At 39.8% G+C, this 288,358-nt stretch overlaps 4 protein-coding genes across 15 annotated transcripts; 2 read left to right on the top strand and 2 right to left on the bottom strand.

Moving 5' to 3' along the window:
* Window positions 1-42,515: 42,515 nt before the first annotated feature.
* On the top strand, window positions 42,516-57,126 carry OLFML1 (olfactomedin like 1). Its single transcript, XM_060766624.2, has 3 exons — window positions 42,516-43,140; window positions 47,820-48,111; window positions 53,284-57,126. Exons 1-3 carry the CDS (start codon window positions 43,015-43,017, stop codon window positions 54,060-54,062), a joined length of 1,197 nt encoding a protein of 398 aa, XP_060622607.2. The 5' UTR covers window positions 42,516-43,014; the 3' UTR covers window positions 54,063-57,126.
* Window positions 57,127-78,014: 20,888 nt separating this feature from the next.
* PPFIBP2 (PPFIA binding protein 2) lies at window positions 78,015-228,213 on the top strand. Of its 12 annotated transcripts, none has more exons than XM_067462673.1 (30): window positions 78,015-78,192; window positions 113,107-113,205; window positions 129,318-129,532; window positions 155,803-155,895; window positions 160,494-160,607; window positions 176,411-176,542; window positions 177,673-177,855; window positions 188,832-188,924; window positions 189,403-189,511; window positions 191,116-191,148; window positions 194,140-194,201; window positions 196,920-196,995; window positions 200,058-200,164; window positions 200,252-200,316; window positions 200,746-200,811; window positions 202,228-202,288; window positions 203,747-203,788; window positions 204,811-204,964; window positions 206,440-206,472; window positions 207,354-207,492; window positions 207,669-207,797; window positions 208,702-208,852; window positions 211,340-211,451; window positions 211,980-212,068; window positions 212,999-213,121; window positions 216,263-216,388; window positions 218,292-218,480; window positions 220,070-220,249; window positions 224,309-224,374; window positions 226,130-228,213. In XM_067462673.1, exons 2-30 carry the CDS (start codon window positions 113,142-113,144, stop codon window positions 226,199-226,201), a joined length of 3,078 nt encoding a protein of 1,025 aa, XP_067318774.1. In that variant the 5' UTR covers window positions 78,015-78,192; window positions 113,107-113,141; the 3' UTR covers window positions 226,202-228,213. The 12 variants fall into 12 exon arrangements, with proteins under 12 accessions (XP_067318774.1, XP_067318777.1, XP_067318779.1 ...); XM_067462674.1 differs by lacking the exon at window positions 78,015-78,192 and adding an exon at window positions 103,206-103,300; XM_067462675.1 differs by lacking the exon at window positions 78,015-78,192 and adding an exon at window positions 104,203-104,304.
* Window positions 228,214-231,349: 3,136 nt separating this feature from the next.
* Window positions 231,350-252,099, bottom strand: CYB5R2 (cytochrome b5 reductase 2). The gene is made up of 9 exons (XM_060766717.2): window positions 251,988-252,099; window positions 249,818-249,964; window positions 249,445-249,517; window positions 238,069-238,175; window positions 236,815-236,944; window positions 235,184-235,267; window positions 233,899-233,984; window positions 232,262-232,361; window positions 231,350-231,617 (listed from the first exon to the last, which is right to left on the bottom strand). Exons 1-9 carry the CDS (start codon window positions 252,000-252,002, stop codon window positions 231,445-231,447), a joined length of 915 nt encoding a protein of 304 aa, XP_060622700.2. The 5' UTR covers window positions 252,003-252,099; the 3' UTR covers window positions 231,350-231,444.
* A 3,980-nt stretch (window positions 252,100-256,079) lies between these two features.
* On the bottom strand, window positions 256,080-287,286 carry OVCH2 (ovochymase 2). Its single transcript, XM_060754919.2, has 21 exons — window positions 287,199-287,286; window positions 285,308-285,417; window positions 283,655-283,746; window positions 282,588-282,760; window positions 281,458-281,553; window positions 280,798-280,949; window positions 279,685-279,880; window positions 278,557-278,580; window positions 277,928-278,018; window positions 275,439-275,572; window positions 274,927-275,067; window positions 273,010-273,140; window positions 272,131-272,224; window positions 271,158-271,289; window positions 269,459-269,539; window positions 267,149-267,335; window positions 264,627-264,699; window positions 264,214-264,409; window positions 262,446-262,597; window positions 259,808-259,973; window positions 256,080-256,789 (listed from the first exon to the last, which is right to left on the bottom strand). Exons 1-21 carry the CDS (start codon window positions 287,284-287,286, stop codon window positions 256,770-256,772), a joined length of 2,529 nt encoding a protein of 842 aa, XP_060610902.2. The 3' UTR covers window positions 256,080-256,769.
* Between the last annotated feature and the right edge of the window lie 1,072 nt (window positions 287,287-288,358).

Genomic DNA, 288,358 nt, shown 5'->3' with positions numbered 1-288,358 from the left:
TGATGAAGTCTTCTGCCAACAGTTGACCAAACAGGCACAGAGAAGAGATGTAGTAGTCATGGGCGATTTCAACTATCCCGATATTTGCTGGAAAACAAACTCGGCCAAGAGTCCAAAGTCCAATAAATTCCTCGCTTGCCTTGCAGACAATTTCATGGTCCAGAAGGTAGAAGAGGCAACAAGGGGATTGGCTACTCTTGATCTCATCCTAACAAATGCGGAGGACCTGATCGATGTGGTTGAAGTGGTAGGATCCTCAGGGGCAAGTGACCATGTGCTCCTGCAATTTGAGGTACAAAAGAAGGCCAAAACGAAGACAAGTCAAACCCGCATTTTGGACTTTAGGAGAGCTGATTTCCAAAAAATGAAGGAAACACTGAGCAGCATTCCGTGGACACAGATACTAAAATACAAGGGAGTTACGGATGGATGGGAGTTTCTCAAGAGTGAAATACTCAAGGCGCAGTTGCAAACTGTGCCAACAAAAAGAAAAAAATAGGACAAGTGCAAAGAAGCCAGAATGGATGTCCAAAGAACTTCTAACTGTGCTGAGACACAAAAGAGACATGCACAAGAACTGGAAAAAGGGAGAAATCACCAAAGAAGAATTCAAACAAATAGCCAACACCTGCAGGGAAAAGGTCCGCAAGGCTAAAGCACAAAACGAGCTCAGGCTTGCCAGGGACATTAAAAACAATAAAAAGGGATTCTTTTCTTATGTCAGTAGAAAAAGGAAAAACAAGGAGGCAATAGGGCCTCTTCGAGGAGAAGATGGGGCAATGCTGACAGGGGATAGGGAAAAGGCAGAACTACTAAATACCTTCTTTGCCTCGGTCTTCTCACAAAAAGAAAGTCATCTTCAACCTCAGCAAGACGGAGTGGATGAGGGATTTGAGGACATCCAACTCCAAATTGGGAAACAAGTCGTACAGGAATACCTGGCCGCCCTAAATGAGTTCAAGTCCCCAGGGCCAGATCAACTACACCCAAGAGTATTGAAGGAACTAGCGGAAGTCATTTCGGAACCATTGGCAACCATCTTTGAGAGTTCTTGGAGAACAGGAGAAGTTCCAGCAGATTGGAGGAGGGCCAATGTGGTCCCAATCTTCAAGAAGGGAAAAAAGGATGACCCAAACAACTACCGTCCGGTCAGCCTCACGTCGATACCAGGCAAGATTCTGGAAAAGATTGTTAAGGAAGTGGTCTGCAAACACTTAGAAACAAATACGGTCATTGCTAATAGTCAACATGGATTTATCAAAAACAAGTCATGCCAGACTAATCTGATCTCTTTTTTCGATAGAGTTACAAGCTGGGTAGATGCGGGGAATGCCGTGGATGTAGCGTACCTGGATTTCAGTAAGGCCTTCGACAAGGTCCCCCATGACCTTCTGGCAAGGAAACTAGTCCAATGTGGGCTAGGCAAAACTAGGGTGAAGTGGATCTGTAATTGGTTAAATGGACGAACCCAGAGGGTGCTCACCAATGCTTCCTCTTCATCCTGGAAAGAAGTGACGAGCGGAGTGCCGCAGGGTTCCGTCCTGGGCCCGGTCCTGTTCAACATCTTTATTAATGACTTAGATGAAGGGTTAGAAGGCAGGATCATCAAGTTTGCAGACGACACCAAATTTGGAGGGATAGCCAATACTCCAGAGGACAGGAGCAGGATTCAAAACGATCTTGACAGATTAGAGAGATGGGCCAAAACTAACAAAATGAAGTTCAACAGTGACAAATGCAAGATACTCCACTCTGGCAGGAAAAATGAAATGCAAAGATACAGAATGGGTGACGCCTGGCTCGAGAGCAGTACATGTGAAAAAGATCTTGGAGTCCTCATGGACAACAAGTTAAACATGAGCCAACAATGTGATGTGGCGGCAAAAAAAGCCAATGGGATTTTGGCCTGCATTAATAGGAGCATAGTGTCTAGATCTAGGGTAGTCATGCTACCCCTCTATTCTGCTTTGGTTAGACCACACCTGGAATATTGTGTCCAATTCTGGGCACCACAGTTGAAGAGAGATATTGACAAGCTGGAATGTGTCCAGAGGAGAGCGACTAAAATGATAAAAGGTCTGGAGAACAAGCCCTATGAGGAGCGGCTAAAGGAGCTGGGCATGTTTAGCCTGAAGAAGAGAAGGCTGAGAGGGGATATGATAGCCATGTATAAATATGTGAGAGGAAGCCACAGGGAGGAGGGAGCAAACTTGTTTTCTGCTTCCCTGGAGACTAGGACGCGGAACAATGGCTTCAAACTACAAGAGAGGAGATTCCATCTGAACACAAGGAAGAACTTCCTGACTGTGAGAGCTGTTCAGCAGTGGAACTCTCTGCCCCGGAGTGTGGTGGAGGCTCCTTCTTTGGAAGCTTTTAAACAGAGACTGGATGGCCATCTGTCAGGGGTGATTTGAATGCAACATTCCTGCTTCTTGGCAGGGGGTTGGACTGGATGGCCCATGAGGTCTCTTCCAACTCTTTTGATTCTATGATTCTTTGATTCTCTTTATGCTTCTTAAAAGTTTATTTTGTTAAAATCATAATTGCAATTGTTTTGTAACTGCAGTGTTTCACATCTCTATAGTACATCAACTGCCCCATCCAACTAAGTCCAATCAAAAAGATGATGCCACTATGGTTCAGCTAGCCACGAAAATGAGGGACCATTCTCCTATTTGTTCATTAGATTTTTTGTTCCAACTTTTTCACACTGCACCAAAGATTTAGGTGATTCTCCCTTATTGTCTTCACAACTAATGGGAATTGGTGGCTTCCAGGGATGTAGCTCTTATCAGAAAAAGAACTAAAGGTAGGTGATTGGAACACTGACTGCAGCATTGAACATATGGTAGCAAATCAAATGGAATAATATTTATTATATTTTTGTGAGAAGAGAGCCTACTGACACTTCTCACATGAAATGTTCCCAGCATTCTTAACATGTTATCATAAGCAGGAAACTGCATATGAAGTCCAATCATAATTGCCTAGCCTGATGAAATATCATTGTTTCTTTCAAATTTGTTAGACTCTTTTGAAAAACTTACAGTTTTATAGGTGCCTAGGATATAGATTTCCCCTTATCACAGCTACATTTCGCAATCCAAAAGAATTATAATATTAATTCTGCAGTGTCATTTCAACAACAGTATTTTTTCTATGCTATATTATTGTTAGCAATTTGAGTAGCCATCTTAATGTATTGGCCGGAAAACAACATGTGACTGTAATTAATTGGGCAAGTTGATGAACTCCTTATTATGATGGATTTAGCAATGCCTAGCTGCACAGGTTGTTAGTTATATGTTCTCCATTCTTCTTCAGCAGCTGTCATTGCAACCCAACTAGCCTTGATTTAAATTTAGCATGTCAGAGATCTCAGGGGTAAGAGCCACTATCATTTAATTAGAATAATCAAAGCAAAGTGATATTCTTTTTCTACAACATTATAGCCATGACAGAGACAAAAGAAGACAAAGAAGCAAATGAAGCCATTTGACAACATAATGCAATTTTCTTACATTTACTCTATATTAAAAACCAAAAACAGGCTTATCTATTTTTACTTCCATTACATTCAAATCTCATTGTGACTACACTATAAGGGGCCAGTCAGTCAGTCAAGAACTAAACTAGTCTCTTACCCTTGCTCATAAAAAGAGCTATACATAAAGCTGTGAAGCAACTTCCAGCTCCACAAATGCTTGGCATGCTATATTTTTCACACACACATACACACTGACCTCAGCGGGTGCTCAAAACAGAAGAAATATTTACTTGCTTGCCTACTTATTCCTTTAGAACATTTATACCTCATGATTCAGCCAAAATACCATTTCCAGAATGGCTTAAAATTGTTAATGTCATTGTCTGGCTTTTTGAGGTAGTTTATCATGATAATGATCATCATCATTGTTAGTTATCATTCACAGCACCACCAATATGCATGGCACTTTAGAAGTAAAATGACAAAAAACTCAAAAGAAAATGTGACAGAGTACAAGATTTTTATAATAAAGTAAGAAGGAAATGGAAGAATTATTAGGGTATAAATTGGTTTTGAATAAAAAAGAATTTTTCATACAGAAATTAGACAAAAATGAAAACATCACAGCTTGGGGGGAAATTATAAAATACACGATAGTAGCCGCCCAAGCAGCTGTGGCCTTGGGGTGGAAATACCATAGAAAGTGGGAAGTTAAAAAATGGAATGATTGCCTAGCAGATTATATGCTTCAGGACTACATCTATGAAAGAAGAGCCAAATACACACCATGCTGATTTAAGAAGACTTGGATTCAGAAATGGGAAAGACTGATAGAAAAAGTCAAAGGAAAAGAAAGATATAAAGAGCTGAACCATTCTCTTTTCATGATTGTTTGATTAAGTTAATATATGAATGAAGACAAGTACTGTTCCCTGAGGGTGGGGTGGGGGGAGGAGGTGAGGGGTGTAAAATTGTTAGACACAAGTGGAAGGTAAAGGAGGAATTGATAAGATCACTATGAAAACAGTATGTGATATGTACTCAATATGTATTTCAATATTTGAAAATGGTGATGGATTGTGATGTTATTCTACCTGTGTCAGTAATATAAAAAGAAATGGAAAAAAAAGATAATGTTAGTAAATGTTGTTGTTGTTATTGCTATTATCAAGCAATTTAGGGCAGTTAGTGGATAGTGAGATCTGGAATGCGCAAACTGAGCCCATGCTTGGTGAGACTTAAAGCTAAAACCCAAAGTTCCCAATCAAAGAAGTATCACCAGTTGAAGCAGAAGCCACCAAGGTAATTTATTTGATCTGGTCAGAAAGGATGACGGCCAGCAAGAAGCTGCTCAAAGAAGCTGACATGCCATAGCACAGATAAAACACACATTTTATACAGTTCAGTCTTTTGTTTTTTGCACTCACGCCCATCTGGGGCCAGCTCTGTGCTGATTGGTGGAGCCAATCAGCTTCTTTTGTCACAAGAAGCTGGTAGGATTCCCTCCACATGGAGGAGCTACAGCACCCAGCAGCCAATCAGAGAACTTTACCTGCTTCCAATGCAGATTCTGGCCCTCCAATGGCAGGCAGAGGTCGGGATGGTCAGGAAAAACAAAGCAGAATATAGTTTTATGAATGGGTTACAGTGTCTCAACCTCAAGACAAACAAAGTGGGCCCATCAGGTCCCTGAGGATTATTGTCTTGGTGACTGTTCATTGAGTGACCCATCAGGTGTGTCTGGCACCCATGATGCCTGTGTCCATTGTTTATCTTAAAAACATGCTGTCCAGAATGATGGGATTACAGAATCCATTCTTGGGAAAGGGAAATGGCATTCAGGAAAAACAGTGACAGGATCTTCCTAACACCAGGAAGGGTGTCAGGTGATTATGAGTCCTTTATGTCCATATGGCCACACAAGAGAAGGTTAGCCCAATTCAGGGTCCAGTCCAACCAGGAATCAATAGAGATGGGTTGATTTCCAAGATGATGTGTGCTTGAGTTCTTTCTTGAGGTGAAGATCAGGGAGACACAAGGAGAATTCCAGGTCAAAGAGTGCCGGTGAAAGGTCACCAAGGTTGTGAGAGTGGCTCCAAGGTTGTGAGAGTGGCTCCAAAGATATTTTATGAAAGTATAAAACACAAAATATTACAACACACACACCTAATCAGAGGATACTGGGGTCTTTGGTTATGGAAGTTGACCCAGGGTTGGGGCATAGAAAGGGGCAGTGGAAAGCAGGGAATGAGTGAAGAGAGAAGCCCTGTTTAGGATGGAGAGGCTGCATGGTAACTGGGGCAGGCTGTGAAAGTAGAAAGGAAAGCAAAATGGAGACAATGAAGGATACAGTGAAACAAGTATGAGGGCAAAAGGACCTCTGGGGTGTCTGTTTATTAAAGGGGTTAGTTTGTAATTTATAAAGGGGGTCGGGAGACTGTGTATCCTCTGGAGCCAAAGGCTGCTGCATCAAAACTCAGGGCTCCAGTTGGCGAGGTTTGAATCTCCAATCATGGTCCAAATAAAGACTTTTGTGGGGCGGGGGGCGGGGGGGGGGGGGGTTCTTGGCTCATCATGATTACTAGTCTCTCTCTAAGGCTATATAACAAAATTGTAAAGTAAATAATCCCAATAAAATAAAATAAAATGATGTAAATATAAAACATATATAAAATCTGGAAAACAAGATAAATTTTAATTGAGATTTTAAAATAACAAGGGAAAAGGCAGTCAGCAAATGTTCACCAAAACAATTCCAGAGTATGTGACAGCAAGTGAAAAAAGAGCCTAAAATTCCTAGAATATCACTCTTGAGCAGGTCAGTAAAAAGAAATAAGTGTTCAAAGACAGTGTGGAGTTAGGTTGTGTTGAGCCTTGATAGTTAAAATAAGAAGCTTATACTAAATCTAGGAAACAACTGGTAACTAATGAAGAGATATCAAAAGCGGGTTAGCATGATCAAAATAACAGGCCAAAAAGACAATCTCATAGCAAAATGTTGAATGGAAACCAGTAAAATAAGGTGACATAATGCAAAGCCAAGTTGCAAAAACCAAGGCTAGAAATTAACAAGCTATGAACTAAAGTTTGAGCAAAGGAAGCAGAAAGAAAATGTCTCTTTTTGCCAGTGTTATAAAGAAAAAATCAACATGGCTTAACAACAGTTTCAATGGGAGTCAAAAATAAAGCCAAGACTAAAAGATTCCTTCACAAGATAAATGGGAAAATATTAATCATGGTGGAGAAAATTGATCATAAATAAGGCTTTGGATGAAAAATAAATAGTTTTGTCTTTGCCCATTAGGTTTTAGGTGCTGAAATAACTGAGAGACATGCTGCAATAAGATGTTTGATGTCTGAAGTGAGTCAAGGAGCAGAGAAATACAACTGAGTTTCATTGGCATAAAGATAAACTGGCAAATTTCATCAGAACACCAAAGATTTCTAATAGAAATACAGCAGCATGAAAAAGCTGTCCCCAGGACAAGTATCCAAACTGCTATACAGCTTTCTTTTCTGACTATAAACTGTAGACACATGTTCCCTCCGTATGCATGTGCATGTGTTCGAGAAATACATCATGCTGGGCAAGAAAAAAATTAATAATTGTATTATTTGTTTCTATGGCAACAGACATCCTATCATTCTTCTAGCTAATAGGTAATTTGGTCATTCAGCCTTCATAATATTCTTGCTACCAAAACATTTTCCCCTAATCTATTGTAAGGCATTTTACTCTCATTATTCTGCTCTTCATGCTACAGACAGAGATATTATTTGCCCGACGGTCTTGGGAACAATTTGTTCAGGTTTGATTGCTCTTCTAGACTTTTGTTGAGCCCGACAGTGGCATGTCATCAAATTCTTATTTTCCCAGCCTTAATACAAGCTACAGAATGGAAATTTTCTTCACCACGCCTCTCATTCTGTCCATAAGCATCACCATCACTCCTGATAGTTCTGTTTTCACTCAGTTCTTCTGTTCCAATTATTTTCATTTAGATTTCATTTGAACAAAACCTTATCGAAAGCCTATGCAATCGTTCTAGTGGAACAATAATAGCATGGCATGTTCATGGTCAGCTGCATTGTTGCAGGGGATTACAGCTGAAATGTTGGATACAATCATCTCAGGCTTAATCTTATTTTGACTTAAAATGACTTTGTCTTTTTACTTGAATTTCCCCCTTTTTATGCTATTGTTTAAACTGGGGCAGCTATGTTGGAAAGGGGACATATTTGGGTTTCAGGAACTGGTGGAGGGCCATGCCTTTCAATGTCATGTTGTGTTGTGTTGTGTTGCATTGCATATTGACATGACATAGATAGATCAATAGTTATGTAGTGATTTCAGCTAGGACTGCAGATAAGGAGATCCATGCCTGGTGAGCTTTTGCTAAACCAGATCAGCCAAAGAGCAAGCACTCCAAGTTGAAGGTAAAACTACAAAGGTTTATTTAGTATGGCCAAAAGGAATGTAAGTACCAGCAAACCACTTCAAAGTGTACAAGCATAAATTCACATTAAAACACAAGACACTTTATGCAATTCTGACTGATATTCAGACTTCCTGCACCTCCTCCTGATTTCCTGAGAAACCCTAACTGCTAGGATCCACACAGGGATTGGCCAGAGGTTTCTCTGCCATCACTGAAAGAAGGAGGAGATCCACATGGCAGGAAAAACAGCTGATGGTTTGTCAGTTTAAAAGTACACTCAGATCCCAGTAACTGATTGTTTTATCCGATGTCACTCTGCAATGCATATACCAGTTGCTTCAGATATGACAAATGTACTATTCACTATATGATCCCAGTAACTTTGATTGTTTTATCCTATGTCTCTCTGCAATGCATGACAACCAACAATACTGCACAAGTGCAAGGCAGGTACAATATGACTCCATATACTTGGAGGATATGTTCCCATACTTCACATGGATACACAAAACCACATGTAGAAGTTAAACCTATTGAAATGAAGTACAAGTGGCCCAAAAATATCATAGAGATGTCCTGGAGGACCTAAAAATGCCTAAAGAGCACTACTTTGTTGGATGTCAATAAATGAAATCATGGATACCAGTCCCATGATACATGCAAAAGATCCCTTTCTATATTCTCTCCAAAGCCTCTTTAATAACATTTTAACAAGGTTCCCTATTGATCTCTGTGATCTGTACACTCTAAGACAACAGAAACAGGTAGGAATCACCTAAACCTAAGAGCTTCACCAGAGTAGTATAAGATTCACCCAATCTGTTTTGAAAAATTTCCTCCTTCCACTTCAACTCCCTAAATCACATCTCACAAAAGTTTATAAGCTCCCCTTGATTCCTTGGGGAGATATTTTGGGAAGTGCAGGAAGCTGCTGGGGCAGTGAGAGGTGGGGGTGGGAAGGGGAAAATCCAGTTACCATAGAAAATCAAAACACAATAGCCGAACAGAATGTGAATAGTAAGATGAATTTGCACACAATACTTATGCTTAATTCTCTGTTTTATAGAAATAGAAAATACCTTCTCTCTATTCCACTCATTATAGTTATGAAAACTTAATCAAGACTTATATTATGACAGGGGGACTCTTGATATATAACTCTCTGTTGGAGGTCACTTTAGCTCCTTTTTGAAGATTTGATACTGTCATTTCTCTTTCTCTGACACATTCAGAACAGTTTTACAAAGTGCAATACATTCCACTTGAAAGTCAGAGGGAAAAAACACCTTTTCATCCAGAAAGCAAATCCTTAATGAATTATTGCAGGGTATATTCAACATTGTTTTAGGAGAGCAGCCTTACATCTTAGTTAATTGGTAGTGCTTGTGTTGTCATGGAAATTTAATTAATCAACGTCAGGAAGAACATCTGGTCATATACTGGGAATCATAGTAATGAAGTTGTTCAGGTACTGAGACAATTGAACAAGGATGATGTGCATGCCTGAAGCAACCCTGTCCCCAAAGCAGCTTAACAGAAGACGGATTCTATAGAATAGCTTTTTCCCATCTTGAGTCCCCAAATAATAACTGGATATGTTTAACCTGCAAAAGAGAAGGTTGAGAGGAGACATGATAGCCATGTATAAATATGTGAAAAGGTGTCATAAGGAAGAGGGAGCAGACTTGTTTTCTGCTGCCCTTGAAACTAGGACTAGGAGCAATGGGTACAAATTACAGGACAGGAGATTCCACCTGTATATTAGGAAGAACTTCCTGGCCATACGAGCTGTTCAACAGTTGAACTCTCTGCCTCGGAGTGTGGTGGAAGCTCTGATCTTGGGAATTTTTAATCAGAGGCTGAATGGTCATCTGTCAGGAATGATCTGTGCTTTTCCTGCTTCTTGGCAGGAGGTTCTTGGCAGGAGGTGGGCTCTTCCAACTCTATTATTCTATGATTCTATATTCCTGGGAACTGGCCGTATTAGGGTGCTTCCACACAGCCCAATTATCTCAGGAGCATTGGTATTTTAAAAACCCGAATGTTCCTGGGCCTCTATCCACACACGCCTCAGAAATTGTGTGCTTTCTGGAGTGGGTATTCAGATGTTCTCCCAGAACTTTCTGGGAGACACCCAGACACTCTAACCCCTCCCCAAAAGACCCCAAAAGCAGTGTAAGGAAACAAATTACTTATGTGGCCTCCATTAGAGAGCTGCTGGACCTCTCCTGGAGCGTACAAATGAGGCCGGGGTAAGTTCTTTTGTTTTTTTACACTGGTTTGGGGGTCATTTGGGAAGGGGGATAGTATTCTCACAGTTTTCTGGGCTAATTTAGCCCAGAAAACCATGGGAATACTGTCTGGACTGCAGTCCAGACAGTGGAAGTAGTGGGTTTATCCCGCATCTTCCAAGAAAGCACGGAATAAATCCAGTAATAAATTAATTCACCACAAACCAGGGTTTTCCTGGTTTGTAGCAAATTAATTCAGATTTGTCCAGGACTTCATCCGGACAGCCCCCTTTTTATTATGGTAACGCCTATATTAAAGGGGCTGTCTGGATGTGCCCTTAGTTACAAAGATACTGGAAAACATGGTTCAATATCCAGGGACCTAATTTTGAAAATCATAGATACCAGTTCGAAGAGATCTCCATTGCTGAAAAAAAAATACATGAAATATATGTAACTGCAAGGTTAATGGTTATAATCTAGAAGGTGTAAATAATTCAAGGCCATTTCAATCCCACTGTTTACAGCTATTAGATTAAAGGCAGCTAAATAATGGAAGCTGTCCACTAAGATAGTCAATGTCATAATGGCAAGATACAGGAGTTCTATGATCTTAGAAGAGAAAATAATCTGCAGATTTAGATCATCCCAGGGGCTGGAAAAAAGACACCTTTATACAAAGGTAGTATGCATCTATCATTTTTGCATCCAAGAAATTTTATCCTCATAGAGCATCAGAGGGCTACCCCAAATTGTGGGCAAATCCATTTATCACACTGATAAACTCATAGTGATGTCTTAAATCTTCTTTACATCTTTTTATATAGTATCACTACATTTCAGTTTGACCTCTCTTAGACTTTGTTTATATATTGGTGTGCTTTTCTATTGCTGTAACACATAGTTATCCGATTGTAATGCTGTAAATGTTAATATTAATGTCAACTTTAAAATTATTTAAAGCCAAGGCATACATGTCTAAAACTTAATAAATATGTCTACAAAAAGATAAGAGAGCCTAATTTTGTGTTAATCATCAGTAGGTGCTTAGAAGTGGGTCAGTACAGAAGCTGCTTAATTTCTGCTGGGTCTAAGGATCAATTTGCCAACCTCTGTGGTGAATCAAAGGGGGCAGCGGGGCAATCCTAGTGCCTCATCTCACAGGCAGCTGATGCTTTCCCATCACATGTGGGGAAGCGTCAAAGCAAGGCTAAACACCCCCCCCCCCGCAGTTGCCACGTTGTTCCAAATGGAACATGAGAGGCTCCCATGTTGGCAGCACAGCATCCTAGCACACTTCTGCCCCAGTTGAGCCATGGAGCCCTGCCAGAAGTGACGCCATGTCATGTGATGGGCAGTATGGGGCTCTGTGGCTCAACTGGGGCAGAAACATCCTAGGACACTGAAATTTCCACATGTGGTGAGGTCGTATGTCTCTGCATTCCATCAAAGTGGCCCCAAGAGCAGGGGAACATATCCGATCAGTCTAAGATCTCTTATTTAAGGGATGTATACTCTCTCCCATTGATTTCAATTAGGGAAGAGGAATAAAATTTGAGCGATAAAAATGTATATCCATCTTTGGCACCATTCATAGAATCATAGAATCATAGAGTTGGAAGAGACCTTATGGGCCATCCAGTCCAACCCCCTGCCAAGAAGCAGGAATATTGCATTCAAAGGACCCCTGACAGATGGCCATCCAGCCTCTGTTTAAAAGCCTCTAAAGAGGGAGCCTCCACCACACTCTGGGGCAGAGAGTTCTACTGCTGAATGGCTCTCACAGTCAGGAAGTTCTTCCTAATGTTCGGATGGAATCTCCTTTGTTGTAGTTTGAAGCCATTGTTCCGTGTCCTAGTCTCCAGGAAGCAGTAAAATAAGCTTGCTCCCTCCTCCCTGTGGCTTCCTCTCACATATTTATACATGGCCATCATGTCTCCCCTCAGCCTTCTCTCCTTCAGGCTAAACATGCCCAGCTCTTTAAGTTGCTCTTCATAGAGCTTGTTCTTCAGACCCTTGATCGTTTTCATCGCCCTCCTCTGGACATATTCCAGTTTGTCAATATCTCTCTTGAATTGTGGTGCCCAGAATTGGACACAATATTCCAGGTGTGGTCTAACCAAAGCAGAATAGAGGGGTAGCATTACTTCCCTAAGAAAGGCGGTATGCAAATACAGTAAGTAAGTAAATAAATAAATAAAATCCCATTGGCTTTTTTTGCCGCCACATGACATTGTTGGCTCATGTTTAACTTGCTGTCCACGAGGACTCCAAGATCTTTTTCACATGTACTGCTCTTGAGCCAGGCATCCCTCATTCTGTATCTTTGCATTTCGTTTTTTTTATTATTTATTTATTTATTTTGTGTACTTCTACCCCGCCCTTCTCAATCCCCGAGGGCGGACTCAGGGCAGCTTACAAAAAGGCACAATTTGATGCCTACACAATAATACAAATAAACGTGTAAACCAGCAATTAAAACAATTAAGACAGTTAAAACAATCAATATATATCACAGTCAATAAACCAATCTCAAGCTCAGCGTTCGCTGACTCACAGTCCATATTTCGTTCTCCATTATCTGTTCCTATCGGTCGTCGTAGCCCTTTATTCATCTGCCAGATTGCCCAAAGGCCTGGTCCCAAATCCATGTTTTTAATTTCCTTCTAAAGGAAAGGAGGGATGTCGCTGATCTAATTTCCTGTCAAAGTGGAGTATCTTGCATTTGTCACTGTTGGACTTCATTTTGTTAGTTTTGGCCCATCTCTCTAATCTGTCAAGATCGTTTTGAATTCTGCTCCTGTCCTCTGGAGTATTGGTTATCCCTCCAAATTTGGTGTCGTCTGCAAACTTGATGATCATGCCTTCTAACCCTTTATCTAAGTCATTAATAAAGATGTTGAACAGGACTGGGCCCAAGACGAAACCCTTAGGCACTCCGCTCGCTACTTCTTTCCAGGATGAAGAGGAAGCATTGGTGAGCACCCTCTGGGTTCGTCTATTTAACCAATTACAGATCCACCTCACTGTAGTTTTGCCTAGCCCACATTGGACTAGTTTCCTTGCCAGAAGGTCATGGGGGAACTTGTCGAAGGCCCTACTGAAATCCAGGTATGCTACATCCACGGCATTCTCCGCATCTACCCAGCTTGTAACTCTATCGAAAAAAGAGATCAGATTAGTCTGGCATGACTTGTTTTTGATAAATCCATGTTGACTATTAGCGATGACTGCATTTGTTTCTAAGTGTTTGCAGACCACTTCCTTGACAATCTTTTCCAGAATCTTGCCTGGTATCGACGTGAGGCTGACCGGACGGTAGTTGTTTGGGTGATCCTTTTTTCCCTTCTTGAAGATTGGGACCACATTGGCCCTCCTCCAATCTGCTGGAACTTCTCCCGTTCTCCAAGAACTCTCAAAGATGATTGCCAATGGTTCCGAGATTACTTCTGCTAATTCCTTCAATACTCTTTGGGTGTAGTTGATCTGGCCCTGGGGACCTGAACTCATTTAGCGCGGCCAGGTATTCCTGGATGACTTGTTTCCCAATTTGGGGTTGGATGTCCTCTAATCACTCATCCACTCCATCTTGCTGAGGTTGAAGATGACTTTCTTTTTGTGAGAAGACCAAGGCAAAGAAGGCATTAAGCAGTTCTGCCTTTTCCCTATCCCCTGTCAGCATTACCCCATCTTCTCCTCAAAGAGGCCCTATCACCTCCTTGTTCTTCCTTTTTCTACTGACATAAGAACAGCTTCTGACAAGGGTTGGATGCTAACTCACTATAGCTAAATAACAGAACTTGGAAAAATTACACTTTGGGGGAGGGGGGGCTCCAAACCTCTGTATCTCGCACTCACTGTCACCAGAGCCTACACTATCTGGGGCATTCAGAGTATTTTGGGTCTGAGCATGTTCAGAAGCCATTCAGATCTGTGTTTTTAACTTAATTTTCTATTTACTGTTTTAAACTATTGTTATATTTGTTTATATTTGTATTATCTTGTGGCATCGAATTGTTGCCGGTGTAAGCCGCATTGAGTCGGTGGGTTGAGAAGGGTGGGTTAGAAATGTGGGAAATAATAAATAAAATAATGATATACCAGGAAAAAAACCAAGGATATCTATTAATGTTCATGCCATGCTTTCAGATTACCATTGTTGTAAACAGATGCATGCATAGTTGCAGAGCTTGGGAAATTTAGTTGTTTAGATTATAACAACCCAAAAGGGACCTTTCAAAATTTGAGGCTGAATTCCTTGGTCAGATCAAATAAGGCTCACTTTTGTTCTTTTCCCAAGCCCTCCCTTCCTTAGAGGTAAATTTATTTGAAATCAGTAGGACAGGCCGCTCAAACAGAGTGATTTTGAATCAGGGTGCCAGCCCAGGCATTTCCTTTTGAAGCTGATTATCTGCCCTACTTTCCCAGGGCTTTCGGCCTAACTGGATGTAATTGCAGCCCCCTTGGGGAAAGCAGCATCTGTTAAGGAAATGCCGCTTATCACAGAACCATTTTGTAACATTATTTTCTCACAACTCCCAACACAGAAGATGCCATGCCAAGTTGAAAAGGGTGGGGTGGTGAGGAATGAGGGATATATCACCCCCAAAAATGTGGCAAAGCAAAAACAACATTGAGAAATACAACATAATTAAGCCTGCTTTGGAGTCTATGTCATTGATGCAGTGATGATTCATATAAATGGGATTAAATATCCTTTTTTTTAAAATTATAGTAAGGGAAAATTAATCTTAAAACAAAAGAAGTAAAACAATTTTTTTTAAAAAAAAGGTCCTGGCATAGCCTTTGAAATAATTCATATTTTTGTATAAACTAAAATGTTTCATAAATGTTTCCTGTATAAACTAGAATGTTTCATCATAAAATGGAACCCACACATTTTGCTCGACTTATCCAGGTTCATTACAAGGTGCTAGACCTTAAGTCATATTTTTACTCAGGTAGTCTGATATCTGAATTGAGTAGTAAAATGCAAGAGTTAGGTCCATCCAGGGAAAATCTAAAACATGGACCTTGCCACTCTTTCTGCTGCAGTGGTCTTTTAAAATGCCTGGGTGGGAAATGCCAGTGGCAATGCCAGCACTTTCCCCACTTCATTGAATGAACTTCCACTTACCAAGGGGCCGTATAAAAATCCATAATTTTGAGTCCTAAAATTGGCCCTCGACTTATAAATGAGGTCATCTTATACATGAGTCTTTGACTTTGTGAGTCCCCAAGTGTTTTGGCCTACAACCAGGGGTGGCTCAACCCATTACGCAAAGTAAGCATTTGCAGTATAGTTGATTTTGCCCAGGGGCGCTCTTGAGGCATTCTTGGGGGAAAATAGACCTTGACATATGTGAGTTGTAGTTACTGGGATGTATAGTTCACCTACAATCAAAGAGCATTCTGAACTCCACCAATGATGGAATTGAACCAAATATGGCACACAGAACTCCCACAATGAACAGAAAATATATATCAATGATTGGTTGGGTGGGGGGGTACCAAAATACTGTTTGCTTACCGTTGAAAATTACCTAGGGTCGCCTCTGCCTACAACTCCCAGAAATCCCAGCCAGTTTCCCAGCTGTAAGGATTTCTGGAAGTTGAAGGCCAAAACATCTGTGGACCCACAGGTTGAGAACCACTGCTCTAAGGCCTATTAGTGTGGCTTGCCATAGGTCATGGAATGCATTTCCATGGCTGAACCATCATTCAAGCCCTGCTCTCCTGGAGACCTAGTTTGTCAAGTGCTGATTGATAAATTCATATGCAAATAAAGCATGGTTAAAGTACTATACGAGTGACAATTGTTCACGTTAAATCAGAAACACAATGTTGCAGTATGAAGTACTCCTACTCAGGGTTCCAGCCAGCTTATATCTTTGCAGGATATTTGTTTGATTGTTTCCTTTCTCTTTATTTTTCTCCCTGACGGTGTAAATTGCTGTTCCGTGCCCACCTAGTCTTCACTGTGCAATTTTTAGCTTCAGTCTTTAAAAACTGACATACCGTATATACTCGACCCAAATATAAGCTGACCCGAATATAAGCCGAGGCACCTAATTTTACCACAAAAAACTGGGAAATCTTATTGACTCGAGTATAAGCCAAGGGTGAGAAATGCTGCCACTACTGGTCAATTTGACAGATGGCCACCCAGTCTTTCTGTCATTCCCTCCCCCCCTCATGGAGCACGAGCTTTCCTCAGCGGTAGCAGAGGAGGGGGGAGCCCCTGCTGCAGGTTTTTCCACAGGCTTGCTCTCCTTCTTCCTTGTCTCATGGCGCGCACTTTCCCCTCCCCCCTCTCCCCATGCGTGGCTTTTCTGCTTCCTCCCGCCACTGCCTCCGCCACTGCGGCCGCGCATGGGACAAGGAAGGAGAACAAGCCTATGGAAAAGCTTGCCACAGGGGCCTCTTCCTCCTCTGCCACCACCGAGGCTGCCAAGGAAGGCTTGCCTTTTCCTCCTTGGAAAAGGGTAAGATAACAGGGTAAGATAACAGATAAAGGGAGATCAAAATATGGTTTTGCTTTCCTAAAGTATTCTGTTGTTGTTTTGCTGCTGTTACTTCTGTTTTGCTGCTGTTATTTCTGCAGACCTGTTTATACTTTCCTCTTCCACCTGATACCACCATTTTGGCCTCTGTTTCCCATTCTGATCTTTAAAAAAACTATCTGAGTTGCTGATCCCCTTTTGAGGATATGGTTCACAACCTTGGACAACAATTCAGTCTAAAACATGGATCAGATTTTCACTGTACTGATTGATATTTTAGTTTACACAAGTATGCAATTTGCACAACTGGGTTTACTAGTACGTTAAATAAGCTATTCTATTTGCTTTCCCAGAGTTACAATTTTGAGTTTGTATTCTTTCTGATGATCTGCTGTCATCAGTACCAAGAGAAGGAAGGTAAAGGGAAGGGGGGGGGGGGAGAGAGAAAGAAATAGAAAGAAAAAAGGAAAGAACATGCAAAATTTCTCACAGAGTAATTTAATCATTTCTGAATACACTGCCAATAATTTTGAGTATTGAAATATCATCACACAATAAAGCCTTCAGAAAAATCACCGAAAAGTCTAGGATATTATTATCTTTTTCTTTAAAAGTCCTTATTTACAGATTGCCGAACTGTAATTATGGCTGTCTTTTATTTTATATGAAGAAATAAATTATTTTGGTATCTATAAATAGTCCATTAGTTAATTGTCTAGAAACTATCCAGTGCAGATTTTATTACCGCGCTTGAAAGCATATCCCATGAAAGATCCTTTGAAATTTGATGATGACATAAATTCCATCAAGCGATTTTGCATACAAAAAGGCAACATCAAAATTGTATGAAACTGCTAATAAAATAAACATTCGCCATATCACCCAACCTTCTCTTCTGTGGGTTGTATTGCTTTTAATTTTCTATTCTTTTAATGAATCAGCTAACAAAAAGAAACGTATTAAAAAGGACTGTGCCAAATATTTGCACTTCATTCCAAATGTCCTCTTCCATATTGCAGGAGAGGCAAGTTTGGGAAAGGATTAATTCACTAATGAAATATTTGTTTATTTAATGCCACCATTTGCCATCATTCTCAGTTGTCCTTCACAGATGCTACCACATCACTAGCTGCAGTTGGATGTGGGTTTTTTCTCTCTTCCTGATAGTGATATTGTTGCATCACAGAAAGCAAGGGAGGCCAACATGTGATGCATAGGCTACATGCGAATCTCACTCTCAGCACATTATATACTATCATTTACAATTTTTGCTGAAGTTTCTTTGCGGCAAAAAATCCTGATGATTCCTCTAGGTAACATGATCCATTGGGAGAAAGCTGCCAGGAAGATGATTTTGCTGGAAAACAAGGGTTGTGCTCTTGACATGCCCATGTTTTCCAGGAGAACCCATTGGATTTGTGCGATGACAGCAGTGGAACTGTTGTCAAAAAACGAACACCCCACCCCAGAGATTTATAGTTCTCTAAGGGCACCAGACTAAAATGAGATTTTTCCCTCTTTTCTGTTGTACTCCCACAATTCCAGTGAAGGCAACAGATGGAACAACAGCCACCAACCTCCCTCAGTCAGTTTTCATTTTATATCTTTTAATCAACATTCCTAGACATGTGCTGATCCATAGAGATCTATAGACCAGATCTGCAGCAACTAATCTCTTGCAAAGGCAAAATCTTTCCAATATTTTAATTAAATATATACTTCTTTACAGCTTCTGCCTACATGATATCCCTTCTTTGCAACTTTTACTCACAGTATATCTTTTACTCTCTATCCTGCCCCTCTATACATGCATATCAAAAATATATTAAATAATATTATTTCTGCCAGAGATAGCCATGGAGTCATCACCTTCCTGCTGACCCCATAGAGGAATTTCCTGTATATCTAGCTTGGGCAAATTCCTTAGAGAAAGGTGACAATCAAAGACTCATTCTGTGTGTGTGTATACAGACCAGCAATTGGTTTTCACTCTAGATCTGATATTGCTGGCCACACTTGCTCAACAGATTGTATAAACTAGGCTGAGAGATAGCTAGCCATGGAAACAGGGACTCAAAGTATGTACTTTCCTTTTAATTCCTTTGACATTCAAAGCTTGATTACAGTAAATCATCAACTTTTCTTCAAGATCCCTCACCTCTGCCTTTTCCCAGAACATTTCCTCATCATCAAAGACTCAAAATATACATCCAAGTCTGGACCCTTTCTTTCAGGAGCCTCAGGCACTTGACTGTCATAACCCCATCTTTATCACACAAAGCTAGATTATTATGCTAACCTCTAATCCCTCCAAATATGGACATGAATTTCCTGAAGCTTGTCCCCTCCCAGGAGAGCCACCCCCTTAACAACTGATTGGCCATCCCTGGGCCAGTCCTCCTCCATTTCCTCCTCTCTATCAGAGAAATCCCTCCTGGGAGTGGCAACATCACCACAATTTCAGCCAATCAGGGTGCTCCTTCAGGCTGGCCCCTCTGCTGGCCAATCAGGGAGGAAAGTGAGCAGGGTGGGGAGCTTGAAAGGAAACTGAGCTGCTTAAAAAGCTGCTTGTATTCATAATTTATGCTTGTATTTTGGTGCTAGCTACACAAGCATCCTTTCTGACCAGATCATAATGAAAGCCTCTGCTGCTTGTCTTCATCCTGTTGAGTGTATTCTCTAATCTGAAACTTTGGTTGTTAGCATAATGCTTGCCAAGTAGGACCATCTTTACCCTAGTCTAAATTCAACCTCAGAACCCTCAGCAACAGATATTTTACAGTAGCCGCAGTTGAAGATACAACTCCCTGTGATTTTGGGGAAGACCATGAAACCCCAAAAAACATGAAATTGAGCAGGGGTGAGGAATGTATGCCCTTTTGATGTTTCCTGACTCCTTCTCCCACTATTTCTGACCAATGGCATTCAGGTGATGGACCGCAATTTATCCATATGACTTGCATTGCCTTTCGACAACATCTCATCCAGGAACAGGAAGAAGCAGTTAAGTTTAGGCAGATAATATCTAAGAAGCAGTAGCAAAGCTTGGAATACAACTGGAAAAAGATAACCAATCTTTTTTTGTGACCTTTAATGTAATCATGTACCTTCAAGTCATTTGCAACTCATGGTGATTCAAAAGTAAACTTATCACAAAGTTTTCTTGAAAAAAAATGTTCAGAAGGGGGTTGCCTTTGCCTTCCTCTGAGAGAGTGTTTCTTATCCAAGGTTACCAAGGTTGATGACTGACCAAGGATTTGAACCCTTCTTTCCAGAATCATAGTCCAGTATTTTAACCATTGCATCATGTTGGCACTTGGAAATCAGATGGTTTGAGCAGAAGATGACCACTAAATCAAAAAAATCATAATCCAGCATAGAAAATATATATAGTAACTTCCACTGAGGACTTTATACATTTCAATTAAAGTAACAACCTTGTTGCAGAAAGAAATGAATATATTCATGTATCTTTCCTCCACTGAAATGAAACAAAAGTCTTCAAACAAACTAGGACTCCACAGAATTTGTTTAGCTAGGGATTCAGGATGAAAGTTACAGAATGAATAAACTCCAGCAGGTTCTCTTTTTCTTGGTACTAACTCCTTCAACCATTTTTTTCATCTTTGGCTTAACATTTACATTAATAAAATTTTAATGTGTTTGAAATAACCTTTAGAAATGTCTGTGCCCTATTGGTTGACCTAGTAAGTGGATTACATATCCAGAATTTTGGATTTATTTTCTTATGATCACAGTGGCTATCATTCCCTTTTGTGGGACTTTAAAAATATTATTTGATCACAGCCAAATACAATGTGGGAATATTTGGAACACCCCAAACCTTCAACACATACACCTACCACATGGTTCATTTCCTTTGAACTTGACAGATGGTTTTTTATTTATGGGAGCATAATTAATAATACAGCTCCTTGTGCAGGAAGGGAAGATAGAATTCAAAGCACACTAATATTTTGAAAGCATTTGATAGGAACTGCTGCTTCAAAATCCCAAATGTAAAATGTTCCCCTTTAAAGAGTGTCTGAAATGGAAGCAGTACAAAGTAAAATAGTTGTGTATAATGGTAACTTATCCATTGACAAATGCCTTTCCTTGTTTGATGTGAATGAGGCAGTCTGGTCAGCATTACTAGTTTAAAGGGAAGTGCGGCATTTACTGTAATTAAATAAAGATGTTTGGCTTTTATGGACAGTGATATATTGAAATGTTAAATGTATGAAAAAGCCAATATCTTTAGCTTGCATTGTGTCCGGAGAATCACAATAGTAGAGCTGAATAACAAGCTTACTACAATAAAGCCAATGCTGAGGAAGGTACCCACAAAACAATTTCAAGAGACACAAAGCTGAGAAATGCAAAATACCTTTGTTGAGTGATGTCAGCTCTACTAAGAACACGAGTTCATGGCCCAGAATATCAAGCTCCCAAAGAACTGAATGAGACACAGACGTGTTGAAGGCAAAATCAGAGGCATTTATTCACCCTGTCCAAAATGGATGTCAGCAGAGTCTGTGCTCCAAAGACTTCAATGCAAACATACAGAAATATTTATAGGATCTTGACAGCAGTTTGAAGCAAAGGGCTTCTACTGTATTAATTGTCAATTGATCCAGATCATTACAGACTAGGAACTGCAAGCTGATTACCTGAGATGTGCTATCTGTTGTTGTTGGAGGGGAATTTAATATACTGTCATTGATATATTTGAAGGCTAGTGCCTGTTTATGCGTCTGCCCAGAAGGTTGCAAGCAGAAAGGGATGAGGCTGGTCTAGAGATGATGGGTTTAAATTAATTTTGATGTTTCCATTTTTGTCAATACAATGGGTGTCAGCAAGGTAGACAAAAGGGTGCTCAGGGTGTTGGTAAATCCAATGGAGACTCACAGGGAGGGGGTCTGATCTAGCAATAGGGGTTAGGAAATGTTTCCAGGAATAAAATCAGATAATATCAGGAAAATCCCTTGGCTTTTCCTAAACTACATTATGTGTTCTGTGTTCTCAGGGTATTGTGAAGGGATTATGTTAACTAATGTGTGGTCATCCCTTGAGGTCTAAGTTGTGCAGCATTTAATGAAGTTTAATGAAAGGTGGCTTTAATCTAGAGAGAAAGTCAATGTGGGCTCCCTACTCCTCTGTATGGAGCTGTGGACTCTGGAGTCCATGTTTTTGGGGTCCAGTTTTCAATAACACCTTGTCAATCAAATTGTCATTATTGATTCACAGCCCTTATATTCACCTGTAATTCTCTGATACATTGCTCAGAGAAGGCTGAGTAAATAGTTTGTGCACTCAAACTTTGTTGAGGCAGAAGTGGGAGATAGAGAAGATTTCAAAATGCTCTCCCCCTTTCCTTCCAAACAGAAATGTCCCAGAGCAATGAGGAAGAACTTACTGTTATGCTGCTTTGTTGAAGGTAGCCATCTGAAGACTGTGGCTTATTTAGTGGCATTTTATTGTAAAGACAAGACTGGGAAGTTGCATTATTGTAAACCAACCTATGACTGTGCAAATGTTCAATTGCAATACTTTCTCAGAAGCAGAGTGGAGATGTAGCTGTGCCATTGAGACCAATGTGTAGACAGAGCTAATAGTCCGCTAATTGCAGAATGGTTCCATTAAGCTATGGATTCAATTGAACAAGACACTGTGTGTTATATCTCAATAAACATCATCGCAGTGTACCAGAGAGCTGCCTATCTTGTCAGAGACTTAGCTGATTTATTATAAAGTTATAAATCCTAGGTTCTGGTGAAGGCCATGGCTAAAGTTTAAGCTACAAGACAAAAGGGAGAAAAACCCCAGTCACATAATGGTCCTCCCACAAAGTAAGGTAAAGCATCTGCCTCTGGCAACTACCGCACCTCACTTGTCAGGAAAGCTCCTACTCAATTGCCAAGTCAGGACTATTCCAGGTCCTGAAATTTCAGAGACAAAGTCTAATACCCAGGAATGACTCCCCACAAAGGGACTGGCTCTGGTGATGTTATGAGGCTGATGTTACAAGTGGCAGCTCCCAGTGACCTCATTATGCATGCTAAATTAAGCATCGTGTACAGTCACCTGATAGTACTCTATTCAATTTTAAAATAAAAAACTCAAAATCTAAATATTTGGTTTTTACTTATTTAATTTATATTCACTTTTCATGTAATACAGGATCACAAGGGCCTTCCAGACAGAGCCCAAAATGCAGACCCTGTCAGACTTTTACTCGAGGTGTTCAAACATTGCCTCAGAGGATTAATTTGGCATGGGGATACCCTCCCCCCAGGAAAGTCTGGTTCTTTCTTTGGATGTGGGGACCTAAACCCACCATGAAGTACATTTCTTAAATCCACTTCATTGTGGGTTTAAGCTCTGTGTGGAAACACCCTAAGAGGGCTTTCAGTATGCTATTAAAACAAATGAGTAAAATAAATAATGAGGAATGAAGAACAGTGCTTTAACCTTGAAATTCTTTCCCTCTGCCCCAGGCATGTAGCCGGGGGGGGGGGGGCTTGAGGGGCTTCAGACCCCCCCCCCCCCCCGAAATTCTCATGGTGGTCCGCGAGAAGGCCTTACTGGTGCATTATTTAAACTGTTATGTTTATTCATATCATGATCTGATCACCATTCTCAATATATCCCATATGCATGGGGGTATTGGGATAACAATACAAAAGGTTTGCTAGGGTAGACCCTCTTTCACTCAGACTCAGCCCCCCCACCCCCCACCCCCCGAATCAAAATCCTGGCTACAGGCCTGCTCTGCCCTGAGAACTGTAAAACCTAGCCCCTATCACTGTTTCAGAAAAACCAGTTTTGTTGTGGAGTTTTGTTGCCTTCTGCAGTGTTTTCCCCATTACTCTTAGTTGCTTCCTTGTCATTAGAATGAACTTTTCTCTTTATCACCAGTAGTGCCAACACGACACAAGGAGTTAGATCAAAATGCAGAAATTAAGGCTTAACAGTGGTTTCTGTTATTAAGCAAGTCTTTAAGCTTCCAAATAGTTAATATCTGGGATTCAGGGCTGTCCTCTGCTACAAAGCCTCTAAAAGCAAGTGACATTTTCTATAATAGATTAAAACATAATTTCTTTTTATTTTATTCTCCCCAGTAATTTGACAGCAGCATCCTATACAAAGAGCACATGTTTAGCTGTCTGGGTAGAGAAACCAAGGGTTTTAGAGTAGCTACATCTGCTTTCTCTATAAGAGCCAGACAGTTGGGCTAACAATTTCACAGGTGTCTGTGGGACTGTTCTGTGATCAGACTGCAGATGTGTTACCTAGGTTGCAGGTACTCCTGGTTATGTTTCTTTCATTTGCCTTCAACACTACAATGTTTGTTCATTTATTAAACAGAGAACAAAGGTTTACTTGTTTTTCTCCATGTTTCTGTTTAAAATAAACCCTGTACTTATTATTTGCCTGTCTAGTGCTTGTTTGAGTACAAACTCCAGAATCCTGAAGCTTACATGGCCTACATGTATGCCTCCTCTTCACAGCTCATTGTAAGCTATACATGCAGTTCCATCCTGAAGACTTTCCCATTGACCAGGTAAAGGTGACATGCTTACTTGTTCAGCTGCACAATGGGTAGCTGGACCCTATCTCCACACCTCAAACCCTCTCCCGAGCATGTTTTCTGACTTCCTGTGGGAAATGAAAAGGGTGTGGGAAGATTCTGTACAAGCCAAAACTGCCTCCACCAAAGGAAGGAGTCTGTTGCCACTTATGTTACCTCTTTTCCGCTGTTAGCTCAATGTGTTGCCTGGAATTATGCTGAACTGTAGAATCAGTATAAAGATGGGTCAATTGATGACATTTTGGATAAGCTGACTAATTTCTGCCAGAAATTGTCAAACAATGCTTGTGGATCTGTGGATGGCTGGAAACTCACCACCAGGCTTGTAAAGTGCCACTGCCCACTCCTGTGCCTTTCCCCAGTGTCCTTGTCTCCTCATCAGTAGGATCAGCACGACTGACACCCAAAGAAAAAATAGAATCCATGTAGCTGTAAAGGGCTTGACCTCAGCTTCCACTGGAGGAGAAAGAGCAAAGTAAGCAGGCCGTACTCTGCCTGATTTGTGGCACTTCTTCAATTTTGTCCCAATCTATCCAAAAATAGGACAGCCATGCCAAAATGGGCTTCTTGCCCTGGAATGGCAAAGCCTAGTTCAACCTCAAAAAAGAGGTGAGTCTCTTCAACACCCCCTTGCTAGTAGCTGCTTCCAATGGACAGGTTTCACAGATGGGAACTATGATAGGCTCAGGGGAATCATACAACTTTATGGATGTTAGCTATGCCCAAAAATGCACATTCCTATGCAACATTTGCAGAATCCTCATCCTGTGGAGAACATTTATGATGATCTACTGTACTCTGGGTCTGTGATCCATCAGACTATCTAATTGACACCCATGATCCAGGGTCATACTGAGCAGCTTCCATTTTATTTAGCAATAGTACCTCATTTCCCCCATAGTCCTGGGTATAATTCCCATATCAATTAGTCCAGGTGGGAGGTGCTCTTCACTTCTGAACTTTGACAGGAGTATTGCTAACCACAGTGGGTGCATGCATGCTACTCAGTACTCATAGAATCTCCCATTATATTGCCAACCAAATATCAGGAGTTTTCAGATGTTTCTCATAGAAAGGATGCTGACCATAATGACTAGATGCAGGCAATCTACCACCTCATGATATTATCTTGGAAAGCGTTCTACTTCAGCTGGAGTTCTGATAGGCTCATTACCCATCAGATGACATAGGAATCTTCCTGTGGCAGCTCCTCCCCCAACTGGAAACTTCCTGTGTTGTACTAGCTCAAATAAGCTAGCACGGGGCCTCTCTGGAACAGCAACACTTTCCCTGTATGATGGGGAAAGCATGGCTGAGAGGGAGCTGCATGTGGGGTGACAGATTTGCCCCACTTCTCCCTCTTTCCTTCCAGATGCCATGTGAAGCAGGACACTTTGCCTGGCTAATATGACAAGGTCCATGGTTCCCAGGGGCCTCATTCCAGAAGGTTGCATGGAATGGGGCCCTTTACTTATTCAGTCTCTTAGTAAACTTCACATATGCTTTCCTCCCAGGTTCCTGCCCACCTTCAAGCCTCTTCCACAATAAACGAAGCACTTGCTCTTCATATGAGACATTTAATTCAACTATATTCTGAATTCCTGAGCCAGTCTTCCCTCAGAGTCTTTCCACATAATCTATTCTGAGATTATTGTTTCCTTAATTCTTTATGCAATCCAAATTTCTCAAGGAATCACTACTACATGGTACCGGACAATGTTTTTAACAAGGAGACACTAATGATTTATGTTTTATTGATTTTGTTATGGTTTTATTATATGTTAATGTTTTTAATTGTATTTATGATATTGTGGGCATTGAATTTTGCCCTGTAAACTGCCTTGAGTAGCCTGCGGGTTGAGAGAGGCAGTATACAAATACAGTAAATAAATAAATTTTAATGGAAATCAGGGCTGGAACAACTTTTGCTGCATGCAACGAAATATGAAATAGCATCTTCTTTTGTTCCATGTGGCAGTCTGCCAGTTGAGTGTTATGTCAATACTGGCAAAGAAGCTAAATCTTTCATCAGAGTTGAAAATAGCAGGATAGCTCTGTCCAACAACATGCCAATGTTGAGTGTTGTAAAACTCTCTGCCGCTACATTCTGAGAAGGGATCTGTGGTTTTCACCTGACTGGCAAAAAGATTTGTGCAACAAAAAGGGTTTTAAAAACCCGATCTAAAAGAAGTTAGGGGAACTAATTTGGGTGAAGGGAAATCTACTGTGGTGGCAAATGCAATTGTAACTCTGCTTCCCTCACATCAGCAAAATAAGTCTGTTGAGCAATAGTGACTCTTTGGCCTTGCATTCACAATGTACTTTGCACATTTTCCTGACAGAATTCTGGCCACAGGAAAGAGAGACACTTTGGACTTTGGTTTCATAACTAAATTGACCATGAAAGGAAAATGGTTGCAAGTTTTGCTGGAATTAACCTTGAAGGAAGTCTATTTTACTTTCCATCTTAAGTTTCATTTTCCTTACCCTCTTTTTATTTCTTCTTCAAGTGGAATGTTCCTGTTACTGTGACCTGGGTTCTAAAGCAGCAGTTTATTATGAAAGGCTCCATGGAGTGTCTCATAGCAGAGGAAATCATCCCAAAATTGCTCAGCTCTCAGGAATATGGTCAGCAGAAAACACTAAGTTACCCTTCATGCAACAAATCCTGTCTGATCTTACAAGCTAATCAAGGTCAGATCTAGTTAGCACTTGAATAAACGACTATCAATGAATGCCAGGTGCTGTGTACTATATTTTAAAGGACAGATCTGGCAAAAGTATTTCTGAGTATTCCTTGCATAAGAAAACCCCATGAAAGTCAACCCTAAGTTTATAAGTTGACTGGAAGGGATGTACACACACAGAGAGAGAGATTTTCACTTGAAAAGGGGTCAGTATAAAACATATAGCACAGGTCAATTGGGAGTCACATTACACAGGCCAATCTGTTCCCCTAGTTGCCTTTGAGGATGCTTTATGATGAATTATCTCTCTCTCTCTCTCTCTCTAAAGATTTTTTTTATCATAGAACAGAATGGAACAAAGAAACAGGGGTGGCATATTATTTGTTATTGGAGGAAAGATATCATTTCACAAGCTTGTTCTCTCCCCCCCCCCCCCCCGCCATGAAGATATTGTGCATTATACTTGCCCCAAACCATTATGATGCCAAGTAACCAATAATTGAAACATACAGTTCCCAGCACAAAAAGCTAGTAATATACAACCCAAATCCACGAGAGATTATTCCCCCCCCCCTGTAAAGCAGGTTGTCTACTTCCAGTTTTCTCTGCTATAATGTTTTTTTGTATTGTTTTTGTTTTGTTTTTTTGTTTTTGTTTTGGTTTTTTTTTTGGCTTACAAATTTACAGCTTTACCTATTATTTCCATTTTTTTCTTTTCCAGAGCAAATATGTGAAAACAGTTTCCTGCCCCCTCCCCCAAATTCATCTGATTTAGGAAACCCTTGATATGCAAACTAGACAAATGGAAAATAAGCTCCAGATAGCACATGTTCTTTTTGTGAAGAAGTTTAAAGTATTTGCACAATCTTCAAAGGTGATACTTGGTGGGTGCTTTGAATGCGAGTTTCCTGATTCTTGGCAGGGGATTGTACTGGATGGCCCATGAGGTCTCTTTCAACTCTAGGATTCTATGATTTATGATCTCCTGGCACCTTCCTTCCCATCACTACCATCGCCTTCGTCCTCAAGGGCTGCTCCTTCTGCTTTTCCCTTGGAGGTTTTCTCTTATTATGCTTTGATGGCCCCTGGTGGTGATTCCACTTTTTACCTCTGAAGCAATTTCTTTTCAAAATCTACAGCAGTTGGGTGTAAAAGCACAGCCAGCAAGACATGAGAATTTCACTATTTGCTTATTTACTGATTTATTATCTATTTGCTTATTTTTAGTGTCAATGTTTTACACTTCCCTTGCTTCATAGTTCCAGGGTGTTTACAACAAAAAATTAAAAATAAAAGTATTAACAGAAAGCAAAAATATTAACCAAATAAAACTTTATATCACATAGGACTCTTCCAGATGGGGCAATTCTGTGAAGGTGTGGCAGTATTGATGAACATCCTGTTTTCTTTTTAAAGGCCCTGACATTTTTTTCTAATCTAATGTTTGAGATTATTTCCTGTTTTTTTCAAAGCACTATGCAACAGGTTTTTTAACTGATACATTTGAGCACCATGTGAATAATACCTGAAGTATGTGCTCCAATACTTCACTACATTTTATTTTCAAAATGTTTCTACCCTATTGCCAACATCCTTCCATTTCTAGGTTATTTAATTAAATGCCCTTCCTGGGCCTTAACCACCCTGGGCAGGGAAAACACAGTGAAAACGGCATGTGTTCCATTATTGCTGTTGGTGTTGTGGGGCAAAAATTGGGAGGACTGAGAGCTAGAGGAACTGCCCTGTGGGCCACACTTTTCTAAATCAGAGATATTTGACTGTGAAGAAGATACAAATGATGAAGATTTTACTATCTATGATGTGATTGGTGTACTATTGGTCACTATCTTGAAGCAACATAACATTCAGAAATAATAGAAAGACAAGGTAGACAGCAGAAGCATAATGGGACTAATGACTGGCCTTACCATTAGGTAGAGTAAAATTATTGCTTTGAACAGCAGTTGCTGTAAAATGGGAAGCACCAATGGAGCTCTGTGCCATAATTCCCTAAGCAAGTCTGTTGCCCTCATCTATGGGACACTGTTCCATCACCAACACTGAAGTAAGCGCCAACTGCCATTTTAGAATATGGAACAGAAGGCGGTAGTGCAATCTTATCCTACACCATGTGGAAAAAGCAGTCCTTGGAAAGATAGATAACACCCCTTCCAATATCAACAGTGGATCTAATAACCTGGGAAATTATGGAGAAATTGATTTTAATGATTTTTTTTCTCTCTTTCTGGTGATAGCAGTAGATAGTTGTTTTCCAGATGGGCCTGACATCTCTTCTTTCTCTTATCCTTACTGCTTGTAATTGAGGATGCATCTACATGGCAGAATTAATGTCATGGTTCAATTCTATGGAAGCATGGGAATTGTAGTTTTACAAGGTCTTTAGCCTTCTCTGCCCAAGAATGTTGGTGCATCACCAAACTACCAATCTCTGGATTCTGTAGCATTAAGTCATGGCAGTTGGCGTCAAACCACATTAATTCTACAGTGTAGATGTGTAGGGGCAAAAACGATCAAGATAATCCACAAATCCAAAATCCAAGAGCAGATTGCCCCTTCCAAGGAGGGCGAGGAAGGACACCACGAAAGTTGAATCTTTAAAACTGCAAAATGCTATTTATTGAGCAGCTGAAGCAATAGTGACAAACATGCATATGGAAATGCAATAAAGGGGTTTGTCCAACCTAAAGTTGGTTGCATTGATTATTTATGACTTTCATTAAAACAGTTTGATTGGTACATAGAAATCAATCATCTCATTGGTTCCCAAAGACAAATCATTTCATTGGTCTAAGCTAGCTATGCAGTTGTTCATTAGTTGTTTATGATTTTGATTGACATTATAGCACACGTGGGATCCTAACAATGGCACAGCTATAACATAACTATGGTTCATTGTTCTCTGACCATGACTGTATCTTATCTGTTAGTCTGTTGCAAACATGGCTTCAGAGCGACTGGGAAACTTGGGGGTTCTATCTAGCAAACAGCTAGCTGGTTTTGTCCGGATATGTTGTTACCCTTGAATAGTAACTTCTTCTTTGGAGCACTGATTTCTCAAACAATCAGCATTTTCTGTGAACAAAGGCCTACTGCAGAAATAGGCCAATATGGCAGTAAATCATGACATATGGGCATTGGGGAAATATATGAAAATTCCCTTTTTAAAACCACGTCCCATCCAGATGTACCAGAGCACCCTTTTATACAATACAATCATTACTAGTATTCCACTAACTATCATTGTTGCATCCTATGGAGTTCAGGAATCTGCGGTTTAGGGATCATTCTACTGCATCAGCAAACTATAGATCCCAGAATATTGTAAGTTTGTGATTGTTAGCTTCCTTGAGTCCCCTTGGGGAGAAAGAAAGGGTATAAATAAATAAATTAAGTAAGTAAGTAAGTAAGTAAAATGCTGCCGTGGTAAACTGGAATCACAGCGCTATCATTATGTCCTGAACTACCAGTGTCTTATCCACTTTTTCCTTCCAAAATGTGCATTGCCCTTACACAAATATTAATGCAAACAATCAGGAAACATGTTTTGCAGTTTTATTAGCAGTGGCTTTTTTTGTGTTTTCTCTGGGTTTCTAGTGTTGCTCAAACTCTTTTCTTCAGAGATCTCACAGTGGTATATATAACATAATCACTGAACTGTGTAAGAAACTAAGGAGTCAAAGTGTTATCATCTCTTTTTGAGAGTAGACTTGTTTCTAGAGAGTGATCCCTGGGTAAAGCAATGTTATTTTCAAATATCCACCTGTGGATGACCTAAGAGCATTGCCAACAGCCTGTTGTCAAGGTCACTATAGAAATGCGTTTAAATACTGATAAATTACATTTTGTTTGGAATGATATTGCCAAGGTTTCTGTATTGGTGGGACTGAGGCCTCGGTAGCATGGCATATCTCATCATCAACATTAGGTATAGAATAGCACCCATCCTGGATGACAGAATGATTAGGTAAGATTTTCATTTTTCCTTTTCTAGCTTTTGATATCTGCAAAGGTGTCTACAAAACATGTGAGTAACACCTGGTGAAATCTCAAAAAGTCAAAATTCATGAATCCACTGCCAAAGATCTGAACTTCAGTGCCCTTTAAAGCTTCTCCCCCATTCTATGACAAGACAAGGTTGAATAAATTGTGGGGGGAAATATGAAGTGCACAATTAGTGTTGTCAGACATCTCTTGTTTGAAGACATGTACTTTATTTGAGGGTTGAAAACCTTTTCCTTCTATATGGACTGAACAGATGCCAAAAACACGTATTTTAGCATGTGGACTCTTTAGAAAGGCAGAAATCTGTGTAACATGTAATTGGAGAATATGTTGATTTCACAAAAATCAATATTTTTAATTTTTAGTAAGGTGGAACACAAACTTGGTAAAAACTACTTCCCTTTTGTCAACTCAGTATGCCATGAATGTTTATTATTTCTTATTGCTATTTAGAAAATATGGTGACACTATGTACATGAAGCAAAATGGAAAAAGTTCAAATAAGTATTATTTATCTGACTTACATAAAATTGCCCAGCTTTATTGTCAAAGGATGACCTAATATACACTGCTCTGGGTGGGGTTTTTGTTGTTATTTATTTTTTTACAAAACACATGGCTGGTGTGCATAATGAACGCTACTCTACAAGAGCTTGGCTTTTCAGCACTGCCCAGTCTGCCACTCCCACATACTTTAAAACAGGGGAAGCAACTGAAAGAAGCAATCTGAAAATCAAACAAAAAGTAAAACTGAAAGTGACATGCGACCTCATCAAACAGCCAGTGGGTGATGGCAACACTCCGGTTGGTATAGGGGCATGGGGAATTTGGCACCCAATACCCTGCATTGCACAGATCCAAGTGAGGGTGATCACTTGGGGGGTAAGCAATAGCATGTGTGGTACATGTGGCTTCCCCCATAGATTGTCTGGCAACACAGGAACTCTCCCGCATTGCACCAGCTCCACCCTCCTTCACCCTCCTTCACCCATGGAGCTGGCACAGCATCATGTGATGCCAGCTGGCTCCGTGGGTGACCTGGGCTAAAATTGGCGCATGCCACCAATTTTAGCCCATTGTGATAAGGTTACTTTTGGTCATTTTGGTTGCACTAATGTTTGGGATGGGTTGATAGATTACAGGGATGGAATGCTTTCCATATTTGTCCTATTCTGCTATAAAACATCCCAGCTATTTAGCCATCTTAATTGGTGATCACTGTCTTATATATACTGTTGCTATATACTACACGGCTTGTAACTGTTTCTTAGATGTTCCTTAGAGAGGAGAAAACAAATAGACTGCACAGAAGAGCAAGAGCACTACTAGCAAATGCATGGGTAAAAAGTGACTACTGTATATATTATTGATAGAGAATCCCATTACAGCTCGTCAGAGCTGATGGTTGTGTTGCTCTATTAGATTACTCTGTGCACATAAACGTAAATCTCTTAGGAGCCATACGAATTGCCATTACGATGCGGAAAGCAATTTCTGAGATAGCAAATGTGGTTCTATTTACAAGTACTTTTGTGTGGCTGGTCTAGTTTATCCAAAATTATTAGGAAAGGGGAGATAACAGAAATTAGGTTGAATTTACATGAGATCTGTAGTATCCTTGCTTTATTCTAAGGTGAAATCGTTTGGAAAGTCAGACAGGAACCCAGTGATGTTGTTACACCAGTACTTTGGGGGGGGGGGGTATTTATACAATTGTGTATGCTTTCTCTATATTAGTTTATGTCCAGTCACACAACCACAGGTGTTTCCTCCCAGCATGCATGTGAATATTTGCATCAGCATTCACCACCACTCCCATTAGGTTGGCGATATATCAGGGTGTCTACCTTTATAGTTTTTCAATGTAATTCCCAGGAAAATGGGTGTGGGTTTGATGGCATATTGTGCAAGCTTATACAGGTCTACTCAGACATAAGTCCTAATGAATGCAATGATGCTTACTCCCAAGAAAGTGTTTTATAGTACTTTCTCTATGCAAGATTCACCCTACCACCACCAATTACCCCACTCAAAAGAGCATCTTAAAGTAAACAAAGTTGCAAAGATAAAAATTCAATGATTCACATGTCAGGACTGCAAAGAAAAAAAAAGGAAAATGGTGCTGACTCTTCCAGCTCCTTGTACTTACTTACTTACTTACTTACTTACTTAGCTGATCCCTCGTAGCCTGAGGATGATGGCCCTCCAAGTTTAGTGTCTTGGTGGTGGGGCCGTGGGTGACTATGGAGACCTATTCTTGACCTGCATGTTCTTCCACAGTGAGGACATTGGTTTCCAGGTGGAAGGCAGTCTCGGACAGGGTTGGCTTGATGTACCTTCCTTTTGGCACATTTCTCCCTTTCACCCTCCATTCATGCCTCTTCAAATTCTGCAGCACTGCTAATAATAGCTGACCTCCAGTTAGAGTACTCAAGGACCAGGGCTTCCCAGTTCTCGGTGTCTATACCACAATTTTTAAGATTGGCTTTAAGCTCATCTTTAAATCTCTTTTCCTGTCTTCCAACATTACGTTTTCTGTTCTTGAGTTAGGAGTATAGTACCTGCTTTGGAAGACGGTGATCGGGCATTCAGACAACATGGCCAGTCCAGAGGAGTTGATGGTGTAGGAGCATCGTTTCAATGCTGGTGGTCTTTGCTTCTTCCAGCATGCTGACATTTGTCTGCTTGTCTTCCCAAGAGATTTGCAGGATTTTGTGGAAGCAACATTGATGGAATCGTTCCAGGAGTTGAGTATGACGTCTGTAGACAGTCCATGTTTTGCAGGTATATAATAGGGTTGGGAGGACAATAGCTTTATAAACAAGCACCTTGGTATCTCTACGGATGTCCCAATCCTCAAACACAGTCTGCTTCTGAATGTGCACAAACTACATTATCATCAGCATACTGGAGTTCTATAACAGATGTTGTGACCTTGGTTTTGGCTTTCAGTCTGCTGAGGTTAAATAGCTTGCTATCTGTCTGATAGATGATTTCCACTCCGGTGGGAAACTTCCCATCAACAAGATGAAGTATCATAGCAATGAAGATGGAAAATAAGTCTGGGGCAATAACACACCCCTGGTTTGCCATCAAAGCTCCTTGTATGTAAGCATGAGCCAAGGTGATAATTGTCCATCTACTTTGTGCTGCCCATCCCCTTAACCTGGTTTCACCCTCCCCTACCCCCAATTCCACCCCAGTCTACATTCAAAGGTAAAACCATACTTTAAAAAATATACAGATCATCTGCAAAACAGCAGAATAACTAAAGCAGTTATTTTAATTACCTTAAAGCCCTCAGACTTACAAAAAGAAGCACTTTTACATTGGGACAAGAAGAACCTTGTGTGTTCTAACAAGACTGTGATTGAGTTAAGGAGGCATTATTTCACCTGTAAGGATTCAGCCCTAGTTTTAATGTGGGAGGGAAGCAATGCTGCTTTAGTACTGAGATTGATAGGAACTCAGTTTGACTGTATACACTCAGACATTGTGTTGAACCTATGAAATTAATAGAATAAGCAGCTATTCATATGAGCTCTCTTGGGTTTTAAACTAATTTTCAAGCAGAAAGAACTCTTCTATGAGCATCATATTTATGAAATTCCCCTGAGAAAGGCAGTGAGTAGACTGCTTCCATGCATATTGTAAGGGCAAGATGATTTGTATAATTCATTCAACCAGCTTCCTAGAGAGAAAAAACTAATGGAGTGTGTCAAGACTACTCAACACCAATCAGTAGCCTCTTAAGACTCATATCATCCTGTCATACAGAATGGCTAAAGGAATTTTTCCACCAATGCGTGAATAAAATTGATAATTTAATTAGTAAGAAAACTGGGCCAGGCCATAGGAGCCATTTGGGATTTTAATCTGCAATATGAAACTTCCATCTTCAGCATTTGATGTTAACTTTCAGACACCCAAACTGAAGTTTAAATGTTCCAGGTCTGTAATTCCACGAGAAAACATATTGCCTAAAACTTTTATTTCTTCCACTGTCAATTTAGCTATAACAAGAGCTGCATCCACACAAAGACTGTAATCCAGTGCCCATTAGGGTCATACACACCCATTTTAATGCAACTTCAAATTGATCTTGAAAGCTTCCATGTCCCTAGATTCACACACATCTGCCAAAGCGTATTTCTCTCATGTCCATGTGTTCACCATTTCGGATTATTTTTGGTCATGAAACAGCAGCAATTGAACTTTTCTTCCTGGCATACATAAACCTATCAACCAATAGCCTTGTTTTCCTGTCAGTCTTGTCAACTACCTTGCATTCTCATTGGGTGGCTCCCCCATCCAATCTTCTTTATGCCCTAGTGAGTAGTTATGAGTAAGCAAGGGAACCTTAAATGTCTCCATATAACATACACATGAGGCGTAGATCTCCAAGATGGAAATAGGGAGGGGACGTAATAATAATCTTTATTTATACCCCGCCATTGGGGACTTGGGGCAGCTTACATGAGGCCAAGCCCAGACAACATATTACAGCAAAATAAAACCAAAACATAAGCAACAAGCAACAAAATCATAATTATATTAAATCATATGAATACATTAACAATATAACATTACAATAAACACAATCACATAATGGCAACAGCAGAGGAGGAAACGGGAGAGGACTGCTAATAATTGGCCCACAGTAGTGACTTTGGTAAATCCAATGGTGGCACTAGTGTTGCGAAGGGATGGTGTACCACGGCGGGTTGATAGGCTCCACTGCCAGTTATAGGCTCCACTGAAAATAAGCAGATGGGCCCAATCTATAACAACCTGCTTCCCTGGAGGACCCGAGGCCCTTCTACACAGCCATATAATCCTGATTATCAAAGCATATAATCCAGATTATCTGCCTTGAACTGGATTATCTGAATCTATACTGCCATATAATCCAGTTCAAGGCAGATAATATGAATTTTATATGACGGTGTAGAGGGGGGCCCTGTCTACCCAAGTGGACCAAATGGGGTTCTGCTGGGGAGGAGTGATGGCCTGAAGAGAAGGAGAAATTATATGGGCATCTACAACAATCCCTGTGCTGTTCCTCCCATTCTGGGGGGCTCCCTTCAACCTCACTTTTCTGAGGCTGCCTCCCATCTCATCCATTGCTTCTAATATCAAGATCACTTTGAGATTGCATAACTGATAGTTAAAGGGGTATATAATTGATAAAATAGCATAGTGTTGATATGCCTACTGTCACTCTCTATACATTAGCTATAGAAGTGGGACAGAGCTAGAATGTTATATATACCTCCTTGTGTTCTGAGTAAACACGCTTAAATAAAAACTGAACAGGGCTTATGTCATGAGTACTCATTTTTCTTGGTTAGAGACTACTTTTTCAGTCAGTGAACCACATACATGGGACTAGCTCCCCTTACACCACGATTCCATTCACTAACTAGCTCTCAGATGCCTCCTCTCTTTTTCTCTATCTTCACTGCTAACAGCCTATGCTAACTTTCACATTTGGGCAGAAACATGTAAGAGCAGAGATCAGCACTGCGTCCTCAGAGGTCAAAGCAATTCTGGAGATGTTCCAGTTATGTTGCTTATACATTTGTACCGATTTGTGCTCTGGGAATTTTAATAAATAACTTGGTTGGAGACACTTGTGTGTACTGCTGTTGTCTATCTCCAAAAATCTATCTTGTGCTTGTGATCTGAAGGGAAAGATCAGAGGCTGATCATAAGGTCAGTACAAAAGATAATGTAATGTAAGATGTTGTTAAATAAATAGCTGTCTCCAATTCAAAAAAGCCTCTGTTCTTGAATCCTGAAAGTGGCAAGTTTTTTTTTTACAGATGTCAACAGTGAAAATGGCTCAAGATGTTGTGGTTCAGAATAGGGACTTTTTAGTGGGACTGGGAAGAGCAGTTGACATACACTTTTCAGTTTTAGACAATTTAAAACATGACTTGTTTATCCTCCAGGCTTTTGGAGTGTAACATGGCCCTAGGCCTTTACTGCTTTGAGGCTCTCTGTATTGTACTATGCTGTTATTTTTAGCTTTATGGTGGGATGTCCTCAACTATTCTTGCGAAATGATTATTCTTTTATTATGTTGTGTAACATCCTGAGCTCACTCTAGAAGAACTGTTCATACATACAACATACATGCATACATATATACACATTTTATTTTTAGCCATGCATACAAAATTAGACATCATCGGATGAGCACTCCCAACTGCAGGGAGTGGGGGTGTTTGCTGCTTTTCAATAGGGGTTGTGTTTTCTAAAATAGCTACAACAAATATTCTGATTATATTGTTGTTGTTTATTCGTTCAGTCGCTTCTGACTCTTCATGACCTCATAGACCAGTCCACGCCAGAGCTCCCTGTCAGCCATGGCCACCCCCAGCTCCTTCAAGATCAAGCCACTCACTTCAAGGATACCATCCATACATCTTGCCCTTGGTCGGCCCCTCTTCCTTTTTCCTTCAATTTTCCCCAGCGCCATTGTCTTCTCCGAGCTTTCCTGTCTTATCATTATGTGGCCGAAGTACTTCATTTTTGCCTCTGATATCCTTCCCTTCAGTATATAACCTTTTTTTTATTCTGGATTAATACAAAAGGAATAATGTGGCCTGCAATTATCACCCTATGCAATAAAGTGGGGTTTTTTTTCAGTACTGCTTTGTGCAAATTCATGACTCCTGCTCATACAGCCACCCTTTACTCACATAGGACTTTATTGCAAGATGCAGGCAAATTGGCATTGCAGCTGTTTTCTATCACACAACACCAGTGTATCCTGCTGTCTTCCCCTCATCCATTAACTCGTGTGTCTCCTGTTCCTAGCTATTAATGGGTATAACCCAGGCATGTGCAAACTTTGGCCCTATATATGTTCTGGACTTCAACTCCCACAATTCCTAACAGCATACTGGAGGGCCAAAGTTTGCCCATGCCTGGTATAACCTGTCAATAGCTCCCAATCCCACAATGTCCCTATTACATTCCTTGGTGTGCTTACTCCCTTTTGGTTTTGTGATGTCATGCTGTCAGTAAATTTACACTAGGGGACAGGTTTCTTCTCCTCTCTCTGCCCTCCCTCCAATATTCCAAACCATTAATTTGTTCGACTTTTTCTTTTTGAATGCTGGAATAGCACAATTGTATGAAAGTAAAAACAATACCGTGGGACGATGGGGATAGGAATGCAAATGTGTTATGAAAGGACAGAAAATTATTAATTAAGATCTGCTTTATGAGACAACTGTTTTCTCTGTGCCAAATGCAGGCTGTCACTCACCAATATCAGAAGTGCTATAAGACTATCCCTTCCTGTAATGCAGGAATATACAGCTAAAATACTCCTGAGAGATGGCCATCCAACCTCTGTTTAAAGACCTCCAAATAAGGGCTGTCAGCCCATTCCTCTGTTTTTTGGGGCTGATTCTGTTGATTTGACTGTCTATCCTGTGTTTTTAATTTGCATGGTTGTAATACATTGTATTGTGTTTCAAAATTCCATAAGTTGCTGTGGGAACTGAAGCATGGGCTTGAAATCCCTGAAACAAATTAATTACATTTTAGAAGAAGCAGAGAACTGGAAATGTGAGTACAACGAAATATCCCTCAGCGAGCTACTTCTATAAGTCATGGGTCTGTAAATAACCTTAGTGAATCTTTCAGACAGATGAATTCAGACACTCTGTGGACAGATGCAGACAATCACTTTATCATGTGATGGTGCTTGTAAACATACTGCAATAGACTGAATGTACGCTGACTGATTGAAAAAAGGCCGGGTTTCCAAGAAACAAGCAGGTTCCCAGAACAAAAGCAAACCAAAGGAAACTCAGTGATGTTTTAATCTGCTGGTCTGTGTGAAGGTGAGGGCACTTGGGAATTGATCAGTCTTGGGCTGAAGACAAATATTTTTCTCCAAGCACTAGAGTTTAGATTGAACAAAATAGAATCATAGACTCATAGAACTGGAAGAGACCACATAGGCCATCCAGTCCAACCCCCTACCATGCAGGAAAGGCATAATCAAAGCACCCCCAACAGATGGCCATCCAGTCTGTTTAAAAGCCTCCAAAGAAGGAAGGCAAAAAAATTCGTTGTTCTATGAATTCCCATTAATGAACTTCTATTACAGTACTACCACCCCCAGTATGTGTAGGGAATATATTCCAAAACACACACACACTGTAGATACCTGAAAACACAAGTAATAATGAACTCTATATTTTGACTATACTGGAGGCAGAGGCACGTCATAGAATCATACTGGAAGACCTACAAAGGCCAACAAACACTTTTGAGGGGAATATTTTTTGAGCATAAGTAAGTGAAACCCTGGGAGCCCCCAGTGGCACAGTCAGGGCTGTAGCCAGAAAAAAAATTCGGGGAGAGTTGACAATTTTTTTGGGGGGGGGGGTTGAAAATTTCAGGGGGGGGGAGGTTGAACCCTGCCTTCTAGCTCACGCTGAAGCAAAGAGCACAGCAGGGGGCAGAGCAGCCTTCAATATCCTGCAGCTCTGCCCCTGTCAACCACCTCCACCAAGTCTGGCCTCCTTAATGAGAGCATTCAATACCCCCCCCCCCAACTTGGTTGCTTCACTACATCGGCTATTGCTGCAAGTAATGACAGTGTGAATAAATTGTCAATATTTGCTTGAGATAGTGCTTAAAGTTCTGGAGGGACTCTTAATTTTTTGCATCTCATAGACTTAGCATGGGGATTTGGTTAACCAGTTAAAATTCATGAGTAAACCAGGTTTTTTAAAAAAAATCTGAAACATTTCGGGAGGGGTTTGAACCCCTAAAACCACCCCCTCACTACAGGCCTGGGCGCAGTGGGTTAAACCGCTGAGCTGCTAAACTTGTTGATGGAAAGGTTGCAGGTTTGAATGCGGGGAGCGGCGTGAGCTCCTACTGTTAGCCCCAGCTTCTGCCAACCTAGCAGTTCGAAAACATGCAAATGTGAGTAGATCAAAAGGTACTGGCGTCCATGCAGGCATGCTGGCCAGATAACTTTGGAGATGTCTTACAGACAACCTTGGCTCTTCAGCTTAGAAATGGAGATGAGCATCACGCCCCAGAGTAGGACATGACTGGACTTAATGTCAAGGGAAAATCTTTACCTATGTGAAACCCTGAATATTCAATCCATATATTTGGGGGGGGGGGACGGACGGGACATTTTAATTCCCATTAATTAGCTCCTAGTATTTAATTCATTACAGTGGATAAAATACAAGTCATTCATTCTATATTAATCAGATAAATGTAGCTTGCACTTTATCCATGAAGTGCCTTTTGGTCCTCTACTGCAGGGGTCCTCAAACATTTTAAACAGAGGTCCAGTTCACAGTCCCTCAAACTGTTGGAGGGCCGGATTATAATTTGAAAAAAAAATGATGAATTCCTATGCACACTGCACATATCTTATTTGTAGTGCAAAAAACATTAAAATGAAGAATAATTTTAACAAATATAAACTTATTAGTTTTTCAATAGGAAGTGTGGACCTGCTTTTGGCTGATGAGATAGGATTGTTGTTGTTGTTGTTGTTGTGGTGTGCTTTCAAGTAATTTCAGACTTAGGTTGACCCTGAGTGAGGGCAGGGTAAATGAACTTGGAGGGCCGTATCTGGCCCCCGGGCCTTAGTTTGAGGACCCCTGCTCTATTGTATTGTTCCCTTTTCCCAAATCTAATACCAATAAAACATCTTAGAGGAAATGCTAAACAAAAGACTGGAGAAAATACATCATGATCAAACTTTTCAGTAACATGGCACTGGCAAAATCTCCATTCTCATCATTCAGTGGTTCTAAACCTGTGGGTCCCCAGGTGTTTTGGCCTACAACTCCCAGAAATGCCAGCCAGTTTACCAGCTGTTAGGATTTCTGGGAGTTGAAGGCCAAAAGATCTGGGAACCCACAGGATAAGAACCACTGTAGTTAGCTGTCATGGAAGATTCTATATTACTACCCCAAAAGTATCAATTATCTGCATCCACCATTTTTTAAAAATCTAGTTCTCCAAATACTTGTAAAATACATGCCTGACTAGTAGCTATGTTATCTGGTTCTTCTGGAACTCAACATCCAACAACATAAAAGGACCATCAAGTTTGAATATCACTGCTCTAGGAATTTGTCATTAAGGATGCTTTAAGGTAAAGAAAAAGTTTCCCCTGACATTAAGTCTAGCCGGGTCCAACTCTGAAGGGTGAGCCTCATCTCCATTTCTAAGCCGAAGAGCTGGCGGTGTCCGTAGACACCTTCAAGATCATGTGGCCAGAATGACTGCATGGAGTGCCGTTACCTTCTCACAGAAGCAGTACCTATTGATCTACTCACTTTTGCATTTTTTCAAACTGCTAGGTTGGCAGAAGCTGGGCCTAACTGCAGGAGCTCACCTCACTCCCCGGATTCGAGCCACCAACCTTTTGGTCAGCAAATTCAGCAGTTCAGTGGTTTAACCCACTGCACCACTAGGATGCTTTACATATTGCATTTCCTGTAAGGGAAAATGTATGTACCTATGACATGAAGGTTATACACAAGTCTCAACTAAACAAATCCAACATCTAGAATGAAACTGGGCTGATTTGGACACATCTGAAAAATACCTGAAAACAGGATTCCTCTGAAGCAGAATGGATCCAAATCAGAGTAGTCCCATACCCCCCCCCCCCCCCACCTCCCCAGCGGCTTCATATTTTGAAAATGTCAGGTTGAAGAGAAGGGGGAGGAAGAGGAAAAGATATGATTTTGTGACTGCCAGTTCCAGCTTATAATCTTTACTGACTGCCTCCTTCAGGCAAGCTGGAACTCTGCCTTTTTAGTGAGGTATTAACTACACTTTCTATCCACTCGGCCAGTCTCCCCTGAATTTTTTAATGAGCCTGGAAACATAAATATCTAACACATGTATAATGGTTCTCATCTATCCAAGAAACTTGTCCACATCCTCAGGCTAAAAACATTGAAAAGCATCAATTATCACTGGACATGTAAAGAGCAGAATTACATCCACTGGGTCTGTAACAATTATAGCATTCAAGTCTGAGTGAATCTGAGTGGTTTTGTCTGTACAAGTATAATGCTAGGCAGGTTCTTCCCAGTGAACTGTCATGTGGTCAGAAATGATTGAAATGTAAAAATATGTAGAACAGATCACTGTATTTCCTGCATAACAGACTTCCAGATCAGCACAATTTCCACAATGTTAACTATTTCAGCTATTTCCAGTGATAATCCATGTGAGATGCCACAATTTGGACAAACTACCGTTTATATTTCCACCTGAGCTGAAATTCTTCCCAAGTTTAATAACTGCTTTCTGAACCACCTTACTGGAATCTGAACCACATAAAGTGGCTCATGAACAACATTGCAGTCTGAAATAGTTAAGCCTTCAGTTACTGCCCGTTACGGATAGCAAGGCTCTATAAGATAACATCTGCCAAAACAAGCAATGCATTAGTCACACATGAGGGTGTAAATGGATTTCCTATGCCAATGTACAGCCATATAGGGAAAATGTCACGTATAACAGTCTTAGTATATGTGGCTGAGCAACTGTTTTTGCAAACAGTAATACTGGCGTATAAAGAGAAGACTGCTCATTCAGTAAGACTATTCCTGAAATGTGCAATTGATAAAGATACTCTAAAATCAGAAGCCTTCCTATATTAGGTGGTGATGAAGTCTATTGCAAGGAAGGGAAGAAGGAATCAAGGATTTTTGCTTAGCCTTGCTAGGCTACATTCCTTGCACAACTCTTTCTGAACATCTGGACCCAATCAAACTGATCACAAGCTGGAAAGCAGACTGTTGGCTCCTAGAAACGAACTTATCTAGCTGAGAGCTTTGCACAACTTTATTGTGTTAATGAGAGACTCTCGGAACCTAAACAGCCATTTTAAATCTTTGCAATGTTGTTTTGTTTAGTGGAGCTGAAGACACGTAAGCATACCTTCCGTGCTTGAGAGAAATTACACTGAAGTCTTGGATGTCAAAACTGGGGTGTCTTCACAAGTATTTGAAAAGGTTTGGTTTAATGAAACAATGGCAGCCTTACAGCTCAAATTTTTATTAGTTTCATTTTTTACAAGCATCATGGGAGAAGCACAATATTTAATGCAGGATGCTGGATTGGTACATTACATCGACCGGCGAATTGTCTCAATAGAGGTATGTGCAATTTGAACATTTCAGTGGGAGTAAGCTGGTTGCATCAAAATCTATTTTATGTTCTTTGTGAACAGCGCATGTACTGTCTATCTGTATCAGATAAATTAATTGCTTTTCCTTAAAGTTCCATAACTGTAATTTCAAGCATGCACAGTTTAACTAGACATAAGAGAAAAGTGTCAAATTGCAAAGTTGTTTATAAACAGAGGGCAGGAGAGCTGTTTCTGTGTATTGATTTTATGTGCAAGTAAAATGTATGTTTTACATTGGCTACCATTCAAAGTTACACATATCTAAATTCATTTTATTTCAATGGGAAAGAACATTTAATTTACTTCATTTGAGTTTACCATGGCTTAGAGTATGCTAACTCTTTTAAGTTACTGCTAAAATAATAAATGATTTTTTTTACAGGAAACAGAATGATTTTAATCCTTAAGACACATCTATTAGAGATCTTATTTGAACTTTGAATTCCAGAAGTACTCCGCCTGCTTTTTAAAGATGACCTCTCCACAAAATCTTGATGTTGTGCATGTTTCTGAAATAAGAGCTAATCTTGCTAAGTCACCCTTTTGCACAGAAGTAAATGGGAACAGAGAGCGTGAGAGGAGGAGAATCACATCGTCATGTCTTGTGATTATCAGCAATAGAAGTGTAGCAGACCTGACCTATTGCACTGGTGCTATTGGTGTTTTTTCTGTCAGTGTAAAGAGGTGTCAAACCAACAATCTGAATGCAAAACAGCAATAGGAGAGCTACGATATTGTGTGATAAGTACCACCTACAGGTGCTGTTATCTTGTTATAATTGTGATCTAGAAACCTTTTGTGATAAAGTCCTTAAATGTATGACTTTTCAAAATAATGAAAGAAGTACTTTAAAGCTCCTGCATCAAGAAAATTAACTTTGTTTTCTAAAGAGGCATGCATCATATACATTATTGCACTATAGTGAACAGAAAACACTAATATTTTGATTACAATTGCTTTGAAATTATGCAAGATTAGTAAACCAGTCATTTGCTCCAATTATGTGTTGTGCTAATTAACAGTACACATGTAGTAGCATAAACTTGTGGTGCTTCAGGTACTAATAATTCAGACTTCCATCACTCTCAGCCACCATACTCAATCCACAGGAATTATATTAATTTTGTGTGTGTGTGTCAGGAGTGACTTGAGAAACTGCAAGTCGCTTCTGGAGTGAGAGAATTGGCTGTCTGCAAGGACGTTACCCAGGGGACACCCGGAGGTTTTGATGTTTTACCATCTTGTGAGAGACTTCTCTCATGTTCCCACATGAGGAGCTGGAGCTGACAGAGGGAGCTCAACCCGCTCTCCCCAGATTCGAACCTCTGACCTGTCAGTTAGCATTCCTGTAAGCACAAGGGTTTAACCCATTGTGCCACAGGGGGCTCTTATTATATTAATTGTAATCCAATGAGATCTGCAGGGCCACATGTTTCCTCTTTATAGATGTACTTTGGTCTCTTTGACATTATAGTCTACTCTCTCTATCCCTGGCTTCTGTATCCCTGGATTCAACCACCCACAGCTTGAAAATATACCAAAAATAACCACAAAATAAAATTTTGATTTTGACATTTTATATAAAGGAAATTATTTTACTTTGCTATTCTATATAGCAAATAGAGTAGAGACATCACACTGACAATGAAGATCCGCATAGTTAAAGCAATGGTATTCCCCATAGTCACCTATGGATGTGTGAGCTGGATAATAGGGAAGGCTGAGCGAAGGAAGATGGATGCTTTTGAATTGTGGTGTTGGAGGAAAGTTCTGAGAGTGCCTTGAACTGCGAGAAGCTCCAACCAGTTCAAACTTCAGGAAATAATGCCCGACTGCTCATTGGAGGGAAGGATATTAGAGACAAAGTTGAAGTACTTTGGCCACATCATGAGGAGACAGGAAAGCTTAGAGAAGACAATTATGCTGGAGAAAATTGAAGGAAAAAGGAAGAGGGGCCAACCAAGGGCAAGATGGATGGATGGCATCCTTGAAGTGACTGGCTTGACTCTGAAGGAGCTGGGGGAGGTGATGGCTGACAGGGAGCTCTGGTGTGGGCTGGTCCATGAGGTCTCAAAGAGTCGGAAGCGACTGAACGAATGAACAAGAAATTCTATATAATGGGACCTGAGCAACTATACACTTGAGTATTTATATGGAGTCTGGAACCAAATCCCAGGAGATACCAAAGGCCAACTGTATAGCACTTTGATTCAACTTTAGCAGTTTTTAGAAGTCCTGGTTGTTTTACTGGAAAGCTGTCTGAAACAGAATTTTAATTTGGTTTCATTTTCTTGTCAGCATGCCCTGGTATGTTTCTTAGTATCTGACAGCAATCAGTAGCACGAGAATACAGCTATAGACCTCCTTTTTTGGAACGCTAACAGAAAAGGTGCCAGCTTGGCTCAGCAGGCTTACAATCAACATTGGATAGATTAGGCAAAAAGAAATCAAAGAGTCCTGTGATTAATGAGGGTGAGACAAAGAATAATTGAGAGGCAAAAGGGGGAGCCAGGGTAAAGCCTGGATTATAGATTATCATAGCAACTTTCATTTGATAAGTTGGGTAAGTGCTATAATCAATCATCATGTAATCATTTCCCATGGCTTGATGCCGATTATATGCAGAGGTGCACCAAATTGAAAAGGATTACCTTCCAGACTAACTGTGGAGATCAGTAATTACAGATATATCACAGAAACTCATATGTTGTGTTTTGGAGACCTAAAACCTGGAACAACAACACTTGAAACAGAAGATGAGCAGTCGTTGTGGTGGTGTGCCTTCAAGTCAACTCTGGCTTAAGATAGACCTATCATAAGATTTTTTTTCAGTAAGATTTAATCAGAGAAGGGTTGCCATTTTCCTTTGGCCGGCCCAAGGTTTCATGGGTGAGTAGGAATTCAAACCCTGGACTCGTGGAATCCAGTGCTCACACCATATGACTTTCTAGGTAAGCATTACAGGCCCCCATTTTTTCCACCTCTGGATTTGATTTTAATTCAACCCAGAGAAGAGTTTCACACTCATTATCCCTACTTCATTCAAGTAGTTGTCAATGCTTGTGGAGAGAAGATAAGAATCTCACTCCCTGTCATCCTGCTCTCTTGCCATGGAAGCAGACCACTTGGTAGATTTTAAGAGGTACAGTTAAAGCTTCTTCTGCAGCCTCCATTGCAAACATTGCACACAAAGGACAAGGAGGGTTGTATGGATGGGAGGAGGAGCAAAGGCTCAGAAATTATCCAAAGGAGACCCCCACATATTCATCTGTTTGCTTAGTTCCTTTTTACCTGATCGGTTTTCACCTGAGGGGAGGAATAGTCTGAATGTGTTAAAGCTAATCCAGTTCACATATGAAGCAGTCCAACTAATAGCAGGTAACTCTCCCTGATATGAAGTGTACAGAGTGAGTGACTCTCTATTAGTCTATAAGTAGTGTAAGAAAGGAAGTGCATGGTTTGTTTTCTCCATGTTTCCTTTCCCATGAAGATGAAGCTACACAAATAATTCCAATTATTGCTCATTTCAACCTCCCTCCAGAAAACATCACATGTTTGTAATTTCTGCTCTCCTTTTTTAGCACAGTAAAGATAGAAGAATGACTGCTTTCTTTCTCTCTCTCACTTACTGGAGAAAATGAGGGAAGGGAGGGCAAACTGCCTATGCAGGAAACTGCAAAGCTACAGTTCCAAGTAACAGTACTTGGTTGACTCTTTTCTTTGGCTTCATCCCTTCCAGCTGTGCAACATCTGGATCAGCAGGGGCCTCACTGCTGTCTTCCGCCAGCACAGTTACTATTTATTTCTGCCTTTTGGAAAGAAATTATTAGGCTGTGGTGAAATTCTGCAGGCAGCTGTTGTCCAGCTTCCTCAAAGGTCAAAGAACAAAAGCTGAGTGCTTACTGAAAAATACAGAAACTAAACCCATTTGCCTTTCAAAGTGTACATTGGAAAATATTGTGTAAATATAACAAATGTTTCCAAAGATAGGTATATATAAGCACAGCCAGTCCTCTGTATCCATGGATTCTGTATCCACAGTTTCAACCATCCACAGACTTAAAATATCACACATACACCCATTGAAAAAGCGAATTTTCGTTTTGCCATTTTCTATAAGGGATACCAGTTTACTGTGCCATGTATATAAAAGAACTTGATAATCCAGGGATTTTGGTATTATGAAGGATCTTGGAACCAAACCCATGTAGATACCAAGGACTTGTTGTTTATTTGTTCAGTCACTTCCGACTCTTCGTGACCTCATGGACCAGCCCACGTCAGAGCTCCCTGTTGGCCGTGGCCACCCCCAGCTCCTTCAGAGTCAAGCTAGTCACTTCAAGGATACCATCCATCCATCTTGCTCTTGGTCGGTCCCTCAGCTCTTAAACTAAAGAACCTTTCACACTACATAATAGTATCACTACAATTCCACTTTAACTGTCATGGCTCCATCTTATGAAATTCCAGTGTTTGTCATTTGGAGAGGCAGTAGAACTCTTTGGCTGAGAATTCTGTATACCTGTCCCAAAACTATAGATCCCAGTATACTACAAGATGGTGTCATAGTAGCAAAAGTAGAACAACAGTTTGAAAAGGCTTTCATTCTCTGTATATAAGTTCTAGCTGTCTGTTTTCTGATTAAAGAACAGATTGAACAAATGCAATCAAGATATAGCAGATTATGTGGAAGAGTTCCAAGAGTTTTCAAAGAAAATGATGTCACGCGTAGAAGGACTTGGCATTTTAAAGACAGAGCTCAAAAATGAAGTGGATCATTTGCTAACAAGAGTGGAAAGAGCTCAGAGAGAAATTGACTACTTTGAATCTGCAAAAGAGTCACCAAGCCCCTGCGTGGAAGTCGACGAAGACCTACTGGAGCAACAATTAGTGGAACAAGAAGAGTCTCGGAACAAAATCAAGCTTATGCTTAATGCAAGTAAGAGCTATTTATCCATAATATTTTATTCTTACTGTTCAATCAATGCCTCGGTTTGCATCTCAAACCAAGACACTGCCATATAATGCAATTCTGAAACTGCATTATCAAAGGAGATAATTCACATTATCTGCTTTGAATGGGATCAAATGAGTCTACACTGCTATATAATCCAGTTCAAAGAAAACAATCTGGATTTTATATGGCAGTGTAGATGGGGACTGAGTTGTCATGATGTGAATGTTTTGTTACATACCTGTTGTATGGTATTTTTTAGCAGAAACACAGGGTAAAAACAAAATATAACATCCGTATAAAAGTAATATAACTCCCCCCTTTTTAAAAAAAAATTAAAAAAAACCTCTTGGATTTTCTCTTTTGATGTGGCTGTGATGTTGTCCTCATTTTAGCCATGCAAGTATTTGAAGGGAGGGCAATAAGCTTTAATGTGTGAATAAGCATTTATTTTATTTCTAAAATCCTTCCGTTCATGTAATGGCAAAGCTGGATCTAACCAATTTCTTACATAGCATCACCATACAATACTTTAAGTAGAAACTGACTATAAACTGTAGGGTGGTTGCCCTTATAGTAAGAATACTGCCTTGCCTCCATTATTTAGTCAGGCATTCATGAAAGATAAACTTTGAAAAGAATTCATATCTTTGTTCACTTTCTCTAAGGCCTTTGTTCACTTTCTTCTACACTGCCATATAATCCAGATACCCAAAGCAGATAATCTGCGTTATCTGCTTTGAACTAGATTATATCAGTCTACGCTACCATATCATCCAGTTCAAGGCAGATAATCGGGACTTTATATGACAGACAGTGTAGAAGGGGGGCTTAGCCTTTTGCCACTGTGAAAATTGCTGCTGAAATCTGAGGAGTGGCTGCCTGCAATACTTCCTACAGTAACTTTTTTTGTGTCAGAAGCAACTTGAGAAACTGCAAGTTGCTTTTAGCATGAGAGAATTGGCCGTCTGCAAGGACATTGCCCAGGGGACTCCCGGATATTTTACCACCCTATGGAAGGCTTCTCTCATGTCCCCACTTGAGAAGCTGGAGCTGACAGACAGGACCTCACCCCACTCCCCAGATTCAAACCGCTGACCTTTTGGTCAGCAGCCCTGCCAGCAAAAGGGTTTAACCCATTGTACCACCAGAGCTCCTACAGTAACTAGAACACTGCTTCTTATACTATGGGTCCCGACCTTTTAGATCAATGTTGGGGTAATGAAAAAAAAATCAGTCTATGACCTAGTGGCAATTTAGACGTTTCATTAATTTGTTGTGCAGTGTTTGCAGTGGAGTCTGCAGAAGAAGCTTTAAGCTTCATAAAAAGCTTTGCAAATACTGATTTGTTATCAGTATTTGTTTCATATTATTATTATTATTTAAAACTTTTATATCCCGATCTTCTCACCTCCGTAGAGGGTCTCAGACCGGCTTACAGCAAGGAATCAATGCTACTAATACAAGTTAAAACATCATACAACAATACAAGATTAAAATACATATAGATAAATGTCATACTAATGTTATTGTTATATATCTCTATACACAGGAGTCACATAAAAAAATCTCTAGCCACAAGGGGTCCCGAGTAGAAAGGTTTAAGAAGCCCTGAGTTAGAGCATCACGTTGTTCTAGCCTATTCCACCTGTTCTATGTACCTTTTAGCAATGTTCTTGCAGGCTGATAATGAGCACTATTGGTTGTTTTCAATATTTCAAGTGAAAGAGTTATTGGCCATATTAAAGTTATATGAGAAGCCAGGTATGTGTGCACATAACTCTCTGACAGTTCATTTCAAACTTTGCAGTGACTAAAAGTACCAATTGCCCTACTTTCAAATGAAGTCTAAAATTCTCATTTGATGCAGATATAATTCAGGGTAACCTACTGCACAAGGTTTTCAAGAATGCTGAGTTTTCTCCTCACTATATACATAAGCCTCAGTCACTGGCATCCAAGAAGATAATTCCCCTGAAGGAAATGGAAATATATCTACTTGGGAAGCTGAAGGAGGCCCCCAAAGAGGGCTGTGATAAAGCAACAGAAGTTGCTTTAGCCTCTTGCATAAGGTTTTTGGCTACCACTTCCTGCCTTCAGGGCTTGTTTACTCAGTTTGACTGCAAATGCTGTACCTTATTAAAAGACATTCTTTAAACTTCAGATAGTATTTCTCCTCACTTGTATTGCCTTTGGCAGACTGGTTATTTTTTTGAGTAAACTGCATTAAAGTGTTTGCCAGAAAACATGGCTCTGACAAGAAAATATTTGGGTCCTAGAGTCTAACATGAGCTAGGAAGCCTGTTACTGTTGCTCAAATGTGTGTGTATGATGGAGACAGACTGCAGTTTGTTTACAACTCTGTGATATGATGAAGAAGTTTTCAATAGCACACCATCGTTGTCATAATTGAGAATAGTTCCCATATGATCTATATTTGCAATGGCATAGGATACAATTTATTGACAATTAAAATAGATTTCCTGTATCCTCTGAACTGATATATGCAGTTTTACTTATCCATGATTTTACATATCCAGGTATTCAAGTAGCATTTCCTGGACACTCCTTTCTTGGTAATTCCATCATTCTTCCTATTGAAAATAGGCTTTGCTATTATGCTCAGTTTCACGAATTCACACAAAATCCAGGAATGTATATGTGGAGAAACAGCAGGGATGAGGGGCGACTTTGTCACATCACACAGCACTTTGTCATGGTGACACTGCCTCCATCACATGAGGGAAGCATTACCGAAGTGGCACTGCTCCATGTTGGCTTCATTGGAGCCAGCACAACATGGGCAGGCTCCCATGTTTGGACAGAAGCGTCCCTTACACTTACACTCCGATTGTGGGCAGGGCCTCCACCGAAAGTTCAGCAATGTCATGTGATGGGCAGTGTGCTGATCCATCGCTGGGCTGGCAGGGAAGTGTCCTAAAATGATAAAACAGCCCTGTGTGATGAAGTGGCAAGTGAGGTGAAATCTTCTAAACAGGAGCACAGACTGCAAAACAAATGTTACAGGGGTGTTAACCCTTTCCTATGCTATCCAAAACTTTTTTTAAAAAAAATGGAGTTACACTTTAAAAATTCACCTGTTCTGACTTACATACAAATTCAACTTAAGAACAAACTTACATAAGCTATTATGTCCATAACCTGGGGACTGCATGTATTGTGGTAACCCATAGAGTGATATGTAAATGGATTGACTAGCATACCCTCCACTAGTCCCAGTCTGGCCAGGGACAGGTCTGATACATCTTCTCTTGTTGCAGTTTTCCAGCTGCTTCTTAACTCAGCAAGAAAAGAGGGGAGAACAAAGTCAAAATTTTGTTTTTTCCAGTAGACTTAGACAGCAGCAAACAGTTGTAACCTCTCATAGTTTGTATGTTCTTCCCCATTAAATTAACTTTTGTGCTGACAGAATAATGCTGCCAGTGGATATTGGTCCGACTGAAATGCTTTCCTTCTCTGCATCTTGTGTCAATCCATCAACACCACTTAAAACTGTGGCAGTAATATTTCACTGATAATAGTGTGGCATTGTGGTGATGATTGACTCTGGAGACCAGGGTGTGAATCCCCAGTTGGCCATAAAAGTCTGCTATGTGAGTTACACACTCTCAGCCCCAGAAACCCCTGTGATGGGGTCAGCTTAGGATACCCATAAGTCAGAAATGAATTGAAGTTACACAACTCCGCCGCCACCACCAATAACAACAACAACAACAACAACAACAACAACAACTTATTATGGGGAGCAACCAGCCGTGCAATGAAGTTATATTTTTAAACATGTAATCAGTAATCAGTGAAGTTACCATACCAGTAAATCAAATAACAATTTCAAGTTGCTTTCAAAAGCTAGATCCATTTCAATAAGAATCGTCTAAATGTTATACTATTCTCTTATCAATCCCTTGTCTTTCTTCTTTTAAAAAGATTAACAGAAAGTAATAGGACAGTAACAGGCAGGTAATGTGTAGGAAAGAGAAATCCACCAGGACAGATTTGCTAACATGACTCTTTCATCAGTGCAAGTCCCAATTGGATCCTCATTGGAGAACAGAGGAAGTGAAACTTGAGTTGTTTTTGTTGGGTTTTTAAATTCCAGAATTCCTCTCTGAACTGATAACTAGGAAGTCCAGATGGTGATCCTCAAGGGAAATTACTCTCCCCTGGCATTGCAGTTTTCGTTTATTAATCTGTGATGTAATATTTGACTTTGTCATTATTCTGGCTTATGGTGATCCCTTTCACAGGGTTTTCTTGGCAAGATTAGTTCAGAGAGGATTTGCTTTTGTCTTCCTCTGTTTTGCCCACAGTAATTCATTGGGCAAAACAAGACAAATTAACACAATGCAGCATCGCTGCAAGTGCTGTCTGAAAGCTCCCTAAGACAATACCTTCTTCAGGCTGATCAAAACCCTTTCACACTGCACAATTATAGTACTATAAATTCTCTTTTGCTGTTGTGATAGCAACCTATGAAATCCTAGGACCTGCAGCATAATGAGGGATACTTATTCCCTTAGTTGGTGTCATAGGATGCATTGCATTCTTTCATCGATTGAGGAATTACTATCATTATCATTGTCATTATACTTATTTGTATCTTGTTTTTCTCCCAAAAATGGGACACCAGGTGGCTCACAATTTTTAAAATGATAGCACTTGTCAATGGGAAAACTCCTCTAAAAAAATCTTATCAAGAAAATCCAGTGAGAGTCCATCTTGTGTCCACCACGAGTTGAAATCATTTGGAAGGCAGGTAACAACAATGTTATAATTATCGACCAGAGACCTCTAGTACATCACCAAAGTGCAAATTCCATGGAAGGCGGCCATGGCAGTTAAAGTGAAATCATAATGTTAAGACTGTTCTGTCGGAAAGGCTCCAAGGTGTGATAATGAGAAATTTGGACCAGATGTTCTATGTTCCATTTGGCAAATTATTTTCTTTAACAAAACCCAGAGCAATTATGATAGGTGAGTCTGGAACCAGTTTGGAGAAATAATGTGAGCATTCTTCAGTTGTGATAGAATAAGGGGCAGGGAGATATTTACATCGTAAAACCAAGAACCTTACTAAACTTGTTTTGATGACACATCTTTTTTTGTCTTGTTGATTGTTGTTCTTTTCACTTAAAGGCTGCAGCTACATGATTGCAAGTATCAAGTCCCTAAAGATAGTGAAGAAATCTGGAGACGTGCATGGCTCATGGTTGAAAGACCCAGGCAAGAATCACCACAAAATTTATTTCTTAACTGGGACAAAGAACAAAACTGTAATGGAGTTTCCAAATATCGGGGCTTTCATTGAAAACAAGAAAAAACCATCACCTCGGAGAATTAATCTTCCATTTCCATGGCAAGGAGCAGGACATGCTATATATAATGGCTTTCTGTTTTACCATAGATATGGTTCCTTAAATGAGGTAATTAAGTTTGATAGTCAGAAGAGAAATGTGACAGGCCAGATGTTTCTGCCTGATGCAGGCGAGGCACCTGTCTATGAACTTAATCCTTCTACAAAAATAGACCTAGCTGTGGATGAACTGGGATTGTGGGCAATTCATGCAGAGCCAGGTGGCAGCAAAAATTTGGCCCTTACCAAAATCAACCATGAAACCATGGTTTCAGAGTATACTTGGGATACAAACTGCAAAAGCCAGAATGCAGAAGCAGCTTTCATGCTATGTGGTGCCTTGTATGTAGTATACAATTCACCAGGGGGAGGCACACCTCGTATAGAATGTATTTATGATACTTTAGATGTCATCAGTCCTTATGAAATTCCAACTATTCATTTCCCCAAACGCCAGACAAGTCATTCCATGGTGCATTATTACCCCAGAGAAAAGCAACTCTTTGCCTGGGATAATGCATCTCAGATCATTTACAAGCTCTTGACAAAGCAAAAGAGCTAAAAGAATAACAACAATCCTCCATTCCATCCACCTTTCCCAGTAAAAGTACAGGTAATAGAATGGGCTGCAGAATGCTATTGTTTTTTCTATTTGTATTGTATACATTTTAGAATTTATTTTTTCATCTTTCTGTACTTTTAAAAGACATTATTTTCACTTCTCTCCAGTCATCTGTGAGCACTGCATAATGTCTCTTTCTCCTTGCAAAGAGAGATCGTTCTTGGATGCAACAACCATAAACATTTCTGCTTCAGGTTTTAGATCAGGGCAAAAGAACTAAACAACAATTTAGTGGTGGTGTGGCTCTTCGGAAGCTGTTGGCCTTGAACAAGTATTTTTATTATTACAACTAGCTATGCTAGCTAGAAATAATCTCAGAATTGCATCCCCAAAAGTATCTTTTCTAAATCCAAGGAGAATGGACCTGAACAACGATTGAGGAAAGTGTTGAACACTTGTCCTCGTCCCAATGAAGAAAAATAAGTGACATAAGTGTTTTTATCATACAAACAGTGCACCTAGTTTGACTTTTCTTTCTTGCTTGTTCCTCTCCTGCCTTCCCCTTATCCAAGGTAGTATTTTCATCTCTAGTTTTGTTTTCCTCTGAATTTCCTGTTCTCTATCCCAATTCCACCCCAGACAGACATCATAAAATTGTTTTCAAGACCAACATCAGAAGACAACCATTCAGTAAAGAGAAACCTGCCACCGTCTTAATGAATCGGCTGTTTACACCAGAATCCTCAAATATGTCATCTTTTCCCATATTCCCCAAGTCTTCGGATTCCCAAATTTTCCCTGGCTGCCTTGGCTAGCTTATATTCCCACACTGACAAAACCTTAAAATATTCAGCTATGCATCATCTCAATCACTTTGGCTCTCTCCAACCATCAATTCCTTTCTGCCCTGAATACATTTTCTTTTGACCTTAAAATGATAGTTTTTGATTTTCTTCTGCAAAAGGCCAAGATCTCTGAGGGAGATCGCATTCTTCATTTGTAAAGGTCCCTGATTCAGCTCCCAATATAATCTGAAATGTTTTGGAATGCTTCCTGCTAAAAATGACTCTATGTCAGTCAATATAAGAAATGCTATATGGGGCTGCTCCTATCATTAGGCAAGTGAGGCAGTGGTAGCTGATAAGGAGCATTGATGGGATTTTGGATGGTAACGCCATGTATGCTCCCTGAGCCATTTCTGCATACTAGGCCTGGCCATTTTTAACTCCATAAGGGCCAGATCTTTGGTCAGGCTTAGCTGCCTACTCAAAACCAAGCTACCCGCAAAACTGCAAGCTAATATATTGCTTTCTCCCACTTTCTCCACTATTGTGAAGATATCAGCTAAGAGTGAGCAAAAGTATGAAATCTTGTATGGAGTTGCAGATTCCTTCTAATTAGAAAGTATTGGTCTTTGTAGTTTGGTGAGGTGCTAGAAGGTCTCTGACTGAGAGTTTTAGCCAAACTGCAAACCTCGGGATTCCACAGGATGTTGTTATAGCAGTTAAAGTGGATTCATACTGCTACAATTGTAGTGTTAAATGGCCCCTAGTGCTTTGATCTGTAAGTGCAATCTCCAATATATCAAGAATTGGAATGGTCTGGTTCTCCAAATGTTGAACTGCAATTTGCATCACCCCTTGTTTACATAGACAACTATGCAAAATACCAGGAGTTGCAACACAACAGCATCTGAATGACCATACAATTTCCATGTTTGGACATGGAAATCCACTTTATGACTTCATTTGGGTTGTGCACACTCAGGACAACAACTACAACTCAACAGAGATGCAGGTCATGTTGTGTGGCACACTCACCTCTGTCCTCCAAGAAAGGACAGCTAAGGAGAAACAGCTTGAGAAATGGTCCCTGCTGAATCCCAGCACACGCCACCAGAGATGCTACTTGGTGCTCCACAGAAAGCTGGAAGGCATCTTGAGATGGCAAATGGTCAATATGGGGATGCAGAGAAGAAACTTTACAACAGACGTAGTTTGATTAAACATTCCTGCTATGTGCATAATGGATCCTGTGGGATGGAGGTGATTACCTTTTACTAGCGGGGAACTTCCACACACGATAGAGAAGAATAAAATGTAGAAGCCTCTTTCAATGCTCTTGAAGAGCTAGATGTGTGTAAAATTCTAGTTCGTCTCATCATTTAAGATCTCCACTAATATAGAATCACAACAATTCTACAATATTATTATCTTCAGAGCTGCTGCAGCCAATTCACCAGCCAGTAACCATACATCTTCTGAAAAGCTTCTCCTTATTCAGCTAGGTTTTCCACTAAACATTAGATATGCAGTTCTACCAGCACCCTTACTGAATGGCTTACCACTTTGGTAAAATCTCCTTCAAGAATCATGGATGATTACTCTTGGCCCAGTATGATTGCCTTCCAGAAGTAGAGTGTCTGTGATGGGTCCATAAATGATTATGAAGACCTACTCTGGATCCACATGGTCTTTTACATTGAGGACATATTCCATATGGAAGGCAGTCACAACAAGGATTTACTTGACTTGCATTCCCCTTCTCTCTTTTGGCCTCTATTCATGCCTTCTCAAAATCCATAGTGCCATTGGCAACAGCTGATCCCCAGTAAAACACTTGAGTGCCAAAGCTTTCCAGTTCTGTTTATATCACATTTTCTTTAGGTTAGCTTTAAGCCCATATTTAAATCTCCTCTGTTGTCCACTGAAATTCCATTTTCCATTCTTATGCTGAGAATAAAGTAACTGATTTGATTGGGCATTTAGACAGCATGGCCAGTCCAGCAAAATTGATGGCAGAGGATCACCATTTCAATGCTGGTGGTGTTTGCTTCTTACCCCCTCTGAGTCCCCCTGCGGGGGTGAGAAGAGCGGTGTAGAAATGATGAAAATAAATAAATGAATTCTTTGGTATTCTCCTTCAAGAATACTACAAGTAAATCTAGGTTCCCCAATAGGATGCATGATATCTATGTATTCTTGTAGCTATCTGTATGCTAGTTTTCCTAATGTAGAGGATATATTTTTAAAGAAATGAAATAAAAAATGATATATTGGCACAATTTTAAGTGTATTTGAATTCAAATTTCCAGCTCAAACTGTACTTGGAAGGGGGGCGTCCAGGAACAGTGAATGGCAATGTCTTACCGAAGAATCATATCTTATTTCCTTATGTTGAGACAAGAATAGTTGTTTTGTCTATAAGTTACATCAGTTGAGCAAGAATGATTTTCAGAAGTAATCTCAGCAATAATAAAAGGTACTTGCAATCATGCTAATGCTCTGGTTACTTACATTTGAAGACAATATGTTAAAATATCGTATGTCCCTTCCTAACATGCCTGTATTCTTCTGCCGCCCAGATTTTTCTTGGCTGCCTTGGCTCAAGGATTCCCACACTCCGGCTAAACTGAAAATTATATTCAAATTGAAACCATGGTTTCTCCTCCAACTATGCACCATCTCAACTACTCATCCTTTTTGCACACTCATCACAACTGCACCTTACTTTAACACAGAATTGTATCACCTACAAGTTGAGTCTCCATTATCCACAAATCCAAAAACTGATTTCCCCAGACACAACAGCTATTCACTTCCACCTTCAAGGTGGTGGCTGTGACAGACTTGCTCATACCACTTTCAGATTCTTAGTCTCTCTCCTGTCTCACATGTCAGGAGGCTGGAGAGAATCTGGGAAGAGACAGAGACGGAGATACTGAGACTGAAAAATGGTGGAAGGCATTGATTTGCACAAGGTAACTTTGAAACCCACCCCTTTCTCCTTCTCCCTTCACACTATTCTTCTTTTCCCAGGGTATAAAAGTAACTCCCTTTCTTACCTATTCTTCACCTCTTTATTCTTCTCTATTCTGTTTCCCTCCCCACTTTTTTCCTGCTGAAGGGAGAGATTGTGGTACTCCGCTGGAATGGGATGGGGAATATCTTTCCATTCCCTTTTTTCTTTCCCTTGGGCAGGATTGGGGAATGGGGAAAATATACTGCTGTGTTGAATTAAAAAATCTTTGCTTGTCAATGGAAAGAGAACCGGGAGGGTGCCAACCTAGTTTGCTGTAAGAGGAAGTTCCAGAAGGTGAAAGCAGACAATGAGAAGGTCTGCCTGCTTCCATGTTCTCACCAAATGAGCCTGTGATGATGTTCGGACTAAGGGAAAGCCTTCTATTCTCTCTAATTTGATGGCAATAGGCTAGTTTCAGGAAGCTTTATCTTCCAACAGAACAAACAGCCTTCTAGCATCATCCTGAGGCAACTGCCTTACTTGGCTAATTAATATTAGTGTTAGTAGTTGCAGCCTGATTATGTTTCCTTGGTTGGGACACAAAATGGCTAAAAACTTTAAAAAACACATAGTTAAAACACATAAAAGGTAAAATAAATAAAAGATAATTAAACTGCATCAGGTCTTACAATAATTAAAATACAATTCTACAATAAGAAAGCGGTCAAAAACAATTCAGCATCCCCTAGCCCATTTCAGATTTAAAAGCCTGTCTGAATAAAAAGGTTTTGGCCTGCCACTGGAAAGATAACAAGAAATGGTCTAATCTTAGGGGCTGTCCTGGGGCTAATTTGCAATTTATGCAAGATATAAACTTGTTGCTAATTCTCCTGAAATGTTTCAAGAGCTACACATTTGTGAGCATACAGTGAAATCAATTTGTGATTTGTTTGGGGGATTTTTTGGTGGTCCTTAGTAAAGCAAGCATTATCGCTCCTTCAGGGCGTTGGGGCTGAGTGCAGTTATGTTTGAGCATCACATGGTCTGCCTCAGCCAATCACAGAATCGTTTTCCTCTCCATTGTCCTGGACTTCAAGTCCCAGAATTCCCTGTTTTTCCCCCACAAGTCATCTCCACCTTTCAGTAGGAGAGAAAATTTAAACAATTCCAAAAAAAATCAGTGCATAAGTGAAATGTTCTGAAACTTTGTAGAAATGATGCCCTACTCATGCTCTGTTGCTCTGTGGAAATTCAAAAGGATTCTTTTTTTTGTTTTGTTTCTAAAAATGTTATTTGTAAGAATTTTTTTTAAAAAAAAATCAGTGGATGAGTGAAAATTCTGAAACTTGGCAGGCTTATGAACATAATTGTGTCCTATAAGTGTGCCAAGTTTCATCCTAATAGCCATTTAACTGACAGAGTAACGAGCCTCTAAAATTCCCCCATTGCTGTGTTTAGAATCTGAATTTCAGAAAATTCAGATTCTAAACACACACACACACCTGCCCCCCTGAAATATTTTCGTAATGGATTTCTGCCATTTCGCACACCCTAATATCTTTACACTTGCAAACATTATATAATATCTTCATAATTGCCAATCTCAGGTGCTTCTTTCCTTCCTGGTGTCAGAATTCCAGAGAAGGATTCAAAAGGCAGAAAGCTGAGGGGAGAGTGGTGCAGGAGAAAAAGAAGAAGAGGACCTATGGATCTCCAGTATCGAAACCTATGACGGATTTCCATCTCTTCCTGAAATGGGGAATGATTCTTATCATCCTGGGTACTTTATGTTATGTAAAAAGTAGAAAAGAATGTTGTCTTTCAAAGGTGAATACAGTGTCTTACTATCTTCTGCTTTGCAAGCAGCACTCAGTGAGATTTGGCAACTATGAAATGCACCAGTTCTGCAATTGGATGGCCATGTTAGAACACAATCTTTTTTCTCCATTCAAACTTCCTATAAATATTAAACGTTATGTTACAAGAAAGTAGTTCTTTTGGATTAGGAATGTTAAAGAACTCTCTAGTAAAGGTAAAGGATTCCCCTAACATTAAGTCTAGTCGTGTCCGACTCTGGGGGGTGGTGTTCATCTCCATTTCTGAGCCAAAGAGGTGGCGTGGTCCAGACACCTCCAAAGTCATGTGGTCAACATGACTGCATGGAGTGCCATTACCTTCCCACCAAAGCGGAACCTATTAATCTACTCACATTTGCATATTTTCGAACTGTTAGGTTGGCAGAAGCTGGGCCTAACAGCGGGAGCTTATCCTACTTCTCCAGATTTGAACTGCCGACCTTTCGGTCAGCAAGTTCAGCAGCTCAGCGGTTTAACCCACTGCGTCATCAGGGGGCCTTAAAGAACTCTCTATGGAGACATTAATCCAAAAAATACACTAATCTGACATTGTTGAAGCTGATGCAATTGCAAAACCTAGAGTGGGATGTGTTGGTCATATTCTTTACATAACATCAAAAGGCAGAAAACCTCAGGAGTCTATCCTGTAAATTAAAACATATACCCCATTACCAATTTAGGAGGCTTAATGTGCATTGTATAGCTGTAGATATAAAAACCTATATGATGGATGAACTACTGGGCGCTTTCAAACGACTTCTAGTTATGTGGATTTAAATAATGCACAATTCATGATATGGACACGAGATGGCGCCAGATCCTTGCATTTACTTTTCTATTTATGCATCAATTCGAAAAATTTCCATGTGATAGTTTTAGGGCTGCCATAAGCCTGAAAGGACTGGAAGTCGCAAAACAATAAACACGTTCAAGCTACATTTTAGGAAAACATTTTTGTGCGGCTGTTTTAACGATAGGATCACTGTGTAAAATGAGCTTGCCCATGCTTAAAATAGTATTTCTATTGCAGGAAATTTCCCACTTTCCCCCCAACGTTCTTTGGAATGTTGTTTTTAAGTTATTGTGTAATCTGTTTCAAATTCCTTCCCATAACAAGAAAATCTAGTAATTTGTTGCAAGTGTTATCCTAACTGCTACTTTTTGATTGGTTTTTTTTTTGTTTACTAAAAAAATCTTGTGAGATTTACACTTGAAATTCAGCTCAAAATACTTGATGACAAAGCAATAACAAAAAAGTAAAAACATAAATCAGTTAACAAAGTAGATGCAATCCTAGGCTTTCTTTCTTTTTTTAAAAAAAGAGGTGAAATAACAGTGCAACATGTTTCTGCAAACCTGTTATTCAAAACTAGCATTATGTACATGTGAAATGAAAATCCGAAACCGGGTAAGCCTTGCACAAATAAACAAAATCATTTTCCTTCTTCTGGAAATCACTTGAAATCTTCTTCCAAAATACATATTGGATTTTTTTAAAAAAACAGACTCCAGATGTCTTATGATTTCTATTTGGGTGGCAAAAGGTAGATCTACGCTTTTTCAGCATGCCAGGGTAGATGGTAAAGCAGATAATCTCTCCCTCCGACTTTTTTTTCTTGTTTTGATCTTCAAACACACTCTCTGAGTGATTCTGAAGGAAGCTGTTGCACATAAGCACCCAGGGCTAGGCTAAGCAGCACCCCATTCTTTCTCAGGCCGAGGTTTATGTACACTGTTTACTGGAGACACACTGCTGTAACCCAGGACTGAAGGTCTGCCTTGAGCCCTACTTCACCAGCCTCCCAGTGTTGATGGTGCAATTTTAAAGCAAAACCAAACAAAAAATAAACATTTCAACTAGACAGAAATGACTGGGCTATCATAAAAGGACTTTGTAAAAGGAGCTTCTTCAGCAGACGCTTTGTTAACTGAGGTATGCCTGTAATTAGAAAAGAATATGCTTAAACATCCCAGAAATTATGATATTACAGCTTGTGTTACTCTAATAAAGTTATATTGTGCATTTGTTACCAAAAATAGTAGAAAGCTGCAAGTAATAATATTACTTAAAACATGTCATTAAAACAAGTCCTGAGGAAGTGCAATACTTTACCCAGCACTGGCACTTCTGTGGCATTAAATGTTACAGGATAGTGCAAATAGGAGTGTTTCTCTCTCAATCCTTTCACTAGATTTTAAGGTGGTTGTCTTAGGGCGGATCTACACTGTCCTATATCCCAGAATCTTATTCCAGATTACCTGGCAGTGTAGACTCATATAATCTAGTTCAAAGCAGATAAATTGGGATCAGAACCTGGGAAATAGGACAGTGTATATCCAGCCTCAGAGAACAGCTTTTTGTATTATGAAAGATCAGCATATCAATATATGTGTTGTTGAAGGCTTTCATGGCCAGAATCACTGGGTTGCTGTGAGTTTTCCAGGCTGTTTGGCCATGTTCCAGAAGTATTCTCTCCTGACATTTTGCCCATGTCTATGGCAGGCATCCTCAGAGGTTGTAGAGTGTTGAAACTAGCAAGTGGGGTTTATATATTATCTGATTGTTCTAGTCTATCAGAAGTTAGTGCTTGATGGTTTGGGTAGACCATCAGTGATTCAGATTCTTACAAGAATCTGGGGATTTTATTGCTATTTTTTGGCATTGCACGTCACTGATAGTGGCAACATATCGGCAAAAGAACCAACACATGTGTCTGCATCACATAACTGCACCGATTTGCCAACCCGCACTTCTACTTCCACCTTATTCCACCTTCCAGCTGCTCCATTATTTAAAAAAAAACAATTTTAAACCAATTTCACAATTCCAGGTATGGATAATATACAATAAATGAAAGAAAACTTCAAAGAAAAAAGTACTGCCTTAGAATAGTGAGAGGGAGGGTGGAGAAGCGAAGAATCCTGTCCACCACCCCCAATATCACTTCAGTATCTCCATGATGGCACAGAAAAGGAAAGATCCCATTACGCACGGTAAGTAATGGGAACATGGTACAGTTTGCAGCCAATGACAGGTTTCCCATCAAAAGCAGGGGATTATTACTGTGAGGAGGCAGACCTTCTACCGGATGTGCATGGCATCATGTGATAGGTCCTGCTTTAACCCAGTTTGCCTTTGTCATTTAAAAAGGCCTAAGAATCAGTACCGTATACAATGTGTTCCAAATAGTGACACTGTTTGTAATTGTTTTGCTATGCATGACAATTGTATTATATTAATAAAATAATATATTTTATCCGTTGTTTTTGGTGCTGGTATTGTTATTGATGATGATGGTGATGATAATCACCTTTATCATCATTGTGATAGGAAAGAGAATTGATACAGATATATGTAAACTTTAGGGAGAACTCTTAAATTAGTTAGATGAGATTACAATAGCTAACCCCACCCTGCTATGCAGGAAAACACCATTAAAGAAAACACAAAAAGCAGCTTGGGGATCCGGCAGTGCCTGGGTTATTTGAGAATGGCATTGTTTGTCTGTGCTCCAAGTTTAGTCTAGATCCAATGTCAGATGGGTTCCGTGGGTACGGGTGAACTACCACTCCCATAGGCAAGTCCCATTGTCCATGATCCATCCTCCTCTAAATTGCACCGGTATGTAGGGTGAGTCATGGGGGCTATGTGTGCCAAGTTTGGTCTTAATCAGTCATTAGTGTGGGTTGCAATGGTGTCAGGAAGTGAGTGAAGGTACTGCAAGTCCTATCATCCATGGTCCATTGTCCCACAAACCACACCAGGATGTAGAGTGGGTCATGGACACTCTGTATGCCAAATTCAATCTTGATCAGTCATTGGTGTGGATTGGAATGGTCTCAAAATGTGAGTGAAGATACTGCAATTCCCATCATCCATGATCCAAAGTCTTCCAAACTGCACCAGGATGTAGAGGCTCTGTGTGCCAAGTTTAAGGAAGGGCCCCATTACACAAGGTAATTGCAACCCTATAGAGTTATATGACAACATGCAGCAACTCACTGGGAGATCTTGGGCAAGTCACAGTCTCTCAGGGGAAGGCAAAGGCAAAATTCCCTCCACAGAAATTTTATCAAGAAAAGCCTGCCAGTAAGTTGCAAAAACATCATGTTTTTGGGGAGAACTGAAATTCCTATTTTTTTTTTCATTTGTGGCTCGGGGGGTGGGGGGGAGAGGGGAGATTTTTAATGTAGACAGAACTTCCTTTGTGGCTTCAGTATGTCACCACTGTTGATGCATTGAAACAAATAATTCTTTGTGGCTGTGGAAGGATTTTCAGCATGATCAATTAGCCAAGAGCCCTGGACAGCTGAAAGAGTGAAAGAGTGCAAGATCTGAGAACAGCTGAAGCTTTAATCTGCAGTGGCCAAAAGGGTCATGCTAAAATATGAATTCAACTGCTTATTTCACTGCTTTGCCTGGGCATATAGTTGTCAGCTGTGCATGATAAGCCCATAATGAAAACATTCTGTTAATGGACCAGAGATCATGTGCATGTCTGACAATGTAAATACTCAAGTATAGGTCTAGAAATTTTAGTCAACAAATTGACCCAAAAGCCCTGGGTTGACTTATCCATGGGCAATGTGAGTACTGTATCTTAAATCTAATTTTTAAAAGGGAAGTGTCCCTATCTGCTCATGCAACATGCAACTTAAGTATTTATTTTTGTGTATTTATTTATTTATTTATTTATTTACTATTCTTGTATACCGTTGTATCTCAAGCCCGAGGGCGACTCACAGCGGTTTCCAGACAGCAAACAACAAGACAATAAAAACAGCAATAATTAATATACCACAACAGTTAAATTACACATTTCCATTACTAGCTAATAGACAAACATCAATATACCATAATCACAAAACCCACCCCCGATCGCCTCATCATCCAAGCGTGATCCAGATTCGACATCATTGTTCCGTTCCTATGTTCAAATTACCAGAATTGCACTGAATTACTCAAACGCCTGCACAAACATCCAGGTCTTCAACTTTCTACGGAATGTCATGAGAGATGGTGCCAGCTTAACATCTACAGGAAGGGTGTTCCACAGCCGAGGAGCCACCACCGAGAAGGCCCTATCTCTCGTCCCCGCCAACCGTGCTTGAGAGGCTGGCGGGATCGAGAGCAGGGCCTCCCCGGAAGATCTCAAAGTTCGGGTGGGTTCATAGGCCGAGATGCGGTCAGCTAGGTATCTTGGGCCGGAACCGTTTAGGGCTTTATAGGCCAGTACCAACACCTTGAATTGGGCCCGGTAGCAAATCGGCAGCCAGTGGAGCTGGTGCAACAGGGGGGTTGTGTGCTCCCTGCGCTCCGCTCCTGTTAGAATCATGGCTGCCGCGCGTTGGACTAGTTGCAGCTTCCGGGCCGTCTTCAGGGGCAGCCCCACGTAGAGAGCGTTGGCCACCGTGGCCAAGTTAGACTTCCCAAGATACGGGCGCAGCTGGCGCACGAGCCTGAGCTGTGCAAATGCTCCCCTGGTCACCGCCGAGACCTGGGGCTCCAGGCTCAGCGACGAATCCAGGGTCACACCCAAGCTGCGAACCTGTGTCTTCAGAGGGAGTGCGACCCCATCCAACACAGGCTGTAACCCTATACCCTGTTCGGCCTTGCGACTGACCAGGAGTACCTCTGTCTTGTCTGGATTCAACTTCAATTTGTTCGCCCTCATCCAGACCGTCACAGCAGCCAGGCACCGGTTCAGGACTTCGACAGCCTCCTTAGTAGCAGGTGGAAAGGAGTGACAGAGTTGGACATCATCTGCGTACAGATGACACCGTACCCCGAAACTCCGGATGATCTCACCCAGCAGCTTCATGTAGATGTTAAACAGCATGGGAGACAGAATAGAACCCTGAGGAACCCCACAAGACAATGGTTGTGGGGATGAACAGGTGTCCCCCAATAACACTTTCTGGGAGCGACCCTCCAGAAATGACCGGAGCCACTGCAGAACAGTGCCTCCGAGACCCATTTCCGCAAGGCGCCCCAGAAGGATACCGTGGTTGACGGTATCGAAGGCCGCTGAGAGGTCCAGAAGCACCAACAGGGACACACTCCCCCTGTCGAGCTCCCGGCGCAGATCATCCACTAAGGCGACCAAGACCGTCTCGGTTCCATGTCCTGGTCTGAAACCAGACTGTGCCGAGTTTAGATAATCCATGTCTCTCAAGAATACTGTTGGGGTTCAGCCTGAGTTTGAACTTGAACCTGATTCTCTGTTTGTTCCTCCTGATGCTAATGAAAGTATATTTACTGATGCTAGTGGAAATGTACCTTTTGATGCCAATGCTCCTGAAATTAGTGAGGAAGAAACTGCTGTAGGTTTGGAAAATGCCAATGTTCCTGAAATTAGTGAGGAAGGAACTTCTGTAGATTTGGAAAATGAAAGTACCAGTGTTCCTGAGAATGTTTCAGAGGGAGACCTTGAACTTTCCCTCCCTTCTGCACCTGTTAACTGTAATGACAACAGAAGGGGCCAAATTTGGGAAGACAGAAGTAAAACACTCAGTTTGCGTCGATCCTCCCGAATTCAAGAATTAAAAACATTGGCTTCAAAACAGAAGGGCGGTTCACGGAACCGATTCTTGAGTTTTAATTGCAATACGCCAGGCTGATTGCCTCAGTTCAGGCATCGTTTCAGAATTGATGAAGACCTTGGCAGTTCTCCCGGTTCCCTGGCCATAGTTTGGAAAGATTTCTAGGATATCAAGTACGGTTAGTGGATTGCTAACAGATTCCAGTATTTTCCCAGTGAGGCTTTTGGTTTTGCTTTGTCCATTTAAATTCATGTTTGCTGATTTTGCTGTGGCTTTTGACTTGCATTTTTCCTTTATTTTGTAACCATTTTTCTCCAATAAAAAAGGATTGTTTTTCACAGCCAAGTGTGGTGGATAGTTATCTTAGGGCCTTGTTCCCTGCTCTGGATTGCAACAAATACCTGGAGTTGTGAGGCCACCACGCTTTCCAGGACTTTGCCCAAAAAGGGGAGATTGGAAACTGGCCGAAAGTTGTCAAATTTAGTGGGGTCCAGTGATGGTTTCTTCAACAGCGGTTTTATTATAGCTTGTTTTAAGCTCGCTGGAATTTTGCCTTCCCGAAGGGAGGCATTAACCACCACCTCCACCCACTCAGCCAATCCCCCTCTGGCCTCTTTTAGAAGCCAGGATGGGCAGGGGTCTAGGATGGACGTGGTCGGCCTCATTCCTCCAAGTATCTTGTCCACATCCTTGGGCTTCACCAATTGAAATGAATCCATCAAAATAGGACAAGCAGGTGCTCTTGTTACATCCACAGAGACTGCATTTAACATGTTATCCAGACCAGAACGGATCAAAGCGACTTTGTCTGCGAAGAACCGAGCAAAAGCTTCACAGCGAGAGGTTGAGTTGTCAGGGATCCCACCTTGGGTGGTGGTCATTCAAAAGGCCTCTGACAATTCGAAACAACTCAGCCGGACGGTTCTTTGCAGACGCAATAGTGGCCGCAAAGAACGCCTTCTTTGCGGCTTTTATTGCCGCGGCTTTTATTGCCGCGGCGTATGTCCTCAGAAAGGACACAAACCGTGTTCGATTTGGCTCGCACGGGTCCGAACGCCACACACTCTCTAGTTCCCTCTTCCTTCGCTTCATCACTGCCAGCTCCTCAGTGAACCAAGGCGCTGGTTTAGCTCGGCTACTTGAGAGGGGACGTTCCGGAGCGATCGTGTTAATCGCCCTAGTCATCTCCCCATTCCAGAGAGCAACCAGGGCGTCGACAGGGTCACCTACCGAGGCGGAGGGAAATTCCCCAAGAGCCGTCAGGAATCCATCCGGATCCATAAGCCTCCTGGGGTGTACCATCCTAATAGGTCCTCCACCTCTGCAGAGGTTAGGGGGTGCAGTGAGCCTAAATCTGACCAGGTAGTGGTCGGTCCATGGCAACGGAGAGATGGTCAGCTCCTCAACACCGCCACCTTCCTCCCATCCCTGGCAGAAAACTAAGTCCAATGTATGTCCTGCACTGTGAGTGGGGCCTGTTACTTGTTGGGACAGCCCCATGGTTGCCATGGCAGACATGAAGTCCTGAGCTGCTCCAGAAAGGGTCGTCTCGGCGTGGACATTTATTTTTGTGTATCCTGTTAATAATTATTAATTGCCTCAACAATCCCACTGTCAAAAGACATGAAATCTAGGAGTTGGGAAAATGTTTATTTTGCTGCAAAAATTTATGCATTTGATGAAAGTCCAAACATATGACTTCACACCCCACCTTATTTACCCATACAAGTTGTTTTTTTTATGTAAGCAATCAAAGCAATATTAACAACTTAGTTTAAAATGCATGCTATTTGTCATCAATCAACATATTCAGATTGTTCCAGGAAATGGCTTTCTTTGTTTTGACCTGTTTATCACAGGTCAAAACATAGGTCAATGTATGTAAAATTAAATCAAAAGGAACCTGAGGTTGTTGACATCAGAGAGTCTGTCACTCTAAATAAGGAATGTAATCAATGAATGCGATGAATAGTTGTAAAGCAAGAAGGAAGCTTTCTTTCTTATCTATGTATTAAAACACAGGTTAGGGTCTGAGGATAATCTAGTTGCCTATATGACCTTCTCACTTTCATAAAATACAGGTCTCTGGATCTCAAACCAGACTGGAAATAGGACATTTCTGTTATACTAAAGATGTTTTGTTTCTTATTAATATAATTTACATAATGCAAGCATTTATTTACTAATTTCTATACTGATATTTCTCTGCTGAAATGCACATGGCTATTTTGGGAAACAAATATTTATTCATTCTGACATTCTTTATATCTCTTCATTACATCAGGAATGTTTACAGTGTCTTCTGTTTGATTGCTATGTAGTACTTTTCTAACAAAATATCTGAGGCAGGTATTGCCTACTACATTTTCTCAAAGACAGTCTAGTTATTCTGACACAACAGGGGGGAAATCACAAAAGCCTTTCTCATTTCCTGGCAATTTTATATATACACACACACACACACACACACACACACACACACACACACACACATATATTTCAGCGTATAAGATGACTGGGTGTATAAGACACCCCCAACTTTTCCAGTTAAAATATAGAGTTTGGGATATATTCGCCATATAATACTACCCTTCTTCCAACACAAGACCTAATCCAAAAGAGTCCTCTCTCCCCAATCCTTTCCGCTTTAATATCTTCACCATTGTTGGTCACCCAAGACTTCGGAGGATTACCCATTTCATCTTAATCACATTGGACTCTCAACATCCAGCCAGCATGGCCAATGCTGAGTCCAAAGATGGAGTCCAGTGACATCTCCTCTAGTTGCGTGTTCCTTCAAGTCACTGGTCGACTTATGATAATCTCATGAATTTCACAGGGTTTTTGTTGGAAAAAGAAACTTTCACCTGAAATATTGCCTAACCACTCATCTTCTAATGAGTACAAGGTCTACAATCATGATAAGTTATTTTACAACCAGAGACCTTACTTGCTTCCACAAAGAGCTACTCGGCCAAGGGCTATCTCTTATGGCCTTGCCTACACTGATGAAAGAAAAATCTGTTTAGCACCGCGTTTTCTCAGTCTGCACTGACCCTATTAAAGCTACATCACACACTTCATGGTGACATCATTATAACCAGCCACATATTTCCACTTGCTGAACTCACTTCACTGTTAGAGGGTGGTCCGCATTTCCAATCGGCCACATCATTTTCAGGCACACAGCAATGGACACTCCAATTTTTTGCTGTTTTTTTCCCCATTGTGCAGGCAAATAAATGTATTTTTAGTTAAGTGAAATTGTGCTAATACTGATATGCGAACATCCACAACAAACAGGAACCTTGATTAAAAAAATAACATTCAGCATGGGAAATAGCCACTTCCTTGTGGGAATGTCACTTGCCATCAACCAATTTTGTCTACCACTAATTACTCCCTCCAAGTACACCGTAAAGCAATACCAACTGGTGTGCTGGTAATACAACTAATAGTCTGGATTTTCGGTAAAACCTCAGAATAAAAGGCAATCTTTAAAATGGATTAAAGCCTAAAGAAATTGTAAATGAATAAATGTGGATGCTGTGAGTCAGGATCAAAGCACCTACAAGGTATGGTTTTTTAAATTCATGTAAACAAGCCCTGGGTCAAATGTTTGATGACACTGAAATGCGGGAGAGCTGGTTCTCTAACCAAAAGGGCCTTTGAAGGAATTCCATATTTCTACTAATGCTTTGCCAGAGATTAAATAGCCAATATCCTGCTCACTCTGAAATGTTTAAAATCTTTAATATGCTGGGCTCGGTTGTTAAATGAGCAGGTCACCGCATGAAGCCAGTTTCAGAGATAATTAACATTTACTCTCAATAATTTAAATATGCATACTCATTTCAATATTAGCAGAGTTGAGTAAGTTTGGCTGGGAGAGGGGAAAGGTGCAAAGTCACTCAAAGTTGCACCTGGAGTAGCAATCTATTATCCTAAAAATGGTATAAAAATTCCAGATTCTATCAGCCCCACTCAGCATGGCTAGTAGTGGCTCTGATGGGGCTGTAATCCTAAATATAAGGAAAATCCTGGGCTTCACTATCCCTACCACATCATAAGCTGGAAGTAAATCCTACTGATTCCCCTAGAAACTGTGTCTTAAAATAGGTATCATCAAATTGTTCTGAAAATTCACTTCAGTTTAATGAGACTTCTTCTGGTGTGATTTTGACTAAAGCTGCAGCCACATTAGATGGATGATAGGAAAGGCAAGCAACCTTACTTCTGAGTAAATATAAATAGGATTGTGCTGTGAGTTTTCATCTTTAAAGACTTCTTCGCATTGCCAATTTACGAATATCATCTGATTCTCAAGCCAGTGCAGGACCTACTACTTCATCACACTAGAGAATGAATGTGTATGTGTGCATTAGTAAATGTATGTTTGCACTGTGGAATGTTTATACGTTTTGTGAAATGTTACTATATTTTGTAAAGTGTGTGTCTCTGTGAGATGTGTTTGTTATGTAATCAAAATAAAGAAGTCTACAATATTTTTCAACCATTCAGGTTGTGTACAAACAAATAGGGATCAACTAGGTCACTACATGAAGAGCTATGTGACCTCAGGTCATTTAATACACTACCAAAGTGTATTAAATAAAGGAAGAGGAAGCAAAAAAGAATGCAGACACAGCTTTTTGTGTCTTTGCTATGTCTCCTTATCAACCACAAACTATTACCATAATATGATATAGGGGCCTGGCATTTCATATGTAAGTAGGAAATGAAACAGGAAGTGACATCGAGACCTTACAATACAAGACATAATTTATAGCCTGAGATACAACATTCTCTATAATAAATCTATTTGATTGTTAGGGCGGCATGCTTCTGAGACCTATTTTGCAATTCACAACAGATCATTTAGTGTGTTGGCACCTTTCTTCAACATGTCATCTTTTTGCAAGCCCGCCCCTAGCTAGTCCAAAACAACAACAACAACAACTTTACTTATTACCCGCCTTTCTTCATGGCTTGAGGAGGGATAGAACACAACCACAACACATATACCAAATACATAGTACAAATATTAAAACAAATTTAAAATTCACAGTTAAATAACGACTGGGTAGGTTTGCCGGAAGAGGTAGGTTCTTACTTGTGTTTTAAATTCAAACAACTCATTTAGCTCACTTCAATTAAAATTACAATCTATTTTCATGAACGTTAAAATATTTTGTATTTTCAGTATTATATATATATACATACACACACACACACAATATATATATATTGTGTACCATTTTGAGATCTTCACATCTCTGCGGCCTATAAATATTCATAAACAGTAATAACTAATTAGCTTTTAAAACTATTTCTATTGAGGAAGCTTCTCCTCTGAGAACTTTTATCTGCTTCCACAAATTGTAACCTACTTCCTTGGGGAAAGAAGCTTGATCAGTGAAACTGGTCTGCATAAATATTCATGGCGGAAAACCAGGAGATCCTGAATAGGTAAAGTTAGTTAATCTTGGCTGGCTACAGGGAAGCCATGATTTAATGTAGCACAGAGCAAATGCTGGAGCCACCTTGGTCCTATCCTGGGGTAGAGGGGGGAAGGCGGGGTTCATTTCAATACATAAATAAGTATTGCAATGTGCCTATTTGACACAGCTGAAGATTTCTCAATGCTTGTATAGCAATGTGATTAAATTATGTGGAAAAACCAACCAATGAATTAGTTAGCCACATTCCTTGAGCTCACGATGATGTGTCTCAAAATTATAATGCCAATCAGTACATTACAAGTATACAAATAGCATCTGAAAAGTAGATGCTCATTTGCTAGTTGTGCTTTACTATTCATCCTGTTTTCAGTACTCTGCAGCTATAAATCACATCAGTGATAGAATCTATGTGGACGGAAATGATAGGAAATTAGGGCTGGTTTTCTAAATAAATTCATCACCAGGTAACTCCTACCACATAACTACATTTACTTCCAGATAAATCTATGTGATGATGTTTTGTCAAAGGCTTTTATGGCTGGAATCACTGGGTTGCTGTGAGTTTTCTGGGCTGTATGGCCATGTTCCAGAAGCATTATTTCCTGACATTTCGCCCACATCTATGGCAGGCATCCTCAGGGGTTGAGGGGTATGTTGGAAACTAGGCAAGTGAAGTTTATATATCTGTGGAATTTCCAGGGTGGGAGAAAGAACTCTTGTCTGTTTGAGGCAAGTGTGAATCTTGCAAATGGCCACCTTGATTACAAGGGAGTACAGCGTGGAAAATGCACAGCAACCCAAATCTATGTGAAATTGGCCTTAAATATGGCAGGCCCTGGTGACACAGTGGGTTAAACCACTGAGCTGCTGAACTTGTTGACCCAAAGGTCGCAAGTTTGAATCCGGGGAGCGATGTGAGCTCCCACTGTTAGCCCCAGTTTCTGCCAACCTAGCAGTTCGAAAACATGCAAATGTGAGTAGATCAATAGGTACCACTCCAACAGGAAGGTAATGGTACTCCATGCAGTCATGCCAGCCACGTGACCTTGGAGATGTCTACGGACACCGCCAGCTCTTCGGCTTAGAAATGGAGATGAGCATCACCTACCAGAGTTGGAAATGGCTGGACTTAATTAATGTCAGGGGAAAACCTTTACCTTAACCTTTGTGCATTCCTAGGCATCCTTGTGCATAAAAGTAAAATCAAGGGGGACTAAACATACAAAAGCCAGCAAAATTTACCAGTTTTGGTGTTCCTAGATAGTTTTATTTTTATCATTGCATTAAATCCTATGCAAGCTTCCACAAATAAAAACCAAAGGCAACTAACTACATTTGGTGGGCCTTACTTTCTTGAAAATATGTAGTCATGGTTTACCCTCCCCACCCCACCCCCTTGGTTCTATTTTCTATGCCTTTAAAAGGTCAGACACTCCCTGGCTTTATTTCACCACAAAGTCTTAAGCAAAAGTTTGGTTTTTTTTAAAGGAAAATACAAAAAGTAGAGATTCCTATGATTTCAGTGGTTAGGGTTTTTTTTTAAACCAAGTAAGACCTACAATAAAATTAGAGGTATTGGCAGTCTCTGCCACATTTTCGAACATCTGTGTAATACTGAAATAGGCTGTCTTTAAGTGAACAAACATACATTACTTCTTTCATACACTCCCATTAATTTGAGTGACATGCTGAAGAGTAGCAGGTTATGAAATTGCTTCCAGACCAGGCTTTTATCTTGCAGTCTGCTCAATTAGGAGAACTGCACTGTATGTATCAAGAATCCACTTGGAATGCTCCCATGTTTTTCCTCCTCTTACCACACAAAATGTACTAAAGGAAGAAAAGAATTTGTTAACTGGGCAATATACTTTGGCTAATGGTGCAAAAAACTTGAATATTGCTTTATCTACAGACTTAAATGATCTTTTACATTTAAGGTGTCAACCCAGTTATCCCAAATGGTCTGTTCTGCTGAGCTCAGTGGGACAACTTTTCACATTGCACAGTTATATCACTATGATTCCACTGTAACTGTCACAGTTCCATCCAACATAAAGCAGGAATGTGCAGTATACAGAGAGTCCCCAAGTTATGAACAAGATAGGTTCTGTATGTTAGTTCTTAAGTTGAATTTGTTTATAAGGCGGAACAGGTACGTTTTTAAAGTGTAACACCAGCTCTATCTATCTATCTATCTATCTATCTCTATCTATCTATCTATCTAAAGAACACACACACCAAGCTTTGGATAGCATACAGAAAGATTAGCACCACTGTGGTGTTTGTTTTGCTGTCTGTGCCCAGTTCAGAAGATTTCGTCTCACTTTTTGTGCCTGTGATAATTGGATTCTGAAAAATGTGGCTTGTTGTGGAAACAAGGATAGGTGATAAAGCTTCAGTGGAGACACCTTTTTGTGATGATAACCCTTTCAGGAATTTATTTCCCCCCTAAAAGGTAGATTTCTCTCATGTTGCCTCACCTCCATTCTTAACTATAAGTCGTTTGTAAGTCAGATTTTTGTAATTCAGGCACTGCTGGTAGTATATAGCTCCTCTTTAGATTTCAAGTCTTAGGATTTCGTAGGGCAAAGCCATGCAATTAAAAAGGACTTATAGTGTTCAAATTATAGTATCAAAGGGCTTATATTTCTGACTAATCTTGGTTCAGTTCAAACTAGTTTTGCACTCGTTTCCTTGGGAGTAAAGTTGGTTAAGCTGAATAGGACCTAAATGAGTTCCCTTGGGGAGATAGGGCGGGATAGAAATAATGTTTTACTTACTAAATTGCAAGTAAACACTAGCCTCCAGTATGGTAAGTCAAAAGGCATGCTCAATTAAAACGAGGATGAGTTATTTCCAAGTCAATAATGATAAAACTAGAAGTCAGCCTCTCCCCTCTTTGGAAGAACTTTATAGGTCCCACAGCATTAAGGAAGCTCAGAGCATTCTTGGGGATCCATCTCACCCAGCATATTCTTTTTTTTTTTAAGTACTGCCATCTGGCAGAGGCTACAGAGTTACAAAGACAAGGACAAACAGACTGAGAGACAGCTTTTATCCTAGAGCTGTGGCTCTGTTGAACTCCATGGTTTTGCACTGATGTAGCATTGTGGGTTATGCAGTGGTAGTTGGGGTGTGGAGGGATAGGTGTGTTGTTTTGTGGTGTGCGCTGAGGAAGGCATTTAACTTCATTGTGCAACAGTACAATGACAATAAAGCTATTCTATTCTAATTAGTGGTTTGAAGACCAGGGTTTGAATTCCTGCTTGGAATACATTGGGTGACTTTGGGCAAATCATACTCTCAACCTCTGAAGAAGGCAAAGATTATTCCCCTCTTAATATATCTTGCTAAGGGTCACTATAGGTTGGAAATGACTTTAAGGCACACCACCACCACCACCAACACCACCACCACAACAACAACAACAGATAGATCCAAATTGGAAGCAATTGTATAGGCTTTCTACTGCAGCTTTTCCTTTCAATGCTGTGGTGAACCAAAAAAGTTGTGACTATGATGAGTTCTCCCTTCCATAGGAAACACTATACCTGGGGTTTAGTTACACATGGCTTTTACTAGATCTAGCCTTGACAAATATGTATGTGCTTTCATCAAGTCACCTATCAACATATGACTCCCATGGAATTCCCATGGATGTCATAGGGTTTTCTTAGTTAAGGACTAATCAGTGTTTTCCTCTGGAGTAAGAGCCTATAGTACCTTATATTGGTTGGCATTCACTTAGCCAAGTGCTTAGCCATCATTATTATGGTGATGATGATGACGATGATTATCACCATCATCCAGAGCGGATGCTGCTTAGCTTCCTAGGATCAGATGCCTTTAGGCCTGAACTTTCCAAATAGTATGTCACCACACTTTAATGTGCCTGCTGAGGTATGTAGGTGTGTTGTGTGGATGTAACCAGAAACCTCTGAGTCTATTTGAAATAAGCAATACATCATATTATTTTATAACATGGAAATGAAAGGTTTGCATGAAATGTGTCCCTTTACATTATGTTACTACAATTTAGGTATGCGTCCATATCTCATATATTTTATATTCTTAATAATTTACACAGATTTTAATGGTTTAATCTGTTTATGGTGATATTTATGAGGCCTAAATGAGTCACATGTTTTAGCCAAGGTTGCTAATTGTTCTGTTTTAACTGTTTATTAATTTGTTTTGTAAATGGCATTGAATGGTAGCCATATTTCATTTTGGAAGCCACCATTAGTCCCTCTGGGGAGAGAAGGTGGCTTAAAAATAAAGATGATGATGTTGATGATGATGATTATTATTATTCTGACACAAAAGCACAGTATGTCACAGCAAACGAGATCTATATGCTGGATTTTGTATCAAAAAATCACCAGTCGAACACTTCCCGAGCGTCTAGAACTGTGTGATGTATTATTATTATTATTATAAACACAACGAGTCCACAGCAAACAAGATCACTCTGCTGGCTGTTGTATTGGATCACACGTCAGACACTTCCCAAGTGTCTAGGACTGTGTGATGTATTCACGAATAATGTGTGCAGATCCCAGTAAGGTAGCCTTCTGCAGTTGTAAGATGGTAATCTTGTCAGCGCCGATTAAATGCAGGCCAAGGTCTTTAGGCACTGCACCCAGTGTGCCGATCACCACTGGGACTACCTTTACTGGTTTGTGCCAGAGTCCTAGCAGTTTGATCTTTAAATCGTCTTTAAATAATAATTGTGCCGTCACACCTAGATCCTATAAAAATAAAACTAAGATGTGCTTCTCTCTTTGTCTGGGCAGACCGCGGGGGTCTTTCTTTAGAAGCTTGAGATTCCCAGCAACTGAAGCTACTACAGGTTTTGAACACCAAAACAGAATATTTATTTCTCAAAGTCCTTGCAGACTTGGCACAGCTTATCAAAGTTACAAACAAAACAGTCAATTGGTGAAACCATAGAGATTATCTTTCTTTCTTTTTTCTTCAGTTAACTCTTCCCCAAAAGGTAGAACATATCCTGGGATCCTTTCACCCTGAGTTGCTATGGTTAGAAAAACAGCTTCCTAAGGCGTACAGCAGCGGTTCCCAACCTGTGGTCCATGGACTACCAGTGGTCTGCAACAACGAAAATATTGCCCACGACCTCACAATTACTATACCATTGCCTTGAAACCATGCGGCAACAAGAGCGACTGGTCTAGCAAAACCCTTTTATAGTGTTGAGGCAACGGGGATATCGGGAGGGGAGAGGCTGACTACCCAAAAATGATTATTACTAGCACATCACCTCTAGATTATTAAATATGGTTTTCTGTGGGTGGGCAGATAGTGTCTGACTCTGAGGTGGGGGGGTGCTCATCTCCATTACTAAGCCGAAAAGCCGGAGTTGTCCGCAGACACCTCCAAGGTTAGCATGACTGCATGGAGTGCTGTGATCTTTCCCGCCGGAGCAGTAGCTATTGATCTACTCACATTTGCATGTTTTTGAACTGCTAGGTTGGTAGAAGCTGAGACTAACAGCGGGAGCTCATACTGCTCCTCAGATTCAAACCTGCGACCTTTCAGTCAGCAAGTTCAGCAGCTCAGCACTTTAACCCACTGCGCCACCACGGGCTTTTCTCTCTCTCTCTCTCTCTCTCTATATATATATATATCCACACACACACATTGTTTGGTATATATTTATATTTATCATATCAGAAGTGAACCATGGATACAGTTGTAATGTATTTAAAAAACACAAAGTTTATAAACTTGGCATGATACGAAATGTCCTTTGACCAGTGATTGGCCACCTGGGAGTGCCTCAGGTGTGGCTGTGCATGTAGCAGGGCTCAGACTGCATTGTGATGGAAAAGAAGGCTTAAAAAGACCATGTGAAACTACAGTCCCCAGGGATCCCATTACAATTTTTTTTCCTGTCAGGAGCGATTTGAGAAACTGTAAGTCGCTTCCGGTGTGAGAGAATTGGCTTTCTGCAAGGACGTTTCCCAGGGGACGCCCGGCTGTTTTGATGTTTTACCATCCTTGTGGGAGGCTTCTCTCATTCCCCCGCATGGGAAGCTGGACCTGACGGAGAGCTCATCCCGAATTCGAACCTCACTGCAATGAACCACAGCCACGGCAGCTTAAAAAAGGGGTGTCAAAGTGCATTCATTCAGTCTAGATGCCCTCTAACGAAGAGGTGAGCAGTGGAAAGGCCACTACAGTGAAAAAAAAGGGGGGCCCAAAAGGTCGCGCGCTCTTTCTCTCCTCAGTCAGGAGCTGGACCTGCCCGACGTGGCTGCTGCTGCTGCAACTACTGCTGCTGCTTCGCCTTCTCCCTCCTTCGCCGTCACGTGGGAACAATCACCCGCCCGCTGGCCTCGCCTCCCAAGCCAATGGCTGCCCTCGCCGCTTCAGCTGGCTTGCAAGGGAGCGCGCGCTCTGAAGGGGACCGTGCCTTGCTGCCTCCTGCTCGCCTCCTTCTCCTTCTCCTTCTGCTGCTGCTGCCCCGGAGAGGTGCGCGCGCCTTCTCGCGCCGGACTCCAGCAGGTGAGTGACTCGCTCTCGACCTGCCTCCTTCTCCTTCTTCTTCTTCGGCTTCCTTTCCTCAGGTTTTCCAGTCTCCAGTTCTTCTTTATTCGGGCTTCTTCCTATTTTAATTGTTCTCCTCCTTTTTGAAACTTTCAGGGAAAGAAAGAAAGAAAGAAAGAAAGGCAGCCCTTGAAGTTATTGTGGGGAAAGTAAGATACACAACAGGACTTGGATTTCCTGCGGTTTGGTGCCACTTTGGCTCTCATGGCTCATTGCTGTGGAATCCTCAGAATTGTAGTTTGGCACTCTTTGGCAGAGAAGGCTGGAGATCTTGTTGAACTACAACTCCCACAGTTCCATAGCATTGAAATGGCAGACTGCATTACAGTAGAACAGTGGGCTGTTGTAGGTTTTTCGGGCTATATGGCCATGTTCTAGAAGCATTCTCTCCTGACGTTTCACCTACTTCTATGGCAGGCATCCTCAGAGGTTATGAGGATGCCTGCCATAGCCGGCAGCCATAGCCCAAAAAACCTACAACAACCCAGTGATTCTGGCAATTTTTTTTTGTCATGTCAGGAGTGACTTGAGAAACTGCAAGTCACTTCTGGTGTGAGAGGATTAGCCATCTGCAAGGACGTTGCCCAGGGGTTGCCCAGATGTTTTGATGTGCTACCATCCTGGTGGGAGGCTTCTCTCATGTCCCCGCATGAGGAGCTGAAGCTGATAGAGGGAGCTTATCCGTATTCTCCCTGGATTCGAACCTGCGACCTGTTGGTCTTCAGTCCTGCCGGCACAGGGGTTTAACCCACTGTGCCATCGGACTTCGACAATACAGTAGAGCAGTGTTTCTCAGCCGTCCCAATGCCACGACCCCTTAATACGGTTCCTCAGGTTGTGGTGACCCCCAACCATACAATTATTTTTGTTGCTATTTCATAACTAATTTTGCTACTGTTATCAATCGTAATGTAAATATCTGATGTTCAGGATGTATTTTCATTCACTGGACTAAATTTGGCACAAATGTCCAATACGCCCACATTTGAATCTTGGTGGGCTTTGGGGATGATTGATTTTGTCATTTGGGAGTTGTGGTTGCTGGGATTTATAGTTCACTTACAATCAATGAGCATTCTGGACTCCACAAACAATGGAATTGAACCAAACTTGGCACACAGGACTCCCATGACCGACAGAAAATATTGGAAGGGTTTGGTGGGTATTGACCTTGAGTTTTGGAGTTGTAGTTCACCAACATTGGATAATAAGGCAGGATTAAGGGAAGGCCTATTGAAACGTCAGATTATGTTATGATTATACAAATTAAGCACCAAAACATCATGTTTTACAACAAATCGACACAAAAAGCAGTTCAATACACGGTAACGTAATGTAGTAATTACTGTACTTACGAATTTAGCACCAAAACATTGCAATGTATTGAAACAGATGTGGATCTGGGTGGGAGGCAGACTGCGTGGAATAATACAGAACGTTGGATGAGTGAAGGTTGGATAAGTGAGACTCTACTGTAATTCTAATATTGTAACAGGCATGGGCAAACTTGGGCCCTCCAGGTGTTTGGACTTCAACTCCCACGATTCCTAACAGCCAGTATTTATTTATTATTTATTTACTTCGCTTATATACCGCAATTCTCAGCCTAACGGCGACTCATCAGTAGGCTGTTAGGAATTGTGGGAGTTGGAGTCCAAAACACCTGGAGGGCCCATGTTTGCCCATGCCCGGTGTAGTAGCTGCACCTTCGATTATACCTAGGGATGTGATGCTACTGATTGGAACCAGTGAGTCCCATTGGAATCAGTGGGAGTAATTTCTGATGGTATGCGCTCAGTAGGATTGGGATGGAGTTCTGTGCCTTGTGTGTGCGCTTTAAAAAACCCTGAAATTTAATATATGGAGAATGACAGGCATGTCTGTTGTGGTATTGCAACCCACGCTGGATTGTGTTTGAAGCCCACATAAACAATGGGCCTGAAATGTGTTGTCAAAGGCTTTCATGGCCGGAAACACTGGATTGTTGTGAGTTTTCCCGGCCATATGGCCATGTTCCAGAAGCATTCTCTCCTGATGTCTTCCCCATATCTATGGCAGGTATGTGAGGTATATTGGAAAGGCAAAACCCCTCACCACACTATGCTTCACACAGATAAGGCATTGGGCTGTAAATTAATCCTGTAGCGTGAGTGTGACTGAGATATACTTGTTGCCATGGGAGCTCATCTCCTTAAATGAAATGTAGGTTGTATCTACACTGCAGAATTATAGTGGTTTGACACCACATTAACTGGCATGGCTCAATGCTATGGAATTTTGGAATTTGTAGTTTGTTAAGATATTTACCCTTCTCTGCCAGGGAGCTGGGGTGTCACAACAAACTACAGATCCCAGTAGATAAGGTCATTATAAGATGGAACTATGGTTATTAAAGCGGTGGCAAACTGCTACAATTCTGTAGTGTGTTTGGTTTTGTCAACTATTTACAGATTAACCAGCTGGCCTGTCTCTAGCCTAGTTTTGGCACTGACAGTATCCCTCAGGGTTTGGGCAAAATCTTTTGCATAACCAGTAACTTGATTCTTAGAGACGAACTATTAGAAATGGAGATGTTAGAGACTGAATTTAGAATCAGTGGCGATTGCAATGTACTTTTCCATTAGCTAAATATTGGTATGAGTTGTTATCCCCCAGGTGTAGATGAAAAACTATAATAACTGGTTTTCTGAAACAGGCCTGCTTGTATTTAGATGCTTTCCTTGCAAATCTCTGACATTGGGGGGTTCTAATGATGCATGGTTATGTTTCAGAATTAACCACTGTGTACATATGGAGTCCCCGGTGACGCAGTGGGTTAAACCGCTGAACTTGCTGATGAAAGGTCGGCAGTTTGAACCAGGGGAACAGGGTGAGCTCCTGCTGTTAGCCCCAGCTTCTGCCAACCTAGTAGTTTGAAAACATGCAAATGTGAGTAGATCAACAGGTACCGTTTTGGCGGGAAGGCAGTGGCGCTCCATGTAGTCGTGCCGGCCACATACCTAGGAGGTGTCTATGGACAACACCGGCTCTTCGGCTTAGAAATGGAGATGAGCACCAACCACCAGAGTTGGACACAACCAGACTTAATGTCAAGGGAAAACCTTTACTTTACATATGGCAAACCTTGTGGAACAAATCTTTCCAAGAAAACCCTGTGATAAGGTTGCCATGGATCGGAATCAACTCGAAAGCACACAACAAGAAATACGGTCTTCTACATGCTATGGATATGTTCTAACACTACACTGTGGCCCTTCTTAAACTCAACGTTTATACACTTTTATGCCCTTAAACTTGATGTTCATAGTAGTGGTACTCATGAGGGAACAGATGCTCTGCACATGCTCCATCACTCTTTTCTTCACAAGATGTCATTGCAGTTTTCACTCAACATATGGAGAGCATGGTGCAAGGTTGCCTTTATAGCACTACCCCTATACCCTGTTTAATTCTGTGGGAGATGTTATTGCATCTGCATACAAGTTGCAAGTATGGAAAGCTCTCCATATAATCAGGAAATTTATTGGTACGTTCTCAGAAATTATTATGTGCATAGGCCCTGGGAGGTCTTCATGGACGGTGGAAATAATGGTGCTCCTACCTTACAGTTCTTGTTTGAATTTCCAACTCCTAATAACGGACAAACTAATGGCCCAATCCGGTAGCTCTTTTGTTTTCCATGGGAGACACATAACACACTTTGCATGCATGTAAGCAAAAGGTCCCAGATGTAATCCTCAATATATCCAGGTACATCTCAGAGTCCCTGCCAGCCAGTAATAGTGTACTAGCAAGATTAGTGGTACGCAATTCAATGAGGAAGATTTCTGTGTTTCTAGAGCTAAATCATATGGTGTTCAGTTAGATGTTGGTATGTGCTTATCAGCCTAAGAATTCTCTATCTCTGACTCACTTCAAACTTTGGCTTATTTGGAGGCTGACTTCCAAGTAAATTGCAACAACAAAGGTGTAAACTTTGCAAGTGGCAACACCTGCAAGGTTTGCTTAATTTTAATGTGTTACTGCTTAAGGCTGCAATCCTGTGCCTTCATACCTGGGAATAATGCCCATTTTGTTGGATGTACTTCTGAGCAGACATGCCTAGAATTATGCCCTAAATCAGCAAGGTTTTTGTAGTGAAATTTATGTTTTGATATAATGTGCATTTTGTATTCAAGCACCAGCCTTTACTATGTCAGTGAGATCCCATTCCTATAAATCTTGGTCAGTTTATCCAAAATAATAGCACCACTTAGGTACGACTGCACTTTGAAGTATGATAGTTTTAGGATTCATAGGCTGAATTTCTGTACCATCACAATTGGGAGGTGCCTGGCAAACTAAATGCCTCACCCTTTGAAAACTATCTTCTAGAATTTGTCTTCCTTTTGCCTGAATTTTGCAAAATTTCAGAGTACATGTGTCAAGTCATTTCCAACATATGACTATCTTAAAGAAAACCTACCCATGAGGTTTTCTTGGTAAGGTTGATTCATAGCAGTTTTGCCCTTTCTTTCTTTCGAGACTGAGAGAATGTAACATGCCCAACACTCAAGCCACTATACAACCCTGCTTTATTATGATTGTTGGAAAAGTTCTGACTGAGTTGTCAGAGTGTGACTTACACTTCTGTGGGAGACCTGCAACACACTCAGTAGAAGCAACTAGTAGTCAAATACTTTCAGTGAAACTGAGGGCCCTTTCACACAGCCATATAACCCAGAATATCAAGGCGAAAATCCCACAATATCTGCTTTGAACTGGGTTATCTGAGTCCGCTCTGCCATATATCCCAGTTCAGAGCAGAAAATGTGGGATTTTATTCTTCTGTGGGGAAGGGGCCTCAGACTTGCATCCACTGGTACATCTGTTTACTGTTATATTATTCAAATCCTAGGTTAAGGTATGTTGCTATTGTGTGCATTCAAGTTGTTTCCGGCCTACGGTGACTCCAAGACAAACCTAGCATGGAGCTTTCTGGGGCTCAGAGTGTGTAACTCATTCAAGGTCTGTCGTTTTTTTGTGGCCAAGAGGGGAATCAAAGTCATAGTCCAACACTCCGTCTACTCCATTATGCAGACTTTTGCCAGAATCACCCGTAAATGTGCAGTTACTTCAGACCCAGTCAGAAATTGCCATCTCTGGCAGGTCTAAGGTGTAGGAAATTCGTCCTCAAGACCCAACAACATTGCTCAAATTGCGGTCCCTGATCACACTGTCTACATTGACACATTTCTCATTTCTTCCTTTGCCCTCTATTTTTGCAAACTTGCAAAATTCTACACATTAAACCCAGAATTTGCAAGTTAAATGATTACCCTGTTTAAATCCTGTCCATGTTCATGAGTAAATCCAGTGTTTAGTGGGCTTATATCCAGGTAAGATTTCTCTCTCCATCTTATGGAAAGCTCTTCAAAACGGAAATTTGTCAGTCTATATAACATCCATAACCTGGTTCTTTTAGAAAAATGTTTGTTTAAAAGTTTTAGTACCACTTTATTATGTGCTTCGCCTTTATAGATTAACTATTGTTTTACAAACTTGTTCCTGTTATCAGTTTATAGTATATTTTGAAGAATGTTTTTTAAAATAGCTAAGTTTTTATTTTATTCATCATCTTGTATTCCCATTTCATGGAAACTCGTAGGATATCAATACATAAATAGACACCAACATAATGAAATACACACTTCTGGGGAGTAAACAAGGTTTAGTTCTAAGTAAATGTGTTTATGTTTTTACAGGGATTATAGGTATGTTCCTCTGTGGTTTGAGGTTTTCTTGGGGCTATTTGGGGGGGGGGTGTCAGGAGTAACTTGAGAAACTGCAAGTTGCTTCTGGTGTGAGAGAATTGGCCGTCTGAAAGGATGTTGCCCAGGGAACGCCCAGATGTTTTATCATCCTGTGGGAGGCTTTTCACATATTCCTGCATGAGAAGCTGGAGCTGACAGACAGGAGCTCACCCCGCTTCCTGGATTCAAACCCCTGATGACCTTTCGGTCAGCAGTCCTTTCAGCACAAGGGTTTTAACCCATTGCACTATCAGGGGCTCATGAAACACAACTTTAAAAGACAATACAAAATATATTATCTGAGATTCAAACTTGAATTATACATCTGAACCTTTTCACCCTACCCACCAGTTTAAAAAGTAACGATTCTGTTTTTATTTTGAGAATACAGAACACATTAAAAAGGACAATAATGCTTGATAAAACAAAAATATGAAGAACACACTCAATCAAAGAAAATACAGTCTTGAACTTTCAGGCTTAGAGTAAGAGTGTTGATATCAGGGAAACTTTGAGATCTCTTGTTCCTAACATCACTATAAGTCAAAGTCAACTTCATGGCAATTCAACTTCAACTTCCATGGTTGTGGTTTGTAGAATCATATTACTATATTGTGTAATGTAAAAAAATGTCAGTATGTTTGGTGCTGTGTGTGACTTTCATGATAAAAATGTTTCTCTAAACAAGGGCTGGGGAAAATGTTCCTTCTTCTAATATGGTTGGACTGCAGCTTCCCTCAATTTTAGTGAGTGGGTCCTTGGTATCTGCTGGAGTTTAGTTTCTGCTATCTCAAAATCTAGGGATACAAATATCTGTGGATACTCAAGTCCCATTAAATACAGTTGTATGGTAGAATTGTGCTCCGTATATCAAATGAAAAATCAAGGTTTTTGTTATTTTAAAAATATTTTCAAACTGGATGGTTGAATTTATGGCTTTAGAATGTGTGGATACAAACAGCTAGCTGTATAGCTTATTGTGAGGGAACATGGAAAATAGGACTGGAAGGGATTTTCTTTTTCTTTCCTAATTTTAACTGTGACAGAGTAGTCTGCAGAAGGATAACTAGCAGCAGAATATCCTATTATATATTACATTCCATGAATTTGAAAAGCATGTGGATTTCAAATCTCAGAGTTCCTCACACATTGCTATGCTGATAATGGCTTGCAGTTCAGAAATTGGAGGGCTTTGACTCAAAGGACTCATTTTTGGGGTTGATGTTTCAATAACGTATCTTTGCACTAGCTGTACCAATACTCCATTGAGAAACATAGATCTTCATCATTGATAAGGCATACAAAAGAGTTATTCAGTTATTTAACAGAGGGATAATTAAAGCAATGATAAAAGTGACACTTTCCAACTCTTAATAGATACCCCATAACATGAATGGGAAGGTTATTGTGTAGAACCAGGAGTTTCATGTTAAACATCACATTTCCATTAGAAATATAGAATAATGTTGAAATCAATGGAATACCGGTATTCCGTTAAATAAGTTTTTCATTTGTTCTGAGATTGGTTATTGGTGTCAACTGAATATTTCTTCCAACTGCAATCAAGAAGTGGTTTTTTTCTATTCCAGTTGCCGTCCACCAATGCTCATTTGTAGGATATTGTGGTGTAGTTATATATGTATTCCCTCACCCTAATTTAGTGCAGATCTTTTAATTATAATTTTAATTTAGTGCAGATCTTGAGTTTTCCCAAACCTGCCACCATCCTCTTGCACATGTGTGGAATTATTTTGCAGCTCTATGATTGAAAATTAGGGACTACATTTCTATTAAACATCTGCAGGCATTGTTGGATTATAGCTCCCATCAGCCCAAAGTAACAATGGTGAGGAATCATGGGAGGTGTGATCCAACAATATGTGAAGGACCACCCTTTCCCTCTTCTTAACATAAGATATTAAATAGGACATGGTGAGTATACATGAAATGTGAACTCTCTTTTGATAACATTTAATTTCTGCATTCCCTGAATCTGAAAAAAAAAATGAGCCAATAAGTCAATGCACTTTTAAAAGAGCTGCTATTACTTTTTAAAAAACCAGACTAGCTTTTCTTCTTCTAAGCATTGGTTCCAAAGATGTATTGCTGTCACAAACATACAGGGTGAGCGAACAGTCATGAAGGGGTCCTATATATACTGTATATTAGTGGTTCTCAACCTTTTTTTGACCAAGCACCACTTTGACTAAGGACCACTTCCCAACATTAGTACTGAAAGGGTTATGAATCAGTTTTTGGTCAACTTTAGATTTGGTTTGGTTATTTGTGGTGCTGATTCAGCTCTAGTTTCTGCTACAGAACATATGCTATCCAGTAGTCGCCATCTGCTCACCCAAGGAAACCATATTTAATAATCTAGGGCAGATGTGTTAGTAATCTTTCGTGGTTAGTCAGCCTCTCCCCTCCCGACATCCCCATTGTTTCAGCACTATAAGTGGATTTCATGAGAACAGTCGCCCTCGTTGCCGCATAGTTTTGAGGCAACGGTGTAGTAATGGCGAGGTTGCAGACCACATTTTCATTCTTGTGGACCACTGGTGGTCTACGGACCACAGGTTGGGAACAACTGCTGTATATGATGATGGTAATTAGTTATTGGATGCCATTTATGAGATTTGATTTTTCACAAGTGATGTAAACTTATTTCCTATATATACTGTATATGATGCTGTAGAATTGTAAATTTAAAACAAATAATAAATGATTTATTAAAAATTGCAATCCCCTCATGACCCACGTTGTATATTTCCATTCCTGGTTATGAAAAAAATACATTTAGTGGTAACAAAACAAGCGATCCAAACAAATAAGAGACTCCAAATAGAAGCTGTGGAACTGTGGAATATCTCACTTTCAGAACAAAGCAGAAGACTTATGTCAAGCATTTTTAGAGCATCTAAAAGCAAAATAGTATGCTCATTCTGACCAGTGAATGGGAAAATCATAAATTATAAGAAAAACAAATCACTTTGTAGCATCTGAGTCCTTCTAAAGCTCAGTGTAATTGCAAAATCAGTTTTTTGCTTTCCCAAATGTACTGCTAATTGATACTGAGGGTTACAATTATATTCTTAAAGCACTCTGTGTGTGCATTACTCTAATTCAGGAAAAAATCCATATTTGTAGTTGTCTAAAAGAAGACCTTTGCACTATATGAGCCACGAAGTAAAGTTTCTAGCTCAAAATTGTAGTTTGGATGTACAAAGCCGGAAAGGCTTACATCAGTATTCCAAAGTACATGAAATGAAGCAAGTGTCTTTGCAGGGAAGATTACTTCTTATTTTTTTCTGTTCTAGCAGTGTAAAATTTAAGGTAGTGTTAAATCTAGGGTAGAGACCAGCTTGTCCCAACCTCTGTTCTTCTCTTCTGCTGGAACTGGAATTAAAATCTGCCCCTCCCCCATGCACACATTTTCTTCGCAGTCACTCTACTGAAGTCAGTGAAATTAAGCCAGTTAAAGTGAGTATAGAATTACTTTGCTCCTGAAGTGGGCCTCAATTTTCAAATGTTGATAACTCTCTGTAGTTACAGAGTAATAGGGTTGGTGAATTAATGACCCTTGAGATAACTAAGTGTACATGTGTATGCATGTGTTAGTACTTAATTGAAGCAAAATCATGAAGTGTTCTGCTTTCACCTTAACGTCTCTAGGTAAACATTACTGAAATTTGCCTTTTGAATAGGAGAAAGCAGGAATAGCCCTTGCCTTTATAGGTGGAAGAAATGTAACAGTTCTTCAGTAAGTTACTTTTGTGGGGCCTTTGTATTCCAATTCGTCTTTGTATCCCAATTTGCCTAACAGTATGAATGGAAATATAGTTAAAAGAAGTTACTAGTCTGTATCTACACTCATCAACCCTCCCGGGTAGTTTGAGGCCCAGTTTGCACAAAACTATATGTATACTTGTTCCTCCTTGGTATATTAGAAGGCAAAAAATGCTCTAAATGAAGCTATTTCGAAGGAAACTCTTAACAGGCAAAACGGCAAAGAATTGTTGCTTCAAATAACAACAACAACAACAACAATTGAGAGCCAAATTGACAAAGAAAAAACATGGCTGTGGCTCACAAATGGAACTTTGAAAAAGGAGACGGAGGGCCTGATTCTGGCAGCCCAAGAACAAGCCATTAGAACCAATGCCATCAAAGCCAGAATTGAAAAGTCGACGACAGATCCCAAATGTAGACTCTGCAAGGAAGCAGATGAAACAATAGATCACATCCTCTGCTGCTGCAAGAAGATCGCACAGACAGACTACAAGCAGAGGCATAACACCGTTGCTCAGATGATTAATTGGAACTTGTGCTACAAATACCATCTTCCTGTGACAAAGAAATGGTGGGATCACAAATTGGAAAAAGTTACAGAGAATGAACACATCAAGCTGCTCTGGGACTTCCGGATTCAGACAGACAAGAGTTTTGGAGCACAATACTCCTGACCTCACAATTGTGTTAAAAAACAAAGCATGGATGGTTGATGTTACAATCCCAGGTGACAGCAGGATTGAAGAGAAACAACTGGAAAAGATGACACGGTATGAGGATTTAAAGATCGAACTGCAAATACTCTGGCACAAACCAGTAAAGGTGGTTCCATTGGTGATCGACACACTGGGTGCAGTGCCTAAAGACCTTGGCCTGCACTTAAACACAATGGGCATGGACAAGATTACCATGTGCCAGCTGCAAAAGGCCACCTTACTGGGATCTGCATGCATTATTTGCCGATACATCACACAGTCCTAGACACTTGGGAAGTGTCTGACGTGTGATCCAATACAACAGCTAGCAGAGTGTCTGCTGTGGACTCATCTTGTGGTGTTTCAAATAATAATAATTACAACAATAATAATAATAATGTTAATAATAAAAACCTTTATTTATACCCCGCCACCATCTCCCATAGGAACTTGGGACAGCTTACAAATAGCATACAATGGTACCATACACCATGTAAAATACAATATTTCAACATTAAAACCAATAACACATTTAAAACCAGGCATATACAATCAACAAGAGCAATAGAATCAATAAAATATGGCAATGGTCGTTGATCAAAGGTCCATACAATCAATTTAGCCTTCCCTGGCTAAAGATATTAGTTTGGCTGCTATCTTAAACATTATCAAAGGCCTGTTGAAAGAGCCAAGTTTTTAGCTCTTTCCAAAAGTGATGTAGTGTGTGTGTGGGGGGGGGGGGCTTACCTAAGTTCCCTGGGGAGGGTGTTTCAGAGCCAGGGAGCCACCACCAAGAAGGCCCTCTCCCTCGTCCCCATCAACCACACTTGAGACAAAGTCAGGACTGAGAGGTGAGCCTTCCAAGCAGATCTTAGAGCTGGCACCGGTTTGTAGGAGGAAATGCAATCAGGAAGATAAGCAGGACCCGAACCATGTACACATTTTTTGTCCTAACTGTGGGGAATGTTCTTGTTTGGGGTGTTGTGTTGAATGTAACCCTGTAAGGATGCTAATGGATGTTGCCTGTCACGCCAGCTGCAAGAGGCGATAAACAAGTCAAAAGGAAAAAATAATACCAAGTCATTTCCAGTTGTGGGATTCCCTTAAGAAATTGGCTGGCTTCTATAATGCTGGACTAGACAAATCTTTGGTTCTGAGTCAGCTACGTAAACTAGGTGCAGGCATAGCTTGTCTGTACATCGGCGTCATTGAAAATTGTAATTTATTCCTGTGTGGGTAGAGATATGCATGTAAGCATGTGTACCTATATAGGCACTGTGTGCCTACCCAGTTCATCTGATTTAAAAGTCTATTCCATTGTTAAGTTGTATGAGAAGCAACTTTTCTTATCGTAAGAGGTGTGTTGTAGCTTTCTTGCTGAGAAACTTAATGACATCCGATCAGTGTTGTCATGCAAGATCTGAAATTGAGATCACATAGTTGCATACCATAATCTTGGATTTGTTGGTTTTGGCAGTAACTGGTTTTTGCCTACAAGTGGATTCTTATTTTAATGTTGAGGTGTGTATCTTTAGTTGAATATTAAAATAGGGAGTGATTCATCCATAGTCAAATTAAGTTTTTGCACATTAGGCTGTATGCACCTTGTAATAAAAATAGTGTTCTACTGTATTTTATGATTATCAACCAAAAGCGTTGTTGTAGGTTTTTCAGGCTGTATGGCCATGTTCCAGAAGCATTCTCTCCTGATGTTTTGCCTGCATCTATGGCAGCCATCCTCAGAGGTTGTGGGGCCCTCACAACCTCTGAGATGCCTGCCATAATTGCAGGTGAAATGTCAGGAGAGAATACTTCTGGAACATGGCCATACAGCCCGGAAAACTCACAACAACCCAATGATTCCAGCCATGAAAGCCTTTGACAATACATTATCAACCAAATCTTGCAAAAGTTATTTTTTGTCAGTATGGTCCCTGGATTTGCTGGCTAGGGAATTGTAGTAATTGTAACAGAATATTGTTTTTTCCAAGCTCTGGTGAAAACAGATTGAATATGAAGCTTTCCTTGTTTTTAAAATATTAACAAATCCAAATCCAAATGTAGAATAATCTTACGTGTAGGTGCTGAGTCCTTGTATGATGATATTTGCAGGATTTTATCTCTGACTTCAGCGTCTTCGGAATTTTTTAATGATTATCTGCTGGTTTAATTTGTCATTTTTGAAAAATGTGAGCATTGCTGAAAATCCTTAGATAAAAAGCTGTTCTCAATATGTAAGTATCTCTAAGAGACTAGTGGATAATGGTTTGATTTGGAATCTGCAGACCATATGTTGCAGCCAAAACTTTGTGTGTAAAAATGTGTATGCTTATGCAAAATCTAATATCCAGCCCAACTGATAGCATCTTTTTCAGAATATGCATTTAGCATACTTTCCAATGACTCATTGTTGTAAATATTATTTAATATGATGAAAAGTTATACTAATGGTACTTACGTAGTCAACTAAAGCATTTTCATGCTGTGCTTTTCCAGAATGATGCTATAGATTGAATCCGGTTTGTTAAAGAAATAAATGACTAATTTTGAAACAAAAGTCTTGAAAGTAATAACGTATACCTTCTACAATTCTATGCAGTAGCGAATGGCGTGCATATTGTGAAGTGGAATCCTTTTTCTATCCAGTGTTAATTTGTTGGGTTTTTTGTTTGTTTGAGTTTTTTGTTTTTGTTTTGCTTGTTTTGGTTTTGTTTTTGCTTGGTGGGGACATTTGTGTCACCGTCAGGCTTGCATTTCATTCACTTGTGATAGGGATATTAATTAGCATGATTAATTATTTTGGCAGTCTGTACAAGCCTAAGGATGGCTTTGCACAGCAACATACTGTAAAGGAGAATCTGTGCATGTATTACTCAAAGAAAACAGCAATTATGTACAGATGAATATCCATTTTGCTTTAAAACGTGCTCCTGGTAGTGGAGGTGATGCTGTTGTTATTAATGTACATAATTTCCCAATGTTTTCTAGAGAACTAAAAGATTACAAATAGGTTGTCAAAATCAAATATCTCAGCAGATTTGAGTTAGTAAAGGTTGGGGTACTACTCTTAAAATTTATCTTAGAAAGACTTTCAAGGTTATTTATTTATTTCGTATCAAAATCATTGCATAAATTAGTACAAAACTGATAAAAACAGAAGGTGTGCAGGTGGCTAAATATCTTTTGACCCAAAATGGGCAACAGCAATGGCATTGTCTGTAGGCTCCAACAATTCCTCCTCTGTACATGAGGCAGGGCACAATGGACAAGCATACAGATGCAGAGTTGTCTGTTCTGCTCCACAATCACACAAGGTATGGAATTCTTTTAGGTAGTGCCATTATGCCAGGTTGTCTTTTGATCTACCCACTCTGCTTCCAGGTTGCCCATTCTTGGTTTGCCCCTGGAGGAAGACCCTCACGGGGGGCCATCCAGTTGGGATTTCCTGGTTTAGCTGCCCAGAGGGATACCCTTGCTGTTACTGGGGGGACGCCAAGAGGAGTGGTGGTTCTCATGAAGCTTTCCCTTGATTTGAGTCTACTGGGAGGAAGCTGTTAGCCATGTAGTGGGTGGCTTTCACAGTATTCTCTCACATTTAGCAGCAACTGTCCGTCGCACATCGGGGGGGGCAATGCCAGCTAGCTTGTAGAGTTGATCAAAAGGTGTAGGTTTAAGACACCCTGTGATTATTCTGCATGTGTCATTCATTGCTATGTTCACCTGCTTTGAATGGGCAGACCTATGCCAAACAGGGCAGGCATACTCAGCAGTTGAGTAAGACAAGGCCAGGGCTGATGTTCTTATTAATTTTGAGTCTGCACCCCATGTGCTGCCAGTAGGATGTTACTGTGTGCAGGATGTTATTGCGTGCAGCTACTTTGTGTTTGGTGTTCAAGCAGTGTTTCCTATATGCTAGTGTTCGATCTAAGGCAGGGGGTCGCTGGGCCATTTTCCGGGGGTCGCGAAGCCGCCTCGGTTGCCCCCCCAAAATGGCTGCCGGCTCCTGTGTGAGCCAAACAGCCACGGCCATGGAGGGGGCCTTCCCTGCTTGCCTCCTGCACCCCCCGGCTTCGGGGGACGCGAGAGGCGAGCGGGAGGCCCCATCCATGGCTGCAGCCATGGAGGGGGCCTTTGCCGCTCGGCTCCTGCGCCCCCAGCTTTGGGGGACGCGAGAGGCGAGCGGGAGGCCCCATCCATGGCCTTTGCCGCTCGGCTCCTTTGCCGCTCACCTCCCGACGCGAGAGGCGAGCGGGAGGCCCCTTCCATGGCTGCAGCCATGGAGGGGGCCTTTGCCGCTCGGCTCCTGCGCCCCCTGGCTTCGGGGGACGCGAGAGGCGAGTGGGAGGCCCCCTCCATGGTTGGGGGTCACCACAACATGAGGAACTATATTTAGGGGTCATTAGGAAGGTTGAGAACCACTGATCTAAGGTGATACCGAGATATTTAGGATGGAAACAGTGTTCAAGTTCTTGACCTTCCCAGGTAACTTTCAATTTCCTGTTGGCTTCATGGTTGCGTAGATGGAAAGCACATACTTTTGTTTTGGCAGGGTTAGGCTTCAGGTGGTTATCTTTGAAATAGCTGGAGAGATCTTTCAAGGCATTAGCAAGTTGGATTTCATCTGTTTCAACGTTGAATGTTTAAAATGTTCCATGAAAAGCACAAGTAAAGTTTTAAATGATTCAGTAAGGATACTAAAATCAAGATTTAATAATATACATAAACCACGTTGCATGGAATTACACCCAACACTTGAATTATCTTTCTGTTTATTGTTTCAGTGTGATATAATATTATTTTAAATGGTGATTCAGTAATGACTTGTAGGTTTTCCATTTTTTAATGTGCAGTTGCTTTAGTTTTCTCTGTGAGTGTCATACATTATAGTAATTTTTCCTCCACACCCTGGAGATTTTCTTTTAATATCTTTGCACATGAAATATATGGAATTACTCAAAATCGGATATATATCCTTGTTCCCAACTTTCCTTATTTGCTTTATTCTGTACTATAAGGTATTTCCAGAGAATCTATTTTCTCTGGAGATACCTTTTTCTCCTACTATGAAATGGTAGGAGAGATACCTTTCCGATGAAATCTGAGAGTTACTAAGACCATGAATGTGACCTGATACATGTGATATTAAACCAGTGTTCTTGTGAATATCACGTATTGCACTGCTCTTTATTGCTTGACAGAGGTAATCATAATATAATAATTAAACTGTCTCGCAACAACCATATGCAGCACATGAAATTTTCTTTAAAGAGGAAATCCATCTTGTGAGTTTCAGCAGCTGATTTAATGTCTCTCTGTCTGTGCTAAAACCAAGAATTTAAGATAATGCAAAATATAATGTTGGGGTTGTATGTTGTTGTGGTGTACCTGAGGTGAAAATTTGGAAAGATTAGTTCAGAGGAGTATTGCCATCGCCTTCCGCTGGGATTGGTAATGTGAGGTCACCAATTGGGTTTCGTGTCTGAGTGGATTTGAACCCCAGTCTTCCGAGTTGTCGTCCAGTGCTCAGACCACAACACAATTAAATCTCCCCTTTTACCCAGTGTCCCTAGTTTTGCTAATGTCTTTGCCTTAATACTTTCACTATTTTTAAAACCTTAAAATTTTAAATTGAATGTATTAAACAGAAAAACTTCAAAAAGTTAATTCCAATTTTAAAAACACAAACATACCTGCATTAACAATGGTGTTACCTTTTTCAAGGTTCATTAGCATGAGATGAACAGTAAAGGTGTTCTGGTTTTATCTCATGTTAATGAACCTTGAAAAAAGTAACACCATTGTTAATGCATTGCCAAATGAATCCTTTTATTGATCCAAACATTATATGACAAGGCTGAATACCCTTTCCTTAAAAAGCAATGTATAAGTAGAAGCTCAAAAATGTTATTTTCTCTGAATCAAGGAAAGATGGTGAAATATTTCCTCATACCAGCAAAGGGGAACCCAGGGATTCTCTGGATTTGCTTATCTGTCAGTATTATTTACTCTTTGTTGTAGTATTATGGTGAATATAAGTGAAACCTTTCCCAAAGTGTATTCTACCACTTCTCCAAGAACTTCTTCAAGCCTTCCAATAACATCTAGATTGTAGAAGAACACACAAATAATATTAAGATCCAATATGGTGTAGTGGTTTGAGCATCATAACAAAAATCGATATATCATACTCTCTTCTGGTATATTGTTTGTTCACAGAATACATCAAACAAAGCTTTCTAATTTTTTTCTGCAATAAGCATCAATAATTTTAGAAATGGTTGTAGTCTAAATAATTACTACACTACCCATTCTACTAATTACTCAGCTATTTTATGTACATTTTCTGTGTGTAGTGTTTCTTTTTTATTGTTCTGACTTCTTTTATAATATTCTTTAACATTTTGGTATTTTCTGTCTTTATTCTTTTAATAGTTACAGCAATCCTTTTAATAGAATTAAATCCCTGGCAACTTGATGGGCAAGCAGCTTTTAAAACAGGCACTACCAAAATTCAAAGTAATCTCAAATAGAATATCCTCTGAATTGAAAGCGTTAAACTATTCAGAAGAAACATTGTGTGTTTCTGCATTAACATAATGTTGTTTATCACAATGATTAAACATGTTTGCTGTTGATTCCTAATATATGTGTTTATGTTAGTTTATGATTCCTAATATATGTGTTTATGTTAGTTTATGATTCCTAATATATGTGTTTATGTTAGTTTTGTTGGCATATTCAATGTACAAAGGAGTGTCCAAACATCTCTTGTATGCATAACACACTGGAAGGCCTATGGTGGCTGAAAACTTCAAGCATGTGAGGCATGCTGCTGATAAACTTGCTCTATATATAAACAAAAGCATTCCATGTCATGTCATCTGATAGTACAGACTATTTGCATCGCCACCCTCAACACTTCATAGTTTGTTTAGACACTTCTCTTCACACAGTCATCCTGAAAGTCTAATCCTGCATAACTGGCTGAAGCCAAGGCCTTTATCATATGCATGGATCATGCAAAACAGAGTCTCAGTTGTTGCTGAACAGCAGGTCCTAGCAGTCCTCGCGGACATAGTTAGTGGTAAGAAATGCTGGGTGTTGTTGTTCAAAAATCTCTGGAGAGGCATACAACTCCCAGAGACACTACTTGCCCATCAACTTGCAATAGTATTGTCGAAGGCTTTCATGGCCGGAATCCATGGGTTGTTGTAGGTTTTTCCGGGCTATATGGCCATGTTCTGGAGGCAATTTTTCTCCTGACGTTTCGCCTGCATCTATGGCAAGCATCCTCAGAGGTAATGAGGTCTGTTGGAACTAGGAAAAATTGGTTTATATATCTGTGGAATGACCAGGGTGAGACAAAGGACTTTTGTTTGCTGGGGCTAGCTGTGGATGTTTCAGCTGATCACCTTGATTTGCATTCAATGGCTTGGTAGCGCCTGGGGGGAATCTTTTGTTGAGGATGATTTCATGTGCCTGTTTGTTTCCCCTCTGTTGTTTTTCTGCTGTAATTTTTGAGTTTTTTAATACTGGTAGCCAGATTTTGTTCATTTTCATGGTTTCTTCCTTTCTGTTGAAATTGTCCACATGCTTGTGGATTTCAATGGCTTCTCTGTGTAGTCTGACATGGTGGTTGTGCGAGTGGTCCAGCACTTCTGTGTTCTCAAATAATATGCTGTGTCCAGGTTGGTACATCAGGTGCTCTGCTATGGCTGATTTCTCTGGTTGAAGTAGTCTGCAGTGCCTTTCATGTTCCTTGATGCGTGTCTGGGTGCTGCGTTTGGTGGTACCCATGTAGACTTGTCCACAGCTGCATGGTACACGGTAGACTCCTGCAGAGGTGAGAGGATCCCTCTTGTCCTTTGCTGAACGTAGGATTTGTTGGATTTTCTTGGTGGGTCTGTAAATGGTTTGTATGTTGTGTTTCCTCATCAGTTTCCCTATGCGGTCAGTGGTTCCCTTGATGTATGGCAAGAACACTTTTCCTCTGGGTGGGTCTTCATCTTTACGCTCGTGATTTGTTCTTGGTTTTGTAGCTCTTCTGATGTCTGAGGTGGAGTATCCATTGGCCTGTAGAGCCCAGTTTAGGTGGTTCAGTTCATCTTGGAGAAGGTGGGGTTCGCAGATTCTTTCTGCACGGTCTGCCAAGGCTTTAATTGTGCTTCTTTTTTGACTTGGGTGATGGTTGGAGTTTTTATGTAGATATCTATCCGTGTGTGTGGGTTTTCTGTAAACGGTGTGACCCAATTGTTGATCTGGTTTGCGGATGGCTAGGACATCTAGAAAAGGCAGTCTTCCTTCATTTTCTTTTTCCATGGTGAATTGGATGTTTGGGTGGATGCTGTTCAGATGGTCCAGGAACCTGTTGAGTTCTTCTTCTCCATGGCTCCAAATAGTGAAGGTGTCATCCACATATCTGAACCATATCGTGGGCTTTTTGGTTGCTGTCTCCAGGGCTTGTTTTTCAAAGTGTTCCATGTAGAAGTTAGCTATGACCGGGCTGAGAGGGCTCCCCATAGCCACTCCATCTTTCTGTTCATAGAGCTCATTGTCCCACTGAAAGTAGCTGGTGGTGAGGCAATGGTGAAACAGAAATCACCCTCAACAAAAGATTCCCCCCAGGCGCTACCAAGCCATTGAATGCAAATCAAGGTGATCAGCTGAAACATCCACAGCTAGCCCCAGCAAACAAAAGTCCTTTGTCTCACCCTGGTCATTCCACAGATATATAAACCAATTTTTCCTAGTTCCAACAGACCTCATTACCTCTGAGGATGCTTGCCATAGATGCAGGCGAAACGTCAGGAGAAAAATTGCCTCCAGAACATGGCCATATAGCCCGGAAAAACCTACAACAACCCAACTTGCAATAGCTTTATGCCCATACACCAGGCATCCTCAAACTGCAGCCCTTCAGGTGTTTGGGCCTTCAACTCCCAGAATTCCTGACAATTGGACAAGTAAGGGCTTCTGGGAGTTGGAGGCCCAAACGGCTGGAGGGCCGCCATTTGAGGATGTCTGCCATATGCTATACGGGACTGACTATGCGAATGAGTTCTGTATGTGTTTGGTAAGCACGTGCTGTTCTAGCACAGTGATTCCCAAACCTTAGTCCCCCAACTGTTTTGGACTTCAACTTCCAAAAGTCCCAGCCAGTTGTCCAATAGTCAGGAATTCTGGGAGGTAATGTCCAAAATACCTGGAGAACCAAAGTTTTGAAAATGCTGCTCTAGGGGAAATAATCTTTGGAAGAGGGTAGTGTTGTAATGAGGTGAGAAATGTCCTACAAATCCCTTCTGTCACCTAATCTTGTTCTTTATTTTCTCTCCCTGCCATTTATTGTCTTTCAGGTTTCAAGCTAACTGTTTACAATAATAATTTAAAGAAGAGTTTAAATATGTAAAGCATTGGTGACAATTTTCAGAACAAGTGGTGGAAGGGTTTCTGACAATATACCTGAAGCCACAAAGTCCATAGGAGATATACCTATGAATCAATGATGTATGTGGGCCAGTTCTTGGCTGCCCTTCAATAATTGTAGTGTATATGGACTTTATTAGTGAAATACACACCAAAATGGATGAAATTTTGCTTGCCTATCTGTGAGTAAACATGAATCTAAATCAAGTAGTTCGTCCCATTGATTCAAAGGCATTTATCACCTTTCCAGTGATTCCGAAAGAGTCAAATCTAGCAGAGACTAACTTTTATATTTAACCAACCTAAACACTTTGATACTTTACTAAAGTAGAAGTTCACAATGCAGAGGCAAGTTCTGTTGAAAAATGACAACAGCTACCAAATGAACAAGGAAAGCCCAGTAAAAAGTGTATGGTTATTCAAGTTTTCCTTTTTTACGGAGATACCAAGGAAAAATGTCTGTCTGTAAAAACCATCATTCATTGTTCCAGGCACTTCAATTTGAGTGAGTGCTTTTGTGTCTCATCCTAGTGGCAGAGCTTAATTAAGGATAAACTAAATGAAGAAAGGCTAAACAAAAAAGAGAAAGCATTAATGCTACCTCAAAGTTTATCTGAGATTAGTCTGAGAGATTGAAATCAAAACTATTTCATCAGTGTACAATAATGCGTCAAGTTTTCTATCCCCAATTGTTGGTGCAGAGGTCTGAATGATATTGTTGAAGTAGAAGTTAAACAGAAAGAGGCCAAAATACATCCTTGTCTAAGTAAAGGTAAAGGTTTTCCCTTGACACTAAGTCTAGTCGTGTCCAACTCTGGGGGGTGGTGCTCATCTCCATTTCTAAGTTGAAGAGCTGACGTTGTCCTTAGATGCCTCTAAGGTCAAGTGGCCAGCATGACTGCATGGAGCGCCATTACCTTCCCGCCAAAGCAATACCTGTTGATTCACTCATATTTGCATGTTTTTGAACTACTAGGTTGGCAGAAGTTGGGGCTAACAACAGGAGCTCGCCCTGCTCCCTGGATTCGAACTGCTGACCTTTCGGTCAGCAAATTTCACAGCTCAGCAGTTTAAGCCACTGCGCCACCAGGAGACCCTAACTCAGTTAGAAATGGTGCCTTTTTAGGGAGGGCTCCTTTAAACTTGTGTTTAATGTGCAAACTCTTTCAGTCTTGTAGTTTCTGCATTAACCTGAGAAGGCGCTTTTCAGTATTGTTACCAAGCTAATCTCAGAGTTCCTGCTGATTACCTCAATCCAAAACTGTGGAAAGATCCAGAGAAGCTGTAGAAAGACTCTTTGTAAGACCAAAAATAGATTTTTAATTATATGATACAGAATAAAGCATTGTTCAGATAGTGAATGCCCTTTACAAAAGCCTGCTTGCTCTTAATTAATGCTTATTATAGATTCTTCCCAATCTTTCAGTTTATGGCGAATCTGAAGTTTATGGAGAATCTTAGATGCTACATCTAAGACTTAGTGGTCTATAATTACATAGGTCAACTCTGTTCCCTTGTTTAACAGATGTGTGCTACTGTGCTAGATGACTAAGCTAAATGTACATTACCTATATTATTTGTGTCTGTAAACAATTTGGATAGAATCGGAACCCCCATTCCATAATCTTTAAATATTTATGAAGGCATTGCATCCTCTCCAGATGCCTTGCCAGGTGTAAGTGTTCAAATTGGTTCTTTAATATCTGGTAGGGTGCTGAAGACCATATGACTAATTCTTTTTCGTCCTCTGCGTCCTCTGTTGGATTCAGTAAATTCAAGTCCCTTTTCCAAAAATATTCTCAACATAGTGTTAGGGGGTATATCTGGCTTTATATACGGCAACTTTTCCTTTGGTCCTATAGAAATTTCTTTTCATTGGTCTGATTTAGTTCCTTCCATTTGTTGACAAAATTGCCTTGTTTGTTACCTCTCAGATACTCATTTTTGCACTCACTTTTGCACCTACACTACTCTTTCTGACTGCCCTTTATTTTTAAATGTTTCCTTATAAAATTTGGTAGTACTTTTTTATTTTTATTCACTCCTGATCAATCCACCCAGATATGTATGGGCTGTGGTTCCTAGGAGCATATTGAGTTGATACTACAGGTTTTGTTTTTGTTTTTTGGTCGTGTCAGGAGCAACTTGAGAAACTGCAAGTCGCTTCTGGTGTGAGAGAATTGGCCGTCTGCAAGGACGTTGCTCAGGGGATGCCTGGATGATTTGATGTTTTTATCATCCTTGTGGGAGGCTTCTCTCATGTCCCCGCATGAAGAGCTGGAGCTGATAGAGGGAGCTCATCCACCTCTCCCCGGATTCGAACCTACGACCTGTCGGTCTTCAGTCCTGCTGGCTCAGGGATTTAACCCACTGCGCAACCGGGGGCTCACTACAGGCTAAAGACATGCAGACATTTATTCATAGATGTGCTGAAATGTCTTGCCTCGTAAGATTTATCATTTGCCGACTCCATAATGTGAAGGTTACATTTTTTGCTGAGTAGATAGGCCATTTCAATCTTTTACAATCAACAATTGTGCTCTCCATTTTATGCTTTACATCTAGATTGGAAAACCAGTTTGATCCAACTAATTACAACTAGAAAGATAGATAACCACTGTGTGATTATTTATCAGTGTCAAAGGATAAAGGGACATGGAAATCTAAATGCGATTAACTGTATTAGGTGAGTTTTATTAATGATATGTAATTAAAATATTTCAGGGCATTGTGAGAAATCCACAATGTGAAACTTGCATATGAAGGCTGTAGTCCATAAAATGGGTTAGAATGGCCTTTTAAGAAACTTAGGGTGCCTTTATTTGAAGAAATGCTACCTCATTTAAAGGATTTTAAAGTGAATGGCATAATTAAATGGTTATCATCTTTCATTTGTAATCTGTTTTGCCTTCCTCTGTTTCTTCCATCTTATTTTCTACTACAAAATAGTTAAGGAAGGGAAAGGTATCATAGCTACACAAAGTCTTTAAACTGGCACTATAGGGAAAGTTTTTTTGTGGAAGTCCTCTCCAACTATATATATAGATGTATCTTAATCTCTACTCTTTCAAGAGTTAACAACTGGCTCCTCACTTGGTGATATCTGCTTGAGAAATAATTTCTGTTTATATTATTTGTGAAATAATATATTGCAAATTCCTGCAGTTTAATCGTACAATATTATTGAATGACCTGCTGACAAAAGCTGTCTTTAGGGTCTCTGGTACTTAATACTTTTCATAATGTAATTCTTACAATATTTTTTTCTTAAAACTTTTGACTTTTTCTATGATAATTTTTATAGTGATTTTCAAAAGTAATATGGCCTCTGGTCTGAGACAACAGGTTGATAGGGTTTTTTTTCTCGCTAACTGGCAACTTCAGTCCTGTCGAAAGGTGACATGGCCAGGTAGTTACTGAACTCTGAGGTCATCTGGTATTGTTGCAAACACACAATACTGTGATGCATAATTAAAACAGAGATGGTGCGTGGGCTTGCTAGGAAGATCACGTGCTTAAGTGTTTTTCTTGTATTAATGATGCATGCACATTCTCATATCAGATAATGTGGACAACATACCATACTTATCTAGTTATCAGTTATTGCTGATGCATGAAGATATCAATTGTCTTTGTAGTGAGTTGAGAAAGGAGAAATGGGATCAGTGCCAGGAAGATGTGTGACTGTTTTTTAAAACAAAAACACAACTCTCTGGGAAAGAGTTGTGTTTTTGTTTTTAAAATTACTTTATAAGAAAATTACTTTTAAAGAGTTATTAGATACAATTTCAAGGCTCCCTAAGTATGTAAATAATTATATTTTTGTAATTTTAATTTTTGCAAATTAAAAAAGCACTTTAAACATTTCTTAAAAGTAGTTCTAAAAAGTTCGCAAATAGATTTTAAGACAGACAGATCCCTCTCCAAGTTAGCCATACAAATCCAAACCCTTCAATTACAATCATTCACCTGTGGTCAGCTTATGGAGGGGATCTATCAGAAATCTATAGACCAGTTGAACGTTACAATCATGCTTACCTTCATTGTTGCTTCAGCATCCACAACACTGTAAAAATTAAAGCAGCATGAGGTATAGCATAGGCCAGCTTTTGTATCAAGTAATGTGTCTTCTGCTCATTTCGTGAGGCCACCCTCCTTTAATCATAAAATAGCTGTAGTTACTCTGTTAAAAACTGAGAAATTACTATAAATACTCATGCGCAGGTTAAACTGATGTGTAAGTCAAAGGCAGGTTTTAGGGCCAAAATTATGTATGATTCATGGATAAATTGGGGGTCATTTCATGGATATGGGGAAGCACCAATGCTGCCTCAGAGGTCCAGCTGCCCCAACCACTACTGCTATCTCTCTATCCAGGCATTCAGAAAGACAGTGCATGGTGCCATGGTGGAGATAATAGAGAGGGGTTAATGCTTCTTTCAGGTTTTTCTGGGATGTACTAAGCTCTCACCATTTGCTAAACTACCCCAAGACAGAGGTGGCTTTTTATAATAATTTAATTAAGTTACAGTACTCACTATTTTGTGTGTGTCAGGAGCGACTTGAGAAACTGCAAGTCACTTCTGGTGTGAGAGAATTGGCTGTCTGCAAGGATGTTGCCCAGGTGACACTCAGATGTTTTGATGGTTTACCATCCATGTGGGAGGCTTCTCTCATGTCCTCGAATGGGGAGCTGGAGCTGACAGAGGGAACTCATCCGCAGTCCCTTCGAATTCGAACCTCCGACCTCTTGGTCTTCAGTCCTGCCGCCAAAGGGTTTAACCCATTGCGCCACTGGGGGCTCCAGTACTTACATTGACCAATGTAGTCAACCCAGGTTTTTGCATTGAATTTTGACTAAAAATTTCTAGATTTATACGCAAGTATATAGGGTATGTCTCATTAAGTTACAATTATAATGTAACTTAGTTGATTTTTGAGGAAAGTGGATGAATTACAAATAACACCTTATTTGTAACTAGTTCTTTCTAAGCTGCTTGCCACTTGAACTATAGAAATAAAAGGAGCCTCTCTATGGTGGTCTTTGTACTCTTGTAAACAAAAGACACTCTGAAGAACTTGCTAGCTGCTTATCATTCTGACAATTCTTATTAGTTGAAAGCTGTAGAGTAATTATCATAAAGTGGATCATAGCATTTTATTTGTGGGTTGGGCTTTGATTTATGGTAAACATTTTATTTATGGGTTGGGCTTTAAAAAAGACTCTTCTAAGCATGTGGCTTTAGGGTGGAGATTGTGAATGAAATCTGTCATCATTTGCCTTGCATGGAGGCAGTGATTTGTAGCAATGAGACGTCTCGGAGGCGACAACTAAGCTGAACTTTCTGCCTTTGAGGACAGGTAAAGGTGAGTGTTTGGGGAAATGTTTTTTTGTTTTTCAACCCGGTTCAAGAGATTTTTCTTCTGGCACAGATAGTATTGTGTAGGTTCAAGAAATCTTCTGACAATCTTTTTTTCAAAAAGTGAGCTAAACTCACCTTAAATCCAGATTTCATTCATTCAAGATTAAGTTGTTAACTACTCCCTTTCTGAGGTTTTTTTCGGGAAAAAGAAGGGACCTCTATTTCAATGTTATTTATAGTGACAACAAATATGAGCTTGGTCGGATTTTTTATCAGCTTTCAGCTGGTGAGGTTACTAGTTATATACTTTATAAAGTCAGTGTAGAAATTATTGACATAATCTACTCTTGAGGATTTTAATCAGTTTTAAAGCACTATAAAAACAGATAAATCTTCTTTTTATAATAATACTCTGAATCTAAGAACGTTTTGCACTCAACTAAAGACAGGTCTAAGGAAATTGTATTTTTTCATAAAATTAAGTGCCACTTTCCTAGTATTTAACCTAATCAGATAACTGCCACATTTTATGCTTTTCTTCCTCAAGATTAAATGTGAACATCTTATTAATAATGATATCAGTATTATATATGTGAAAGACTATACAAGTACACATTTATACCTGTAAGAACAGTCTTTGCTGAGAGACAAACCAAGAATGTGCTAACAAAGAACATACAGGATAGAGTGTGCTAGTTTGAAGCTCTTTGAGCTATGCAAATAGGAGGGAGTGCCTGGGAAAAACTGGCTTGCCTGAAGCAGCAGCAACAGGTATGACTAGAAAAAGATGCAGAGCCAGTAATGTGACTTTATTGGTCCACAGGAGAATGCAAAATTTTTCCTGGTTGTTTTTTCTGAAAAGGACTTCATTATTTTTTGGAATTATTCTGCTTCATTACTCTCAGGAATATCTCTCTTCCTCTCTCTAGTTACATTACAATAGTTTATGAGAATTTCCAGTGTTGTTGAGGGATTTGGTGGGTATGAAAATACTGCTGCTTCGTTGAGGTAAGAGTAATGGCATATCTTGTGAAAAGGATATAAGGGTGAAACAGATAAACTGGGATTTTCTGTGTGTGTTGAATGAGTAGCCAAATGCTGTGTGGATTAGAGAGGGAAGAGTTGTGAGCACTGTGAAAAACATCCCCAGGGAAAGGTTCATAGTAGTGTGAGGGAACATTCCTCTCCCTCCAAAAAATGGTATAATGTTTCCCTGCTTGTATAAATAGTTTGTGTTGTTGACACAGACACCAAAGGAAAATTTTAGATCCGTGTTGTACAACTTGTGGTCCTTTAAATGTTGTTTGGCTACAACTCCTACTGTCCTGCATCACTTGCAGTGTTGACTGTGCAGTGCTATCATATCTGAAGGACCACAAGGTGTCCACTCCAGTTTTGAAGCAGTGATGCCATGGTAATCATTAAATGCATTTACAATATATGCCTGAGGTTGTTGACTTCATGTGTCGAAGTCAGGTTTGGGGGCTAAAAGTATGGATTTTGATTTGATAAGTCAAGGGTCATTTCACAGGGGAGAAAGCACTAGCATTGTCTTGGAGCCAGTCACCCCGGCCAGCACCTGCTGCTACCAACTTGTATATTGGTTGATATACAAGTTAAAGTACACTATGAACTACTATCAGAAAAGAACCTCCTCTTCTCTGAGGGCCCTTTCACACAGCCCTATATCCCAGAATATCAAGGCAGAAAATATCTGTTTTGAACTAGGTTATCTGAGTCCACACTCAAATAATGTGGGATTTTCTGCCTTGGTATTCTGGGATGTAGGGCTGTGTGGAAGGGCCCTGAGTAGAGTGGTGAAAGGCGAGATGTTCTGACCATTTTGCATGTCCAACAAAGTGAAAGGATTTGGTACTTGTTTTAGGTTTTCTTAGGATGGACTAAGATCTCACCTTTCAATCCTCTAGTGAAATGTGTCATTTTGCAGGTTTAATGTATAGTATTTACATTGACCTGTGGACAAGGCAGCACAGATGTCTTGAGCTAAAATTTCCAGACTCATACAAGAATATATACAGTAGGCTTTAATTAATGTGTGCTTCTTCAGCATCATTATGGTAAAATGAATGGTAAAAATGAGACCCACGAACTCATTTTACATTCATTTGATGAAGATTGCCTTGTGCGAATCTTCATCAGTTCGTGGCATCGTAGAATAGTTTAAATAATAAAACTAACTGTTGGCCGATCTGTTTGAATTGCATTAGGCCTTTCAACCATGTTCCTCATAGTCCATTAGTCAAAGTAGCAAATGGCTGTAGTTCTCCAATTTTTGCCACAAACAGATGTGCCTTCTGCTTTTCAGAACTTTGTTTTAGCAGGTTACGAAAAATATTGCAGGAAGTATTCGCAATTATGTGGACTATGTGCATCATACAGACTGGATTATCATAGCAGAATTTGCGTAGAATCTGCTCATTTGAAATGTTGCTGCCATAGGGCCTCGCCATGCTTTTGTCCTCCTTTCTATTTTCAGGGCGTGACAGTGGTAAATGAGACATTGTCATTATTTGATAAACATCCTTATAGATCTGTAGCATTGTACATGTTTATAAAATTACTGTCTAAAACATTCTGTTTAGCTCAAGACACAATTGGCTAGTACATTTCTAACTAGTTTCAGTTCATGTGAACAAATAAAAAACACATTTCCAAGTGACTATCTTTGAGTAATCTGATGTTATTGTTTATATAACACATCAGTACTGTGTGATCAGGGATTATAATGTGACGTAAGGCTAAGTGGTCTTTATTTTTTTTCTTCTGAGCTTAGAATCCAGAAACTCTGTAGGGTACAAAAATCCAAATAGTTTTTGCACACTTATTTATTCCATCATTTAATTTCTACTCTATATGTGGATTTATGCCCTCTTTTGCATCTGTTTTGTAGCTTTCAAGTTATTTCTCCAGGCAACATGAAGTTGCTGCATAGCTCATATGAAAAATAGACAAGCTATGGCAGGAAATCCCTTTGCAAAACCAATATTTCTTCAGGGGAGCCTTATTATCTACATTTAATGAAAAGGTGGGTCAATGCTCTTGCACCCAAAGAAACAGGTTTCGTTTGGATTTATGTTATCTTAAGAGTATAGAAAAGAGGCATATGTTTTGACTTCATTAGCTTGCTGAAAGTGATAGTTCCTCCTCACACACCATCCACTTGTGTTTTGAACTAAACTCAGAGTGCAGCTTGATACCTTTATGGTCCAGGATATTTGAGGGGCCATCTACGCCAGCATATTTGCCTCGGGGGAACTCACTGCTCTGTGTTCTGCCTCTACTTAAGATGTGTCAGTTCAGCAGGACAAACTGACTATAGCAGCGGTTCTCAACCTGGGGGTCGCGACCCCCAGAGGGGTCGATTGGCCTTTTCCGAGGGGTCGCGACGACACCTCCTTTGGCCACGCCCCCTCCGCCTCCTTGCAATTGCTGCCGGGCCCCCAGAGGCAACGCAGGAGGGCCCAGGCCCGGCGGGTAGGCGAATCTGGCAGCGAGGAGGAGAAAGAAGAGGAGGCCACGCCCCCCACAGCAAGGCCTGTACCTCCATTTGGATTAACCACCAGAAGAGAATGGAGAGGAGAAAAGGTCTTTCTGCTGCTTCCCTGCCCTGCGCTCTTCTCACTGCCCCTCGAGGCATCCACTTCTGGTGGAAGCCTGGAAGAGCAGCGAGAGGAGCGCTGGGCAGCAGCGGCAGGCAGACCCGTAGCCAGGATTTCGTTTGGGGGGGGCTGAATTTTTTTTCAGGGGGGGGGTTTCGGGGGGGGTTTGAGTCTGAGTGAAAGAGGATCTAGCCTAGCAAACCTTTTGTATCATTACCCCAATACCCCCATGCATATGGGATATATTGAGTATGGTGATCAGATCATGATATGAATAAACATAACAGTTTAAATAATGCACCAATAAGGCCTTTTCGCGAACCACCGTGAAAATTTGGGGGGGGGGGCTGAAGCCCCCCGAGCCCCCCCCCCCCCCCCCCCGCTACATGCCTGGCGGCAGGGAAGCCTGCCTTCCTCCCTCTCCTCTGGCCTCTTCCTCCTCTCCGTTTGGCCTCCCCAAACGGAGGAAGACCCTGCCTCCCTGCCTCGCGCTGCCCTTCCAGGTCTCCACTTCTGGCGGAAGCCTGGAAAAGCAGCGAGAGGAGAGCGGGGCAGCAGCAGCAGCAGGGAAGCCTGCCTTCCTCCCCCTCCTCTGCCCTTCTGCCCTCTTCTTCCTCCTCCTCCTCTCCATTTGGCCTCTCCAAACGGAGAAGAGGCGGAGGAAGACCCTGGAGGGGAAGAAGGAGGGCAAATGCTGCTGCTGGCCTGCACCATTCTCTTCCTGCCTGCCGTCCTCCTTCTCCCCTGGGCTCTTCTTCCTCCTCCCCTCCGTTCTCTTCCAGCGGAGTCTTCAAATGGATAAGAGGGGTTCAAGAGAAACGTTCGGGATGCTCTTTGATGGCTCCAATCTTATTTTCCCTACTTCCCCCAGTATTTTCTGTTGGTCATGACAGTTCTCTATGCCAAGTTTGGTTCAATTCCATGTTGTTGGTGTTTTCTTTTTGACAGCAGGTGAACTATAATTCCAAGCAACTACAACTCCCAAATGTCAGGGTCTGTTTTCCCCAAACCTTTCCAGTATTTTCTGTTGATTATGGGAGTTCTGTATGCCAAATTTGGTTCAATTCTATTTTTGTTGGTGTTCAAAATGTTCTTTGATGGTAGCTGAACTATAACTCCAAGCAACTGCAACGCCCAAATGTCAGGGACTATTTTTCCCAGACTCCACTAGTGTTCAAATTTGGGCATGTATGAGTATTCCTGCCAAGTTTGGTTCAGGTCCATAGTTGTTTGGGTTTGCTCTCTGGATGTAGTTGAACTACATCTCCCCAAAATCACTGTCAGTTCCTCCCAAACCCCTCCTGTATTTTCTGTTTGTCATGGGGGTTCTCTGTTCCAAGTTTGGTCCAGGTCTGTAATTTGTGGGGGTCTCAGTGGTATGTGGAAGTCAGATGTGAATCAGTTGGAGGTATTGCAAATCCCATCATCTGTTGTCCATACTCCCCCAAGCATATTGTTTTGGTGATGAATCACTATGCTTTAAGTATGTTCAATTCGTAACAATAAAAATACATCCTGCACATCAGATAGTTACATTACAATTCATAACAGTAGTAAAAGTAGCAACAAAAATAATTTTATGTTTGGGGGTCACCACAACACGAGGAACTGTATTTAGGGGTCACGGCATTAGAAAGGTTGAGAACCACTGGACTATAGGCTCAAGAACTCTTGAGAACCTGAAGTTCAGTTAAGCCCTTTCTTTCACAATCTTCAGAACTGTAGCTATGGTTTGCTAATATGTACTTTTGCTCTCATTCCCAGAGTTTCAGTTGCTATAAATTTGCAAATTGTTGATGCTTGTTTTTCCTTTTTAAAAAAACCAAGCCTGGCATTACACTTTGCAAGTTCCACATTAGATCAGAAATCCACTTATAAACAGTATATACATTGATTTTGTTATTTTAATGTTATATTCAGATGTTTTTAATTCTATATTTTGATTTAAAATGTATGTTTATGTTCTATGTTTAATATGATTTTAAGGTTTAATTTATAGTTACATGTTATTGTTTTAGCTATTATTCTTTGGTTTGTATACATCTTGGTATTTAATTTTGCCATTACATGTTGTATACCACTTTGGATCCCCTCAGGGGTGAGAAAAGCAGTAAATATAAATGCAGTAAATAAATAAACAAATTTACCTCCTCTTATTTTGCTGTTGACTGAAAACATAAGATCTACCCAAGTAAACTAGGAAACTCAGTTATTGGTATGATTATTCTATATAGCAAAAAAGAGTTTTTTTTAAGATACTGACAAAATTGTTTTGTCAGAGGCTTTCATGGCTGGAATCACTGGGTTGCTGTGAGTTTTTTGGGCTGTATAGCTGTGTTCCTGTGTGTGTGTACTTTCCCCATTTCCAACAGATCTCTGAACAAACCTCTGAGGATGCTTGCCACAGATACAGTCGAAACATCAGAAAAGAATGCTACTGGAACATAGCCATACAGCCCAAAAAACTCACAGAACCCAATTAATTGTTTATAATTTATTAATTTGTATCTTCTTTTCTCCTGATAATGGGACTCAAGGCAGCAAACTATATTTTAAATAGTACCAGTTAAGAGCAATACAAAAGTCAAAATTATATATAAATATAAGATCTGAGTAATAACTGAACCATTAAATTTTTTAATGTATTAAAAACGTTATACATAACCTTGAAGTCTTAAAAACAGCATTCCACAGCATCAAAGCCCAAGTTTTTAAAATGCTTGTGCACAAAAATATTTTGGGCTGTTCTTGGAAGGAGAGCAAGGACGGGGCCATCCTGACCTCTCTAGGAAAGGAGTTCCAAAGTCTGGCAGCAGCCACCAAGAAGGCTCTCCCCTTTCCCCACAAACAAGACTGCTGGCAATAAAATCTGACAGTAATGTTTAACAAGCCAGCTAACCTTGATAATTAGCTGCTTCCATACATGTGGCTTTAAGACTCTGAGAAGCCATTTACTTTTGCTGAACTAGTAATTATTCTTTGTTTGTAAACAGGGACACTCTTTTTTTCCTTATTCTTTTTTACTAATGCCCAAAATAAAATCCAGAGGTCTATTGTGTTGGATGATGTGACTCAGTTGTGATTTAAAGGATGTATGGCTCCTTTGATGGATTGCTCAGTGAGAATGCATTGTTAATGTGGAGAGATTTTATGGATTTTGAGTTTGAGAAGTCTAAGTGCCTCTTCCTCAACTTCAGATCCCAGAATTTCATAGGCTGGAACCATGGCTGTCAAAGTTAAATCCTAGTTTTGTGTATTGTGAAAGTGCCACCTTTTCCTTTTTCTGTTTTATATACTGGTAGTTAAACATCTAGAGGTCTACTATTTTCAGTCTCAGGTCTAGAGTCACTACTCATAATTCTTCAGTAATGTACTTCTGTGACTGGCTACAGGATTTTGTTGTTGTTATGAGCCATCTGACTTTTGACATCCCTAAGGCAAACCTATCACAAGCTTTCCTTGGCAAGATTTCTTCAGAGGAGGCTTGCCATTCTTCAGAGGAGGCTTGCCATTCAGAGGAGGCTTGCCATGAGGCTGAGTTTCCCAGGATCACTAATAGGTATCCAAAGCTGCATAGGAATTTGAATCCTAGTCTCCTAGAGTCCTCGACCAATATTCAAACCACTACACCATGCTGGCTGTGGCTACAGGTGCAGATATGTTGAGCTTGTTGTTGTTCATTCGTTTAGTCGTCTCCAACTCTTCGTGACCTCATGGACCAGCCCACGCCAGAGCTCCCTGTCGGCCGTCACCACCCCCAGATCCTTCAAGGTCAGTCCAGTCACTTCAAGGATGCCATCCATCCATCTTGCCCTTGGTTGGCCCCTCTTCCTTTTACCTTCCACTTACCTTTACTATGTATGTTGAGCTATACAGAGTAAAAATGCCACTCAGATCTATGTGTTATCATTCCCCTGTTTAGGGTGCTACCTTGAGAGGAAATGTGGCATCTTGTTTGGAAAAGAAATGTGCATGTGTCTGTTTAATACACATTACTTTGGTTAAAAATACTTTATTTCTGAATGTGTAAATCACAGCAAAATGAGTAATTTGGGCACTTTCTGGCTATGATAGTGCATTTATTATTTTTTATTTATTATCTATTTATTATTTTTTATGTTTGCAAATATCATAATGGTCAGTAAAGCAACAGCCATATTTAGCAGACATATTTGCATACTGAGATAGATGTATTTCAGAGAAAGGCACTAATTTATTTGAAGTAACAGTGTGTCCTGAGATGAACTTTTAATCAGCTTGTGAATGGCACACTTAAAACAAGAGATTTTTTTGCAGGAATAGCTGACTTTGGGCCAACATTTTTTCATTGGCTTTACCACCTGAAGAGCTTTATTAATCTTGGGCTGAGCAATTATGGGAGTGCTGGAAAACATCAAAATGCATCTGTTAACTATTTTCAGGTGTCTACTACTACATAAAATACTGTGACTACCAGTATTTTATGGTCTTCAAAAATAATGGACCTTGTTCTTATTGGCTCAAAGTTACAGTCAGTTTTCTCATTGGTTTGTTGTACATTAATTGTTGACATGTTTTACATCCGCGATTGGTGGATTTGGTATGATGAGAGTTTTAATGAAGTTTTATTGGAGAAACCTGCATTTCTTGCTGGCTAGTGTTCATTTTCCTTCTGCGGGCAGGGGCTTTTGTGGCAAAGAAATGGTCGATTACAGTGGCCGCTGATGAGCTCTCTGGGTTAAATGGCCTTCAGGTGATGGGATTTCCTTTTCCCTCCTGAATGGGACAATGGAGAATTGGGTGGTGGTGATGACATCCCAAATTATTTTAGATGAGATTTATTATGTTCTTGGATGATTAGCTGCTGGCAGATATTCTGATTTATTGTGCTACTCCAGGCATTTGCCTGGCAGCTAGCTGATAAGGAAGTCCTTGCACCTTATTTGTGACCTGTGTCCATTGTAGAGTTTGTGAAAAGGAGAAAAACTAGGCAAGACTTCCCAGTTGGGGTTTCCTGCTTCTGATGTCAGACAGGGTCATTGGGAGATCATCCATCAGAGCCCCTTTTTGGGGGTCTCTGACTTTTGGACTTCAGTTCTCAGATAACAATTTGAGTAGTTTTTAAAACTCCAATAAGGTTTTGAGTGATGCAGGATGCCTTTTTTTAATCGTTGCATGGATGCACAGATGTGTATGTGTGTGTGTTTAGTAAATTGTTTTAATTAATAAGCTGCCTTGGACTTATTAAAAGAGAGTTGAGATATAACTGACGGAAATCAATATCTTTATCTCCTTTATAGAAATTATTTTAATAACAAGTCAAGCAAGAAGTAGTCTTTGAAGTTAGCCTTCTGGGGCTTTAAAGGCTTTGTTTCTTCTTTTACTTTCCTTTTTCAAAATTGTTCTCTTCTGTATTAGATGGATTATGTATTGACTTAAAATAACTGCTTCAAGTACAGCTTGTGAACAAATAGCGGTGTTTAATCATATGATATGAGAATGCAATTGAGTGCAAGAATACTGGAGGAGAAGGAGAAATCAATATAATGTTACATTTACAAATAGTAATAGTCAATAGAAATGTACTACATGCAAGGATAACAGGAAGGAAGAATATATAAAAAGAAAAACTGGTTGACAAATTAATAGTGTGCAAAAATTGTTTTAGTGAGGGGTTGGAAAGATAAAACAAAATGGACTGTGATGAACTGGTATAAGTATATAGTTAATATGTTAAATGTGGAAATAACAAATTAGAAATGGAACAATACAGATAAAATTGAAAAGATTACAATTATTAAGAGGATGGGGGATCCAATTAGGAATTATTTAGAAAATGTGCTAAGATGTGGAGTGGAAAGATTAAGACTGAGATTGACATTTCAAATGTAACTTCTGTAGTTTGCGATATAAATTGCATGTACAAGGAGAGGATGTTGAAAGTGAGATAAAACAATTTTTAAAAAAGAAATAAATAAAGTACAGCTTAGAATTAAATCATAATTCATTCAGATTTCTGCACTAGTCATCTGAAAAAATCATAGAAGAGATTTTCATACCATGCCTGAAATTTAGTCTAGGATACTGTTTTCCATTTAGATATTGGTTATTTTAACTTCCCTTTGCTGGTGGTTTGTTAAACTCATATACTAATACTGATGGCAATCTTACTGTGATTTGATAACTATGAGCTTTCTCTCCTCCCTTGTAGACCAATAAAGGAAGGTCTGAACAAGATAAGAAACCATGACTTCTGATGCTAGCCATATGCTTGAAGCTGCTCTAGAACAAATGGATGATATCATTGCAGGTATGATAATTACTTATTTTGAAGCCTTTTTAAAATACCTATATGTCCTCAAATCTCAGTAACAGTGTTAACAAGGGAAAATATTTCAGTGTCTCTACACTCACCTCTCCTCTTTCTCAAGTTTGTTTTTCTACATGCCTTCTTTTATTTAAGGTGAGAGATTAAATGTAATCTTAAGGGGCTTTACAGCACTCTATATAATATGCAGCATAACTGTCTGAAAACATACTTAGTTATTCATATAAAGTTTGTTACGGTTGCCAGATTGAAATCTGGAGAGGGCACTTGTGCCTGTAATGGTTTTGTAGAAGAAGAAATACAATCAGCTAACAAACCACTCCTACTGAAATTTCCTTTTCTACAGAACTATTTAAAATACAGAAAACTATTAAAGTTTTCAGTCTAGTAATACTGCTTCTGATGGTGTTAAAGGCAGTGGTGACATTCTGAAATAAAGGACAAGTGATCTTCAGTCAGTTGGGTAATTCAGAAGAAGACAAACTGACTGTCTGGAATAACTTATTGAAATCGTGAGGACATTCATCTAAAAATTTGTTGTTATATTGGGTAGGGTTATGAAATTCTGTCTCCAAGAGAATACCTAAATTGCTTTGTTACTTATTAAGTGGTTGTGTAGTGTAATCCTTAACAAATGAACAGGAACATAAATTAAAGCAGTCTGAAATTTAATAATGTATTTTGTATACCTGCTCTGAGGCAAGGTTTCTTACATTGAGTAAGACCTACTGGGGGATAAGTATATGTAGGATTTCCACCTAAACATGTTTTTTTTCAATACACCTTTAAAATCAATGTGATCAAATTACTAGAGGCAGGAAGTAAAGTGCGGCTACCCCCCTTGGATTGCATGGGGTTAGGGGGAGAACCAAGGAGGTCCTAAAAGCAGAAATGCCTCCCTCCTAGCCCCATTGGCATCACTGGCACCTTACCTAGAAAGGGAAGGGGAAGGATGCAATAGGGGTGCACATCCACCCTCCTAGACCCTTTGAAGAAGAAAGTAATTCCATCCTGCCAGTAGATGCAGGGGATCACATCCTCAATCCCTCTGGATGCTGTCTCAACTAGCAACTGACTCAGTCCTCATCCTGCGGCTTGGTGGAGAAGCGTGGCAACCAAGCTTTCTTGTTCTCTTTGAAGCTGCCTTTTTATCTGGGGTAGGGAGAACAGGTGCTACTATGTAGGGCTGTAGCCAGAGAATGGGGGTTATAACCCCCTGAAAAGGGTTCTATGTCCCGTCCCGTCCCCAAAAAAAACCTGGTTTACTCAAGAATTTTAACTGGTTAACCAAGTTATTAGTAAACCAGGTTTATTTTTTAACCTGACACATTTCAGGACGTGGTTAAAGTTTTACCCTCCTCTCCTCTGGCTACGGCCCTGCTACTATGGTATCTTCTTCTGTATATGGAGCAGTGGAGATGTGGACATTGAAGTCAGTTCTCTGCAAGAATGATTGAGCAGAAGACCTTACCAGTGCGAAAGTGGCTACTGGCTTTACATCTCTTTCATACGTGAACCTATCTAACCCTATCTAAGATATTGGGTATAATCCTGTGGTGCTGTTCTTGAAGGCATATTATCTTTGATTTCAGTTTTTGCTGCTTCTCCACAATGTTACGTAGGTTGGAAATTCTGACCTAACTCAGAAAGTGTTGGGTGAGGTGTAACACACCTAGACAAAAAAAGACCATGTGTGTCAGAGTGTGGAAATTAGCTACTGTGATGAAGCGGGGATGGACAACCACATCATCCTTAGAGATGGGCACCTCAAGGGAAAAGAGGAGACCTCAGTCATTTAAACTAATAATGTTTAACATGGTACTTCAAGGTTGTCTGTTTGGACAATTTAATGAGGATAATGTAGGGAACAGATATCATAAAAGGACAATCTGCCTTCCTTTTTGAGGGTTTGGCATGTTTCCAGGGCTAGAGGAAATAAAAGCTTCCTTCCTTGCAATTCTACATAATTTAAATACAATATTATGTTTGAAGCATATAAGGGTACAACTGTCAGACAGGATCACTGTGGAATTGCTTTTGATATGATCAAATGAGACAGATAAGTCAGTGTCTCTAGGCTCTTCTGCTTTGTTACAGCTATGTTGTTAACTGCTTTGAGAATTAAGAATGTTGGATGGCCAGCCTGAGTTAGCTCAGTCCTTGAAATGCACACAAATTATAATGAGCCTGATGATCACTCCCTTAACTAACAAGCTGTTTCTGTATCAGTACTTTAAATGTTACAAGTAAAACATCATTTAATCTAGTGTTGTGGAATCTGTATATATAAATAAAACCTGACCTGTGTGTTCCTAGCTGTTACTCATTTCACACTTGCAATTGCTACAGAATTATAACTATTATTTAGAGCCTAACAGAAGAAGTTTCCAAATAAGTTTATTATCAAATTCACAGATTTTTTAAGCTGCCAGTCTCAATGAAAAGGGGGATATAAATTAAATTGTGGCTACAATGCTTGAGCAGAGAGGACCAGAGAGACCATCTTGGAGAGATGAATAGTTTGCTTTTGTTGTTGCTACCTAGTGGGATCCTCCTGCCACCATTATATCTGCAAGGAGCTTGATCCAGTAGTCAGAGGTCTATTACTCACTAGTCCTCAAATAGAAAATGCAGTACCCAGGTCAGAGCAGATCTGAGTGATTTTATTTTCAAAGTGCTATGCAAATCGCTCATGATAGCATGCTATGAACAATTTGCATGACACATTGCAGATAAAATCACTCCAACCTTTTCTTTCCAGGATGCTGTAGTTCAGGGGTCCCCAAACGTTTTGAACAGAGGGCCGGGTCACAGTCCCGCAAACTGTTGGGGGGTCGGATTATAATTTGAAAAAAAAATGAATGAATTCCTATGCACTCTGCACATATATTATTTGCAGTGCAACCCCCCCCCCCCCCAAATAAAAAAAACAAAGGCCCACACTTCTATATAAATAAAAATGTAATGCTTGTTTGTGGGATTAACGGAACTCAAAAAGCACTGGACGAATTGACACCAATTTTAAACACAAGACACCTAACAACCCAATGTATATCCTTTACTCAAAAAAAATGATTTTGTCATTTGGGAGTTGTAGTTGCTGGGATTTATAGTTCACCTACAATCAAAGAGCATTCTGAACCCCATCAACGGTGGAATTGAACCAAACTTGGCACACAGTTTTCCCATGACCAACAGAAAATACTGGAAGGCTTTGGTGGGCAGTGTCCTTTGGTTTTGGAGTTGTAGTTCACCTGCCTCCATAAATCACTGTGGACTCAATGATAGATCTGGACCAAACTTGGCACTGATATTCCATATGCCCAAATGTGAACACTTGTGAAGTATGGGGGAAATAGAATCTTGACGTTCGAGAGTTGTAGTTGCTGGGATTTATAGTTCACCTACAATCAAAGAGCATTCTGAACCCCATCAACGGTGGAATTGGACCAAACTTGGCACACAGTTCTCCCATGACCAACGGAAAATACTGGAAGGGTTTGGTGGGCAGTGTCCTTTGGTTTTGGAGTAGTAGTTTACCTGCCTCCTTGGAGACCAGAGCGGCCGGAGCAGCGGGTTCCAGCGATGGTTGGAGCGGCGCCGGGTGGGCGTGGCCAGAGAACGCCAGCGCCGCTGGCCACGCCCACCTGGCGCCACTCCGGCCTTCGCAGGAACCCTCTGCTCTGGCCGCTCTGGTCTCCAAGGAGGCAGGTAAACTACAAAAGGCTTTGGAGTTGTAGTTTACCTACCTCCTTGGAGACAAGAGCGGCCGGAGAAAAGGTTCCTGCGGTGGGCGGAGCGGCACCGGGTGGGCGTGGCCAGAGAACGCAAGTGTTCCCTGGTCACACCCACCCGGCGCCGCTGGCCACGCCCACCCGGCGCCACTCCGGCCTTCGCAGGAACCCTCTGCTCCGGCCACTCTGATCTCCAAGGAGGCAGTTAAACTACAAAAGGCTTCTCCCTCCCTCACGAGCATAAGGGCCGGAGCAGAGGGTTCCTGCGATGGGCGGAGCGGCGCCGGGTGGGCGTGGCCAGGCCAGGCCGCACGGGCCGGAGAAATGCCCTCGGCGGGCCACATACGGCCCACGGGCCATAGTTTGGGGACCCCTGCTGTAGTTGATACAGTTTCAATGGGTGCAGCTTTGGTTCCTGCTGTATTATGAGAAGCTGTTAACTTTCTGCTGCATGAAGTTATGGACAGGATCCTTTGAGATATGAGAGACTCTTGCTCATCCTTGTTTATTAACTAAGCCAGAAAGGAAATGGATGAGCAAGTGAAGGGAATAGTAAGTGCAAGAAGACAGAATTCCAACTAAAGGAGGCAGTTGGCAGCTTTTGTTGAAAACACCACCCGTGGATCCCTCTATAATGTATAATACTTTTTTGTAGTGACGTATTAGAGCGTTAGTGACTTTAGATCTCTATGGGTTCTTGTATGAAACAGATCTAAATCCATTTAAATCTGGTTACTGGCTTGGTTATGGTAGAGAGATAACTGTTTATTTTGGAGGTTGCTCTATGTTAGGAACTGGAACAGGGGGAGCATGTTCCTGTTGATTCTGCTGGACCTCTCAGTGGCTTCCACTATGATACCATCTACTATGATATCCTTCTGAACCACCTCTCTGAGAAAGAACTTGGAGGCAATATTTTACATTGGCTGTTCCTTTCTGAAGGAGTGAACCCAGAAGTTGGTGCTGGGGGACTCCTTGTTTCCCCTCTTGACTGTTGACCAGTGAGGTCCATGGAGTTCTCACTTGTACCTTATGCTATTTAATATGTACGTGATACCGCTGGGAGTGGGTATCTTGAGGTTTGGGGTACAATGCCACCAATGTAAGGATGACATCAAGCTGTACTACTCCTTTCTGCCTTAATCCAAGGAGGCTCTCTTGGTTCTAAACCAGTTCCCGTCATCAGTTAAGGACTCGATAAATACAAACAAATTGAAACTTAGCACAGATAAGACTAGTCAGTCAAAAGACAGATGAGGGAATATGGTTTCAGCCTGCATTAGAGGAGATTACACTCGCCCAAAAGATGCAAGTCACATTTGAGTATGTTCCTGGATTTTCAATCTTGTAGCCCAGGTTTCTTCTTTTGCCAGGAGTACTTTTGCATGTATAAAGCTTATGCTGTGCCAAGGCCTTGAGATGCCAGATCTGGCTATACTGGTAGATGCCTTAGTTACATCCTGTTTGGGTTGCTGTAATGTGCTCCACATGGGCCTGCCTTTGAAAAGAATTCAGTTTAAAAAGCTGCTGAGTGTTAACCTGGGCAGTTTGCAGGGACCATACTTCTCCTTTGGTACAACAGTTCCACAGGCTTCCAATCTGTTTCTGGATACAATTCAGAGTTCTGGTTATGGCCTATAAAGCCCCAATGGCTCAGGTTCAGGCTATCTAGCAGACTGCATGTCCCTGTATGAGCTTGCAAGGCCTTGAGGTCATTAGGAGAGGCCTTTCTTCCATTTCTACTGCCGTCAAAACACAGTTGATGGGGATGCTCTGGACTCTGGGATAACCATCAGTAGGAAACCAGAATGGCCCCTTTGTTGTTGTCCTTTCACCGGCAGGCAAAATTATTAAATTGCATTAATTTTTAAATTGTAAGATATTTTGATTTCCAATTTTGGAGAAAGGTGGGATAAAAATAAAAAATGGTAATTATAATTAATGATCTACTAGGGTTTTGTTGTTGTTTTGTTGCGTCAGGAGTGACTTGAGAAACTGCAAGTCGCTTCTGTTGTGAGAGAATTGGCCGTCTGCAAGGACGTTGCCCAGGGGACGCCCTGATAATTTGGATGTTTTTATTATCCTTGTGGGAGGCTTCTCTCATGTCCCCGCATGAAGAGCTGGAGTTGATAGAGGGAGCTCATCTGCCTCTCCCCGGATTCGAACCTGCGACCTGTCGGTCTTCAGTCCTGTTGGCACAGGGGTTTAACCCACTGTGCCACCGGGGGCTCCACTAGATCTACTAGTAAGTTGGCTATAGTGACGTGTCTTTAAATCCATGTATCTTGTATAACTTGGAAGGACTATCTTTATGTACTTGTTTTATTTTCATTTTAGAGAATGGTAATGAAGGGGAAGAAAGCACTATTTTCGTGTGATTGTTGTGTCCTTGCTCATCTTCTATCATGGAAATATTAATTGCAAAATTTTGCTTTGAGTGCTTCACTACGAAAGGTTGTTCTACTTCAGTCCACATTATTTTAATTGTAATTGAAAAGAGTCATTAACTTTGGGTTTAGTAAGTGGATACTAATAGCTGAAATGGCTATGAGACTGTAAAGAGTCTTCATCTGTAATAATTTCTTATGCCTTCAGAATGGATTTTAATTCTGTCAGTAGCTCATGGTTCATTTGAATTGCTTCATTTCTTTGTGTTGCTGGACTGTTCTGATTTCCCTATTGTTATTCTTGTTGTGGGATAGAAATTCTATACAGAAAACCAATTAAGTATCCCCTTTCCTTCATCTCAGTTGAATAGTGGATTAGAAATTAGTCTACACCTACTGACATTTTGAAAGGTTATTCCTATATTTGGAAAGCAGCCTTAAATCTGATTGCGTAATAGTTATATTGGTTTTTGTGACATTAAAAACTGTAAAATTGTGACCAAAGCTAGTGTTGTCAGGTTTTCAAAATAGAAATAAGAGACAGTCAAAATTCATGACGTGGAGCATTGACATTCAGGAAGACAGTATTAATAAATTCATGTTCTACCTAAATACCAAAGGGAAGTGAAGCTTTTAGTTAATTTAGTCATGTACTTCTTGGTAAAATTACCATATTATCAGTATTCATAAGCAGTGATGAACAATTTTCTGGCTGAGTTCAAGAATACTGGCATTTTGTTCAGTCCTTATAAAAGGAAAACTTTTGTAACCCTCAGGTAGGGAACACACCTTATATTAAGGGGCGCTTGCCACCTGTATAAAGGGAAATAAGGGACATCTCTCATAACAAGGGACACCTGGCAACCATATTGGTACTGTATATAAGAAATGAGGCACACCTCTCTTTTAGATAGTGCTTATTGTGCTGGTGATATACTTATTGTTACTGAAACATTTTTAGGACTATGTGATGTATTGGCGAATAATGCGTGCAGATCCCAGTAAGGTGGCCTTTTGCAGCTGGCAGATGGTAATTTTGTCAGCGCCGATAGTGTTTAAGTGCAGGCCAATGCTGATCACCACTGGGACCACCTTGACTGGCTTGTGCTACAGTCTTTGCACTTCGATCTTTAAATCCTCATATCATGTCAGCTTTTCCAGTTGTTTCTCTTCAATTCTGCTGTCACTTGGAATTGCAACATCGACAATCAATACTTTGTTTTTTAATACGACCGTGAGGTCAGGAGTATTGTGCTCCTAAACTCTGTCTGTCTGAATTCGGAAGTCCCAGAGGAGTTGGACGCGCTCATTTTCTGTAACTTTTTATGGCTTGTGATCCCACCGGTTCTTTGTCACAGGCAGATGGTATTTGTGGCACAGGTTCCAATGAATCATCTGAGCAAGTGTTATGCCTCTGCTTGTAGTCTTTCTGCGCAATCTTCTTGCAGCAGCTGAGGATGTGATCTATTGTTTCATCTGCTTCTTTGCAGAGTCTACATTTGGGATCTGTCGTCGACTTTTCAATTCTGGCTTATTATTATTATTATTATTATTTATTATATCCAATACATTAAACCAATCCATTGCAACCCTCATACAAACAATGGAAATACCAAGAATTTTTTTACAGAAGGGAAGCGTAAGGATAAAAGGTTAAATTAACTAGTTTTTAAACATATGCTCCCATGTAAATAATGATCTTATACTTTAAATTTAAATTATTTAGTTGCTTACATTTAGTTAGTTTACTTACATGGGATATTCACAAAGTAGAATGAATCACTATCTGTGTGAGGTCCTGTATTTTTAACTACATGAAGGTGGAATGGTCCTTTCCCAAAATGGTTGTAAACAGAAGTCCTTTGTATTTCAGATTTTTTTTTGGGGGGGGGGTGGAATTCTGAAATATCTATACATGCAATCCTCGAGTTACAAACGACACATAGTTAAGACTCAATAGTTAACAAGAAGTGAGATAAATCTACCCCTAGGAAAGAGCTATCATGGAGAAAAGGTTTCTCCACTGAAGCTTTCTCACCAATTCTTGTTTTCACAAAAAGCATAATTTTTCAAGATCCAATTACCACAGGGATGGAAAGGGAGGGGAAATCTTCTGAACAGAGGCACAGATAGCAAAACCAATACCACAGGATGTTTACCGTTCCCTATGCTATTTAAATCATGTTTGTGTGTGTGTATTCTCTCTCTCTCTCTCTCTCTTTACATGTGTGTGTGTATGGCTGGAGTGACACTTAAAAATGTACCTGTTCTGACTTGCATACAAATTCAACTTAAGAACAAACCTACAGAACCGATCTTGTTCATAACTTGGGGACTGCCTGTACATATGAAAAGGACCTTGGTATAATTTTTGATATTATAAATTGAATATGGTCTAACAACAAAGAAGGAACGTAATATTTTAGCCTGCACATATAGGTCTGGCCCAATTAATTTTATATACGTATGCATGTGTTATCTTTTTAAGTGATTTTAAAGAGTTTTAACTGTATTTGTTTAATATTAAAAACATATTAAGTTTCTATGTCAGTTGTTTTACTGGTGGGTTTTTTTTTTTTTTTTGGTGTTTAAATTTGTTAAACTAATTTTATTGGAAGCCACTCAAGGATGCTACAGTATAGAATGGGATATAGTTATTTAATAAGAAAATAAAATTTGCTTTCAGGTGAATAAGTAGAATAGATGCTTGGATTCCAACGCATCACAGAGGGAACATAATTTCTCTGACATCCTTTTCTATTGACAGACTTCTGCTATTCTTTTGTACTGTATTATTTAATCCCAGGATGCTGGGATTGCCATATTAGCACTTTTGGTTTCCTCTTCATTTTGGGAAGGACATTGCCAGCAGAGGAGCTCATGAGCAAAAGAAATAGTGTACAGAGAAAGAGAAGTGATATAAAATTTCATGCTTTGATTTAAACAATTTTTTTATTTAGATAACTGCAGAGTCTCATGCAGATATTAGGACTCTGGCTTTCTTATTTACTTCTTTACCAACTTCCATATTTGTATGTATTAATGCAGTAAGATGTACAAAGCGAGTAGCAAAGATGAATGATACGCTTTATTTTTTCTGCCATTCTTTTGCCATTTATATTCCTAAAATGTACCTGTTGACAAGGCACACTTCTAAATGTATTCTCATTGGCAACAATTTCATTGCAGAAAAATGTCACATGCTGTGCAGAATGAAAAAGTTAATGAATGGTAAACATTATTTTCACACATTCTGAAAGATTATAGCCGTACATCAGAATGCTTCAAATAGGATGGACAAATGGCTCACGCTAATTTCCAGTATTTATTTATTTCAGATGTTTGTACCCTGCCCTTTTCAACTCCCGGGGGGGGGGGGGGGTCTCAGGGCGGCTTCCAGCTGGTGATTTGATGCCTCCAATGTGCACATAAAAATACTTAATAAAATCCAATAGTTACATACAATTAAAACAATGAGTCAAATTCGATTAAAATCTGTATAAATATAACACCCTGGTGGCCTTATCTAAGCCGAATTCTGTGGTTAGAAACACCAACATGCTTGTCCCTAGTCCATTTCCATAGCGATTGTCATAATTGTCACTGTCATTGTCAGCATAATTACCCAAAGGCCTGGTCCCACATCCACGTTTTTAACTTCTTTCTGAAGGAAAGGAGAGTTGTAGGTAACCTAATTTCACCAGGAAGCAAATTCCACAGGTGGGGGGCCACCACCGAGAAGGCCCCATTCCTCATCTGCGCCTAGCACATTTGCGACAGAGGCGGGGCCGAGAGCAGGGCCTCCACAGAAGATCTTAAACTACGAGGTGAGACATAGATGGAGATACATTTGGACAGGTTTGCGGGCCAGAAGCGTATAAGTTTTTATAGGTCAAGACCAGCACTAAATCTGATTTTGGTCCCACCTAAGTAGACCCAATGAATGAATGGAACCTGTTAGCAAACATTAACATGAGTCCTATTATTCTGTATATATCTGTTCTAATTAGAGCTCAATCTAATTTCATACAAACCAGCTAAAGATTGTATGTGAAACCTTACACCAGCGTTTCTCAACCTGGGAGTCGGGACCCCCAGAGGGGTCGAAAGGGGGTGTTAAAAGGGTCGCCGAAGACCATCAGAAAACACAGTACTTCCTGTTAGTCATGGGAGTTCTGTGTACCAAGACTGGTTCAGTTCCATTGTTGGTGGAGTTCAGAATGCTCTTTGATTGTAGGTGAACTATAAATCCCAGCAACTACAACTCCCAAATGTCAAGGTCTGTTTACCCCCCAAACTCCACCAGTGTTCACATTTGGGCATATTGAGCATTTGTGCCAAGTTTGGTCCAGATCCATCATTGTTTGAGTTCACAGTGCTCTCTGGATGTAGGTAAACTATAACTTTAAACCTCAAGGTCAGTGCATACCAAACCGTTCCAGTATTTTCTGTTGGTAATGGGAGCTCTGAGTGCCAAGTTTGGTTCAAATCCATTGTTGGTTGAGTTCAGAACGCTCTTTGATTGTAGGTGAACTATAAATCCCAGCAACTACAACTCCCAAATGACAAAATCAACCCCCCCCCCTCCAACCCCACCACTATTCAAATTTGGGCGTATTGGGTATTTGTGCCAAATTTGGTCCACTGTATGAAAATACATCCTGCATATCAGATGTTTACATTACGATTCATAACAGTAGCACAATTACAGTTATGAAGTAGCAATGAAAATAATGGTATGGTTGATGGTCACCATGACATGAGGAACTGTATTAAGGGGTTGCAGCATTCAGAAGGCTGAGAACCACTGACTTACACCAAATAAGCCTTGCTCATTTTTAAGGTGCAGCAGCACTTGTGGTTCCTTTTTCCTATGTGTACTACTCATCATATGCAATTCGTTTCAGACAATACCCACACAACGTATCCCCATGCAATTTCTGTAGTATGTAGCAAGGCTTGCTGTAAAGGTTTTCCAGGCTATGTAGGGAGTTCCCATACCAAAATTACAGGGGGCTACACAAGACATACTAATTGTATAAAAAATATCATAAAGAAGACACCTCAAGGATGTTGCCTCGAAACAGTTTCCTGTTTATGATAGCAGTATGCTTTTATATCCCACTTTGATCCCATAAGGTTTGTTTAGCAAATACTTACATATACAGGTGCACATGTGTGAGCCCACAAACTACCCGAAATCCTTTATAGCTCTGCAGTAGGCTAGGTTGAGAGACAGTGACTGTGTAAAAATAAAGCTAAATCTATGATAGAGAGCAAAAGAGACAACCATACTAAGACCCGTCGCAAACTAGCCTCCAGCGGGAGCAAACCTTGCGAGCACGTCCATGATGTCATGAGACTCTGCCTCTCGCCCCGCCCCTTTCTCTGCCTCTTTCTCCGTGCCAGAGTGGTTTTTCCTTTGCTAGGGCAGCATTGCCAGCATACTCTCTCAGTTGGCAGAATTCAACTGAGAGAGAACGCTGGCAATGCTGCCCTAGCAAAGGAAAAACCAGTGGTTTTCTTCTCTAGCATGGAGAAAGGGGCGGAGAAAGGGACGGAGAGAGAGGCGCAGTCTCATGACGTCAAGGACGTGCTCTCAAGGTTTGCTCCCACAGGAGGCTAGTTTGCGGCGGCTCTAAGAGTTGTAATGTTCAGCTCAACTTTTAGCACTCGGTCACTGGCTTTACACACTTTACATAAATGTGCTCAAGTCAACTTTTTTCCCCTATAGTTGCATTTCATCACATGTTATGAATGCCTTTGGCATATGCCCTTCATTGTTTTCTAGAGCCATTCTATTGTTTTCTATCACCGCTAATTACAATCATAGAATCATAGAATCAAAGAGTTGGAAGAGACCTCATGGGCCATCCAGTCCAACCCCCTGCCAAGAAGCAGGAATATTGCATTCAGATCACCCCTGACAAATGGCCATCCAGCCTCTGCTTAAAAGCTTCCAAAGAAGGAGCCTCCACCACACTCCGGGGCAGAGAGTTCCACTGCTGAACGGCTCTCACAGTCAGGAAATTCTTCCTAATGTTCAGATGGAATCTCCTCTCTTGTAGTTTGAAGCCATTGTTCCGCGTCCTAGTCTCCAAGGAAGCAGAAAACAAGCTTGCTCCCTCCTCCCTGTGGCTTCCTCTCACATATTTATACATGTACTATCCAACTCATTCCAATGTACTATCCAACTCATTCCATCTCCAGGCATTAACACATATGCTTTAAATGCCCCTTCATGTCCTCATCTGTACTTGATAATGTACTTTAAAGACCTAATCACATTCTCAGAGGATACTTGCTGACCATAATCATCTATTATTACTTCAGATATAATATTACGGACGATTTCTAGAGCCCTTTTCTCTTTCTCTTTTAACCAGCATGTGATCTTGATCAAGGAACATAAATGTTTTGACTATTCCTATGTATACACTAAGCCTTTTCTCTGGGGAGCTGTGTCATAATCAAAAAAGCATGTGCAATAAGTTATTCCTTCTTTCTGAGACATTGTAATTTTTCAAGGCTTTGAGGCTACTCTTTTTTCTTTTTGTTAGCATGAAAGCAAAGCAGGATGAACAAATTAGTGTCATGTATTACTGATGATGTCAGTGGACAGGACTAGCTTGACAGATGTTTGAACAATGAAAAGTAGCTTGAAGGACTGGAATTCCATTGTATTTCAGATGTATTATAAGTATAGTGATGAGTCACTGTTTGATTTGTACAAATAGTATTCTTGTTCGCTGATTTTCAGTTTCATTCCACGAATGAAGATAATTTCTACATCAGTTCTTCTACATCTGCTAATACTGTATGTGTCATGTCCTTCATGACACATATCAGCAAATCTGTATATTCATCAAATACTATAGCTTTTAGGTAATTCTTGTGTACATAATTAGAATACTGTTTTATGATGGCCAAATATATTGATTCATGGGCCAAGGAATCCAATGGAGAAGAGCCTTGCCATTCAGCACAAGCAACTCACATGCTGGGCTACACGGACTACCACAGTTTGCCTGAGATAACGTTTCAATAGCTTTATTTGTTTCTTGGAAAAGGAAGCCACTGTTGGGTGTGATACTTAAGAATCATAGCAACTTGTTTCAGAAACATTTCTGTATTTAGTAATGAAAAGGAATAGCTGAAACAGAGATGTTAAGTTCATTTGTCTGATTACTCCGATATACGTTTTTCTTGTAGATATTTGTACAAATTTGCCTTTCTATTTAAAGGGCAGATTTGAAGCTTACAAGACAAAAGAATGCATGGGTATGGGAGGGAGTTCTGATCATTGAATTGCAGTAGGCTATTACAGACTGGAGAAGTCTGTTAAGCTCTGAACATACTAAATGGACTCTAAAAGACATGGGTAGGAAAATGGAAGTTGGGTGACTTGAGTCCCTAACAACTTTTAGCAACCTAGAAATTAAATTATGTACACTACCTTAAATACAGTGGCCCATTTTAATCCCCTTTGATCCCTCTTTAAAGCTAAAATGAAAGGGAAGAAACCATGAAGGAAACATCCTGTGACCCCCCATCTCCCATCTTGTTCTGTATCACTCAGATTCAAGGAGAATGCTTACTGCGTCAGTCACTGTATCTATCTAGTTAGTGCTAGACATATCTAATAACTAGACTGCCAGTAGCCTAGACTAGGTAAATTAGAATTTACTTATCTAGTCATAGATCCTGTATTCACTTTACTCTATTTAACTATTGGAGAAGTGTATTTTATGTAGTATTTTAAGGGCGCATCTTGCCATTGATCTATGTAGCATTTTTGTGGTTTATGTAGTATTTTAATGGTGCATTTCGTATTGTATTTAATAATCTGTTTTTTTTTTGTTTTTTATGTATTTATTTGTTTGTCCTGTATGTGAAAGACCTGTGGTCTAAGCCAGGGGTCCTCAAACTTTTTAAACAGAGGGCCAGGTCACAATCCCTCAATCTGTTGGAGGGCCGGATTATAATTTGAAAAACATGAATGAATTCCTATGCACACTGCACATATCTTATTTATAATTCAAAAACACTTAAAATCAATACAGTAATTAAAATGAAGAACAATTTTAACAAATATAAACTTATTAGTATCTCAATGGGAAGTGTGGGCCTGCTGTTGGCTGATGAGATAGGATTGTTGTTGTTGTTGTTGTTGTTGTTGTTGTGTGCTTTCAAGTTGTTTCAAACTTAGGTTGACCCTGAGCGAGGGCCCCTTGGCCATAGTTTGAGGACCCCTGGTCTAAGCACTAAATACACTTACTTACTTACTTACTTACTTAGTCCTGAATCATGCTATTATGTAAGGGAAGAGAGAATATTTCTCAATTAATTCCAGCTCTCCCTGAAGTTTCTTGTGGACTTTAAAATTACGTTGCTAATAACTTCAAAACACAAATTCATAAATAGTAAAAGAATAAATGAAAAAACATATTCACCTTGTAAAAAACATTGGATGACAATGTAGCTGTATCAGTGTAGAACAGTTCCATTGTTCATCAGAACAACTCTATATAAAAAGTAAAGGTAAAGGTTTCCCTTTGACATTAAGTCTAGTCGTGTCCGACTCTGCGTGGTAGTGCTCATCTCCATTTCTAAGCCGAAGAGCTGTTATGCTGTGGTTAGGATTGCCAGGTAAGGGATGTCCCTTATTTGAGGGCCAGAAAGCAGGTTCCTTACTGGGCAAGTAGGGGTCTCTTATTTGAAGGGATGTCCCCTATTTGAGAGTTGCAAAGCTTTCCTTTTATATAGACTAAACAAGATGCCCCTAAATCTTATATTAGGGGTTGTTGGCCATTCATGAAAACAGAAATGTGTACATCATGGTGGAAAATACAGTAATTCTATGTATACATGAAGGTGGACAATATCATAATTTTGCAGAAAAATATGTGACTAAATCAACTAAATCCAATACTTCAATTTCATATTTAGGCTTATCACAAACTTCTTGATTGTCATGATTTTTTACTGTTCGTTATTTCCATATTGAAAGCCTAGCAACGGTAGTTCATACACATGAATACATTAGAGCGGTTGTTTTGAACTATAAGTATTTATTAATTATTTAAAAGAAATATGCTTAATTTTATGAGCATAATAACATATTACAGATTGTTTTCTATAGAAAGACTTTAAGTGGTGCTTTCTGAGACGTCTCCTAAATGATAGTGACATCTAATGGTTGTTAGAGACTATTGCAGGTTCCTCTTTTCCCTCTTCCGGATTCAAATTCTTTTTGGTATTTACCTTACAATCATTATGAACAAACTGAAAGTAAATTAAAGATCAAAGTTAACTTGGAGTAATGTGAAAGAGTAAGTAAAATTAAAATGCTCCTTAAGGAGATCTCTAAGTTGTCCTGCCATCAGTTGTCCTGTTTCAGGACTCACATGCTCAGAACTATGCCTTACTTGCTTGAGTCTATCCATCTGTTGTGGAGCTTCCTCTTTTCCTGCTGCCTTCTATCTTTCCAAGCATTGTTGTATTTTTTTTAAGGCACAGGCTTGTAATTAGGTGACACTGAACTTTTGAAGAGGCCTTTGTACAGCTGCATCTGGAAAAAAGGGTTATAGATGCTGTTCTGTCACCACTGGGTCCGAACAAAATGTCTTTATTCTATAGAACGCACACTTTAAACCCAGTGGGAAGCCGGGGTGCCCGAAGAGAGATTGTTAGAGACTTCCAGAAGTAATGGGCTTTAGAGTTCTTTAAAGGTACAAAAAAGTCTTTATTAAGGAACAAATCTTCAAACAACACTTCAAGGCTTTCTTATACTAGTGGAATGTATTTTAGTATTATGCATTTTCACTATGTTGTGGCCCACCTTGAGCCATAAGGAGTGGTCAGGAATAAAAAAAATATGATGGTGATCATTATTTTTCTGGGCCAAGAATATTTTGCATATATAATAACTGAGTTACCACATTTTCTCTTAATTATGTTATTTTTCTTTTAGGCACCAAAGCAGCTGCAGACTATACAAATGGTGTCTATGATATGGTGTCACCCGCACAATCAGTGTATTTTGGCACACTCCAGATCCTGCACCTCTTAGAAGAATTGAAAGTGGCCCTAGAGATGCTCAAGGATCCTGAAGAAAGAGAAGCTTTACGAAATCAAATACCAGGGACTACAGCGGCTTGTATACATGATTGGCTGGAGGAAAATCTGGTAAGCAGCAGAGGAAATGAAAATTTGCAAATGTATTGAATTGTGTGTGTGTCAGTTAACAAAGCCTCTGATTTCAAAGATCCTTTATAGGACAGTTTTTTTAACCCCAATAATAATAATAATAATAACAACAATAACAACAACAACTTTATTTATACCCCGCTCCATCTCCCCCAGGGGGACTCGGTGTAGCTTACATGAGGCCATGCCCATCAGTACAGTACACATAATATAACACAAAAGCATAACAAAACCAGAAAATAAAATACATAAAATGCAAAACCAATGTAATAAGCAACACAATAATATAAAATCAAACATTAAAACATAAAAGATTTCACTGGGCACGGCCAAATTCAAAGATAAAATTTTAAAACACCGGGAAGTAGGACAATATAAATGATCGGGGAGGATGTTCCGGGGATGAGGAAGGATTTAATTGCTCCTTTGTCCTTTTCTCTTTATACTCTGTCTATCTGCCAAGGAGTGCTAGGGAAGTGTATGATTGTGGTATCATAAACAAAGATTGAGGAGGATTCTATTTTACCCAGTTCTTCTTTGGACTCAAGATGCTTCCAAGATGAGAAGTTGGAAGAACAAGGTGCCCCAAGATACAAGAGGGACTTGATACTTTAGGACTGATGCATAGGTGGGAAAGCTTGATGGTATTCTTGACCAAACGATCCAGATTTCCAGCTTTTCATGAACATCCAAATACTCAGAACACCCACTGTACTGTGTGTACAGTAGGAACATTTATCTAGTTGTATTAAAGGTTATGTTTCTCTCTTCCTTGTGCTGAATATGACTTCGACTTTTTTGTAATATTGGCTACTTCTGCATACTACCTTATATGCAAGATAACTTCGCTTATGTAAGATTGCTTGCTTGGAATAAAAGCTTTCCTTAAAAGATCTCCTCAATTCTGTCTTTTCACGTCTTTGCTTGATGTATGTGTTTAGGATTCTCTTTTCTCGTGGGAGACAGAGGCCAAATCTCTGCCCAGTCATGGGTGGGGAAAAATACAGGTTGAACCCATAATAACTCTAGTAATTTCCCACTAAGTTACTGAGTCATGTGGTGTGCATTGGTGGTGGATAGTGGCAATTAGATAGAATTCAAGGGTCCTTCTCTTATTCAAGAGCAGAAGACAGGGACAGATCATGTTACAGTGGTTTTGTGAATTTAGTCTGTGTTACTGTTTGATTTTTTATTGCTTCTTCACTTTGGCTTTTACTAGTTATGGCTTTACTATATGAAGCTGGACAATTCATCTAAGGGAAAGTGGTTTTATGTTTGGAAATTGCATCCCATGGCAGAGAACTTAGAATTTTATCACAAGGTGCATATCTCGCAATTCATAGAAAATGTTTTTTTACAATTGAACTTAGGTACATTGCTACAAGCCTTGAACCATTAATCGAATGGTCTTTGATTTTTATTTTCATTGTTTGCTTCCTTTGTTGTACTTTTAATACTAATCAAAAATGTACCAGTAGGGAAAAAAGGCATTATTCCATTTGACATCTGACTTGTTCTGTAATAATATTACAGATAAATTAATGTGTTCTCAGCTAGTGCTTTCCTGAACAGGAAATTACCCAATATTGAAAAACCACAAGAAAATGAATAACTATTTTTGTCTAAATTGGTATTTGTCATTCTGCTCCTATTCTTTCAGTTGTATTGATTTCAATAAAACATCCAGACAGAACAAGCTTGCAAATACATACTTTTCCTTATTTAGGTTGTTTGTGTACTTTACATACGTAAGTAATCCCTTTTTGTCCAAGTATGATGGCCTTCCTAGTGTAGTGTCTTGGCAGTGGATATGTAGGTGACTGTAGAGCCCTACTCTTGACCCACATGTTCTTCCACAATGAGGACATTGATTTCCGGGTAGAAGGCGGTCCCAGTTAGGGTGGCTTGATGCGCCTTCCTCTTGGCATGTTTCTGCCTTTCACTCTCCATTTGTGCCTCTTCTAATTCCACAGTACTGATGGTCACAGCTGACCTCAAGCTAGAACACTCAAGGGCCAACGCTTCCCAGTTCTCAGTGTCTATAGCACATTTTTAAGATTAGCTTTAAGCCCATCTTTAAATATCTTTTCCTGTCCATCAACATTCTGTTTTCTGTTCTTGAGTTGGGAGTATAGTAACTGAGGATGCCTGCCACAGATGCAGGTGAAACGTCAGGAGAGAATGCTTCTAGAATATGGCCATACAGCCCGAAAAACCTACAACAACCCAACTATAGTTCTTCTTATGCTATCTATAACAATATCTGCAGCATACATTCCTTTCCACCAACTTTCTAGCGAATATCTACTTAGAACTTAGAATTCAGCCTTGATAGTAAGGATTTCCCCTTTCCCCTCTATATATTCATGCACTCGAGGAGACGGGAGAGCAACATTAATGGAACACTAAAAACTGGTAATATGACCACTACCTTTCACCTATAGGTTATTAGGTCAAATGTGGCTACACGTTTACAGAGTCAATGCCATTGTGATCTGTTTACTTAGTAAGTGATCTGCAGAACTGGAGATCAGAGTCTCTGTTTGCATTTTTAGTGTTGCATTATAGTTCTTTAAGCCAAAACAACCTTATTAACATCCTTTTATCTATTTTAAGTAGAAATAGTAGGCACATGTATTTATGTATTTAGGGAAAAGTTAAATTGTAGCATACCCTGCAACTATCTTGATTTGGCAATGACGGTCCCAATAAATATCACAGTTAAAATGTCACAGTTTTTCCTCCCCTCCTTTGTCTTCAGCTTACTTCAGTTGCTACAAACTGATTTCAAGTTGTAAAATTGGTATGCCTTCAAGTAACTCAGCAGAGGGTAGAGCAGAATAGGCTCAGGCAAAAACAAATTTCTGTAACCTCTCTTAAACTGTGTGTTATCCCTAACCTTTTGCCATTTTGGCTACACTTTGAATTTGTTTGGCCACAAATCACAGTTTTCATCTGTGAAATGCTGAAGGGTATGTATTAGTATTGATATCATTATTGCATTGATGATAGTATAAACAGAGCAAGTTCCTGATACAACTATGTCTCTGAAATGAATATATATTCAGCTGTGAGTCTTCATTTTCTTTATTTCAAATTCAGTATCTTTAATTGGGTGGAGAAAGGAACTATGGTCTAATTACTGCTGGTTATGTTCCTCATAATAGTGGCTCCCAGGTAGCGCAGTGGGTTATACCACAGAGCTGCTGAACTTGCTGACCAAAAGGTTGGTGGTTTGAATCTGAGGAGTGGGATGAGCTCTCGCTGTTAGCCCTAGCTTCTGCCAACCTAGCAGTTCGACAACATGCAAATGTGAGTAGATCAATAGGTATCGCTTCTGCAGGAAGGTAATGGCACTCCATGCTGGCCACATGACCTTGGAGGTGTCTATAGACAAAACCGGCTCTTCAGCTTAGAAATAGAGATAAGAACCACCGTCCAGAGTCGGACATGACTAGACTTAATGTCAGGGGAAACCTTTACCTTTACTTTACTTATACTCCTTAGATTCAAATTTTCTCAAGGCAATGTATATTTTGATAAAACAATCTTATAGAAGCAAAGATTAAAGATACCAAACTTCAAGATATAGTTGATTTTTCATTTCTTACCTATTTGTACAACACTTCCCTTAAATAAAGCTTTGGTCAAGTTAGTATTTGGATCCTGAAGAAATTCAAAGTTAGCAGGTGCTGAAATCCAACAGATCAACTTGTTTCATTTATTTTGCCACCTTGAGTCTCTTTTGGGAGAGAAGACAAGGGATATAAATACCTCATCATCATCATTTGATTAGGCAATTGGGCAGGTGAGTTGATGTGTGGGCGGATCAGTGGGTGGCTGGGCAGGCAGTTGGGCGAGCGGATAAAGGCTTATACCGGTAAATCAATGGTGTGACTATTGTGCAATAAAAATATCAAAACTGGAACCCCAAAAATGGGGGTGCAAATATTGCGTGATGGAAACTATTAGACAATGAAATGCAGTATTTGCTTCCAACAGTAAGGTATCAGAAAGTCTGTAAGACTGGAATGACCTGCTAGAAGAGATCTGACAGCTAAATGAATGAATGAAAGAAGTGGAGTCTTTTATTATCCACATAAGTCTAGCAGAAACACCCATGCACTGGTGTGTCTAAGTAATGGGAGTTCTGTTGATTTAGTATTTCTTCATGACAGTGGCTTGGACTGGATGGCTCTTGTAGTCCCTTCCAACTTTATGATTCTGTGTGGCTTTCCAAAATAATTTTAGTTGGGTTTAAAATAGCTATGTGTGGCAATAAAAGAATCAAACCAGGCTATATACACTGTACAGGGGAGTTGGGATACCTCCTTTGTGGATTCAGCCCTAGTCCTCTTGTGATTCCTTGACTGTAGTCTCTATTCTGATGGATTGAGCATCAGGACAATCAAATGTTATAATGGCACACCAATTTCTTTAAGAGTGATTTTACACACTTCTAATAAATAGAGTGAATAGTGTAGAGAGAGATTCAGCAGTGAGTTTTCTGCCTTAAGTGTAAACATAGTGAAAATGTGATTAGTTGTGCACAATTTTATGAAAAAATCTTGTCTGAGTGCCCCACAGCTATTCCTGTTTGATTACAGCTCATATATTACCTGCTTTTATCATGGAACTGAAAAGGAATCAAATATATAGGATTCCTGCGTGTGTTCTCACTGTTCTTCATGTCACATGTTTCAGACTTTAAGATTGTTACATTTCTTTGGTTCAATTCATTATCCTAATTCTAAAACTATTCTTTTTGTACCGGTTGTCTTAGTTCCTTTTTCCATGAGCCCCTGCTGACCTTAATAACCTTCCCAGATAATCAACCAAATCTCTGTCCTAAAACCAACTATGTCAGGTGCATTTTGCTGGAGCATTTGTTCTGTGGAACTTCTTTCCTTTGCTGATTAATTCTTAAAGAAACATTACAATTAATACCGCTTTAATCTTTAGAGCATTTGGAGATGAGCAAAGTGTCTGATTTTATCCTATGTTTGCTGCCCTTTTAGTTAGACCTTGTTTAACTAAACTGTTTGTTGACTTCATGATAGAGTTTCAACCTTGTGGTTGTATTTATATTTGAACTGAAAACTACCTTGAGACATGTCTTAGAGTGAAATGGCAATGTAGAAGTGTTTAAAATAGATATAACAACAAGTAATAGTAAAAACAAAAAAGAATTAAACATCTAAAAAGTGTGAAGGAGTTCATTCATTCATGAAGGCAAAGAAACAAGGCATTTCAGTCCACTGGTTTTGTAAACTCAAGGGTTAACTCTTTGAGATTATGTTCCAGGAAGTTACAGCCAGTTTGTACAATTGCGGTTTACTTTTATTTTCTGACATGGAGAGATGACAGTACACTTCTCAACGAGAGTAAAATATTAAATGAATATACCAAGTGAGGAAAGACTATTTCATTTTCAGTGCAGTTCTGAAATCGTAAGTAAATAAAGACATTAATAATTGTAGGCAATTATATTTCAAAAACTGAAAATGCATACATTCTAATTGTGATCCTATGGAACAAATGGCATGGCTTAATTAAAATAAATTTCTTATAGAGATATCTTTGAACAATTTACACACTATTCAGTTTGTTTTTAAATGGAATAATTTTCAGATTAATAGTTAAATATCTTGAGGTTACATGGGGCCAAAGCTCAAGCATGGCATAAAACTAAGGTGTAGGTATTAGGTAGTTTGTGATTCAGTGGAATGTACTTCCTCAACATTCCTAACCGAGAGCATTCCTAACTGATAGGGTACTGACAGGAGTGCCAGATAAAAGCCTCCAAATTTCTAATTTCCGTTTTGGCTCACAAGAAGAACAGCAAGAAAAATCAAGGTGCAGTTGCACTGAATCTGAACCAAGACAGAAAGAGGTATGCTAGATACTTTAAACAATTGTTTTTGACAGAGTATTTGCATTCACGGGACTGAATGTTCAACTTGGCAAGCAAGAAAGTTGCTTTGCCAGTTTTCTAGCTTGCCCTTCTGGATAGGGCAAGCTGGACTTAATTGGCATGTTTAAATGCAGTAAAGTGGAAGAAATCTGAGATCCATCACTCAAAATTATCAACAACCAGTGATTTAGAATCCACTCTTGTAGCCATACCCTGTGTATTAAATTTAATCAGTCCCTGGAGAGGACTGGAACTGAGCTACATTTTTAAGAGTAGTTTAAACAAACAACACCCAACTTTAAAATTTGGAATTGTTTGATATGGTAACTTGTTAGGAACTCATCTTTATTTAAAAATTGCTCAGGTTATTTAAAAAAGTCAATTTTAATTGTACAAAATGCATAAGATTGTGGGTGAACTACAACTCACATCATGCCAAGTTAACCCCAAAAAGTTCCATCAGTACTTAAAGTTTGTTATGTTGGACAAGTTTGCTGTAGGTCCATCATTACTGGGGTTCAGTGTGCTCTCTGGCTGTAGGGTAAACTACAACTCCCACCATGGTGAGTCAGTCCCATCAAACCCATCCAGTAAGTAGAGTTACCTGTGTGCCAGGTTTGGTCCAGGTCCATCATAGGTGGAGGTCACAGTTTCTCTGGTTGTGGGTGAGCTACAACTCCCAAAAAGGAAGATCAGTTCCCCCAAACCCCTCCAGTAATCAAATTTTGGCATATCAGGTAGATGTCATGGGGGCTCTGTGTGCCAAGTTCGGTCCAGTTCCATCTTTGGTGAAGTTCCAAGTGCTCAATGAATGCAGGGGAACTATAAATCCCAGTACCTACAATTCCAAAATGTCCAGGCCAATTCCCCTCAAAGCCCACCAGTATTCAAATTTGGGCATATCGAGTATGTATGCCAAGTTTAGTCCAGATCCATCATTGTTTGGATTCATAGTGCACTCTGGATGTAGATGAACTACAACTCCTATAAATCCCTTCAAAGACCTTCAGTATTTTTTGTTGGTCATGGGGATTCTGTGTACCAAGTTAGTTCCAGGTCCATTGTTGGTGGAGTTCAGAGTGCTCTTAGATTGCAGGTGAACGATACATTCCAGTACCTACAACTCCTATAAATTAGGGTGAATTTCCCCCAAAATCTCTATAGTATGTATACTATGCTGTGTGGCATAGAAAAGAATAGGAAAGGGTTAAGGGAGAGGCAGTGGGTGGGGTTATGGAAATTCCACACCAATGGAGAGAGTAAGAAACACTGGGGTGTCTGTGGTGGAGGAAACACATGAAATCTAGGGTAAAACTCTCCCCTGTGAAAGCCTTCACTTGGGTTGTGGGCAGTATTATGTTTGTGAAGGACATTGGCAGTGCTCTTGTACATGTTCATGGCACTCATTATAACCTGAAATGTTATTGGAGGAAGGGCTATTAGTGTCTCCTGAGTAGTGGGAACTATAGCTGTTTGTGGAGGCAGGAGCTTGTCTGTGTAAGTGCACAGCTCAATCACATACGCACATATCTTCACTTTTATTATGTCTATAGATGTGTACCATCAGATTCTACAACCTTTGGGTTTTTTATTTATTTTTCCATTGTCTAAGTCATTTGTCATTAGACACCATTGTGATATAAAGTCATAGAATTATAGATTGATAGAGTTGGAAGACACCACAAGGGCCATCCGGTACAATCCCATGCCATGCAGGTGCACACAATCAATCCACTCCTGACAGATGGCCATCCAGCCTCTACTTATAAAGCTCCAGAGAAGGCGATTCCACCTCACTTCGAGGCAACATCATCCACTGTCGAATAGCTCCTACTGTCAGGAAGTTCTTCCTAATGTTTAGGTGGAATTTTTCCCTGTGCGATTTGAATCCATTGCTCTGTGGAATGGAGCAGAAAACAAGTTCGCCCTCTCATCTATCTGGCATCTTTTCTAATATTTAAACACAGCTACCATTTCGTTCAAGATAAATATACCCAGCTCTCTCAGCCATTTCTCATAGGGCTTGGTTTCCAAACCTTTGATCATTTTGGTCACCCATATCTGGACATGTTCTATCCTGGTAACTGACCACTGACATTGTGTTCAGTACCTTAATGTTTGATCTAAAGCCCAGAGCAGACTCAATCCCTCACAAACACAGAAACCACAAACACCATCAGTTGGTTATTCTGCCTAGTCATAAGCAGAAATGGCATTAGAATCTGATCAAATGTTGCTCTCTTGGAATATCGTACCAGGGAGAAGTTTGCAGTGGCTCTTGAATATATGTCCTTCTCACATCTTTAAACCAAACAAATAAAGTGAGAGATCCTTCATTTCTCAGAAAGTGAGGTGTCTTTGACTTTCCTAGATAGCACACTAAATAAGGATTTATTTTATTTATTTATCGTGTCATCCGCAACCAGGACATTGTATTACATTTCTAACAGAACAAAACAAACAGATTTTTTTTTAAAAAACCCACAAATTTTGCAAACTTGGTAGCTGATTAAATGTCCTTTGACCAGTATCTGGCCACTTGGAGTGCCTCTGGTGTTGCCGCAAGAAGGTCCTCCATTGTGCATGTGGCAGGGTTCAGGTTGCATTGCAGCAGGTGGTCAGTGGTTTGCTCTTCTCCACACTCGCATGTCGTGGATTCAACTTTGTAGCCCCATTTCTGAAGGTTGGCTCTGCATCTCGTTGTGCCAAAGCGCAGTCTGTTCAGCGCCTTCCAAGTCGCCCAGTCTTCTGTATGCCCAGGGGGGAGTCTCTCATCTGGTATCACCCACGGATTGAGGTGCTGGGTTTGAGCCTGCCACTTTTGAACTCTTGCTTGCTGGGGTGTTCCAGCGAGTGTCTCTGTAGATCTAAGAAAACTATTTCTTGATTTAAGTCGTTGACGTGCTGGCTGATACCCAAACAGGGGATGAGCTGGAGATGTCTCTGCCTTGGTCCTTTCACTATTGGCTAGTGAAAGGACTAAATAAGGATGGTTTATCTGTAGTTAGGGAGAATGTGCGAACTGAAAGTTATTCCCCAAATGTTCAAGTCTTGAGATGGGGAAATATTATCTATATGAGCCTTTAGTTTTTAATTAAGACACACTTCAACTGGATAATCAGGCATTTAAAAAAACTATTTTTCTAAACACAGACGATAGTGTGGAGAGTGTGTGTGTGTATGTATGGCTAGTGAAAACAGTTTCTGTTGAAAATCTGCCAGAATAGATATCCTCCAGGCTAGAAACTAAATTGAATTGTCTGGTCTTATTTTCTGACGGTTGAAGCAATATGTGTGGTCTCAGAGAGATTGGTTTTAGTGAGCCTTTTCACCAAGCTACATGTTTATGTATATGGTTACGAAAGAGCCAAGGTACTCAGTAGCAACACACCTGCACATGTACTTTTTCCCATCTGATTTTTGGTTTGTTGTTGTTTTTGCACAGCTGCTCGAGATAAAGCCTCCACAATTCAGTTTACAAAATCGTAACACAATAAAGCTTTGTGTAAATTGTTAAAGTAGCAATTGTCTACCTTCCTGTTTGTGGCCCTCTATTAACCCGACTGTTCAAAATGTTTCTTTCCAACTTGATCAGCAGGTGAGAGTAGGTTGCAGTTTTCATCAGGATTCCACTTTAGGGATCAGGCCCATATTTGACTGCTTTGATTAAAACATTTATTTTTCTTTCTTGGAAACTCTTCAAGGACTGGTAGGCACCATTCCATAGATTACCATTTTGAGTAGGACTGCCCTAAATCATTCTGATATTGTTGTGTTCCTGCAGAGCTTGGTTCCATGTTTGTGTGTTTTCTGTTTCATGGTGTGTGGCTTCCTCATCCACTAAATAAAATTGACACTGGTGTGATATTCCCGACTTTTTGTATGGCGCAACATACTGGTTGTACATGGAGTCAATCCTACTCACCTACATGGGGGGGGGGGGGAGAAGGACCCATCAGTTGGTACATCTGACCGTGGTAAACAAAAATAGCCCCATTCACTTTAGCTGTTATCCATACTTGGCACATCTATGAAGGTTATGGAAGGTATAGAAATTCCTCAGGGGCATTCTGTTGAGAGGGACAGTGATTTAGTGGCAAATAATATTGTGTTTTATGCAAAAGACAATGTGTCAAATCTAAGGTATCAAGGAAAAGCTGGGAAAAGGAAAATCTTGAGATTTTCTGAGTTGTCAGTGTAGACAATACTGAGTTATATGGGCCAACAGACTGGTTTTGAATAAAACAGCTTCTGATGAATCACCGGAATGATTTTATAGGTTTTTAAAGGTTTTTTTAATTGATGAATTTCATTGAAAATATCACAGACATACATCACAGGCATATGTGTCCTGAAATATGATTAACGACAATTTTAAGGAGTCATTTTTTCCTTAAGTTTTACACACGTCATTTGATGCTGAATAACTCAATGAGTATTGCATAGAAAAAGAAAGGACACATTGATTGCTTGGATTGTACCATCATGTGTTCACAACAAGTTTTGAATGCCGCTCTGCTAGACAGCTCTAACCACAGTGGAAGGGATATAAAACATGTTTGTTTGTTTTGCATCGAAATCTTGACTTTCATATTTGTGATTGCCCTGTCTCACAAAACTACACGTAGAGTACTTGGCATTGGGTAGAGAGGGTCATTCTGAAATATTTGTGTCTTTGTGAGATCACAGTAACTAACAATTCTCAAGCAGCAGGACTTATTTTTAGGCTTAGTCCCAGCCTGAAATAAACTGGGAAGCTGAGGAGTGTTCCAATAACACAGAGTAGAACAGAGACAGGAAATAGAGGGTCTTGGGGTAATGAGTTCCAGCCACACTCGAATCAGAGAGCTCGGGAAGGCATTACTTGAGAATAGTTTCTCTATGACTGCCTGGCAATTTTTAGCTTGTTATTTTACCATTAAAAGAGAACACTCTTGCTGCAGATTTCAACTGTGCTACAGAAGCTCCCCCCACTTCCAGAGACCATCTGGCATTATGCATCTCTTGAAGCCTTTTGAATGATATTACTGCCTGTTGATGACTGATCTCTACTTTTTGAAAAAGAAAAAACCAGATGCTTTGAGCTAGGGAGGTGAGGGAAGGCAGTCTGAAGTTTATACAGTTGTAGTATATACACCCAGTGGAAGCGTGTAGAATAAGCCTGCGGGACAATTTTCATATGCAACTATTCAGCTTGCTGGAAGAAGGGAAAGACAAGATGAGAGCAAGAATGATTGTGGTTCTCCAGAACGAAGCTGTGATTGCTCCGAACCCAGGGAAATACAATTGCTGAAATGGGACCAAAGCATGGATAGTGAGATTGATATTTACAAACACTTCACGTGGCTAAAGAGGGTAAGTGACTCTTTGCAGTGTCAATACTTCTAACAAGTTTATGGGTAGAGAAAACAGAACATGTGAAAGTTTCCAGCTTTTGGGGGGAAATGATGGCTTATGGTCTGTATGGAGAGGAGAATGGGGAAATGATCAATCCTCCTTTGTCTCTATAAGAAAGCCAATATGGGGAAGTTTTAAGCAAAATGACCAAGCATGCTTTTAATACTTCAAGTAAAACTACTTTCTAACTTGCTTCTGCTTGGCAATTGATAGGGTTTTTTTAAAGTCAGTATGCTGTTTAACTTTCCTAACTTTTGAATATATGGTTATGTGTTTTAAACAAAAGAAAACTCACTTTAAGACTCATCAGCAACCTACATAGTTTGAGATTTAAGTAATATAATCCCACTTTCTCCAATTAAAGTCAATTTGTGCATTTCATCTTGCATGTAGATCACACTAATTTAATATTGTTCTGAGTAGACTGAACTCAGACAGTAAAAATATGTGAACCAGAATTTCCTTTGATCTTTGAGGAGTTATTTTTTAAATTTCTGTCCCATGGAACTGCCTTTACAGTTGCAGTAACATATCCATACACTATATGATCACAATAATGGAACTAAACTGCAGTGTGCATCTTACATTATCTTTTTACAATAAGTTCTGTATTATTATTATTTTTGTAATATTCTATCAACATTCCATATTATTTCTCTCACACTCTGTTAATGACTGAATTTTGAGTAATTTGAGAGCAAGCACCTTTTTATTTTGGTCTTCATGAAGGTATCTGCATTATTATAACTTATTATTATTATATTTATTTTTCTCCTGCTTTTTCTCTCCATAAGGAAACTCAAAGCAGTTCATAATTAAAAAGATTACAATACAATATAAAATATACAAATATACAATTATTAAAAAAAACTATTAAGCAGTATTAATATTAAAACTAATCAGGTTAAGTCCATAAAAGTATATAAAATCACAGCAGCCCCTGACATAGCCTTAAACATTTTTCTTCTTTTAAAAGGTTTTAGCCTGCCGCCATTCTGGCTTCCCTGAGTAGGGAGTTCAAGTCAAGGGGCAGCCACTGAGAAGGCCCACTCTCTCGTTACCACCAACCAAGCTTGAGATGGAGGTGGGACCGAGAGAAGGACCTTTCCTGAAGATCTCAGGGTCCAGGCAGGTTCATACAAGGGGATGAGGTCAGCCAAATACCCTGGATTTGAACATTCTAGGGCTTTAAAGGTCATCACCAGCACTTTGAATTGTGCCCGGAAAGAGATTGGTAGCCAGTGGAGCTGCTTCAACAGGGGGGCTGTCCGCTCTCTGTAGCCAGTCCCAGTGAGCAACCTAGCTGCAACTCTTTGGAGTCTCCGAGCACTCTTCTGAGGCAGCCCCACATAGAGCTCATTACAGTCATGAAGGCATGTACCACCATGGCCAGATCTGGCATCTCAAGGAATGGGTGCAGTTGGCACACAAGTTTTAATTGTTCAAAGCCCTCCTGGCCACCTCTGACACCTGGGCCTCCAGGTTCGGTGCCAAGTCCAAGAGTACCCCCAACTGCAAATCTGTGTCTTCAGTGGGACTGTGACCCCATCCATCACAGGCTGGATCCTTATTCCCTGCCTTCCCACTAACCAGGAGTACCTGTGTCTTATCTGGATTATGTTTCAATTTGCTTGCCCTCATCCAGCCCATTAGTGATGAGAGACACTAGTTTAGGGTCAGGACAGCTTCCTTGGCTTTAGGTGGAAAAGAGTAGTAGAATTGGTCATCATCTGGATATAGGTGGCACTGAACTCCAAAACTCTGAATGGCCTCTCCCAGTGGTTTTATGTATATGTTAAACAGCATGGGGGACAAAATAGAACCCTGAGGAGGCCCACAGGACAACGGCATGGGGTTAGAACAGGAGTCCTCCAGCACCACCTTCTGGGTAGGGCCCTCCAGGAAGAACTGGAGCCATTGTAAAACAGAGCCTCCCAGTCCCATACCAGCGAGACGACCCAGAAAGATACCATGCGCAGTGGTATCGAAAGCTGCTGCAAGATCCAGAAGAGCCAAGAGGGACACATTCCCCTGTCTAGCTCTCTGCGTAGGTCATCCACCAAGGCGACCAAAACTCTCTCTGTTCCATAGCCAGTCCTGAAACCAGATTGAAATGGATCTAGATAATTCGCATCATTCAGAAATCCCTGGAGTTGAAAGGCCACCACACACTCCAAGAACTTACTCAGAAAGGGAGGTTGGACACAGGTCGATAATTATCCATTATAAAGGGGTTCAGGGGCGGCTTTTTTATATAAGCCTCATAACTGCCTCCATTAGACAAGTTGGAACTTTACCTTGTTCCAAGGAGGCATTACAGTACAATAGCAGGGAGATCTATCCATCGTGTTCCACTATTATTATTTCTAGTTGGGCATAGGATTGCAGCTTTAGGTCTACAATTTCTGATACCCAAAAGGACTGGAAATAGCACTTCTTAGTGATAACATAATTTTGTGAGCACAATGGAAATGCCCCCTACCCTGCAGAAGAGCCTGGATTCTCATCCTTATTTATATTCTTATAATGACATAAATTATATCATTCAAATACACGTTATGTCACAACTCAGATGTTCGCTTCTCAGTTAAGTTGTAAGATTCCATATTCAAACATCACATTTAATAAATAAATAATTGGTGAACCAGGAGCACAAGAATTGGGACATGCAGTGTTTGTTTTAAATTGAGTTTAGCAGTAGCTGTTAGTTTTCGTTCCCTAAACAAATCTGCTCAAGATGAAATTTCCAGAAAGCCATACTGGGATTGCAAACTAATCTCTGGTTTCCTATCGCAGAGAGGACATTGACACTGTGTAACATTCTTGTGGGAGAACTCATTCTTGAAAGCGCAGGCGTAATTGGGATTATTTCCAAGCACACTTTTTCAAGCATATGTACTCTGGTAAGACAGCCTGTTGCTTCTCTGGTTCTCGTTGTGAGGGAATGGAAGTCTGGTGGAATTCCAGTAGTTGTAAGTAGTTTGTTTTTCTTGGGGTGGGGCGGGGGAGTTATTTTGGTGGAGAGTTTCTGAAAACCACTGCTCTGGTTGTAACACTCCTACTTGTAAAGGGGATTCTTAATTAATGGGAATGAGAATATAAATAGTGAGGCAAGGGTGGAGGATAAGAATTCAGAACTGAGGGCAGCAGCTTCATTTCCTCTGTGTTCGTAAGCTACTTTGATAAATAATGAAACATTTGCAGAATGCTGTATATTAAATTCATTCTTGTACCACATGATCCCTTTGCTGTTACATACTTGGGCACCAACTGTGGTGGAAATATGATATCCTTTGGCTGTTAATAAAAGCCCTGCTTCCTTCACCAGAGGGGGTGGAGGGAGAGGAAGGAATTGGATTTCTATTGGTTTATATTGACGTTGCCCAAAGCAAGCTCTGATTTCACTGAGGAGAGATGTTGGAGTGAATGAATCAAGAGTAATATAAGTTCTGATGCTGCAAGATTAAAGAGTTGTTTCCTGTATTATTTAGAAGTGAGTTTGAATTATACATCTGAAGTAAATGAGTAAATATAAAATTGCTGAAATATAATAGATGTAACAAAGCCTTTAAAACGCTGATGAGATCAGCTATCCTTTGGCTGCTTTACATGAACCAGCTGACAGAGGCATGCAAGATTTCATAAAGCTCATTCAAGCAGATGTCTTTAACAAAACAGTCCCTCCCTGAATCGTTTCCAGCCTCAAAGAGGCTGGTTCAAAGGGCAATGTCAACAGAGGCCCTGACCACGTGGGCGTCTGCTTGGGGTGAGGGGGAGCAGGGATTAAGTAATTGGAGTCAAACAGACAACAAACTCTTTATTCAGAAAGCAAGCACAGAGAAAATAATACTTCTTTACCTCTTTTGTTGCAATTCATTTCCATTTGAGAAGTCATGATTTCTAGGAAACAGTTTGAGATCAAATAAAAATAATTTGGCTTAATCCAAACTTAATGCAAAATCATGGCTTGTTTTATGTTTGAACCTAAGTCTACCCACAAATCATGGTTTCTGCAGGAAGGCCCGAACATGAAGGCCCAATACTTCGAAACTAGTCTTCAAATCACAGTTACATTGGCATTTACTTACATATTAGTCAAATCACCCGTGGGACTATTCGTCAATCTAAATAGGCTGCTGTGTCTCATTGAGATCACAGTAAACTTGTGAAATTGTACCCTGAGGAAACAGGAAAGAAAAGCAGAGAAAATCTACACTATATACCAGTGATTCTCAATATTCCTAATGCTTCAACCCCGTAATACAGTTCCTCATGTTGTGGTGATCCCCAACCACACATTATTTTCGTTGCTACTTCAACATTGTAATTTTGTTATTGTTATGAATTGTCATGTAAACATCTGAAATGCAGGATGTATTTTCATTCACTGGACCAAATTTGGCATAAATACCCGAAATGCCCAAATTTGAATACCGGTGTGGTTGACGGGGATTGATTTTGTCATTTGGGAGTTGTAGTTGCTGGGATTTATAGTTAACCTACAAACAAAGAGCATTCTGAACTTAACCAATGATGGAATTGAACCAAACTTGGCACACAGAACTCCCATGACCAACAGAAAATTCTGAAAGGGTTTGGTGGGCCTGACCTTGAGTTTTGGAGTTGTAGTTCACCTACATCCAGAGAGCACTGTGGACTCAAACCATGATGGATCTGGACCAAACTTGGCACGAATATTCAATATGCTCAATTGTGAACACTAGTGGAGTTTGGGAGAAAAGACCTTGACATTTGAGAGTTGTAGTTGCTGGGATTTATAGTTCACCTACAATCAAAGAGCATTCTGAACTCCACCAACGATAGAATTGGGCCAAACTTCTCACACAAGAACCCCCATGACCAACAGAAAATACTGTGTTTTCTGATGGTCTTTGGTGACCCCTCTGACACCCTCTTGCAACCTCCCCCAGTGGTCCTGACCCCCAGGTTGAGAAACACTGCTATATACTATATTTTGCCACCTTTCGATATCTTACAGCTCAAACTATAGTGAAGGTTTCTTAAAGTACTGAGCCCAAATCACAATTTGACATCAAATCTAAACTCAATTTTATAATATGTCTGACTTACATTAAGTCTGTTTATCACTTATGGCCACTCTATAAAATAACCTGGTGGCTTTCAGTGTTTTTAAAGAATAAGATCCTATAAAATACCATTCTTGTATCCACAAAGAATACATCCCAAGATACTCTCATCCATGCATACCTGAAATCTAATAATAGGAAACCCTATATTTTGACTAGACTAGAGCCAGAAGTACACTGGAGGACCTAGAGAGACCTGCAAACACTTGAAGATGAAACCATCAATATTGAATTTGTTAATAAGGGTCATGCTGTTTACTAAAAAGCTGCAGAAAATGGCTGTTTCTATCAGAAGATTAGTTAAAATAATAGCACAGGTAACCGTAAAAACAGAAATCAAGAAATCCACAGTATGAAAGCACAGCCTGTTTTCGGCCCAGTTGGATCTTTTTCAGATGTTATCAGTTGGCATTAAACACTTATTGAAGCCCAGGATTGTGTAGAGACTTTAAAGTTGTTTTCCTTTACTATGATGTTTTGACTTCCTTCATATTCATGATGGGAAGCAATGCAACCACAGGAGGAGAAGGCACGCAGCTGTGGCTACCAGTTCTATTCCATCTGTTTCCCAAATGCCTGCTTACCAGACATATCTGTGAACTATATGAACAGTTCCATAGGACAGGCAATTGTCCCCATAATTTCTTGCTTTCGTGAATAACACAGAAGCAAGGCACTTTGAAACCAAGGGTCACAAGAGCCTGTTGCCCCTCTTTTTTTCCTTTTCCACATTTTCTTCCTTGTTTGTTTGTATTGCTTGTCTTGCCCCTTCTATTACTATTGGTGGTAACGCAGATGGCAAATCCAATAGAATTCCAGCTATAGGAGTCCCTTTGGGGACACTATTGCATACCTGAGGTGTACCACCAGTCTCACTTCATTTGATAGAAATATGAAGAACAGAAACACACAGATTGTTTTCTGGATTTGATGGGAAGATCCAGAAAAAATATATACTCATGTGTAAGTCAACCTCATACATAAGTTGAAGGCAGGATTTGGTGCTGAAATTATGACCCATGGATAAGCCGAGGGTCATTCCATTGAGAGAGGAAAGCACCAATTCCAACTTGGAGTCAGTCACCCTAGTCATTGTCACCACTTCCCCATCCACACATTCAGAAAGACCAGAAGTGGTGCCATGACAGAGAGAGTAGAGAAGGTCAGTGCATCTTCTGAGCCCTTGCCTTTCATCACTCTGCTCAAAGAATGTGATGGTACCTTTTTATATATAAGACTTAAAGTACAGTACTCTCATTGACCCATGGATAAGTTGACCCAGGTTTGCTAGGTTTTGCTTTTTTCGTGTCAGGAGCAACTTGAGAAAGTGCAAGTCGCTTCTGGTGTGAGAGAATTGGCCATCTGCAAGGACGTTGCCCAGGGGATGCCCGGATGTTTGTTAGGTTGATTTTTTGACTAAAATTTCTAGAGTCTTGAATATGTTGCATATTAAACATTGTTATTCTGATTGGTATTACCTCAGCTATTTAAATGTGGAGTAAAATGTTATTGAAGAATTTTAAGAACAGTGAAACAGTTGTTTATACAAGCCCAAATTATGCTGACTTGCCTATAATATTGCTTAAACCTTGTTTAGATCTCTACTTCTTTCCCAAGTTTCATGTTCAGCCTATTACCATCTTGTTACACCACAGGTTCAGAGTCCCAGGTGCTCCCAGACAATGTTGAATTTTAGATCCATTTTTACCCTGCCAGCATATCTAAAGATCAGGATCGATCAGGATCGATGGTGGTTTTACTCCAGCATTATTTTGGGGAAGCACATATCTCCTACCCCTATTGTGACATGTGGTGAATGTCTAGCTCTAGCCAGTTCTCAAATCTGGTAGCTAAGTGGGATTCTTATTGCCTTGTGTCTGTTCACCATAGTTTCATTTCCCATGCTGGCTGGAGGATTCTGAGTTGTAGTCCAAATAATTCAACTCTAGTCATTCCTTTCCTCAAACAAATACTCTTGCTTTAGAATTTCTGCAACATTGAAATTGAAATTCTTTCTCATTTGCTTCCAAACATCATGAAATATTTGGCTTAATGAGTGGAGAATTGTGCTTCGCCCTTGCTCATAATGGTATTTTTCTCTTTTGTACTCACCTTTACTGTAACTTGCACATATTCTTCCCTCCCAATACACATATAAACAGTTCAAATTCCCTGTGAGTTTCTTGTGCATGGTATTGTCTTTTATTACCCTGTAAGCCATTATCTGTCCCATCAGTGATATCTGTGAAAATGGTAAGGATAAAGTCATGTAGTACTGAGACCACTATAGTGTGGTGGTTAATACTGAACCAGCAGTAGGCAGAATCAAGTTCAGAGCCCCTCTTTCATCCAAGGGGCAGTTATTCTCTCACATACAAATTGAAATAGAACAACATATACATCATGGAGACCTTTCTGCAGGCAGCAAAACCAATCAGTGAATTAGGATAAATACAGACAGTCCCCAAGTTATGAACAAAGTTTGTTCTTAGGTTGAATTTGTATGTAAGTCAGAACAGATACAATTTGTAAGTCTCTCTCCCTCCCTCTCTCTCCCCCTCCCCCCCCTCTCTCTCTATATATATATTGATTTGGCTACCATAGAGAAGTGTTAACACCCCTGTGGTGTTTGTTTTGTTGTCTGTGCCCCTGTTCAGAAGATTTCACCTCACTTTCTGTCCCTGTGAGAATTCGATTTTGAAAAATTGGTTTGTGGAAACAAGGACTGGTGATAAAGCTTCAGTGGTGAGACCTTTTCCCTATGAGAATTCTTTCAGGAGTGAATTTCCCCTCCTAGGAGTAGAGTTCTCTCACTTCCTGTTGTCTTACTTCTGTTCTTAACTATGAGTCGTTCGCAAGTCGGATGTTTGTATCTCAGGGACGGCCTGTACTTCTTTCTTACTTAAATCAACCAACCTTTCAAATTACACAGCCTCCATAAACTCCAGAGATATCTTTATTAATTTCTCTTTTTATTTCATATTCTGCTTTTTTCCTCAAGCTGTCTCAAGACAGCTCTCACACTCACATACAAAACACAAATTAAAGTACAAATTTTATTATGGAAACAAAACAAATAATATAGTATGAAAACACAACTGGATTTGAAATAATTTCAAAAACGTAGTAAAAAAAAGTATAGCCCGCCAGTTGCCAAAACCAACCCTTTTTTAAAGTATTATATTGCCAGCGTAATAACAATTACTACCAGAGGGAGGAGGACAACCAACTCTCTCTTATTAGGGATTGTTTCACCACCAGCAACCAATAAGGCCCTCCCTGCCAAAAGGGGCTCTGTGTCCTTATTTTTCTTTGCAAAGCCTTTGAGTACTTTCTCACTCATTAAGTAACAGTGTAGTGCAGTGGTTCTCAAAGTGTGCTCCGTGGAACCCTTGGAGCTCTGCAAAACATATTGAGGGGCTTCATGCTTTCTGCACTTCCCTCCCCTGCCTCCCTTGTCACCAACACCTCCCTCGACACCCAGACCCTTTCCCCTCACCTTGCTTTCTTCCAAAACCCTATTTCTCTTCCTTCACTCTTTGACTGCTTTTCCTGCATGGCAGAAGGGAGTTGAACTAGATGGCCCTGGGGTTTCTGCTGCTGCTGCTCTTGTTGTTACTACAGAGGCTGGATAGCCATCTGTTGAAGGCGCTTCAGTTGTGCTTTTCCTGCGTGACAGAAGGGGGGATTGTACTGGATGGCCTCTGAGGTCTTCCACTGAAATACTGTCTAGTTTATGCATTACTGTGAGTTTTCCGGGCTGTAATACCATGTTCCAGAAGATTCTCTTCTGACATTTCACCCACATCTATGGCAGGCATCCTCAGAGGTTGTGAGGTACATTGGAAACTAGGCAAGGGTAGTTTATACATTTGTGGAAGGTCCAGGGTGGGAGGAAGAACTCTTGTCTGTTGGAGTGTAAATATTTCAGTTAATCATCTTGATTAACATTGAAAAGCCTTGCAGCTCAAGGCCAGGCTGATTCCTGCCTGAGAGGAATCCTTTTTTGGGTGGTGTTACCTGGCCCTGATTGTTTAATGTCTGGAATTCCTGTTTTCAGAAAAGCCATCGACAACATATGTTAAGTTTATGATGTTCAAAAAGTTTACCCATGCCTTATATATATACATTATACATAATATATAAACATTTCTTGGGGCTCCACGAGAAACTTTTACTTCATAAAGGGCTCCACGGCTGTAAAATATTTGAGTATCTCTGGTGTAGCAGATACTCCCTACTCCTTGTCTATAGGGAAGATGTGTGTTCTATCTTATACAGGCTTTTGCAAACTGATCTCTGAATGGTTCCAGAATCCTCAGGTACATATACCTTAGGTGATACGTTCTCCACTTCCTCTGTAAAGTACTTTTTGGTAGTCTTGCCTGTTTTTATATATTTAAGCCTAAAACAGCTTTTCCAGCCATGTGGCAAAGCTTTTGCATTTATCTGGAAAAGTATGGATAACTGTGCAGCCACTATTGAGTTTAGGAAAATGTGTATTCATAGAATACGACATTCTTTAAACATAGCCAGCTGCCAAAACTTCAAAAATGCAACAGTGCAAAAACCAGATGTTGCAGTGGTTTGCTATCTCTCCCGTACCATTGAATGACCATAGGAAGTTGCTTGTGTGTAGCCATGGCAGCATTTGGTTCCAGTATCATGCACACATGTACACCCTTGAGCTATGTGACTATTTATTATGTTGTCATTACGCTTGCCATAAAAATAGCCGACATCATACAAGATGCTGATTGAAAAAGAGCAGATGTTTGCTTTGTAGGTGAGCTGGTCTGGACTACATTTGTCTGTTCTTATTAAAGCAGGCAGTAGCTGATGTTTTGGCAGGGCTGTTATTTTTTTTCCTTTTGATTACTTTCTCTGATGTGGACATTGGCTAATGTTGCTTCTCAGTCTGGGATATTTTAGAAAGATACATTAGAGAAGAAAGCATGGTAATACATTATCTATGTATGACTTAATGCAGAAATGAATCTTAATCTGGAACTAAATGAATTGTCCTGAAAGAGACAAAACCTATTTCAAGTAACAAGCAAAATGCACCTGCTTTTTAATGTCTTCCTATTAGACTAAAGTTGTTTTTTACCTCTAGGTTTATCCTGTTATGGACTTCCAGGGTCATTGGTGCTATCCTGATATGTGATCGGATATGTGCCCTTGAACATATGTTAGATGTTCTGCCATTGGATTTTTATAAGACAACCCGTAAAGCCCTTTTATTAGAAATAAGATCTTTCACTGACTAATAGAATAAGACCATTTGAGTTCTGTGGACATTATTTCTAGATAAGGGTGTATAAATGCCTGTTTATAACTTCTGTTCCTATGAATCATACATGACACTGATTTCAGGACAGTTTCATAACCTGCATGTAGCCTCAAGTTCAAATGTACAGTCCTAAAATTTAAATCTTAATTTAGCTGAGACGTTTAGGCAGTCAGTGTCTCTCTGGCTAACCTTCTTCACTGAGTAGATGTGAGGATAAAATGGAAATGGGAGAGGGGGTCAGGGGCAACTGGAAAGAAATTAGAACTCGCAATGCATGCACTCGATGCATGCCTTTTAAATTCTCCCTTTATAATGAGAACTGCGATAGCCATGGGTTTTTCTTTCTATACTCTCTTTCTATGCCTCTTCCCTACCTGTTGGGCATGCTTTGTTTCTTGGGGTGCATCCAGACAGCCCCTTTAATGCGGGAGTTCCTGCAATTAAAAGGGGGTTGTCCAGATGACATCCTAGAGCAGGGGTCCCCAAACTACGGCCCGCGGGCCACTTCCGGCCAAGGGCCCCGATCCGGCCCGCGGAGGAGGAGCGCCCCCCACACACACAGTGCCCCTCCGTTGGCTGGCTCACACTGTCCATGGGGCCCGATGGACAGCGTGAGCCAGCCAAGGGAGGCTGATCCGCATGGTCTACTCGCGAGTAAAGCACCTCGCGAAGTGCTTTACTCACAAGTAGGCCGCGCGGGCCTGCTCCTCCCTTGGCAGGCTCACGCTGTCCATCGGGCCTAACGGACAAGCTGAGCCAGCCAAGGGAGGCTGCTCCGCGTGGTCTACTTGCAAGTAGGCCGCGCGGGCCTGCTCCCCCCTTGGCAGGCTCACGTTATCCGTCAGGCCTGATGGACAGCGTGAGCCAGCCAAGGGAGGCCGCTCCGTGTGGTCTACTCGTGAGTAAAGCACCTCGCGAGGTGCTTTACTCACAAGTAGGCCGCGCGCACCAGCCAAGGGAGGCTGCTCTGCGTGGTCTACTTGCAAGTAGGCCGCGCGGGCCTGCTCCCCCCCTTGGCAGGCTCATGCTATCCGTCAGGCCTGATGGACAGCGTGAGCCAGCCAAGGGAGGCTGCTCCGCGTGGTCTACTTGCAAGTAGGCCGCGCGGGCCTGCTCCCCCCTTGGCAGGCTCATGCTATCTGTCAGGCCTGATGGACAGCGTGAGCCAGCCAAGGGAGGCTGCTCCGTGTGGTCTACTCGTGAGTAAAGCACCTCATGAGGTGCTTTACTCACAAGTAGACCGCGCGGGCCTGCTCCTCCCTTGGCAAGCTCACGCTATCCGTCAGGCCTGATGGACATCGTGAGCCAGCCAAGGGAGGCTGCCCCGGCGCTACATGCAGTCATGCTGGCCACATAACCTTGGAGGTGTCTATGGACAACGCCGGCTCTTCGACTTAGAAATGTAGATGAGCACCACAGAGTCAGACATGACTGGACTTCATGTCAGAGGAAAATCTTTAACCAGGAAAATTGTGGAAGATCCAGGGTGGGAGAAAGAACTCATGTCTGTTGGAGGTAGGTATGAATGTTTCAATTGGCCACCTTGATTGCCATTTCATAGCCTGACAGTTTTTAGGGCGAATCCTTTGTTGAGAGATGATTAGCTGGCTCTGATTGTTTCTTGTCCGGAGTTCCCCTGTGTTTGAGTGTTGTTCTTTATTTACAGTTATAATTTTAGAGTTTTTAAAATACTGGTAGCCAGATTTTTGGTCAGACTAGAAATAGGAAGATTTCCCATTCTCTGCTCCTGGAATTACTGCCTAGAGAGGGCTAGAAAGAACCCCCTCGAAGGGCCCTTCCACACAGCAAAATAAGATATGTGCAATGTACAGAGGAATTTTTTAATTGATTTTTTTTAAAAAACACTATAGTCCGGCCCTCCATCGGTCTGAGGGACAGTAAACTGGCCCCCGGTTTAAAAAGTTTGAGGACCCCTGTCCTAGAGAAACACAAACTACTTCACCACAAAGCAGGAAACTCTGGTTTGTGGTGGATTAAATTGTTAGTGGGTTTATTCCACACCTTCAGGAAAGCCCGGGATAAATCCACTACCTCTGCTGCCTAGACTGCTCCCTCAAAAGTTCTGAGCTTTTCAGGGGGCAGTCCAGACAGTAGTCCCACTGATTTCTGGACTAAATTGACCTAGAAAACTGCGAGGACACCAACCCCCTCCCCAAAATCTCCTTTAAAAGTAAAATATCTTATCCAGCCTCCATTAAAGTGGTGCTGGAGCTCTCCTGGCCCATAGAAATGATGCGGCGGAAGAGCGGGGGGTGGCAGGAGCGATTTTCTTCCTCCCCCTCCCTTTCTGCTGGCGCTTCATTTCTGCATGCCAGGAGAGCTCCAGCACCATGCTAATAGAGGCTGGGTAAGTTCTTTTACTTCTAAAAAGGCTTTTGAGGAGGGGGTTAGAGTGTCCGGGTGTTGTCCTGGAAAGTTCCGAAAGAACACACGCTTTCTGGGGTGTGTGTAGACTAGGATCCGGGATCTGTGTTTTAATAAGGCAAATGTTCCTGGATTTAAGGGCTGTCTGGAAGTGCTCTCACTCACCATAGAAGCAGACAGGAATGAATGACAGGGAAAAGAATGGTGGGCCAGATGGGGAATAGAGTACATTAAGAAATCGAAAGTTATATGAGGATTGTACTAAAAGTCGTATCTCTCAAGACACAAGTAATTTATTAACAATATAAGACATATGCAGCTACATATATGTATAAAGTAACTCTATGTCAAAACATGGTTTACATTATTTAAATTAGTCTCCACCATTAAACTGGGTGGTTTGGTTTGGATTTCTTTTGGATAGTTCCTCAGAGTTTCCAAAGTGATGCAACGTTTGCACTAATGATGAAGAACCATCATATAAAGAACTAATGGCTCCTCTCTGGAGTCTCTGACACATTTCCTCTTAGCAGATGCCCACCCCCCATGGCCATGTGTTCAGGTAGAGGACCAGGCCTGGACGCAGTTGAATCTTACTTACTCCTTACTTACTTACTTAGGCGATCCCTCATTGTCCAAGTAGGATAGTCTTCCAGGATCAGTGTACTGGTGGGTCCGTAGGTGACTGTGGAGCCCTATTCTTGATCTGCATCTTCTCCCGCAGTGAGGGCATTGGTTTCCAGGTGGAAGATGATCTCAGTCGGGATTGGCTTGATGTGCCTTCCTCTTGGAACGTTTCTCTCTTTTGCCCTCCATTTGTTCCTCTTCAAATTCTACAGTACTGCTGGTCACAGCTGACCTCCAGCTAGAACACTCAAGGGCCAGGGCTTCCCAGTTCTCAGTGTCTATGCCATAGTTTTTAAAATTGGCTTTGAGCCCATCTTTAAATCTTTTTTCCTGTCCACCAACATTCCATTTTCCGTTCTTGAGTCTGGAGTAAAGCAACTGCTTTGGGAGACAGTGGTCAGGCATCTGGACAATATGGTCGGTCCAGCGGAGTTGATGGCGGAGGACCATCGCTTCAATGCTGGTGGTCTTTGCTTCTTCCAGCACGCTGACGTTTGTCCACTTGTCTTCCCAAGAGATTTGCAGGATTTTCCGAAGGAATCGTTCCAGGAGTTGCATGTGACGTCTGTAGACAGTCCACGTGTAGTAGAATCCCAATGAACATATAACCAAGCCTTTACCCAAATCACACAAACACCCTTAACCCAGCAAACCCAACAACCTTAACCCACTGAATTATCTCAAAATATTTTCCAGGGGTGGCGGGTTCATCCCAAAAGATACAGCCTTGTTTGAGTATACAGAAATGGACTAAGTTTTAAAAGGACCAAAACCAAGGATGTATGTGTTAAAAGAAAAACTCGTACTGCTGATCATTATGTACAGGTGCTAATTTAGGTCAGCAAGTAAGTTTGGACCACACCCGGTGGAGTATAACTGTGTGTGTTTTAGGATACATGTTTGCTCTCTTCTTTGGAAGAAGAAGCCATACTCTACAAGTTTATGTTGTGACTCCACTGAAAAGAGTAAACTTTCTGTTTTTCTCTTGCAACTAAGCAAAGTTACTGTGTCTTTGTTGGACTAGACTACATTGAAGTGCAGCAAACCTCACCTTGCTGAGCTGTTTCCAGAGCTTCAGGGTCTGGGGCTGCATATGTGTATAATTTTAATGCATTTTTATTTTGGAAAGGGAGAAGCATTAGTAGATTGAGTTTGAAATGCAGTTGTGTGTGTGTTTGTGTTAGCTGTGCAGTTTGGATAGCAGTTATTTGACATTGCAGCTGGAATCTTATTACTTGTTGTTTGGGACATCTATTGTTGATTCTCCCCATGCTCTCTAACATTCTCAGAGAGGTTGGGGTTTGTGGTTGAATTCTAAGCAATTTGGGAAATTAAACATTTTAAAATCCACTAAAATGTTTTTGGCTTGACAGGACAGTTTTGTCGACAAAAGAGTAAGCTATGTAATATATTCATTTTATATTCATGTAACTATGATTACACTCTGCTTTGAAGTTCTGGTCTACATCTAATAATACAATTGCATGTTCAATTACTTGTATTATTAATTTATTGTTCTTTTTAGTCCCAGGTGAGTCACCATACTTCTGCCAGTAATGAAACTTACCAAGAACGCCTGACGAGATTAGAAGGTGATAAAGAATCTCTCATATTGCAGGTATGTAATTTGCAAACCTCCAGTGAGCCCTGGAATTGCATGAATATGCTTGTATAATCACTTGTAAATGAAAGGTAACATCAGAAAACATACTTTGCAATACATTATTTGAAATATTAACAGTTTTTTTCAAAACAGTCTTTTTTTAATGCCGTACTCAATGTGTTTTTTTGGGAGGATATGTAGGTAATATGTAGGTGAAACCTGTTCGATTTATCTTTGTTAAAATGTCATTTAAAATGTTCTGCATTGAAAGATCTTATTAGTTATCACTTCATCTCTGATGTAGTGTCCTATATAAACTTTTAAACTTAGTTTCCTGTGTGAAAATCCTGCACACTTTTAAGATTGTTTGGATACTTTTATTAACTATCAATAATGAAAAAGAAAAGTGAGAATCCTAGCTGGTACATTTCGGGGTGAATTAAATTTTGTTTTCATCAAAAATTGAACCATTACACTGCTTCCTTATTTATAAAATTGCACTTCATAGAATCATAGACTCAAAGAGTTGGAAGAGACCTCATGGGCCATCCAGTCCAACCCCCTGCCAAGAAGCAGGAATATTGCATTCAAAGCACCCCTGACAGATGGCCATCCAGACTCTGTTTAAAAGCTTCCAAAGAAGGAGCCTCCACCACACTCCGGGGCAGAGAGTTCCACTGCTGAACGGCTCTCGCAGTCAGGAAGTTCTTCCTCGTGTTCAGATGGAATCTCCTTTCTTGTAGTTTGAAGCCATTGTTTTGCATCCTAGTCTCCTAGGAAGCAGTAAACAAGCTTGCTCCCTCCTCCCTGTGGCTTCCTCTCACATATTTATACATGGCTATCATATCTCCTCTCAGCCTTCCTTCAGGCTAAACATGCCCAGCTCCTTAAGTTGCTCCTCATAGGGCTTGCTCTCCAGACCCTTGATCATTTTAGTCACCCTCCTCTGGACACATTACAGCTTGTCAATGTCTCTCTTGAATTGGGGTGCCCAGAATTGGACACAATATTCCAGGTGTGGTCTAACCAAAGCAGAATAGAGGGGTAGCATTACTTCCCTAGATCTAGACACTATGCTCCTATTGATGCTGGCCAAAATCCCATTGGCGTTTTTTGCCGCCACATCACATTGTTGGCTCATGTTTAACTTACCACTTGTTTGTATTTTACCCAATGTCAGTCCTAGTAGCACATTTTCCAAGATGATCTAATTTATTTATATGGCATCACAGAGCTTTGTGGCATTTTACAAAGTCACTAGAGCATCCATAGCATTATAAAGGACAGGAGGAAGAAAAGACGTCCATGTTTCTTCAATGGTCTGTTGACTGTCAAGAAGAGCCCAATACCAAATATGTTATCTCCTTTTGTATACCAAAATGTAAAACAATCGTTATCCCTCTTGTGTAGCCTAAAGTAGAATTTGAGCACTTATTTTTGCATTTGGCAGAAAAGAGATACAGTTCTCTCTCAGCTTTTGAGGACAACTTCAATATTTTGAATTTTTGAAAACAAAGTATAATCTGATCCCAATGATAGGTTAGTATAATTCTGGATATAGCCACACTTTATTTGCCAGCTCCTAGAAGCAGTATTTGGTTCTTCTGGTTAGAATGTCCAAACCAGAGCTTGGGGGCAACATGTTTAAGAACTGCTATCTGCCGTTAAAGAAATATGGTACCGATACTTTCCTTCTGAGGTCTATTACTGAGTATTTGCAGTAGTCAAGATCCTCCCCATTAAGTAACTTTAATATGTTAGCTTTTGAAACAGAGTTTACAAATTCTAGTTTCATGCAGTCCGACACAGAAGTTATATCTGGGAAGTCATGATTCATGCAATGGCTGGCATCTTGTTGTGGCCATACTAAGCGTAAGCTCATGTTTTGTTTTGGTGGCTGAAAAAATTGACATACTCTTCCACTCTCCTCAATATCCTCTTTAATAGTGTGTCTGGGTACAAAAACATATCCAGACACTTTTCCGATCCTCCCCAACTTTCCACCAGCCATAGAATGGTCTTGAGGTTAGCAGTGGCAGAAAGTGAGAGATATAGCATAGTTCTATCTGCAATACTATTATACTACAATCTGACATATATATAGTATCTTGGCCATTTGTGTGATGGAGTGTACTAGTATGCCAAAAGACTGAGGCATAGCTTATACTGTGTTCGGTATGTTCTACTCTGATTTAGTACTTAGATGGGAGGTTGCCAATGAATACACAGTGTTGTAGGCTGTATTTCAGAAAAAGGAACTGGAAAAAGCCATGTCTAGTATTCCTTGCCTAAGAAATCCCTATGAAATTCATGGGTCATCATAGATTGACAGATAACTTGAAGGTCCCTACAGGCTGTGCCTGAAAAAAAAAAGTATAAAATTAAATGCTGTTCAGAATAATTTTTGTTGCATACTTAATTGCCTTAATTACACTATAGAAGCTTCCACAATTAAGCTGTTGTATGTGGTTTTTGCAAGAATCTGTTGATTAAATTGATAATGCCAGTGTGGCTTGATGAGCAATGTCTAATATGGCCGCAAGATTTGAACTCAAGGTTGTGTCCAATTCTGAATTCCTCAGAACTTGCTTTGAAAAAATCACTTTCTGATGCAGCACCCTGTAAGATTCCAGTTATCAGCTTTGTATTCCAAATGGACATTGAATTTATATGGAACTTGACAGTTTATGTAAGAGGTGTGTGTGTTGTCTCTCATGTTCATCCTAAATGGAGATGGTGGGATTCTTAAAGGGTGTATGAATAGTAAAGTATTGAGTGCTGAAAGTTCAACAAAAAGTAATTGTAACCGTTTAGTTATTAGTTATTTTGCTATTAGTAGTTTACGGCATCTTGTAAAATTCAATTCACATGATAGTAAATCATATATGTCTTGTAATCTGTTGATATTTGCCTTGAAAATAGTTCTAGTCAGTGAAAGAAACTGTATACTGCCTACTTATAAATACTTAGGGCCCTTCCACACAGCCCTATATCCCAGAATATCAAGGCAGGAAATCCCACAATATCTCCTTTGAACTGGGTTATCCGAGTCCACATTCCTGCCTTGATATTCTGGGATATAGGGCTGTGTGGAAGGGCCCTACGTTGTGGCACTTGTAGAACCTAAAGGAAAGGAGGTCATGTGATTCCAGTTTAAAATAATTTAATAAATCTCCATAAACTCTCAGCTGAAGACAACTAAACAAGTAGTGATTTAGAAACCTCTTTTTAGATTTAGATATGACTGGGCTTGCTGTGCTACTCATAAAAGCCTACAATTATATGCCTTTACCAAGGTACAAAAGGTGTGTCTCTGACACATGCCTCGGTAATATTTATTTCCCAATTTTTATTAATAGCGAACTTCTTAAAAAGAAAGAATGCGGTAGGCAAACTTAGCAAATCTCCGCAAGTTCCCTCACTCCCAAAATTCAAGTTTATTCAGGTGAATGTCTGGAGCTCTACGGTATGGTAGGCAGTCTCGTAAACCATTTACAAATCTAAATTTCTAGAAGTTGTGCAAAAGTTGTTTTTAAAGCTACATTAGCTTTCATTTTTTCTGGTTCAGATTTAGGTTCAGTTGCCTTTTATATTTTTATCTGGTGGTTCACATTTTCTGTTGTGGGGGACAGCAGCATTTTTAGATCTCCGTTGAAGGGTTTCTTAGTTGTTTCACAGGAACTGTCTAAAGTTTCCATTCATGTTTAAGCTTGTAATGCTTTGAACCTGTGGAAAGCAGAGCAATGCCAATGTTAAAACATGTCTTTTGCTCGTTACGTTATTTAATAGTTACAAAAAGCTTTATTGATAGGTAAGCTGTTCTCACGGTGTTGTAAGAAGGAAGATAATTGGTTGGCTTCCTAAGGAACCTTTTCCTTGTTTTTTCTTCTGTTTAGAGGTAAATGTTTTGGCAGAAACTGAAAGAGCTCCCGCATGCTTGGAGCGTATTTAAGAAATTATCAGAGTTCTAAAACAACATTTTCCTTTGAGAGTGTATATACTAAAAATACTAATGTATGATTTCCACTGATATGTTGTATACAGTTTTTCTGGTTCTTCAAGAAGACAATCTATCTTTGTTTTGTTTTTTTAAAAAACTCAGGAAGGCTTAACAATGCTTTTCAAAGTGTAGTGTAATGGCTTTTTAAGGTAAGAAACAGATTTGTCTTTTTGAATTTAGTCAATCATTTAAGAACTTTCTGTGATAAGATAAATGTAAATAATACCAGGAGGAGCAGAGAAGCTATGTAAAAGAAAGATATGGGTTCAAATTCTACTTGGGATAAAAAGCTCGGTTACCTTGGGCCAATTGATTGCTGCCTCTCATAGTAATCTATTCTGAAAATATGGTGGGATTATCCCATTTTTTAAAATGTATTTACCACACTTGCACTCCACCCTTCTCACCCCAAAGGGGACTCAGGAAAGCCTTACAATGGCAAAAAATCAATGCCACATTGATAATGTATATGCCCTCAGCCCGAAGGAGTGTGCAACGAATAATATCTGTCTGTGTAGCTTTACCCTTTTATTACTAAAATAAATAAATTTTATTACAAAAAGTATAAAATATTTTCCTTCACATTGATGATGATGATTGCCTTCAATTACAGGTGAGTGTCCTCACAGATCAAGTGGAAGCCCAAGGAGAAAAAATCAGAGACCTAGAAGTTTGCCTTGAAGGGCACCAGCTGAAGCTTAATGCTACTGAAGAAATGCTTCAACAGGTAAGGCTGTGATTTTCTATGGAAGTTCTTTATGAGCATGCAGACCTTCTGTACATACCCTGTTTTATCATCTCTCAGACCAAAACAGTCTCAAACTTTGATAAAAATTTTATTTTATGAGTGGTATTATTTTGTTTTCCCAGCATAGTATATAACTCAGTTTAATGTAAAGCGACTGCATTATGTATGTTAGTCATTCTAATTTGACAAAGGAAAATCAACAAGAGGGCTGGATGTGACTTTAAAACCTGTTAGACTGGTTATGTTTTTTTTAATCTATGGAATTTAAATCAAGTGATGGCAGCTTAGAAACTGTTCCTGTATAGATTGACAAGAACATTAATGTAGAATAAGGTCTAAAATTAGCAACTTTGAAAGCTGGAATACGTGATTTCAAGAGTTCACACTGGTCCTATTTATTTTTATTAAGCATGTGTATAAACATGTTTTTTTACATCTTTGGGTTACTTGGAAAACCCAACCCTTGGTATTTTACAGCTCTAACAGAGACAGATTAATTGTTTGTATATGCAATCATTGTGACTTCTTGATTCAAATCATAGCAAGAGTTAATTTATAACACCAGTTCTGAAGAATTTACTTCTCACAGTATCCATTCCTAGAAGCTTGAAAGTTCTAGGGATACATTTTGATAATAGTATACTTAAAAGCCTGGTTATATCCTGTGTTGTCCAAAGAACAACATCAGATTTGCAAATCATAACCCTGCTGTGAGGATTTCTCCCAATGCCTTTCTCCAGTGCAAGGAGGCCTAGAGTCATAGAATCATAGAGTTGGAAAACACCTTGTGGGCCAGCCAGTCCAGCCCCTTGCCAAGAAGCAGGAAAATTAAAGCACCCCTGACAGATGGCCATCCAGCCTATGTTTAAAAGCCTCCCAAGAAGGAGCCTCCACCACACTTTGGGGCAGAGAGTTCCACTGCTGAACAGCTGAGTCAGTTTTTCCTAATGTTAAAGTGGAATCTCCTTTCCTGTAGTTTGAAGCCATTGTTCTGCATCCTAGTCTCCAAGGCAACAGAAAACAAGCCTGCTCCCTCTTCCCTATGACTTCCCCTCACATATTTATACATGGCTACCATGTCATCTCTCAGCCTTCTCTTCTTCAGGTTAAACATGCCCAGCTCTCTGAACTACTCCTCATAGGGCTTGTTCTTCAAACCCTTGATCATTTTCATTGCCCTCCTCTGGACACATTCCATCTTAGAGTCAACACCTTCCTTAAATTACAGTGCCCAGATCTGGACACAGTATTCCAAGTGTGGTCTGACCAAGGCAGAATAATATGCAATTGGTATAGCTTCCCAGGCACATGACTCTTGCGTGCCTCCACATGTACATGCTTTCCTCTTCAGCCAGGAGGAGGCCTATTTCTCAAGGATACAAACACAAGAATATTTTCCCCTTCCATGTGAAGTGGTATATCTGAAAATATTTGGCAATGTCCTTTGAAATGTTTAATTTGAATTTGTGGTGGCAAAGCACACAATCACAGCACATTTCCCCTGTGGAGTATCTAACATGCATGCTCTTTTCATGGATCTGAAGACACAAGATGGCCTTTGGCAAGCTGTGATCTCTCAGCTTCAAATCCACCCCACCCCCTTTTCCAGTACAAGAATAATAATGGCTATTTCACGGCTTACAAGATAGTGCATGCAAAGCAACTGTAATACACAAAAATGCATTATGAAGATAGAGTAGTATTATTCCTATATAATTTAGTGGGTTTGATCTCTCATTCCCTGTATCAAAAGTGAGATTACATCTGGCATTTTTAGTTGGGGTCTTGAATGATTCACATAACACACACACAAGTGAGAGTAGTGTGTTTTTGATATTATCTTTGGCCTAGCAGGATGAATACAATGATGCTAATGAAAAAAAAATGCTTCTTCAAGGCTGTATTGCAAGCTGTGTGGCTCGGCTAGTCAACTATCACTGCAAGTCAGGTTGGTCTATGGAGGCAGTTGAATTGTGGCTTGTGTTCAGTGCAAAGCACTTATAGAATTGCTTGTGCTCTGGGCATTCTTAAATCCGTTCTTTTATCCTAGATAGAATATAAATACATCATAGGTTTTAAGACTTTGGTATCAAAGTGTGAACTAGTGTCCTCATTTTCACAGTCTACGAGATGTTCCAGATTGAGGTTTTAAATTATGATGATGATGATTGTCCTCCTTCTCAGTTTCATAGTTTACTTGATGTCAATGATAAAAGGTTTGGAATAGAAAATATTTGCATTTTATGTTGTTATTCCAATGTATGTTCCATCATAAAATAACGTAGAATACAAATCTTTTCTATTCCAAACCTCCCCATTAAAATCTACAGTTAAATTCTAAAACTCTAAAAAAAACAAAAACAAATTAGAAATACCTCAGTTATAAACAGCCACTAAAATACATTAATAGTTTTAGAAAGAATCAGAAATAATAGATGGAATAACTTGCTTAGTCCCCTCAAAGCTTCTACAGATTTATTTTTAACTGGTGTTTAAAAAACAAAGAGTGTAAGGAACAACAAGATCTCTCATTGAAAGGAATTGCATAACCAGCTTGGTGCCAACAAGAAAGCCTGGCCACGTGTTGTAGACTTGTGTACTTTGGGACACCAAAAGCAGAACTTTCACCGCTGGTATTTAAATCCTTGGCAGGTTGGTATTGGGTCGGGTATTCTTTTAAATACATAGATCCTGAGCTGTGTAGGACTTCGCATAGTAATACTAACACATGGTATTAGACTCAGTGAGTAGCTCATTGGCAGGCAATGCAAAGATTTCAAAACAAGTGCCATAAACAGAGTCCTTCTTGAGCTTATTAGCTGGAAAGCAGTCCTTTGCACACAGATGTAGTCTCATATCACTGATGAAATGCATTTTAAAGTGTAGACAGTGATTACTTGTAACTGCTAGGGTAGCTTTTCATCTCTGCTTTTATGTTGTTTTCTTTCTTTTGTTAAGAACTTGTTGACATTACATCTTGAGTATCTCTCTCTAGGATCCAGTACTTGTTTTGTGGGGAGAAGTAACTTAGTTTTCCCTTATTACATCACTATATATATTCTTAAGTTTAAGCTGAACTGATCCTGTTAAATTGCTCTGTTTCCATGCCATTTCCTATGCTATCATACGTTTTTATCCACCTTACTGAACCCCTATTCTTTAACCAGTTTGCATAGTGGTCCCTTCCCTCCCTCCAAAATTAGCTTGTTGTGACTTGATGTTTGCTGATTATTGTTGTTATGCTGTTTTATGCTATTTTAATTTGTTATTGTTTTTGCTTATAATTGTATTTTGCCTGGGCTTGGCTCCATGCAACCCGCCCCAAGTCCCTTCGGGGAGATGGTGGCGGGGTAGAAAAATAAAGTTCTTCTTCTTTTATCATATATCTTCCAAGATGATACTAGCATTCTGTTTCACTCCAGACTATGAGCTTTGTTTCACCAGGCAAAGCCAATACCTTTGTAGCATATTTTTAACCAACTCCACACAGTATTTTTCGCAGTCCATTTCCTCTTTGATCTCTTTTTGTTTATGCAAGCCTGCACTGCTCTGGTTTTGTGGCATTTCCATTTCAATTGTTGCTAATTTAACTACGGTACTGCTTTCCTCCTGGTTTCATAATATTCTTACTGAATAAGTGTAAATTAAATAGACCTCCAAAATGGTCACAGGCCATCACACACAATTATTTTCGTGCACTGTAAACTAACAAGCTTTTGTTTTTATTGCTGATTTCACATACACCCCTCCCCCCAAATCCCCCTTTAGAAACTCCTGTGGTAACTCAAGAGGAATTTCTCTTTTGTTTTTGTATGTAATACATGAAATAAGCAGTATTTGTAATTAGTACTGTGCTGAATTTTTGTGGCAGTGGCTTTTCAGTGTGAAAGCTGCTGTTTCCTGGAGGTGAAAGGGTTTGTTTGTTTTTTCCCCCACCAAAGAACTTTCCAATCTACATGTGTATTTATGTGTGCATTTTTGCATCTCTTCGCAAGTCCTTTTTCTCCCAACTTCCTGCTGGTTCAGTGATATTTTTATAACTTGAAAATGCTTATTTACTCTAGGATTCCATGCAGTCTGACATAAAGTGACTGAATTCATTGCACCACATAGCCAATCAGATGTAGCACTTGGAAATACTCAGAACCTTCTCATTCTTTGTGTGTATGTATCTTCATATTGCCTGTCAACTTATGGCAACACTGTGAATTTCACAGGTTTTTGTTTTTTGTTTAATTTGGGTTTTGGGCAAGGAATACTTAAAGATGGTTTTACCAGTTTTTTCTCTCAAATACAGTTTGCCTTAACTCATATTTTGCGACACATTCATTCAGTTTTATTAGCAAATTGGAGGTTAAACCAACCCCTTTAAAAGATACGGACACATACATAAAATTGCGATAGCAAAATGTATGAGGACACACAACATATCTCAGGAAAACATTTCATTTATATTTTTAAAATATATGGTTTGTAAGATAATATACATTTCCAAGATTTTTTTTTGTCATTTCTCCTTACGTTTATGTAACACTCCTACATAGTGCCATCAACAAACTCGCATGTTATGACACACAGTTTGGAAAGTTCTGTATTAAATCATTCTGGCTGTCTTACCATGTAAGGCAAGATGATAATAATAATAATAATAATAATAATAATAATAATAATAATAATAATTTATTTATATCCTGCCCTATCTCCCCAAGGGGACTCAAGGCGATTAACAACAAATAGTGGCAAACATTCAATGCCATAAAAACTAGACCAAGACAAAATAACCCAACCCACCAAGACCCAAAACATAACCACATCTACATTAAAAGTAATAACACATGATCATAAATTAAACTATAAGATAACAAATATATGATTTCACAACTTTAAAAAAAACTAGTTAATAATAATGATTTGTTAGTATTTACATTTCCATGTGTGTGATGTAGCTGTCAGTATGCTAAATTGCTGTCAGTGGGATGCATCTGGATGTATGTAAACATGGTAAGAAAGCATTGCTCAAACACATTATCTCTTGTTAATGTTTTTATGTGTCTTCAAGTCATCTCAGATGTATGGTGACTCAGTCTGAAGTTTATTGATTTATTCAGAAGAGGTTTACTATTTCTTTCTTCTAAAGCTGAGAGAGCATGACTTGCTCAAGCTTACTCAGTGGGTTTCCATGTCTGAGTATGGATTCAAGCTCTGATTGCCCAAAACCAAATCATTATACCACACCACCTCCCAAAACTATGTACATTAAAATATTTTTTCTTCACTTTCACCAGAGTTGCCTGAATTTATGTGGAATGGAGTTTTATTCACAAGAGGTATCCAAGATTAATAGGCTAAAGTTCTATCTATCTCAGGGTCTTGTTTCCCATTATCTTTCCACTCCTGTCCCAACACCGGTATTTTGATGAAGGGACCAGAGTCTGGAAGACATTTTGTTCAGTTCCTTCCAGGCATATCTTCTAATCACAGAAAGAACCTTGTCCAAGAGGCCACCTACAGTGTTGGTGTCAAATGTCTTAAGAGGTATAAAAATCAGTATCAGAGTATTGCAGTGTGAAACAGTAAAAAAAAAACATGCAGTAAAGGGCATGAAGAGATGCAATGTGAATTATAGTTTTCTTCAGGGATTCTTGGAGCTAGGTTCCAAAACACCTGAGTCCTTCTAACATTCTTAATCATTATCAGGACTAGTGGGTTTATTTCACTGCAAAAAAAAAACTTTTGAAATTCTTCTGGATTAGAGTGGAGGGGAATCAAAATACCTTTTTGCTCTTCATTGTACATAGCTCTATCTTAATTTAGTCATTGGGAATTTCACTTCAGCTTCTTCCTATTATAGGCTTTAGTAACGCCCTTCCTATAATAGACCTCTCTGTCCCAGTGTAGCCATAGAACAGTTGTCATGACTAAATTTAACGGGAATTTTTTAAAAAATGGCAATTTGCCAAGTGTCACAAGCTGGGTGTTTTTACCCTTTTGCCTTGCTTTCCCCACTCACTTTGCAACAGAAACACATACATCATCCCATTTAATTTCAACACACACAGAAACATAAAGATTTAGAAAGATGTTATTTCCTTCCATGGATATTTCTACCGAATGCAAGTTGAGTATCCTTTATCTTGGGATCTGAAATGCTCCAAATCCAGAATTGTCCTCATGGGTGGATAAGATAGGGACACCTTTGCATTCTGATGGTTCTATGTACATAAACTTTGTTTCATGCACTAAATTATTTAAAATATTACATACAAAATCACCTTTAAGCTATGCGTATAAAGTGTATACGAAACATACATGAATTTCATGTTTAGACTTGGGTTACCTCTCCAAGATATCTCATTCTACATATGTAAATATTCATAAATCTTTTTTAAAAGTCTAAATTCCAAATCACTTCTGGCCCCAAACATTTCAGGTAAAGAATAATCAACTTGCAGTGGTATTCAAAGCAGGCTAAATCTCTGAATACCTTACTCGTAAACGTGACACAAAGTATTTTGTTGCCTGAAGGGAAGGACAAGATGATGGCTTCTCTCATGTTGCAAATGAAAACAACTTACCCAGAGTAGAATCATTCTTCATTGCTGATGACAAAACATATCCCACTGCCTTTCAGGGCAGTAATCTAGTTTATGGCTTCAGGACTAAACATGTGACATATGAACTTCAGTCTTCATCTCCTCCAGAGCATTTTTACCTGAGAGTGTTGCTTCTGCCTAGTAGTAAGGACAGGCCTACTTCCTCAGTAACATTTTGATTTGTGCATAGTGACTAGTCCCTGGCTCTCCTTTCAGAATGATATGGTACAAATGTGAATATCTGACAGAGGAGATGCTCCCAACAACCCTGAAGGCTCAACTTGTGATTAAGGATCTCATTGCAAAGACCCATGGATTCGCCATGTATCGTAGCGAATCCATGGGTCCCAGTGAGAGGGAGGGGTGAAGAACCTGTTGCTCCACATATGCTGCTTGCTCTCCCCTTTCTGGACAGAGCCCGACCAGAAGTACATGTGTGTCATGTAATAGGCTCTGTCCTGAAAGGAAAGAACAAGTGGCGTATGGTGGGCCAAGTAGCCTGTCTGATGAGGCAGTAGGTTATGGCTTGTTTTGTCTTCAGCAATAGAGAAATGTGGAAGAACGAAGGCCTCTCAGTGAAAGACACATGTTCTACCACCAAACTCTGTCCCCCTTTGGAGCACACCAGGAAGCATCTCAATCACTTCTGTTGAAAATTGTTTGCAAACATAGACTGACACAGCAATGTTCTTGATATGCTTTTATCTTTAATAGTAATGGCTACATGCTTTCTTTTCTGTGATGTATCTCTACCAAGAAGACATAGTTTGTGCATAGTGAAACTTTGTATTTATTATCACAAAGTAATAATAACCAAAGACCATGCAACAAATATAAGTAGTGCCCTTCATATTCACTGGAGCTAGGATACAGGACCCCAGTGAAAAGCCACAAATAAAGAAATTATTAAAATATTTATCTGAGGAAACACGTCTCTAGACATTTATATGTCTTCTAGTATGAGGCAGTAGTTGACTTCCACTGAAGAACCTAGAGATTCCTAAAAAAATTGTGAACTCTAGAAATTTCTAATGCATCCAGCATGACTGGATGATGTTGATCATAGATGCACACTAGATGTTCCAGAGATTTCTAGAGATAACCTTTTAATGTTATCCACAAAAATCAGAACCACAAATGTGGTGGGAGGACTTTAACTACACAATATATATATAGTATATATTGTCTTGGGTGGTAGTACCTAAGGTTATGATACTGTATTTCTCAAGATTATGACAGATACAAGAATAAAACACATACTTTTTACTGACATGTGTATGTTCACAAATGTGTACCACAGCATCCATTAGTCCTTTTTCAATATTCCTTCTTGTCTGCAGTTGCAAGACAACTGACAGTTGAAGCTGAATTACCTTTCTGGTAGGGATCACTACCAGAAAGTAGTGATTGGGACCCTTCTTATCTGAATGTGATTTTCTTCTATACCCTCAAGGTGAGATGGTAATTTACATCTGGCAGAAAGGTGAGATGGCAGAATGGGTTAAACCCTTGTGCCGGCAGGACTACTGATGGACAGGTCAGCGGTTCGATTCTGGGGAGAACAGGTTGAGCTCCCTCTGTCAGCTCCAGCTTTCCAAGCGGGGACATGAGAGAAGCCTCCCATAAGGATGGTAAAAACATCAAACATCCAGATGTCCCCTGGGCAACGTCCTTGCAGATGGCCAATTCTCTCACACCAGAAGCGACTTGCAGTTTCTCAAGTTGCTCCTGACACGAAAAAAACCTAAATTTTGGACTACTGGGCTTGTGGTGTTAATATTTTTTCTTTAGATAGCCTGCCTACTTAAATGGCGGCTAAAAGCTAATAGTTATATAAAATATGACCATCATATTCCTAGAATATGTTCTTGAACTTCCCATAGAAATAGGCAGTCATGGATAATAGCGAACCCAATTAAAATAAATAATTTTCATCAGAGGTAACCACAGAGCCATCCAGGAGGACTTAGAAAATTTCTCTCTATGAATTTGCTAGGTCTGCCAGGGCAATTCTATGGCAATATCTAATGGTAGCATAGGCACGTTTTTAATGTATGCTTTTAATTGTTTATATGTTTCACTTGTTTTTAAATTGTATGGCAAATATTTTTTTAATTTATTGGTTTTTGTAAACCACCTTAGGCAGAAAGGCAGCAATTAAAATGAAATAAAATTAATGCAGGGAAAGCAAACCAAAATAGAGATTAAAAGCTCAAATATAAGCAAACAGGTGTGGTGTTCTGGATCTCTTATCTTTTTGGTGTGTGCACCCAAAATGACTCAGCCAATACTGGGGAAGGTGGTGGTTGTGGCGCCTCTATCATTTGGTTTCAATAAGGGTGCTTTTCTAAAACAAATATCTTCCTGTTCCAGAACCCTCCAAATGATTTGCAGACCAAACCTGGTAAGATTGGGTAGCCTTATCTAGACATTAGCTTGACAGACATATTTGTACAGCGCAAGAACTGGAAGTGCTCTGAATACTACAATAAAACACTATCTCCTACTCTATTCTTTTTTTCTAGCTTGCATCTTTGGCTCATCTGGAACATTTAGTTTTAAATGGTGGTGGGAATCATAAGGCCATTTTTAAGGTACCAGATGTCTCCTGAAAGCCTTCAGATCCTCCTTCTCCCCCCCCCCCCCAAATTCAGCTGAGAAAATGAAAATCAGCTCCCCTGTAAGTTTCTAGGAATATGATGCTCTTTAAAACAAAGAACAGACATTGTAGCTCATTTCTGTCCCTCCCTCCAAAAATGGTTTGTTTGTTTCTTACTACAAAACTACTTCTGGTTTTTTGCTTGGGGCTTGGTTTAACTTATTGATCCTAGAGCTTGCCTACCTCAATACAGATTTTTACCAAGAAAGGACCATAATATACTTTTATAAACATATAAATGATATGGGGACTAGGGATGAAAAACATGTTCCCAATAGTGAGGAGGCCCAATTTTGCCATTGGGAAGAAGAGTGAATATTGCACAACTTTCAAACATGCAAACTTTTGAGGAAGAATTATTCTATGAAGAAAACCATGTTGGGTTTTGTGCAGAAATCTTGTTTTCTCTGCAGAGTAATTTCTGTGCAACACTTTGAGATGTTTGAATATGGGAGAAGAATACAGCAGGAAATATACATATTTCCCTGCGACAGGGAAAATACTACCATAATTACTCCTCCTCTCATCTGAGGTGGAAATGGTTAAGGATTCACATTCTTAATGAAGATGGCAAGTAGAGACAACCCCCAATCGTTGAATACCTAGAAATAATAATAATAATAATAATAATAATAATAATAATAATAATATATTTGTATTCCACCCTATCTCCCTAAGGGGACTCAGGGCAGATTCCAGCATAAACAAACACAAAGGCAAATATTCAATGCCTAAAAACAACAAAACACAGATAAAGAGTGGTGCTCCTCCAGGTCTGTTTTGCATAGCAACTGTCAGGCAACAAAAAACTATGTTATCAGGCATCCACCAATCCTCAGTTAACGGAGAGTGTACTGTGTGTTGTATCATGATGTTATGGCAATAGCTTAAGGGGTTTGTTTTTGTTTTTGTTTTTTTAAAGCAAAGATTATGCTGAATCATGAAAATCAGGTCTGTCAATGGTACAAGTAGCAGAATCTCCATGATATACCAAAGCAGTATATCATTTTAAGTGTCAAAAGCTGGAGACATTCAGTCTTGAGAACTTGTGCTCTTCTTATAGCTCGGTCACTTCTGTTCAAAACAGAATGATTGACCAAGCAGTCCGTAGCACAACAGCAAGTTTCTCTGAGCAATTGTTACATAATGTCATTGAACTAAGTAGCATTTCATGCCATAGAATAAACTGCTGAGCATCAGAACTCCTCCCACAACATTATTACTTAAACAGATTCAACAGGAAACATGCCAGCACATCTGCAATCTTTAAGAAGAACTATTATGAAGGTCAGTCATTTGTGGTCTCTGATGAAACAGAGTCAGTGTGGTGTAGTGGTGTATGCGTTGGACTCTGGGGACCAGACTTGAATCCCCACTCAGCAATGGAAATCCACTGGTTGACCTTGGGCACGTCACATTCTCTTGGCCTTGGAGGAAGGCTAAGGCAAACCCCCTCTGAATAAGTCTTGCCAAGAAAACCCCACAACAGGATTGCCGTAGGATCACATAAATCAGAAGTGACTTGAAGGCATACAATCACAACAGAAACAGTGTTTGTTGTGCTTGTGTGGCTTCAAGTCACTTCTTCCCAGTCAGAAACAACTTCCAGTGTTAAGCTACTACATTTCTAAAGATCTTCTTTTCAACTTGCATTGATAACTTGTCAACATCAGGCTGTATGTGGATGCTGTAGTATTGTCAAAGGCTTTCATGGCTGGAATCACTGGATTGTTGTGTGTTTTGCGTTCTGGATGGGCATATTCCAGAAGCATTCTCTCCTGACATTTCACCTATATCTATGACAGGCATCCTCGCAACCTCTGAGGATGCCTGCCATAGATGCAGGTGAAATGTCAGGAAAGAATACTTCTGGAACATGGCCATACAGCCCGGAAGACACACAACAATCCACTGCTTTAGTATTGTTTCAATATACAATTCAAAATTGTTACTTAAAATTTGGACTGTTTTGTCAAGTGTGTATGGAGGGAGGGCACAACAAAGTATCTGGCTTTACTTTGCAAATCTATTTATCTATCTATCTCTGACTGTTCCCACTTGGGCTCATTCTACACCAACAACTTGCCTGGAGCTAAGCAGGCTAAAGGATGCCCAATGCTTGAGAGGCACCCTATATGCATTTCATCCAGAAACCCCATGAAGAAAAGATAAAATTTAAATAAATTTAAATAAAGGAATTATCTAGCATCTGATTCATTTCAAAGTATTGTCTTCTCAGAAAAAGAAAATCCCCCAGTATTAGAATGGTTTGGATGAGGAGGAAGACATTGTGCACCTGTTTATGCTCTAGAGTTCATGCGCAGCACTGAGAAAATGCTTGAATTCGTGCGTGCTGTGTGTAAAATTAATACTTAGATATATATGCAAAGGACTGAGTGTTTAAACAGGCAGCCTCCTGGCAAGTTTGGTGCTTCCCATTTTCTTGGATTCGTAGCATGTAAACAGTGAAATGGAAAGATGTAACCCACTGCCTGTTGCTGTGTAATCTTGGAATGGTGCAAGACAGTCACATTCTCAGCTGTGTTTTGACTTAAGCGAATATCCCTTTTCTACCACAGTTGAGCTGACACACAGCTCTTGTAAAGCACTACCCTTATTCTACGATGATTCTTGAGGAATTTTACTAATCAGGTAGGACACGAGCCTGTTTTTTGTACTGCTTTAATGAAGAAATGTAGCAATTTTCAATGGTAGATCCTCCCATAAAATATGCCTGAAATATTGTGCTGTGTAAAGGGAAATCTTTTTTCTAGGTTTTCCCCTTTTTTCTGTCTTTTAAACATCTTAGATCATGGAAATTTGTGACTGTCTTTAAAATGCAGCCGTCATTTGCAAGTGTTTGTTGCATACAATGCAATACTTTCTATCTATTAATGTTCTATAATCATTTATCAAACACTTGCAAATGTATGTTTACTTAAATAAAATAAAAATAATTATTTAAAAAATGCAGCCGTCATATTTGGATAAATCTTCCTAGTTTTACATAAAACGTGAAAACCAAAAAATAAAACTTCTCAGTCCTTGTAAATGATAGCTTTCTTGAAGCATGTTTGTGCTGTTACTGTTTTACAACTCCGTTTTCTTATTAATCTTTTTGGGACTATAAAGTATCTCTTCAGTCTAAGATGGGTCAAAATGTGGTAGCCTCATGTAAGTTTCATTTACCAATTGTTCTGAATTTAAAGATAAAATAGAAAATTAATATATTGCATGGACTTGGTTATGTGCACAGTAAAATGTGTATGGTTAAAGTTTTAAAATTATTGTGCTCTGATGCAGCTTTTTTAAAAGAAGTAAATCATTTTTTTGAAATGTTCTTGATCAATAGTGAAAATGTATTTATATTATTGAATAAAGCTGTGCTGTTACCTTCTTGGAGAGTCAGTTTGCCGTAATGTTTGAGTATTGGATTAGGGCCAGTATTTAAATCTCCATTCCACCATAAAAACTCTAGGTAACCTTGGGCAAGTCACACCCTCTCAGCCTAAAAAGGAAGGCAAAGACAAACCCCTTCTGAAGAAACCTTGCCATGAAAACCATATTATAGGGTTGCCTTAGAGTTGTCATATGTCAGGAACTACTTCAAAGCATACAGCAGCAAATAGGTTTGACCTGTATTGTCAAAGCATAACGCCTGTTTATGAAGATGATAAAGAATACAACTTGTATTGCATATGTCTGTCTCTCAGTCCTTCTTCAAGCTTGCCTAGCCAAAATTAGCCCTGCACATGACATGTATTATCTTTTCACTTCAAAAAGTATGACAGATCTGTACTTTTACTTTTTACTCTGTATTTATTAACGCTGCCTTCCAATTGCATCATACCACTGGAATACTCTGTAATTTCCACATAAGAAAGTGGGTCGTATTCCACTAATGAATTGCTCACTATAAGCATCTGCTTGGAGATGGAAATAATTGCTTCCACATGATAGCAACTGCATGCTGGCATTTTCTTTAAGCTGTACTTCAGATAATTTTTACTTCAGTAGACTTTCTGGACCACAATCATCATCTGGTTAAAATTAAAGTAGCATCACTGAAATGTAACCTAGGTTTTTGCTTTTTGAACAAAAATAAAATGCAGAGAAGTGCTGAAGCCATATGTCATTTAAAGGCATTATGAAAGTTCTGCTGTGGGGTGTGTGTATCCATGTTATATATCTCAACATACAATCAAGGGATGCACATCTTTGTGCTATCCAGTTTTCAATAGTAATCTTCCTGTATGCTTTCTGGAACTCAATGAGTTGTATTTCTCTGACTTCCTTTTGCATTTGTTTGATCGAGAACTTTTCTAACACTTTGGTCTGGGTTATCTGCATGCTTTTATAACTCAACATCCACTTCATCCAACAGTTTGATGCTGCATAATACAGAAATATTCTGGGCCGAGTTCAGGTTGAATGACTTTAATTTTTAATTGACCTTGTTTGCATTTGGCAAAGGCTTCAGACATAGATTTTTGAGGCAAAGCAGTTTTTAGTGCCAAGACATAATCCTGGCTTGTGTGAAATGCCAACTGGAAAGAAAATGCTTCTGATGATGTGAACTGTACCTTTATCAATGAGTAACCACAACAACATCAAAGGAATTTGGAAAAAAAGAGAGTTTAGGAATGGAAATTTGAAAAATGCATAGGCAGCGAGTTAGTTATTAGCCAGCATCACTATTTTCAGAGAGTGGAGAGGAAAACTGTTGTACTCCATACAACTTACACACTTCCCAGAGACATTGAAGTGGACACTAGAAATTAAATCCAGACCACTTGGAGCGCCTCTCGTGTGGCTGTAAGAAAGTCCTCCATTGTGCATGTGATCGGGCTCAGGCTGCATTGTAGTAAGTGGTCTGGATTGCTCATAATAATAATAATAATAATAATAATAATAATAATAATAATAATCCTTTATTTGTACCCCGCTAACATCTCCCGAAGGACTCGGTGCGGCTTACAAGAGGCCGAGGCCCAAACACAACAAAAACAACAACATCACAAATACAACAAAATAACTCATAAAACAGCAATAAACATTAAAACAATAGCCAATAACATTAGACAATAATACCATGACACATTTAAAAACTAAGGCCGGGCCAATGTAATGATTAAACATTTAAAATGTTGGGCATGGCAGGTGAAATAGATAGGTTTTTTGGAGATAGGTGCAATGTGCAGACATTCTTAAATCTCTAGTAAAGTGCATTTAGGGACATGATGCTTGGAGTTTCCTATTCTGGGAAGGCACATTGGAACAACCACATCTTCAAGCTCCTCCTAAAGACTGCCAATGTTGAGGCTTGTCTGATGTCCTTGGGGAGAGAGTTCCAGAGCCGGGGGGCCACCACGGAGAAGGCCCTATCCCTCGTCCCCACCAATCGCGCCTGCGACGCAGGTGGGATCGTGAGTTGGGCCTCTCCAGATGATCGGAGAGATTGTGTGGGTTCATATACGGAGATGTGTCACGAAGGTAGGCGGGTCCCAAACCGTTTAGGGCTTTGTAGGTAGGCACCTGCACCTTGAATTGGGACCGGAAAATGAATGGTAGTCAATGGAGCTCCTTAAACAGGAGGGTTGACCTCTCTATGTAAGGAGCACCAGCTCTTCTCCAAGTTCGCACATCTTGAACTCCACTTTGTAGTCCAATTTCTTAAGGTTGGCTCTGTATCTCGTGTTGCCAGAGCACAGTCTATTCAGCACCTTCTAAGTCGCCCAGTCTTTTATGTGCCCTGGAGGGAGTTTCTCATCCGGTATCAGCCACTAATTGAGGTTCTGGGTTTTAACCTGCCACTTTTGGATTCTCGTTTGCTGAGGTGTTCCTGCAAGTATCTCTGTAGATCTCAGAAAGCTATTTCTTGATTTAAGGCATTGGCATGCTGGCTGATATTTGAACAGAGGATGGGTCGGAGATGTTAGTGCCATGGTCCTTTCATTATTGGCTGCTACTTCCCAATGAATGTCAGGTGGTGCAATACTGGCTAAACACTATAATTTCTCCAGTAGTGTGGGGCGTAGACACCCTGTGATAGTGTAGCATGTCTCGTTAAGAGCCACATCCACTATTTTAACGTGGTGAAATATGTTCTACACTGGGCATGCATACTCAGCAGCAGAGTAGCAAAACACCAGCTAAATCCAAAGGCATTGTTAACTTAACAATTATGAGAGTAAAAAGCAGAATGTTCATTGCTAAGCTTACAGTTCTGGTCTCCCCATGATGAAACACTGAAATCACCACTTGTTCCCAATTCTCAACCCCTCACCCCCATGCTCCAATACTTGTGTAAATGTTTTGTTACACTGGAATAACAACCCAGCTTTTATTTATATTCCACAGTAAATTTGAAAATGCTTCTAACACAACAGAAACAGGGCTATATGTCTCTTAAATAATGTTTTGTATTAATTCAGTGGTGCATATAATTTGTTACTTTGGACCAAGAACAGCCAAGGACCTTTTCCCAATATTGTGGAATTTGCAGACTGAAAATATGATCTCTGTTTCAGGAACTGCTAAGTCGGACGCAGCTTGAGACACAGAAATTGGATCTAATGGCAGAGGTGTCAGACCTCAAGATTAAGCTTGTTGGAATGGAGAAGGAACAGAGCGAGTATGAGGAGAAGCAGAACAAAGCTGAGGTGAGTTTTGCATGGTTGCTTTTTGAATTTATGATGTGAGAGCAGAATTATATATGTTCTGTCCACATTATATATCTATACATTGTAATGGCTATTTGACTTGTTGATGTCATGGTGTTGTTTTTATAAAGAAGGGCTGCTAGAAAAGAGGCAGTGAGTGAGAGAAGGGCAGTTGACTCTTCCTTTATCTTCTGACTTTTCCTTTTTACTAGCCCAGGCTTTCCCTGCGCTGTTTACAACCCAGATTCTGGCCTTGCATCAGCAAAGATCTGGAACCCTTGCCAGAGGGAACCCAGTTCTTGGGATGGATAGTCATGAACATCTCCTAATTTCTGGGGCACTTTAGAAAGGCATTCATTGGTTCATATATGACACAAGTCATGTTTTCTCCAACTGAGAGACCAAGGATGCATTCATTAGAGGGTATGAACTGCAAAAGAAAACATTAGGAAAAATATTCAAGGGTAGCTGTTTTGTTTGTGCTACAAAATGCAACAAAATACAAAATGCCCCAAAAGATATCACAGTTTGTGGATTTTAAATTTTATTGAGGGATTCCTGACATGCTTGCATGGAATTCCAGGTTGCTAGAGAAACACTGAAGGCTCTTTAGTATGGTAGAGGTAGAATCTTTTCAAGGACAGTAAGTGATTACCACCTCCTTCTTACTCTGAATGGTCCACTCAAAGACATAGTATTACACTTTGTAGGTTGTGATCATAAACCAGCACAGCAGAGGACTATGTAGTCTTACATGTTCACAGCCAGCTCCTGGGAAGAGTTGGATATTTATTTTGAATAAATTGGTAGCACTGTATGATGGTTTTTAAAAGTCTTTCTTGCATATGCTTTTTTGGTTCATTATTTTGATCTCCTAAGACACCGGTTGTCATTCAGAACTCTTTGAGAACAGATGGGAGAGTGTTTGTTGCTTTTAATCTGCTTCTTGAGGTAGACTTAATGCTTTGAATCCTAAATATATTTTCTCACCCCAGTCTCCAAGAGCATACAGCCTATCTGAGGAGTGATGTTGTTGTTGCAACTTGAATGTCCCTTATGTCATAGGTGGTTAATTTCTTTGCTTCATTCCATTTTCTTTCCCAACTTCATTTTCTTTCTTCCTCTCTTAGTCAGTAGTGAACCTGATCAGTGAACTGCAAGAACAGATGTGTAGACTTCAGCTGGAGATTAATAGTAAAATCCAGGAAAGAAAATCTCACAATAGGAAGCCAAATATGGCGGCACTCGGTCCTCAAGATAGTACAGATTCGGTGACAGAGATCCCAACACAGAAGAATTGCTCTCAGAGTGATGTATGAGGAGCAAATATTACCTGAGTCTGTGCATTGCCCCATTTCAAAAATCAAACTGATGAGTACTAACCAGAGATTGTTGTGATTAGTTGGCAGTAACTTGTAAGGTGTTTACTAGACCCTGTTCTGTATTTAATAATAAACTAAAAGGCCAGTTTTGCTTGACTTGGTTTTGTTCTGGGCAAATTAACAATATGGCATGATTTCCAAGTGTAAATCAAGCCTTTGCTTTTTCCTCTTAGAAAGAACTGAACATTATGCATCAGCCATGGCTGTCTACGGCTTGCAATGAGGAAGTCTTAATGCAAAAGATAATTTTCAGGCTGGTGCACTTTGATATGGATTTATTCTCGGGCCTATTGGATGAGACTCTGTTTTCCTAATTGGATGTTGCCTGAAATAGGTTGTGAGTTGTATTTGTTAATGCATGTTGAATGCAGTTTATAACATTCTGGATTTCTTAATGCCTGAAAAGCTTAATAGGCCTTTAGAATGCAAGTGAATTAGAGCCATCTGAAGGATATGACCCATAAGCCTCTTAAGGATATTCCATTACCCTTTCCTTTCATGACTTTCATTTAAAGAGTTGTCAACTTGTTTCTGGATACATAAATGAAAAGCATGTGGTACAGTACAATAAGTCTCCTTTTATTACAGTGTACTATTCATCCAGTGTAAAGGTAGGGAATCATTGGAGCGTTTTTTATTTATAGTGTCATTTGAAATATTATTTTTTAAAAGCATTAACACAATTATTTGAATGCCTATATAAATAAAAATGTAATGTTCGTTTGTGGGATTAACATAACTCAAAAACCACAGGATGAATTGACACCAAATTTGGACACCTATCAGACCAACAATACGCCTATCAGACCAACAAGTGACCATCACTCAAAAAAACTGAAAAACACAGAAGAAGAGACTTAAAAAGCCAAAAAACAAAAATTACATTGCAGTGCATGCGCAAAACCATACACACAGACTACGTGGAGTGTGATAAGGTCTTGTTAGGCCTTGTTGTTCTGTTTCTTATTGTGATATGGCCTAAGGACTAATCAATAAAATTACTACTACATATTCACAGACTAGGCCACAGCAAGGTGTGACAGGGGACGGCTAGTATTAAATAAATTTAAATGCAGCATTTTTTTTTCTATTTTGTCCTTGCTTGGTATATCAGCCCATGTTCTCATTACAGCCATGAGAAAATTAAATCTCTGTTATAGGCATTCATTGAAGTAAAGAAGCTTTAAAATGTCTTCACATCACTGGCACATGGTTTTTTGTGCATTGTGGACATTCCAAAAAAGATCAAATGAATGGGGGAAGGACACAATAAAACTCCATCATGTATTTCTTTGTTTGAACCCCATAAATTTTGATTGCTTATCCTGAGAAACAAGAACTTCATTAAGGGCTTTCTGGGATTTATAGAACAAACCTTCACTGTGTTTGATCAAAAACCACTTCACATGTCTGGCTAAAAGCTACTTTGGTTAAGCTGATGAGGTTGAGCAGAAGAAGAATGACATTGGTATGCCTAACATAAGCTCATTTTAAGACTCACTACTACAGCAGTTTGTTCACGTTGCAGTGAGCTTTGAAGAATCATATGTAGGAGATGCACATTTTTAATCTGTTTATGTTCACTGGCTTTGTTTTAAGTAAGTGTCTTTTGACTTCCATTAAATGTATTACAGATGTTGGTTGCTATTTTTACCGGGAGAAGTAGGTTAGATTAAAAGTTCACAGAAATATTTCCTAAACATTTTTATATTTTTAAACTCATGAAAAAAGAAAGAAAAATATATGATATGATGGTGGTCTTTAGGAACCAGTTTTGATCGAACCAGGCACTCTAAGCTAGTGAAATAAGGCTCGGAGCCACTTTGAACTTCTGTTTGGGAGACTTCCGGTAGCGGCAAGATGGCGGCCGCCACGGTTCTCTAGAGCTCTGAGGGAACCGACCAGCTAAACACCCCTGGTAGAGCATACGCTCCCCCAACCCTGCAGCTAGAAGAGGGTTGGTGCCTTATCAATTGGACTGACACAGCCTGGAAATGGGGAAGCCACAGAAATGAGGAACCCCAACTACCGAATCCAGGGTGTCTGAAGCCCAGTTGTGCGGGGTTTAGTAAGGACGGCCGGGGCAGCCGCAAGGCTGCAACGCGGGTTTAGACGTCAGCTGCTATTTTAATCTGAAAGAAATATGAAAAGCAGAAAATATATCAACGAAGAAAGGGAACCCCAAGTTGAGAAGGTCGGTCGATGCTAAATAAACAACAGACTGAAATTATCAACCTCTGAGAATAAGTAAGAAGAAGTAAGAGGCAAGGAGAGAGAGGAGAGAGGAAGAATGGGAGAGTGGAATTCACTTCTGGGTTAATCGAAACATAGAAGCTCAGAAACCAAACCAAAACGCCAGAAGGACAAAGGCCCATCCGCGATAAAGAAATATAAATTCCAGCCTATGGACTGAAGGCTCTGCAAACTCTGACGCGACTCCAACCCGCGGGAGGCTGTAAACGCTCAAAGGGAGGCAAAACTGCGAGACTTGGTAAGCCTCCGCTCCCCGCACCCCTCCTTCCCCTCCTTCCCCTTCCACCCCAGCTCCCGGCTACCCCCCTCCACCCCTCCACGGTCATGAATCCACCTACCTTCCGAGGATGGTGAAAGTGACGCGAGCAGACCGAGCGTGAACGAGGGAGGCAACGGAGACTGTACCGAGAAGAAAGGACAGAAAGGAGGGGAAAAGAGAGGAGGGGACAAGAGACGGAACTGCGAGAGAGACGAAAGGGGATAGAAGAAGTGAAAGAGAAAGAGAAAGAGAAAAGAAAAGAAACCAAGAGGGAGGGGAGAGCGGAGAGGAGCCAACGGAAGTGAACAGAACAAAACCGGAAATAAGAATGACGAGATAGAAAGAAAGGGGAGGAGTTACCTCGAGCAGCGAAAGAGGCGGAGACCTGAAAGAAGAAACGGAAGAAAGATACCTCAGGAAAGGCAAGAGAGACAAGGAGCCAGGAGTAGGAAAGGGAAGAGAAGAGTGGAAAAGAACCGGACAGAGTGAAGAAGAGAGGAGAAGAACGAAACGGAAGAAAAGAAGGTACAGGCAAGGATTCAAGGGAATAAAGGATCAGTGTGGGAGAAAGGACTTTAGATTAACTGCCACTAAATCATTAGAATTAGATTAGAAAGACCATTTTGACATCATTGAATGAATTAAGGACAGTAATTTTGAAGGAACAGAATTAGAGAGACTTGGATGGACTGTGAACATACTAGAGTAACTAGACCATATGAGGCCGGGGATACAAAAAGTAGTGTCAATTATTGTGTTAATTACTGTAATAGAGACAACAGCGTGTTAAAGTAAAACAATATATAGATAAAGGAGATTTTTAGAGATGTTAATGTGAAATATACATGTAATAGATGCTATATAGATAGATGCTACATGGATATTTATTATATACTTATTAACTATATACCCAGACCTTGGAATTACTTCTGACTTTCATTTAGATAAGAGTGCAATAATTATTAAATAGACAGGTGCACATAATTGATTGATGTATATAATTGATAACTGTAGGCCTTGAATGTATTAGTGGATGAACTGTTACTGGAGAATTAAGATAAGAGTGAAATAATTAATAACTGTATGTCTTGAATGTATTAGTGGATGAATTGTTACTGGAGAATTAAGATAAGAGTGCAATAATTAATAACTGTATGTCTTGAATGTATTAGTGGATGAATTGTTACTGGAGAATTAAGATAAGAGTGTAATAATTAATAACTGGGCGAGTGCATATAATTGAATAATCTAAAAGTTAAGTTAATATATAATATACAAAGAGTAAAGATACAGTGAAATTAAATGATCCGAAATATTAGAAAATATAAAATAGAGCAATAAGAAAGAACTAGAGAAGATTAATTTGAGGAAATTTCCGTCATAAAGTTTACACTATTAGTCTGGATAAGAAGAGGACATCAGAAGGACATTAGAAGGGTAACGAATTGATATAAGAAGGAAGACTTGTGATTATACTACTATACTACTATAAATTGATCATAAACTTATCAGAGAAAAAGACAGTCATCTAAGATTAGGAACAGAGAATATTGGGAGTATAAGATACAGATAGATTATAGAACATAGCAAGCCCAGTACATATAGACACTAGGATACAACACGTCAATTTAGGGAGTATATAAAAATAAACCTAGCAAGGAGAGAAAACAACTTAAATAAAATATTTCTGGCCCTACAAAAAGAATGTCTGCACAAAAAGGGAAAATGGAAAAAGAAAGAGATAAAGATAAGGGAGAAAAAAAAGGAGCAGGTACAGCCAGAAAAGACTCGCTTCCAGAAGAACTAAGTCTGAGAGACTTACTGAAAGAAATATGGAAAATACAAGAGAGTCAGGCGGCACAAAGCGAAAACATCAAGAAAGAAATGCAGGAAATGGGAAAGAAATTAAAAGAAGAAATGCAGACAACAATTAAAGAAGAAATGAGAGGAATGAAGGAGGAAATAGGAATATTGAAACAAGAAAATAAGGAACTACAGAATGAAAACAAAGTCATCAAAAACCAACAAGAAGGAATGAGGAAAAAAATCCAAAATCTGGAAGATACTGTAAAAAAAATGCAGAATCAACAAGATGCTATAGAAGCTATACAAGTTAAAGAAAAAGAAAACCAACTGAGATTCTGTAATATAATAGAAGAAGACAAAGAAGATATAAGAGAGATTGCTGTAGACATAATAACCTGCATACTTAAAAAAGGGAAAGGGGAAATAGAGGCAGAAATAGACAGGGTCTTCAGGATCCAAACAAGCTATTCCAAAAGACACAATACCCCAAAAGACGTGATTGTAGGATTTGTAAGAAAAGTAACTAGAGACGAAGTGTTAAAGGAGAACGCGAAGTCCCCAACGATGTATAAAGGGAGTAGGATTGCAATATTGAAAGAATACCCTCTGACCATAATAGAAAGAAGAAGGAAATACCACTTCCTGACAAACGAATTGAAAAAAAGAAACGTTAGGTTTAAGTGGGAAAGAACAGAGGGAATAATGGTAACGTGGAAAGGGACAAAATATTGGTTGACATCAGAAATGAAGGCAAAAGAATTCTGGGAAAGGCTAGTTAAAGAAGAAAGAGGAGGAGGGCGAAAAGAGACAGAAGAAGAGGAACAGGAAAAAAGCAGGAAAAGACCAAGAGAAAAATCACCGACCCTTAATGACGACGCTTCCAGTATGAATGAAATGGATATGACACCAAGGATAAAAACACAAGAAGAACAAAATGGAGGAAGTTAAGATATACTCTAACAACATAAATGGGCTAAACTCCCCAAAGAAGAGAAAACAAATATGGCAAAGACTTAAAAAAGGTAGATATGATATAATATCATTGCAAGAAACCCATATCTCGAGTAAGCATATTACATATCTAGAACACAAAGCTTTGGGGAAGATGTACTACGCATCTGGTCCAAAGAAAAAAAAGGGGGTAGTGACGTACATTAACGATAAAATGACATCTGTCTTAGCCTTCAGAGACATGGAAGGAAGAATGTTAGGGGTTAAAATTGAGATGGGTAATAAAATTGTATTGCTATGTAACATATATGCTCCTAATGAATCTAAGAGTAACTTTGTTGATAAATTGAGAAAAAAGATCAAAGAACAAGTCTATGATGAGTTATTGATTATGGGAGACTTTAATGGGGTGTTGGATGAATTGAAGGATAAGTCTACGGGAACCCTTAAGACAAAACAAAAGATCACAGGGGGATTACCAGTGAGATTTAGAGATCTAAAAGAGGATCTAGGTCTACAGGATATATGGAGGTTCCAACATGGAAATGAAAGAGATTTTACATTTTTCTCGAGTAGGCATAAAACATGGACACGTATTGATATGATTTGGGGATCCAAAACGATACTAAATAAAGTCACCAAATCCCAAATTCTACCAATGTTAAATTCAGATCATGCCCCATTATTAATAACAATACGGGAAGAAGAGGAAGGACAAAGAACATTCAGATGGAGACTTAATGACAATATATTAAAAGGCCCCAAAGAACAGGAAAAAAACAAAAATTTACTACAAGAATTCTTCCAGTTCAACACAGAAAAAGATACATCAATAAATATAATTTGGGATGCCAGCAAAGCATACATAAGAGGCCACTTAATTGAACAGGGAGCAAGATTAAAAAAACTAAGAAATATGGAACAACACAGATTAGAAAAAGAGATAATAAACTGGGAAACACAAGCAAAAAAGAACCCACAAGATAAGAAGGTACACCACCAACTGGAATTACTAAGAAAACAAATGAATACATTTCAGATAGAGGAAATAGAAAAGAAACTCAAATTTGTCAGACAGGATAAATTCGAAAACGCCAATAAGGTGGGAAAGTGGCTGGCACGAAAAGTGGCAATTAAAAAACAAGCCAGACATATAGCAAAAATTGAAGACCAAGGGAAACATTACTACAAGACCGGAGAAATAATTAAACAATTCGAGAAATACTACAAGACACTTTATGAAAAAGACAATATTTCAAAAGAAAAGATAACGGAATACTTAGGAAAGATGAAGATTGAGAGATTATCAGAAGAGCAGAGAGAAAGGCTAAATAACAAAATCACACAGGAAGAAATAAAGAAAGCAATAAAGAAGATGTCGATAAATAAGGCCCCAGGACCAGACGGCCTTACGGCAAAATACTACAAGACATTCCAAGACATTCTTATAATACCGATACAGAAAGTGATGAATAAAGCTATGGAAGAAGCAACCATCCCAGAATCGTGGAAAGAAGCCGTAATAACCATTATACACAAAGACAATACAGATGGTACTCAGCTAAAAAACTATAGGCCAATTTCACTGACTAATGTCGATTACAAAATATTTTCCAGCATATTGGCGGACAGATTGAAAGAGCTACTAAGGACAAGAATAGAAGATGACCAAGTCGGATTCCTCCCGAAACGCCAGTTAAGAGACAACTTGAGAATGCTAATGAACATCAGCGAATATTATGAAAAAAACACCCATAAAGAGGTCGCCATGATGTTTCTTGACGCGGAAAAGGCGTTTGATAGGGTAAGCTGGAGTTTCATCAAGGCGACGCTAAAAGAAATGGACATAGGCTACCAATACACAAATGCAATAAAATCAATATATTCAAAACAAACAGCAAAGATTGCAATAAATGGTCAAATTTCCAATAACATACCAATACAGAAAGGAACTAGACAGGGCTATCCATTGTCTCCGCTATTATTTATCTTGGCCTTGGAAATATTATTAATCAACATAAGGGAAAATAATGATCTATCAGGACTAAAGATAAAGAACTACTCATATAAAATTCGGGCCTATGCAGATGACATGGTCTGCATTGTGGAAAATCCCATAGATAGAATAAATAAATGGCTGATGGAAATCGAAAAATTTGGGGAGGTTGCGGGCCTAAAAATAAATAAAGATAAAACACAAATCATCACTAAGAATATGAATAAGAAGAAGCAGGAAGAACTAGAGAAAACAGCAGGAATGAAAGTAGTTGACAAGACAAAGTACCTGGGAATAATATTTACAGCTAAGAACACACAGCTGATAAAGAATAATTATGAAAAAAGATGGGCAGAAATTAAAACAAAAATGAAGAAGTGGGAACATCTAAACCTATCATTGCTTGGGAGAATATCAGTTGTTAAGATGAATATACTACCAGAAGTCCTGTTCTTATTCCAAACCCTTCCAATAGTAAGATCAAAAACAATGATAAAAAAATGGCACAAAGACATAGGAAAGTTTATATGGCAGGGAAAAAAAATAGGATAAGCTTTGTTAATCTAACGGACGACAGAAATAGAGGGGGACTTGCTCTGCCCAACCTTCAACTCTATTATGAGTCGGCTGCCTTGGACTGGATAAAAGAATGGACAACACTGGAGAAGAAGAAATTACTAACCCTGGAAGGGTTTGATTTAGCCCAGGGTTGGCATGGATATCTTTGGAGGGGCAGGGCAGAAAAGGAGAGAAACTTTAAGAACCATGTGATAAGATCTGGATTAATCCAAGTATGGAATAGGTACAAGGATAGATTATATATAAGAACACCACTATGGTTCTCACCCAATGAGGCCAACCATATTAAAGAAATACCCCGAGATAAATGGCTAATATACAAACAACTACTGAAAATAAACACACAGGGAGCGACACTTAAGTCACTGGAAGAATTAAGGATACTGGATCCAACTATTTCATGGTATCATTACTTCCAAATTAGGGAAAACTTCAACATAGATAAAAAATAGGCTTTGAAATAAAGGAGGGATTCTGGGACAAGATGATAAAAATAGACACAAAAAGGATAAGTAGGATTTACAAACAACTACTAATATGGAATACGGAAACAGAACAGGTAAAAAGCAACATGGTGCAGTGGGCTAGAGATGTAGAGAGACCAATATCCATGGCAGAGTGGGAGAAAATATGGCGGAAAAAGCTGAAGTACTCGTATGCAGCAGAAATAAAGGAAAACTGGTACAAGTTATTCTATAGATGGCACTTAACACCAGAAGTATTAGCAAAGATCAACAAAGGAAAAACAGGAGAAAAATGTTGGAAATGCGGGGAAAAAACGGGGAATTTCATCCACATGTGGTGGAAGTGCAAGAAAGTTAAAGAATACTGGCGCCGAATAGGAAAACAAATAGAGACCATCTTACAGACAAAAATTAAATTAAAACCAGAGACCTTCTTATTAGGTATAACAGACAGTAAGATGGAGGAAAATGTAGATAAACTTTTCTTTTACATGACAACAGCGGCAAGAACAATTCTGGCCAGAGTATGGAAAACGAAAGAGATACCCACCAAGGAACAATGGCAACTGAAAGTCATGGATATTCTAAATATGGATAGGCTCACTGAAAGATTGGCACAAAACGATAAGAACTACCAAAAAACGGACTGGACAAAATTTATAGATTATATCAAAAAAGAAAATAAAGAGATCCATATTAGTGACTTTTAAGAGATTCTCAAAGGTAAATTCAAAAAGAAAACGGAGACTCAAAAAGATAAGAAAGAAAGGAAGAGAGAAAAGAAAACAACCAAATGAAAGAAAAGAAAAATATAGATATTTATAGAGAATATCAAAATCAACAAGTATAAAAGAGAGGTTATGCAACTTTGGGGGGATCTGGAAGTCTATATGTGTTACTGTTGTTTCATGTTTCATGTTTTTTGTCTGTCTGAAGGTGAGGGTGGTCAGGGCTTGTCGGATTATTTAATGTATTCCTTCTTGTATGTCGGTTTGTTGGGGTTTTTTTTTTTTCCCTCCCTCTTTTTCTTCTGTCTGGATACACTGTATACTGTTTAATGTTCCTTAGATGTTTGTAATTGTCTCTTTTTTAAAAGAAATATCAATAAAAAACTATTTTTTAAAAAAAGAACTTCTGTTTGGAAGAAGAGAAACTAAAAAGGAATAATGTGTCCAGTTAAAAACAATAGACTTGTAGCTGGAATTTTTAAAAAGCTTCCAGCGTGTCACCTTCTGCTTGGATCTGTTATTTGGCCGGCTCTGTTCCATATGCCAAATTAAAAGCAGTTCCTTTACTTGTCATAATTCCATAGCTGTGGAAATACTGAGCATTGAAATGATACTTTTTTGATATTATGTAAAGGCAAACTGCTTTTTTTACCATTGGTAATAATGAAATAATTAAAAATATAAATAATATTAATTTAAGAGACAAATTACTGGGAAAGATTCCCTCTAAAAAAACTCAGCCTCTCCAGATTTGACAATAATGTGCTTACAAAAGGTGATGACTGGAAAAATTGGATGTGAGGGAAGAGTTTTGCCACTCAAAATGAGGCCAGGAAGCCTTTTTCTTCATTCTGTTTTGCCTTTTTGATGTAATCCAAGAGATTAAATTAGTTGGCTGGCTACATGTTCTTTGGTTGGCAATTGGCATTAAAGAGGATTGCCTTGAAACTTGATTTACAAAATAAGTTCCTACCATGATTTCCAATCAGATAGATTAGACCACCACAACACAGAGAAAGAATCGAGACACCTGGTGTAAGGAAAAGAATGGAATGTGCAAGCCCACAACATGATTCCATAAAGATTGCTAATGCACAATATAGGCACCTGAATTGTGCCTATATTGTGCAACTTCCTTTTTTTGTTGCTTTATGGTGGGTTGTTTCTTTTGGGAGAGTGGTAAGGAGATGCTTTCTCTCCTAATGATAGGATCTAATATACTATTTCCTCAAATTTAGTCAAGTCCTGTTCATTATATTGTCTAAGATCTTGTAGTGGTAACTACTCATGTAGCAATTCATAACAAAAGCAGCATTACATTTTGTGTTCATGCAGACAGGCAGTGACAACCAAAAAATAGGATCCCAGCCCAAAGCTGCCTGTTTCTTGCATTCCTAATTTCCCATGGAAACAATCTGCTGGGGAGTGTGGGGAGACAGTCACCAGTGACATGGGATAGGCAGTTGTCAAGCCATCGCTCCCATAGTGTGCTGCCTCTGTAGATCTCCACTTCTGGAGTCAGCATTTGAGAAATGTTTGTCTTACCACAGATGACATTCTCCTTCTGCCACCACTGCCTTTTTCTTCCTTTATACCAGTGCAGTTTCCCCCTTCTGCCACCTTTGACTGTTTCATTAGCAGAACAGAACTGGCAGAGATGTGGTGATCTCAGACATTCTCCTTTTCTTGAAATTCTTAAACTTACAGAAAAGAACGAAGTCATTTTAATAGGCTGACAGATGAAGATGAGTCATATAGAAGTCTCGCTTGGGAGAGTATTGTTGTATAGAGATGATAGTGCTCACTAGGTGGTTTTACCCATGTGCCTGATATCTTCAATTAAATAAATTTGTCTTTTTTCCCCTCTGCAGAATTTGTTACAAGAACTGAAACATCTAAAAATTAAAGTTGAAGAGCTGGAAAACGAAAGGACTCAGTATGAATGGAAATTGAAAGCAACTAAAGTAAGCAACACAACCCTGTTTCACATATTATGTAGATAAAATCTCTTCTGATATACTCAGGAGAGAAAGGGAGGGAGATACCTGTGAGTTCACCGTGCTGGTGCTCACTACAATCGTTTCTCTCAAACCTGCCATCGCTTTGCAATCATGGGGAACATTTTTGTTAATTTATTCATTTTTTTCTGCTAAAAAGAAGCATCTGTTTTACTAACTTGAGAAAAAGCATTCTTGCTATATTGGTATCACCTCTGCAACTAATGTTAAGACACAGTTCTACTTAGAAGGAAATAAGTTTTTACTTAAGAGAAATGGAAGTTTATATTTCTAGTTTAGTGTGGTGCTAAAAATAATTTGGCAGTGACTGGGCAGGTTCTAACATGCACTTGAAAAATTTGTCCATAGTTAATGCTTGTATGTTTACATCTTTTTGGTAAGAGACAGAAATGAACAGAAAACTAATATTGTTCTATTGTTTCAGGCTGAAATAGCACAACTTCAGGAACAATTAGCACTAAAAGACTCAGAAATTGAACGACTACAGAGTCAAATCTCGAGGACATCATCAAATAATGAAATTGCAGAAAGAGGTAATAATGAAGGGATACATAAATAGCAACATTGCTTATTAAAATATGCAGGTCATTTCTGTTGACCCCATTCTTCCCCATTTTGTGCACCATATTTTTCAGTCATATAAACAGCCACTGCTTACTGTTTCCATGTAAAGTTCTTTAAAACATTCCTAAATTTAGTCACAACAAAGGTTTGTCCCTATATTCTGATTTGATTATCTGTCAGTGGTCATTCTGAAGTATGTACTCATAGTTTAGAACAGGGGTGATACAAACGAAAGTGAGAAATCTAGCCCTGGGGAGAGAAATTCACTCCTGAAAGAGTTGTCATAGGGAAAAGGTGTCTCCACTGAAGCTTTATCACCAATCCCTGTTTCCACAGGAAGCAAAAATTTTAAAAAGCCAATTCTCACAGGGACAGAAAGTGAGGTGAAGTCTTCTGAACAAGGGCACGGACATCAAAACAAACACCATGAGTGTTAACCCTTCCCTATGCTATCCAAAGCTAATATGTGTGTATATAATGTTAATACATGTGTGTATACATGTGTGTGTATATATATGGACATAGACTGGAGTTACACTTAAAAATGTACCTGTTCCGACTTACAAACAAATTCAGTTTAGAAACAAACCTACAGAAGTTATCTTGTTCATAACTAGGGGACTACCTGTACTTCCAAAAAGGTAAAAACTTACTTGTTGGTGGATTAGTCAAAGATGTCTTGACACACACTAGGAATTATGTCGCTTTTGATAGTAGACATTAATTTTAGTTATTTGTTCTGTATGTGCATGGTTGGTATAATAACGTGTTTGTGTATTACTAGAATATACTGTTCTTCTAACATGTTGGACATTGTAACAACCACAATTCTTGCTGAAGTCCACTGAAGTCTTTGTAGTTTGTTCCAAGTGGTTTCACAATCAAATGCTTTAAGTGCCCTAGTTTGTAATCCTAAACATCCAACCAGTTAAATTTTCTGTGACATGCCCTGCTCATTGATAGTATAAATCATAATCATAACTACTACTGCTATAATAATAATAATAATAATAATAATAATAATAATACTTTAATTTTACAACCCACCACCTTCTCCCCAAAGGGACTCAGGGCAGCTTACATGGGGACCAAGCCCAACATACAACAACATTTACTATCTAAAACACAGTTAAAAACATAACATATAATATAAACGATCTAATTAAAACAATTGAAAATGGCAAAATATAACAACATCGTAAAAGTGTATCAAACTAACCTCAACAACCAGTAACCAGGAATATGGTGGCATACAATAAATCCTACTGATCTCAACATAGACAACCTCTGAGTAAAAAAAACACCTAGGGCAGCTCTGTAATGCTACCATCCAACGCACATTAAGGAATAAACATACATTGGGTTGCATTGTTAGTGAAACTAAATGAACTTAGTAGTGTTCACATAACAAAAAAAGTCTCTTTTCTTGACAACTTTTGAAAGCTGATAAGAATTCAGCAGTAATACCAAGGTATATCTGTTATTCTTGAATGCATAATCTAATGAAATTGCATCTAATATCTGTGTTTTTTTCCTGCATACTTTATTTGAATTTCTCCATTTCCTATCGTAGAGGAAGTGTATAGGAGAAGGCTAAAAGAAAAACGTAAGCCTCAAGATTTCACTTCATTACCTCTCACACAAAAAATTATAGCTAAAGTGCACTTTTGCAGCAGTAATCATTCAATGTGCCTCTACATTTGGCTGACAAAATTATAACACACAGGATGGATATCTTACTGCTTACAGCAAACAGACAGTTATTAGAATTACACAATCAAGGATGCATGTTAACAAAAACAGGCTTTTAAACCTCCTGTGTCAAGGTTGACAGGCTGCAGTACATTTCAGATTTGAAATATAATCCAGTTCTATATAGTGGTATGTAAAGAATGTAGATATTTGGGGTATTTTTTTCCTTTTTAAAAGGAATGTTTATTCTGAAATATGACTAGTTGACGTTTTTCATTTCTTTCATGAGAAAGGAGAGAGAGAAAACCACTTAATATTTGGGAAGGAAACCTAATCTCTTGACATAGGTCATTTCAAAGTCTGCAAGTGATAATGAAAATGTAATCCAAATTCTAAAAACCTAACATGTACTTTTGCCTTTTCTCATTTAAATCTGTCTGGTTGCTTGTGCATTGCTTGCTGTGCTGTGCTGCTTTGTTTTATGTTTTTTTTTTTGGGGGGGGGGGGGCTATGCAAGATCATATCAAAGTGTAATTAAAATATATAATCCACAAATTATTCCACTCATTCCTAAAATTCTATTTTACTTTGATAAACTGAGTTGAATGGTAATTAATATTTTGCTTTCTTTTAGGAAAAAAAACCCCTGAATATTTTGACTACTAATAATTTTGGGTGCACATATTATTTTGCTATTTTTTCCTTGTGTGTCACCTTGCCATCTTTGCAAATTCCTTTGGAATATGAACAAGTTGATTCACCAATTATTATTTTTAAGTCTGGGATTTACGTAAAATGTGTAGGTAATGTGTATTGCTTGCACAATTACTGTAATCAAACCATTTTCTGAGTCTACTGTCATCTCTGCCTTTTTTCCTCAAGCTATTTAGATGAATTAGTGCCTAGTGGTTTCAGACAAAGTTATTCTCTCCAGCTGACATATACAAAACTTAACGGACATACCCACTACAACACCTGATTTTAAGACAAGCACCTATCCCTAAGTTACAAATGAGCTTCAGTACACAATGGAAAATCAGCCACACGTTTACTAACGGATACATAGGTTTTGTGTATGATCAGGAAGTGGACCCAGATACAAACAAAATGAAACACCTTTTTGAAATGTTGTACAAGTATGCTCCTACTCACACACATTCCTTTCCTCTCCTTCCCAATATACTCCGTATCTGCTCCCACAGCTGTGCATTGTGACTTTAAAACAGATTTTGGGGGCTCATGCAGGCTGGAGGGAGAGGAAATTCATTCTACAAAGGAAATCAATTCCGCTGAAATATACATTTGATTTTACCTATAGAATGTTCCCTTGTTTGTTCTAGTTTAAATAGAGATGTATATGATAAAGAGAAACAAAATCAGAAGTATACTCATTAATATTTATTTGTATTTTAAGTATTACCTTATAACATCTAATGATTTCCAAAGTTTCTAGAGAGTAATATTAATATTTCACTTTAAATAGTGAGATATAGGAAATGTGTTTTGGTTTTTTGGAGAGGGTAGTAGATAATGTCTTGATTTTGAAACCAGCCTTTTAGACCCCATCTGCACTTGCCATTTAGGATGATTTGAGATCAGATCAGCCTGCGGGTAGCTACAAAACATATGTGGACTGATCCAGATTAACATGTGGAAAGCCACTTAATGCGGCTGTACCTCAGTTTACAAATAACTCTAGAAAGCCCTGCACTGGGATTCAGACATTCCCTGTGATCTAGTAGTGCAGATACCTACAGCTGGTTCCTATGCAGAACTAGCTATGGGTGTCCCAATAGCATTCCTGTGTTTCATGGGCTCAGGCAGCCCAGGGACACAAGATGGTTGTCCTGCCCTCTTTCTCCCTGTTTCTGCCATCTACAAGAGCAACATAGGTATGTTGCTCGTGTAGATGGCAGAAACAGGGAAAAAGATGGTTCTGTGCCATGTGAGACAGCTCAGGGTGCCCCTGGCAAGCCACTACACCACAATGCTGGCCTGTTTTAGACCACATTATTTGTCATCATAGAACTGTCTTTAGTTCAGTGGTTCCCAACCTTTTTTTGACCAGGGACCACTTTGACCAGGGACTACTTGAACCAGGACCACTTGACCAAAGACCATTTTGACCAAGGACCACTCTCTAACATTAGTACCAAAAGGGGCAGGGCTGGTTAGCTCTGCAGAAAGGAACAGAAATAAATAAATAAATAAGGAGGAAGGAGGTTCACGGACCGGATTTTTGTTCTCGTACACCACTGCTGGGCCGTAGCTCGCAGGTTGAGATCCAATGCTTTAGTTAGTTATTTCTTTACCATTTTGCTTTTCTCCGATTATGGGGTCCCAATATCTCTTTTTTGTGGGAAAACCTTAAGAATATTTCATTTAATTTCTCTAAAACATCTTAACCTTTTCACAGCTTTTATTGTCAATTTGTGATACAATTTTTATTTTGTGTTTCCTGGTTACCATGAGTGAGATACATATTTCTAAATTAAAATTTAAAAAACACTGTCTGCAGTGGCAGACAGTCGTCTGATGATAATTTGTTATTATAAACACAATCTGCTTGATGTAGGGGACTAGAAAGAAGTTATTCACTATAGGAGGAATCACTATCATATTTGTTGGCTACAGTTTTGTTATTCCTTACGTGAAAACTCAACAGGAACCAGAAGCCAATGGCTTGGGAACTGACACCAGTCCATGAACCATGGTCCACCTCTGATCACATGGATTGCCTGTCACTGAAGCAGTTACCACTTCTAGTAATCTAAATAAAGGAAGAGATAGTCAGTGTATTCACTGTTCTTGGTCCATTTTATTTCTTGTCCTCTGAAGATTACCATAAGTATGCCTGCTTTGAAACAATGGCATATGAAAATGTTTTCTGAAACCTTTTGTTTAGATCAAGAGGTACAACGTTTGAAAGTGGGAATGGAATCATTACTAGCTGCAAATGAAGAAAAGGTAAGGAAACAGTAAAGGGCATTGCAAATGGTATCTGGTATCCTGTTCAATATTTACAGTGTTGAGAGCTGAATTTGCAACCTTGTTAATTTTGCAATTCACTTTTACAACTGTGTACCATTGCCACCACCTCAAATGTCCCCTCCTCAAAACCCACCTTAGATATCAGGCTGCCGCTACTTGTCCTTTCAGTCACTGCTCAACACACCATAGCTGACTGGTAGGAGGGGGACATGCAGGTCATCCTTGTTGGTGCAGCTGCTCAATGTCTACAGTGGGCTTTAAAGAATTGAATCAGTAGACTAATTATAGCTACGTCATCCCTTCTGTCTTGTTTACAACTGCAAGCAGCTTGCTTCCTGATGATATTGAGAGAGGGACTATAAATAGGGACAAACAACATCAATCCTCTATTTTCTCCACTTTTTCACCTGTTTTCAGTTGCCATGGATTTGATTAAAGATTTGAAGTGACTAATAATCACAAAATCAGTATAAAAATGAAAAATCATTTTTCAGGCAGGGACATCTAATCACCTTTCAAGAAGAGTTTGCTCCGGGCACAGTCAGCCCATTGTATGCTAATCAAGGTGGTCAGTTGAAAGATTCACACCTAGCCCAACTTACAAAAGCCTTTTGTCTCACCCTGGTCATTCCACAGATATATAAACCCCTTTTTTCCCAGCTCCAGCAGACCTCACCTCTGAGGAAGCTTGCCATAGATGCAGGCGAAACGTCAGGAGAAATGCCTCTAGAACATGGCCATATAGCCCGAAAAAAACCACAAGAACTGAGTGATTCCGGCCATGAAAGCCTTTGACAATACATATTTCGTCTCTTTGTATTGTGTCGAATACGTCTGAAGATTCCAGCTGCCCCCTTATAATGAGAAAGACTGAATGTGAATAAAATAAAATACTAGAAGAAAAGAGGCATTAAAAAAAGAAGTTTGTGGTTTGCAAGATTTGGTTATTTTTTTGCCCAGCATGAAGAAATCATAATTATCCGGCTTCATAATCTGGCTCTCCCATTATTAGTATAACTAGTTTATTAGGCTACACACCCTGATATCGTAAAGTTTCCTGTGACTCACATCTTCTTGTCACACCTATTTTCATGAAGGAAGTGCCATGGTGAGAACTTAATCACAGAACCATATTGACCCCTCTCAATTTTCAGTTACTGGAAATGACATAAAGCAGGTGATGTCCAGTGAGAAGGGGAGGAAATGACAGCTTAGTTCTGCCAAACAAGGTGCCCATACTCAAGCTGGATCTCGCCCTAGGAATGTTTCCTATCTCAGAGAAAATGTGTGTGCAAACTACCCATCCCCCAATAAACATGTCTTGGGGAAATTGTATCATTCATTTTTTTCATTTCATTTTTTATCAATTTTCATGCTTCTGTAGCAGTCGCATAACATTTTAAGGCAACTGCAGGGAAGAGAATGAGTATCATTTTACTGTAACAGATTACTGTTTCTGTTTCCAAAATATTGTTACCACAATGTTGCAAGTCTTATGTTATGTTTTTGTACAGAAGAGGGTCCTATGTACACATCTTTCCAAGAAATAGAGGAAAATGTTAGGCTCACAAAGCCACAAACAATTCCAAACCCAATATAGAACTAACTATATAGAATTGTCAAATCTCAGGCTGCCCTTGATCAACATTTTTGGTGGGTTCATCTCTGGGCAACAGGAAAGGACTGAATATAGATATCCAGTTCAGCTATGCAGCAGCAGTTTGCTACAGTTTGCAGGGTTTAATTAATATTTTGCTACAACATACAAAGATTATCTGCAAGGTGGTTATATGTTTGTTTAGCAAGTTTTCTCCCAGTTATTGTGATGCTAGGGCTCACCTTCCACTTTGTTCTTTATCTACCTTATGACTAGAAGGAAGCAGGTTAGATGAAAAGTTTCTAATCTCATCTCACTAAATCAGTGAGAAGAAATAACATCATTTTATTTAAGCCATGATCTGGAAACAGCTGCTTTAGATAATATTTCTGTCTTAATTTTCAAACAAAATATAATCCAACTCTGTGTTTGAATGACAAGCTGTGAACAGCGGGCTGGTACTCAATGACATCACTAGAGCTCTCCCCAAACCTCAGATTTGTGGGGAGCATAAGGCAAACCTATCATAGGGTTTACTGGAACTGAGAATGTGTGACTTGTCCAAAGTCACTCTGTTGCTTTACATGGGTGTGGTGATAATGTCGTCATCATCAGTACAGGCAACAAAAGATTGATTAGCAGCATCGAGTCCACAAATATATATATTGGGTTTGGGGGGGGGGGGGGATTGTTGTGTCAGGAGCAACTTCTGAAACTGAAAGTTGCTTCTGCTGTGAGAGAATTGGCCGTCTGCAAGGACTTTGCCCAGGGGACGCCCGGATGTCTTTGATGTTTTACCATCTTTGTGGGAGGCTTCTCTCATGTCCTCGCATGAGGAGCTGGAGCTGATAGAGGGAGCTCATCCGAGCTCTCCCTGGATTAAAACCTGCAACCTGTCGGTCCTCAGTCCTGCCGGCACAGGGGTTTAACCCACTGTGTCACCAGTGGTGGGGGTGCATAATCTTTCACATAGCATCTCCACAACCTCAGCGAGTAGAAAAAGTCTCATTGGCATTATGTCATCCCCAACAAATAAAAAGATTTGATATTTTGGAACTATATGTCAGTTTCATTTATTTTCTCTTTGTTTCATTTAGGATCGTCGGATAGAAGAGTTAACTGTTTTGCTGAGCCAGTACCGAAGGGTGAAAGAGATCATGATAGCAGTACAAGGTATAATTAATGGATAGTACACTGCATGGAAGTTCACTTCCGAAGTCTTGTGACCTACATTTATGTGTCATTGTATTCCATACCCAAAGGAGTGTCCCTGAAGTGAAGCAGATATATAATGTCCACTAAAAGGTGATTAAAGTTACAGGTAGATCAATTCTGCATTCAGATTTTGTTGAAAATCCCTGGCCACTCCGTAACCCTTCAGCCAAGCAAGATATGGGGTGTGGGGCTGTAGGAACCCTTTTTCAGAGGAATTTTGAATTGCTGTCTTCCTCCTTGTTCTTGACTTTATCCAACTCAACCATGGCTTGATACAGCTGGCTGTATAAGAAAACTTATGGGATTCCTCTGAAAGTTTTGCCAATGGATGAATAGTATTCTTTCCTGCAAGGACAAATCTGTAGCTTCCACTGACAAAGGCAGGGCAGATGCATGTATCATCTACGGAAGTGATTTCCTATTTGTGTTTATGACTTGAATCAGACTGATAGCACTACCTTTTTGGCCAATTTCTCCATGTTTTGCTCCCTGGTTGTTGGGCATGAAAATGCAATGTTTAGAGCTTGTAATTCACCAGTATAAAAAAAAATTGCTGGTCATCTGGAATTATTTGCTTGTGAACGTGGCTAAGTTGTTATAAATGCAGAACCTTAGTTTGCAGTCAAATAGCCGTAAATCCAGGTACTTGCTGAAATGTTGTGCAGCTCTTTGAACTTCAGGTTCCTGTTATGCAGTGCTTTTTGTGTGCAACAGGTTTTGCCAACAGTTGCTCATTACTGAAGGTGTGGATGGCTTGTGGCCCTCCAGATGATGTTAGAATGTGGTTCTCACCAGCACAAATCAGCTTCGAAATAAAGCTTCTGATGGTGCAGTGGGTTAGACCCTTGTGCCAGCAGGACTTCTCACCGAAAGGTTGGCGGTTTGAATGATGAGCTCCCACCTGTCAACTCCAGCTTCTCATGTGGGGACATGAGAGAAGCCTCCCACAGGATGGTAAAACATCTGGGCGTCCCCTGGACAATGTCCTTGCAGACGGCCAATTCTCTCACACCAGAAGCAACTTGCAGTTTCTCATGTTGCTCCTGACATGAAAAAAAGGCATAGAAATGATGAGAGTTGCAGGCCTATATAGGGAGGGCCTATAAAGGACAGTGTAGTACACTTTTAAAATCCTATTTCACCTGGGTTAGTAAGTTCGATGAGATTCCTAAATACATTCTATTTGTTATTAAGCAACATGCACGCAGCAGGGCATGGATTAGACACCATGTCTGCATTGGCCATATTGCCAAGCAGCAAAACAATGGCTTGATTCATCGTAAAGCAATTTCTTGTGTGCCTAGGTGGGTAATGTTGCAGGCATTTTGTGATTTCATGGGATTCATGGGACCTCCTTATACCAGGAGACACCCAAAGTGGCCAGTTACTGGTCAAAGAACATTTAATGTAATGCCAGGTTTTTAAACTTTGTGTTGTTTCTTTTTTCAAATACATTACAGCTGTATCCTTGATTCGCTCCTGATACGATAAATATGGGATTCTAAAAAACCATTAGAGAGAATTAATTTATTTCCCACTACTGAAGCATATCTCAGACTGTTTATCCTTATTTGGTCATGCAACTTTCTGTCACTTTGAAGAAGACGTAATAAAGTTATTAGAGTTGGATTTTTAAAAAGAAAAGAAAATGTGCCTCCTTTAGCATTTTTCCATGCCTGACTAGACAGCTGCATAAAATATTATACTTCCTGTCTGCATTTAGGATAAAGCAGCCAAGAAGAGAAGTGAACACACAGAAAGGCAATTTTTAAAGTTGTCTTCAAAGATGGAGGCCAGGACAGCGTCCTTTGAACTCTGTGTTCGATACATACATACACACATCAGAATTATTTAAATCCCAAGAGACGCTCTCCCTTTATCAATTCCGTATGGGAGTGATGAGATAAATGGATTTACAAGGCTAATTTTTACTCTTTCAACCCTGATTTTAAAAAAAACACACACAGTCCCCACTTGATATGACTAAGTAGCTTTTAGGTGTATAAACACAGCTTTTGCTAAAGATGGGACTGTTTCCTAAGATGATAAAAATTGGAAGCTGAGAAACTATTTCAAACTATCAGCTTTCCTATCATGTGATATTAATTAAGACCAACCTAACCCTCCTTTACATCTTCTTAATAATAGGTCTAGCATGAAAATAATATTAAATTGCTATCCTTTTTTCAGACTACACAAAAGATATATGAAAAGCTGGAAGTAATTTTCCTGTTTTGTAACCTAATCCCACATTTCTCAGAGCATAATATGTCAAATTCATGGTATTAGGCAATATTTTGTTCCACACATTTATATTTTCCAGTGACATCATGTAAGTTTAAAGAGCACACTTGACACAAAATGCGTTGTGACCTAGTTTACTATAATTAACTACAGAACATTTGGCTTATATATATATAGAGAGAGAGAGAGAGAAAGAAATCTGTCTTTATAGAACAATATGGAAAATAATTTGAGCAGTTCTTTCATCTTCACAAATAGTACAGAGTTCCCCTAGAATTTAGAGGGATTTAGGGCTGTGATTTGCAGACATAGACATTCTATTGCATTTACTTTATGGAGCTACATCAGTTGTGTTGCAAAGGATGATTAAAATTGTTGACTTGTTTTACATGAATTGGTTCTTAATATGCTTAAGATTATGCTTCATTTTTGTGTATCAGAAATCTTTTAACCACTCTCAGTTCTAAATTATTTTCTATCATTTTTGGAGATATACCTTCTATAGTTTGTGAAGTTGGAATGTGTACTATACACGGCATCTCCCCACGGAACAAGTTGCTTTAATGATCAGCAAGAGACATAAGTACTTAATGATTACATAACATAGTTACTTTACTTCATGTGTTGCATCCTTTCTACATTTCAAGAAATTTCAAATATGAATGGCTTGATTTTACTTGAGGTTAAATATGTTCATGACTATAGTGACATTTTCTTTTTTTTAAAAAACCTAGCATTTCACCCACACAGAGATTTAAACTGTTTATTCCTTTCAGGAACATCGGAAAGAGTTTTATCTGTTAGCAGTGATGATGATCTTGAGGCAACTTTAAGAAAATGGAGTCCAATTAATAAGGCGCAAATGGAAAACTTTAAACCAGAGGTTGGTTGGTTGATTTTTCCTTTCCTCCATTTTTTACACAGATTGTTGTGGCGTTTGTTTTCAGTATATTTAAATCTTTTTGCACAGGTATTTCCATGGGAAATGACCCCATCTACACTGTTTCCACCACCACAGAAAGTACTGGAAATCAGGCAAGATCTTGTACCACATTTTTCTTTATAAATCACTGTTATTTTGATTATGCATTCAAACTCAGTTGAAAAGGCCAGAACATTTCAGATTTTGTTCTTGTTCTTTCAATCCAAACATGTGTTAATTCTTTACAAATATTTTCTATCAGAAACTTTTTATTTCTGCACCACAGGTCAGTTTATTTTAACTTGGTATAAAATTGCAAAAAACAGAAGCAAATTCTGTAACGGTATTTTGTATCACCTTAGAGAATGAGAGAACAAAGTTGGTAGCATAGGCTTTCATAGACTTGAGCCTCCTGAATGAATTTCATGTTGTTGCAAAATTTTGTTTGACCAGATGCAATGAAACATAGTGGGATAGTTTGGGAATGTGTCTTACAAATGTTCTCTAAATGCCTGTCTGTTGTTTATCATAACTATTAACAGTGGAAGCTCTCCAGTTTCTGAAAATAAATTTTCAACAAATGGAGAAAGCCTGGAATTCCAAAATAGGTAAGAACAATATATTTGGACACTTCTAGTCAAAGTATGCAAGGTAATTTCAAATAATACCTGTTTTTCTTGCAAAATATGTGACCGCTGACCCAGTTCAAAGGGACCAACCTGTTCTAATGCACCAAAACTATCCTACTTTATTTAGGCTATGCTACTCCCTATTATTTAGGCTATGCCAGCCACATGACCTCGGAGGTGTCTACGGACAATGCCGGCTCTTCGGCTTAGAAATGGATATGAGCACCAACCTCCAGAGTCAGACATGACTGGACTTAATGTCAGGGGAAAACCTTTACCTTTACCTTACTCAGTTGAACTGAAAGAGGCTTTTCCCCAAAGGATGTCAATAGTTAGACCATAATTGCTTGTGCTCATGGGTGATTGGTCTTCTTTTTGTCTTTTTTCCATTGCCACACAGTGACCCTTTCCACTCAGGTACACCAGATTGCTGCTGAGTGGATTGTGGCATTGCTTTCTTTTACTGATACATACACGTTTCATTGACCTTTTGAACTGCTTTTTGGAGTTTAACTTCATTTGTATTTATTTTATGTTTTATCGGTTGAAGGTCATTTCTTAGTTGAAAGACAGCACAAATCAATGTAGTACTGACTATTTAGTACAGGCCTGGACATCTTTTAGGAATTGCCAACTGTATCCACCCTCACCATGGACCATACAGGCTGTCCCTGCCCTGCCCTGCCCTGCCATTTCAGCCTCTCAGTGCAATTAGCCATTTTACACCATACAACTCCTCCCACCTGTTTTCTACCTATGGGAGTCTTTTTTTTCAGACTGGGAGATATCACTGACTTGAAAGAAAGGGCCAATAAGACCTTCTAGTGGTGTCTTGGGGGACAGGGATAAAAAGTGTTTTAGGAAGGAAGGAGTCAGTCAAGAAAAGACATCTGCAAAGATGGTCTTGGGTTTCATTTGGTTTTCACACCCCTAGTTTAGTAGAACATAGTAGTTAATTGCATTCTCCACTTTGGTTTAACTTCCAGTTGGAAAATCAGTCTAGCAGCTTTACTACTGTAAAATCTCTATACATATTCCATTACATCTAGAAATGCCATGCTTGCTGACCCATGAGCATGCAACATTATAATACCAGTGATGCTCCTACTTGGTTTGCTGATCACTAATATATGGTTTAGTAAATATTATGCACATACATACCTTTTAAATGCGATGAGGCACAATTGCAACACTTATGCTGGTAGGAACTGTACTCCATCCAAACCTTAAGATTGGTGCTGATGTGATAGTGACAGAAAAACTGTGAAATGTCAGTTTGCGGTTACTTCTAGTTCAGGAATGTTAGGGTCTTGTAATTTGTTTGTTGTTTGTGACTCTGTGTGTTTCATGTTGCTTGAACTCTTTCATGTAAATTATTGTCTTTCTCCTTTTAAGGGTGCCACATAAAAAAATATCAAGTAGTCTAGAAGACTTGCAAAGTGAATCCTTGGAAAAGGTTTGCTAAATACCTTGTTTTTATTTAAGATATATGCAGGTGACTTAATGTATAGTGCAGCATACTGAATTTTTTTTATTGCTGAGTAATTCTGATTTTATTTGATCTTTGTGATTAAAATAAAATAATATAAATAATTATTTATATAATTAGGAAATGGGAATAGCAAACCCAAAAATATTTCGATGTGGTTCCAGCAAACTAACCAATGTAAGGTGTTCTCTCCAATATACCCTTGTAATGCAAGTCAGAATTTTGAGTTGTTTTGTACACATTAATTCCATTTGAAGGTGTCTTATGAGTGTAATAACATCCAGAAGCTCTGTGGTTAACTTCAAAATGCCTTATGTTGTGGTATTGTCAGTGGCCAATGAATGAAGGACTAACTTCTGTAGTTATTCTATAATTCAAAGGTCTATTTTCTCCTTGTTGCTATAGAAAATACAGTTCTTCTCCTGTTGTGCACAAGACAGAAATGTAGATGGCCATCAACAATCTCGGGGGTTACAAGCACAAGGGCCCCCAATGAAAGTGAAAAATCACAAATAAAGACATTGCTGGGTGTTTTCTTTTTATCTGAGAGAACATCTCTCTAGGAATATCTAGTTTCTCCAGCATGACGCTATGTTAACCTTCTGCTAAAAGCTAACTATAGAATCGTATTGGAAGACCTAGAAATTCCTAGAGAAGACCCCTTAAATCAAATCCATGAATAACCAAATTTGCAAAAGTCAAAAACTCAAATGTGGAGAGACATTTTTTACCAGCATTTCAGCTCAACTCTGCTTTGCTTATCTATCCTACATAAACGCATTTGAAAAAGTGGATGAACTTAAATTTAAGGTGGAACAGAGGACCCGCAAGATTTCCATTCATTGGGCATTATCATCTCCATTTATATGTGGAATACAGCATATGTGATCTAAATGGAATAAAGTATGTTCTTCATCCCTCAAATTCAGAGGGATCTATGCATGTGGTACACTTTGCATAGACAAACTATCCAAATGTTATATCCATTTCATGGAAGTGAAGTCAAGTTTAGTGGGATTTTGCTCATCTCTCATGCACATTTGGCAAACGTGAGTAACCCAACATAATGCAGTTTGCCACGTGGTCAGTTATTATAGCAAGTGGTTAAACATCTGTTCTGTCTCAGAATTTGGATTCATTTCCTTGGATCCAGAACACAACCTATAGAAGTCACTGGCACAAATTCTGTTGATTTCAATAGAAGCTGAATTTAGCTATATTTAAAAATTGGAAAGGGACAGGAGATGCACACCAATGTCTATGTGGCATGGGATTGTATATTAAGGAGAAAATAAACCTATTGTTTTTTTCCAAAACATCTTTAGAAATCAAACTAAAAATGTTACTACTATATGTTTACACTAACATGTGTTTGTTACTTTCTCTCCTTTACACTTTGAAATTGTCCTCTCTGCAACTTCCTAGCATGTAGATGTGAAACCAATAGAACGTGATGTAGAGAAAGAGGTATATTAACTCCATTTTAACATTTACATTCTAAAAATCATTTTTATCGTATCGTTCTTTTTTGTCCCTTTTGTCACTTTTAATGTATATTTATGCATATTTGTGAGCTGATGCTTTGAGCAAACTTGTTAAGGTTTCAATTTTAGCTTTGTTATAGTAGTTATTGTAATAAATTGAGAAGTTTAAAGAAAATTTCCCTTGGGTTAAAGAGATTGGAGAAGGATGAAGGTACATCAAATACCTATATGTCTAAAGATTGAGATATTATAGCATACTTTTTGAATCAGTAGAAGAGCTGGAAGTAAACATTGGTGCCTTGTCAACTGCCCAACATTTCCCTATTCCTCCAAAGAGCGTAACTGACTAGGTACTACAAATAAATGGACATATAGGTGGAAGTGGTAATTATAAGTCATGTGGCATTTTCCTTCCAGACTGAATATGAAGTGATAAGTTGAAGAAGAAGAAAGAAATAATGCGGTGCATGTTGTTGTGGCGTGCTTTTTTCACATCAGTGCTATTTGCCATTGTATTCATCATTCTAGATCAGTGGTTGTCAACCTGTGGGTCTCCAGATGTTTTACCTACAACTCCCAAAATCTCAGTCAGTTTACCTGATGTTTGGATTTCTGGGAGTTGTAGGCCAAAACATCTGGCGACCCACAGGTTGGCAACCACTGTTCTAGATTTTACCATGGTTCATTCCTACTCATGTACATTATTCAGATCTTTGCCTCAGAATGAGGCCTTGCCCACAGGTCTTTGTGTTTTACTTGTGGTGGTCCTTCTCAAATGCCACAATAATTTCTGTCACTCTGAAGTCAATAGACCTTCTTGTTTTTTCCCTGGATACCATGAACCACAGGAGCATACTGCTGGTGTTAGTCCCGCCATGATAAATTATGTATTGCCCATATACTGATTTCTCAATGAAGATAAGGTTTTGTCTCCTGCTCCTAATTGCAATGCATTCAATTCACTACAGAAAATAATGTTATGTTCTGTTTTTTAAATCCACACAGAATAAGCCACAGGTGAAAGGCAGCAAGTACCAAACTTTGCCGGGGAAACTATTTCGACAAGCACACAATGGTGATAATGGGCTATGCAACACACCTGGTTCCCCCAATACATGTCGTGTGAATGGGAATGAGGACAACGGCATGCAGAGCCTGAGTATGTAGTACAATGAAAACAATACTTGTCAATATTTTTTTTTATTAAAAAAAACATGCTTTGGTGTGATATACAGCCTAGGCTGCAATTGTTTCCATGTGTATGTAATAATACCACCAGTGAGTCAAAAGGTAGAAATCCTACTAGGTTTTCATCTTAGCTACTAAAAGGTGGAAAGTGGGTTTCTTATTTTTCTGGAGTCTGGGGCTGTTGACTGTTTGGCCATGTTCATGGTGACTCCCTGCTGCCATAAGTTGAGTCAGTCATTTGAGTGCTGGCTGCCATGTACATGAATTAGTCTGCCTTTGCAAAGTCTGGAACTGGTCAGTTGCAGAAGTGCTAGAATTCCATATGACCAAGGCTCTGTGTGCATGAGTGCCTTTATACTTGGTGGCAATGTTTTGCTGTCATAACAAGCTAGATGCTGCCATGCCAAGAAGGCACTGCAAAAGGGCTTGTTGCAAGCAGACAGATTTTCAATAAGCTCAATTAATTTGTCTGCAAAGGTGTTGCTCTGCTGGGTTTTGCTGCTGCATTGCTTTACTAGCTAGAATCTACTGCTTCTTTCCGTTATACTCTTGAACACAGTGTCAGGATAATGAGCTCATAGATTATCATTATCCTGAATGATTCAAATTGTGCAGGCTATAGGTTTCCATAGTGACATTCCTTAAAGAACTAGGCTATATCCTCATGAGGCAATATCTCTGCTGCTTAGTTACAGTGTTGAGGAATCCCTTTAAGGCTAAACACTTATTATTATTATTATTACTATTATTCATGTCAGGAGTGACTTGAGAAACTGCATGTCGCTTCTGGTGTGAGAGAATTGACAGTCTGCAAGGACATTGCCCAGGGAGATGCCTGGATGTTTGATGTTTTTACCATCCTGTGGGAGAGTTCTCTTATATCCCCACATGGGGAGCTGGAGCTGACAGAGGGAGCTCATCCACGCTCTCCCCGGATTCAAACTTCCAACTTGTCAGTCTTCAGTCCTGCCAGCACAAGGGTTTAACCCATTGCACCACCGGGAGCTCCTACCTATTGAAATAATAAATACACATTTCAAACCAAAGCTTCCTAAACTCTCTTTATAAATAAAGCTGATTGGTTGAGCATAAAGAATCCTTATTAAAAAAAATAAGCTACCACAGTTTATTGGCGTTTGTACATGAGAAATAGGGCAGCCTATTATTTTTACTCAATGTTTCATACAGCAGGACAAAAAAAATAACATGGGTAACATGATGCAATATGAATCCTTTTTTAAATGTCCTGTTCTTTCTGTAGACCATTTTACTCTGTAGATGCCATACCTCAAAAATTCATCTGCTTTGTTGCTTTGCTTCTGTTAATTAGTTAGTTCCTGCCTTTTGCTTTTTTTCTTTCTCTGCTTTTCTGTAACTTGGTTTTGCTTGAATTTTCCATAATCTTTGCTTCTTCGTATGGCTTTCTGATTCTTGGAATGATTGAAGATCGCATCAGGAGTGTCAGTGCACCAGTCTTAGGTATTGTATGCCAAGTCTTAAACTAGCAATTACTTTGAGATTTTTTCATAATTTCTTGATTCAAAATATGAATTCTAAAAAAGTGGACAACCTGAACCATGATTTCTCACCTTGAAAGGAAAACCAGTTTTATTCCTAGTAAAATCGAATGAAATTTTAGGCAAATACTACTTTTTGGTCTTGGAACTAGTCTGTTAGATCAATGGAGTTCTGCTCCTTTTTCATTAAGTAGACAGTAGACATAATTGAAAACCTTGTCTTTGGAAGCAACATTTGTGTTTTGAGCAAATAAAGCCTAAAACGACCGATATCGTTTTTCAGACTAATTAAGCAAGACAGAATATCTGGAGAGAAATTCCAATTAAGTGTTTTAATTTGCTACCAGCCAAGTATTTGTGACATTCACTACCTCTGAGGATGCTTGCCATAGATGCAGGCGAAACGTCAGAAGAGAATGCCTCTAGACCATGGCCATATATCCCGAAAAAACCTATAACAACCCATTTGTGACACTACCTGTTTCAAAAATTATCCTTTATTCATGCTATAAATTAAAACGAAGATTGCCCATTTTTACTATGCTTGCCCATTGTTACTGAATGGGTCCATTTCCTCTCCTAGTGTCTTATGTTTTAGCACAGTGGTTCTCAACCTGTGGGTCCCCAGATGTTTTGGCCTTCAACTCCCAGAAATCTTAACAGCTGGTAAACTGGCAGGGATTTCTGGGATTTGTAGGCCAAAACACCTGGGTGGAGAACCACTGTTCTAGTAATGTGACTCCCTGAATGACTGAAAGAGTGTGCATAAAAGAGAGCGAGGGAGATGTTGTCTTATGCATCTTATGCTTCATTATTTATCTCAATGGCATTCTTAAATCACAGGAGACTCTGACAATATGGATGGAACGATGACTTCAGAAGACCTTTCCCCCTTGTCATCTGGAACAGAATCTGGTGCACAGTCTCCATTAACCCCGGAAAATAAAAGAACCCCAAAGGGAATAAAGAAAATATGGGGAAAGTAAGTGGTTAACTCTTTGTATTTACTTCATCATCAACTTCCGTTTTTTAAAAACTACTGCAACACTGCAAATATTGTGTTCTCAATTACATTTATACATTCTTGCATTTTTGTGTAAAAGATGCTTTTTGCCTTTTAACGTCGGATGGTTTTTTATTTTTAATCTTTCCAAAAAGAATACGCAGGACTCAGTCTGGCAATTTTCCTGGAGATGACCTAGGCTTGGCTGAATTTCGAAGAGGTGGCCTCCGGGCAACAGCTGGACCTCGACTGTCTCGATCAAAGGACACCAAGGGGCAGAAGAAGTAAGGAATGACTATCTACCTTTTCTGTAGGATGGCTAATTATTGCATAATGAAGTACCTTAAAGTAATATGTTGGCTCTTGTCTAGTATCTGCTGCTCTCTACCTCACAGCTCACTAGAGATGATTTAACAGATATTGTTTGTACCATATGTACAGTAGATGTAAAGGCTTAGTTTGAGACTGCTATAATTTATTATTAGGAAGCAGCTTGTTATAAGACTTTGGTAGAGGTCCTCAGGACAGGAGCAGGTTTTATTACCTTTCCTCTTCACGCTCTAGCCCAGAGACCAGTCCATGGTCCTTCAGATTGTTGGGAAGTCTGATTATAGTTTGAAAACAACGCAAACAAATTCCTTTGCATGCTGCACATGTCATATTTGTAGTCCAAAAAACCATGAAAGAACAATATAATATTTAAAATGAAGAACCATTTTAACCACATAAATTTACCAGTATTTCAATAAGAAGTGTTGGCTTGCTTTTGGCTGATGAGATAGTCAAGTTAATTAGGATTGTTACTGTTGCGTGCCTTCAAGTCGTTTCAGACTTAGGGTGATCGCAAGTCTAAAGTTTAGGGCTGGAGGTGAATAAATGACCTTGGAGGCCCGTGGCCTTAGTTTGGGAACCATTGCTCTAGCCCATGAACTTGTACCACGACAAGTTACTAGTGGGAACTTTAACAATTTGCATTGCTGTTTCTTTCCATTCCTGAAAATATTATCCAGCATTTGCAACAAACCCAATTATGTGAGATGCAGTAAAACCTAGCCATAAAGGTTCAGAATACTTTCATCCACCTACCAGTTACTTCAGATATATATAGTTTCTATTTCCTAGCAGGGAAATTGACGATGGCAGTGACAATGATAATGTACATTTCCACTCTTTGCTTCTGTTTCTTAGTGATCATAATGCTCCATTCTCCCAATGGGGCACTGAACGTGTGTGTAGTTGGCTTGAGGACTATGGTCTTGGTCAGTATGTCATTTTTGCACGGCAGTGGGTCGCATCTGGCCACACACTTTTAACAGCAACACCTCAGGACATGGAAAAGGTAAGACCTATATGTAATGCATTGGTTGCTTCCAAAGTGTGCATATCCATGCCCAGGGTACTGCTTTTCTGAACAGGCTATAGTTGGCATACTAATAGAAATTGTGAAAAGGCACCTGAATTCCAAGATATTTCGTGGAATTCGGGTGCCTTTTCACAATTTCTAAAACATCTTGGAATTCTTGAACATGACTCTATGGAAATATATGGCGAAGTGTGCATCTGCTGTGACAAAGGCAAATGCCATGTTGGGAATCAGTAAGCAAGAAAAAAAACTAACATCGTATCCCCATTAGGCAAATACGTAGTGCTGCCATGCTTTAGTATATTCGATCCCAGGAGAAATATGGAAAAGTTACACAGGAGGACAAACAAAATTATACAGAGGGTGGAGCAGTTCCTTAATGAGAAAATATAAGATCTGGGCCTTTTTAACTTAGAGAAAAGTGAATAAAGGGGAAAACATAGGAAGCTTCTGTATCAGACCATTGATCTGTCTAGCCCACTGCAATTGATAGTGCCAGTGGCAGTGGCTCTTTAGGACTCCAGACGGGAGTTTTTCCAGCCCAATTTGAAGGCACCAGTCATTGAGTCTGAGACCCCAGGCAAGCAAAGTACACTGGGCCCTTGGTATCCCCTGGCTCCAGGACTCCCCTGAATATCAAAATTCCTAGATGCTCAAGTCCCATTATATACAATGCTATAATAAAATCCTTTATATAAATCAAGATTTACTTTTTTGGAATTTTAAAAATTGTCAAGCTGTGCATTACTGAATCCATGGAGACAGAATCTATAGATACAGAACTGCATAAGCTTTACCCTTGAGCTATGTGTATAAAATGATGAGGGATATGTAGAAAGCAAATTGGGAAACTTTTCCTCCCTGAGAAGGCCACAATAAATGGAAGTGTGTAGGTCTTAGGGCTTCTTCACACAACACAGTTAAACTGTGGGACACACTGGCACAAGAAGTAGTGATGGTGAAATATTTTAAACAGCGAAATATTTTAAACATGAAAGGGAAGAGACAATTGTTAGCTATACTGTATTACGTACTTTCAATATGGTGTCTAGGGCCTCGTACATGTGAAAAATTGACCAAATGGCTACTCTTGTGGTTTGCATACATACTTCTAATAGACCTCTGGCTGGCCACTATGGCAAGAAAATGCTGAACTAGTTAGACTTTTGTTCTAATTCACAAAGGCTTTTAGCATGTTATCAGCAGGGGAAGTCCAACCGCATTCAGCATGGTTGACTACCATTAGAATCACAGTGTCATAGAGTTGGAAGAGACCTCGTGGGCCATCCAGTCCAACCCCTTGCCACAGAGCAAACATTGTAACAGATGTACTATTAAGCCTATTACTCCTGTCCTCTCTGGAATTTCAGTTTATTAGCTCTCAACTAGACTGTTACTTCAGAGGTGTAGGTGTGAGAGATGAACATGAAATCTCATCCTCAAGTCAACATGAATCAACTGTTGTGAATCAGAAATGGAGATACAGTAGATCCCTGCTGTGTATCTTGATTTCTTGGTCTTTCAGCAGTTTCACTTAACAAAATAATTTCTATTTAAATTCTCCTGAAATGTGAACATTCACCAAATCATCTGTAGGAATTCCCAGTATCAAATATTATTATTTATTTATTTATTTATTTATTTACCTTACTTATATACCGCTGTTCTCAGCCCGAAGGCGACTCACAGCGGTTCACAACAAATACGAACAGCAAAATTCAGTGCTACAGTATAGAAACAGTTAACAACCTAACATATTACACAATTAATAAACAGTTACTACAATACCCATTCACTGTCGTCTCGTCATCAAAAACATGTTCCAGATTCTTCATCCATTGTTCCATTCCAGTGTTCATTAACCAATCATTGCACTAATTATTCGAACGCCTGCTCAAACAGCCAGGTCTTCACCTTTTTGCGGAATACCATTAGAGATGGTGCTAGTCTAATGTCCATAGGAAGGGCGTTCCACAGCCGAGGAGCCACCACCGAGAAGGCCCTATCTCTCGTCCCCGCCAGCCGAGCTTGAGAAGCAGGCGGGATCGAGAGCAGGGTCTCCCCGGAAGATCTCAAAGTCCTGGTGGGTTCATAGGCAGAGATGCGGTCGGATAGGTAGCTTGGGCTGGAACCGTTTAGGGCTTTAAAGGCCAATGCCAGCACTTTGAATTCAGCCCGGTAGCAGATCAGTAGCCAGTGGAGTTGGCGCAACAGGGGGGTTGTATGCTCCCTGCGCTCCGCTCCTGTTAAAATCATGGCTGCCGAGCATTGGACTAGTTGGAGCTTCCGTAGTTCACTTTCTTTTGGACTACAAAACTCTGACATGCATAACTCAATCCCCTTGGGGAGAGAGGGTGGGTTAAAAATAAATTGTTGTTGTTGTTGTTGTTGTTAATGCATACTTTGTCTGCCCAAGTGCTAATTGGGAAGTTCTGTTTTAAAAATTATTTTTGCTTTTTTTAGGAACTAGGAATAAAGCATCCTTTACACAGGAAGAAATTGGTTCTAGCAGTTAAAGCTATAAATACAAAACAAGATGATAAGTCTGCACAGCTAGATCACATCTGGGTGGCCCGTACGTATTTGACGAAACAGTAAACGCCATTTAGAGGGCTTTCTTGTCCATTTGATATTTTGTAGGCTGTTTGAAATTGATTTTTGTTTTTATCAAGGCACTGAATTATCAAGGCATTGAATGTTTGCCTTTCTTTCTTGTCTGGAAGCGGCCCTGAGTTCCCTTGGGGAGATAGGGCGGCCTATAAATAAAGCATTATTATTATTATTATTATTATTATTATTATTATTAATGGTAACATCAGTCTATGGGGATTTAGAGTTGGAGCTTCAATTTGTGAGTAGCCTTACCTAAAATAGTCACATGTTCAGCAGCATGTTACAGACTTGTAATACAGAATCGAAGGTGATATAAGCTATCTCCAGAAATCATGTTGAGAAAGCATAATAATTCGTTTAAATGATTATGATAACATGTATGCTGATATGGTATTAATTGAAAGAGCATGAAAACTCCCATTTATTTTCCAAAGAATAAGATTTGAGGGGAAATACTGTATTATATACTGTCTTTCTCTGTTTTATGTAGGATGGCTTGATGATATTGGCTTACCTCAATACAAAGATCAGTTTTATGAATCAAGAGTTGATGGCAGAATGCTACAATACCTAACTGTGGTAAGATGGCTCAATCTGATCCTGATTTTTAAAGTTTAGATATAGTGGTAACCTTTGCACTCAAAGAAAACTTACTGTTAAACCTTTGTCATACTATAATTATTTTATCTTTCTTTTTATAGTTTTATTTTTAATACTTAAAAATAATTTTCTTTAGAATTAGTATTGCTAACTTGTTCTTGTGTGATGTAATTCTCAAGAAAATGAAAGGGAGGAGACCTTTGAGACCACTTTGGTCAAAGGCACGGTGGATTAAATGCATAAAATTGCTTTAGTTTCTTTGGCTAAAATTAACTGCTGCTCCAAATAATGTCAGGGACAGTTACACATCCTTCCATATTTGCCATAGTCCTGATAAGAGTCAGGAAAACCCTGCACTTGGTATTAATTGAATTAGAAAAACAGATGAAGAGCAAGCTGTGCATTGACCAGTTTAACCCTAAACCACATAACAGAGGGAACTAAAAACAGTAGGAACCGGGCAAACATGTTGCTTGTTTAGAAGGGTGAGGGAAAAGCAGGGCAGATTCAATGCCCTAGTATCTTTAGGGGTGATATATTCTGCTTATTACCATAGTGAGTGTTGGAGCATTTCGCCTCACTTAAAGAGATGCATTTACCACGCTGTCACATAAAGAAAAGGTTGTATGGTCTGGGGAAAAGATTTATGAATCCCATAGGAACTGTACACACCCACCCCTTTTTCTTGAAACGACTTTGTAGCTTCTCAGAGCATTGAAAAGACTACAGTAGTTTTTCTATTCCATAAGTATTTTTCTGATTTCCTAAAAATATACTGTTTTTGAAGACTTTTATTTATTTTCTTACTCCACCAAGTAGATTGGGTTTCAAGATCTAATTTGCTAGGCAGCATTGTCAGCTGTGTTTTTGGCAGTGCATGCTATTTGACCGGTTTGTTTTGTTTTGCAGAACGACCTTCTCTTTCTCAAAGTCACAAGCCAGCTTCATCATCTCAGTATTAAGTGTGCCATTCATGTGCTGCACGTGAACAATTTCAACCCTCACTGCCTGCGTAGGAGGCCAGCTGATGAGGTGAAAGAGGAAACCATTCCAGTCCTGATTGCTTGCTTCCTAGAATTCCTGCTTGTTTTTCCCAGTCTTTTTCTTACCAGAGCAAGTTCTAACTTAGCCCTTGGGAGTTTGTCAACATCTCTTTGCTCACATACAGTATGTGAATTATTAGACTAGATTTACTCTCAGCCTAGATTTTTTTTCTACACCAGAGGTTGTACCCACCAAACAGTTGGGCCTATGGAATGAAGCAGATGCAGATCTTTGGATGGCACCATGAAGTGCAAAAGGAGATCTCAGTAAAAGTCAAATATGTTGCCCATTTTAAAGAAGGATTCACTAAGCAAGACTAATTGTTGTAATAACAGATTCCATCTTAGGAGACAGAAAGAGTACATTTATTTGTATTTCATTATGAACAAGTATGCAATTTGGGCATCATCCTGAATTCATTATGGTCACTGACTTTTAAAGCAAGGAGTGCCTATAATGAGCTGTGTCTGGTATGCCAACTCTGCCCTTTCCAGTATAGGACATTAACATACTACAGTTGCATTGACCACAACACTTTTAATTACTATAAGCTACCTTAATACCCTAAAGGCGCCAGATCCCATCTAATCTTGGAAGCTAAGCAAGATCAGTACTTGGATGGGAAAACACCAATGAATACCAGGTGCTCTACACTATATTTCAGAAGAAGGAACTGGCAAAGCCACCTGTTAGTATTCCTTGCCTAAGAAGACCCTATGATATCCATGAAGTCACCATAAATTGGCAGGAAACTTTAAGGCACATATGCACACGCAATATGCTTTATGTGGAATTGTTATGGTGTTATTTTTTTGGGAAGTTGCAGATAGTTAAGAATATATATATATATATATATATATATATATATGCATAGTTAAGAATATATATATATATATATATGCATATATATATATATATATATATATATATATATATGCATTTCGTTTTTTCTGCCAAAGTGGAGTATCTTGCATTTGTCGCTGTTGAACTTCATTTTGTTAGTTTTGGCCCATCTCTCTAATCTGTCAAGATCGTTTTGAATTCTGCTCCTGTCCTCTGGACTATTGGCTATCCCTCCCAATTTGGTGTCATCTGCAAACTTGATGATCATGCCTTCTAGCCCTTCATCCAACATCTTTATTAATGACTTAGATGAAGGGCTAGAAGGCATGATCATCAAGTTTGCAGATGACACCAAATTGGGAGGGATAGCCAATAGTCCAGAGGACAGGAGCAGAATTCAAAACGATCTTGACAGATTAGAGAGATGGGCCAAAACTAACAAAATGAAGTTCAACAGTGACAAATGCAAGATACTCCACTTTGGCAGAAAAAACGAAATGCAAAGATACAGAATGGGTGACGCCTGGCTCGAGAGCAGTACGTGTGAAAAAGATCTTGGAGTCCTCGTGGACAACAAGTTAAACATGAGCCAACAATGTGACGTGGCGGCAAAAAAAGCCAATGGGATTTTGGCCTGCATCAATAGGAGCATAGCGTCTAGATCTAAGGAAGTAATGCTACCCCTCTATTCTGCTTTGGTTAGACCACACCTGGAATATTGTGTCCAATTCTGGGCGCCACAATTCAAGAGAGATATTGACAAGCTGGAATGTGTCCAGAGGAGGGCGACTAAAATGATCAAGGGTCTGGAGAACAAGCCCTATGAGGAGCGGCTTAGGGAACTGGGCATGTTTAGCCTGAAGAAGAGAAGGCTGAGAGGAGATATGATAGCCATGTATAAATATGTGAGAGGAAGCCACAGGGAGGAGGGAGCAAGCTTGTTTTCTGCTTCCTTGGAGACTAGGACGCGGAACAATGGCTTCAAACTACAAGAGAGGAGATTCCATCTGAACATTAGGAAGAACTTCCTGACTGTGAGAGCCGTTCAGCAGTGGAACTCTCTGCCCCGGAGTGTGGTGGAGGCTCCTTCTTTGGAAGCTTTTAAACAGAGGCTGGATGGCCATTTGTCAGGGGTGATTTGAATGCAATATTCCTGCTTCTTGGCAGGGGGTTGGACTGGATGGCCCATGAGGTCTCTTCCAACTCTTTGATTCTATGATTCTATGATTCTATGATTCTATATATATATATATATTTCCAAGATGCTGAATAACACGTCACGCCACCAACACATTACACCAGTTCTAAAGTGTACTAATTGTCCATTAACTACTGAGCTCCAGTCAGGGTCTTCCAGTTGACACATGGAACCTTATATAACTATGGAGAGGGTTACCATGTAGACCATCTTCGCTGCTCTGGAAAATGAGGTCTTTAATGTCACAGGATGATTACCACTGTCTGCTTCCTTTCAGCAGCAGTCCGTCTCGGGAGCACCCCAGAAGTGAGCCCTCCCCATACTGGCCCCCATCCCATCCATGTATTTGGGAGAGGGATGTTTTTGGCACCTCTTCCAGACACATATCTTCAGGCACTGCTGCTGTGCTCTGTTGAGAATTATGTACCAGGACACTGATTTTAAATGTTTAATTGATAATTATGAATGAAGGAAATAATTATGATAATTATGAAAGAAGGAAATAATGACCGATCTGACCAATTTTATTCTATACGTCCTCTGAAGCACTTTATCTATCCGTTGGATTGATTCCCCCATATCACTCTTTAAAACCCCCATGCCTAGACATACCCTACTCTGTACATGCCCATGGTTTTAAACTTTTAATCTACATCTGGCCCTGCCATAATATATTTTTTTATATATATTTTTTGTGTGTGTTATTGCTTATGTGTTCAAATGTATTATTTTATTGTTTTATTTGCTTGCTTGTCGGTGTATTGTTGTATTTGTATTTGATGGGCTTGGCCTCATGTAAGCCGCCCCAACTCCCTTCGGGGAGATGTGGCGGGGTATTATTATTATTATTATTATTATTATTATTATTTAATGTTCTGTATGTTAGTGTTTGTATTTTGGCAGATTTTAATCAAACCTATTATTAGTACTTACTTGAGTAGAATCAATGAAATAGCAACATGAGTGTGGATTCATTATTGGGCAATGGATTCAGCACTTTGAGATAACATTAGAAGTGAAAAGTAGTATAGAATTTGATTAACCAACAATTGTGGTAGCAAAATCTATCTTTTTTTTTTACAATACAGAATAACATTTCCCCCTCTGAGGTGGTTCAATGGTCCAATCACAGAGTGATGGAATGGCTCAGATCAGTAGACTTAGCGGAATATGCACCAAACCTTCGAGGAAGTGGAGTTCACGGTGGTCTCATTGTAAGAAACTATGCCTTAAATTTTCCTACCTTGTAATAAATTGTGGTAATTTTAATATAATTAATAACTGGAAGCATTACTTTTCCAGAACATTTTTAATCTTTGTACATTTATGCTTCATTTCTGTAAACGAAAGAAAATCCTATTTGTTATGATAGGAAATGTGTTTATTGATCAGCTTGGTGTGTTATGAAAGGAAATTTTTGTCAAGTGTTAAGCTTTTATAAATGATGTTGTGTAACAAGGTAGTACCTCAGGCTTTGGCACTTAACGTGGATTTGCAAAGTTGAAGTTGGAGAACGGAAATTATTTTCAAAATGGAAATCGATAAAGTGTCAACTAAATTTCTAGTGAATGTTTGTATAGCAAAGAAAACAAATTGCCTTCCAACACAAAACATCCCTAACAATATTTTAAGTGTCCGATGATTTAGATTAAAAATGAACAATTAAAGCAGCTCCAGTTTTTTAGAACTGTCATTTTCTTTTTGAGAAAGTGGTAAAGGCACAGTCACTCTTGCAGGGATCATCAAAAAGTTCATAAAATAATATGCCCTGGTTCAGATGCCTTCTGTGTCTTCAAATGTTTGCCAGAGGAATGTAAAAAAATATTTGAAAGATTGTTGACAAGTTTTGCATGCTTTTTCCAGGGTTTTTTGGAAAAGTTTTTGAGGATTTACATTTTTATTAGTGACTTACATCTGAGAGAAATTGAATTAAGCAATTTTGCAACATCTGTATTCAGCATGGGGTTGCTGTTATATTTCTACATAAGGAAACCATCAAAGTGACTGATGCACAATGGGATCTGATGCGTAACAGAGCCAATTCACATTGGGGAAAATGTACACCAGGACACTGGCTGAGGAGTCCCAGGAGAGCCTTTTGTGCTTTGGGACACTCTTGCCAGGGTCCTCTTACACATCTTTTCCATTCACTAACCTGTTTCCTTAGGGCCTCTGCTACATGGCTAAGTACATTATGCAACATTAACAGTGTAGACCACAATAGAGAATTCTGAGCATTTATTTATTACAAAACAATGTCTCATCTCTCCTTGTAAAGTGCCATTAAGTATTGATCCCACAAGTAGATATCTGCTAATAGAAAAGGTTTTTTTTATTATTCCCATTTGATTTTGAAATCTCATTATTCTTTCTCTGAAAATGCACAATATGTGAGGTTACACTAGCAAGTACATGGGGAAAGAATATCATATTTTTTCTCAGTTATAGCCTCTATTGAATCCATTGTCCTTTAGTTCATCAAAGGGCAATTATAGATCCAAGCCATTATTACACATATGCAGTGGTCACATAAGAATGATACTAACCTTGTAGGTCAGGACTTACAGACAATAGTTGTGCCTATAAAAGTATTCCAAACAGATTTTTATTATGGAAGGCCCAAGAAATGCTGTTGAGAATAGTGGGTAAATATTTTGTTAATTTTATGCATTATGATTCCATTATCCATATAATCAATATTCATGGTTTTACTTACCCACAGTCCAAATATAGTCCCTCCTTGAAGTGTTTGTGGACTCCCTAGGTACTCAATTGTGATTCTATGGTATTTTTCCAACCCAAGCATGTGATAGAATTGCACTGGAGGACTAGAGAAGCCCATAAACAGAAGAGAATGAGAAGTGAGTGCCTATTATCTGCGATTATCTGTGGTTTTAGGTATCCATGACCTTAGAACATATCCCCACAATTAGAGGGATCCTAGTGTACAATAGATGGAAATGAATAATAATGCATGCAGAATCACCACTCTTAGTCCATAATACTTCAAAGCAGAGAATAGTTAAATCACCCCAAATTCAAAATAGCCTTTTGGATGCTTTTAATTGCATAGAGGCTACAAATAAAGCAGTGTGTGTATGGTTATGTTTTCAACAGATCCTTGAACCTCGTTTTAATGGTGATACACTGGCAATGCTTCTCAACATTCCTCCTCAAAAGACGCTACTGAGACGTCACTTAACAACAAACTTCAACCTGCTCATTGGAATAGAGGCACAGCAAGAAAAAAGGGAAATTGTGGAATCTACATCCTATACGCCTCTGACTACCACTGCTAAAGTGCGGGTAAGTATGTTTCACCATATCCTGTGATGTAAATGTGCAAGCTGTTTTTCTGTACTTGAAATTATGCAAGTTTGAGGGTTTGTTTGTTTTTTTGCCTTTCCTTTCTTCTACGTCTTTCCATAATAATTGTAGATGTGAAGGTACCAGAGTAGCAGTTCTGATAAGACTTGTCTTAAGATATCAGCTAGGAGCCCCTGGTGGCGCAATGAGTTAAACCCTTGTGCCGGCAGGATGGTAAAATATCTGGGTGTCCCCTGGACAGTACCCTTGCAGACAGCCGATTATCTCACACCAGAAGCGACTTGCAGCTCCTGACATAGAAAAAAAAATTAGCTCCCTTCTTTTCTGTGGTGGCGTAATTAAGGGAAAATGGGCTACAGTGCAGTGACTAAGTGTATATAGTCACCCATAGATTTTGCATTCATGTAGCCTGCCATCCATGACTTGAAAATCTTAAAGAAGAAAGTTTCCAAAAGGCAAATTTTGATTTTGCTGTTTTATTTAAGGGTTGCCATTTTATTATGCCACTGTATGTAATGGGACTTGACGGTTCATGAATGTTGGTATCCATGGGGCAGCCTGGAATCAAACCCTGATGAATACCCAGGGCCCCTTGTAACTTTGCATGTAGAAAGTTGGAAAATCCTGCCTGAAACCAGGAACTACTGATACTACTAGGTTATTTGAACCTATGGCATGTTCCCTATGTTGTATGTCCTACAGAGATTGTAGCAACTTTGCTTTATTTATTTATTTATTTATTTATTTATTTACAGTTCTTATATTCCGCCCTTCTCACCCCGCAGGGGACTCAAGGCGGATTACAGTAAACACATATATGGCAAACATTCAATGCCAGTTTGACAAACAGCGTTTAACAGACAAATACACCAAGGCTATTTAACTTTTTTCTGGCCACCAGGGGAGCTGCTGCTTTTCATCGTCCATCAACAACACCGATGAAGTTCTTCCGCATTCCACATTCCCCGGAGTCTTTTTTCTTTATGGCCTCATAAATTAGTTAAATTTAGCCTCCCACACAAGGTGGTACCTTATTTTCCTACTTGACAGTTTTTCGGGTTGCAAAGGTCAACAACGGGCCACACAATGGCTGGATACCCACTCCAGCCCGGGCTGGCTTCGAACTCATGACCTTTTGGTCAGAGTGATCTTAATGCAGCTGACACTCAGCCAGCTGCGCCACAATCCCGGTGCGCCACAATCCTTATAAACTCCTTTATAAGGAGTTTATTCTAAATGTTTGGAATAGCAATATTGCATAGCAGATTTCCCTCTGCCAAATTTATCAAATTAAATTTACTAGTGAAGGGAAAGACTTATCTTCCCTTTTGATTGATTGGTTCAATTTCCCCCAGGAAATTGAGATAATCAATACAAACTGTAGCAAAATCTATACATATGAACACTGTGAAGTGCATGAAAGATAATTATTGCTTTGAAAGCACATCTGTATTTGACACAAGTTCTACTAATTGTGTTGTTGTTGTTATTTTTCCTGCTCTATGCTGTGCTTCTCTGAAACGGTGTTCTTGCTCTCTCTCCCCCACCCTTCTCATTCCCCCCATTAGCCAAAGAAACTTGGATTTTCACATTTTGGACACTTGAGGAAAAAGAAATTTGATGAATCAACCGATTACATTTGTCCCATTGATACATGTGTCAATGTGACCAATGGCACCCAGAAGATCTACAGCGCATACAAAGTGCACAATGTCCTTCCTGACAAAGAATTAGACAAGCTGGATCAGGTGGGCCAGGCGAAGTGATGCCACTTGCCTCTCATCCTCTTCATGCATCCCAAAGCTTTGAAATAACCTTTCGTTACAATTTAACTAAAAAAATACATAATGCATCTGCATGGATTTAAGGATTGTATGGAGATGAGGCCTGGAAAGTTCTCTCCTTAAAATGTCAAATGACTATATTTCCATTTGCCACTATATGCCATCCTACTTTTCAAGCCCTTTTTCAGGAATATAAAAAGCTTTACACAACGGATTGTAGTTGGATATCGAGACACCCCAAAGTCTCAACCTAACAGGAGTACTCTATATGCACTCCTATTGAAGGACTGTTAAATGTTTTTTATATTCAAGAGGTGCCACCCAGATATATTTTTAACTTTTTATATTAGTTTTAATATAAACAGTTGTAAAGATATGTCTGTTTTATTCTGAGCGGTACAACTGGATTGTATATTCTTAATAAGACATGCTGTTTGACCTGTGCAGTGTCTGCACCATATCAAATGTATATGACATGTAATTAAAAGTTAGGCACAACAATAGTACATCTTTAAAAATGGAAATACAACTTTATCCAAAAACAATAAAAGTTACACCTCGTGGTGAAATGTTCCAACTTCTTACATTGTGATTATTTTCCTTGTGGCGGAATTATGCTTAAGACATTGTGGAGTTTGGAGAGATTCTCTAAATTGCCATCCTAACTAAACTATGCGGAGAATTATGTGTAAAGCCGGTTTTTAAAACCTGAAAAATGGAGCAGTAGGAGCTTATGAGCTTTCTGCAAGATAGAAGAGCCTGATGAATCTTCTATGGATTCTGGTTTCCAAGTGAGAAACTGAATCGGAAAAATGATGGTCAATTGAAAACTAATTGCAACATTTTAATTTTTTCATACGCATGATTCACTCCATCTAACACATTTCATTACTCCTTTATTCAAAATGTTTGCTCTTTATCTAATGTAAGCAATTTGATTATTGTTTTGCACTTGGAACACAATTCTAGACCGCCACAAAAGAGGTGGGTGAGAGATGTGGACACAGTTATTTAGAAATTATTTCAAGGTCTTGTAATTAGCAAAATCTCCTGAATTAGCCTTTGCTTATAATAATAGGGCTAGAGATGAACTCTTTGCAACAACACCATTTTGCTACAGCCATGCCTGTCATAGACTAGATAAGATTATTTCCGTTACGAACTAAAACCTTTTGTACCTTTTTAATTTATTTAAAAATGTTTTATGATATGACTCTCATTATTCTTCAGTTTATTGTACATTTTTTAAAAATTAATGTACTGTCTTTCTAAGCTGCCTTGGGCCCCATTCAGAGGAAACTGGCAGGCTAATTAAGTAATTATACAGCTTAAAAGGTCTGAAAACAGACCTCAGTAAAATAATAATATAATAATAAAACTTCGTTTGTATACCGCCCTATCTCCCTGCAGGGACTCAGGGTAGTTTCCAACATGTAAGGCAAACATTCAGTTGCTGAAAAGGAAGCATACAGTTACATCAAGATAAAAACATTCGACAATATAACACAATCTAATTAATTGTAACAGACAAAATAAATAACTAAAACACACTAAAGATAAAAAATATTAAAACCCATTTCATTGTAGCTCCATCAGTAGAGGTTCACAAAACTAATGGCCAGGGTTACAAATGGATGTGGCCACTATAAAAGGATTGGGCATGGGATAGTGCAAACCGCAGTATCCCATATTGCTGGGGAAGTGGATGAAGTACAGGACATAGTGCTATCTGGCTACTTGGGGATTAAACATTTCTAAAAACTTGCTGGAACATCCCGGTTTTTCAAATCCCTGTGAAAGGAGGGCAGTGTGGGTGCTTGCCTAATCTCCCTGAGGAGGAAGTTCCAAAGTCAGGGAGCCACCACCGAGAAGGCCGTCTCCCTCGTCCCCACCCTTGTGATGGTGGAGGAAGTGAGAGGAGGGTCTCCCTAGATGATCTTAGAGTATGCACAAGTTCATAGGGGAAGTTGCGATCCCAAAGATAGGCAGGGCCTGAACTGTTTAGGGCTTTGTAGGTCATAACCTGCACCTTGAATTGGGACCAGAAACTTATCGGCAGCCAGTGGAGCTACTTTAATAGGGGTGTCGTACTTACTTATGGTCATGTCCTGTTGTTAAAAAGGTCTCTCGTGAGTCTAAAACGTCTTTGGAAAAAAATAACTGTAAAGTATCCCCCCCCCCCCCCCCGAGAACCAAAAAACCTTCCTTTGATATTATTATTTGGCAACAGCATACAATGGGATCACATTGTAGCCACTAGCCTTCCATAGTTGCTCATCCCTGCCTTAAACTTGCCTGTTGTCCTTCACACATCCTACCGGGACGAAGAGCAATCCTGCCACTATCTATCTGCTTACATATCATGGCTATCAAAACCTTTGATTAGGCTTTGCCAGTTTCAAGTTGCTTAGAAGGCCCAGCTCTTCCAAGAGCCCTCACTACTGAATAGGTAGCAGGAGCTACTCTGCAAGGGAAAGATAAACACGGTGGCCCATCTGAGTAGTTATTACAGTTGAGGATCACTGGCTGTGGGACTGTACACAGGAATAGAGAAAGTCACTCCTGGATCAGATCCCCACACCCAGCAAGATGACCCTGGAGCCTGCAGTCCATGCCAGGATCTGGTGTCTGGCACAGGTAAGTCTTTCTATGACTTAAGTACATAACTTCAGGGGGTACTGCCAAGATGTGTTGCAAATTTGGTTCTTTTGTGTAGGTATAGGCCCACAGGACCCACCAGTTAGGTAAAGCTGGTCAGATCCTAGGAGTGGAAGAATGCACATTGAGTTAGTACTGAGTGCAAGGGTAGTAGTAAGATGCTGTCTTGTGTTCAGTGGGAGTTATTCAATGATACTATGGACCAATCACTCGGTACCTAGCCTTTCCTCTGTCTCTGTATAGCGATCATGAATATAAAGCAGTCACAAATGTGTAACTTGCTTATGTATTCCTGCCATAATTATTTATTTATTATTTATTTACAGCTTTTATATTCCGCCCTTCTCACCCTGCAGGGGACTCAGGGCGGATTACAGTGTACACATATATGGCAAACATTCAATGCCAATTTTTTACATACAAACATACACAGACATACACAGATTTTATGCAGGGGTTCTCTGAGATTAGGAAATTGTTGCAAGCATTCCTCTATGGTAGAATGGTTGCTGAAGACTGTCTGGGGGCATTAAAACGCAAGGTGCCTGCATTCATTAATATTTTCATTTATTATTTTGGTGTACACCCTCCCACTAAAACAGGACACGTGTTTTACATTAGGGTTTGGGTTTTTTGCAGTGGGAGAATATTATGTTGCATCAGCTTGAACTTGCAGGTTTATTATGAGGAACGTGCTTGAGCACAAGAGGTTGCCTAGCCCTAAAACAAAGGGGTGAAAGGCAGGGGCCAGCAAGAGAACAACTTCACTCAAATCCTCACCTTCAATACAGTTTCTGTGGGAGAAAGAGTTAAATGAACAATTTTAATCACTATATAGTGAGTCTGAATTACCAAGTATATAGGCATGCGTTTCAGATGAAGTTTCCGAGTAAAGAAGCACAACATTCATATGCTTAAAGCATGAACAACTTCTTTTTCATTACATAGCATGATGGGTGAATCTGCATAGATGCATGTTGTAATGCTTTTGACTACTGAAAAATAGCTTTGTTTCCAGTCTAAGAAAGAAAACTAGAAATGCCCACCAATTATATGGCAGATACCTTTTTGTTTGCTTTTTTTAAAAAACCTCTATGTTACTGCAAAATGAACTAACTAAACTTTTCTGGCAGGGCTTCACTGCTAACAGACCATATGTTCAAAGAAAAAAACCCAGGAAGTCTATATGTTATGATAAGAGGGAAATATTTCAAGCCCTAAAAAGACAACCATATGATGTCTGCATATATGAGATGTGTCTCATATATGCAGAATAGTTCAGAAGATATATTGTGTGTGCGCTATGTGAATATGAAGAAGTAGCAGGACTTTTGATTTCATGTACTTGCTGAAATGATTTTACAGATGGAACATTCAGAAGGAACTGTAATGCAAATAGGGGAACTCTCCCAAGGAATTAACAACCTCACGGTATGTACCAGTAATTTATCTTTCAGATAACCAACCGAGGCTTCATAATTGATATACACCATATTAGTCATGTCTACTATTAATATTCTAGAATATCAGGGAAAATCAATGTCATTTACCTATGGAGCTGGATCAGAGAGGTTTATCTTTATCTCCTATCATTTCTATTTCCTCTCATTTTGAAGTTAATGAGAGAAAATCAATTATGCTAGTTCTAGACTTGTGTTTTATTGATACAAGTCTCTAACGCTGCAGTTTAAAGCATTGTACCTGGGGATTTTGTGGATTTCTGATCTCTTCTGATCTCAGCACGTTGGAAGTTGGACTATGCCAAACACACCGGTTTCCACCTGTGGAGAGGGAGGGATGGCAAACCAAAATCTAAAGCATGATTAGCTCCTGTGTATTTAAAAACCAAACAATGTAATACCAGTTAAAACGAATTTAAAATAGTGTGGTGGACGTGTGGTAAAGCAAAAAATACTGGAAGAAAATCCATAAAATAACCCAAAAGATACTGAATATAAAAATTGAAAGGAAACCAGAGTATTTTTTACTAGGAATAGTAGATACATACAAGAAAGCAAAGATAGACTTTTTAGTTATTTGACAACAGCAGCAAGAATTACCTATGTGAGAAGTTGGAGAGAAAAAGATAAACCTTCAACTCATCACTGCTTGGTGAAAATTTTAGAAATTATGAATATGGACAAACTAACACTGTTATTGAGAAGACACGAAGGGATTATAAACAAAAAAATACAGATTGGCAACCATTTAAAGACTATATGTCTCAAGAAAACAAAAAATATACAAATTTAAGAAAATTCAATCGGTTATAAAGGAACTATCTTGAAATTTCTTGACCAAAAAGAAGTCTCAGAAGATAAAAAGGAGAAGGAGGAATGGAAAATTTTGAGACAATATTAAATACACCAGGAAGGAGATTGGAGATTTTGTTCCCTTCCATACTTTCCCTACTCCATCCTCATTACACCCGCTTCCACAATTCCCCTTATCCTTCCCTTAAATCCCCTATTCTTCCCCTCTCACCTCATGCAGCCAGAGTAAGGTGTACCTAAATTATCATACCTTGTACCCCATTTATTTCAGTTTCTTTATTTAACTGTTAAAATACCTTGAATAAAAATATTCCAAAAACAAAAACAAGCAACTTAAAATAGTGTACTATATCATATGCACAACCTGAGTAAATTAAATTCAGTTTAATTTCTTTCAGTATTAGTGTTATAGGATTCCTCGTGGAGTTGGAGCTTTTGAGTCATTGTCAAGGGCAGGCCTAAGCAGAGTGCACTGTAGTAGTCTAATTGGGAAATGTGAAAAGGCAGATGAACATAAAGACTCTGAATATGAATACAGCTTGGAAATGTAGCTCTTTTTAAAAAAACAAACAAAAACACAATCTTTCACAATTCCTGCCTGTCCTATTGTGTTAAGAGTGTGTCCAGCTAGGCTCAGTCTTTCACAGTCTTTCACATGTTCAATACTTGCAAACATCAAAGCCTTGAGATTTAAGTATCTGTAGATTTCAGTACCATACAGTACAAATGTTTGGGAGTTAAATTGGTACATTAGTACAGTCAGCTCCTGCTGTTTTGACTTAACGTTGATAAAATTCATTTTATGTATGAAAATAAGTCTAAACAAGATATTCACAAATCATGCCTATGTAAATATAGATTGTATGTACCTCAGAATTGTGTAACTTACTATGTGAAATATTTTTATTTCCAGACTATGTTAAGCCAAGATCAAATGTTGAATGATGATAGATTTTTGACACCAGCTCTTGAGGACTGGAGATGAAGACTCCATGAGAACAATACTGCCAATCCCTTGGTTGTCTTAAGATATGGCTAGGGCAGGATGGGTGCTACATTAAACAATCTGCTGCTGTTTTTCCACTGAGATAATTAAGTGCTATTTTGAAAACATAAATTGGGGCAAAATCCTTACAGCCTAATAACACACAGAAACCTATGCAATATTTTTAGAGATGGAAAAATTGAGATGTAAATACATACTTGTCAGTGATGTTTTTGTTTTCTGTATATTTAAGATTTCTTTATGTCCCAAATTATTGGATTTGCGTTATTTTCTAATGTGTTCCTGCTCTGAAAGTATTAATACAACTGATGCAATGATTTATTGTTGATATAGTGTATCAAAATTGATTTCTTCCCAAGATAAGTGTGCTAATTGTTTACTTTGACTACTGATCCTAAAGCTGGGACAATGACCCAGTATTTGAAGAACCATCCATCTGTGCAATCTTCCTACCATCCTTTGATCTTGCCATGTTTTGAGCAATGCATGCAATTAATCTACAATAAGAAAACCTTAACAGTGCTAAAAAAAGAAAAGATCTTCATGTTTCTGTAGCCAACATATTCTGTATTGAATAATCTAGTATAGGAAAGGAAATCCTATGGAGTTCCCATATGAAGTACCCAGAGACCACATGGACAGTCCTCAGGTTCCTAAATCAAGAACAAAAAACCGTGCCTCCAGAAGCATCCAGTGTACATGTGGAAGGGGAGTATAGCCTAAAATAACTTTGCATACAATACATGAACATACAAACTGCTTCAGGTAAACATCCGTTTTCTGAAAACTAGAAGTGACTTTATGGTCATCTCTAGCTTCACCAGAAGGTGAAAATGTGGTCCCTCATGGCTGCCCATCCAGATCTAGAAGATGCACCCCATATAAAGCCATAGCTACAATATGCTTCATCAACTCGTATTACTATATAATAATTTGGTGTGCCATAGTTGCAACTGGGAGGGGCTGCAGCCAAGAACAGATGAGTTGGGCAGAAGATGCATCATATTTATGTCTCCTGACCCAGAATCCCAGGCATTAATGAGAACATAAAAGAGAGATGACCATAAAGAGAATCAAATACACAGCAATCCCATGTATATTTGACAAAAGAAGGACAGTTTTTGTTAAGAGCTTTGGATTCAAGGAGAAGTTACAGCATCATAAAAAAGTACATCACATAACCCCTAGAAAGATTTGATGCATAAGCACAAGAAACAGTCCTTTTAATCACAGCTTCATAAGCCATGAAACACTACATTTACAATGTTTACAGTTTTTTTCTGATAATGATATCAAGGGTCAATATAAAAAGGCAATGACTTGCCATCCAGCAAAATATATTGCTTTGCCTGTAACACCACATTAAAAATTACTTCTGCTCAACCAAGTAAGATTAGTCTCCAGCAGAGTTGGTGGGCACTAGGATATGAACATATTAGGGGAAGGTTTGTCCTATGTTGCATCAATGTCCTCCACTTCCTTTTCTATAACACTGATGCTCTCTTCCGTTTCACCAGACAAAGCTGCTTTATATCTGAATCTTACTGTTACTTCTTAAAGAAGATCTTCCAGATCAATACGATTTACAAATATGTTGACTCATCATTTATGCAATTGATTCATGCCTATGTTTCCTCTTTCAAAAGGGATGGCTGCAGGTTTTTCTGAACTAATTTACATAGCAAATATTAGCAACTCAAATATGGACATTTTGTATCTTCCGTAATCTTCGATGATTTTCCCTTCAAAGCCTCTAGCTTGGTAATTCAAACTTCGTTAGACAAGGGAACCCTCTGCTGGTGATACAAATGTTTGCTCTCACAAAACATTCCAGGGATTACTTTCTACGAAAAAGACCATCCTGAGTTATCTTCTCAACTTTCAGTGAAGAGAATTAATTTATCATTGTGTGGAACAATACATCCAGCCCATCTTTTAGAATTAAGTAACAAGCCTTTCATTATTTAAATAAAAGAAACATGTGAAAATCAGCTGCAAATGTTCATACAGACAATATTCATTTCACCGTTTCTGACCTTTGGAACTTCCAACTATATTTGAATAATGCTGGGGTTGTATGTGTGTGTGGGGGGGGGGGGGCATTGTTTTATTTTTTTCATTTGGGAGTTGTAGTTGCTGGAATTTATAGTTAACCTACAATCAAAGAGCATTATGAACTCCACCAACAATGGAATTGGACCAAACTTTGCACACACAATTCCCACGACCAACAGAAAATAATGGGTTTGGTGAGCACTGACATTGAGTCTGGAGTTGTAGTTCACCTACATCCAGAGAGCACTGTGGACTCAAACAATGATGGATCTGGACCAAATTCGGCACAAATACTCAATATGCCCAATTGTGAACACTGGTGGAGTTTGAGTTAACTAGACCTTGACATTTGGGTGTTGTAGTTGCTGGGATTTATAGTTCATCTACAATCAAAGAGCACTCTGAACCCAGCCCACAATGGATCTACACCAAATTTTGGCATCTTATGTACATGGCCAACATTGAATACTTGTGAGGTTGTGGTGAGGAGGGGGGTGTTTCCGAGTTCTGGGAGTTGTAGTTCAACAACACCGAAAAGGAAGAGAAGGACAGGCAGAGAGATCTTCAGCCTTCTCTGCCAAAAGGGTTCCTAAGACCATCAGAAATATGTGTTTTCTGGTGGTTTTTGGCAACCCCTCTGAAACCTCCCTCATGACCTCCCCCCCAGGAGTCCTAACCCCCAGGTTGAGAATCACTGATTTAAATAAAACATGTGATAATCAGCTGCAAATGTTCATCGAGACAATATTCATTTCACAATTTCAGGCCTTTGGAGCTTTCAACTATATTTACATTTGTTATGCAGTTTTAGATCTATAATGCTATTTACATTAAAAAGCATGTCAAATGCAGGTGTGCATAATGTTTACAAAGATTACTGTAAGCCATAAGCATGCATACAAACCTTCTCGGGGTTGTATTTGACCCATAATACGTGTCCCTACAGCAAAATATCAATGCACACAAAGCATTTCAAGCACAAGAAGCAATGGCGGACTTCCAAGTTTCTGTTAGGAATTGTACTTTCTCTATTTCAGTACAAATATTTTGACTCTACAAAGGTTATTCAAAGACTTCCATGAGAAATGGTGCTCAAATATGTGTATATCATAGGTTGTCTTCAGTACTGCCTATATAGATAATCCATATTTCATCAAGTTGTTTAAATGTAAAATACTACTACAGTATGACATTGTTTCTGCTGCTGCTGGTGCTGCTGCTTTTCTTGTGTGTCTTCAAGCTGCTGGCCTTTGTCTTCCTCTGAGGTCAAGAGAATGTGACTTGTCCAATGTCACCCAGTGGTTTTCCATGGCCAGGCAGACATTGAAACTGTGGCTTCCAAAGTCATCCAAATACTCAGACCATTACACCACATTGTAAATGTTAACTAACTTAAAGGCCCAGACAGGGAGTGAGTTCAAGCCATTAGTGAATTGGGGTGATTATGAGTAACAAACCTGTTTGTGTGTTTTATCTTAAGTGCCATGCTAAATGGCTGGGATGTCCAACAGAAGGTTGTATGCTATATATGTGGTTCTAAAATAGCAAAGTTCAGAAAAAGCATCTCAGGCCTTTTTTTTTTTTTTTTTTTTTTTTTTTTGTCGTGTCAGGAGTGACTCCTGGTGTGAGAGAATTGGCCATCTGCAAGGACGTTGCCCAGGGGACGCCTGGATGATTTTGATGTTTTTATCATCCTTGTGGGAGGCTTCTCTCATGTCCCCGCATGAGGAGCTGGAGCTGATAGAGGGAGTTCATCCGCCTCTCCCCGGATTCGAACCTGCGACCTGTCGATCTTCAGTCCTGGCGGCTCAGGGGTTTAACCCACTGCGCCACCGGGGGCTCATCTCAGGCCTGATGTGAATAATGTTATGGTGGAATGAGAACAGATAAGGAGGCACAGTTTTAATGCTCACTTTTACTTGATCATCCCCTACCCTATAAGATGCAGCACAACTATATGTTTTCCTGCCTCTGTCCTCTACAGCACTTGATCTGGCAACATGAGCAGCTTCACTCATAGTAATTTGTCAGACGTGTAAAATGAATGTTTGTTCTCAATCCAAGCATGCTCAGTGGCAGTGCATTTCCTAGCTATACCATCACAAAAGAAATGAGAGGTGCAGCAACCTAACTTGGAGAGTATTTTCCAGTTGTAACTAGGGGATGGATTTCACTGAGGGTGTAGTTGAAGTCATGTCAAAATCCAGAGACAGAAAGGTCTGTTATTCAAGAGGACCACAATTGGGGGGTGGGGATGGGGGAACTAAACTCTCTTTTTAACTTTCAGACACTTGCATGTTTTGATATATTGGGGACAGAGGGTTGCCTTCTTAATGAGGACTTCAAATTTTGAGCAGGATATAAAATGATTTACTGTGTACATAAACAGCGTTCAGTGTTCTTCCCCTTAATAAAGAGACATAAAAGCAGTTGCATTTGTTAACACAGAAGCAGCTATATAATTTAAGGCACTTTCTCACGTCAGTAAATGTTGAGTGCAAGAATCACTGCCCCAAATTCTTTAAGGAAAGGAAGTTCTCAGAGTGTGGTTTTCTTTTCCTCCGTGTCAGGAGTGACTTAAAAAACTGCAAGTCGCTTCTAGTGTGAGAGAACTGCCGTCTGCAAGGACGTTGCCTAGAGGACCCTCGGATGTTTGATGTTTTACCATCCTTGTGGGAGGCTTCTCTCATGTCCCCGCATGGGGAGGTGGAGTTGACAGAGGGAGCTCAACAAGCTCTCCCCAGATTTGAACCACTGACCTGCCAGTCAGCAATCCTGCCACCACAAGGGTGGAGTTATAGTTGCAGTTAAACCCATTGTGCCACCAGTGATAAAGTGCAACCTGCCAACACTGTTAAGACTTGTTTTTAAGGATGAGTGGAGCTAATTTCCAAAATAACCTATTACCAGTTCACAGTGCATTCCCATACACACACTGATGACAAAAACGGCACTAAATATAATAAAACTGAATAGGATTTACTGTTGCTTAAACATGTATATAATTGTACTATTAATATGTAAACTAAAATTTCTTTTAACATGAATGGAGAATGCAATAAGAAATCCATGAAGAACTAAAGAGAGTTATTTATTTGATCATATGTCAAACATCTAAGTATTTTGTTACTGGAGCCCATTCACAGATGCAAGATACCACTCCAAATTTAATAAGCAAAAGTGCTTTCTTTAGCATAACCAAGCTTTTCAAGATTTGGCTGGCAAGCAAACTGGATCATAGGTGGAGGCCCACACATCAAAATCAGTGTGTCATCGCCGGGAGGAGGGAGATGTTCCTTTATCATGTCTGAAGTAACAAAGCCAGAACTATATTTCCATCCTGAAATAAAAACAGCCGATAAAATGATAAAACAGGGGTCTGGATTCAGAGTAGTTACTTGGCATTATCTCCTCACTTGTAGAAAACTGAGAGAAATACAAATCTAACTGGAAACCTGATAACATCAACTGAAATAAGTGATTACCCCTGTTTTTCCCCTTAGAAATGCAGGGTTCAAGAAACACTTCATTTTCCACTGAAGAGTATATCAATATTGCTCTCCAGCTTCTCTTTCACCAAAAATAAATAAGTCAGAACACGTGGTTAATCTTGATAGCAGGTGTTTCTTTCCCCATCATATCAAAATAAAATGCCACTGTTGTTAAATGTGTTATCACTCACTACATAAATGTAGAAATTCTTCTCATGGTGCTTTTGCCTTACCACTGAAATGATATCTTGTTTTGGAAGGGTCTTTGGGATATACCAGTTCTGGCAATATCATTCAGGATTACATTATTCATGCACATGTTTGCAAAGGGAACCCTTTTCACAAACCCTTAAGGACTTGATAGAAAATTCCCATCATAGCAAAGTAAATTGATAACATCACAGAACTGCGCACTTGCAGAAGAATTCTGCTCTTGTAACTTTGCGTATAAGGAAGAGGGCTATTTTAGTTTGTGTAAGTGCTAGTGGTTTACCTTGAGGTGGTCTGTCCAAAGTGTACCACAGCTTAAACTGGTCTGGATGGTTTGCTGCTACATCTTCCAGTTCTGGTCTTAGCAATATGTCTTGCTCTGTCTATCAATACAAGACCAGTTGAACATTCATGGAGTCTCAATATGCACCATGTACACGCACTTATTACAGTTCAATCTCACACTAATTTTGTGAATTATTGCTCTTTATCTTCACTAGCTGCACACTTTCACCTTGTTAGCACTGTAGAAGATTGGATGCTGAACAACCATCTCAAAGATTAGCAGCTTAGCATATTTGCTGAGAAGCAAGAAGCATTCAGAAGTACAGTGAGCACTGGAGTTCAGGCTATGGCACAGAGCCAGCAGCCAACTACTGACACTAACTGAGAATGTCACATATTAAACTCATTTTGCTCAGCCAATTAAGTAAAAATGATTTTAAAAAATTATACAAGACTATGTAAGCAATCTGATGATGTCCCTTAGAGCACCATGCCCAAAAGGGCAAATAATTATAGCTTTTTCTGATCAAAGGGTTCTTTCAGAGCAAATAAACTTTAATTATCTTTAGGTAATGGCCTAAAGAGAAAAGACTACATTCCTCTTTGAGGCATCTGGAATTGAAACTCTTCTCCATACTCTTCAAATTCCCTCTCCTTTTCACTGCAGGAAATCTGCCAGATCATCTCTCTCCCTGTATTCTCCTGCACCAAACCCCTGGTTTATTCGCACTCGCTGCATCACAGAGGAAAGGTCTTTATATTTTTCTTTGCCACTGTCTTCTGCAACGTGTTTCCTAGGTTTTACTTTTCCATACTCCAGTTTTCTATAAAATCTATGTACCCTAATACCACAGAACATGTACAAAGACCTATTTTTAAACAAAAAGTTAACACCCTGCTAACCAGTTGTTTGACAAGGGAGTGCCAGTGGTTAGCATTCAGCCAATAATCCAGTTTTTCGGGGTCTTCACGCATTCAGTTTTTAACTGCTGTGGCAAAAAAGGTACCAACGCTCACACCTTAATAAGCAATTCAGTTACATATGATGCCAGGGCCATGCACATGGAAACCTTGAAGCTGGGTGGTAATCCTGCCCAAAGGTCGTTCAGATCTCATTATCCACACTCGTAGAATGATATCTGCACAAGCCCAATAACTTAAAAACATTGACTTTTTCAACTCCTAATAAATTTCCCCAACTGATATGGAAAATATAGGCTCATTTTCGAGTATCTTGAAATGTGCCAGTAAAATATGAAAGCACATACAAGTGCTACCTGTTCAGTGGGAAGAGATTGCAATGCATATGATGCAGGATTCCTCAGGACTGATTAGTATTCCAGATCACCATGAAGAAGAGCATATTAATGCATCACAGACATTAACCTAACATGCCACATGGGATATGTTTTGTGTGGTATGCTATCATTACGACTACTGTTTTGGCTCTCTCACAGGCATCACCACCACTATCCTGCCCCAGAAAGGAAAAAGGCTTGATATTCAAATTTTGACAAACTCAAGACAATAAAGAATGACAGCAGCATTATTTGAGTTGGCAAAAAAAACACTGGACAATCATTTGTTGCAAAAGACTTACACACTGCTTCTCTGTAATTTAGGAGGACTACTCACCTGGTTAGCAAAAAGGAGGAAACACTTTGTTTTATCACTGGAGTCCTTTGTGATGTGACGGATCAACTGAAGCATTGGAGTAATCCCTATCAAAACCAAAGGTTATGTTTTGCCATTTCTGTAAGGAGAAATATTTCTGACATTTGTTTTGATCAGCCTTTTCCCAAAATTCCTAGTCTCCAGATATTACTCTATCATCTCAAGACTTGATGGCATTATGGGAACTGTATTCCAACACATTCAGGAAGGTAACACATTGAAGAAGATTAGGCTATTTTATCCAAGATTTATGCATTACCAACCAAAAAACATAAAATCAAAAGCACTATATTTTTATTACACAGCGCAACAGAAACAATTCTTGGTGTCTTGGTTCTTAGGCCTGTTTCTGGGGTTATTGGGGAACCAATTCAGAAAATTGCATTGGATAGGCCGCACCAGCTCTAATTTCTTAGATATGGTTATCATGATTTTTTGCAAGTGAGCAGATGAAAACTGGTAGATGCCATAAAATAGAGCTGATAGAGGAGAAAAAGCTGCCATTTTTGGAATCAGCAGGTTAAATATACCAGGAAAGAGATCTAACGTTTGAGACACTCAAAAGTGTGTTGGTCAGTATTATCCTACACTTTTAATATGCACTTTTAACTCCAAAAAAATTATTGATATTAAGCAAGTACATCAGTGGAATGCCAGATATCCAAGGAGCAAGAAATGCTCAAGCTTTCTGAAGATTAACTTGATAATTGTAGCTTTATTAACTTTACTAACATTAAATACTGTTTTTCCACTACAAATCATGTGTAAAGTGGCTGACAACAAAATACCAAGTTATAATTATAAAGTTTAAAAACAAATTAATTAAAAACACATTGCAAAATGTATCTAGCCAATAAACAGACATAAGGTGTTGTACATTGGCCTTTGAGATTACCTGTTTCTTCTAGAAACTAGAATTTAAATGCCATCATATGCTCCAGAACCTTCCCAAGAATTATCAACTATGAAGGGGTCCAAAGAGTTTTTTAAAAAAATCATAGTTCAAGCATTACCTCTTTTGGTCACAACAGAATCATGCTTTCCTAAAAAAAGCACTTCCTTTGACGTTTACCACATTGACCAGATATCCTCAAAACTGCCTTTATTTCCCAGGAAGATCAAAAATCAGTGATAGAAAGTATAACCCATTTTCTGGCCAAAATACCATCTTATATTTGATTATTTTGTTTTCAGCCCTATCTGTTCTCTAGCTAAGAACACTCTCAAAACAAAGAAAATGGCCCACCTGTTCCTCCAGCTATCATTCCAAGGTGTTTTACATGCTTTATCTTTGCTTGTGACTTCTTATCTGGCTTGATAGAAAATTTACCTGCATGAAAGTGAAATTATGTCAGTGCAAATCAAAAAATGAATCTATACAATTGCAACACTGTTTAATAACTACAACTAAGCCAATGCTCATTAAGGTAACACAACAATTTGCCAGGAAGTAAGTCTACTGAGTTCAACAGACATTATTTTCACGTAAATAGATTTAGGATTGCATCTGGAATTGAGTATACATAATAAGGCTCCCCCATCCCCTGGCTTCTTCACACTATTTGCAGAGCTCCCTGTACACATCCAAGCCCACTCCTGAGGGTTAACAGACCCTCTGGAGTAGCATGGGATGGGGCATGAAGGGCAATGCAACAAGGAAATTGGAATAATTTGGTAGAATCAATCATAGAGTTGGAAGAGACCTCATGGGCCATCCAGTCCAACCCCCTGCCAAGAAGCAGGAAAGTCGCATTCAAAGCACCCCCGACAGATGGCCAACCAGCCTCTTTCTAAAAGCCTCCCTCACCCTCTGGGGCAGAGAGTTCCACTGCTGAATGGCTCTCACAGTCAGGAAGTTCTTCCTAATGTTCAGATGGAATCTCCTTTCTTGTAGTTTGAAGCCACTGTTCCGGTCCTAGTCTCCAGGGCAGCAGAAACCAAGCTTGCTCCCTCCTCCCCATGATTTCTTTTCACATATTTACACATGGTTATCATGTCTCCTCCCAGCCTTCTCTTCTTCAGACTAAATATGCCCAGCTCTATAAGCTGCTTCTCATAGGGCTTGTTCTCCAGACCCTTGATCATTTTAGGTGCCCTCCTCTGGACACTTGCCTTGTGCAAGTACGATAGGTTTGCCTTGCCACTCACACAAGGCACCTCTGGATCTAAGCCATTAGATGCCTATTATTTAACAGATTGCTCAAGACTGGGTGACCAAACCAGTTAAGTAATATGATCTGCTAGAGTATAATCCAATATTAAGTATTTTCCACCTATTTTTGTTTGCATGAATTACTTCCTGGCTCTACTTGACAGATAATTCATACAAAACCAACTTTCTATAGAGCCCTACCTTGCTTTGTCTCCAGCAAATAAAATACAGTAAAAAGTGTTTGTTTAAGACTGCAATTTCATGCACACTTTCAAAGGATCATGCCACAGTTCAGCGATACTAACTGCTGTTTTAAAAAAAAACCATCAAATGCCATTGTGAGGGAAGGTATTAAGAGGCTTTCAAGAGAAAGTCGGAGTGAAGTTGACAATTTAATGAATAGTTTACAATTTATTTCAGTTTCCAGTGGAGCTTGTGATAACTTGAATGATAAAGAGGCGCACACGCAATCAGGCCAAAATGATTAATTGGGCAGAAGATCCTGGAGCCACCTCACTCACTCCATGTTGATGATGTCCCACTTCTATCAACCACTCTCCACAAAATTTTTACATTTTGTTCAAAAAGGTAACACAGACATAACTATTGGACAGTGACAGCAAAAAAAAATATATCCCAATTTATTTATTGGTGTGGGGGGGGGGGGGGGCTCTCTTCATCCTGTCAACTATTGTTAACTTGTGCATTCTTTGGCATTATAGTACCTGAACCCTTGTACACCAGAAGCCCATTAGGCCCTCTGAAGTCAATGGTATCGCCAACCTTCATACTGTCCAAATGTTGGGACATCTTTCCACCTTCTGGAAACTTAGGGTGAACATTTTTGTAGTAAACCTATTTGGGAAACAGGCAAAACAACAGTAGCAATATCTGCACTTTCATATTACAGCAAATGAAATTGCTATTTTATCATTACTCAAAGCATGAAGCAGGTCCAACCCACCACCCCCCACCCCCCACCCCCCCACACCCACACACCTCCAGCTACTCATCTTTTATTATCTGTGACAAACAGTCACTGCAATGCTTGGTGTGTGGTTGTAAGTACTATATACCTACAACATGGTCTTTCTCACTTGCTGCTACCCTTTTGTACTTTAGACTCTGAATTCAGAGGACTTAACCCTTCCTTGTTTTCCAGATAAGATTTTGATCCAAAGCCACATTAGAAATAGGTGTGTTTTATGAATGCTACAGCAGTTAACACCAGAATACATTACAAAATGTCCCTACAAGAATTAAGTGTATTGTCAAAGTTCACAAGATGAAAGCTTCTTGGAATTATCTGTGATAATGTAACAACTTCTAAAGTAAAGTCTAATTGTTGGTCCCAACCTTAATAACCGAAGCTTACATTTCAGTGTAGCCTTAACAAATTCTCACTGATTATATTAAATTTAGGCTAACAAATGTTTCCACATATGTGTTTTGTACTATAATTCCCAGGATTGCTGGCGATTGGTCATACTGTATGCTGTATTTAAATATTATATTTGTTTTGTAAAACACTGTATAAATGTTAATAAATAAACAGATAATATATACACAAGGAGGTATTGAAACTCTCAAAGCACCTTTCCAAAGTTCATTTGAATGAATTATCCAATAAACTGAGTGTTGGTTCATTTTTTTACTATCAACTGGGTAAGATACTTTCTAGTGGCACAACCAGGAAAAGAAATGCTGTAGTTCATTTCCAGTATTTATTCTCCATTCTCTACTTCCAAACTAACTCAAAAGTACATTCCAAAATATAACAAAGAAAAAATATGCTGTTGTTTATGTCATGTTTCTTGAGACACCAATTTAAGGATAATGCCACTTTAGAATATAAATTGTTTTCCATGTCACCATGCCTGCATTTCAGGTTTCAAATATTGGATGCACATTTGCATGATAAACGAGGCAACTTTTAAAAAATGGGTTAGCCTACCTTCAATACAGCAGCTCAAGCATACCTTAATAATTAAATCTACATAACCTTTCACTTCATCACTAGAAACTGGAGTGTAGGCCCGGATCACAAGGTTTCCAGCAACTTTGGAAGAGATATATACATGCTGGCCTAGAGAAAGAAAAAATACGTCAACAATATCATTCTGAGTTCATTATGGTGCTAAACAGGCAGAATAATTGTGGACAGCCACCTGTAGTGAGTCAAGGACCAATTTTCTGCATCTGGGACCTCCAGAAATCTCACCAACTACTAATCTGTAGGAAGAAACAAGAACCTTAAAAAGCAGCCGGAGGGGTATGTCTGTTATCTAAAAATGAGTATGATTTGATTGTTTAAACAAGAGGGGTGGAGAGTGGGTGATTCCAACCTATTTGAAAGATAAGTTGTCTTCCAGAAAAGGAAATTCCCTGGGGAGGGGGGGGGAGACACTTCAGTGGAAATTCATGGCTGTAAAAACAGTCTCCAAGGGCTGCATGCTCCAATTTGCCTGAAAATAGCCAACATTATTAGCTTGTTTGTTTTTTGTTTGTTGTTGGTTTGATGGCGAGAACAGAAAACTTCCACCCTGTGGGGAAAGTGTGGCCTAAAAGACCCTCTTCTCTTTTTCTATCTTCTTGTCTTTCTTCTCCCCTACCTCCTCCTAGGGGTCAGAAATGACAAAGCAAGTAAGCCAAAGCTATGTGTCAATCCTTCCTTGCCTTACCAGTTGGAGCTGGGAAGTCAGGTTAGGACTTAACGACAGTGCTTCACTCACCATGCACCACACCATCTCACTTAGAGCAATGAGTGGCAGATTAACCCAGATCAAGAATTGGGCATCATTTGGAGGAGCTGCTCCATCAAGCACTGGCCAAGTCCCTGCTATCAACAATCTTTGTAGGAAATAGCTGTAGGCATTTAGCCAGTACTTGAAGGAAACTCTCATTACAACACTTATTGAATCTCTATCTGTACATCGTTGGGTATGGCAAAACACACACACAAACATCAGATGGGGTTAGGGAGTGTGGTAAGAGATCCAGGAAAGCCCCCACCTGCATCATCATCCATCCTATGGAATTGTGCATTTGGGTTAATCCCGCCCTGGGACCAATCCTCTTTTTCATCCCTTGGTAAATAGGTGGCTTTCTAATGGAGAGCTCCTCGAGTTAGCACTCCTCATGCCTCCATACAAATTACATTTTGTAGCTTGGTTGTAACTTATTGCTAAGTCCCAATAATTCAACTCAATGGAAAGCAATTTTCCTGCTTCTTGGCAGGGGGTTGGACTGGATGGCCCACGAGGCCTCTTCCAACTCAATGATTCTATGATCTACTCCAGTTGAAACTAGCAACTGGATTTAGATCATAGTTTGCAAGGTTTGACATGTAACAGACTGAAACACAGATATGCTTTGTTAATTTTCACTACCTGACAGGTCACCTATTTATACCTATATATTTTTACTAATCTCAAAAATGTTTACTTCACTAAAAGCAAGGGCATTATATATTATGATGAAATATTTTTTAAACTTCAATAAACATCATATGATCTGAAAGACTGTTTCTCCCTAAATGAAATGCCAAAGCATTAAGTGCTCCAGAAGACAGCTATTCCTTCATCTTGGCATCATTACAAGGCTTTCTGTTGAGGATACGTGGAAGAGCCTTTCATGAAATACTAGGCTGACCCTCTCTGCCCTGCTTTCACTGACAGGGAAAGATATGTCTATTCAAACAAGCATTTAATGATTAACTGGCTGCAAGGAACCTCTTTATGGAGTATGCATGTGTGAGCTATTTAAAATGTCCTTGATATTTTAAATCATGATGGTATTTTAATATGTCTTTTAACTACTGAGGGGTTTTTAAATACTTGATTACTGGTTATGTTTTTCTCCTCCACTGATTTATCTGTGAGTGTTTTGTTGTAGTTTATAGGCTAATTGTGATGTATAAAAATCATTACTTTCTCTTTCTGATGACTACATCAATTAATTCAGAATTGGCACACATTTGACATTCCTTAAATGCCCTAACCAACTGTGCCTTATAGTAAAAGGTATCTGAGCAATACTGCCAGAGAAAAATATACCTGCATGTGAACACATACAAACCACAAAACATTCCCTTAAGCCTAAGGGATATATGGGTCATACTTTGATGCCTCACATGTTTGCACAAGTCAACTAAATATCGGCCTTACAGTGCAATCCCAAATATGTTTATTCAGAACTATGTCCAACTGTGTTCAAAGGGCTTTATTACCAGGAAGGTCTACACAAAATGCAGCTTTAGTTTGTCTCTAGTGACATTTTATTTTGGTCACAATAAAATCTGCCTTTTCTTAGTGTTATGCAGGATTTACTGCATGGCATAACTGGCTATATAAGGAAGCCATTGCTTGATTGGCTCACCATAAAATATGTGCCTGTTACAATGCTGTATATAAAACAGAATTTATTTACCTCACCTCCAGTGCAGAGCTGATCCAATCTCTGCAATGAAATATTCAGGTGACCATTTTGCTATTCCACCCATGTCAAAAATTGTTACCCCAACTTAGACAGATCAAACAGCAAGAATCCTGCAACGTTGAGCTGCCACACCACAGTCCAAGTAAGTTTGCACCCATGGCACAACACAGATACTAAAGGGCACCCTTGACACTTCCTGACAACCAGAAGCAAGCCTGTGCCCTCTCCCTATTCAAGAATTCCAAACCAGAAAAAAAACAGATTTCAGTTAAAACAGTACACAACAAAGTTCCGGGTTCTGTTCTGAGCATGTCCTAATAAAATACACATATACACAAATCAAATCACATGGAGATAGACTCATTTGCAAAAGGAAAAGTAACACAAAGAGCATACAGGAATGTATAGGAGGAGGTTAAAACAGGACAGCTAAGATCCTACTGTACGGAAGTTTGAGCAGTCTTTCGCATTTCCCTTTTTTGGTATGGGGATATAAGTTGATTTTTTCCAGTCTGATGGCCATTCTTGTGTTTTCCATATTTGCTGGCATATGGCATGCATCACCTTGACAGCATCATCTTTTAAGATTTTAAACAGTTCAGCTGGGATCCTGTCGTCTCCTGCTGCCTTGTTGTTAGCAATGCTTCTTAAGGCCCATTCAACCTCACTCCTCAGGATGTCTGGTTCTAATTCATTCACCACACCGTCAAAACTATCCTCGATATTATTATCCTTCCTATACAGATCTTCTGTATAGTCTCGCCACCTTCTCTTGATCTCTTCAGCTTCTGTTAGGTCCCTGCCATCTTTGTTTTTTATCATACCAATTTTTGCCTGAAATTTACCTCCAATGTTTCTAATTTTCTGGAAAAGGTCTCTTGTCCTTCCTATTCTGTTGTCTTCTTCCACTTCCATGCATTGCTTATTTAAAAATAGTTCCTTATCTCTTCTGGCTAACCTCTGGAATTGCGCATTTAACTGGGCATATCTCCCCTTATCACTGTTTCCTTTTGCTTTCCTCCTTTCTTGGGCTACTTCCAGTGTCTCAGCAGACAACCATTTTGCCTTCTTGGTTTTCTTTTTCTTTGGAACGTACTTTGTTGCTACCTCCTGAACAATGTCGCGGACTTCTGTCCATAGTTCTTCTGGGACTCTGTTTACTAAATCTAGCCCTTCAAATCTGTTCTTCACTTCCACTGTATATTCGCTAGGAATGTTAGTGAGATCATATCTAACTGGTCTGTGTATTTTCCCTGATCTCTTTAGTTTTATTTTAAATTGAGCAATAAGAAGTTCGTGATCTGAGCTACAGTCAGCCCCAGGTCTTGTTTTCACCGACTGGATGGATGTCCGCCACCTTTGGCTGCAAAGGATGTAGTCAATCTGATTTCGGTGCTGACCATCTGGTGAAGTCCATGTGTAAAGCCATCTTTTAGGTTGTTGGAAGAGAGTGTTTGTTATACACAGCGAGTTTTCCTGGCAAAATTCTATCAGCCTGCGTCCCGCTTCATTCTGTTCTCCCAGACCATGCTTGCCTGTGATCCCAGTTGTCATTTGACTTCCCACCTTGGCATTCCAGTCTCCTGTAATGAAAATAATGTCTCTTTTTGGTGTATTATCCAGTAGGTCCTGCAGATCCTCATAGAAGTGATCTACTTCTGCTTCTTCAGCAGCTGTGGTTGGGGCGTATATTTGGATCACTGTGATGTTGAAAGGCTTTCCTTGCACTCGAATTGAGATCATTCTGTCATTTTTGGGTTATATCCAAGCACTGCTTTAGCGAATTTCTTATTAATTATGAAGGCTACTCCATTTCTTCGATGTTCCTCTTGTCCGCAGTAGTAGATCTGGTGGTCATCTGATGTGAAGTGGCCCATTCCAGTCCATTTCAGTTCGCTGACTCCCAAAATGTCTATCTTTAGTCTTGACATCTCACCAATAACAACATCCAATTTGCCCTGGCTCATAGATCTTACATTCCAGGTTCCTATGGTGTGTTGATCTTTAGAGCATCGGATTCGTCGTTCACCTCCAGTACCGTCGGCCGCTAGCCTTCCTTTCGGCTTTGAGCTAGCTGCGTCATCACATCTGGGGCTAGTTGAACTTATCCTCTGCTCCTCCCCAGTAGCATTTTGGCCATCTTCCGACCTGGGAGTCCCATCTTCCAAGGGCATACCGACATATCTCTGGTTGTACTGGTCCATTTAGTTTTCTTGGCAGGGATACTGGGGTGGTTTGCCGTTGCCTTTCCCAGGGATCACGCTTGGTCTGACCTCTCTGCCACGACCATCCCGTCTTGGGTGGCCCTTCACGGTTTCGCTCATGACATCATTGAGGTGCTCAAGCTCCAGCGCCACAACAAGGCGGTGATCCTTTGCTGGAGTGGCCCTTACAGTGGCCCTTATTTCTCATGCCAGTAAGGTAATGCTCAAGATCCTGCAAGGAAGACTCCAGCAATACATGGAGCGAGAGTTGCCAGATGTTCAAGCTGGGTTTAGAAAAGGCAGAGGAACGAGAGACCAGATTGCCAATATCCGCTGGATAATGGAGAAAGGCAGGGAGTTTCAGAAAAACATCTACTTCTGCTTCATTGACTACTCTAAAGCCTTTGACTGTGTGGATCATAATAAATTGTGGCAAGTTCTTAGTGGGATGGGCATCCCAAGCCACCTTGTCTCTCTCCTGAGGAATCTGTACAAGGACCAAGCAGCCACAGTCAGAACTGACCACGGAACAACAGACTGGTTCAAGATTGGGAAAGGCGTCCGGCAAGGCTGCATACTCTCACTCAACCTTTTTAACTTGTATGCAGAACACATCATGCGATGTGCGGGGCTTGATGAATGCAAGGCTGGGGTGAAAATTGCTGGAAGAAACATTAACAACCTCAGATATGCAGATGACACCACTCTGATGGCCGAAAGCGAGGAGGAGCTGAGGAGCCTTCTAATCAAGGTGAAAGAAGAAAGCGCAAAAGCTGGGTTGCAGCTAAACATCAAAAAAACCAAGATTATGGCAACAAGATTGACAGACAACTGGGAAATAGAGGGAGAAAACGTGGAGGCTGTGACAGACTTTGTATTTCTAGGCGCAAAGATTACTGCAGATGCAGACTGTAGCCAGGAAATCAGAAGACGCTTACTTCTTGGGAGGAGAGCAATGTCCAGTCTCGATAAAATAGTAAAGGGTAGAGACATTTATTTATTTATTTATTTATTTCGAGGTTTTATATACCGACCCTCTCACCTTCAAAGAGGGATTCGGACCGGTTCACAACATGTGTTAACATACAAAAAATATACAATAACAACACAATGCCACTTCATTACACGATTAAAATATCAGCACCATACACATTAAAATATTAACATCCTAGTTAAAAGAGCCAAATCGTCCAACACCATCACAATCACATTCATCATCCTCCTTTCATGTGGGCAAAGAATTAAATCAGTTGTCAAATGCCGCGTTCCACAACCAGGTCTTTGTTAGTTTCCTGAACGTCATGAGGGAGGGGGCAGTTCTAATCTCTAATGGCAGGGAGTTCCAAAGTCGAGGGGCCACCATCGAGAAGGCCCTGTCCCTCGTCCCCACCAGCCGTGCTTGTGCAGGCGGAGGGACCGAGAGCAGGGCCCCTCCAGACGATCTTAGTGGTCTTGATGGTTCGTAGGGGAGAATACGTTCGGAGAGGTAAACAGGGCCGGAGTCGTTTAGGGCTTTATAGGTTAACACCAGCACTTTGAATTGTGCTCGGAAGCTAATCGGCAGCCAGTGGAGTTCGAGTAACAGCGGAGTGGTGTGCTCCCTGTATCCCGCACCCGTTAGTAATCTGGCTGCCGCGCGTTGTACTTGCTGCAGCTTCCGGGCAGTCTTCAGAGGCAACCCCACGTAGAGAGCGTTGCAGTAATCTAAGCGGGATGTAACCAAAGCGTGTACTACCGTGGCCAAGTCAGCCCTCCCAAGGTACGGACGCAGCTGGCGCACAAGTTTTAATTGTGCGAATGCTCCCCTGACCACCGCTGAAACCTGGGGTTCCAGGCTCAGCGATGAATCCAGGAGAACTCCCAGACTGCGTACCTGTGCTTTTAGGGGGAGTGTGACCCCGTCCAACACAGGCTGTAACCCCGTACCCTGTTCGGTCTTACGACTGACCAGGAGTACCTCTGTCTTGTCTGGATTTAGTTTCAATCTGTTGTCCCTCATCCAGTCCGTGACAGCAGCCAAGCACCGGTTCATGACCTGAACAGCCTCCTTAGTGGCAGGTGGAAATGAGTGATAGAGTTGGACATCATCTGCGTACAGATGACATCGCACCCCAAAACTCCGGATGATCTCTCCCAACGGCTTCATGTATATGTTAAACAACATAGGGGACAGTATTGAGCCCTGCGGGACTCCACAGTACAATGGCCGAGGAGTCGAGCAGGAGTCCCCTAGTGACACCTTCTGGGAGCGACCCTCGAGAAAGGACCGGAGCCACTGCAAGGCAGTACCCCCGAGACCCATTCCCGCGAGGCGTCCCAGAAGGATACCGTGGTCGACGGTATCGAAGGCCGAAGAGAGGTCCAGCAGAACTAACAGGGACACACTCCCCCTGTCCAGTTCCCGGCGCAGATCATCAACTAAGGCGACCAAGGCTGTCTCAGTACCATGTCCCGGCCTAAAGCCAGACTGTGACGGATCTAGATAGTCCGTGTCCACCAGGAATTCCTGGAGTTGCGAGGCCACCACACGTTCCAGGACTTTGCCCAAGTAGGGGAGATTGGAGACTGGCCGAAAGTTGACGAATTGAGTGGGGTCTAGTGATGGTTTTTTCAACAGCGGTTTGATGACAGCTTGTTTTAAGCTGGCTGGAATCTTGCCTTCCCGAAGGGAGGCATTAACCACCACCTTTACCCACTCTGCCAAACCCCCTCTGGCTTCTTTTACCAGCCAGGAAGGGCAGGGGTCTAGGATGCATGTGGTGGGCCTCGCCTCTCCCAGAACCCTGATGACCTCGTCGAGTTGAACAGATCGAAACGAATCCAACAAAACTGGACAAGCAGATGCTTGAGTTACATCCTCAGAGACTGCAGTTAATGTGGTGTCAAAGCCCACGCGGATCAAAGCGACTTTGTCCGCAAAGTACTGAGCAAATGCTTCACAGCGCGCTGTCGAGTCGTCAGGGGACCCACTCAAGGTGGGATTCAACAACCCTCTGACTACTCGGAACAGCTCTGCCGGACGGTTCCTTGCGGACGCAATATTGGCCGAGTAGAAAGCATTTTGCGCGGCCTCTATTGCCGCGCCATACGCCCTTAGATAGAGGCGTAGGCGTGTTCGGTTTGACTCGCTGGGCTGTTTCCTCCACACGCTCTCTAGCCACCTCTTTGTTCGCTTTAGCTCCACCAGCTCCTCGTTGAACCAAGGGGCCGGTTTCGCTCGGCGACTTAAGAGGGGGCGCTCCGGAGCAATCGTGTCTATTGCCCTAGTCAACTCCCTATTCCAGTGAGCGACCAGGGCATCGACAGAATCACCATCCAAGGCAGCGGAAACATCCCCAAGAGCCATCAGGAGTCCTTCTGGATCCATAAGCCTCCTGGGGCGGACCATCTTAATGGGTCCACCACCCCTGCGGAGGTTAGAAGTTGCAGCAAGTCTAAACTTGATCAGGTGGTGGTCAGTCCATGGCAAAGGGGAGATTGATAACTCCTCCACACCGCCACCTTCTTCCCAGCCCTGACAGAAGACCAAGTCAAGTGTGTGTCCAGCACAGTGGGTAGGGCCAGATATTAATTGGGACAGCCCCATAGTTGCCATGGAAGCCATGAAGTCCTGAGCAGCTCCTGAAAGAGTGGTCTCTGCATGGACATTGAAGTCCCCCAGCACTACAAGCCGCCGGGACTCCAATGCCAGGCCCGAGACCAACTCTGCAAGCTCAGGTAGGGCGGCCATGGTGCAGCGGGGTGGTCGGTACACCAACAACAGCCCTATTCTGTCCCGGTCTCCTAGCCTCAGGTGGACACATTCAAACAAGGTCGACTGTAAGGCCGGGCCCCTGACCAAGGAGATGGAATCTTTATAGACTATTGCAACTCCGCCTCCCCGCCCCCCGGATCTCGGTTGGTGTTGCACGGCATAACCTGGTGGGCAAAGCTGGGTGAGATTAACCCCTCCAGCCTCGTCCAACCAGGTCTCCGTGATGCACGCCAGGTCTGCCTTTTCATCCAGGATTAAATCCTGAATGGTTGATGTTTTACCATTGACAGACCTGGCGTTCAACAGCACCACCTTTAATCCGGGAGGACCGTCTACCTTGGAACCCAAGTTTACCATGTCGGGAGGACATTTTGGAATTTTTCTTAAGGTTTGCTCACGAATTGGCCGAATTGGTTTTTTAACTCTCCCTTTCCCGTATCTCCCCCTCCCCATCATCACCTCGATGGGGGCCCCCCAAGCACCGGAACTCCCTCCCTCCCTCCCCCCTCTATCATTCTCCATATCCTGGTAGTTCACTAGTGCGCTATTATATGATATGTCAATAGCCCTGGCGGTTGTTAAACCATCATTTCCGCCATTGTTGTAGTTCAATTCCTCCGCCTTATAAAACCATCTCCAATTTTCCCGGCCATTTGACCATTGTTGGGAGTGATTATATAATACACGATGTAAAGTGCAAATGCAAAATTAAAGTGACCGCACAATAGCACCATTGACATTAGTAACTAACAGAGATCTCACCGTTAATTAAAGTGCTGGAGTGCTAACAAGTCATCTTTCATAACAGTGCAATGAGGGATTAGACTACAGAGGTATTCCTACACAGTGCAATTCTTATTGGCAAGAAGTTGGCAGATTGGCAGTGTAATTGACATTAAGTAGGGGCATAGGAAAAAGTGCCAGGTGCAAATCACAGTAGCTTGAGAGATATTCGCAGCAGGACCTCGGGCTCCAGGAGGGAGCCGTATAGTTCCTCTACTGATGCCTTCAGTCAATCTGCAGCTGTTGACAGTCTTCTCTGCACATAGGTGGAACAGTAGCACCAAACACACAATAACCCCCCTAGAGCCACTGCCCAGGATGGAGTACGGCTGTACTACTGGAGGTTGGAATATATTCCTGTTTGTTGGGTGGATGGAAGGGCAACTGACCCTTGGCAAGCCGAGGGTGTCTATAATGACAGTTGGCAACTGGCGACTGGTCTCAAACAAACAGTAAGCAGTAAAAAAGCAGCTTCACAATTACACCACAACCAAGCCAGGATGGATAGCAAGCCCGCAGCCGCCACCGCACATTAGGGGGTCCTGGAGGACTGCACAAGAAGTTCTTAACTGCAGATGGAGCACACTGTCACAGCCCCAATAGTACAGCACCACCAGTCGTCGTAGGTATTGCAGCCCGACCAGTTGGCCTCTAGCTGCTGCAGACAACCCCGCCGGCTGAAGTAGGTGGTCGCCGGTCCTCAACCAGTGCAGGCTCCAAGGGGGGAAAACTCTATCACCAGTCTTAACTGGAAATGGAGATGGACAGTCGGATGGCAGCAAGTTAAGATGGTGGGATGGTCAATGCTAGTCCTTCCAGGAGTGGAGATGGAAGACGCGATGACAGTGGAGATGGAAGACGCGATGACAGGCGTCTCAGATGGTGAGATGGTGAGTCAGACCCCACTGGAGGAGGCCTGGGCTGCTGGCTACTCACAAGGAGTCCTGGGAGCAGGCTGGAGATCTTTATTGCCCCTTCACAGCAAGCACAGCAGACTCAGTCCCTGGCAGGCCTGTGGGCTCAGCTTTATAGAAGTAGAGGCCTCCTTGCAGGTGCTGAGTCACACCCCACTGGAGGAGGCCTGGGCTGCTGGCTACTCACAAGGAGTCCTGGGAGCAGGCTGGAGATCTTTATTGCCCCTTACAGCAGCACAGCAGACTCAGTCCCTGGCAGGCCTGTGGGCTCAGCTTTATAGAAGTAGAGGCCTCCTTGCAGGTGCTGAGTCACACCCCACTGGAGGAGGCCTGGGCTGCTGGCTACTCACAAGGAGTCCTGGGAGCAGGCTGGAGATCTTTATTGCCCCTTACAGCAGCACAGCAGACTCAGACTGACAACAAAGACATCAGACTGACAACAAAGATCCGCCTAGTCAAAGCCATGGTATTCCCTGTAGTAACCTACGGATGTGAGAGCTGGACCTTAGGGAAGGCTGAGCGAAGGAAGATCGATGCTTTTGAGCTGTGGTGCTGGAGGAAAGTTCTGAGAGTGCCTTGGACTGCGAGAAGATCCAACCAGTCCATCCTCCAGGAAATAAAGCCCAACTGCTCATTGGAGGGAAGGATACTAGAGACAAAGTTGAAGTACTTTGGCCACATCATGCGGAGACAGGAAAACCTAGAGGAGACAATTATGCTGGGGAAAGTGGAAGGCAAAAGGAAGAGGGGCCGACCAAGGGCAAGATGGATGGATGGCATCCTTGAAGTGACTGGACTGACCTTGAAGGAGCTGGGGGTGGTGACGGCCGACAGGGAGCTCTGGCGTGGGCTGGTCCATGAGGTCACGAAGAGTCGGAGACAACTGAACGAATGAACAACAACAACAAGATCCTACATGCCAGATACATAAGTATCCATCACAATTCCAAGCATCAAGACCACAGTTTCAGCACAGTTAAAATGGAGAGGAAAGAAACTTTATTCACGTTTATACAGAAAAGAGTAGCCAGACTTCAGAAGACCCTACTTAACAAACCAAGGTTACTACATTCCTGCTTTCTCAATACTTCATACAAATCAATATTTACTACTTTTCTCTAACATTCCAGCATAAATCTAAATGTACTCAGCAGATACAATATCAGGGAAAGTCAATCAAAAGGCAGGATAGGTTGTGTGGGTTATGGCTGAAAAGGCCCTATTTGAGAAATCAATTATAAAATAAGACAAAGCTAGACTTACCTACAGGTAAGCCTAATATGTGTTCTGATGAGGGTAGACCAAACCGAAATCTCCTGGTATCGTGGCTGATCTCCTGTTGAAATGAAAAATTGAGACAATTTTGGATTGCCACAATCCAAAGAAAGTTTACACCCTCCTCCCCAGAGTTTCATGGCATCCAAATACCACAATCAAAATAAGGTTTACACTTTCCTTGCAAATTTCAGGGAGGAGCTGGATCCACACGAAAGGTCTCTAGCTCAGTCCATGGCAGTGCTAGTTAAAATTATCCCAATCTAGACAGCTGCTGTCTTTACAAGTAGATAGGGCTTGAAAGACAAGTCTTACATTAAAAACAGATTAATATTGTGAAATCACATTACAGACAACTCACCTCTCTCTCTATCAACGGCAAGGGATACTTGATATTTGGATCTTGTAAGGTCACCAGAGCTCTTTTTGCCTTAGGTCCCATTGCTTTAAAAAGCAACAGCAGGGTAGATGCCGCCACTACCACCCCAGCAATCCAAAAAGAGAGGTCCTAAGGGGGAAAACAAAGATATACAAAAAAAAAATGAAAACACCTCTTGATATACTACAATTCCCACTATAAAGTTGTGCTAGGGTGTTTTTTATATATTGTTGGAGGACTTGCTAAAAAAGAAAAAAGCATGTGCTATACCAGTGTTTCTCAAATTGTGCTCCTCCAGGTGTTTTAGATTTCAGCTCCCAGGAATCCCAGCCACCTTACCAGATGTTAGGAATTGTGGGAGCTGAAGTCCAAAACATCTGGAGGAGCACAGTTTGAGAAACTCTGTGCTATACAATCATCATTTCTACAGAGAAGAAAAACCTGGAGAAAGGGAAGCCATACTGTTTGCCTCATGGCTAAGGAGGATTTGACCCTTGAATTTTTCTAAGATGACTGTAGAAAGTGAAGAAGATTAGGAAAAATGTAATGATATGAGGAAACACATATTAGAAACATAGAGTGATAAAGTTGGAAGATTCCTTCAAGTTTAATCTAGACTACCCCCTAGCAATGTAGAAATCCATGCCTAAAACATCTGACTGGGTGGGACTCAAAGAGGTACAGTTAAAACCCTAATTTCCTGTCTAGTTGAAGGGGATGGCAAACAATCTCACTATGTTCATATAGGTAGCAATGATGTCATCTTCCAGGACCCACAGGCAGGGGTTCTCAACCTGTGGATCCCTGGGTGTTTTGGCCTGCAACTCCCAGAAATCCCAGCCAGTTTACCAGCTGTTAGGATTTCTGGGAGTTGAAGACCAAAACATCTGGGGACCCACAGGTTGAGAACCACTGTGCTAAAACATAAGACACTATAATTCAAGTTGGTGGCATTTTTTTTCTTACAGCCCAAGTTAGAGTCTTCATCAAACAACTTGCAAGAACATGACAGTGACATACCTTTTTATTCCAACCCTGTTTGCACAGAAGGGTGAGAAAACTGTTCCCCTGTGTGCTAAAGAAAGGGTCTTCTCAGCTGTGGTGCCCTCTGGAAGTCCCATGGGCACAAAGGTTGTCTTCTTTCCAAGACCAAGTCAAAACATGACTTTTTATTGAGATTTTTGGAGCTTTCTTCACTTCAAGTGTGCATGGGCATGCTTTTTGATTGTGTACCCTCTTTAAGCCATTTAATATCATGTTCCATACACTTTTCTCCCAGTTATGCTATTTCATGATGTAGAATTAATGCCTCTTGACACCTTTCCACTTCCACAGCTCAATGGTACTGTTCCATTATCAGTTCGGAGGCCATTAGGGTGAACTAGAGAGAGAAGGATAGTCCCATTTTATGGGGGGGGGGGGCTGAAGGAGGAAAACCATTTCCCCTGTTTTTGATAGATATTCTCCCTCATCTCATAAATGGGGGTTGTTTCCACAACGGGGACATGGATGGAGGAAATAACAGGAGAACAGGGGGAAATTGTTTTCCTCCTTCAACCCAACACACCCCTAGAAAATGGACTCTCCTACTCACACATGCAAGTGTGAGTAGATCAATAGGTACCGCTCAGGCAGGAAGGTAAGTGCGCTCCATGCAGACATTTATTATTTATTTACTTCATTTGTATACCGCTCTTCTCAGCCCTTAGGCGACTCAGAGCGGTTAGAGGCTCTGAGTCTCTCTGAGTCTCAGAGGCGACTCAGACATGCCGGCCACATGACCTTGGAGGTGTCTATGAACAACGCTGGCTCTTCAGCTTAGAAATGGAAATGAGCACCAACCCCCAGAGTCGGATACGACTGGACTTAATGTCAGGGGAAACCTTTTACCTTTAACATATATACACACACACACACTTTTGGAAGGAACTCCCTGGATACTTCAAACTCCCCCCCCCCCCCCCGACCCCTACATTCATGGCCACAGGGAGCACTGACTTGCTTAGACTTTAAGCAATGGGAATGGTAAGTGAGAAACCGCTTCTCTCCCAGAACAAGCCAACGGGGAGCCCAAAAGCGACCCACCCCCCCGCCTTTCCCAGCAAGAAACCCGACGGCGCCCCCAAAGCGGGGCAGGGCAGGGCTGGCTCACCCAAGCAGCCTCCATGGCGGACGCGCGGCTCTCCCCAAGGCAGGGCGAGGGCGGGGCTGGCTGGGGAGGGGGCGCCCAGGTCCCTCACCTGCAGGCCCCTCCCTCTCTCCCTCCCTCCCTCTCTCTTTTCTCCTTCCCCACCCCAGCCGAGCAAAGGGCGCCTGGCTGAACTGGCACCTCCCCTCCCTTGCGACAGGGCTGCCTCTGCCAAGCTCTCCTTTCCCTCTTGGCCCAGGCTGCCACTCTGTTTCCATACCAGGAAGCCCCTCAAAAGGGAGTTTTGGGCAAACGTCAGCTCTCCAGGTGTTCTGGACTTCAACTTACAAGCCTTGCATTATTTTAAATCAGTGGTTCTCAACCTTCCTAATACGCTGACCCCTTAATACAGCTCCTCGTGTTGTGGTTTTTTCCCCTCTCTCTCTCATGTCAGGAGCGACTTGAGCAACTGTAAGTCGCTTCTGGTGTGAGAGTATTGGCCGTCTGCAAGGACGTTGCCCAAGGGACGCCTGGATGTGTTACCATCCTGAGGGAGGTTTCTTTCACGTCCCCGCATGAGAAGCTGGAGCTAACAGGGGGAGCTCACCACACTGCCAACTTTTTGGTCAGCAATCCAATGGGGCTTTGATTGGGTGTTTCTGCATGGCAGGGGGTAGAAATGGATGGCTCTTGTGATCTCTTCCAACTCCAATACACTCCTCAAATAATATGGAACCTTTGCCTGGTTTCTTATGCTTGTCCAAAATAGCACAAAGATATCCTGATTCCTGAATTTTTTAAAAAAAAATGTTCTGGTGACCCCCCAATCAAACAATAGAATGGGTACAAACCTCCCACACAAACCCCCAAAGACCAACAGAAAATACTGTGTTTTCTGATGGACTTTAGCGACCCTCCTGACACCCTCCTCACGACCCTCCCAGGGATCCCGACTCCCAGGTTGAGAAACACTGTCTTAGAATAACTTTTGTAGAGTCAAAATATTTGACTCTACAAAACTACAACAGAAACTCGGAAGTTCACCATGGCTTCTTGTGCTTGAAAGGCTCTGTGCATTGATATTTCTCTGTAGGGCAGTGCTTCTCAACGTTCCTAATGCCATGGCCCTTTAATACAGTTCCTCATGTTGTGGTGACCCCCAACCATAAAAGTATTTTCACTGCTACATCATAACTGTAATTTTGCTACTGTTATGAATCATATTGTAAATACCTGATATGCCCAAATTTGAATACTGGTGGGGTTGGGGGAAATTGATCCTGTCATTTGGGAGTTGTAGTTGCTGGGATTTATAGTTCACCTACAATCAAAGAGCATTCTGAACTCCACCAATGATGGAACTGAACCAAATTTGGCACAGAGAACTCCCATGACCAACAGAAAATACTGGAAGGTTTTGGTGGGCATTGACCTTGAGTTTTGGAGCTGTAGTTCACCTACATCCAGAGAGAACTGTGGACTCAAACAATGATGGATCTGGATCAAGCTTGGCACGAATACTGAACATGCTCAAATGTGAACACTGGTGGAATTTGGGGGAAATAGACCTTGACATTTGAGAGTTGCTGGGATTTATAGTTCACCTACAATCAAAGAGCATTCTGAACAACAATAGAATTGGGCCAAACTTCCCACACAGAACCCCCATGACCAACAGAAAATACTGTGGTTTCTAATAGTGTTTGGTGACCCCTCTCACACCCCCTCACAACCCCCTCAGGGGTCCCGACCCCAGGTTGAGAAATGCTGCTGTAGGAACATTCATCCTTTGTGGGTCAAATACGACAACAAGCCTGAGAAGGTCTGAGAAAAACCTCACTCTAGAAGCAGAGATGGGAGTGGGTTGGGGTAAGAAGGCTTTGTTATCAGCAAATCATGGGTCAGAGATTTTCCTTTTTGCCATTGTTTTAATTCCTCTCCCTTTTTGGCTTTTCCAGTAAAACCAGCCGACCAACCAGTTCTTCCAGTTGCCCCACCCTCTCAGATCTGAGCAACAAGAGGTATATATATATTTTGTAGAAATGGTCAGATGAAAGCTTTTCACCCATAAGCTTCTTGCTTGGGGTTCCACAATTCTTAACCCCAGGCCCAGATGCTTTAGCCACTGGCTCATACTTGACAGGGTTATTTCTAACAAAAGCACAGGTATTATATACAGTGCTGGGCATTTATTTAGCGTATCAGGGGTGACCCAAACAGTTGTATTATATTTTAAAAAAACAAAGTTTGAAAACTTGGCTTTATACTAAATGTCCTTTGACCAGTAGATGGCCACTTGGAGTGCCTCTGGTGTTGTCATAAGAAGGTCCTCCACTGTGCATGTGGCAGGGCTCAGGCTGCATTGCAATAGGTGATCTGTGGTTTGCTCTTCTCCACACTCGCATCTCGTGGACTGGGTAGGACATGGGTGTTAACAGCTATGCCTATATTCCCACACCCATGCTGATACCTCATTCCACATATTCTCCCCCTCACTTAATAATAATTGGATGTGTTGCAATAGCAGATTCCCAGATTAGTTTAGTGTTTACACCTTATTTTATTTTTCCGGTTATTTAATATTTAATATAGCATGTTTATTTTACTTAAGTGATATTTGTCTTGACTGTTGTAATGTAGCACAAATCTTACATAAATCATACTAAGTATTTTTGACATTAATATTGAAATCTGAAATATATACAGAAAGTCTTTTTATAATTTCAAATATACTCAAACTCATTCTCAATAAGATAGTGAAGAGTAGAGGCATCACACTGGCAACGAAGATCCACATAGTTAAAGCAATCGTATTCCCTGTAGTAACCTATGGATGTGAGAGCTGGACCATCGGGAAGGCTGAGTGAAGGAAGATAGACGCTTTTGAGCTGTGGTGTTGGAGGAAAATTCTGAGAGTGCCTTTGACCACCAGAAGATCCAACCAGTCCATACTTCAGGAAATGAAGCCCGACTGCTCATTGGAGGGAAGGATATTAGAGGCAAAGATGAAGTACTTTGGCCACATCATGAGAAGACAGGAAAGCTTAGAGAAGACAATAATGCTGGGGGAAATGGAAAAAGGAAGAGGGGCAGACCAAGGGCAAGATGTATGGATGGCATCCTTGAAGTGAGTGGCTTGACTCTGAAGGAGTTGGGGGTGGTGACGGCCAACAGGGAGCTCTGGCATGGACTGGTCCAGGAGGTCACCAAGAGTCGGAAGTGATTTGGTGATATTTTTCTACCTAATAGCAGCCGCAAGGATGACCTTAGCAAAAATGTGGAAAACCAAAGAAATCCCAGCAATGGACCAATGAACAGCAAAAATAATGGACATAATAAATATGGACATATTGACACATAGAATTTCACAGAACTATACAAAACCCCCCAAAAAACTGACTGGAAAGCAGTGCTAGAATCCATAAAAGGTGAAAATAAAGAGATTTTTATAATGGACTTGTAATTTAAATTCAAGGACTACATAAACAAGAAGATGACAACTGACTCAAGCAAGGAAATAAATATGTATGCTGGGGTGTGTGTGTGTATATATACGGACAAACAAATAGAAGAATATATTATGTATACACACCTACAAGTGTACACAAATGTAGAACCATATGAGTCACCCTGGGTGAACCTGGAAGTACCCAACCTACCCCATCCCCATCCCAGCATCCCCTCCCCCCTCCCTTCCTTCTTTTTTCTTTTTTTCCCTCTTTCCCACCTTTCCCTCCACCCCTATACTACCCTACTGTTCCTACTGTTCCTATTTTGCATATTTACATTTTTAAAAAACCAATACAATTTAAAAAAAAGAGTCAGAAGTGACTAAACGAATAAACAACAACAAACTCATTCATTAATTGATAGCATAAAGTTACCTTTATTATAAGGACAATAGTTTCTGAGGATTTTAAAAATTCTATGAACTATCCTTATTCATTTAATCCTTCTGCTACTACTTAGATCAGTGTTTCTCAAACTGTGCTCCTCCAGATGTTTTGGACTTCAGCTCCCAGAAATCCCAGCCAGCTTGCCAATGGTTAGGAATTGTGGGAGCTGAAGTCCAAAACATCTGGAGGAGCACAGTTTGAGAAACTCTGACCGAGGTAATCCATGTATGCAGAAATATAAGTAGGCATAACAATTAAACCTGGGACACTGTATTTCCCCATTGGGGATATACAAATCCCCTTTATAAGATGCTTACGCATGGAGCAAGAGAAGATGAAAAACTGTATGCTTCTCATGAGTGACTTGTGATTTTTGGGGTGAGATTTCCCTCACCTGCTTAGAACAGGAATGTCACTGATTCCTTTGTATTTCTGAAGTGGATCTTGCTCTTGTATGATAAAATGTGTATTAATACATGTGAAAATAATATATGCACATTTACATGATTACTATGATAAAATACGTCCTATGAACATTTTAAAAAATCACTTGTTAGCCAATTTGAAACATGTTTACTCAGAAGTAACTCTAAAGTGTCCTCAAATTTGCAATGTTATGCCTTTCCAAGCATTAGGGACAGGCCTTACAAAACTTTGTGGGGTTTACATCTCTGAAGAAAAATGTCACAGATGTCATTGCTTTACCACATTGAAAGACATTGATTTTCAAATCCATACAGATATTGTTTCCCCACGTGAAAGCTGGGCCTTTAAAAATGTTCTTGAATTATGTGTGTCAAATACAGTCCATGAGTTCTGTCTGCAGCATTGCTAGAACTCATATAGATGAATCAGGAAATATACTTCCATACGATGCTTGTTTCAAAAGCATAAATTCACATGAAAATGTTCATGCTTTGTTTGATGAGTCTGGAAAAACAGAAACACAATAAACAGCAGATATAAATAGTAAATAAGCATTTTAGTTAACAATAAAGATCAGTTGTTAATCACTGGGTTGCTGTAAGTTTTCCAGGCTGTATGGCCATGTTCCAAAAGCATTTTCTCCTCGTGTTTTACCCACATCTATGGCAGGCATCCCCAGAGGTTGTGAGGTGTGTTAGAAACTAGGCAAGTGAGGTTCATATATTTGTGAATGTCCAGAGTGGGAGAAAGAACTTTTGTCTGTTTGAGGCAAGTGTGAATGTTGCAATTGGCCACCTTGATTAGCATTGAATAGCCTTGCAGCTTCAAAGCCTGGCTGCTTCTTGCCTGAGGTGTTAGCTGGCTTTGATTGTTTCCTGTCTAGGATTCTCCTGTTTTGTGAGTGTTGTTCTTTATTTACTGTCCTGATTTAAGAGGTTTTATATATATATATATACTGGTAGCCAGATCTTTTTCATTTTCACGGTTTCCTCCTTTTCATTGAAATTGTCCACATGCTTGTGGATTTCAGTGGCTTCTCTGTGTAGCCTGACATGGTGGTTGATAGAGTGGTCCAGTATTTCTGTGTACATGATGAGTTTGGCTCATCAAGTGCTCTGCTATGGCTGACTTCTCTGGTTGTGAGGTCCAACAGATCTCACCACCTCTGAGGATGCCTGCCATAGACGTGGGCCAAATGTAAGGAGAGAAAGCTTCTGGAACATGGGCATACAGCCCGGAAAACTCACATCAACCCAATAAAGATTGTGGCTTATTTGGAGTATAATGCAAACTTTGCTAAGGATATCATTAGTTAAGCATTAGCCCCAATAATAATAGTAATAATAATAATAATAATAATAATACTTTATATTCCTCCCATCTCCCCAAGAGGACTCAGGGTGGATCACAGTGCACATACACAGCAAATTGTCAATGCCTTTTTTAGATAGACAATACAGAGACAGACAGAACAGAAGGAGGTATGTTGTCTAAACCAATGTCCAGCTTTTTTTTTTTTTTTGGCACCTTGGAAGGTTTGTGCTCGAAATCCAACCACAGGGAGTGCAGTTGCTCCATCCTCTATGACAAAGAGCCATCAGGACTTCTTCCTTCCTTTTGGTCACCCCGCACTTTCTGATCTTTTTTTTATGATGTTGTAAAATACTTCCCCCATTTGTTCTAGCGGTACCTAATTTTTCTAATTACAGCACAAGCTGTTTTCAAACTGCTTGGGTCAACAGTAAGCTGGGCTTGGCAGTCAGCAGCTCATGCTCATCTGGTGCTTCGAACTGGCAACCTTTTGGTTGGTAGATCTTATCATTGCTGGTGATTTACCAGCTGTGCTAAATTGGAGATAGTGTGGTATAGCTGTTTGGATATCGGCTAGGATCTGGGAGGTTGATGTTTAAATCTCTCCTCAGTCATGGCTGATCTTGGGCAAGTCACATTCTCTTGGCCTCAAACACATGGGATGGAGTATTTGTGAGGCTTCAGGGGGAAAAGAAAAATGGGCAAGGGAGCCCAATGAGGGGAGCCTTATACAAACCAGCCAATGGGAGTACAGGCAAGGAGTAAGAATGACAGGAAAGCAAGGAAGGCTATTGGCTAACCCTAACCCTCTACGATATCACCCGCACCCTCACCCAAAACACCTGGGGACCCACAGGTTGAGAGCCACTGGTTATATGAATGTTGCAGATCTACATATATTTGCATGCATGCCAAGAAGAAGAAAAATACACAGCCACTGCACTTGTGTGACCTAAAATAATCCAGTACAGTAGACACTTGAATGAGTTAGAAATGTACTTTTGTACTGACATGACTTCAAAGTGAAGGAACTGTATGGCTGTCAGGAGCAATTTGAGTTTGGATTAAAATGGGTGAGTGTGATGTTAATGGGGTCAAACCAGGGCAGGATATTGGAACTCGGATAGAGCCCTTGTGGGGATTCAGCCTAAAAATGCTGTGTAGGCAGCTTCTTATTTTCTTCTTCATGGTGAGTTGCTGCTGAACTGCACCTTGTCATACCGAACACAGAAAAACAAGAGGAAAACAAAAGGCCATTTTGAAAACAGTTGTATAAAAGAGTATTCCTTGTTTAAAAATAAAAAAGATGTGCCTCCAATTTATAGTGAAGCTATTGTAGGGTTTTCTTGGAAAGAGTTGTCCAAAGGAGATTTACCCATGCCATGCTAAAAGAGCGTGACTTGCTCACGGTTAGCTACTAGGCTTTTATGGTTGAGCAGGAATTCAAACCCTGGTCTTTATCAATACATTTTGTGATTCATGCTTAACTTCCCATTCTCTACTCTTATTTTGCATTGATTAATTACTTGTTAAGGGCCCCCTGGTGGCGCAGCATGTTAAAGCACTGGGCTGCTCAACTTGTGAACTGAAAGATTGGCAGTTCGAATTTGGGGAGTGGGATGAGCTCCCACTGTCAGCCCTAGCTTCTGCCAACCTACCAGTTCAAAAACAAGCAAATGTGAGTAGATCAATAGGTTATGCTTGTCACATGACCTTGGAGGCATCTACAGACAATGCAGGCTCTTCAGCTTAGAAATGGAGATGAGCACCACCCTCAGAATCGGACTCAACTAGATTTAATGTCAAGGGAAACCTTTACCTTTCCTAAGTTACTTGTTCTTTCAGTCTGTACACTTCATTCCAGATCTGTAAGTGTATTCCATTTTTGCATATGCTTACATTTTTAAAAGTTTGTTTATATTTTTTCTATAATTTGCCTTTATTTCAAAAATGAAAATATATGATTTCCCCCCTCTATGATCAGTTGGTTATGACTCTTTTCTGTTCCATATTTCATTTAGAAATATTCTTAATATAAAATAATATATCACATTGAAGCTGCTTCTCCCTTTCCTTCATTGATTTTTCTCCTTCTATATGGAGTATGTATAAATACACGAGGATCTAGATGACTCATTCTAAGAAACGGTTTTGGGGATGTTATTATCAATTGCAGTAGATTTCATTTCCAAAAGAAAAATGGATGCTTACTGTTGCCAGAGATGTGCTGACTAATCCAATCTGTGAAAGAACCAACATTTGTATAAACTCCTGGATAGCCTTTCCTTCCACAGCCAAAGCCCCAGCTGATTATGCCATGAAGGGTGTAGTAGCTTGAGTCTTCTGAAGGACAAACCAATGGGCCACCAGAATCACCCTAATAGAAAGAAATGTGATTGAGGTTAACATAGCTGATTTGCAAGGGTGTACTTTTCCTTAAAAAAGAGAAGTAGTTTGAGCATTCTGATTTGTCCCTCAAACTGTGACAAAAGCATTATCTAAATATCAAACCACTGGGATTTATGCTTATTTCATCAATCTCCTATCCTCAAAACAGTACTTGGAAGTTAGCAATCCACAAAGCAGAAATAATACTGCTCCTGCCTCCTGAGGTCTACAAACAGCTGTTCTTGGAGTGTTTGCATGTTAAGAGAGACCAATGAAGGATACATCACAGGGGACTGTATTGCACCATTTCTACTACAAAGTAGGCCCATAATTTCAAATGCTTCTCTTTTACAAATTCAATTAAATTATCTCATGAAATAATGTATTTTTTCCAAATGAGATAAGAGACCTCTTCAGACAATGCATCTGAACAGGGAATGCCAAAGTTGGGATGCTTACAGCTGAGTGCACCTCAAGAAATCGCCTTGCAATTGGGAACCTCATATTATCACAGAGTCATAGAAGTGGAAGGAACCACAAGAATCATCTGATCCAACCCTTTTCTATACAGAAATCCACAACTAAAGTACTTCTGAAAGATTCTTATCTGGTCTCTGTTTCAACACCTGAAAAAGATGGAAAATCCACCACTGTCCAAGACAGTCTATGAAAAATTTGAACAATTTCTATTGAAAACCTTCTTCCTAATATTCAGGGGAAATTTCATTCATATGTATAAATGTAATGTGTAGTTATATTAAGACAGTGGTTCTCAACCTTCCTAATGCTGTGACCCCTTAATGCAGTTCCTCATGTTGTGGTGACCCTCAACCATAAAATTATGGGGGTTTTTTTGCTACTGTTCCAAATTGTCATATAAATATCTGATATGAAGGATGTATTTTCATTCACTGGACCCAATTTAGCACAAATACCCGATACGCCCATATTTGAATACTGGTGGGTTGGGGGAAGGGGTTGATTTTTGTCATTTGGGTATTGTAGCTGCTGGGATTTATAGTTAATCTACAATCAGAGAGCATTCTGAACTCCACCAATGATGAAATTGAACCAAATTTGGCACACAAAACACCCACAGCCAAGAGAAAATACTGGAAGGGTTTGGTGGCCATGGACCTTTAGTTTTGGAGTTGTAGTTCACCTACATCCAGAGAGCAAAGTGGACCTGGATCTGGATGATGGATCTAGACCAAATTTGGTATGAATACTCAATATGCCCAATTGTGAATACTGGTAGATTTGGGGGAAAGTAGACCATGTTTGGGAGTTGTAGTTGCTGGGAGTCCTGACCACCAGGTTGAGAAACATTGACATAAATGAATAGTACAAACAAATAACAAAAAAAAAGAGCTGTGGTGTCAAGTCACTGTCTTCTCTTCTCCAAGCTAAACATATTCAGCTTCCTCTCTTTTTCTTTATAAGATTTTGGAGGCTTCTGTTCTCGATCTATTCTATTCTATTCATTTCTTTTTTATTTATTAACTTTATTTATACCCCACCTATAATAATAATTCTCACCAAGGAGGCTCAAGGTGACTAAGAACCACACAACTGATCACAGTTTAAAACAAAGAAAATACAAAAATAAAAATAAAAAGAATGAAATAGTACTGTGTGGGTATAAAGTTAAATTACAGTCAAGAAATAATAAATACAGTTAAAATTACATTTAAAACTCACAAACCCACCCACGACTGCCTCAACAGTGTGCCCCTCAACCTCCCCCAAAGGCAAGTAGGGATGGGGCCCTCCTGGTCTCTCTTGGGAAGAAGTTCAACAGTCTGGGAGCAGCCACTGCAAAGGCCTTCTCTCGTGTTCCCACAAAATGCACTTGAGACAATGCATCCCCCCCCCCCGCCCCAATTGAGCATAGATATTTGACAGTTTCATAGAGAGCGATACGGCCCTTCAGATAACCTAGACCTAAGCCATATAGGGCTTTGTAGGTAAAAACCAGCACTTTTAAGTGCACCTGGAAATAGGTTAGCAGCCCATGAAGTTGTTACAACAGAGGAGTTGTATGCTGCCTGTAACCAGCCCCAGTTAGCAGTCTGGCAGCTGCTGTTTGGACCAGCAGAAGTTTCTGGGCACTTTTCAAAGGCAGCCTCACATAGAGCGCATTGCAGTAGTTGTAATCACATTCAGCAAATTGGGCCAAGAAGCCATTATCAATTTTTTCCTATTCAGTGTGGGAGAAAGTAGTGCATGTCAGAACAAAGGGAGTAAGATGAACTCATGTACCCTCTACACAAGTTAAACTAGTCAGTGAAATAGTTCTGCTCATGAAAATCCACTGGAAGCACATTGTGTGCCATATGAGAACCTCAGCCTTTGTGACTCTATAGCTGTGCCACCTGCAAGCTGCCCCAATTCTCTTTGGGGAAATGGTGATGGGATATAAGACTAAAGTTATTATAAAGTTATTAAGGTGGTAGCTTACTGTGCATGCGTCCTTTCCCCCTTCAGACGGGAATCCAGCACAGAACATCCGCTTGGTCACACTGCCCGAGTGATTCATGTAGTATCGCTGGCATTCTTCAGAAACCAAAATAGGAACTTCAAGCTGGTGAAGCTTTCTTGATTTTTCTCCATCTTCAGGCAAGAGGGAGAAAATGTAAAGTGAGAAATGTAGTTGTTCAGACTGAAATTTTCTTGATATAAGGAATACATCACCCTTATATATGGGTGGATGCAAAATATACAGGGTGTCCATAAAGTCTCTTTACCATTTAAAATGTAAAATGACTTTATGGACACCTGTATTTCTTTTTAGCCACACAGATAGGCAGCCAGCAGTTCTCACCCCTTTCTCTGTGAACTTTAGATTAATTTCACACTGTTAGTCTCTAAGGTGCTATAAAATCTCTAACAAATCTCTTTGCATACTGGCATTTCATACAAATGCCGGGCTGTGGTGCAGCTGGTTGGGAGTAAGCTGCATTAAAATCATTACTGACCAAAATAATAATATTATAATAATAAACGTTATTTATACCCCACTACCATCTCCTCAGGGGACTCGGTGCGGCTTACATGAGGCCAAGCCCAGAATACAACAATACAAGCAATAACAACAATACAAGCCATTAAAATCAAACAAGACAGTAAAACAATAACATAAGCATTAACAATAGGACAACACACTTTAAAATCTATGGGTAGGCCAAATGTAATTAAAATTTAAAAATAATGCTGGACATGGGCGAAAAAGTGATGGGACGTTTGTGGAAACATACAAACAGACCTAAACAATATAAAGTGCTTTGGAGGACAAAGTGCTATGGGATCATTATTCTAGGAAGGCACACTGGAACAACCACGTCTTCAAGCTCCTCCTAAAGACTGCCAGAGTTGGGGCATGCCTGATGTCCTTAGGAAGTGAGTTCCAAAAGGTCACGAGTTCGAAGCCAGCCCAGGTCGGAGTAAGCTCCCAACCATTTGTCTAGCTTGCTGTCGACCTTAGCAGTCCAAAAGACAATTGCATCTGTCAAGTAGGAAATTTAGGTTATGCTAATTTAACTAATTTACAACACCATAAAAATCTCCAGCAGCGTGCAAAGAATGAGGAAATACTCCATTGGTGTCACAAGTGGATGGTGAAGCGACAGCTCCCCCGGTGGCCAGAATTCAAGCATATCCTCATGAGGATGGAATGTTAAATAGTCTCTGTCTATATATGTTGTGTGTCTATATGGCATTGAATGTTTGCCATGTATATGTGCATTGTAATCCGCCCTGAGTCCCCTGCGGGGTGAGAAGGGTGGAATATAAATACTGTAAATAAATAAATATGGCTGTGTCTTTGAGTTCAGGAGAACTTTGCAAATTGCCAATTCAGAGTTCTGTCTATAACAATGGTTCTCAACCTGTGGGTCCCCAGATGTTTTGGCCTTCAACTCCCAGAAATCCTAACAGCTGGTAAATTGGCTGGGATTTCTGGGGGTTATTGGCCAAAACACCTGGGGACCCACAGAATGAGAACCACTGGTCTATAATGATCTGCTCTCCAACAGCAGCCCACTGGGCATAAAAGAGGAGTGTCGAGGTGAGAGAGTGAGAGAACGAGAAAGGGAAACAGAGTATAGAAAGAAGTGAGAGAATGAGAAAGGGAAACAGAGTATAGAAAGAAGTTGGGGTTGCTTTACAACAGCGAGCTCCCTTTTATCCACTACTCCCTTTGATGAAGAAATGGCTAAGCAAATTCTCACCTTCGTACTGAATGCCCCATCCTGTTATGATACACAGCCTTGAAGGCTCCAACTTTTCATCCTTCTTAGGAAGGCAGACAGGACGGACATAATGGTTGAATTTGAAAGGCTCTGTCAGTTGTACCAGTGCAATGTCTGCATCTGTTGTCGTAGCATTAAAATCTGGATGCAGAATGTACTGCTTCACTGCTCTTTTCTAGAAAAATTAAAAATTAAAAAATAAATAAAAGACATCACATTACAGGAGAAGATGGGCATCCTGAGTGGGGGTGTATCTAATTCACTTCATGCAATTATTTGAACTACATGAGATAAAAACTATGCTTGTTAACTTTTGTATAGCTATAATGATATTCTGGCTCCTCCATGAAAAATATATTATTTTCTCTAAAAATGGAATAACTTGCACTAACCTGACTGTTTTGTTCTTGATCTCCTATGACATGAGCCCCCGCAACCACTTTCCAAAGATCTTTGTACTTTTCCCTTTATATGGAATACAATGGAAAAGATTTCAGGATTCCTTTAATTATACAGCTTCTGACAAGTATTTCTATTCAATCATAAAAATATCTCCAACATGCACAGTTGGGTCTTTTGAATGTGAACAAAAGTGAGACTTGCTTCTGAGAAAACACAGTTTTCCATATACAGTCCAACTGAATCCCTTATAAGCATCAGCAAAAATCAAGAACAATACAATATAAATATTCTGAATTCATATAGCAATATATAAGAACATAATAATGAACTATTACCCAAAATTGGAAATAAATATTTTTTTAAAAAAAATTATTAGACAGTTGAGTAATCTATACAGTAATCACAACATACAGCTAAAATTACAGAAGAGAATATGGGGAAAAGGTAAATGATCTTAGTGGTACAGTAAAGAAAATAACACCATGGAAGCTAAAGCAGGTATACACTTCTGTATTTAGGAGATACATATTCATCAATTGATGTGGGTTTAAACATATGAGATAAAAGAAAAGCAAAATTCCATTGTTTTTGACTTCTTTGTTAGAGAATTGCCAATATGAGTAAGTTCCCACATCACCACTTTGTTATGTTTTTTTTTCATTTATTTTTGTTTGGTAGACTGGTGACAATATACAAAGTTGAACAAGCAATTTAACTAGAAAGTAACCAAGATCAAAATAGTAGAATACTGTATCTGTTTTGCAGGTATTTTGTCAACGCCAGCTCATGACAAAACTCAGCAATCAGATCCATAAGATTATAGAATTGATACTTCCACTATTGATACTGCTGACTGAAAGATTGCAGGTTTGAATCCGGGGAGCGGCGTGAGCTCCCGCTGTTAGCCCCAGCTTCTGCCAACCTAGCAGTTTGAAAACATGCAAATGTGAGTAGATCAATAGGTACCGCTCTGGCAGGAATGTAATGGCACTCCGTGTAGTCATGCCAGCCACATGAACTTGGAGGTGTCTATGGACAACGCCGGCTCTTCGGCTCAGAAATGGAGATGAGCATCAGCCCCGAGTCGAACATGACTGGACTTAATGTCAGGGGAGAGCCTTTACCTTTTTACCTACTTCCACTAGAGTTGTTTTGGGGTTTGTTTGTTTTTTTTTATAAAAATGAGAAAAATAAGACAAACCTCTCCAAGAGTTTTCTTGTCAAGATTTGTTTGGAATGGATTTTCCTCTATGAGCCTCTGTGGCCAAGAGAGCATGACTTGCCCAAGGTCACCCAGTGGGTATCCATGGCCAAGCGGGGATTCATACCATGGCCTCCAGAGTCATAGGTCATAGCTCAAACCACTAATACATCAACTTTGCTGGACCACCACATTGTCCAACTATCCAATCACTGTCTCCTAAAGCAGTTATTTTACTCAACACAAGAATGGAAAGCAGAAAGTTGGTAGACAGCATTCCATTTGTAGACAACAAAAGAGATTTAAAGATGGGCATAAAGCTAACCTTAAAAAATATGGAATAAGGTCAGAGAACTGAGAAGTCCCAGCACCTGAGTGCTGGAACTGGAGGTCAGCTCTTACCAACAGTGCTGTGGATTTTGAAGAGGCACAAATAGAGGACAAAAGGGAGAAACATGCCAATAGGAAGACGCATCAAGCAAACTTTTTTCATGACCGCCTTCCACATGGAAAGACCATGTGGATCCAAAATAGGTCGCTACCATCACTTACAGACCCACCATGAAGACTCTACCCTTGGAAGACACGGCCATGAATGATCACCTATGAATGACTCAGTGATGCCACACTGACTTGTCAAATATAACTGTACTAAAAAAAATTCTTAAATTTTTTTTCCTAGAGTCAGGAGGCAAATTAACAAGAACTTTAACTTTAAAACTTGATTTAGGAATTCACTGGTATAAACTTGACTAAGACTTCATCTTGTGGCAAACACTTAACTTGATATCCTAAAAGAGTGATTCCCTTTGGTGGCCACTGTGTGGCACTTTATTCTATATAATTGCCAAGCCTTCAGCAGGCAGAAGATGAGGAAATGTTTTAATTGGTAGAAATAATTTGGTTCACTTAGGGTTCAACTAGATTCAAACAAGATTGGCCAATTCTAAGGCTTCCGTATAATTGTTAGTAGAGTAAAGCCATTAAAACAAATCTTACATAAATGTCAATTTATTAATTTTCCATTTAGTCCATAGGTTAGAACTAATAACTGGATTTAGGGCTAAGGTATGCGTAAATCCCCTAGGCCTAAATTAGATCTGCTGCCCAGGAGTACTAGGATATGCAGTACATCAACACAAGAGGCCTGCATAATTCTTATCACTAGACTAAGATTTTAATTCTATACATACATACAAGGAAACCATCTGTAGGTATGATTTAAACTGCATTGCAAATTGAGTTTGCTAGTGTGGCCTTCAAACTAGTGCTATTATCCGGCATAAGATGCATCATTGGCAATGTACTTACTTTCCTTTAAAACAGTGAGCAGCAGTGACAACCCATGTGCTTGTAAGAACAGTTCCACCACAGAGATTTTCATCCAAAATTTGAATACTGGCTTGCCAGGGCCAAGAATATGGTACCGCCTCCTCACCCCCAACTATTCGACTGAAGAGAAATCTGGGTTGATTCAATGCAACTCCACAAATGTCTTCTGGCAACAAAGAACAGAGGGGAAACGAAGGCATGTTTAAAACATAGCACTATTTGTGCCTGGGTAATTCCAGAAAATATTTTTTACTATTTTTTTTTTACTAAGGAAGTAATGCAATATACATTTAAGTCCTTGGAAGATATTACTTTTTCTGTGCTACATCCCTTAAGAGTCCTCCATCCAACAAGGCTACTGGCCATGCTCGCTGGAAGATTCTTGAAGCAGTCATCCAAAGAATAATTTTCCCAAGGCCTGTCTTTCTTAATAAAATGTACTAATATCACACTGTGACTTTCTTCTGAGAAAATCTGAATTGGACTGGACTGCATTTCAGAGGGACAGTTCATTAGGGCAAAGTTACTAACATGCATCCCAGGAGGAGTAGAAACTGGGAAGTGAGTCACTACTCCTTTTGGGGCCAAGAAGCACCAGGAACTAGGAGTGGGATAACTGGCATCATCTTGCAAGTGTACAGCTGCTGAATGGACAGTCACTCCTGCTAGTATTAGAATTCTGTGCCTGTACCAGATAGCCATTATACACGCTAACCGTGCCATTGCCAACAAATTGCCTGTGACACCCATCTTAAACTCTGAGCAGTGAAAGACAAAGGAAAGGGCGGGGGAAAATCCCATTTCCTTCCATCACTATATCCTGGCCATGAGCAGGTTCAAAAAGCAAAACATCTTACCATGCAATATCACTATATTGACATTTCAACTTTTCTACTTGCCCTTAAATCACTCCAGTCATAACTGTTGTGTAACCCATTAAGAATGGCTTTTCCATAAATAGCACTAAAGGAGCCCTTCCAGTGGCTAATTCCATTGGGGTCAAGCATGTAGCTGGGGGGGGGGGGGGGCTTGAGGAGCTTCAGCCCCCCTCCCCGAAATTCTCATGATGGTCCGTGAGAAGGCCTTACTGGCACATTATTTAAACTGTTATGTTTATTCATATCATGATCTGATCACCATGCTCAATACATCCCATATGCATGGGGGTATTGGGGTAACGATACAAAGCTTTGCTAGGGTAGACCCTCTTTCACTCAGACTCAGCCCCCCCCCCCGAATCAAACTCAGCCCCTCCCAAATCAAAATCCTGGCTATAGGCCTGATGGGGTGGGTTCGTGTCAGGAGTGACTTGAGAAACTGCAAGTCGCTTCTGGTGTGAGAGAATTGGCCATCTGCAAGGACATTGCCCAGGGGACTCCCAGATGTTTTGATGTTTTACCATCCTTGTGGGAGGCTTCTCTCATGTCCCTGCATGGGGAGCTGGAGCTGACAGAGGGAGCTCATCCGTGATCTCCCCGGATTCGAACCTCTGATCTGTCAGTCTTCAGTCCTGCCAGCACAAGGGTTTAACCCAATATGCCACTGGGGGCTCCATTGCATTGGTGATTGTTCACAAATGGCAGAAGCTTCTAATCTGATATGTTTATAGTAAATCTCTGTGGACCGAGGTTGAGAACAATAACATATTAAAATACAACATACACCATCCGTTATATACACAGAAAAGAACTAGCTTCTAATCTGCAATATATTTTGGATCTATCCCTAACTGCTTTATTAGGAAAACACTGTTTCTAGCTCAAACTTGGTGTATGTTTATAGAATGCTTGTTCCTAACTTTACATTTTCATAAGTTTAAACTGTGGTACAGTTCAATACGATCAGTTGCTTTGAACATATTTTGTAAATATGTCTGGAATATGAATGCATTAGGTGCAATTATTATTAAGAACTTACTGAAGACAAAATAGTACAAGGTATAATATGAGAATAATAATCAACAACATCAACATCAGGTAATAGCATCTTTGTCAAGATGCTTAATGAACCTATTCCCAGATTCAATCCAAACTTTGTGGCAGCTATCTAGGGTGCTAGACATATTTTGGGAATAGATTTAAGTTCTTTAAAATGTTCTGGATTCATCATCCCACTGACATCAAAAACATGAACCTCTAGGGATGACAATGGTCATCATTACCATCAATACATTTGATGCATTAGGCATTCCCCCAAGAATATCCACAAACCAAACTCTGGACTGCTTCCTACATCTCTTTCGCCTTCCTCTACCCCTACCAAAGAGTATCTTGACACAAGCAGATTTACCAGGGATGTCCGTTGCATTTGTAGCATTACTTGTTTCTTCAGGGACCAACACTTCGCTGCTTGAATTTGATATGTTCAAATCTAGCAAAGAGAGAAAGACAGAAAATCAGCATTGCTTAGAATATCTCAGAAAGTAAGTTTGAGAACACACAATTTCATAAACAAGGAGTAAGTCTTAGCTGATCCTATTTTGTTTGGCTATCCTTACTAATCCTCTTAAACAATAATACTAACATAGTCTTAAGGAAGAGCATGTAAAATGATTAGATGCTTAGGATACAGAGTGTGGTTTCACACATGACTTCAGAAACCTTACTTTATCACATCCAGTTGCTCATCTTTTTACATGTATTCTATATCACTGATTCCCTTGAGCTATCTTCAGGGTTCAGGACAAACAACACTATGATTGCTACCAATCATTCATATGAGTTTCATATACTGCTTTCCCTTTTACTCAGATGGTCCAGTACAACACAAATAATACCCACGAAGTGTGGCTGTGGCAGAAATAGAATTCACCATACTCAATCCTCTGTATACCCAGGATTGCATTTATATTGTATGCTTACAGAAGAAACAGCTATAAATGAAATACCTACAAGCTATATAATATCATACAGAATGAAGTTTTAAACTGTGGTCTGTGGACAGTTGATTGTCCATGCCCTCCAGGGCAAGAAACCTATGAAAACAATGCTCAGAACAGCAAAAAAAAAAAAAAAGACACATGACATTTTCAATTCTAATACTAATGATTAGGGTAACTTAATTGTAGAATATACCTTTGTTATATGCCATCAATTCCAAATACAGATGCAGAATGAATACAAAACCAGAACTGAGCTAAAGCTGAGTCCCAATGTTGTAAAATACCTCTCTCAAAATATATGGAATACTATTATTTATTTATTTACGACACTTATATGCTTCTTCTCACCCCGAAGGGGACTCAGAGCGGCTTACAAGACATATATACATACAATGTATTATATTATTAGCATAGTACCATATCAGTATTATATATTACTATACTGTACTATACCATTATATTGTAATATTATAAGTAATATTACATGTAATATAAAATATATAATTATAATATTGTATTATTAGTATTAGTATTAGTATTATATTGTATTACATAATATTATAAATATTATATGTATATACAATATATTACATTACATTATTAGCATTGCACAGGAGATAAGGTAGAATACGAATACAGATAGTCCCCAAGTTAATAACAATATAGGTTCTGTAGGTTTGTTCTTAAGTTGAATTTGTTAGCAAGTCAGAACAGGTACATTTTAAAGTGTAGCTCCATATATATATATATATATATATATATATATATATATACGCTTTGCATTACATAGGGAAGGGTTAACACCCTTGTAGTGTTTGTTTTGCTGTCTGTGCCTCTGTTCAGAAGATTTACCTCACTTTCTGCCCCTGTGGCAACTGGATTTTGAAAAAAATGGCTTGTTATTGAAACAAAGAGAGTGATAAAACTTCAGTGGAGACACCTTTTCCCATTGATAACTCTTTCATGAGTGAATTTCCCTTAATAGGGGCAGATTTCTCTTGCTTCCTGTTGTCTCACCCTCATTTGTAACTATGAGTCCCTTTATAAGTCAGATATTTGTAACTCAGGGACTGCATGTACATGGAAACCCCATCCTATTTTCTTTACCAGCAACAGCAATGAATGAAAAAATCGCCTTAAATCCACCAAAGCTTTCTGTTTCATCTGTATGAAACTTGATTAGCATGGTGCTAGATGAACTCAAAACTGGTGGAGGAACAGCAAATCCACATGATCGAGCTGAAAAACAAAACATTCACCTGTAGTCACAGATCAAGAGAAGCACAACTTCTATTACATTTTTTCAATATTTCAAACATCCAAGATATCTTTGATAATTGCATCATATTGTTTCTTTTATAAACATTACAAATATGTATAGATTAGGGAAGTGTAAAGAAATATTTCAGATACTGACTCAAACTTTATAGAGTTAGATCTACTATGGTGCCTTGTGATATTATATCAGCCTCTAACGTTTAGAGAAAATAATTGCTTGTTATAGACCAAGTTGGGTTGTTGGGTTGAAATCCCACACTAGTGGATTTCCTGGCTAGAGGTGATTGACATAATGTCCAAGAACATTGAGAGGGCTGCATTTTGTGCCATCCTATTGTAGGCCATTCTCCTCCTCTAGAAGATCCAACATGTTGAATTGAAAGTAAACCATCCCTGCTTATCTCACCCACATTTTTCACTGGAAGATAGGTTGATGGTTCCAGCAGCTCAAAGTGATCAACTTCTTCCAACAAAAGGAGGAGGTCGGCAAAGGACTTCTTGAATTCTCACAGATAACATATTCACCATAAACATGTTTACTCTATATTATTCTATACTTCTCCAATTGTTTTAGTTTTCTACTCTCAGGGCCCTTCCACACAACTATATAACCCAAAATATCAAGGCAGAATAACCCCAATATCTGCTTTGAACTGAATTATACTGCCATATATTCCTGTTCAAAGTAGAGAATGTGGGGTTTTTATTCAGCAGTGTGGAAGGAGCCTTAGTGCTATCAATGGTGCCAGGAAACCATAAAAAAGCTTTGAATCAACACAAGCAATAAACATAAGAAACAAACCTATTTCACGTTCCTGTACAACATTTTCATAGATTGTCACTGAATCATAAGTGCAGTCTTCATTTTCCTCTAGTTCAAAGGTTTCATATGTGAGCTTTAAAAAAAACAGTAAAAGATTGAAATTCATCCAAAACAGAAAGGTTCATTTCAAATAAAGTGGCATAGTTCAGTCCCAAGGCAACACACAGAATGATTTAAAAAACAAGTATAATTAAAGATACAATAAGCTGCAACATTAAAATACAGCCACACAAATTGCCATATTAAAAACAATCATGTAATTAAAACTAACCATTCTCATTTTCATGACCACTATGAAAAACATTTTCATTTAAATAAGACATAAATTCTGCCTGCAAACCTGCATATGCTTAACTTTTAACATCCTTTACTGCTTACATCTGTAGAGACTGCAAATCTCCAAACTGAGATATCAGAATTTGTCATAGTTTATATATAAAAACAGAGCCACAATTTATACTGATTGTAGTCTCAGGTAATGTTTCAACCAGTGTTCCCTAATAACCTCTTGGTAGTATTTCACAAAGGTACCCCTGTAGTTTCAAGGTCTCTAAAGTTTTCAAAGTTAACAAGCAACAAATTGGAGTTTTCAAAAAATAAAATGATCCAGACCAGATGATGTCAGGAGTGGGATAGCAAAGGCCACAAGGGGCAGTCTTGCTCTCCAATGGGATGTTTAGCTAACTAGGTGCAGGAATACCCAAAGAGTGCTTTCATGTACATCAGTTATAAAACAACCCAAGAAGAATACTATCTTGGCAATGGAGTGTTATGCTAAATGTATGCCATAGCAATTATATCTTTATTTTGCTCAAAGAAGACTCTTGAAGAAGATTTAAGTGAACTGTCAACTTGTACCTTGACCACATGATCTTCTGGAGCGTGAATAATCCATTGACACTCTGCGAAGTTACTATATGGCTCAGGATAATGCATACTTTGCACTGTTCCTTCCTCAAAGAGAATTGCTAGAGATCCACAGCCAGAATCTAGAAGTAAAGCAAAATTGGAGAGCTACACATCTGGAGGACATCAGGTGGAGGAAAGCTGCTTTGCAATATCCCATGTTCAAGAGCAAGCTTGATCTAAGGGATTTGTCTGTTTTCACATTATGCTCTTTTCAACACTAAGTGAAAACTCTTTAGCTTTTTCTAGCAACTTCAGCATTTTTTCCAGTGCTTTTAGAACTTCAATGTGTTTTGTCCCTCTTACTTGTTTCATTCCTGTTCTGCTATTCATTTTTCTAGTATTCAAAAGGATCTTGAAGCGCCTTAGAAGCTAACTGAGAAAATGAAGTTGGTAGCATAAGCTTTCATAGACTCAGGCCACACCTTTGCCTACTTTATTAATTCAGGTACTGCTCTGATGCAATCCAGGTGTGTCCACAAAGTCCATTTGGCTTGCTTGGCCAAGGGCACATTAGAGCCACTTCCATTGCTGGTACATCACTACCAAAAACCAGTTTCCTCCAAGAAGCTTGCCTGGCAATGACACATTTCTTATCACATAGTTTGGAGTCCTGGTGTAATATCACTAATAAGCCTCTGTGAAGGAGTTGTTTGCTGCTGGTGGTGCAATTGTGGGTTTGTAGGCAGTGTGGATTAGGCTGGATCCAGCTGTCTACATCTCTGAAACTGCAGAATCATTCCAGAGCTTCCAGGAAGCTATGGGGTAAATCCTGTTGTCTGCTGATCTGCATTAATGGATGGATGCCGCGGTTCTGCTGTGAACCCAGCCATTTGTTGTGTAGACTTTCCACAGCATCAGAACAATGAGTTCACTTTATTTTGGCCATGTCTATTTTCTCAGAAGCTGAATCTATGAACGCTTGTACTAGCAATTCCACTCTCTTATTCTCTAAGGTGCTACAAGTTTCCTTTACATATTGTTATTCTCTAGAATAACATGGCTATGCATTTAATTTTATTGTGTTTTTTTCAAACATTTCTTTTGGGTTTGTGTATTTTTATGTTTCTAACATATGCACCACTGAGAGATGGGCTTATAATGGAGGAAAAATATAGATAAATAGCATACATTTTTAAAAGCTTGATTTGTATAATGCAGTGGTTCTCAACCTGTGGGTCCCCAGATGTTTTGGTTTTTAACTCCCATAAATCCCAAGAGCTGGTAAACTGGCTGGGATTTCTGGGAGTTGTAGGCCAAAACACCTGGGGACCCACAGGTTGAGAACCACTGGTATAATGTATGAATAGATTATATTAGCTCAGAGTCTAAGTAGACAATGACAAGTCAGTGGTGTAATTCCCATGGGAACACTCTGTTCTGCTTTGGTCGGACTTTACCTGGAATTTTTTGTCCAGCTCTGGGCACCGAACTTAATGAAGGATATTGACAAGTTGAAATGTGTATCGAAGAGAGCGACCAGATTGGTCAAAGTTCTGGAAACCAAGCCCTATAATAAACATCTCTGAGAGCTGGATATGTTCAGCTTGGAGAAGAAAAGATTGATTGCAAGGCAAGTTGATGGACAGCCTTAAATACATGAAGAGATTACATATACAATATTGATCAAACCTGTTTTCTGCTTCTCCAGAGACTAGGATATGAATCAATGGATTCAAATTATAAGGAAAGACATTCCACCTAAATATGAAGGAGAACATTTTGACTGTAGGAGCTGGTTGGAGAATCATGGGTTCTTCATAGTCTGGGTGACCATCTTTCAGGAGTTCTTTTGTTGCAAAAGTGGTATGTTAGACCAGATGTTCCTTGCAGTGCCTTCCAACTCTATGCTTTTATAATCTTACTTACCTAAAAGAGAAGCTGGTTCAATAGCTTTGTATGTCATGGAAAATCCAGTGCCATGTTCCTTGTTATCAGATAAAAATTTTAGCCTTACACCATTGGAACCAATCAAGATGGGCAAAGGAGGAAACATTCCACAGAACTTCCCTGAAAATGAATATTTATATAACATGATGTTACTAATATTTTTCAAGGGGGAATTCCACTGATATCTAAAGGGCCTGCTTATGAATGTTCAGAACTATTGTTTTCAAGCTGGTTTACACCCACCACATGTGTAATGTGATATATGGGGGGGGGGGGGTATCTTAATACGCACGAAGTTCTACTCCAAATTTGTGCAGACATTTCAGCTCCTTTGTCTTTGCAACAAACCATGTTTTCAGAGCCTATTTCCCCAAAATGTAGCACCTGATACTATACACAGTCAAAAGCATTGCGTGCAACAGAGCACATATTTTTAATGGAGACCAGGGAGACTTCAATCTGTTGTATTATATTTTGAAATGGAAACTTACCAACAAGTCTGTCTTCCATAGAAATCACTGACAAGGAATCATAGTCACAGAATGGATCTGGCTCCAGATCAAAATGGGAAAAATCCAACAATATATGCATTCCTTCTGGGACAAGCAGTGTCCAAACACATAGCCTAAATTGACATAGAAGGAATATGTACTAGTATTCCACCTTGAGATCTTCAGATGCAGGGCAGGATATAAGCATTTTAATAAATGAATAAATACAGTTTGACTCCTCTATCTGCAGTGCTGGCATCTGCAATTTTATTTACCCACAACCAACAGAATTTGCAGTTTCGCATATTCATGTAAGGTCTGGTAATGTATCCCTCGTGGATACATAGACCATGAGGTCCGCAAAGAAAAGGGTCAAGAGTGTGATGTGGGCATTCCCTCAATATTCCCTCAGTATAGTGTAAGCATCTATGCTTGGGGTTACACTACACGAGTACTATGCAGCCCCCCATGCAGAACAGCAACACTGCACAATACATATCGATGTCTAGATAGAGTTGTACAATGTGTAATACATAAGGACAACCACAATGCCCAATAGACAATGCACAACTGCAGTACACAATGTGTAAAGACAAGACCAGAGAACATATCTGCACAGCTTCACTTATGTTGCTAGCAACAGAATACATCTGCTAAGCAACAGTGATTTTTTTAGTCCTGTATACAGAGCTTGACTTGTGTAGACTGTGTGCCCAAAAAGTACAAAATCTATCTGAACAAATTTTACATTAATAGAAAAAATGTGCTGAGGAGATATATTCTTTTATTATAAAATGCCATTTTCAAAGCCCTGTACTGAAGTGATTTAATACATTTTTATAGTTTGGATCTGTACATAATATTCCAGTCCTAGCCAACAATGTGCTGCTAACTATAACTCATGCTTCATTTTTATTAATTTGGTACCTTTTGGAAACAAATCCCACATATTTATGTACTACTACTACTACTAATAATAATAATAATAATATTAATAATAGTAATAACAACCTTATTCTTGTACCTTGCCTCCATATGCCCGAAGTGTACTCAGGTTGGCTTACATATGGCACAGAGTGTGTAAGACAAAGCACAAAACAAACACACAGTACAATACAATAAAGTAAAAACTATAGCATATAAAAACAACAATTGAAAACTCAGAACAATGCCCGATGACCTATGGTATCCACAGCCATTGTGTAGTATAACTTTGTGGTACTGTGCTCCCCCAACTATCTTCATGTGTTTAGAAGGCAGGTCAACTGAAGACATAATCAATCCTCTTTGCTATCTGGACTCCTGAAAACACCTGATTCCCAACCGCATATAAGCCCATGCATCTGAATGTGGTTTTTTTACCTCTTTCATGAATCTTAATTCTGAATCATAGCATTGGAAGATGCCATTAGGTCCAAACTCCTGCTCAATGTGACAACATCACCAGCAGGTAGCTGTCCAGCCCTTTTCTGAAGATGAAAATGAGACCCCATCGCCTCTCTAGGCAATTGGTTCCATTGTTGAACACTCTCCCGGTTCCTGCTTATGTTCAATAGAAATCTATTGCTTGTAACATTGAACCATTAGACTTAGTTCTACTTTCTCAGGTAGAAAAGAGCAAACTCTGCTTTCTGGACCCAGGTCAGAATCCTGGGTTTATATGGAGGAGGGGGATTGGTTTTATCGAATATATGATTTTAACTATATTTGTATAGTATGCTTATATGTTGTAAGCCACCTTGAGTCCGCTTGCAGAGAAAGGAGGGGTAAAAATATCTTCAATAAATAAATAAATCCTACGGCACCCCACTTCAGCTCTCCTCCCAGTTCGAAGCATAACTGGTGCAAATACCCAGAGACACTGGAAAGTGGCTTTAAGCTATGCACCATTTCACTCAAACTCCCCCTCAATGGACTGTCACCTTGTCATGGTGAAGGGGCTTGCGTGTTCCAATGAACCTGTGGACACAACGACTGGAGTTGTGGACTCCCAGGAGTGGCCACGGGGGAGGTTCCAGACCAAGCACAGTCCGAAGACCCAAAGACCTCAATGGTGGAGCAGGCGGAGGATAATATGGTGCATGTTACAATGGCTGTGAAGGCGGAAGAAGGCTGCAACAGAGTGAGATGCCATGGCCGTCTTATTAAAGTATGTCACCCATGAAACCTCACTCTGTGAAGACTGTGTGTTGATCAGTGTGCACTGACCTCCACACATTAAAAATATTCATGCACAGGCATCTTCCAAAGAAAAGAAAAAAGCACTCCAACTACAATTTTGGCCCACAGGTGCAAGTACTCAAGTAAATGCCTGCATAGCTAATAGTCCCTTGAGTTCTGTCAGTCTATCATTGTTGAGATGCTTACTTTGTATGCCTCCTGTTACATGTCTCATGTAAATTTGTGACTGTGTCTTTATGCAAGACTCTGGGGCTATGAGGTTTCATCTGACAAAACATGAGGAATTAACATTTCTTTTATTTACTCACTGGTTATCTGGATAATATTGCTTGCCATCTCCAGGGAAAATCAGCTTTCCTTCTTTGCCAGAGAGCTTACCATCTTGAATACTGCATGATGCTACATTGTGAATGTGAAATATGATACATGAGTCAATATGTATCAATGTAAAAGTTATCAGTTCAACAAGAAGTGATTAGAAATGTTGCAGATAATACTTATGAGATTTATCAATTTTCTGTTGATTTTTTAAATAAAAACAGCAGGAAATGTTAATATAGGAATTACTACAAACCTGTTTAAAGCATCTCTACAGCAAATCTCATTTGAAAAAGTGAAATATATGTTGCAAATAAAAGAACACTTTTGCTCCACCAACAGCTACATCCAAATAGAATTGATTCATTGGCTCAACTGTTAAATAACAAATCAACCATCAGGAGAAATGCGGTGTGAATTTTTAAACTACTTGGACCGTAAAACCACATTGAAATCCTGAAATTTTAATCCATTTACATTCAGATGTTTAAACTCTTGGTATCACTAACTGTAATGCAAGTACTAACAAAATCAACGATTTGGAAGATTATGTTCCATAATCCATATTTGGATTCTAACAGTGACCATCAAAATCGTATTTAAAGAACCTTAAACTCACCTGAAGAACTTTTCATTTTGACATCTAATTCAAAAGGAAAAGAAAAAAGTGTTAATAAAATACAATATGACCAAACATTTAATAATTAATTTGTAACAGTAAAATATGAATAGCATTCTTAGGCCGGAACCAATTTTTTTAAAAAAACTACCTAGGTTAATATGTCCATTGACAGTTGCACTGCACCACTTCAAAGCAGAATATTCTCAGGACTGTGAAGGCCTGAAACCAAACTGATCAAATCTGTGACAATCTTATCCATCAAAGAGTTCAGGGGACTAGAGGCTACAAACCTTTCCTATGCAGCTGCCTTTATCAGTCATATCCATATCTTCAGCCACACTGTTCTCCCAAACAAGCTTAGAGCAAGCAACCAAATGGGAGGTCAAGATGGTTGCCATTTCAAGTTTTACACAACCATTACCCCGGCTTTTCCTTTGTCCTGCACACTAACATGCATGTACCATATGCATAATTGACCAAGGAGTTTCAAGTGGGAGAAAATAAAAACTGTAGAGCAGTTCCCACATCTACTGTGGAAAGAAAAGGCCAAAAAACAAGCAATCTTATCAACAAGGAAGAAATTGCAATTACAGGACAGCAGCACCTTTGCTTTGGACCTATCACATGGCAACACTCTATTCTGGCCTAGAAAATGTTTCTTTTGCAAACACAAGTATTAGGGTAAATTGTAGGGTGATGTGGAAACATGATGTATAAATTCAGTCTTACCATATTTTTTTTACTGTATTGTTATAAGTATTTTACTTAACACACTATATAGAGTGCAATCAAGTTTTTTCAAGCCTTTTTGTTTGGTTTGGTATTGTGATATGGCCTCCAGGCTAATCAATAAAATGTACTACTATTATTACTATAAACACAAATAATCTATCAATGAGCTTCTTTTGTAAAAGAAATGCCTTCCAATACTCTCCCACTGGTAGAATAGTGGGAAAGAGCCAACATCATGGGATAAATCCAAGACAATGATGCCATTGTCCTACTGTAATTGCCATTTTCCTGGTTTATGTGAAAAATTCCACGTGTTGTTGCTGTTTCAGGAGGATTGGTAGGAGAGGTCAGATTATTTATAGAATTAAAATACTAGTGGGATTGTAATACTACCGGCATCCATATGCTGTTGCATCCAAGCGAGCACCTTCGTAAGATTTGTAAAAATTCCTGGTGTGCCTCTTCTTTCATACTTTTCCTTCAAGTTATACATCCAACTACGAGCGCATCCTATGCCCCATGAGGTCACCCCAACTAGGGTCCAAGAACCATGGTCACGCCTGCACACAAGGGAGCCTCCAGAGTCTCCCTAGAGGAGGAGGAAAGTCATCTTTAAGTAAGCTATAGGGGAGACAACATATGGACACATGTATTTCATTGTCTTCCAAAAGTACATTCTGTTCTTTATAATAATTTTAAACAGAAATGGTTCTGCCGTGGAGCCAATAAAACAACCTAATTGAGGTACTATTATGAGAGGGAGCAAAGCTTGGAAAGTTTGCTTTAAGAAGAAGGAATATGAAGACAACATTTCTGAAGCTCTCTGCTACTGAATTGTGATAATATGATGCTTTGTTATAGTAATGATCCAAGTTCAAGTAGGGGTGAATGAGTGACACAGATCAATGAGCAAACAGGTATATTAGTGGTGTGGCAAGATTTTAAAAGTAGAAAGTTGATCCCATTTTGAAGCAGCAAGATTTATTAGGCCCATGCCACTTTTTGGATATGCTTCTTGGTTATCTCTTGGTAAGAAAGAGAAGTGTTGAAACTGGGTGGTCTATGATAAGAAAGAGGACTTGATGAAATTACTCTGAGCATCCAGTCCACCTCATTTCAAGAAAAGGGGGGTGATTTTTTTGCTTTTAATTCTGGGGCAGGAAGCATTTAATTTAGTTTATTGTTAATTGAAGAGTTAAGGAAACCATAGGATTCCCAGATGATGGCATTTTTGGCTCCCACCACTGCCCCATATATTTGTTATTGGCTCTTTCAAAAACACTTTTATAATTCTTAAGTCGGTACATCTCAGCTGATCTTAGCAGCATCAAGATCACTTTGAACATTAAAACCTCTTTCCTACACCGTGATCCTGACTGGCACTGCTGATAATCTCTGTTGCAGCAAAATCACTAGGAAAGGTTGTTAAAAGTACTGAAAAATCACCAAACAAATAACAACAAGAACAAAGAAGCACTCCATTATCAAAGTATTCTATTTACAAACCTGGCAAGCATCTTTTCCTCCATCTGGAAACCCAGCACACATTATGGTGTCCCCTTTTATGGGTTTCTTCAAGGTTGACAGCACTCTTGAACATTCATTCTGGTCTAAGATGGGTAATTCCACTTCATGAAGGATTTCAGGCAGCATTCCATCTGAGAAGCAAAACACAAGACAAGCTACCTTGTAACAGGCCAGTCTGTCCATCTAGCCCAGCATATTCTACTTATCAAAATTCTATTTAAAGTCAAAACTTAAAATTTCTTGTAATTCTTTTGCCTCCTCAGATTACACATTTCAGGATCCCTCATGAAGAAAGCAAAATCAAAGTACTATAATTGTGTAGTTTGAAAGGACCCATAGGCCACTTTTGCACTGTCCTTATATCCCAGGTTCTGATCCCAGATATCTGCTTATCACTGATTATATGGCAGTGTAGACTAATTTAATCCAGTTCAAAGCAGATAATCTGGCATCAGATCCTAGGATATAAGGACAGTATAGAAGGGACCTTAGTCACAAGGCAATCTGTATCAGCTTTGAAAATAATATTAGGGATCTATAATAAACATTAACTATAGTGAATCAGAAGTAATACCCAACACACTTAATACTTGTTTTTATAACAAAAAAAACCTTTCAAAAGTAATCTCAAAAGCTTACTTTCTCTTAAACGGCCCCAGCCACAAGTCATGCATATAAATCCTGGATCAAACCTTTCATTCGGATCTGGAAGGCATATTGGCCAGACTGCTGAACCTACCACCAAGACAAATCACATGTTAGAGTGAACAATGTTCATTCAGTTTATCAGCCAACAGCTCTTTGAATATGACTTGCAGCAACATTAATCCAGTCAGGGATTAGTTTCTACCAAAATTAAAGAACTGGTTATCAAAACTCCAATACAATTCTTCCAGGGCAAGTCCTTTTGAAATAAGCAAACATGTAAGATATTTTCTGTTATCAAATTTCATAAGCAGTTTGTGTTACTAAAAGGTTTTTAATGCAGATTTCTGAAGTCAACCTTCACTCCCATTATTAAAGAAGTATCTGTCTATACTGTAGAATGAATAGAGTTTGACACCACTTTATCTGCCATGGCTCAATGCTATGAAATCACGGGAGTTGTAATTTTATAAGCCTTCTTTGCCAAAGAATGCTGGTTTCTCACTAAACTACCACTCTCAGGATCCCATAATATTGAGCCATGGCAGTGAAAGTGGTGTCAAACCATCTTCTACAGTGTAGATCAGTGGTTCTCAACCTGTGGGTCCCCGGGGTGTTTTGACCTACAACTCCCAGACATCCCAGCCAATTTACCAGCTGTTAGGATTTTTGGGAGTTGAAGGCCAAAACATCTGGGGACCCACAGGTTGAGAACCACTGGTGTAGATGAGCCCTAAGTTATTGCAAAAGTAGGCAATTGGGGTAACCAGACTAGGATGCTGGAGGAGAAATCTGGGGTTCTGACCATTGCCAGCAGCAGGGAAAACATGCTTTCTGCTACTGCTTTTAGTCATCATCTCTACAAAGAAGATCAGGAAAAAGGTACTCATATTAGGGTTATCTTTCCATAATCTTCTCACCACCTTGGTATATTCCGATTTGAATAAAGCTATGTAAAAGCCCTGATTGTTAGTTTGATCAAATATCTCCCAACCCCATATGCAATTGCTGTAGCATTATTTAATTATAAATAATTTCCCCTTTGATGTCAATAATAATTTATGTTTAGAATAATGTAGATATATGAAGAGACATAAAATTATTATATTAGAGTACGATATTACCATATTTAAAGTGACCATTCATTTTTAGAAGGGCAATGTCATAATCCATTGGTTTCTTCCTGTTAAATTTTGGGTGTTTGATTATTTGTGTAACTTTTAAGGTCTGTTCTTCTTCATCTTTCAAACTCAGGTCATGTTCCCCAGCAGTGACAGTCAGCAAACTGAGCAGAGAGCTGCAGTATGGAACAAGAGTCATAACAGGAAATAAACCTAAATATGTTTTTTTGAAAGCAAAAGAAATAAAATCTTAATTTATCACACAATACATCAGCATTTAAAAATATAACATAGTACAATATCATCACCCACCGTATCAGTTTACATATGTAATATATTAAGCCTAAATACCCTGAAGGCAGTAGGCTGAACTTGGAAGCTAAACAGGGTTGGGAGACTGTCAGGGAATACTAGGTGCTGTGTAGTATAGTTGGTGAAAGGCAATGCAAACCACCTCTAAGTATCCCTTGCCTAAGAAAGAATGGTTGCTTACCTGTAATTTATTAGAGTAGTCATCTGTGAAATCCACACATATGGTATTCTGCTACATAGGTGCATCAGAATACCATATGTGTGCATTTCACAAAGACCACAAAAGAAGAAAATGCTTAGGTCAAAAAATCTTCTTAAGTTAACAGGTAACTTAATGATACACAAGCACCCAAACAACATACATAGGTCTAAATCCAGTGGTTCCCAACCTTTGGTCCTCCAGGTGTTTTGGACTTCAGGTCCCACAATTCCTAACAGTCGGTTAAGCTGGCTGGGATTTCTGGGACTTGAAGTCCAAAATAACTGGAGGACCAAAGGTTGGGAACCACTGGTCTAAATACAATCACTTTCCTTAACATTAACTCAAGAGAGCTTAAATTAGAGTAATCTCATTTAAGGTCCCATTGATGTGACCAGCCTACTCCTGGTTAGCAAAAAGATGCTGATCATAGTATATGCGTGTATTGAATTTATACATGGTATGTCAAAAACAGTGCACATTTTTTTAAAAAAATCTATAAATGCAAAATGAAACAAAACACGAAACGTTGGCCTCCCAGTGAATTTCCCCTCTGTACCTGCTTACAACACAGTGAGCTGCCGTGACTACCCACTGAGTGGAAACAAGGGTTCCTCCACAGAAATGATGGTTATTCCTTTTCAAAGAAACCTGGATCATGCAGAATACATGTCACATTAGGAAAGGTATGTTTAACATATCTACAAAAGAAAGGCAGAGAGCAAGATCTATATTCTCAAATGGCATGTCCAAAGGCAAATATTCACATTCACAGGTCTGGGAATTCTAACAGCCAATGATTAGTAGCACAATTCTCGGCCTTTGAATTTTAATTATGGAGCAGTAATGTGTGTACAAAATGGTTTGCTGTATTTATAATCTTATGTCTAAAGTGTTTTAACATGTTTTATCATTTTTTTAAAAAAGTATTGTTATGTAATTGGTTTTTTAAAACTTTTGTCATTGAATGTTTTAGCTTGATCTTTTTAAAATTGTTGTAAGCTGCCTTAAGTCCCACTGTGGAAGAAAGGAAGGCTATTCAATATTCAATGCCATATTAAACATAAAAGCATACAAATGCAAAATATATTATGCATTAAAATAATTCAAAAATCATAAAAACAATAGCATATAAATACATTACATAAATTGTTAAACATTGCATGAAGAGCCAAAATCATAATTCAGAAGCCATTACAAATTACATGACATTCCACTCACTTCATAGCTGCATGTTTCCCTGTACTACTCTGCAAATGCTTGGTTCCATAGCCAGGATTTAACTTTCTTTCTAAAGGACAGGAGGGAAGGAGCCAATCTGATTTCGCTAGAAAGGGAGTTTCACAGCCGAGGGGCCACCACTGAGAAGGCCCTGTCTCTCGTCCCTCTGCAAAGGAGAAGGGACCAAGAGCAGGACCTCCCCAGAAGATCTTGGCATCCAAGCTAGTTCATAGAGAGGGAGATACGTTCTGAAAGGTAAGCTGGGCCAAAACTGTTTAGGCATTATAGGCTAAAACCACCACTTTGAATTGTGCTTGATAGAAAATAAGCAGCCAGTAGAATTGATGCAGCGGGGGGTTGTATGCTCCCTGTTCTCTGGTGAGAAATCCAGCTGAAGCTTCTGAACAGTCTTCAAAGGCAACCCTACGTAGAGAGCATTGAAGTAGTCTATTCAAGTTGCAACAAGAGCATGGACAACCATGGCAAAGTCTGGCTTTTCAAGGTACGGGTGCATCTGGCGCACAAGTCCCCCCTTGGGGGTGAGTAGGGTGGGTTACAAATGCAGGAAATAAATAAATAGTGCAAAAGGTATATATTCAAGTAATCACAGGTCTAATGAAGTGTGTGTGTTTGTTTCTGTGTGTCCTTGTATTACTGTTCAGATCAAGGCAAATGTCACCTTTGTTACTTATTAACATGAGAATCAGCATTGATTTTCCAGATGAGTACACTGTCCTCACTTTTTAATAATGAGTCTTTTTTTTCAGATAACGTAATTAATCAGAAAAGTTTCCTGACAAGTTAGAGAGAATGGTGATTGTTCTCAATGTCAGCATGTGCTTCACTGCTCTTGCAAACTCCAACATACTGTTCAGCAAAAGAAGCCATGAAGCAAATCCCCAAAACATTCAGCACTCTCCTTTTTTCAGCTCCATGATGATAGAATTGAAGGTGACTTGGATTACAACTAGGAGAGGTGGGAACAGCTCACCTGCCAAGGATGTGAACCTTGGTGCACCTGGTTCCCACCAACAATCCGAGAGAGGTAACCATAAAAAGGCCACGGGTCTGTGGCATAGGCTTTCTGCCCACATTTTGAACCTTAAGGCATAAAGAACAGAAGCAGCTGTTAGGGATGAAAACAACACAGCAACACAAATATAATACAGTAGCAAAATACTTCTGACTTTCCAATGGTGCAAAAATAGTTGGAGGCATTTCATTATTGGACAAAATGCAACTATTAGATTGAATAGCAAATACACACACACACACACACACATATATACACACACATATATAATAACCAAATATCTAAACATTTTGTAGTTTGACCTCTGTAAAGAATAGTTCGACAGACATTTACATCTATTTCAAACTAAATAGCATCTATATACATTCCAAACTACATTGATCTGTTTCATTTGGATTTCAGACAGAGCAGCTTTAGGCATACTATATTTTGTTATCATAGTATATTGACCAAAATGATTGGAAAGACACACACCTAGTGTTAAACCACTATAATGTTGCAGTCCTAAATCAAATAAACATGAAATATAATTTAAAACAGCATTTCTCAACCTGGGTGTCAGGACCCCTGGGGGGGGGTCATGACGGGGTGTCAGAGGGGTCACCAAATACCATCAGAAAACACAGTATTTTCTCTTGGTCATGGGGGTTCTGTGTGGGAATTTTGGCTCAATTCTATTGTTGGTGGAGATCAGAATGCTCTTTGATTATAGGTGAACTATAAATCTCAGCAACTACAACTCCCAAATGTTAAGGTCTATTCTTTCCCAAACTCCACCAGTGTTCACATTTGGGCATATTGAGGATTCATGCCAAGTTTGGTCCATCCATCATTGTTTGAGTGCACAGTGCTCTCTGGATATAGGTGAACTACAACTCCAAAACTCAAGGCCAATGCCCACCAAACCCATCCAGTATTTTCTCTTGGTCATGGGAGTTCTGTGTGCCAAGTTTGGTTCAGTTCCATTGTTGGTGGAATTCAGAATTCTCTTTGGTTGTAGGTTAACTATAAATCCCAGCAACTACAACTCCCAAATGACAAAATCAATCCTGCCCCCAACCCCACCAGTATTCAAATTTGGAAGTATCAGGTATTTGTGGCAAATTTGGTCCAGTGAATGAAAATACATCCTGCACATCTGATATTTATATTATAATTCATAACAGTAACAAAATTACAGTTATGAAGTAGCAACAAAAATAATTTTATGGTTGAGGGTCACTACGACATGAGGAACTGTATTAAGGGGTTGCAGCATATTGAGAACAACTGATCTAAAACATATATGAATGAGTGAATTAATGTGTATGTGTGTTCCCTGATTTCATGCAAAGTTTTACAAATAATCTATGTCCGGAATAGTAATGAACCCATGCTAATCCAAAAAAAAATAATAATAAACCTCTTATCAGCTTAAAGCTGTCATTTTTGAAAAGGACATTAAGTTCTTGAAGGAGAAATAGTATAATTAATTTAAGCAGCAACAATGCAGGCAATGAACTGGATTGTGGTATGGATGTGACTGTCCATATTTGTTGTAATAAATATGAAAAAGCAACAGATCTTCTCTCTAAGGATGAAGTGACCACAACCCCATCAAATCTTAATGAATAATTCAGAAATCTGGGGCACTGCATATGTAATACAATCTGGACTAAGGGGGGAAATTTGTCTAATCCCATTCCCAGGGGTATGTGAGCTGCCTTTATTCTGAGCAACCACTGTTCACAAAATTACCGTGACAAATTTGCCCAAGTCAGTGAAGATAATATTAGTTTGACCTAATATGAACATGCATATTGTTGCCTTTAGAAAATGGATAGAGTTGAATATGAAATCATAGGCATACCTTGTTCAGACACAGGTGTAGATTTTCCTTCTTGGAGGTAAATTGCCCCAAGCACAAGCAAGAGCAGGCAACCTGAAGCCACTGACATGATCAATCTGTAAGTGACTGCACTAATGCAAGGCAAGAACTTTATAGTAGCAAAGAAGAAACTATAACACAGTGGGAGAGCAGAGACTGACTAATTAAAAGTGCAGGTTACTGATTAAACCAGCTGTAAAGCTTTTGACCAGTCACTACTATAGTCCTCCACATTTAGACAGGCACTATTTCTTTCAAGTTCTCAAGTGACTATGATGCTTTATTGCTTCATATTCCTCTCTCCAGAGGTCAACCTATACATTGAAGAAAACAATACCCATGCCCCCCTAGCTAGCCATCAGATGACTCTTACCTCAATATAACAGATGATTAACGACAACCAGGCATGTAGCCGGGGGGGGAGGGGCTTGGGGGGCTTCAGCCCCCCCTCCCCCCCGAAATTCTCATGGTGGTCCGCGAGAAGGCCTTACTGGTACATTATTTAAACTGTTATGTTATTCATATCATGATCTGATCACCATGCTCAATATATCCCATATGCATGGGGGTATTGGGGTAACAATACAAAAGGTTTGCTAGAGTAGACCCTTTTTCGCTCAGACTCAGCCCCCCCCCCCCGAACCAAATTCAGCCCCCCCCCCCCAAAAAAATCCTGGCTACGGGCCTGATGACAACTCTACTTTGGTCATTTCCAAGGTTATTTCATGTGGATTTTTTAAAACAAAAATGCTAACCTATATTTAATAGCAAAGTTCACATCAATACCATAGTTTGAAGTGCAATTGAAGTGCAGTTATTGCATAGCAGGCATGAGCAACTGCGGAAGGATAGGGGGGTTGATTTAGCCTCACGGGAAACTTTGTATGGCAGCACCCCTTCTGCTGCATCCACTCTGAGAAAAACATTTTGTCCCAAAATGGCCTTCAGAAGACATTTGGGACTTTTCACCATGCGTTTCAGCCCCTTGGGGCCATTATAGGTCCAGGAGATAACTTCTGCAACAACTGAAACGAATGGAAGTCAAGTCCTCCCTTGGATCCAAATTATTCGATGGGAGGGCAAGATAAAACATCGATGCAATGCCTACCACCTCATAAAGGGCATCTAAGGGCAAATATTTC

Source organism: Anolis sagrei, chromosome 1, assembly GCF_037176765.1.
Source record: "Anolis sagrei isolate rAnoSag1 chromosome 1, rAnoSag1.mat, whole genome shotgun sequence".
NCBI classification, from domain to species: Eukaryota; Metazoa; Chordata; class Lepidosauria; order Squamata; family Dactyloidae; genus Anolis; species Anolis sagrei.
This window is presented reverse-complemented; position numbering and strand designations above follow the sequence as displayed.

What these genes read in the sequence shown, in the direction of transcription:
- OVCH2 (XM_060754919.2), bottom strand. Translation starts at nt 287,286, where the DNA reads ATGTCAGTGGCTTCAGGTTGCCTGCTCTTGCTTGTGCTTGGGGCAATT. An exon ending in AAGGTTCACATCCTTGGCAG is followed by an intron (nt 283,747 to 285,307) that starts GTGAGCTGTTCC and finishes TGCATGATCCAG; the next exon opens with GTTTCTTTGAAAAGGAATAA. An exon ending in TATGGAAGACAGACTTGTTG is followed by an intron (nt 275,068 to 275,438) that starts GTAAGTTTCCAT and finishes ATTCATTTTCAG; the next exon opens with GGAAGTTCTGTGGAATGTTT.
- PPFIBP2 (XM_067462673.1), top strand. Translation starts at nt 113,142, where the DNA reads ATGACTTCTGATGCTAGCCATATGCTTGAAGCTGCTCTAGAACAAATG. An exon ending in AAGAATCTCTCATATTGCAG is followed by an intron (nt 155,896 to 160,493) that starts GTATGTAATTTG and finishes CTTCAATTACAG; the next exon opens with GTGAGTGTCCTCACAGATCA. An exon ending in CACCTCAGGACATGGAAAAG is followed by an intron (nt 208,853 to 211,339) that starts GTAAGACCTATA and finishes TGCTTTTTTTAG; the next exon opens with GAACTAGGAATAAAGCATCC.
- OLFML1 (XM_060766624.2), top strand. Translation starts at nt 43,015, where the DNA reads ATGGCAGCCTTACAGCTCAAATTTTTATTAGTTTCATTTTTTACAAGC. An exon ending in GGCGAATTGTCTCAATAGAG is followed by an intron (nt 43,141 to 47,819) that starts GTATGTGCAATT and finishes TTCTGATTAAAG; the next exon opens with AACAGATTGAACAAATGCAA. An exon ending in CAAGCTTATGCTTAATGCAA is followed by an intron (nt 48,112 to 53,283) that starts GTAAGAGCTATT and finishes TTTCACTTAAAG; the next exon opens with GCTGCAGCTACATGATTGCA.
- CYB5R2 (XM_060766717.2), bottom strand. An exon ending in TGCCGTTGATAGAGAGAGAG is followed by an intron (nt 249,518 to 249,817) that starts GTGAGTTGTCTG and finishes TCATTTCAACAG; the next exon opens with GAGATCAGCCACGATACCAG. An exon ending in TCCTCCTTTTTGCTAACCAG is followed by an intron (nt 232,362 to 233,898) that starts GTGAGTAGTCCT and finishes TTGTATTGATAG; the next exon opens with ACAGAGCAAGACATATTGCT.